The sequence below is a fragment of the Fundulus heteroclitus genome, chromosome 20, assembly GCF_011125445.2.
Source record: "Fundulus heteroclitus isolate FHET01 chromosome 20, MU-UCD_Fhet_4.1, whole genome shotgun sequence".
Taxonomy (NCBI): domain Eukaryota; kingdom Metazoa; phylum Chordata; class Actinopteri; order Cyprinodontiformes; family Fundulidae; genus Fundulus; species Fundulus heteroclitus.
In genome coordinates this window covers 44,478,084-44,681,456 of record NC_046380.1, presented here as the reverse complement: position 1 = coordinate 44,681,456, position 203,373 = coordinate 44,478,084, and the positions used below count along the sequence as shown (strand labels likewise).

Here is a 203,373-nt window from a genome sequence, read left to right as displayed (position 1 = left end):
AATTGTGCCAATCGGAAGCATATATATAGTAAATAGAATTGGTCCAAGGACTGAACCCTGTGGTACTCCACAAGTGACCCTAGAGTTTGAGGAAGATTTATTATTAACATGGACAAACTGGAATCTGTCCGACAGATAAGATTTAAACTAGCCTAATGCTTTTCCCTTAATCCCTACAGTATGCTCAAGTCTTTGTAGGAGAATATTGTGATCAACTGTATCAAATGCAGCACTGAGATCTAACAGGACAAGTATAGACACAAGTCCATTATCTGAGGCCATGAGAATATCATTGGTGACCTTCACAGGAGCTGTTTCAGTGCTATGATGAGCTCTAAAGCTTGACTGAAACTCCTCAAGTAGGTCATTACTTTGTAAATGTTCACATAGTTGATTAGCAACTACTTTCTCAAGCCACAACTTATGTCTTTTCAGCTACTATTAGATTCCAAACTGTAGTTTTATAACTCATGACAGAAACATTTAGTTTCGATGTCTTGTGTTTCTAAGTTTTAATTTTAAATTTTTTGTTACAACTAGACATATCGTCAAACAGACCAATTTTCCTCTGTAAGCTGACCAGCAGTGTACACCAATACTGCCATTCCCACAGCAAGTGATGGAATGGCAGTATTACAGTATATAAACTTTATGGCCCATACAGCTGGGGAAACCTCCGGTCAAATCTTGAATTTTCTTGAGCATTTCATTAAAAGGGTTTTCATTTATAGTACACGCACAGGATGCATGTATTATCCCATCACACACACAGACAACAAAGTCAAACGGTGTGCCAAATGCAGAAAGAACAGGGCAAGTTTTGGAGAGAAAACTCTAATAAAATACTCGGGGGAAACGTTCTGCCTTTTCCAAATTTTCCCTTGTCTTGCAGGGACGGTGTAAACGAAGGCATTCAGTGGATGGTGAAGTGTGTGGTGAGGAACATCCACCGCCCCGCCAAGACAAAAGGACATCACTTAAACTATCGCCAACTCAGCATATTCTGGAAGTGGACTGAGCTTTCTACAAGGACATTCCATGGGACCCTTTGAGCAAATGACATTCTGTCTTTGGTTTTGAATAAGTTTGAAGTTTTCCTCTTTGGACTTTATTGCAGCATGACTGTGCAGGTTGACTTTGCAATGTGGACTTGGGGTGATGTGTTTTGTAGTGATTAGTAGCCTTCTGTAGTCAATTGAGCTCACTAACTGACCAGAAACATTGATATTAACTTTCTTCAATAAATACAAAACGTTTTCACTACTTTAGGCAGGTCCAAGCATGTTTGGCTACAAAGCACTAAATCCATCTGGCTGGTTCCACGGTTCCAAATACCTTTTTAAGCAAAATTATGTGTCTCATCTCTGAAGGATGGTACTTTCTGTGTTTTCGTTCAAACAAATGTATTCTCAAAAACAATGCTATTCTTCTGGAAAAAATCCCACCAATGGATAAAAACAGAAAATAGGCCAATGTCCAACAATGTAAAAGGGAGACTGTTCAGCTATGGGAAAGCTTCTCCCTGACTGGAAAAACTAGGCTGGGGTGAGAGAAAGTGGGAACTGGCTGCAGAATAACAGATGATTAGAGTCAAATGTGTTTATTATCTTTCTGTCTGATAGTTCTGTATGAATGAATAATAAACATTAAAGTTTACACATTTATATGTTCGACATGGGCATAAGAAAACACATTATTTGAACGTCACAGGTTGGCATGAGCCCGTTTGAAGTGACCAAAAACAAAAATTGCACAGCACTTTGGCAGCAACTATGCTTTGAATCAATGACCTTATCAATGTCCAGACTGCACCCACCTCCCCTTCTTCACAAAGCCCAGATGTTCCTTTTCTGGAAGTTTCTCATAACATGAACAAAGTTTTCAAGATTGGCCTACAGTTGACATCCTCTCCACATAGCCATTCTAACAAACCCAGCGCTGTGACTAAACCAGCATCTTCCAAAGGCCACAGAGCCCCAGATCCTCCTCTACGTATAATTGAACATGCCTGTGCTCAGGACATTCAGATCACTTCTCTGTGATACACACCTGGCCCTAGCAGTAAGTTATCAGACATGACAGTTTCCAGCATCAGCTTGGGCCTTCTGTCAGAGATTATGGGATATCTGTGATGATACGTGGCAGAAATGGGGAAAACAAAAGGACAACAAACAGGAATAAAAAGTCATACTTAAAGGTCATAAACTGTCAGATGCAACCTGCCACAGAGACAACACCAACCACCAAGTTATATACACTGGATTTATTAAACATATCTCTGTCAGGAAAATCCCTTTTATTATGACTTCATTATTGACAATAATCTTGATGTTATGTTTGTAACAAAACATGGTTACATGAACTTAATGAAACACATGTTCTGTTGGAGTCGATTCCTCCAAACTACAATTTTCTTTGTGAGAGCAGACAGGAAATGAAAGGTGGAGGAGTGGCAACATTGTTTAATCATTAAACTTTAATGATTCACTAAAGTGTAAAAAGGTGTTTTTGGGAAAATTCGACTCTTTTGAACATTTGGCTCTCCAGGTAAAGAGCCCGGTACGAACTATGTTTCTGAATGTTTACAGGCCTCCTAAGTCCACATCAAACTTTTTTAATGATCTTAGTGACCTCCTATCTGTGATATGTGTTGATTATGACTGTTTAATTATTGTGGGAGGCTTCAACTTTCACGTTGACAACCCTGAAGACAGAAGTGCAAAATAAACTGTGACACACTAAGAACCTTTGGTTTAACTCAACATGTTAAACAGCCAACACACAAGCAGGGACATATTTTAAACTTGATCATCACTAAAGGTCTAAACATTTCACAGGTCAATGTAACTGATGTTGCCTTATCCGATCACTTCTCTGTTACCTTTGAATGTATCATTTCCAGTGACTCATTTAGCCAAAGGGACATCGTAAGAAAACGCACCTTTAAGGACAATGCCACAGAAACTTTTATTCAAGCTTACTCTGCTACCTCAACCTTGGGCTGCAACTCAGTAGATGAGCTAGTAGATAACTTTCAGTCTAAAGTCTCAGACATCATTAACTGCATTGCTCCAGTCAAAGTGAAGGTTTTTCCGGGAAGAAAAAATCTCCTTGGAGAAATGCTACAGCAGTTAGAGGTGAAAAGGAGTGTCGAAAAGCTGAACGCAAGTGGAGAAAGACGAGACTCCAGGTTCACTATGACATCTATAAAGAGAGATTTTACAGATATAACTTACAACTGAAAAATGCAAGGGAATCTTTCTTCTCTGAGTTCAACAAAAGCAATAATGCTTGTGCCTTATTTGCCACAGTCTACAGGTTAACAAATCCTCCTGTGTCCGTGGCTTCTGAACTCCACTCCACCAGGGTCTGCAATGAATTTGCTAACTTCTTTACTGAGAAAATCCTAAAGATTAGAGGATCAGTTTGTACATCCATATCAACTCCAGATCCAAAGCTGTATCCAACTGGAACTTATCTTGACAAAATGTCCCAATTGAGCCAAATAAACTACAAAAGCTTAGAGCAGATCATTCAGCAGCTAAGTTCCTCCTCCTGCTGCCTTGATGTTCTACCCACAGCTTTCTTTAAGAAAGTTTTACTTGTCAGCGTCTGAGTTGACTCAGATAATAAACACGTCCCTTCTGTCAGGTGTTTTCCCCCAGTCCCTAAAAACAGCAATTATCAAACATCTGCTGAAAAAGAACAATTTAGACAAACTACTACTCCAGAACTACAGGCCCATCTCAAACCTCCCCTTTATCAGTAAGATTATTGAAAAAGCTGTGTTTCAACAATTAACACCATCTCAACTATGACCAGCCGCTTTGACGTTTTCCAGTCAGGTTTCCATGCTCACCACAGTACAGAGACCGCCCTTATCAAGGTGTTTAATGACATCCATATAAATGCAGACTGTGGAAGAACCACAGTGCTGGTACTATTGGACCTCAGGGCAGCATTTGATACTGTCAATCACTCCATTCTGTTAGAACGCCTGGAAAACTGGGTCGGCCTTTCTGGTACAGTAGTGATGGGTCGGGCAACACCGATGCGTCGGCGTATGTGTTGGTCTCATAGAGCGAAACCCGTATCGATGTGTGTATCACTACGGAAAAGTCACGTGACCAATACAGGACCTGTTTCGAACTGATTGACGGGCCAAACTGTTTATAAGGAAGCGCATCTGTCAACGGGATGCATCTGCCAAAACAATCTTGCGTGTTTTGCGAATACACAACTCATCAAAAATGATGGAGCTTCCTAAACCAAAAAGAAAGGTTTCTGCTGTGTGGGACCACTTTGATGTCATTTCGGAAAATAAGGTATTTGTTTTGATTTCCTTGTTTCATCCTGTTCCTCTCAGAGTTTCCACTTGATTTTCTGAATAGAAATTCATTTCAAAGTGACCTTTAGTTTACTGTTCGTGTTATTTTCTGCAGGTTAAATGTCGCAATTGCTCAACAGAGCTTGCATATTTGAATAACACCTCCTCAATGCTGAGGCATTATAGGGCCAAGCATGAGAATGAAATCCATGATACACCCATGATAAACTCAGGTATACAGGTATTTTACAACTTACTGACTTTGTTTTATTGATAATTTCGATTAATTTATACTTTCTCATTTTTAACCATCAAGCTTCCAGGAAGCAGATGCTCGATGAGGCTGTGCTTAATTTCATTGTAAAGGACTGCCAGCCCCTCGCCGTTGTGGATAATGAAGGGTTCAGGGAGCTGGTTCAGCTCCTTGAGCCCTCATATGTTTTGCCAACCAGAAAGGTTTGTGTGGAAATTATCTAAAGTGGTAGTTTATTTATCAAATTTATTTTAAATATATTGATTTTCTTCTTGTTTGACTTGGTGTGGTTTTCAGACCATCAAACAAATGTTGGCCAAAAAGTACGAGGAGGAACGGGAATGAGTGAAAATGGAAGTACAGCAAGCTGTGGCAGTGAGTATAACCGCTGACATGTGGACATTTGTGAACATGGAGGCTTACTTGGCTCTAACCTGTCACTACTTTAATGAAAATGTGCAGCTGTGTACATCTGTGTTAGGTGTGCAATACTTTCCACAAATTCACACTACTGACAATTTGGCCCAAGTAAAAAGGGCCATGATGGAGGACTGGGCCTTAACAAATAAAGTAAAGTGTCTTGTGACCGACGCAGCACCAAACATGATTGCATGCGCTAGACAGCTCCAAATTCGGCACTCAATTTGCATTGCACATAGTCTCAATTTATTAGTTAGAAAATCATGTGATCAGATCCCCACTCTTACATCCATCAGTTGGATCCATACGTGCTGTTCCAGGTGCCAAGACGCTGGAACAGCACGTATGAAATGCTGTCAAGGCTGCATGATGAGAAGTAGCAGTGTGGGTATCTCTGGCCTCTCTAAAAACAGATTTGACTCCACTTACAGCTGATGAGTTTACCATCATAGGAGAAACACTACTTGTGCTTGCTCCTTTCCATCAAGCTACAGTGGAGTTGTCTGCAGAGAGGCGAGTGTCAGGATCAAAGGTCATCCCAATGATGGAAATGCTCTATAAAAGGCACTTGAGTGTAATGCTTCAACCTTGCACACTGACACAGCACGACACCTACATGAACACCTGAAGCGTCGAGTTACAGACACTGCTTCCAACCTGGAGTCATTAAGTGTGTTGACCCTGGCGACACTTCTAGACCCCAGATTTAAATCACTTGGGTTCCACAGTTCCTCCAAGTGCAACGAGGCCCTCAGCAGACTGCGGACAGAATGTGCCTCAATAGTTGGAGGCTCAAATGAGCCCCAGCCGGGAACATCTTCACAACAGCTGTCTGCCCCCACTTCAGGCATGGTATTGAGCATTATTTCTTTGTTGTTTGTAAATCATGTACTAAAATGCCAATTTGTTTTTGTTTTTTAGATAACCTTTGGGAACATTTTGATCTCGAAGTGGGGAGGCAGACCAAAAGTGCCACAGCTGATGACATCCATGAGGTGCATAGATACATGGCAGAGGGCAATATTGCGAGGTCCCAGGATCCTCTTATATATTGGAAAAACCAAAAGAGGGTTTATCCAAACCTCCTCCGCCTGTCCTTAAAATTTTTGTGCACTCCAGCTTCATCTGTGCCGTGTGAGCGGGTGTTTTCCACAGCTGGAGAACTAATATCAAAAAAGCGTAACAGACTGATTTTCATAACGTTGCAACAATTTATTTATTTTTTAATAAAAATTTGTAAAAAAAAAAAAACAGTGAACAAGCATCTTTATTCACATGTTTATTCAGATGTTATTACATTATGATACAGGTTCTCATTATTTATTGACTGTATCTAAAATATCAAAGATGTTTTAAAATTACAATGCACCATACAATGAATTACATCATATTAGTGTCATCAAATCAGTGTCAGTTAACTCTGTCAACTAGGTTGCCTGTAGGGATTTTTAATGTCCAGCAGGTGTCAGTATTCAGTGACACAGTATCGACACAGTATCAATACAGTTTGGTGTCGAAACGTTTCATGATGCCTCATCAACCCATCACTATGGTACAGCTCTCCACTGGTTTAAATCCTACTTAAAGGACAGGGACATTTTTGTATCAGTAGGTAACTTTACGTCCCAGACGACAAAAATTACATCCTGGGTCTCCTCCTGTTCAATATCTACATGCTCCCTCTAGCTCAGGTCATAAAAAACATCAGTTACCATAACTATGTAGATGACTGTGACGGGCTTGGCCACCTGGGGTCCGTTCTTCGTACGTTGCTTAAAACATCCAAGATCAAATGACACATCCAAGATGATTTCATCCGGCTAATCCTGATCCGGCTAATTGGGTTCTTCCAACACACCTGTTGTTTACGATTAGTATGGCTGGATTGAGTTATCTGAGACAACTGCGCGTTAACGCGTTTGTTTAAAAGGGGAAATGTATCGATAGTAGAAACAATGATCAGCAGCGCTGCTATTGGCTGTTCAGCATGGACAAAGAACGCCCACAGTTTTTCTCCCAAGCAGAACAAGAGCTTTTAATGGAAGGTTATGCCGAATTTGAGTCATTAATTAAAACATCTATAATTCTGTTAAAGCCAGGAGAGAGGGCTGGTAAAAAGCAGCAGACAAATTAATGCGTAAATACTGTCCATGGTAGATGTTTCTATCACTTTCTACAGTATGTATTTTTGCATTTTATAATCTCATATTTACTTTGTTCTTTTATGTCAGAGCCTCCACGGGACCCACTAGAACATGGGGACAAGTAAAAGTGAAATACAAGAATATTCTACAAAATGGTAGCCTTTAATTAGTATACTTTATTTTAAAAAGGCACTTGTTATGTCAAGAGATCCAAATTTCAGTGTCATTCCTTAGACACGGGAAGTAAAGGACACGTGCAAACTGGGAATTTTAACAAAAAAAATCTTTATCCATAAAAAATTAAAATTTTCCTTTTCCAAGTCATCCACAGTTTACACGGTAAAACTGTATTGCTCCGTGACTAGATAATCCATCCATAGTTTTTTTTCTAATACAATATACGGCTCGACAGGAAGCAAGCCTTTCAAAGTAAACTAAACTTCACAATAAAATGGCCCGAACAAATCGTCTTACTGAATAGGATAAAAATAAAAAGCAAACCATCATACAAATAACTTTTCTATTTATGGCTCTAACACCACTTTTTCCTCTTTAAAAGCCACTGTTAAATGATGTGTTTGTCTGTTTATAACAGCCACCAAGAAAATCTCTCTACAATTACACTGTCGCGCTGCGCTAAAGGATCCTGTCTATTGCGCAATACGCGATTAATTCGAAAAACTCTGCAAATTATTCTTGCATCTTCCGCAACAAGTTGCAGTCGTAAAAATGGACATGGCTACGGCAGACTTCCCTATCTCCTCCGCTTATACAGCTGCGATCTAATCTCTCGATCGAAGCTCTCAAGCAGGCTTAAGCTGGCGCACATGTTGCTATGACAACAAGTGCAGGATGTCTTTCGAAGAACCAAACGATCCAAGATCATGCCAAATCGTCAACAATGAAATCCTGCTAACTGAGTTAGCGACGTACGAAGAACGGACCCCTGGTCGAGCGGCCATGGAAGCGGGACCCAGAACGGCAGTCCAAAAACAAAACACTGTCTCAACTGTGGAAGCTTCTTTTCTTTTATTATTATTATTATTATTATTATTATTTTTTTTTCTTTGTAGCCAGCAGTGGAACCAACCCAACCAACCAACCAACAATGGACAACAAATTACAAACAGCTTAAATTCAGAATCACCTAAATTGGGAGAAACCATTATTAGGTATATATTAAATGCAAGATATAAAATATAACACTATTTACATTAAACAAAGGACAAAAACACAATACATTTGCAAACTAATACAAACTTAAACCAATTCCAATCATTACATGCAAAATCTATAGCAACACAAAAATCTAATCTGGCCAATGTCACCCCTCTTAATCTGCCTCTTAGTTTGACCAATACTGCAGTCTGCACACCTGAGTGTGATACACCAGGGGTCCGTTCTTCGTACGTTGCTTAAAACATCCAAGATCAAATGAGACATCCAAGATGATTTCATCCGGCTAATCATGATCCGGCTAATTGGGTTCTTCGAACACACCTGTTGTTTATGATTAGTATGGCTGGATTGAGTTATCTGAGACAACTGCGCGTTCATGCATTTGTTTAAAAGGGGAAATGTATCGATAGTAGAAACAATGATCAGCAGCGCTGCTATTGGCTGTTCAGCATGGCCAAAGAACGCCCACAGTTTTTCTCCCAGCAGAACAAGAGCTTTTAAAAGAAGGTTATGCCGAATTTGAGTCAATTAAATGACAGTGAACACCTCAAAGTCTGCTAAAACCAGGAGAGAGGGCTGGCAAACAGCAGCAGACAAATTAAATTGTAAATACTGTTCATGGTAGATGTTTCTATCACTTTCTACAGTATATATTTTTTGTATTTTAATAATTTCACAAGTACTTTGTTCTTTTATGTCTTAGCCTCTATGGGAGCCACTAGAACGTGGGGAAAAAGTACAAGAATATTCTACAAAATGATAGCCTTTAATTATTATACTGTATTTTAAAAAGCAACTTCTTCCTCTTTTTTAAAAGCCACTGTTTAATTATGTGTTTGTCTGTTTTAACAGCCACCAATAAGAAGGCTGAAAAAAATCGGGTTCCTTTTACTTTTACATGTTTAACCCTTTTTCTTTTTTTTTCACAAAATGACTCAAGGTGCCATCTGTTCCCTATGTTAACGGCATCTTCAACAAAAGAAAAAGTATTTTGACCTGAAAAAAAAAAAAAATACAAATTAAGAAGAAAAATTGAACTCCACAACGTGAAAAAGAGAAAAACTGCACTAGAGATCGAGTTGCTTCAAAAGGACCTTCAGAGTAAAATCTAATACACCATTTTACACATAGTAGTATTACTGACTTTACATAACTATCTCTTACTGCAGGCAAAATATTTACTGACTCTTCTTTATAAATAATTGTTTAAATAAAACGACAGGAACTAAGCATTATTTGTTTCGTGTTTTATTGAACATAAAAAAATGGTGTTCCACAATTCTGTCCCTTCCTCTGCCACTAGGTGGTCCAAGTGCGCTGGCTAGACACAGACTTCCCTATCTCCTCCACTACGATCTAATACTGTTTACATGAAATAAACCTGCTTGGGAGCAGGCTCAACTTTGCGCACATGTTGCTATGACAGCAAGTCCGGGATGAGTTTCGAAGAACCAAACGATCCAAGATCATGCCAAATAGTCAACAATGAAATCCAGCTAACTGAGTTAGCGACGTACGAAGAACGGACCCTAGGATGAGGTCCCTCCACTGCAGGTGAAACCACGCCCAGAAAAACAAACAGATTCAATCCAAACAAAAACAAACAAATAGGAAAAACAATTGGCGTGCTGTTTAACTACTTCATTTCTAAAATAATATTAAAATTAACATGTAACGTTGGCTCATCGTTACAATGACACATTAGCTCTACATCACCATGTCACCAGGTGACTATGAACCAGTTCAAGCACTGAGTAAATGCCTAGAAGAAATCAATGCATGAATGTGCCAAAATTTTCTTCAATTGAATAAAAACAAAACTGAATTAATAATCTTTGCACCAATAGAGGAGAGATCAGAAGTTAGTACACAGCTTTAGCTGCTTCAACTAGGAACCACTGATCAGGCCCGAAACCTTGGAGTAGTGATGGACTCAGACCTGAACCTCCAAAAGCATCTAAAGACAGTTACAAGGTCGGCTTTCTATCACCTGAGGAACATTTCCAGGATTAAAGGACTGATGTCTCCGCAGGATCTGGAAAACGAATCCATGCGTTTATTTTAGTCGAATTGGTTATTGCAACGGTGTTTTCACAGGCCTACCTAAAAAGTGGATCAGACAGCTTACACTGGCTCCCTGTATCTTAGAAAATAGACTTTAAAATACTTCTGTTAGTCTATAAATGTCTGAATGGCTTAGCACCTAAATACATCACAGACTTGTTATCAGTGTATCAACCCTCCAGACCACTAAGGTCTTCTGGCTCCAGCCTACTCCGCATACGTAGAACCAGAACCAAACACAGAGAAGCAGCATTCAGTTCCTATGCTGCACTTATCTGGAACAAACTTCCAGAAAACTGTAAAAATGCGGAAAGCCTGAGTTCCTTTAAATCAAGATTAAAACCACATTTGTTTAGGATTGCCTTCGACTGTTCTAGTTAAACTGTTTTACTGAAACATCATTAGTTCAACTTTGTAGTCCAACTGTTTTTTAATACTTGCTTTTAGTTTCTATTTTTCCAAGTTCTATTTTGTTTCTACATTGTATTCTTACTTGGTTTTATTCTGTTTTTTTCCTGCATTTTATTCATGTAACGCACCTTGCATTGTCTCTGTACTGAAATGTGCTATACAAATAAATTTGACTTGCCTTGCCTCATCTGCATTGGTTAGTTTGACATTCAACAGAAATTACAAATGTGAGCATTATAAGAAACAATAAAGGAGTGATAAGTAATACTGACATCTTGTGGCTTAAATCGGTACAAAAGCTTGGCAATCAATCTAATATGCTGTTTTTAAACGGCATATTCGATATTAAACGGTGATTTTTTTACTTCCACAGGATAGATAAATGTTGTATTCTGTTCTCTTTCTGGTCCGTTTCTCTTACTGACTTCCATGTTAGCAAGCTGCTGCTCTTTTGTCAAGATAAAAGACCAAATGCTGCACTCTATGTTGGGAACTCTCATAAGTTTGTCTCAGGCACCAGGAACTAAACGAGCTACACTACTGAACCGAAGTAGTTCTGGACTGTTCCTCTAGGTTTGAAAGGAGAAAAACGTTACTTAGACATTAATGATGGAGAGGACGATTGCTTATAGGGAATATTACTTCCATCCCAGGTGACAAAATAGAATGATTTAGATTGATTTTATAGTAAATATCTTATAGCACCTTTAAACTCTAACTATTGGATCTCTCTCTCCCTCTCTCTCTCTCTCACACATATACACACACACATATATATATATATATATATATATATATATGTGTGTGTGTGTGTATATATATATATATATATATATATATATATATATATATATATATATATATGAAAGAAAAATAGCAAAGCATAGAGGCTGGACATGGGGTCATTTAACAAGGCAACTCAATATTGTTTCATGTTTAGCAAAGGTGCTAATAAACATGACATTGTAGATCCTATAAAGATGTAAGAAGAGTGACCAGAATTAAAGTTTAATGTCCTCCCTGCGATGATCACATACCAACACGGGGAGGATCTGGTCTGCCTCGGTAAGACCACTTGTCTCAGTCGGGGAAGCATCCTCATTATAACCTCCTACTCATAATTAGTAGGAGGTTATTGATACCTACTGAGAGAAAGAAGAAAACAGCTATTTACAATATACACTGCTAAAAAAAAAAAGGACCACTAAAATAACATCCTAGATCTGAATTAATTAAATATTAAACTTTGTTGTTTACGTAGTTGAATGTGCTAACAACAAAGACAGTCAAAAATTAGCAATGGAAATCAAATGAATTAACCTATGGAGGTCTGGATTTTAAACTTAAGTGGAAAAATACACTACAGGTGGATCCATTTTTGATGTGATGTCCATAAAACAAGTCAAAATGAGGCTCAGTAGCGTGTGTGGTCTCCATATGCCTGTATGACCTCCCTACAAAGCCTGGGCATGCAGCTGATGAGGTGGTGGATGGTCTCCTGAGGGATCTCCTCCCAGACCTGGATTAAATGCATCCACCAACTCCTGTATAGTCTCTAGTGAAATGTGTCATTGGTGGATGGAGCGAGACATGATGTCCCAGATGTGCTCAATTGGATTCAGGTCCGGGGAACATGCGGGCCAGTCCATAACATCAATGCCTTCGTCTTGCAGGAACTGCTGACACACTCCAGCCACATGAGGTCTAGCTTTGTCTTGGATTAGGAGGAACCCAGGGACACCCGCACCAGCATATGGTCTAACAATGGGTCTAAGGATCTCATCTCTGCACCTAATGGCAGTCAGACTACCTCTGGTGAGCACATGGAGGGCTGTGCGGCCCCCAATGAAATGCCACCCCACACTATTACTAACCCACTGCCAAACTGGTCATTCTGGAAGATACTACAGGTAGCAGAACATTCACCATGGCGTCTTCAGACTTTGTCATGTCTGTCACGTGCTCAGTGTGAACCTGCTTTCATCTGTTAAGAGCACAGGGCGTCCGTGGCGAATTTGCCAATCATGGTGTTCTCTGGCAAATGGAAGACGTCCTGCATGGTTTTGGACTGTAAGCATAACCTCCAACCTGAGGACGTCGGACCCTCATACCACCCTCTTAGAGCCTGTTTCCCATCGTTTGAGCATACTGTCAATGGAGCATTATTCTGAAGTCACTATGGCCTCACGCAACTCGGACATAGGAGGCTTGGAGACATGATGGATGTGTAAAAGATCCACTGTTTGCTGATTGCAAGGCTGCGTAGGTACTGTGCGGGATGTTCATTGTCTAGGATAGACTCTTTTTATTTTGTCTCATGCTAAGGCCACTATCGAGTTTAAGCGAGAGCCGAAAACGAGGAGGGGCAGAGACAGGGCAGACGCAGACTGCAGCGGGACCATAGGGTGCGATTACTTTCCATCTATTTGATTTCTGCTCTGTTTCTCAATAAAATTGCTGAAATTTCATCACTCCGCCGTCTCCTTATTCAGTAACTCTGAGTCAGTTATTATTGTTTAGAATTCCAACCACACAGACACATGCACATTTGTGGCCTGCTGGAGGTAATTTTGCAGGGCTCTGGCAGTGCTTCTCCTGTTCCTCCATGTGCAAAAGTGGAGGTAATGGTCCTGCTGCAGGGTTGTTGCCCTGCTACGGTTTCTCCACATCTCCTGATGTACTGGCCTGTCTCCTGGTAGCACCTCCATGCTCTGGACACTACGCTGACAGACACAGCAAACCTTCTTGCCACAGCTCCCATTGTTGTGCCATCCTGGATGAGCTGCACTACCTGAGCCACATGTGTGAGTTTTAGACTCCATTTCATGCCACTATTAGAGTGAAAACACCACTAGCATTCAAAAGTGACCAGAACATCAGCCAGAAAGCAAAGGAACTGAGAAGAGGTCGGTGGTCACCACCTGCAGAACCACTCTTTTATTGGGGGTGTCTCGCTAGTTGCCTGTAATTTCCACCTGTTGTTTATTCATTTTGCACAACAGCAGGTGAAATTGATTGTCAATCAGTGTTGCTTCGTAAGTGGATGGTTTGATTTCACAGAAGTGGGACTTACTTGGAGTCACATTGTGTTGTTTAAGTGTTCCCTTTATTTTTGACTAGTATAGAATAAAGAGAAATGTATAGATGTGTCAAGTGTTTCAGACTAGCCTTACAGTAATGTTTAGCAGTGCATATCAGTTGAGCTGTGCCTTCAAATTAAAACCTGAGTTCACTTGAGCCAACCCAACTATTCGTTTAATCAAAAAGTTTACGTCTAGTAATAAGCTTTGTCCCACTCTGCCTAAAAGGGACATGTCTTGCTATTCAGTTCTTTTTACACTGAAATCCTTCAACTGTGGTCTATATAAACTACAATTCATCGTCTGAATATAAAGCACCCAACAGCTAAACATTTTCACTGATCTACTTGTAGCTTCAGTATCCTTCAGCTTGGACAACGAAATCACTCTGAGAAATACAAATGGTGGCTTTTTGCAAAATCAGTAAGCCAGAAGTCAACAACCTTGTCTAGCAGCTCTGCAGCAAAAACTGTGACATAATTGTTTGAAAAACATAATAGAGAACAAAAAAAAGCTAAATGGTTTGAAACATAGGACCCAAACAGAATGTAAAGATATCTATGCAGGTCCTGGGGAGACTGCATGCACATTTTCTGCACTCCTAGAGACATCAAGTACACAGCAAAATTTACTGAATATATCTACTTTAACTACCGTTTGATAAAACCCTTCAGTTAAACGGCTATAAAGATGAGATAAATCAAACACTGATAAAAAAAAAACTTTAATTTCTTCTCTTCCTGAACTGGTGAAAATGGGTTTTCCACCAAACAGGTTTCAGAGATGAAGTAGTAGTTTGCTAACCTGACTTTCGCCATATGGATTTCGCTCCGTCTAGCTCCACTCACATCCATCTAGGACCTCTCCATAGGAATTGCCTTTATTGAAGGCTGGGCCTTATCAAAACTTGCATATGATTGGATAAGCCACTTGTCTGTCATCTTTATCAACGTGCTATTTCAACCACTCACACCGAAGCTAACCCGTGACGCTATGAGAGCGACGCAGGAAAAAACAAAACCTTTTTTTTTTTTTATGTGTTTGCGGCTCTAGTGGCACGCGGCAAAGCGCAGTGGGTCGGAGTCGATCCCGGGCCGACCACGTTGAGGACTAAAGGCCTCCTAATACGGTTGGCGCTAACCGCTTCGGGGCGCGTCGCAGAAAACAAAACTTGCCAAATCCAGTAGGGCGAAGGGCGAAAACATCGTTTCCACCAACAAAAGCCTTCAGAGCCGTTCTCTGATGTTCTTTTAATGAAACAATATTAGGTAGATTGGACAACACGGAAGAAATAGCAGCATCAATGTTAACGCTTGCTTCCTCGATGCAAGCCGCCATTGCTGTCTAAATCAAAACAGTCTCACGTCACGGTCGCTTCTCCACTACGTCACATCTATGAAACTCCAGCCCTGCGTCCTGATTGGCTAGACAATAAAATTGGTTGGAGAAATCACTCTCTATGGGAGATGTCCCAGATGGATGTGAGTGAAGCTAGGCGGAGCAAAATCCATATGCCGAGAGTCAGGTTAGTAATTTGCCTGGTTAGCCCCACCAAAGGAAGGACAGAAAAGCCAGTCTCAGTTCCAAGTCGTTGCTTGGCCAGCAGGAAGAAACCCTGCTTTCCACAGTAGCTGGAGATGGGCTTCTGGAGGCCAAGAATCAATCAAAGCAGGATATTTAAAAATCCTCAGTTGATTTCCAATTAGGTCTGAGCTTCAACATTAAATTCCAGGGTGTTGCCTTGTGAATAAGTGACAATTTTAAATTATTTAAAAACCTTTTCCAACTTTAATATCACATATATTCTGTATACTTGAACTGAGATGACATGTTTTATGAATTGGCGCTATATAAATAAAATTTAATTGAACGGAATTGAAATGCAAAACAGTTTTGAAAACATGCAAAAATGGTACTTTGTGGAAGTACTTTCTGAGTGGCATCTTGCAGGTTTTCTTGGCAAAAACCCTGTTTGTGTTTTTCAGTTTGTCTACTTGTCACACCATCCTGGAGAAAAAAAGAAACCGTGTTTTCATTCTGCTGTGGAATAGTTTTCTCCAAATCAATCTGCTCTGTGAGGATGGCTGCATCAGGCAGCAATGCCTACAGCTTGTTCTCCCGTGCTGAAATACATGACACTTTCCCAGCCTCAAGAGAGATGGTGGGTGATTCTGAAGCACCCCATCTGTGAGGGACCCTGGGATGAATGACATACCAGGTGGGACTCTACATTACTACAGTGAGGTTCAAGGCACCAGATGTGGCCCCTTCCTCAATTTCTGAAAGTTTTGTAGATAATCTGAAAAGAAGAGACTTTCCCAAACATATCAGAATGGAAAATATTTTCGTTAAACACTGTAGATATACAAACAACATATATATATATATATATATATATATATACATACATATATACATACATATATATATATATATATATATATATATATATATATTTTTTTTTTTTTTTAACAGATCTAAAATATAGTGAATAATGACAATGTACAAAAGTGTGCACATGCATCCATAAAAAAACACATCTGTAAACAAGACGTGCTACAATATGAGAATAGTTTTTTTCTGCTTTTGCAAGCGTCCTTGAGGCAAAAACATTTTTTTACTATCAATAGGCATCTTATGTAAAATCACAGCTCTACTTGCTAGATTTATATAATTAGATTTGTCACCACATGCTAGCTTTTTTAATAAGTCTCTGGGTTATGGTATATCGTGCCATTACGCACTGTCATAAGTTATTTAATGTTTAATAAATAACCCTCGGCCAGTTAGATATTGTCCGGTGAATATCGGCCCAAACAGCTGATATCAGGACAATAGTTGAAAGGAATGATTTAAGCACTGCCGTTCTTTTAACAGCAAACTCTGCACACATATGGAATAAATGAATGACAACTTCTCTTCAAGTTCAAGATTTTATTAACAGCAATAAATGAACATCCAAAAAATGTCATCTGTAGCCAACATTTCGAAGAAGAATGTCTTCAAGATGATATGAGAGCGAGCCATTTCAATAGGTTTTTCTTTTTTATAATGTAGAATTTGCAGGGACAGTTGTTTACCTGACCAGAGGGGCGGAGTGATACGACACACTTGAAAAAAATGCTCACTTATTTTATGCGACTTTGGTCTTCTTTTTCCTAAAGTCGCTTGTAACTTTTATGAGTTGCGGGTTGAAAAATTTTGGGCTTGCTTCTGAAAGTGAAGTCAATTGTTTTGGCTCTAAACGGTGTCATATAACTAAAAAGTGATGGTGAAATATCCCTCCGCCTCATAACGCACTGGAGCTCATCCTGACAGAAGCAGAGTGAGTTAAAGTCAGAGAGCAGCCAAGCCTGTATTTTCTGCAGTTTACGGTCGCAATAACTGATAACTGCTGAAAGTAGATTAGGCGGTGCAGATCACCATTTTGAGCAGAGATTGGTTCTAAAGATGAGTTTTTACTCCCTGATAAGATTGCACCGCACCGTGACGTCACAAACTGGGAGTTGGAAGAACTGTTCTAAACCAAGATGGATGCGCCCAACAAAGTAGATTCAAATGAGAATTACTCTTAATTTAAAAAAAACCTCATCATTTATTGAAAAGTATATAATAATTTTATATTTAAAGTACTTTATGCAGTTTGAATTCTGATTTTGACCGGACTTCTCCTTTAATGTCCTTCCACTCGTACCAAAATGTCCAAATTAAGACCAATAGGAGAGTCAGTAGCTGTGTTTCATGCTCTTTTGTTTTTAACGACACAGAACCAACGGTGCCTCGGTGGGCTGCTGCCTTGTGCTTGAATTCAGGTGCGCAAAATTACATTACATGTAATTTAGGTGCGCACTTCTAAGAGTCATTTTAAGGAACTTGTAACTTCAGGGGCTTCAGCTCAGACCCATTATTCCTTCTCTCCCCTCTAAAGGAGCCCTTTACAGTCTTCATTTATGCATTTTCCCCACTGTTTATCCCTCTCGCGCAGCGCACGAGGGTAAAATCCAGCAACTGAATCATGCGTAAAGACGCAGCGCGAACCCCTGCGTGCTTTAAAGGCATACTATGCAACATTTTTCAGTTAATTAATGTGTTCCATACCGATTTGGATGATTAAATGAGTCATTTCAGGTTGAACAAAGGTTTTCTCGGCCGCCCTGGGGGTCTGTGGGGGAAATACCACACTTGCAATTGCAAGAGCTCACGGCCCGCACACAAGTCTTGCTTTACGGGGAAAACTCCATGTGTTTTTGCCCTGCCATTCACTATATGCACGCGCGAAAGCAACAACAAAGAGTGTGTTAACGTCAAATAAACATGCAAGCATATCGAGTTTTATTATTATTAATATTATTATTAATATTATCTTTTTTTTTTTTTTTTTTTTTTTTTTATGTTGGCGAGACGCTACCGCGGCGGCGAGGCGGCGGCGGCGGCTGCGGCTTGGCGAGGCAGTGGCGGTAGTGTCTCGCCAACATAAAAAAAAAAAAATAATAATAATAATAATAATAATAAAACTGGCGATGCGGCCGCAGTCGCGGCTTGGCGAGGCGGCCGCCGCGGCCAAGATAGCGCTGCGGGAAGCTTGATGTTCATACCTTCACTGTGTTAGTCATTGTTTGTACTGCCGTTTTTTCCACTTTTCGTTGCGTTCGCCTGTCTGCTAAGCTCAAAACAACCACGCCTGGCTTGACGGAGGAACCAGAACAGCTGAGCATCTTTACGACAGTGCACTTTTACATTCGCCCTCTGGGGGGAGCCTCGCTGGAAAATCAACCCCGGTTGCATAGTATACCTTTAAGTGTTGCAGCTGAGGGAAAATTGTTGAACCGTATAGGCTTCATGAAACTCTGCCTCACTCACAAATAAGACCAACATGGATAGAATAATGATAATCTGTAGTGTTTTTTATTGCCTGGATGTGAATCTGATAATTCATATTGTGCCTTTTATAATCAACTACAATAGTTTCTCGTCAGTAAACAAAGATTTCTCTTCCAGGGTCCAGTCAGCCACTCCCCCAACCATGCGCCCCGAAAATAAACATAATCTCACTCTTAATTTTTGATAAAGATTGAGAGATCTGGTCAGGATTAATATTTTGGCCAGTAAAAATATGCATGGCCTGTTGATTTTTACATCGACCGGCCAACTTGACCGGTGAATCACGAAGTGTGTGTGTGTGTGTGTGTGTGTGTGTGTGTGTGTGTGTGTGTGTGTGTGTGTGTGTGTGTGTGTGTGTGTGTGTGTGTGTGTGTGTGTGTATGTATAAGTATACATATGCACTTTTGCGGGGCGTGGGTGGGCTTGGAACCCGTTAACAACTGCTTGCAGTTCTAGTTTTTTCTTATTCTTTTTTTTTTTTTCCTTTTTTCCTTGTATGGGTCAATCAAAATACGAGCCAAATTGTATGTGCACACAGGGAAAAAAAAAATTTAATTGGGCATCTGGACCGTTAAAAAAAAATCCATCAGTTCTTGGGAAAGTGAGATGAAAGAATGACTGTTTGGTTGTGTGTGCATGCTGTGAGTTTGAGTGCATGAGCAGAAGTGTGCTGTCTTACTAACTGTACATGTGAAGCAGATTTTGTTTTTGCTGCTCATTGTGTTTGGTGTTTTGTTTGTTCAATAGAGCAAGTGTAGAGTCTTAAAAGGGTGACTTAGTGTTGGAGAGATATCACATGGTGAATTGTGGTCTGGTGCGAAAACTTTTGGTAGTTGTGTCTGTTGGTCTTCCAAGTTTGCCTGTCAGTGAGAGAGCGAACACACATCCACACATTTTGCAAAAATGAACCCCTTACTAATGCTAGTGTCATCATTTGCGTTGACTAAACTATAGAGTATACTATAGATTAGAGGCTGAAATTTTTTCGGGAATCCCGCAGGTCACGGGAATTCCGTGGGAATCCCGCGGGATGGAAGTCAGCATTAGTAAATATCACATGATTGGGACGTTACAGGATTAAATATCAATTGGAGCAGACGGGAGTGGGAGTAAACCAATAAGCAGGTACAATAAACTAGGATTGATGCCAAAAAATTAAATAAAATAGAAAATCAAAAATGTAGGCTCGCCGCCACCATTTTGTAAATTTTTCCAAGAAAAATAAAATCTGTGCTTCTTACTAAGCTAAACTGGGTTAATGCTTTGCCGCTTGCACTAATGAGCTATCGCTTGCTATTGCACCGAAGCACACATTTAACCCTGCTTGAAATGCTAACAGGCAGACTAATGCCAGTGCCTGAATGGAGGCTCCCATTTAAAGGCCCGCCAATTGAACAGCTGCCAACAGAGTTGAAAGCATATATGGATCAACTAACCGCTATCCACAGAGCTATCTATCTGCAGAAAAAAAAAACAGAGGTTCCTATCCTGAGTCGGTGGTGAAGAGACCGGTGGAACCAGGAGACTTGGTATACGTGAAGGTGTTCCGACGACAATGGAACGGGTCGAGATGGGATGGACCCTTTGAGGTCAAAAGAGTGACTACAACTGCCGTTCAATTAGATGGGAATGATACGTGGTATCATTTGACTCATTGAACTAATGTTCACACCAGACACACTGTGAAGCCAGACATTGGAAAAAGAGTGTGAACAGACAGTTTGCAGCAATGAGACTGGTATTAATGACATTTCACCTGTGGATGTTGGCAGAAGTGGTGGACCTAACAACAGCGAGGGCGGAGATGAACTCTCACAGCCTGAAGCCAGCACCACAGCAACAGCCAACCTCAGTCCAACCACGAGTGGAGAGAGCCACGAGTAATGTGGGTTGGGTTCAGTTTTTTTACATTTTAAGGACGACGGTTTTGAAGTACAAACAAAAACAGAATCTCATTGGGATCCCGAGGACAGTTACAAATATGACTTAACTAACAATAAAGAATCCAGGAAAGGCAAATGCCTGCTCAGGAAATGCCGTTTGTTGTTAGCAATTTGAAAAATGCAAAACCTACTGTGATTCGACCTAAGAATGTTGCAACTGAACCTCCAACAACTGTTATAAGTCAAACAAATCCGCAGACAGTAATGTTAAAAACAGTTAAACCCACAAAAGCAGCAGTTTCAAATACAATTAAATACCCAAAGGTAGTTTTAAATTCTACTAAACCCTCACTAATAACATTAATTACAACAGTAATGCCTAATACAAGTAAACACCAGATTCCAAACCATACTACAATAGCACCTCCTCTGGTCGAGGTAGCATCAGACCAGGATAAAAACCTAATATTGGAATTAACAGAACCAGATTCAACGCAGTATGGGTGCTCTAAACAGGAAGGATGCAGGTTTATAGGTTTATATAAATTCTATAAAACAAAAATTTAATTAATTAATGACAGTCAGACTGTGTAGTCTCAGCCCCCCTTCCCCTGCTGCTCTCCTCTCCTCTCTGCTCTTTGCTCTCAGAGCTCTGCAGTCCTTGGCTTGCTGCCAATCATGTGATTTAGGGGTGAAGAGGCACAGTCAGCATCGTATAACAAACAACTTAACTACTTTCCAACTTTTTGGATAGCCGCTAAGTTCAATAATATTCACACTTTCATTATCTACACTATTAACTCAAGTACATGTTACCTTAAATATACCATAAGTCTGATGATCATACTGTAGATCCTTAGAACATTATTCTCACATCATACATACACATCTTTCAACTTTGTCTTTTGTTTTTGTTTTTTTCCAAAAAAATACTCCTGATCATGACGATAATGATTCTTTTTCATAAGTTAAATAATTTAGATCCACAGTTTGACTCTGTCAACTCAGTATTCCTAAAAAATTAGAATAATCCGAGACAGAATCTTAAAGGCAATTTGCCAACCTCAACTTCAGTCTGGACTTTTGTGAATACTGAGAAACCAGGCAACGTGGACAGCTAAAAAGCTTATGACCCATGTTCATTGCACTGATTTCATGTAGACAATATACCCAAAACAACACTTAGACAAACACACAAGATTTAGACATCACTTGGACAGACAACCACAACATCTAGACAACACTTAGACAAATATACACAAACCTCTGTATGTTACATGTAATCTTTGCCGGCAATTTCTCTACTGGTTAGTATAGTAAAAGATTGTATGTTCCTATAAGTTGCTAGTCAGCCGTTATCTTAATGCGTGTGTGTGTGTGTGTGTGTGTGCCTGCTTACACACAGCAAGTTTACGCTGCATTATGAAAGAAGCAACTGTTAATGCTTAAAGCCAAACGTGCAATATTAATAGCTTATCACATGCATTTCACATCTTCACACAACTATTCATCACACGTCTCATCACGGCCAACTCAACATCCATTCAAAATAGGCCTACACACACACTCAAAAACACCGACTAATCCATTCAACCCAAATGACGACAGTAGGGCTATTGATGGGTTTATGTTCTGCAGAACAGACCACGTTTAGTTGGGTCCCGACGTCGCAGGCGGGTGGCGAACCCAGCTGGATCCCCACGTAGCAGGCTGAGGATGAACCCACCTGGGTTTCCGCATCACGGGCTGGCGGCGGATAACCTGACAAAAGCCAGCTGTATGTTGCTCCGCCTAGCTCCACTCACATACATCTGGGACACCGCCATAGGAATTGCCTTTACTGAAGGCTGGGCCTTATCAAAAATTCTTGCATATGATTGGATAAGCCACTTGTTTCTCATCTTTATCGACGTGCTATTTCAACCACTCACACCGAAGCTAACCCGTGACGCTGATGATAGCGACGCAGGAAAAAAAAAATAATAATGTGTTTGCGGCTCTAGTGGCACGCGTTTTATTGACAGTGAGCTGACAGGAAGAGGGGGGAAGACAGGCGGCAAAGCGCCGCGGGTCGGAGTCGATTCCGGGCCAACCGCGTTGAGGACTAAAGGCCTCCTAACATAGTTAGCGCTAACCGCTCCGGGGCGCGTCCGCGTCTGCGCGTCCACTGCAGACGCGGACGCGCCCCGGAAAACAAAACTTGCCAAATCCGGTCGGGAGAAAGGCGAAAACATCGTTTCCACCAACAAAAGCCTTCAGAGGCGTTCTCTGATGTTCTTTTAATGAAACAATATTAGGTAGATTGGACAACACGGAAGAAATAGCAGCATCAATGTTAACGCTTGCTTCCTCAACGAGCCGCCATTGCTATCAAAACAGTCTCCATCATGGTCGCGTCTCCACTACGTCACATCTATGAAATGCCAGCCCTGCGTCCTGATTGGCCAGACCATAAAATTGGTTGGAGAAATCACTTTCTACTGGCGGTGTCCCAGATGTATGTGAGTGGGGCTAGGCGGAGCAACATACAGCTGGCTTTTGTCAGGTTAGGCGGCGGACCCTCCTGGATCTCCTTGTCGCCGGCTGGCGGCAACGATGATGTTTGTTGATGAAGTGTTGATGAAGTGTCCTATCAAAGCAGGATACGGGCTTATAAGCTGCAGTTACTGCTGTGTGAAAATTAACTAATCAGGGCTAAAAGCACGTTTACCATAACTTTCAGTAAAGATAACAAATTATAGAACATGTGATACAAGTAAATTTGTCCTTCACCAGATGAACATAAGTTGATCACAAAACCATCAATTCAACAAACGACGATTATTTGGACACATTTAAGACATATCAGAATATATTTTTTCTACAGAAAGCTTTGTAAAATAGCTGTGTAAAAATGTGTAAGTTATTAGCCTTATATCTGCTTGGTGAAACACGTAGCCTACAGTCAACTATTCTTCTGACTGTTCACAGAGGAATGTTAAGAAATAGAAACAAATCAAAACATACTAAATAGGAAACCTTGTAACTTACATTATAGAAAATGATACTTGCCTAATATGTTCTCTGTCAGGATGCAGCTTATAGGCTGCATGCTGAGCCTCTCTCCCTCTCTCTCGTTCCTGCGCAGCCTGATCGGTTTCACCTGGCAGACTGCAATTAACCCGCAACTGCTTCCACCTGGTTCCACCCTTATTTAAACGTACCTCTTTCTGCTCTCGTCGCCGGCCCGTAGTGTTCACTCCAGCTCAGTCTCGGTCACTCTCCAGTTCTGCTACTCAGTTCCACGCTCTCCAGTTTCACAACTCTGGTCCTCGCTCTCAAGTCCTACAGCTCAGTTCCACGCTCTCCAGTTCTGCTACTCAGTTCCACGCTCTCCAGTTCCGCAACTCTGGTCCTCGCTCTCAAGTCCTGCAACTCTGTTACACGCTCTCAAGTCCTGCAACTCTGTTCCACGCTCTCAAGTCCTGCACTCAGCTCCACGCTCTCAAGTTCTGCAACAGTTCCACGCTCTCCGGTCCCGCAGCTACTTCACGGTCTCAAGTCCTACGCTCCAGAGTCTCCTCCCGGTCAGTCTCCCTGCGCTCCTCCTGTCAGCCAGCTTCCGCACCCTTCATCTCCGTCCATAAAGACTCTGGTTCTTCTCGTCATTTACCCTTCACTCTGTACAATAAAACTCACTTCAAGAACAAGCTCTGTGCGTGCGTGCTGTGTCCGGGTTCATCCAAAGACAAATCATGACAATTACGGGCCGGCCAAAGGATGAACCCGAGCACGCACAGAGCTAGGTGCGGAAGCTGGCAGGATCTGCTCCGCCTCAGTAATGTCTCCATGGGTGCCTTCGCCGCTGAGCTCCGCTGGAGGGATCGTTCTCCGCGGAGCCCGCCTCCGAGGCAGCCCAGCGTCTCAGTTCCTGTCTGCGTGTTCAACTTCCTGTCCGTGTCTCAAGATCCCCGCTCTCGACTTCCTGTCCGTGTCTCAAGTTCCCACCTTAGATCTTTAGTTTCCTAGTTTAGTTTTATTTTTTCCAGATTTATTTTCCAGATTCTCGTTTTTTAGTTAGACATCCAATTCTCTAGTTTCAGTTGTTGTTTTTGAGTTATTTTGGCCCCGAGGTTTTGAGTTACTCAACATTCTTTGGTTTTACAGTTTTTCCTGTGTTCCTTTAGAGTTCTTAGTTTGGTTTGTTGTTTTGCTTTCTGATCATTTATATAGGTTTAACCTTAGTTTGGTTTATCTAGGAATTTTGTGTTTCGGAGTTTTTTCCCGTTCTCTTAAAAAGTATTTGAGTTTCTGTTTTGCTTTGGGTTTATTTTCAGTTCGGTTTAATTGTTCTAGGTTTCCCTTTAGGCTTTCGAATTTTGGTTCTGAATTTTAGTTTTCACCTTAGATTTCCTGTTTTTCTCGTGTTCCTATTTCTAGCTGTAGTTATCTAGTTTTTCATCAGTTTAGTTGAACCTGCCCTTGTCTCCTTGTTTTGCTTGGTTTTATAGTTTAGCTCTAGGTTTCGGTCCCCCTCCTAGTTTTCTGGTTTGTTTGGGTTTTCCTGTCTAGCCCCTGTAGTTCCTCTCGAGTCCTGTCTTAGTCTTGTAGCCTCTGTCTTAGTCTTGTAGCCTCCGTCTTAGTCTTGTAGCCTCCGTCTTAGTCTTGTAGCCTCCGTCTTAGTCTAGTAGTCCCTGTCTTAGTGTAGTAGCCCATTGTAATCCCTGGCCTAGTCCTCCTGTCTTGTCTTCCTCTGTGTTTAGGCGCTGCCAGAGCCCTCCGGCGCTTCTAGTCACCGGCTGAGCCCTCTGGTGCGCCAGCCTGTTGCTGCCCAGCGCATGCAAGCCGCCGCCAGAGCCCTCCGGCGCTCCCATGTCGCCGGCTGAGCCTCTGGCGCGCTCGGCCAGTTGCGGCTCGGCGCATTCCCTGTTCCTTGGCGTGTTAGGACGCCCTCCGTTCGTGTTTCCTGGCGTGTTAGGACGCCCTCCGTTCGTGTTTCCCGGTGTGTTAGGACGCCCTCCGTTCGTGTTTTCTGGCGTGTTTGGACGCCCCCGTTCGTGTTCCGGCGTGTTATGACGCCCTCCGTTCTTGCTTCCCCTGACGTTCCCATACGCCAGTTCTTTCCCCAGGCGTTACCAGACACCAGTTGTGCTCCAGCGATTCTATACGCTGTTGAGCCCTAGTGTTATGGTCCGCCTGTACCTTTCTCTGGCGTTCCCATACGCCAGTTCTTTCCCTGGCGTTTCCATACGCCCGTCCTCTTCCCTGGTTTATCTGTACGCTAGTTGTGCTCCACCGTTTCCGTACGCTGTTGAGCCCTAGCATATCAGTACGCCTGTACTTACCCCTTGGCGCTGCCGTGCGCCCGTTCTGCCTCGGCGTTTCCCTCACGCCCCGGCAATCTCTCCCTTGCCTCTCGCCGTTTACCACACGCCCCGGCAATTTCCTCCCTTGCGCCCCGGCATTTCCCTCACGCCTCGGCGACCCCTTCTCTTGCATCTCGGCGTTTACCTCACACCCCGGCAATCTCTTCTCTTGCGTCTCGGCGTTTACTTCACGCCCCGGCAATCCCTTCCCTTGTGCCCCGGCGTTACCCTCACGCCCCGGCGATCTCTTCCCTTGCGCCCCGGCGTTTCCCTCACGCCCCGGCGATCTCTTCTCTTGCGTCTTGGCGTTTACTTCACGCCCCGGCAATCCCTTCCCTTGTGCCCCGGCGTTACCCTCACGCCCCGGCGATCTCTTCCCTTGTGCCCCGGCGTTTCCCTCACGCCCCGGCGACCTCTTCCCTTGCACCCCGGCGTTTCCCTCACGCCCCGGTGGATTCCTGGCGTCTCATTTTTCTAGTAGTGCTCCAGCGTTTTCGTACACTGTTGAGCCCTAGTGTTTCAGTACGCCCGTTCCTTCCCTTTGGCGTTTCCATACGCCCGTTCCTCCCCTTTGGCGTTTCCATACGCCCGTTCCTTCCCTTTGGCGTTTCCATACGCCCGTTCCTTCCCTTTTGGCGCTGTGTTGCGCCCGTTCCTTCCCTTTGGCGTTTCCATACGCCCGTTCCTCCCCTTTGGCGTTTCCATACGCCCGTTCCTCCCCTTTGGCGTTTCCATACGCCCGTTCCTTCCCTTTTGGCGCTGTGTTGCGCCCGTTCCTTCCCTTTGGTGCTGTGTTGCGCCCGTTCCTTCCCTTTGGCGCTGTGTTGCGCCCGTTCCTTCCCTTTGGCGCTGTGTTGCGCCCGTTCCTTCCCTTTGGCGCTGTCAAGCGCTCGCTCTTTCCCCCGGCACTGTCAAGCGCTCGCTCTTTCCCTGATGTGCCGTGCCCTGGTTGTGCTCTAGCTCCTTGGTTCCCCAGTGTTCTCTAGCTCCTTGGTTCCCCAGTGTTCTCTGGCCCCTTTGGTTCCCCGTGTTCTCTGGCCCCTTTGGTTCCCCGTGTTCTCTGGCCCCTTTGATTCCCCGTGTTTGCTGGCTCCTTGGTCCCTCAGTGTTCGGTTTCGACTCTTGCCCGCCTTCCTGGGCCCCCTCCACCCGCCCAGCGTGGAGATTCTGGGCCGTCCGGTGTCCGGCCTTGGGGGGGGGGGGGGGTACTGTCAGGATGCAGCTTATAGGCTGCATGCTGAGCCTCTCTCCCTCTCTCTCGTTCCTGCGCAGCCTGATCGGTTTCACCTGGCAGACTGCAATTAACCCGCAACTGCTTCCACCTGGTTCCACCCTTATTTAAACGTACCTCTTTCTGCTCTCGTCGCCGGCCCGTAGTGTTCACTCCAGCTCAGTCTCGGTCACTCTCCAGTTCTGCTACTCAGTTCCATGCTCTCCAGTTTCACAACTCTGGTCCTCGCTCTCAAGTCCTACAGCTCAGTTCCACGCTCTCCAGTTCTGCTACTCAGTTCCACGCTCTCCAGTTCCGCAACTCTGGTCCTCGCTCTCAAGTCTTGCAACTCTGGTCCTCGCTCTCAAGTCCTGCAACTCTGGTCCTCGCTCTCAAGTCCTGCAACTCTGGTCCTCGCTCTCAAGTCCTGCAACTCTGTTCCACGCTCTCAAGTCCTGCAACTCTGTTCCACGCTCTCAAGTCCTGCAACTCTGTTCCACGCTCTCAAGTCCTGCACTCAGCTCCACGCTCTCAAGTTCTGCAACAGTTCCACGCTCTCCGGTCCCGCAGCTGCTTCACGGTCTCAAGTCCTCCGCTCCAGAGTCTCCTCCCGGTCAGTCTCCCTGCGCTCCTCCTGTCAGCCAGCTTCCGCACCCTTCATCTCCGTCCATAAAGACTCTGGTTCTTCTCGTCATTTACCCTTCACTCTGTACAATAAAACTCACTTCAAGAACAAGCTCTGTGCGTGCGTGCTGTGTTCGGGTTCATCCAAAGACAAATCATGACATTCTCTAGATTAGGCTAGTCTTCACCAAAGTACTCTTACAGCACCAGTAGCCTGCTTATTTTTACAGGTGAGCATGGATGTAAGCTCGCAAAAAGAGGTAAAGCTCAATTGCTTCTTCTGGAGCAGCAGGTAGGTGTAGATTGTTTTCTGCCATAGCAAGGCAACAAATGTCAACAGTCTTATCACATGGACGCGGGCATCTTGGCAGGCATTCCTCTCTACAAGCCTGTATTTGTTGATGGACTACTGGTCTAAGGTAGTTTGCAGTGCCAAACAGGTGGGGAAAGCTGTAAAAAAAATCAGTGGTTGTCCACTTGAGGACACAGCCTTCCTGCTGAGATGAGTTCTGTGGCAGTTCTACAGATGAGCAACTTGCTGCAGTTCCCTCTATAAAAAAGTTCAATTAATATTTACAGGGATAATTCTGTGTATATTTTACAAATGTGTACAGTCCTATGCAAAATGCATTCTAAAGCTCTGCTGAACCTTATATAAGATTTAAATGGAGAAAGCTGCTGTATTTCAAAACCTACAGCATTTTTGATAGAACGTGTTGTAATTTTTCTACTATCTTAAGTGTAAAGTATTAAAAAATGTGAATACGGTTATTTAGATTGTGTAACGATATGCTAAACAGTAATTAGAAAAGCACAGTTCATTATGGTACCATTTATTGCTAAAAAAAAGAAAATGTGTATACATTTTTTGTGATGCTGTGCCTTAAATTGTTACTGTGAAGGAGCGATACTTAAACAGATCTCTAGGTGGTGTAGCACAACTGATTCACGCAGTCGAGCAGAACGCAAGTTTAAATTTTCTGCGTCTTTGTTCCTACATAGACAGATACAGGCTTTAAGAATTGAATTAAGAGGTGTAACAAAGAAGACTTTTATAGCTCCTTTAAAGTCTAATTTCAGTTTTAGATTAGGTTAATTTAGGACTGCATTTGTGCAAATAAGGACAGTGGATTTTGTCAATATTAGACAACATTGGAATTCTGTCAGAAATATTAACAGTAGGCTGAGCTATGGAAAGATGTGATTGTAAAAGTATCCAATAGTATCCAAGTATCCAATAGCTATACTGCAGTGCGCAGTGACTATTATTACTTTACTATAAGAAGTGAATAATGGTTAACAATGAATTTATTACCCACTCAACCACTCAAAGTATTATCTTAATTCAACCAAAATGCAGAAAGACGCTTACCTGACTCCGCCAGATAGATTTGCTCCGCATATCCATCTGGAAACCTTCCGTTGAAGTAACTTTGGGAAGGGGCGAAAATACTGGTTAGCTGATTGGCCTATGTTGGTGATAGACGGGCCAAATGAACCAATCAGATTCGTCGTCGCTCTGTTACGAGCGACGACGAAAACACAACCACAAGCCAAGCTACTCTTGCTGCTGCAGGTAAAGGCTCGTTAGCTCAGCAAAGAAATACTCTGTAATTCCCATAAAACTTGCTCGATAGCCACGCTAACGCTAGTTTCATCTGCTGAAGCCGCCATGTTGTTTAGACTGAACTGACGCGCTTCCCGTTGCGTCACACCTCAACCCGCCTCAAAGCCAACGCTGATTGGACGTTCGTTTGGTGAACGGCTCCAAATTTTCTTTAACGGAGAGTAGCCAGACTGATCTGCGAGTGAAACCTTGAAAGCTCGCGAGATCAGGATGGTCTCACGAGGCTAGAAAGACGCAGGCTACCTACCTCAATAATTTCCAGACAGGACTGTATTAGATTTTCTTTCAAGGAAATCTTCCGAGGAATGGTCCTGGCCTTTTAAATCTTGAAAGACGTTCATCCAATATTGTGTTTTCTTAGAAATCCCCACCACTGTTCAATCCTTTGGTTATGATTACTTGAGCCAGTAATGTAGCATCTCTCAAAAAACTGGTCTTCATGATTACTTCTTAAAAACATCTACATCTGTTCCACTGAAGTTCTCTGTACCCAGGTCTGACCTGATACACGTTGGAGTTCCGCTCCTGTTTTCCATTTCATCAATGAAGTACCCAGCTAAAACCCTGCTATAATCTGCAGCTAAAAAAGTTTGGGAACCGCTGATCTACAGACAGTGCTCAAGCACCACCTAGTGGTGAAAGATCACTTATTGCTCCTTTCATTCAATATTATAGAGTTGCATTAGATTATTGGGTTTTGTTATTTCAATTTAAAGGGGCAATATCTATGCAGGGCTAAAGGGGACAATATTAACTAAAACATATATCATGAAATAAATAAACATACCATGAAATAATGACATGTAAAATGAAATGTAGAGGGAAATCAATAAATGCACCACTTAATGTACCATTAAATCATGAAATGTACCAATATATAAATAAACGTGCTGTGAAGTGTTCCACTGAATAATTAAATGAACAATTTCTTTATTTAATACATTATTAAACAATGAAATTGACCAAAAAATTATGAAATGTAAATATTGGCGACAGTCAAACAAACTCTGCGTCGCCGAGCGGCTGAATAGGGGAATTCTTGTTGACGCGCTCGCTATTCAAAACTTCAGTCCAAGCTGCGGTTAAGATCCTTTTATTGTTGTTATCTTCAAAACACCAGTTGCAATGAAGCAAAAAAATGAATCCACAGGTTCAAGCCGTGATCAAAGGCAAAAAGTACAAAAGGCATCCAACGCTTAAAGCGGTCAGTGAAAAGTAGACATCCCCCATCACCCACTCACTGACAACTCCCCAGGTGAGCAAAACAGGTGATCTTACAATCACTGCTGACACCACGTGATCAATACCACACCCATCCACCACAGTAAAATTAAATGCGCTAATAAATAAGTAAATACACCTTTTAAATTATGACAAATATATAATTGTAGTTTTTGTTAATTAAATTAATTTAAATATATATTTAATTATTTCATTCTGTCTTTATTTATTTCATAGCATCGCACAGCAGACCCATCATGAAATAATTGACCCATGAAATGAATTGGGTGGGATTAGGGAGACCCTGATGCTGCTTCACACTGAGCAACACTGAGAGGTCAATATTTTTGCTGTAAAGAGCAGAAATAACTTCAATAACGTGTTGCTATTTATTTACCACACACTGGTCGAGCAACTCCAGCCTCTATATCCCTTGTTTGGTCTGCAACAAAAATTTCATGAGAGAGCTTGCTGTGGTCCAGCATGGGGGGATGCTGTGATTGACAGGATCACCATTAGCCATGCCCACTGGTTCTCTCAAGAACGCTTTAACAATATTTCAGCAATTTAAAGATAAAATATTGACCTCGGAGTCAATATTCAATCAAAGAGAAGTTATCTTATCTCGCTCATTATGAAGCAACCAATCAGGTGTCAGGTTCTCCCTAATCCTGCCCACTGAGTTTGATGGGTGAAGTTGACGGTTTAAATGATTTCATGATGAGTCTGCTGCACAAACCCTTGAAGTAAATTAATACAAAGTAAAAAAAAGTATATTCAAATAAATTTGTTCAACAAACTTAGATTTAATTAATATAATTTAAAAGGCATGTTTGATTATTTAATGGTATTTTATGTATTCATTTATTATTATTATTATTTTCCCAGTGTCCTGTCTAGCAATGTGGCAATAAGAATTGATGTCTCAATGCCAAATAGAGGTCGACACATTTTACTTTCCCAAGTGGGGCAATCAGCTTTTGCCATAGGGCTGCGCTTGATTTATGCATGTCAGTACTTTTATTGTGATTCCTGCGGGGAGTATTTCAAATTATGTGAACTCATTCACACCTTCACACCCTAGTGCCCCACTCACTTGTTATGCTATAATTACGCCATGATGAATAGTTGATCTCAGATTGAATTCTGAACATGTAGTATGGAGGGGGGTAACATGAGCTGCAACATGAGACCCTCACAGCTTGGACGGCCCTTCCTCTCACCAGGGGTCATGCTGCTACAACAACTTCCTCCCACAGACACAGACTCCCTCTTCAGCTCTTCACTTCTGCAGACGTCTTCAGCTCTACAGCAGCTCTCTCAGAGCAGACAAAGAAGGCCTGGACCATGAGGGCCTGGTCGGCCCTGACCGACACACAAGCCTGCAGCTGAGGGAAGGTGCCTACACAAGCCATGCTTGACCCAGGGTCTGCTGAACTGACCTGCTGCTTCAATGGAATGACCAAGGGGAAGCAGAGGACCTGACTGAATCCGGATAAACAACACACTGGGACAGATCTAAGTTTCACTCTGACTGCTGCACAAACCAGCCGCAAAGTACAGATCACCGAAACAGCTTTGTTCATTGTTGTCACCTGTTGCAGGAAAGCAGACGCGAGACGGTGGATGCCTCACCTCACCAGACAAGCTGAACGATCCGACTATTGAAGGGCCTCTGACCCCGACCACGCTGTTAGCTCATGCTGCAGGGCTAAACGCAAGCCTGTCAAGAAGAAACCAACGGATCTCCCTGCTATTATGTCCTTCCTGGAACGGCCAAAGTGGACAAAGCTCACACATGAGGCACCAACAGATTGGGCAGCGAGCTGAGGGTGAAGTTAAAAGGTTTATTGGGAAATGTCTTGTAAACCGTCCGTTGTACACATGGTGCTTTAGAACAAAGGGCTAACGAAATAGCTCACGCTAGCCTTCCGTTTATGGTACTGATTTGAGTGTATTTTATGGTTTTAACAGGAAGGTTATCTCCCACTCATTATGACTAAAAATAAAGCTAAAGCCTTTATTTGTTAGTGCCGAACGCCCACTAGCCAAACTGCTATTAGCCTTGCTAACATCCGGTTTCGGACATTTCAAATAGGGTGACCAGACGTCCCCGATTTCCGGGGACTGTCCCCGTTTTGGACCACCTGTCCCCGGCTAAAGCTGTCCCCGGAAATGTCCCCGGTTTTACCGAGGAGGAATAAGTGTTGCGGTAACTGGGTGCGCTGCGCGCACCACTAGATGGCGGTAATGATACTTTTGGATGTCAGATGCCATTAAAACACGAAGAGGCAGAAGAAGAAGAAGAAGAGCGCACCACTTTTAAAACAGAAGAAGAAGAAGTGGAAATTCGTTGTTACAAGGGGAGCTGCCCTGTGTCATGGTAAGTATTTGGATCGGGCTGATCCTGTGATAAATGTTTGGTTTTTGTCCAGGTTAAAAATTATCAATAAAAAGTAAGACAAGACCACGAGTTGCTGCTCACATCAGTAAAAGACACTTGGATAAAATGTAACAGAATAATTGAAAACTCCTTGTAAGGCGCTATGGTACGCTGGTTCTCCAGGGACCAACAAGAGTTCTTCTAAAGATGTTTTAGAACTGATTGGTGACCTTTACTTTATATTTCAGATAGTTGGAAGTAGAGTTATTACTAGATGTTTTGCTGATTTATGAGCATAGACTTCCAGTCTTAGGTTTAGCTTTTCTACTGCTCACTTTGGATATATGAAAGCTCCTCATGAAAAAATAGGAGTCAGTAACAGGAGAACTCAATGAGAAAAGATCTACATGATCTGAGAATGATGGAAGAGATAACCACCTGTTTAATGTCCATTCATTATGTTGTTTTTGCTTGTAGCTCCTAATATTGTGGTAAATAGATTTGTAGTATTTAATTAGATAATATAATAATAAAAATAATAATTGGAAGTTTTCATGTTGTACATTCTAATGTTTTTGGAACTGATTTTAATTATATAATGTCTGTTTTAGAATAATGTAAGATTGATACAAGAGGAGAGAGGAAGAGGATAGGAAGTCAGAAAGGAGATTAAATGGGTGGAGGAAAATAGGAACACTGATGGAAAGAACACTTGATGAGAAGAGATAAAATTTTACTTGGAATATTATTAAAGTTCAAGCGATAAAGCGTTGACATGATTTAAGTGATAAACTAATGTATTAGATAATGTAGTGTGTTTAGTATGCTATGTAAAACAGAGTGACTCAGGTTTGAGTTGAGAAGCCTAATTGTCTGAGGATATAACCTCTTTCTGAGTTTCTGCACTGAACATGAGTTCCACTGCACTTTCCTTGCTGTGGCAGAACTAAGAGGCAGATTAGTTGTATTTTTTATTGTGTCTTAAAAATGTCAGTTCTGCACATAATACATTCTCTTCTCCTCTTATTTTATCCAGACCTCTGGATACCGTGGCTGATGGCTCTTCAGACACAGAAGGCCTTGAAGAAACCGGAGATGATCTCATGTTATCTGACTCACTGACCGGAGTTAACTCACCTTATAGGAGCAAACAATATACTGGCACATCAACTACTACCATACACATAATGTAGTTATACACACTTTGTGTAAGTTTATACATGCTCATGCTGCACACTGATCCAAGGGGTCTCCAAGTCTGTGCCTTTGTTTCACCTCACATCACCAAAACCCATTTTCTTGTCCCAAACAGGCTCCATGCACAGCTCCACTTCTTCCTGAAGCTCAGCAGCTCCTGATTAATCCAGGTGTGTCTGACTTCAGTAACCAGCCAGACACACCTGGATTAATCAGCTTGTCCAGTAAAGAAAGAAAGGAAACAAAAGAGATGCTGAGGTTCAGAAAGTAGTGGAGCTGTGCTTATAGCCCATTATGGAAAGAAATTAATCTGCTTATTTGAGATGCACAGGCCCCTGATGTGGCCAGGTGACAGTAAGAAACATGTATCACCCTTTACCTGCGGGCTTGACCACTACTTCTTTTTTATGTTAATGCAGAAAACCTATTGCTCATAGGTATGTAGACATGAGCAGAATAAGTATTTGTTGCACTTTTTTAAAAGTTTGAGGAACTCTGTCTTCACAGAGAGCCACAGTCTAAATGTTTGTATTTACTGGTTTTTCTTTTCCTCATGTCACTCTCCCCTTAGGAGGTGGCAGAGCTCTTTGGGCCCCACAAAATTGAAAAACCCTGCTAACCACTCTGGACCCCTCCACACCCACTCCCAACCCAAAGACACAGTTCTAGTTTTCTATTAACACTATTTATGAATTTTATTCATCTTAGGATATACTAAAAGTGTGGAGAGGCACATTCCTGGCTTTTACACTTCATTTTTTGTTGTTTAAATATTAATAAATATGTAAAAATAAATGAAACCATTACTGTCCCCGTTTCCTAATTTCGTCTTGATGAGATGTATTGTTTTTTATGTACGAGCAAGAAATGTCCCCAGATTTGATTTCAGAAATCTGGTCACCTTAATTTCAAAAGGAGTTTGTTTTAAACCATGTTCTGCTCCGCCATCCTTCGATGAGGTTATGAACCTTATTTCCGCATCAATATGGTATATTAATGCCGGTTTTCAAGGCAATTTTGATAACTATAGACTTTAATCAGGTTAGCGACGATCGCTGCAGCGACTCCCAGCGCCCGGAGGTAGGATCGGTATTAATAAGATCAGCCGTCATAAGGTTAAGTGATTTTACTGAGCAAATCAGTCTTCAGAATATTATTTACTCAAAATAATGTTCTGGTTAACTTGGGCATTGCATTGTGAATGGGTTGAAACACATGCCAAATGTTTTTTAAGTCCATTCCATGCTTTTGGAATCAGATCTGCAGTGAACCAGGATTCACTGAAGTATTCTGATTGTGATCAACCACTCTTGTTTTGTCTTTTGTGTGTTTTGCATGAAAAAATAGTTCCTTAGCTTAGCTTCTTTTTATCTTCATTTTGCTTAGTAGTTTAGCTAAGTTTCACTAGCCTAGTAGAGAGGATTTGTTAATCGAAATATTGTGTTAATTCAGATAAACAGCATTACATAGTGATGTTCTCTGGATGTTCATTTTATTTCTGTTGTTTTATTTCTGTTAAAAGATCGCTAGTGCTCGAATTCATCCCTTTCAACCATTGTCTTAATATCAGCTTAAGAGCTGATCATCACCAGACAATACTTAACAGAAATAAATGTTATTTATGAAACATTAAATAACTTTAAACAGTGTATAATCGCACAACACACAGAGGACAACGGTGTACACACATTTACACATAACACTCACATCCAACAATCCCAAGTGGGGGGTGCACCACAATCCAGCGACCCAACTGCTCGTTCCCAATCCCCCATCCCGCACCCGGACCAGGCCCCCTAGGGTAGGGGGCCAACATGACCCGTACGGGCCACCCAACCAGAATGGTATAATGGTATTTTAAAATATTTCATTTTCCATATCATGATTTAATGGTACATTTAAGGCCCGTTTACACTACACTTTTTTAACCGAGCCGAGACCAGTCCGAGCTCGGTAACCGAGATAACTCTTGTGTGTAAATGGTCAGCAGACTGAACTGGACCACGCTAAACATAACCGGACCGCGCTAACTGCAGACCAGTTCCTGAGCAGGTCTCGGACTGTTTTTTTTTTTATCCCGGTTACCTGATAACGAAGAGCGCATGAGCAGACCGCGTCATCCCCTTACAGTCAGCTGACTGTCCACGGTTTTTCCGGCGTGTCTGGCTGCACGTCTGATTCACACTCTATTCAGACAAATTTCAGACATTCATAATAATACTAGCTTCCTTACCGTGCCACACAATTTCCAGTGATGATTCTGCTTAGCAGTGTGGTGAACCTTAGTGTCTGTTGTTGTTTCCTGCGTCTGTAAATCCTTATTAGACGTTCGTTTTTCTTATCCACGTCCCAAAAGCCAACTCTGTCTAACCATAACATCCTGAATGTTACGGGCGCCGCCATTTTGATTTGCTCGGTCCCGCCTTCAATCCCAGAGAGCAGCAGTACCGCAGATCGTCACTAGGAGGCGAAGAGAAACCAAGGAACCGGGATAGTGTGGTGTGTAAACGGTCGTCTCGGCTTGGTTAACTGATCCAAGCTCGGACTGGTCTCGGCTCGGCTCGGTTAAAAAAATGTAGTGTAAACGGCCCTTTAATTGTTTAATGATGTATTAAATAAACTGTACATTTAATTATTCATTGGAACGTTTAATGGTATATTTATTTCATTTCAATATTTAATTTTTTCATTTCATTATTTCATGGTGCTGGTGAAGATTCTCAGTCATCCAGGTCATGGTCATTCCAAAAAAAAAAGTAAAAAACAAAACAAACCAACTGGACTAGTTTTCCGTAGTTTGAAGACATTTCGCTTCCTATCCAGAAAGCTTTCTCAATTCAAAAAATCTGGAGTAATGTGGAGTATCAAGTTAAATACTACTGCCTAACAAAGGCCTATTAACATGCAAATTCAACAGAAACAGGTCCACTCCCTTAGTAATGGGCAGTAGGACTAGTTTTCTGTAGTTTGAAGACGTTTCTACATGCACAACTTTGGTGTCATTTCAACTTGTCACCAGAGGGGGCAAACTTCTGAAAAAACTCTGGAACTTATGCTATGCTCCTTTAATATATTTATGTTCCAGTTAATCAGCTAGGTTTAGTGGAGCTGGTTGTGGTTCATAGTTGCGATAGAGTTATGAGGCTTGTAAACATCCCAGTTTCTCCTTTAGATGTAACTGAGGTAATTGCATAGTTTCATATCCTGCAGGTATAATGAGTTACACTGAGAAAATGTTTTTATTCCTTTATTTCCAATGACATATACATTGACAGCTCTCCGTAGTGTTGTCAAGGGTATAAAGGTAGTTTCTTTTAGCTGGTATATGTTTGCAAATTATATTTCTTGTCCCATACGTCACTAAAACTATACATTTTTTCTGTGCTAATAGTACATATAGGTACCTGATTACACAAACAGTAGATGGATGGAAGAGGGAATTTAGAGTCTTTTCAATTGTTGGTGTCAGCTTTATTGTGTTTTACTACCATTGAAAGCTCAAGGCCAAACGCAGCACTTGCAGTTGTCCTCAAAGACCGATCCAGTTCCACAGAACCTCACGTGTGTGATGCCTGCAGCACACATGTAGAAACTGGTCCTGTCGTCTGGGTTGGGATACAGGCCATCAGGTTTACCATTGCAGAAGCCAGGTCCTGGAGCATGTGTAGTGGTGGTGGTGGTGGTGGTTGGAGATGTAGTGCTAGCGCCAGGTTTGGGGGTGGTGGTTGAGGGCAGTGGTGGAAGCTCTGAATAGACAAAAAAAATAAATACTACTAAATAACTTTCAAAGGTTAGCTCAACACTTAATTAATTAATTAGTGTCTCCCTTTTGTAAAAATAAAACAACAAAAATATTAATAACATTATCTTTCTAGTATTTGGTAGGGTTGACTAAATCATTGCCACCAGAAATCCACACTGGTAAGCAGCATTTGTGACTATTAAAGGAAACTCATGCCTTACCAATATTAAGAAGACTGCGAAGATGGGAAAGGAGAGGGTGGTTTCCTTCTCCACAGAATTTTCCAGCAAAGTCATCTAAATCAAGGGCCCATACAAAAGCACCGCCAAACTTCTGCTCCTGCAGGTAGCTGACCTATGATGAAAGCAATAAAGAGAAGCTGTTGGAATCACCACACACACACACACACACACACACACACACACACTAAATGTGTTGAGAGTATAGATTTGACACAAAAAGCCTTACATACCTTGATTTGGTAGCTTTCCTTGTTGTCGAATCCTACCCACTCATTATTTTTAGTCGCATAGGGAACTTTCTGGTCACTGATCCACTGGATGGGGGTGCCCTTCAGGAAGGTGCAGATCTAAATGATATAAAGAATTGTCAGGTATAGAGAGCTTTGTATTTTATACATACAATTTTCATGTTGTTTATGGACTATTTCATGCCAAATAACTATCCAAAAGGAGCTTTTTACTTCATAGTAAGACCAGAATCCAGCTTCGCGGGTGTATGGTCCAGCTGATGCGGGGCCACTAGCAGGGGCTCCAACACCTGTATCTGAAGAGGTTAGACGGAAGGTACGACCGTAGGCTGCAAATCCCATTCTCAGCTTCTCTGCTGGGGTGCCATTGTCTCTCCAGTACCTCATGGCATAGTCCTAAGAATTGAATGAAACAAAATGTGAAATACTGTAAAAGAAACAATCAATTCATTCATATTTTGCCAATGCCAAGCCCTTGCAGGGTCTCAGAAAAATTCCCCCTATCTCATGTGGTCAGTGGATGAGACGTGGGGTACACTTTGGACAGGTTTCCAGTCCTTCTCTGGGCAATACAGATTCACACAGAACAAACAACCTTGCACACACACAATTACACCTAAGGGTAAATTAAGGGACAGTTAACCTGACATACATATTTTAGGGTCATGGGAAGAACCAGGGTCTTTGCATGCACAAAATAAAATGCTGCAACACTAAAGTAGAAAAAAAACTTAAGCTTAACCTTATAATCTTTTCCAAGGGATACGTACAGTATTGAAATAGATGAGGTCACCAAAATCCTCAGATCCACGGTAAAGCGGACTGTTATGGCCAGTGAACTGCTCCCAAGTTCCATGGAAGTCATAGGTCATAACATTGATGAAATCTAGATCCCTAGGTAAAGACAATCCTTAGCCAAAATATTTTCACAACTCTTAGTTTTCCTGTGAGAAACAACTTGAAATAGTACCTACTTGGCAATTTCAGCAATCTCATATCCACCGTCAATGGTACCTTTTCCAGCAGACACTGCAGCAGTCAACATGAGCTGAGGTTTCCCGGTGGATTTAGCTTCTTCTGCATAGGCTGCAGCAAGTTCCTGCAATAATTACACCAAAGGTGTGAGTAAAGAGGAAAAATACAACAACAAAAACCTGGGGAAATTATTGTTGAAAAGAGATCTGAGCAAAAACGGTTTTCTACTCACTCTGCAGAGAAGAGTAAACCTTTGCTTATCTTCAGGGGGACTTCCACGAGCACCTGGATACTCCCAGTCCAGATCCAGTCCATCAAATCCATGAGTCCTCAGGAATTTGATTGAAGATTGGATAAACTTCTGACGGTTTTCTGGAGTGGAAACCATGATGGAAAACCTACAGAAAACAAGTTTTATTGACAAAACCACTTTTAGACAGAGTTTGACCTTTTAGTGTAGATCATGTAAGTATTTGTAATTTGTTGAACTGAAAACACACTTTATTGATATAGAAGATTTTAGTCAAATGGATTAGCTGAGAATCTAGTCAGAAAAGAGCAGCTAGCAGCTGAAAGTTATAAAATATGGCTCTCTCTACTTAGTTAAAACGTTACTCAACTTGAAATATTTCAAAAGTTTAGAGTTTCAAGATGTATTACTTGTGAGTCAGAAAGTCATCACTTACTGAGTTGAGCCAAAGTTCCAGCCACCAACAGCCAGCAGAGTCTTTAAATGAGGATTCCTGGGGTAGAAAACGTGTTATAAGAACATGTTATTGTCCCCCATGCAATTCTGATAACAAATAATTAGCACAGTATTGCTAAACACCTTTCAGTTTAAAACATTCTTTGTAGCTAACATCTGACAAGAGGATCCTTACAATATTGACTTACTTTGTTTTCAGGTCGTTGAAGGCCTTGTATAGGACATCATCATTCCATTCATAGGTAACCAGCTCATTGGCATGATTGATGATGGAGAAGGCATAGATAAGAGAGGTACACAGGAAGGGATCTACATTTTGTGGCAGGAATTTCCCATCACCAGGCCTGTACTGAGACCAGTTGGTGAAATAGCACTCCATTCTGTTGGTATGTGCTGTGAAGGAGCAATAGAATATTAAAGAATAATTCTATAATGTATTTTCTCCAAAATTCAACATGTAAATGATTATGGTTGATGAAAATGTATTGTAGCTTACCCAGCTGGAATAACACCAGACACAAGGCTTAGGTTAAAAAAACGGAGAGACAAATTAAATCAAACATTCAACAATTTAGACCTATGTATCTCAGAATGGTAGTTGAACAGTTTTTACGACAATACCTGTGAGCAATATGAGCTTTGCCATGTTGTATCTTTATTCAATAACTTCTTTAGATGACTAAGCAAAAAGAAAGCAGAGTTTTTAAATTAGTAACACAGGAAAGTCACTGCATGGATAGTCTGTGCTAAAAAATTAAAAGTTGTTCTTCCCCTTATCAACTCACCGTGGGACCAGATCAAACATCCAAAGAGTGGCAGCAAACTGTGGCCTTTTATATACTTGTGAAGAGAGAGCGAAAGTTGTACCAACCTCTCACAAACTAGGACCATAAATGTAATGATTATTAGAACATGTAACGATAAGATGGCACGATGCTACATATAGACAATAATTTACTTGGTCAGGGTCTTGGTGTAATTGAGATTTTGCAACAAAGTACATATTATCATATCATTGATCTGCCAAAATGACCTTTGAGCACTCTGCATCAGTAAAATATTGTTGCTGTTGTCAGGAGAACTTGTTAAAAGAATAGATAGGATCAAAATGACCTGGGTATTTTATCATTTAAACTCTTATTTAACAAATGAAACACCACTGCTGTATTCTTTATAGCTGTTTTAGTCTTAGTTATAATTCAGGCTTTTAGGCTTGTTGTTCTATAGCTAGAACAATAAACCTAATGTCCAATAAACAAAATTCTTAAGTTAACAGCAAAATAACAAATAAAACCCGATTCTCAAAAAGAAGAATAAACTGATGAAATATACAAAGATTATGATGTATTTCAGTTTACCATAACATTCTTAAATCAATGTTTTCATGGTTGTATTAACTAACTAAATTCTAGAACACACCCGGAAGCAAACAGGCAACCTCTATAAAACAACAACAATCTAAAAACATGCAGCAACATGAGATGGAAAATTAAATAATTTCAAAACTGTGATATGTTTCCATTTTGGTTTCTAAATTGATACATTTAATTACTATGTCTTTTTTATGGAACCCTTGCAATGAACATTGACCATTGTCCATCAAGATATTCTTCATCCTGCTGTTTATACTTCTGCCCTCAGGGATATTTAGCTGCAGTTCTGGCCAGCTTGGAGCACATAACAGCTGTGAAGTTCATATATTAAGAATTGTATAATGATTGATATAAACTTTAGACCAATGATACAATAAATATTATTTGTCTGAATAAGTAAACCAAGAATATTTAAATGTATATTTGCAGTTAGACTAATTACAATATTCAGTGCATTCCAAAGTGGAGCAACTAAGTATAATGTACTAAAGGAGAAGTACTCCCAATTTTAGACATATTTCTTCAAACAAAAACGTTTATCCATCCGCAATATACATTTTAACCATCTTTTAGGTGTTCTACTAATATGTCACAAAAAACAGCACTATATTTTTGCAATTGGTAAGGCACAAAAATTTGGACTTTTATAGATTTAGCTTAGTTAAAGTGCATTTATATTTCTGCCTTTTAATTACCAAGAAGTTTATTATATAAGTGTTTTGATGCTTATGTAACTGACTCCTTGCTTTGAACAGTTGTTCTTGCAAAGGTCTTCATGATGTGTCCAGGATTCAAACATCAGGGTAAATCTAATGTTTATCAGTTGAAGTCTTTATTACGGCTTAAGTGTCAACTTAAAACTGAGTACATACCATCTATGAACCAAGGTTAAACATAGCTACTGGAGCCAAAGTAAAGAGTTTTTAGAATTGTTTAAATTATGCGCCGACAAGGTTTTAATGCTATTTAGCACAAACCTATTGTCAGGACTCAGCTAGCAGAGCCGTGCAGTTTCTGCCGGCCCTGCCCTCTCTGCTTCCCTCCGCAGGTGTTTGCGGTTGACTGGTGGGCGGGGCACGCACACCTACGGTTGGTTCAGCAGCGTCGGGCCGCGCTATAAGAACTGCGCACGGACAGCAGGAGGATGCCAGAGTATTAACCTGAGTGGTATGCGAAAGGCCACTGTCTTCGACAGATCTCCAGTTTTTTACAAACTGATCCTTTCTCTGTGCTCTCCAGGTCTCACCTGATCGCCCCCCACGGCGGATCCCTCTCTAGAAGTCACCTGTGCCCGCTCAGTACGGTTCCTCGGATCCCTTCCCCGTGCCAAGTCTCCGAGCTGAAACCCCTTGGGACTCACCTGGTTCCTCCTGCTGCTCCTGGACCTCTGGATTCTCCGGCGCTGCTCGGATTCCGTTCAGCCTGCGCCCGCCGGTCACTGAGACACCTGCCACCAGCTCCATCAGGCAAGGCTGAGTCCGCCCCATCCTCCCCGGCCCGGTTTCCTGCGCCCAGTTGATAGGTTCCATCAACCCCTTTTGACGTTTCCCTTTCCCTTGCAGCGTCTGAACGCGTCCTGGTCGGCCCTCGTTCCCGCTGTCCTCGTACTCTGATCTTCTGTTTAAATAAATCCTTCGAAACTGATCCCTGCTGCCGTTCGTGTCCTGCATGTGGACCAAACACTTAAAACCAGCCATGACAGAAGAATACTCTGGCCAGACCGAACCCACGGACACGTTCGGCAGAGCGTTAACCGCTCAGCAGGACCAAATTCGGGGCCTTGAATCCACCGTTATTGCCATGCAGGGTCAGCTCCAGGGCGTAGCCGCCCAGATCCAACAGCTGACAGGCATCCTCAGCGCAACCTCACAGCCCGTCGCTTCCGCATCCCCGGGCCCCTCCCCCGAGCTCCCGACAGCCGAAGCGTCTCCGCCTACTCCCGAGACATCCTCACCCAGCCCCGAGAAGTTCTCGGGGAACAGCGTGGACTGTGGAGGTTTTTTGTTTCAATGTTCCCTCACTTTTAATCGCTGCCCTCGCTCGTTTCCCCATGACGATGCAAAGATTGCTTATATTTTGCGCTTACTCTTGGGAAGAGCTCTCAGATGGGCTGAGTCCCGTTTCCCCGATTGTAATCAATTCGGCTGCACTTTTAGTGAGTTCTTGACTGAGTTTAAGATGGTTTTTGCGGCGGAATCTGACGAAGTCCAAGACTCCAGACACCTCCTTGCCCTCAGGCAGCGGGGGCGGCGCGTCGCAGATTATGCCATAGAGTTTCGCACTCTGGCGGCGGCAGCCGGCTGGGAACAGCGCGCGCTTAAAACTGTGTTTTTCCAATCCCTAGATGAACCCTTAAAGGATGAATTGGCTCACCTAGAGGAACCCACATCCTTAAATGAGCAGATCGCGCTCACGGGGAGGTTTAAGGGCAGAACTGAAAGAGTTCTCACGGCCCGACTCCCGGACTCGGCATATGTTAAACCCGCAGCGGCTTCCCCACCCCCTGCGGCCCCTCCTTCTCCACCCGAGCCCATGCAGCTGGGCCGGTTGCGGTTAACTCCCGAGGAGAGGCAGCAGCGCATGACTGCCAGGTTGTGCCTTTATTGCGCTTCTTCCCGTCACTACATAAATGATTGCCCCGAACGGCCAAAAGAACGGGCCAGCCGGCTGTAGCAGGGAAGTCGGCGGACCAACCTATGTTGTTCGCCCCTGCCCCATCGCGACTTTGCCTTAGCGCAACTATTGTTACTTTTCAAGAAACCTTTAAGTTGTCTGCCCTGATAGATTCAGGGTGCGATTTTAATTTAATCGTCCAGTCTTTTGTTCTTTGTTCCCAGCTCGAGACTGTGCCCCTTCGCACCCCTCTCCGTGTCTCAGCCCTAAATGGTGGGATCCTCCCATGTATTACCCACCGAACTAAGCCCCTGGAGTTCGTAGTTTCGGGAAACCACAGAGAACGAACTACCTTTTTAATTTTCCCTGTAAAACAGGCTTCGCTTGTCCTGGGCTTTCGTGGTTGAAACAGCACAACCCACACATAAACTGGACCGACCGGCGAATCGAAGCCTGGTCACCTGAGTGCCTCTCTAGTTGCTTACAGTCTGCAGTCCCTGCCAGCCCGATCTCCGCTCAGCCCTCAGCTGAGGTGGATCTGGAGATTTTAGGACTAATACCCGAGTCATACCGAGACCTTAAGCTAGTTTTCAGTAAGTCTCAGGCAAGCTCGTTGCCGCCCCATCGGCCGTACGACTGTGCGATCGACCTTCTGCCGGGCGCGCCGCTGCCAACCAGCCGCCTGTACAATATTTCTCGAGCTGAGCGGCAGGCGTTAGAGAAATATATTAAAGAGTCACTAGCTGCTGGGTTGATTAGACCATCGTCCTCCCCCCTCGGGGCAGAGTTCTTTTTTGTCGCTAAATAGGATGGCACCCTTCGCCCATGTATCGATTACCGCGGGCTAAACGCTATTACGGTCAAGAATAAATACCCCCTCCCACTCCTCTCCTACGCACTCGAACCGGTTCAGTCCGCCACCATCTTCACCAAGTTAGATCTGCGTAATGCTTACCACTTGGTCAGGATCCGCCGGGGGGGATGAGTGGAAAATGGCTTTCAAAACACCGCTGGGTCACTTCGAATACATGGTGATGCCCTTTGGTCTCTGCAACGCTCCGGCGGTTTTCCAAGCTCTGGTAAACGACATACTTTGTGACTTCCTGAACCTCTTCGTTTTCGTTTATTTGGATGACATCCTCATTTACTCCCAAACCCTCTCAGAGCATCAACGTCATGTGCGCCTCGTACTCCAACGACTCCTCGAGAACCAACTTTTCATCAAAGCCGAAAAGTGCGAGTTCCACAAGCCTTCCGTTACCTTCCTTGGTCTGATCTTGGAAGGGGGGCGGGTCCGATCAGACTCAGAAAAGATCAAGGCTGTCATCGAGTGGCCGGTGCCCGAGAACCGCAAGGAGCTGCAACGTTTCCTCGGTTTTGCCAATTTCTACCGCCGCTTCATCCGTAGTTACAGCCAGATCGCCGCCCCCTCCATGCCCTCACATCAACCGCTGCAAACAATTCTGGGCCCAGACAATCCAAGCCCTGAAGACGTCAGCTGAAAGAAACCGTCGATTCGCTGATCGGAGGCGAATTCCGGCTCCCACCTACCACCCCGGTCAGCGAGTTTGGTTGTCCACTAGGGACATTCCAGCCAAGTCCTCCTGCCGCAAATTGTCTCCACGTTTTACTGGTCCCTATGAGATAGTTTCCATCATCAGCCCCACAGCCGTCCGTCTCCGCCTCCCGTCTCACTCCCGAGCTCATCCTACGTTTCATGTCTCTCTGATCAAGCCCGTCCTCCCCAGTCCGTGTGGCCCTCCGGCCGAACCCCCACCACCCACCCTTGACCATCTCGGACGTCAGGTCCAGAGGATCATTGCCTCCCGTCGGCGCGGTAGAGGATATCAGTGCCTCGTCGATTGGGTGGGCTGCGGTCCCGAGGATCGTTCGTGGGTTCCTGGGTCTTCAATTCGTGACAGCTCCCTGATCAATGCTTTCTTGTCCTCTCGTCCCTCCACGTCCTCCTTAAGGTCGCCAGGTGGCGACCGTTGAGGGGGGGGGTGGTGTCAGGACTCAGCTAGCAGAGCTGTGCAGTTTCTGCCGGCCCTGCCCTCTCTGCTTCCCTCCGCAGGTGTTTGCGGTTGACTGGTGGGCGGGGCACGCACACCTACGGTTGGTTCAGCAGCGTCGGGCCGCGCTATAAGAACTGCGCATGGACAGCAGGAGGATGCCAGAGTATTAACCTGAGTGGTATGCGAAAGGCCACTGTCTTCGACAGATCTCCAGTTTTCTACAAACTGATCCTTTCTCTGTGCTCTCCAGGTCTCACCTGATCGCCCCTCCCGGCGGATCCCTCTCTAGAAGTCACCTGTGCCCGCTCAGTACGGTTCCTCGGATCCCTTCCCCGTGCCAAGTCTCCGAGCTGAAACCCCTTGGGACTCACCTGGTTCCTCCTGCTGCTCCTGGACCTCTGGATTCTCCGGCGCTGCTCGGATTCCGTTCAGCCTGCGCCCGCCGGTCACTCAGACACCTGCCACCAGCTCCATCAGGCAAGGCTGAGTCCGCCCCATCCTCCCCGGCCCGGTTTCCTGCGCCCAGTGGTGAGCTTATGCCCAACTCTAACGTTGATAGGTTCCATCAACCCCTTTTGACGTTTCCCTTTCCCTTGCAGCGTCTGAACGCGTCCTGGTCGGCCCTCGTTCCCGCTGTCCTCGTACTCTGATCTTCTGTTTAAATAAATCCTTCGAAACTGATCCCTGCTGCCGTTCGTGTCCTGCATGTGGACCAAACACTTAAAACCAGCCATGACACCTATAACCAAGCAAATCTCCCTGTGTCAAGTCAATGCAGCTAAGTAGGGTGCAGTCAAAACATTTTTGATCGGTCTCAAGACGGCCTAAAACAAACTCAAACAAACAAAAAGGGCGTTAAAGAACTCAGGAGCTGAGGAGCAGATGGCGACCCCGGCAGATGAACCAGAGGCGGGCGTCGTGGATGGCGACCCCATCAGATGAACCAGAGGCGGCCTCGGACTGAGGCGGAGCGGAACCCTCAACGGCCTTGGACTGAGGTGGCGTGGAACCCTCGATGGCCTCGGACTGCGGTGGAGTGGAACCCTCGACGGCCTTGGACTGCAGCGGAGCGGAACCCTTGACAGCCTCGGACTAAGGCGGAGTGGAACCAACAGAGGCCTTGGACTGAGGCGGAGCATAACCAACAGAGGCCTCGGACTGAGGCGGAGCACAACCCTCGGCCGCAATCCAGCGCCGGCGTGACGGGCGTCTACGCCGGGAGGAGCCTGACAGCGAAGTAGAGGCTGCTTCTGAGGCAGCGGGGACTGCGTAGGAGACAGCAGCAGCAGGCAGGGCAGGACCTTCTTCGTCGGTCAGCTGAACTGTGTTTTCGGCGGCCGGCAGGACTTGGCCCTTGGCAGCCGATGGAGCATCCTTATGAGTGGGGACGGCCCAGCTGGGGAACAGATCGTTCCTATCCCCATAGAAAAAATCCCACAGCTGGGACTCTTCTACGTGTGGTGCTGGGGCTGGAGATGTTGTTTGGGAGTTATGAGGAGGAAATAACGGAGGCAGATCATCCCATCCATCTGTCATGAATCTATAAAGTGGCTGGACGGGGGCTGATGTTTAGTGTGACGAGGAGATTCGGTCGAGCACCTCGAAACTGGCGTGAAGGTTGTTGGGTGGCAGAAAACGGAGGCTAAGAGGTGGGGAGTTGACGTCGGTGACTGACCCTTGCTTTTTTTTCCTTTTTTTCTTTTTTTCCTTTTTTTCCTCCTTTCACTCTTTAAAAAAAAAAAAAAAAAAAAAAAAAAAAAAAAGACTGACCCTTGCTGCGAGAATGTGGAGTGTCAGCCGGGAACGCCGCAGGAATCCTTCTTCGCCACCGGCTGCCAGGCCCGGACCACACCGGTGGCTGATCCTGGCGAGGAGCTTGCGATGACTCCAGCCAAATCTTCCTCCAGAGACGGTTACACCTCTCAATGTACTCCAGGACCACTGGACCGTTTGCTCCTGCAGGTAAGCTCCATGTGGGCTCGGGTTCATCTTTTGGCCGGTTCGTACTGTCATGAATTTCTAAGATGAACCCAGGATGCACACCACATACACGGATCTTATTTATGAAAGTTTATTGAATGAAAGATGAGTAATGGATGAAGGAAACCAGAGAGGCTGAATCGGACTGGAACTGGGGTGTAGATGGGAGCAGGAGCTGGAGGATCAGAGAGAGAGTTCTTAAGATGCAGGGTTTCTGTTGTACAGGGGCAGCAGGAGATTCAGGTAATGAAGCAGCGAGCAAACTTGAGGCACAGAGGAGGCAGGAAACCCAGCAGCTAACAGAGGCTTGACAAGAGACAGGAAACCCAGCAGCTGGCAGAAGCTTTACTCGAGGCACAGATGAAGGCAGGAAACCCAGCTGCTAGCAGAGGCCTTACTTGAAGCTGCGAGAATGTGGAGTGTCGCTACAATTGAGTGTTGCTACAATGTAGCAACAGTGTAGAGGACAACTTCCCTTTAACAGGAAGACAAAACTTCCAGCAGAACCAGGCTCAGTGTAAACCGCCATCTGCCTCAACTGACGGGGGGTTTGAGAAGACAGAGCAGAGACACAAAAAAAGCACCAACACATTGAGAGGATAATGGCAGATGTTAGGGATTATGAGATTACAGAGACTGGGCTGCGAAAGCAGTTACTATGGAAATGGAGACACAGAGCCTGACATATTTACATAAAGAATGACTGATTAGCGGAAGATGTACTAGCTAGGATACCTCTATATATGTACATAGACGTGTCTATATACATACTATAGTTTGTATATACTATAGTATGTATAGTTTATAGTACATATAGTATGATCTTCTCCACCAATGTGATGAATGGAACAGTGATATACTGGGCAAGCCCTTGATTGGATGTACACAATTGGTCCTACTTTATGTCTGTGTGAGTAATGAATGGGACTCTCTGTTATCCGGAAAACTACAAGCTATGTTGTTGTGCATGAGAGTCCAGTAACGAAGCTGTAAACATCCCTCTGCCTTTTAGATTAATTTTTTTTTTGTGAACAACTTTTTTATTATTTTAAGCAGAAACAGATACATTAGTCCGATAGAGGCAACAAGGGTATGATACAACCTAATATCACAGAAAAAAAAACAAAAACGGGAGAACATGGTACATCAACCTCCAACACATTAGATAAAGTGGAGCAAACCTCACCCCAGAGATTCTGCACATCCTTGCATTCCCAGTACATATGTAAATAGGATCCTATAAGTCCATCTGAGCACAGGGTGCAAACTGAAGATGCCAAACGTTTCATGAGGAAGTTTCTCCTAGGAGTGAGGTAAGTCCTGTGTATATAATTGAAATGTATCTGTTGATGGTTAGGGTTTTTTGAGGCCAAGACAATTGACCTTCTCAACCATCTCCCATGTTGACAAGAGGAAACTCATTATGGGGCCAAGTCGCAGCTTAGCCTGTTTCAAGGGGAGAGCGGAGTAAATCAAGTCCTCTAGTCTGTGTGGGGATGCTAGGTCCTTTTCTATAGGTTTCCAACACGGATCAGAATTTGGGTTAAGCCACTCTGTCAGTGGTCTCAATACAAATGACCAAAAGTAGTATTTGAAGTTAGGCACGGAAAGACCGCCCTCTGTTTTATCTCGTTGGAGTGTAGATAGCTTTACACGTGGTCGTTTCCCTCCCCATATAAACCTGAAGATCAGAGAGTGTACTTTTTTCCAGTAATCAATTGGGGTGGTAAAGGCAACATTGAAGAGTAGAAATTTATGCGTGGTAAAATATCCATTTTAATAATTGACACGCGGGCTTGAACTGATTTCGGCAAGTGAGACCACCTATTAAGATCCGCCTCAATCCTATTATAGATACCATGAAAGTTCTTATTGGCAACATTGGCTAGTGAAGGATAAATGTGTCCCCCCCCAAGGTATTTAAAATGTTTCACCACTGGGATGTGCTGAGGCAATAAGCTCAGGTTCAATTTAGAGTTTAAAGGGAGAAGCGCAGATTTTACCCAATTAATTTTGTAACGGGCAAGGAATTGTCAAATTATGATGCAAAAATAGATGGATAATTCGTAAAAGTCAGGAGGGAGAGAGCAGAGCCGTCGCGCTACGCCGCCATTCAGTCTGCAGGTCACGTGACACTCCTTAGATTAAATATGTTAAAATATAGTTTTGGTTTCAAGAGTTTGGGTGCTAAGACATTCAGTGATTTATTGACTAATAAATATTTTAAAAATGTATTCTCTGAGATACAGGGAAACAGTGTAAGGACTTTAAAACTGAGTTGATGTGCTCCATTTTCTTAGATTTAGTGAGGATGTGGCCAGCAGCATTCTGGATCAACATTTGTTTGTGCAATTGTGTTCAAGTCAAGAACAAAGTCTCAGAATAGACATAGACAAGAGAGCCATCCTGCCAGACATTCACACAAAACCATTGTAAAAACAGCGGTCATATGGTTATAAAAAATCATGCATACATATTTGCTGTGTGTTTATTTTATAAGACAGTTTCTAAGGTGAGGTTGTAAAATTGCAGATGCTTGAATTCATAGCAATTATCAGTCTATTGTAAACATAGGTTTTTGAACTGAATCCATATCTATATAGCCTTTATCTTTCATTCTTCAAGAAAGATAAACGCAATTGAGCGGGATGTTAAAAGTCATTGTTATTTCTTATATCTAGTCACACAGTATCTAATGATGAACTGGAACATAGATAAATGATTAATCAATTGATAACATGCTTACAGCTCATTACCACATCAAGTCCAGAGAGAAAATAGAGTGATACACATTGTAACATATTTTATAGAGCTATTAAAATATGTTATTATATGTTATAAAACAACTCTCTTTCATAATATCAATAAACTGGGGTCCATAAAATCAGATTATTTAAAAGAGAAGAAATGCTTTATTACTGAGGGATTCATGAGAATACAATTATGTAAAGATCAAATACATCAAATTTCTTTCAAAATAAATCTGTATTCTTGTGGGTGGGGGATTCTTCAGGGCAGGAAGACATAGGCGGGAGACATTTATTCTATTTTACAATCAGAAACAAACCACATTGTTAACTGAAAACAATACTAAGCTTTTTTCCTGCTAAACTCAATAAAACAAAGAACTCAAACTACATTCAGCCCAAAAAGGAATAAACCTTAAGTTTAGTTAATGTTACATAAATGTGTTTAATAAAGGTTAGAGATGTGATCCAAAGCATAATGAGGAAATCTTTTGATTCCTTTATTTGTTTTAGAGTATACCCATAGGTCTATCAAAGAAATTGAAGCACATTTTCTTTTGCCAATTCCCTATGTATGAAGCCCCTAAAGGGACATTTAAGATACTTTCTGGTGCGCACCATGAAGTAAATTTAAAAAATCCCTTCAATGTCCCTTTAGGGGCTCAGTACCTAAGAAAATGAAGAAAGAATTCTATAAGGAGTATTCACAAAAAATATCGTCTCAAGGCAGTTAAGAATAAAACAAAAAGTAAACCCAATCCAGTCATACAGATAGATTAAAAGTCAATTACATACATTCCACTTTGATTTTAGTTCTAAATCTTTCTTTAATATTCAGATGGGTTAAAATGTTATTTATTTGAGGAAACCCAGCAGATTGCATCCATTCAATGACTTGGCAGCCGACCATGCATGTAACGACAGTGGAGGGAAAATTCCCCTTTAACAGGAAGAACCCTCCAGCAGAACCAGGTTCAATGTGTACGACCATCTGCCAACACTGACTGGAGATTTGAGAAGATGAAGCAAACACACACACACACACACACACACACACACACACACACACACACACACACACTGAAGAGACTGATCAGGAGTACTTTATTAAAAAAAGGGGAAGAAAATAAGCAGGTCAAATAAACTTGAAATCACTATCAGTCGTGAAGCAGCCTGTGCAGTGCATTTCCAAACTTCCATAGTATAAATCAGGGGTGCCCAATACGTTGATCGCGATCCACTTCTCGATTGCAAAGAGGGTGTGAGTAGATTGGATGACATCATAAAGTAGGGGAAGAATGAAAGGCTATAATCTATCTGCACAATGAAATATGTCCTAAACAAGATTCCCTGCCATTAATGACAACAGTAGACACAGCAAATAAAATAAAAAAAATGTGACCAATCATTCAATTGGAGTTATTCTAAATATAAGCTATAAATACAATCATAATCAGGAGAAAAGAAATGTGTGATAGTTTAATCTAAAACAAAATACACTTAAGAATATTTTAAATAAACTGACATATAGGATATTCATAAAGTAACAGAGAAAGAAGGCGCATTTAAAAAGTCTTGCTGCTTTTGCAGGATTAATTGCAAATCCTCGCCTGTATCGTTTCCTGTGTTAGGTTTGATCTGAACTATACAATAAGGCAGCAATACTTAGAAATAGCCCCTCACTCTACCTTTGTCTTGAGGAAATAAATACTCAGATGTTCATGTTTTTCAGAAAGATTTACATTTACTGTAGCTGTAATATAGTTCAAAAGTAGTGTACAGATAGTTATTTTTTTTTATCTCTTGTGATCCTCTACTCGTCTGTCAAAGTAGATGTTCCCTAGAAGTAAAAACAACAGACTTTGTATTAAGACCAAGCAAAGCCTTCATCACTACATGGAGAGAAATCTGAAGCTGAATCTATGCAGAAAACACAAACAACTGAGCCTCAAAAACTGTCAGAGACAGCTCTGTGTATCTTCAGGAGATACACAGTGGTACTTGTGTGCATGATAATATGGTCTTTGGGATGAGACAGAAACTCAGTCTTAAAGTTGCATGTCATAAAAGTTTAAAACAGCCTTAGATAATGGGAACAATGTCATTGCAAATCTCAACCTGAATGACTAAAAATATAATCTGGTTCTCCTGGAAGCTTTTTGTTGTCTGGGGAAGTGAAGTGTCAGCTATTTTTGTTATTATAACAAGACAAGTAAAAAGGTTCGGCCGACTGCTCTGAATAGTCCAGGCTCTTTTCCTGGATAAGAGCAACAACACCAGAGTGCCGACTGAATGCAGATGTTTTTTTTCTGATAGAGGAGGAGCCTGAATGTACCATTTACACTTTGGATAATAGTTTTCATGTAAATTTTTGACTTTACGATGTCAGAGCATATCTTAGTTTTAATATTGTAAACTTTTTTTCGGACTTACTAGTTTACTGCATTCGAGAGTATCACAAATATTATTAGTAAATTCTTGAACTTAATCTAGAAATTTCTGAGCTTCTTGGTAGATGGTCAGATAAACAACATAACACAGAGCTGAGATCACTTGCAGCATAGCTTCCCCAAGACAGAAAAACACTAGGCAGTCACTTAAATTAAAAGCTCAATTTTAAAGAGTAATGTGGTAAATTGGAATATGTACTTAGAAATGACATCAAGCATAGGATCTGACAATTACCACCAGGTTTACAGGTTCATTTGGCTTTTTTATCATAAACAAGTATAGTATATCTTAGGTTTGAAACAAGGCAATCTCTCAAAATAGTATTGATCACATCCTTTATTTTCTTTTAAGGTTGCCTTCACTCATAAAAATAATCTAGTATTGCCCCTGCTGAGGAACAAAATAGATAATGGATGGATGGATAGTAATAATAATGATAAATGTTTATTTATTCATTTATAAAGGAGTAAGAACACAATAGAAGATTTAATCAGACATACTTTGGTGAAAAACCATCAGAACATTAAAGTTTATGGAATTTAAATTTCTTCAAAAATGTGGGCAACATCCGTGCTCAGTTTGAGGGATTGCTTCAAATTTAGCAGGACCATGACAGCGACTGTCCACTATGGCTAAAGCTCATCCAGGAGGAGTGAATGCTACAAGTGAATGGCTCGATGCAATATGCTGGGTTTACTTAGAAAACGTTTTAATTAAACCAATTTGAAAAATAATCTGAACGTGACTACATTTTTGATAACTCAGATCAATGGAGTGTTTGGACTTGACTTGGAATCTGTCTGTATGATTGGATTGAATTAGTTTTTCATAGTGTATTGATATGTGTACTTGAGCTATATAAAACTGAATTGAGTTGAATTAAATGTATGTAGATGATTTGGTAGTGAAGGGGCTTGTAAGTTTTTATCATTGGAATTTTCTTGGCTAATGTAAGGGGAGTTTTTTGTATAAAAATTGCTATAGAAATGAAGACTCGTAGATTGATCGGGCTATGAAATTTTTTACCGAGACTTCTTTTGGTTTTCCTGGTGCATGGTGTCTGATGCTTTGTATGACAGCAATCTACTTTCCGAAGAAGAAAATCCAGTAATGTTTCTTTTGAAATTCATACGGACACAAAAATGTTTCAGATTTCTGCCAAAGTGCAACCACTGTCTTGTGTTAATTTTTTCTAACAATTCTTACGTCATAGAATAATTATATATATCATCTCCTTAAGTGATAAAACCCTATGATGTGGATCAAACTATTTAAGAGAAGTGAACAGTAATTCATGTAATATTAAACCTACTTGTTCAAAAACATTCTAATGTCAGCATTGAGAGACACAAAGAGTTTGTATAGATGATTTATTTTTGTGCATTGGCATCACTCCTGAGCTTAAGCAGTAATGAACACCTTGGATGGATTTTACTGACATACATCTCTGGATGACAACATTCATTGAGATATTGCATGCTCTAGTTTATCCTTCTTTAGCTCAGGGCCAGTTGCAGCACTTGCAGGAATCATAATAGATAAGGCCAGGCTGGCAGCGATGAAGGTAGGTGTTGCCCTGGAAGCACTGGAAATAGGTGGTCTTATCAGCTACGTTCTCATACAACCCATCAGGGCGGCCTCTGCAAAAATCGGCAATGGGATCCCTAGTGGTTGTAGGCCGTGGTGTGGTGGTTGGTTTTGGACCAAAACCTTCATATGAACACAACAGGGAAAAGATCCATAAAATAAGTGGTTAAAAAAGAAGATGTTAAAGCTAGCCACAAGTTGAAGACAATTTACCCATTGACATCCTGAGGTGGTTGATGAGGGGATAAGGTCCCTCTGAACAGAAGGACCCGCTGAAGTCATCCATGTCCAGAGTCCACACATGAGCACCACCCAAAGAGGCCCTAGTCATCCACTGGACCTACAAGACCAGCAAGAGCATAAAAAATGGCAGTCAGGTTAAGGAAACAGGACTATGAATGAACAAATTAATGAAATCCAGAACTTTGCAGAAAGAGTAGATGCTCTTACTTACCTTAGAGGAAATGCTGCGCTTGTCATCGTAGCCTACCCAGGCGCTACCATACGTAGCATATGGAACCTCCTGCTCAGAGATCCATGAAACTGTTGCACTGTTGGTGAAGTCACAGATCTGGGAACACAACAGAAACAAAATACTCTGTTATATACATCTAGCACTGAGACCCCTTGACAGGTTTTGACTTTTAAAATCTAATCTACTGATCTTATTTTCTGTTCTTGATGTGTTATTCTTTTCAAAGGATGAATTACATTTACTATTTCAAAGTTTTATTTCACTATTTGTATCACCAGTATACCTGGTGACTCTACAAAAATATTTTAATATCAAAACTATTACTGATGTTCAGTAAAAGCTTAGCTAAGTTATTTAATCATGAAGCCATACCTCATAGTAGGCCCAGAAGCCAGCTGTGCGAGTGTACGGTCCAGCATCTGCAGGGCCATTTGATGGAGCTCCTAGGCCACTAGCTGATGTGCTGAGACGGTAAGTTCGGCCATAAGTGGGAAAACCCAGGAGCAGCTTCTCAGCTGGTGCTCCCTGAATCCGCCAGTGAGATACAGAGGAGTTCTATGGAATAGCCATGAAAAAGTATTATGTAAAAGGTTTTACAATGTGGATATGAAAATATTGACTCAAACTATTAGAAGTATATCAAAAATATTGATTGAGTTGGAAAGCAACAGCAAACTCATTTCTCCAGTTTATAATTTAAAAATCTATTTTTGCTCCAGACTGAAGTGATTCGAAAAAATTAAAATAAAGACTCGAAGGTATCCCTGACATACAACCCCACAGATACAACATGACAATAAATACTGTTCTATAGAATTAGGAACTTTTAGTTGACACCCCATCTTGATTTATATGTTTTATGTTTACAAGCCAATAATCTAAATATATTAAAAACCTGCTTTCCAGTGTAATTTCTTACTATGTTATAGTGTAGCTTTGATCCTATGTCTACAGCGCTGCGGTATAGTGGGCTGTTGTGTCCAGTCACTGGCTCCCAGTGTCCATGGAAATCGTAAGTCATGATGTTCATGAAGTCCACGTGACTGTTTAGATGTAGATAAAAAACAAAAAATTTAGATTTTCATGAAAGCAAAATTCTTTGAAATGTGAAAAACATGGCTTTTTTAACAAAAGAAGAGCTTCACTGTTGCTGTCTGTCCATCCGATCAACATTAGTCCATGAATGATTTCAAAGGACTTGTGGAAATGGCTACATGAAAGCAAGGTAAGTTTATTTTTGTAACACTTCTCAGTAACAAGATGATTCAAATTACAATGAAGACTTGTACTTTCCTAAATCTGATCATATCTACAGTCAAAACAATAATTAAAACATTTTAACAACTGGAACTGCAATAAACAAGGCTGCAAGGAACAAGGATTGGGCAGTGGCAACTTGGGCTCACCAAATCTTCGTTATAACTAGTCATTTTAATGTTTTTACCAAAGGACCCCTTAATTATGGAGCATGGATCATATAGACCTTTTTATTATGTTAATTTAGCCAAATGTGTCTTATCTGAAATGTTTTTGAAGTTCCCTTTGTCCAACATCAGAAGCTGAGGATGACGACTGTATGTTTATGAGCTAAATGCTGGGAAACAAGCATAAATGGCTTCATGATAGTGAAACTTACGGTGCAATCTTGTTAACCTCGTATGCTTTGTCAATGGTTGAAATGAAACCGGCCACATTGACTGAAAGTAGCAGTTTTGTCTTCCTGTTATCTGTGGCATCATCCTGGAACGCCTTGGCCAGCTCCTGTACAGAGAAGCAGAGATCTAGGCATTATCCATGCTCTTGCTTGTTATCCTTAATCAGGTTGGTGGTTAAAACCAGGAAGACAAATGTTCACCATAGCAGTTGCTCAGTTATTTATTAAATTGGATTGGCACAGAGAAATTCTGGATTTGTATTGTTTTAATTTCAAAAATGTCATTCTTAATGCTGATATTAAAATATTAAAATAAGCAATTGGATGATTTTTGTTGTTTTGACAATGAACATCTGAAAACCAAATGGTTCCATCTAAACTTGGACTACTAACTTCTCCACACCAATGGTTTAATAAATATTTAAAAAGAAAAACAGCATATTAGAAACCATATTCAATTAGTGAAAGGACTAGTAATGCAGAGCATGCTAACCGTGATCAGCAGAGTAAACCTCTCCTTGTCTTCTGGTGGGCTGCCGTTGTGACCAGGATATTCCCAGGCAAGGTTAAGTCCATCAAAGTTATGGGTACGCAGGAAGGAGATCGCTGACTTAATAAAGGCTTCACGACTCTCAGGTTTGCCAACCATGGCAATAAATCTGAAAGGAAAACATGTTGAATCTGTTTTAAGTATTCAGTATGTAGAAAACTGTCATTGCATAGAACAGTAATAAGCTTTGTTAAATTTTAACTTACGGGCTAACTCCATTTACAGTGCCTCCAACAGACAGTAGAGTCTTAAGTGCTGGGTTGCTAAATAACATAAAGATAGGTAGAAAATAGTCAACCTAAAATTTAGTAAAGAAGAATTTTACAGTCACTCTTATGTCAGTCAGGTCAAACCTATGTATCAGGTGAATCTATGGCCTAAAAATTATATCATTCATCACAGACAGATGCTTTTGGATATGGCAAATATGACATTTGAAAATGTGTGACCATGTAGACTCACTAATTCTTGAGGCTGTTAAGGTTGCCGTATAGCTGCTCATCATTCCACTCAATGGGAATAATCTGGTTGAAGCTGTTGATGGTGGCCAGAGCGTAGATGACATGGGTGCAGAGGAAAGGGTCTATGTTGTCTGGGGTGAATTTAGCACTGCTGGGTCTATACTGGGCCCAGTTGGTCATGTGACACACCAGCTTACTGGATGTAGCTGAGGAAATTTAGAGAGAAGCCACAAAAATGTTTAGCATTCAATCAAAAAAAAAAAAGAAAAATATCAACTTCTCTTTTACACCAGAAACTTACCGATGTGCAAAATGAGCAGAAAGCCCACGGCAACTAGCAGGAAAACAGAGAGAGGGGGGAAGAATATAAAGAACAGTAATTACAAACTTTAGTTACATATCTTAATGTCGCATGCATGTTGCATGTAGCCACCTGGTCTTCATGGTAACAGAGAAACAAATAAAAATAGTAGTAGTAGTTGTAGTAGTAATTGTAGTAGTAGTTTATTTATTTTGTGCCATATAGCATAAAGTTGCCTGAGCTAAGCTGTGCACACACTGACATCTGGTCTTTAGTCAAGTTACATGTCTCTTCACCGTAAAAATGCTTTATTAAAATATAAGTTTGTAGTTTGGTTTATGCAAAATGTTATTAGCCCATTTACACATGTAAGCTTCAAAATAAAATGTTTTAACTTGTTTGATATTACATCTTAGCTTATGTACTAAATGTACTCGAAATCAGCCCCAACTGAACTCCCTGTTCACGATCTGGTTCCAAACACCAACTGTCTTTAAAATCAATAATATTTGCTTTTAGTTTCCATTTTCCTGTGTTTTATTTTGTTTTAATTATCCTACATTTTATTCCAACAGTTTTTTCACCTGCTTTTATTCAGTTTTTAATTTAATCATATAAAGCACTTTGCATGTTCTTGTACTGAAATGTGCTATACAAATAAACTTCCCTTTGCCTTTAGTTAACCCTTCAAAGCCTGATAGAATAGATCCTTACTTTTTGTTTGTTTTCTAATGATATTACTTTAATTTATAGAAATGTAATTATTTCCATGCATTATGCAAAAATGTAGCAAAGCTAAACATGTGTTCAATTTGACATTTTTTTAAACTATCAAAAGTATCATTTTTCCCTGTGTGTTTCATATTTAGAACGGATGTGTAAGATGTATGAAGTGTATTTACTCAATCCTAATACTATATTTCTTAGAGGTGGAGGTCTCCGAAATGCTAGCGATATATATGATATATATTCTGCTTTATGAGCGTATATTGTGAATTTAAACAGCTGCCATTTTAAAACTGTTATTAATTTTCATCATACTATTCTGTGTTTTATAGTTTATTTTCATGAGATGCCAAAAAAGGTTACTAGACATCCCTCTGTCTGTAATTAATAATGCCACAACCTGTGCTGAAAGAAGGCTACTACACTTTATTTGACTGTTTGGAAGTATTCCATCTCCAGTGTTCACTGGGCGAGAGGCAGGGCACACCCTGGAAAGGTCACCAGTCTGTCGCAGGGCAACACAGAAACAAACAACCATTCACACACACACTCACACCTAAGGGCAATTTAGAGAAGCCAATTAACCTAACAGTCATATTATTGTTGGACTGTGGGAGGAAGCCAGAGAGAACCCACACATGCACAGGGAGAACATGCAAACTCCATGCAGAAGGGTTGGACCTTCTTCCTGCAAGGCAACAGCGCTACCCACTGTCACACTGTGCAGCCCGTATATATATATATATATATATATATATATATATATATATATATATACACATATTATATTATTATACAATCTAAAAATCACTTATAAAATAATATAGATATATATAATTTTATTATGATATATAATGATATATATTATATATAATCATATCGAGGACTATATACTTATAATAAAAAGAATTATATCAGTTAATCATATATATATATAATTTTATATATATTATATATATTATATATTGTATATATATATATTAATGTGTATATATAATATCTATATAGTATATATTATATTAATATATATATATTTATATATAATTATCTTATCTATTATCTACCAGGCACAACCAGCACACCCCAGCTTAAAATATGCATATCGAATTGAAGAATGAATGCAGAAGATTTACCTGGGAGTAGTTTTGCCATTCTTTCCTTGTTGAGTTCCAACCCCTTTACTGTTGTAGATCTGCAACTCGAAAGTAGAAATTTACAATATGAACACACATTTGAATGAATATGCTAACAAAACAACTGTTTCTAAATGAGTCCGTTCTTTTTTTCCTGCGTTTCATAAAATGATGAACAGGAAGAAAGTGTGTTTTTAAAACAGCTCTTTCAATATTTAAAAAAAATCCTTTCACTCGCTAAGTAATAATATACTCTGTGCGTAAGACACACAGATAAAATAATTACCTTTCTTCAAGAGGAACAAGGGAGAGTCCAGACTTCACTAAAGAGAGATCTTATTTATATAATACTTATTAATAACTAATAGAAGGTGTCAAAGTGCAGCTGATAAAGCATGATGGAAAACTGCTGAACATGATTAACAACCACACTTCAAAGACAGGTCAGTCCAGCATATATATGGAGTTCTGGGAAAATGAGCCTCAGTATCAGGCTGGCTGCAGTGATAGGTGTAATCAGTTAATACAGCATCCCTTATAAATTAAAACAATACAGAGAAAGGTAATAAAAGCAGGACAAATCATTGTAGCTATAAAAGATTAAACCTACCGTAGAAGCAAGCTTGTATCTTCCTGTTTGGAGTGTTGATTTGTGTCATGATAAATCCTGACTCTGGAGCCAAGAGCATTTATTAAGCCAAATTACAGCTACTACTAAAGGGATAGTTCGACACAAACATTACATTACTAGTTTAATTGACTAGTTTAAAACTGGATAAAGCACAGCTGACTCTAAATTGTTAATGCGTAGCTCTGTTAGAATTTTACCTCTGTAAGAAAAAGGTTATTCACAAAGCATCTTAGGTAATGGATGAAGCTGATGAGATTTATTAAAGGGGATTAGTAGTGGTAGGTGAGGCAGGCAAGCAGAACCAGACTTAAGAGATGAATAATGACTATAGGTGCAGGCAGGCAGGAATGAGCAGGAGACCAGCGGATGTAGGTAGTGACAGACCAGAACAGGTGATGTGGTTAGGGGAACCACCAGAACGGGCGGAGCGAGCAGCTGGAACTCACGGAGACTTGTGCGGCACGCAGACACAGGCAACTTTATCGGAAGAGTCCAGCCTGCTTATCACCTACAGCCTTTTAATAAATATTTTAAAAAGAACATGTCGGGTTTGAATTTCTGGTTCCCAGCGTACACAAGCATTACTATTATTAATATGTAGATAAGATAATGTGTAGATAAGATAAACTTTATCATTCCCACTGGGGGATAGATTCAGCAGCCGGACTAGTGAAAATAATTTTATTCAGGATGAATAAATAATAGGAAACATTTAAATAATCATGAATAAAAAGTGAAAAAAACATACAAAAAGTTTAGTACAGTAGAATTTATATGATTTACAGAAATGCTCTCAATAATGAGGATTTTAGGAGAATAAAAAAGTCGCAGAAACATATATACATAAATAATCCCTCTAGACACCTGACACTTAGACACTTAGACAACTTTATTTGTCATTTTGTATGCACAGAGTGCGTACAGAACAAAATTTCATTTGCATACAGCTTGAAAATTACAGTGAATTGCAGTAGATTACAGGATAAAGTAAATTTCAGGATAAAATTTACAGAATAAAGTTTACAGGATAAAGTGCAGCAGTAATTTAACAGCACAACAATTGACAAAGTAAATGTGGTCAAGAAGTAAATGCTGTATTGTACATGATTATTTAAGTATGCATATCCTAAATGGTGAGCCAGGAGTTCCCTTGTGTAATACAAAGCCATTGTTCCATTGATCCATCCATTACCTCAGCTTTCAGCAGTTATGACTTTATGGGATTTCTGTTAGGCTCAGAACAGGTGGACCCAGAATTCAAGGCAGACAAACCGTTCAAGTTTAACAGTTTATTAAGATCAGATGCGGAGCGGGAGGCGTCAGCGTCTACAGCGGGATCCTCTGGTCTTAATGTTCAGTTCAGATCCAGTGGATCCCAGCAGGCGGGTCGTCAATTCGCTGCGGCGGTTGCCGCTCATGAAGTCCCAGCGGCAGGTGTTTCGGAGGTCGGAGGACAGGCAGGAGATCAGAACCGTGAGAGCAAATGTGAGCAGGATGAGCCGTAGAGCGAAGCCGAAGTCGGGGACGTGGTCGAAGGTCGGAGCCAGGAGATCAGAGAGCCAGTGAGGTACCGAAGGATAATCCAGGACGGAGTCGGGTCACGGTTCCAGGTTCGATACACAGGGCAGAGATCCAGCGGGTAGTCAGGTCAGGCAGAGGTCAGATCGGGCAAACAGAATCAAACGGGAACAAGCAGGCTCAGAGGTCGAAAGGCAAACAGGTCAGGATCAGGAATCAGAATAACAACGCTGGAATAAGTCTCACACAAGGGTCGAAATAAACTGGCACTGCTATCTTGTCTTGGAGCTGGTTAAATACTAGAAAGGACAGGTGGAACAGATCTGTAGTAATGAGGAATGGGTGGATCTAAACAGGTGTGGGATATGAAAGAGACAAGACAACAGTGCCAAAATCATGACAGAAACCCCCCCCCCCAAGGGAGGATACCAGACGCCCTTTTGGGCTGCTCAGGATGGGCATTATGAAAGGCTGAAATAAGAGTCTTGTCCAAAATGAACCTGGCAGGGATCCAAAACCTCTCCTCTGGACCGTACCCCTCCCAGTCAACCAAGTATTGCAGGCCCCTGCCTCTTCTTCTGGACCTCAGGATCCGGTTGACGGTGTACACAGGATCACCGTCAATGAGTCGGTGGGAGGCGGGGGTCTAGAGGCGGGCATGAATCTAGAGGTGTTAACCGGTTTGACCCGGGATACATGAAAAGTAGGGTATATTTTCATAGTGCGAGGAAGCTGGAGGCGGACGGCCACCGGGTTTACCACCTTAGAAATAGGCAACGGCCCGATGAACTGAGGTGCCAGCTTCTTACTCTCCACTCGGAGAGGCAAATCCCTTGTGGAGAGCCAAACCTTCTGGCCCACCTGATAATCAGGTGCCGGGATCCTCCGGCGATTAGCGTTCCTGGTCTGGCTCTCCCTGAAACTGAGGATTGTTCTCCTAGCCTTTCTCCAGGCTCGCTGGCACCTCAAAGCAGATAATCGGGCCGACGGAACTTTTGAGTCTCTCTCTTGGATAGTAAACACCGGCGGCTGAAAACCAAAAACGATATAAAATGGAGAGAGACCAGTGGTGCTAGAAGGAGTAGAATTAATAGCATGTTCTATCCACGGAAGCTGACTGACCCATTTAGTGGGGTCCGACTGACACAACAGGCGTAACTTAGTCTCTACTTCCTGGTTGGCCCTCTCTGTCTGCCCATCCGTCTGGGGGTGGAATCCCGACGACAAACTGACAGAGACCCCCAGCATGGCGCAGAATTGCTTCCAGTACTGCGCCACAAACTGAGGACCCCTGTCCGACACGATGTCTGTCAGGATACCATGAAGATGGAAAACCTCCCGGGCCAAAATTTCCCCCATCTCCTTTGCGGATGGGAGTTTGGGCAGCGGAACCAAATGGACCATCTTGGAGAACCGATCGATTATGGTGAGAATGACAGAATTACCCTCTGAAGAAGGCAACCCGGTGATAAAATCCATGGCAATGTTAGACCATGGTCTAGACGGAACAGGTAAAGGTCGAAGCAAGCCGGAAGGAGGTTGTCTGGAGGTCTTAGCCTGATTACATTGGGGGCAGGCTGCCACAAACTCCCTCACATCGGCAGACAGAGAAGGCCACCGGAACTGTGTCCGAACACAACGAATAGTTCTGGTAACCCCGGGATGACAAAAAAGACGAGAACCATGACAAAAATCTAACACATTCTTTCTTAGCTGATCAGGAACAAACAAACGATTATTAGGACAAGATTCTGGGGGTGGAGTCTTACTAAGAGCCCCTCTCACTTCTCTCTCAATATCAAGCATAGTGATGGCACATCTTACAGACTTCGGCAGGATAAAACCCTCAGCACCACTGGTACTCTCTTCGTCCGCCTCGAACATCCGAGAGAGTGCATCGGGCTTAACATTTTTGGTCCCGGGTCTGTAAGACAGAGAAAAGTTAAATCGACCAAAAAATAGTGCCCACCTAGCCTGTCTAGGGTTCAGTCTCTTGGCTGATTTCAGGTACTCCAAGTTCTTGTGATCAGTCCATACCACAAAGGGGATCTTGGACCCCTCCAGCCAATGTCTCCATTCTTCTAATGCTAACTTGACTGCTAACAGTTCCCGATCTCTGACATCATAGTTTCTCTCAGCGCTAGAGAGTCCCCTGGAGAAGAAAGCACAGGGGTGCATTTTACCATCCCCAGCCTCCTGGCTGAGAACGGCCCCAATTCCAGTACTAGAAGCATCCACTTCTACCGTGAACTGTTTCTCAGGGTCAGGAGAGATCAGAACAGGTGCGGACGTGAATAAGTCCTTTAGTCTCTGGAAGGCTTTGTCTGCCTGCTCATTCCAGCAGAACCTAGTCTTAGATGACGTGAGAGCGTGAAGGGGTAAAGCCACTGAACTGTAGTTCCTAATGAACCTCCTGTAAAAGTTTGCAAAACCCAAGAACCTCTGCAACTGTTTCCGATCCTTGGGGATTGGCCACTCAGTGACAGCACTGACCTTAGCAGGATCCATAGCGATGTGATCAGGAGAAACCACAAAACCCAAGAAGGACATGGTGGACATGTGAAATTCACACTTTTCAGCCTTCACAAACAACTGGTTTTGCAAAAGATGCAAAAGCACTGACCGAACATGGCCTCTGTGGGTCTCCAGATCACGGGAATAGATGATAATATCATCCAGATACACAAATACAAACTGACCCACCATATCCCTGAGCACCTCATTAATAAGATGCTGAAACACTGCCGGTGCATTTGTGAGTCCAAAAGGCATTACCAAATACTCATAATATCCAGTGGGGGTATTAAATGCCGTCTTCCACTCATCCCCCTCACGGATGCGTACCAAATGGTAGGCATTACGGAGGTCCAACTTGGTAAAGATCTTGGCCCCCTGAACCTGGTCAAATGCGGAGTTCATCAGGGGAATCGGGTATCGGTTCTTAACTGTAATCTCATTAAGACCCCTATAATCGATGCATGGCCGGAGAGAACCGTCCTTCTTACCCACAAAGAAGAACCCTGCTCCGGCTGGGGAGGAAGAAGGACGAATAATCCCCGCTTTCAGGGAGTCTGAAATTTACTTTTGCATGGCCTGGGACTCGGGAACAGAGAGAGAGTACAACCTACCCCTAGGGGGTGTTGTCCCAGACAGAAGATCAATACTGCAGTCATATGGCCGATGAGGAGGTAACGCAGTGGCCCTACATTTGTTAAACACCTCCCTCAGAAGCAGCACAGGAGGGCCAAATATACAATCAGAGCAGGGAGAAAGGAATGTACTCACAAACACTTGTTGACAGGCCAGAAACATAACAGTACCCCACCCTCAAGGTCCAGACCTCTAGCTTGATCGAGGTGCAGACGATGGAACTCCCTGATGAGCCAAGCTAGGGCTTGACAAGGGACACTTGGAAAATGGGATGGATTCTCATGGAGTTGGGTGACTGTAACCGGATGGCCACTGGATTCATGATCTTATAAAGGACTGACAAAATGAGGTGACAACTTACGACACTCCAATCGGAGTCAGAGGTCCTTAGTGGACAGCCAGACTCTTTGACTAACTTTAAAGGGGGGAGCTGGGACAAGGCGACAGTTGGCAGTTCTGGACTGTGCACTGGACATTCTGATTATGGCTTGTCTAGGTCTTCTCCAGACTCATTGGCACCTCAAGGCAGCAGCATGGGCGGAGGGAACCATAGCCTCCCTCTCCTGGATTGTGAACACTGGTGGCTTAAAACCATAAACAATATAGTACAGTGAGACGTCAGTGGTACTTGAGGGAAGATAATTGATAACATGTTCGACACACGACAGACTGTGGGACCTCTTGGACGGGTCAGACCCGCACAGGACACGGAGCTTGGTTTCCATCTCCTGGTTATCCCTCTCAGTTTGGCCATCTGTGGGTGAAAACCAGAGGACAGGCTGATGGAGATGCCCAACATAGAGCAAAACTCTCCCTGGAAATGAGAGACAAACTGGAGACCTCAATCTGACACAATATCGGAAGGGAGCCCATGTAGACGGAACTCCTCCCTGGCCAAGATCTCCCCCATATCCTTGCCTGTGGGGAGTTTCTTTAAGGGAATTAGATGAACCATCTTAGAGAACCTGTCAATAACGGTAAGAATGACTGTAAACCCATTGGAGGGAGACAACCCCGTAACAAAATCCATGGAGAGATGAGACCAAGGACGTGGCAGGATGGGAAGTGGCCGCAACAATTCAGAAGAAGGATGGCGAGATGGCTTGGCCTTGCAACACTGAGGGCAGGACGAGACAAACTCCTTAACGTCTTTAATGAGGGATGGCCACCTGTCCTTGAACCACTTTCAGAGTTTTGACGATTCCTGGATGACAATGTAGGCGGGTGTTATGGCAAAACTTGATTTCCTTGGCCACCAGATCTCTAAAACAAGGAAAAATTTAATCGTCCAAAAAACAAAGCCCAGCTAGCTTGTCTAGGATTTAGCCATTTAGCGGATCACAGGTACTCCAAGTTTTTATGGTTAGTCCAGACAATGAATGGTTCTTTGGCTCCTTCCATCCAGTGTCGCCAGTCCTCAAGGGCCAGTTTTATGGCTAGTAGTTCCCGGTTCATAGTTGTGTTCAGCGCAGGATAGAGATCAGGGGAAAAAAGGACAGGGGAGAATCTGATTCTCTGTAGCACGTTGGCTGAGAACAGCTCCTACCCCAGTGCTTGAAGCGTCAATTTCTACTATGAACTGTCATTGAGGATCAGGGGACCGGAGAACAGGGGCCAACAAGAACAGAGCCTTGAGACTAGAGAAAGCCTTCTCAGCCTGCTCGTTCCAGGAGAACTTGACTTTAACAGACGACAGAGCATGAAGGGGAGCAACAATCTTGCTGTAATCACAGATAAAATGGTGGTAGAAATTGGCAAAACCAAGGAATGTTTGCAACTGTTTGCGATCTGAGGGACCGGGCCATTCAGAAACAGCAGAAACCTTGGTGGGATCCATTATGACTTTGTCTGGGGAGATGATGAAACCAAGAAAGGAGATGCAAGTTGTGTGAAATTCACACTTCTCAGGCTTCACAAACAGATGATTCTGAAGAAGACAAAAGAGAACATCTCTGACGTGGCGAAGGGTGTGACTCCAGGTCTGGGGAGTAAATGAGAATGTCATCCAGGTAGACAAAAACCAATTTTCCCACCATGTCGCGAAGGACATGGTTAACCAATGCCTGGAAGACCGTGGGGGCATTAGTTAACGCATAACAAGGTATTCATAATGACCTGGGGGGGTGTTAAATGTGATCTTCTACTCATCCTCTTCTCGAATTTGGACAAGATGGTAAGCATTTCTCAGATCTAGTTTTGTAAAGATCTTAGCACCTTGTATCTGATCTAAGGCAGTGTCCGTAAGAGGGTACCAGTTCTTAACCGTAATTTCATCATGACCGATAGTCTTAAAGAACTGTCCTATTTGCTCATCCGTCCGTCCATCCATCCATCCATCCATCCATCCATCCATCCATCCATCCATCCATCCATCCATCCATCATCTTCTGCTTATCCTGGGTCGGGTCATGGGGTAGCAGCTTCAGTAGGGAGGCCCAGACGTCCCTCTCCCCAGCCACTTAGGCCAGCTCCTCCGGGAGAATCCCAAGGCATTCCCAGGCCAGCCGAGAAACAGTCCCTCCAGCATGTTTTGGGTCTTCCCAATCGACCAATAAATCGAGAGCTTTGCCTTTTGGCTCAGCTCTCTCTTCACCACAACGGACTGGTACAGCACCTGCTTCGCAGCAGACACCACAGCAATCCACCTGTCGATCTCCCGCTCCATCTTCCCCTCATTCGTGAACAAGACCCCAAGATACTTAAACTCCTCCACTAGGGGTAGCACATCCTCCCCAACCCGAGAAGGAACCCTACCCTTTTCTGGCTCAAGACCATGGTCTTGGATTTGGAGGCACTGATTCTCATCCCGGCCGCTTCGCACTCGGCTGCGAACCGCTCTAGTGAGAGCTGTAGATCATAGGGCTGGACGATATAGAAAAAAAGCTTATCGATAAAAAAAATTCATATTGATCGATATCGATAATTATTGAAAATATTTAAAACCATATTTTATGTGCAGCTCTGCCTGGACATTTTATGATATTGCTAAATTATTTAATTTTAATAAAGAACACAAACACAGAATTCCAATTAAATCTTTATTTAACCAACTTTTTTAACCATAACAGAATTTTTTTAAAGAAAAATAACTTAAAAGATCTGAGTTACGTTATTAAATAAAGACTTTATTGTTAAATAAAGACCAAAATAAATATACCAAATAAATAAATAAATAAAATAGCCTATTTAGGTTGGAATAGTACACTAGTTACTTCTCAGGTTTCATAATTGAGAGGCTGGTGCAGGTCCGAGGTTGTGGCGTGTAAGGACACAGGCTGCAGCTCATTTTGCACTGATTCCCGGCACTCATTGCATAATTTAGGGAGCGCTGTTAGAGAAAAACTTGCGTCCCGGAACTTTATATCGCGGACTTTATACCTCGCGGAGTGGCGAGTAATTGTTTGAAGCCAGGTTTTTTAACTGCAGACAACAGCAGCATGCCCGCAGTGTGAGCGGCTGAGCGGCTTACGTGATGAAACAAGTTGGTTGCGTTACCAGACTTTGTTTTTACCGGTTCCTTGCAAGTTTTACAAATCACTGTGGTTTATTTCTGTCAGACTGGCGAACTAGTAAAACCCCGTTTTGGGGCCGCTTCCTCCGCCGCTCCTTGCTGCGACATATTCACGTGCTCTGTGTTGTGGTTTGAGAGGGCGGCGCTTTGTCACGGCGTGCCTGGGTCCGCGATTACGATTGGTCGAGAGGAAGTAGTGAACTAATATGATAGGCCGAAAGGAAGGAAGGAAAACTGTTTCTATCGAACTTTTATCGACCCTATTTTTTCCTATCGCACCACATGTCTATCGATCGATATATATTGTTATTGAATTATCGTCCAGCCCTAGTTGGAACATACCTTCTGGTCCCCCTTTTTAAATAGGGGGACCACCACTCCAGTCTGCCAATCCAGGGGAACTGCCCTCGATGTCCACGCAATGCAGCAGAGCCATATTAACCAATACAGCCCGACAACATCCAGAGCCTTAAGGTACTCAGGGCGAATCTCATCCACCCCCGGGGTCTTGCCACCGAGGAGCTTTTTAACCACCTCGGTGACCTTTCATTTCACTCATTTCTGCATCCCAAAGATGGGAGAACACGACCCAGAGTCCTGAGGTTCTGCTTCCTCAATGGAAGACATGTCGGTGGGATTAAGGAGGTCTTCGAAGTATTCTGCCCACCGACGCACTACGTCCCGAGTCGAGGTAAGCAGCACACCACCCCCACTATAAACAGTGTTGGTATTGCACTGCTTCCCCCTCCTGAGACGCCGGATAGTGCACCAGAATCGCTTCGAAGCCGTACGGAAGTCTTTCTCCATGGCCTCTCCGAACTCTTCCCATACCCAAGTTTTCGTCTCAGCGACCAGCCGAGCCACCCACTGCTTGGACTGCCGGTACACATCAGCTGCTTCCGGAGTCCCACAGGCCAATAAAGCCCATTAGGACTCCTTCTTCAGCTTGACAGCTTCCCTCACTGCTGGTGTCCACCAGCATGTTCGAGGGTTGCCGCCGCGACATGCACCAACAACCTTTCGGCCACAGCTCCGACTAGCTGCCTCAACAACAGATGCATGGAACCTGGTCCACTCGGACTCAATGTCCCCCGCATCGCTCGGGACATGTTCAAAGCTCTCCTGAAGGTGGGAGTTAAAGCTCCGTCTCACGGGGGACTCTGCCAGACGCTCCGAGCAAACCCTCACAATACATTTAGGCCTGCCAGGTCTGACCGGCTTCCTCTCCCACCATCGGAGCCAGCTCACCAACAGGTAGTGGTTGGTGGAGAGCTCTGCCCCTCTCTTCACCCGAATGTCCAAGACATGCGGTCGCAGGTCAAATGAAACAACAACAAAGTCAATCATAGAGCTACGGCCTAGGGTGTCCTGGTGCCAAGAGCACATATGGACACCCCTATACTTCAACATGGTGTTTGGTATGGACAATCCACGATGAGCACAGAAGTCCAACAACAGAACACCACTCGAGTTCAGATCAGGTGGGCCGTTTTTCCCAACCACGTCCCTCCAGGTCCCACTGTCATTGCCCACGTGAGCGTTGAAGTCCCCCAGCAAAATGAGGGAGCCCCCAGGAGGGGCACTCTCCAGTACCCCCTCCAAGGACCCCAAAAAGGGTGGGTAATCCGAATTGCTGTTTGGCGCATAAGCACAAACAACAGTCAGAACCCATACCCCCACACGTATGCGGAGGGAGGCCACCCTCTCGTTCATTGGGGTGAACCCCAACGTACAGGCACCGAGATGAGGGGCAACAAGTATGCCCACTCCAGGTGGGTCAGGGCGACATTGTTGCATGCTGGGAGCTGTGGTCTGTCACGTCATAAAATGGCGTAACAGATTTCACTCATTTCTGCATCAAGCCGAGCAATAGAGTTATCTACACTGGCTTGGCACTGCTGTGCAGGCGTTGGGTCCATTTTTGTCCAGATTGTAATGTTAGAGTTCAGGCTGAGGACCCAAGATACAACCAGACACAACAGGAAGCTTTTTTAAAAGTTTATTCTTAGTACTCTGCAGGTAACTCGGGATCAGGATAACCAGGGAAAACAGAACCTTCGGATGGGAGAGAACAGGTTAGTGGCTGAGACGAGGGATTTTAAAGAATGAAAGCCATTACCCTTCATCTGAATCCAGGAAGTGTCTCTGATCCTGAAACTTAGGTTCCTCGAAGGTGATGTCGTCACTGGGGTTTGGCAATTAATCAGTGGTTAAAGGACAGGCACAAGGTCAGAACCGTGATGACAGAGACAAGCAGGAGCGTCAGGGGGAATAACCAGAGTCCGAAGTCCAAGAGTAGATCCAGAGCCAGGTGATCAGAGATCGAGGGAAAATCCAAAACAGAATCCGGGGGTAGAGTCAGTGCACAGGAAAGAGCCAAATGTATCTACCATCACTTGGATCCATTCTTAAGAAACATGGTGTTTCTTTCCACTGCTATGCAGATGAAAGCCAGATCTATGTCTCCCTAAAAAAATCATTACTCTTACCCGGTTAATTCACTGCCATGGTGGCTATGACCTTAAAGTATGGATGTCTTAAAATTTTCTAACATTGATCTGGGTTCTTTGGCACAGTATCATGTGCAAATTGTGAACAATATGGGGGTGAAAGTGGCTGCCGACATTAGGTTTGACAGTCAGATAAAAGCTGTGTAGAAATCCAGCTTTTTCCAGCTAAGGCAGCTGGCAAAAAAAAAAAAAACAGTCGTTCAAAAGCAGCACTTTGAGACAGTAATTCTTGTCTTGGTGTCCACTCGGCTGGATTACTGTAACACTCTTTATATGGGGGTTACTGGGTCCTCCATTACTCGCTTGCAACTTGTACAAAATGCTGATATACGTCTTTTAACTGGCACAAGAAAGTATGAGCATATTTCCCATCCATTTTTGTATTCAATTTAAAATAACTTTATTTGCTTTAAAGCCTTGAATTGTCATGTTTTGAGTTTCTGCCTCAGTTTCTGTTTTGGGTTCTTTCTTGTTTCATTTCTGTTATAGTTTATGTTCTGTTTCAGTCTTAGGTTGTATTCTCTCTGGATCTCGGCACAGATGCCTGGTCTGATAACTCATGTCACACACCTGCTTAGCTCCACCCATTCCTCATCACCTTAGATCTGTTCCACCTGCTCCCACCAGTATATATTCAGCCTTCAGACCAGACATCAATGCCAGATCATTTACGATCCTTCGGTGAGTTTTGTTCCAGCGTTTTCTGTACAGATTGACCTGTCGATGCAAACCCGATCGCCTCTTGATATCTGAGCCAGCCTGACCCCTGTATTTGTTTTTCCTACCTGCCCTGACTGCCTGCCTGTTTTGCCTGACCTGGTTCTGTCTCTGGATGATCCGAGCTTGTCTTGAACCCTGTCTGTTCTCCCTGCTTGCCTGTATACCGATCGGGATTGTTATTTGACCACCGAGCTTGCCTGTCCTCGTCCAACCTGTTAGCCTGTCCGTGTACCGAACCTGATTCTGTTTTCCGACTGTGAGCCCGGATTCTGTTTTGGACAATCTAGCACTTCTGATTACCCGGTTTTGACCTTGGACTGTTTTTTCGCACCACAAGTCTGCCTGTCCCTGTTTTGCCAATCTGAAAAAAAAACATTGTAATCTTACTCGCTGTCTGGTTTGAATACTGGGTCCTCTGTCTTGATTTCATGACATGAATGGCCTCGCCCCACCCTACATTTCTGAGTTGCTGCAAAGCAGGTCAGAGCAAAGCAAGTTGGGGGCACAAGGAAAATCTCAGTAAACATTCAGGCAGGTTGTGATGAGACACTAAAACAAGGAAAGTAACTATTCTTTCCAGATGGAAAATCCAACAAAGGTCACAAATATGATTTTGAATGTGATGTTTGGATTTCAAACAAAATTCATTTCCCAAGGATGTCACCATTGAATGCTATACAACACAGTTAAACTCCCATGTTTGTGCTTCTATATATCAACTCAATTAAAATCAGTGTAAAGTGAATAGTCTGGTGATAAAAACCATGCCTGTGCCAAATGTGTTCCTCAGCCTGATGTACCAGATAATGACACTATTGATGAACCATCAGTGCACAGACATTATTGGTAGGATTCAACAAATGAGATCCATGTCTCCCTTCCAGATGTGTTCATTGTTTTGGAAGAAGTCCTCACAGATTCTTCAGTAACCAGAGAATGCCCCGCAAGCTCAAGTCAAGAAAAAAGAAAAGTTGCTATCAGTGATCCCATAACTTTTCACGGTGGCAAGAACTATGCTGTTCTTGAGGATGACGCTGACCCTGAAATCACTTTTGGTGCACACCAAGTGGAGAATGATGACTCACTCAGTGATGCACTGACCTATGAACCTGATGAGTTACTTCAAAGTCCTCTTAATATTTTTTCTTAAACAATGGTGATCTTGCACCACTTAAACAGCTTCAGGGAAATGATAGAGGCCTTTTGTGACCCTGAAATCTTGAACAGAACACTGAAAGTCAGACCTCTTCTTCCTGACAACTCAGTAGAGAAGGGTAGCGAGTGTGGCGTAATCAGAGATGTCTACAGTAGCTTCTGGATGTAGTTTTACAAACGTTGTACCCTTGGAACAACTTTCAAAGTGACCTTTCTTAGGCATGATTTCTATGCTGCAACCTGGAAAGCAGTCGAGAGGATTCTTCTGAAATTATTTTAAGATTAAATTTGCCCCTCCTTTCGTTGAGGAAATAGTTTATGGGACAGTGCACAGTGACCTGACGAGAAGGTTTCTGCAGTTTGTGAGCTCACAAGATAAATATGTCCTCAAGCATGCATTAGATAATTTTAACACTGTTGATGATGATCACCTTCTTCAAGTGGTTGACAGATAAGAATGTATGAAGAGAGTCACTGCTGCTACTTTGTCTGAAATCTTGGATGAACTATTTCACAAGGAACCATCATCAGCTGCTAAAAGGGGGTCACACAGCCACAGATTCATTTAAAATCTGGGGAACTGACCAAAAAGTATGGTGATTTCAAACCCACCCCAAAGAGAGTAGTAGAAATATAAAATTTTCCTACAAAGATGACCTCCAACCAGGCCAAGGTGGCACAGTACCCGAAAAGATATGTCAGGGAACTTAATGAGGAAAACTGCAGAACCTCAAAAAAAGATTTTTGAGGTTCTGCGCAGGTTCTGATTTATTCGTATCTGGAGTTATTAAGGTTGAGTTTACAGTCCAGACCGGTTTCACAAAAAGGTCAATTGGACATACATGTGGGATGCTCTTAGAACTGTCCGACACCTATGGTAGGTTGCCTGACTTCCACAGTGAGTTCAATTCCTTTCTAGAGAGCAACGTCTGGGTAATGGATATTGTGTAGGCAGGAGTTATGTCTGAATTCTTTCCCTTTTTAATAGAGTGAAAGTGTTATTGTCACAAAGACATACATTAATTAAAGGAATTACTTTGTCCTTTGTATAAACACACATTACACTTTACACATGCTTGATTAAAAAAGCTTATGCTATGATGCTGACTGTTCACTTTCTCAATTATACAGAAACTGAGTGGTTGTTTAAGCTATAGTGCATCCATTTTACAGACAAATGAATGTGTTGGATGTTACATGTTGAATTTTACATTCAAGTCCTTTCCTATTGAGTTCACATACTGCTTATCATCATTGCGCTTCTGAACTGGGGTAACCACTACAATGGGTCTTCAACCTTAGCCTGCAGCTAGGGAGAGTGCCTACCCTATGGAAGACATCCTGCATCTCACCGGTTCCTAAAAAGACCCAGCCCTGTGAGCTGAACGATTTCCGACCTGTGGAAATCACTTACTTCACATCTGATGAAGACAATGGAGCAGATCTTCCTCAATCTTCTCAGACCTCAAGTACAACACGCCCAGGACCGGCTGCAGTTGGCATATATGCAAGGTGTAGGAGTGGAGGACGTCATCCTCTACCTACTACACAAGTCCATTCCCACCTGGATAAGGGAAGTGCCACGGCAAGGATTCTCTTACTGAACTTCTCAAGTGCATTCAACACCATCCAGCCCTCCCTGCTCAGAGACTAACTGAATCGCATTGGAGTGGACCCCTGCCCGGTGGCATGGATCTCCAGCTACCTCACAGACAGGCCACACTATGTCAGGCTGAAAGACATCATCTCTGACACTGTGGTCAGCAGCACTGGAGCCCCTCAGGGCACAGTGCTGGACTCTGTCCTCTTCACCCTATACACCTCAGACTTTTGTTACAACTCTGAGCTGTGTCACAAACAGAAGTATGCAGATGACACAGCCATTTTGGGGTGTATCAGGGACAACAGAGAGAAGGAGTACAGGAGTCTGGTGGGGGACTTTGCCACCTGGTGCCACACCAACCACCTGGAGCTCAACATCTGCAAGACGAAGGAGCTGGTCATAGACTTTGGGAGGAATGGACCAAAGACTAAGCCAGTACTACTGGACGGGGCTGAGGTGGAGGCTGTGGACTCATATACATACCTTGGAGTGTGGCTGAACAATAAACTGTACTGGTCAACACATACCAACCACCTGCACAGGAAGACACAGTGCAGGATCTACTTCCTGAGGAGACTGATGTCGTTCAACATCTGCAACAAGCTGTTGGAGATGTTCTACCAGTCTATGGTTGCCAGTGTCCTCTTCTACATGGTGGTGTGCTGTGGGAGCAGCACATCCAAGAAGGATACCTCCAGACTGGACAAACTGGTCAGGCAAGCCAGCTCTGTGATTTGCAAGAAGCTGGACTCTCTGGAGACGGTGGCTGAGACAAGGACACTTAACAAACTGCAGGACATTATGGACAATACCAGCCACCCTCTTAACACTGTCTTCACCACTCAGAGGAGCTTGATCAGTGGGAGATTGCTCCTCCCCAAATTAGGACCAACAGACTGCTGAACTCCTTTGTTCCTCAAGCCATCAAGCTGTACAACTCCTCACTTGGGGGAAGGAGGAGGTGATAGGAGGAGGGACAAGGAAGGGCCAGCCCCCCCCCCCCCCTCCCTCCTTTGGACATCTTGTGCAAAACAGTACCTGTTGTAACTCATGTCATTTCCTATCTCTCACTGTGCAATAACACATGCAAACTACTGTGTAGTTTGGGTAATTATTTATTTATTTATCACATTCCAGGACATTAGAACTTTTTTTTGCACTATATACACTGTTTTTATATTGCATTTTATTGTCTGTTGTATTCTATCTTCAATGGTTCTAATTCTGCCCTTTGTACTCTGTATAAGCTACTGGAACCAGAATTTCCCTGAAGGAGCAATCCCAAGGGATAAATAAAGTTGAGTCTAAGTCTAATTAGGTAAATCTCTCTGTATTTCACAGTATACAGAGTTTTTTCAACCTGGTGTCTGGATTCTCGCCACTTCTTGGAGAAAACCCTGACTACTGTGAATACAGAAAGATTTACCAAGTGGTGATAGTGATTATGTGAACTCATTGGGAAAGGAAGTGAATATAACAGACATCCATTTAATTGCAAAAGTTACACATTATAGCTTTCAGTTATGATGAATGTGTTACAATGCCAATGCTTTAAGCAGATAAATTTCATGGTCAAGGACTAGAATTTTTTTTAAAGATGATGTGTTTTCCATGGGTCATTTGCAAATTCCTTGTGGAAGGATTTTTGTACACTTGAAAATTTTGTAATAAACATTTTTTGAGATGTTTTATAGTTCACTCATTTTGTAACGATTTATCTAAGAAAGATTATCTGAGAAAGATTTGAAATGTTTATTCTGTGCAGATGGGCTTTAACTACATACGCTACATTCACTCAGACACAATGCTCACTTAAATACAAATTTGAGGTATTTTAAATGAGAATTACCCATACATGCTACTTGTTTCTTCTGTCAAACTAGAGGGAAATAGTTCACAACTTACGGCATTTTTTTTCATCATGAGATCATTTACATTTTATACTTACAGTAGTTTTTCTGATGATATAAACTTGTACTTGATATTTTCAAATAATTAATTAATATTCCAGTATTTACACCCATACTACTTTTACAATAGTAAAGGGTGTTAATACTTTTTTCACCTCCTACTCAGGCAGATCTAAAACGGGAAGGTGATTGTTAATGTTACAGCAATTTATAGATTTCTAAGTGTCTAATTTCAGTCTTGCTGCAGCCCATGCATCCGAAGGAGCATCTCAGCTATTTTTGTAAATAAGTAGGATGCAAAGCTCAACAGTTACATCACAGGGGTGAATATTTTATGCTTTTTATCTGACCATTTGGCCACCTTTTTTGGGGTGCTTGGATTTCATAAAAAAAGTTAAACTTTTGTGCCACCTACCCAGAGAATGACATGTAGTGATTTTTGTTTGAGTTGACATAAAATAGAAAGAACACATTGCTCAAATATAATTCCAATGTGTTTATTAAAACCAGCTTTAAACCACATTCTTTAAACTTGCATTCAACCACAGTTTTAAAAAAGACCACCCAAAGGCAAAATAGACCAGCACTGATTCAGCCCCGTCACTTCAACTACCTGGAGGGAGGTAAATACTAATGATAAAGCCAGGTTTGTTTGGGCCAGGCCGCTTATACACGACCACAGGTGTTTATGGCTCTGGAGAGAACACTGAAGGCATTTAGAAAACACTGTACAGAGTATAAAGCAACAACACAAATCATAACTACATTCTGAACACTGCTGTGGGATGCTCTACATTCCTGCGTAGAAGACAGAGTAGGCATTAAAATTCAGGTATAAACATGTTAATTCTTTTGTAAACGGTTCTGGTATCTGGATCAAGAGGAGCTATTAAAACATTTATTAGGGGTTTACACTTGTTCATTAGAGGGTCTTGGAGCCGAGTCCAAAAGAACAACTATTAAGCAAAATGGCAACCTATTGCTTTTATCAGGAAAGATAAGCACTAAGAGGGATATGGACTATATATACTAAGGGTGTCCCGATACCGGCGTCAAGTACTCGTACTTGTAAAAGCAACCCGATACTCTGAACCAATACCAATCTTGTGCTTGATTTTCCTCCTACGCTACAACTCAAAAGCTAGACACCACTCCATGCCAGGTGGTGGTGCTAATACGTCAAGAGGTTGTTTGCTGACCCTCAAAAAGAAAAGCTAGAAGGAGGGGGGTGAAAATGTCTGTTGTTTGGAGATATTTCAAGGTACACATAGAGGATACTAAAAAAGCAGACTGCTGTGCTCAGCCAAGCTGTGAAGAGGGGCAAAAAAGGTGCCTTTTAACACAAAAATTAGATGAAACATTTTAAGACCAAAAATTACACAGAATTCAGTTTTCTGCAGCAAAACCAAGATTGCAACACGTACTCCAGAAACATACCTGAAGCTCTTACTGAATTCATCGCCTTTGATGATCAGTCGTTTTCAATGTTAAATTATATTAAGTTATATGTGATCTATAAGTCCCAATTTATGAAGTACTCAATATCAGTACTTAGAATCAGCAAGTCCCTAAACTGAAGTACTCATACTCGGTCTGGAAAAAACTGGAATCGGGACACCCCTAATGTATACTGTATCTATCAAGAGAAATATCAGAAGCCCTTTATCATTGAATCAGAAATCTTAATCTGAATCCTTATGGTCACATAATAACAACAAAGATCCTTGGGGATTTTTTTTTAGTTTTTATTGAAAACGTTTCCTAGTTTTTATCTCCCCACCTCTCTCCCACTGACTGCTGGAGTTTTGCACCAGCAACATGCCACCCCCTTGCAGTACTGACAGAAAAAAAATGGATGGCAATTTTTTCTGATATTCCACAAACTAAAACCAAATCAGCAGCAGTTGAAATGCTAAAATAAAGCATACACATGTATAATCAAGTAGTCTATTATCCAACCACCAGCAAAGTAAACACCAAAATGTTCTGGTACCATATCCATTTAAATATATAGGTACAACAAGTTTATGTATTTAGGCACAACAAAACATTAAATTAAAGGTTTATCCTCAAACTGACAAAAATGTTAAATTTTTACCATGTTTTGCATTTGTACTCTACCTTACAGGTCAGCAAACATTTAATCAAATTGTTTATTTTGCAGTTGTCCACCAAGCTTTAGTCACTCAATAAAAACTGCAGGTTGATAATGGGTCATGAGTGCTTTCAGAAAAACACCAGATCATCTTTACACTATATGAATTATGTGTTATTAAGAACATTTGTTTGATTCTGTTGAGACCAATATGACACAAGCATACAGGTTGACAATACGAGTATTGAACAGAAGCTAAGACAGAAGAACTCAAAGTGGATCTTTCTAACACAGCTCTTTGTTTTCATACATTATTAACCAGAATGTCATGTAGTTTTACAAAAACATTTACACTATGCTGATTTTCTTCTAAATGCAGTTTCTAGTTTAGAACCTAACAAAACCTAAATCATTTCGGAAACTTGACCCAAATGCTGACTGCTTCAGAAGAGAGCTTAGTGGTACCGATATATCAATAAGCTGGATTCACAGGCTGTTCTAGAACTTTCTGCCCCTTTATGAACTCTGATCAGAAAATAATGTTTAAAAAGATTAGTACTTATAACTACTGTTTATTCAATGAAGAAATACAGATAATTTCTTATCATCTCAGTAGTCACTGCCAGCACATTTTACAGCCGTGAATCAACTGACGCACAACTTCAGCTTCAACATACACTTTTAAAACCAGATAATTTCATATCTGAACGTCATGCACTGTTATGGCACAAAGGCTAAAACAGCCTTTCTGCTTAGTTCAGATGTTACAGAAAAGCAAGCTCTTAGAATTTCTCAGAAAACATGTAAACATGCTTAACCAAATCCTAGATAATAAATAAAAGGTAGAGCAACACTTTGACAATAAATGTGCAAATAAAAAATGTTTTTGGCATAAAAATAAATACATGGAAAAAAATGTATGCATAAAAGAATTAGGCAAAAAAAATTGAAAACAACCCGAAGAAACAACTGAACAAGACAAGCGTTTCAGAAGGTAAATGGTCTCTAATAACTGCAGAAAATCTGACGTTTTATATCAGGGCTGATAGTCCGACCACAGTGTAACTGTACTGATAACTCTTTCATCTCTCCCTGTGATTAAGCTTATCAGCAGAGAAGTATCAGTAACATACCCAAGAAACATGACCCTTCTGATACTGCAGGCAAAATTCAATCAATAATCCAAAGAGTAAGCATGTTCTGCAGTCTGCTATGGTTACAAATGAGACAAAACACAAACACAGCAAAGAAGAATACAAATATGCAGCTTAAAGGTCCATCCGGTGGTTGCACTTTAATATTTACTCCTAAAGACATTAGCACAAATCAAGAAATTACTCATTTAATTTCATGTTTCTAAACTACCATAGTTATTGTTTTGTATGTTGTTGTGAAAAAGGCCATATTTTCTTTTAGCAACAGCAACTTTTTCACTTCAAGACAGGAGCCTCATATGTTCTGTATTTAATAGTGAAGGATTCATTATTCATGTCCCAAAATCTGATCTAAGCTGTGACCCTATCAGAATGTTTCCTTGCTATTACCCTGTGAACTGAATTAAAGTACTAATGCAACTGAAATAAATTCCTTCTTGCCAGTTCTTCTGCGATACTGAGGCACAAACTGGCAGTTCACATGCTTTTGCTACAGTGGTTTAACAAAAAAAAAAACTCTTCGGTTTTTCTTTTTAATCTAAGTAGGGGCCATTTGCCACTTGGTTTAAGCACAGCCACAGCAATTTTACTAACTTTATGTCCCAAGCTATCTAACTGCCCTCCAAAAATATACAGGACTGTCTCAGAAAAAAAATTAGAATATTGAGATAAAGTTCTTTATTTTCTGTAATGCAATTAAAAAACATGAAATGAAATATTTTTAGATAGGATTTTTGAGTTTTCTTCAGCTGTACGCCATAATCAGCGATATTAAAACAATAAAAGGCTTGCAATATTTCAGTTGATTTGTAATGAATCCAGAATGTATGACATTTCATGTTTTTTAATTGCATTACAGAAAATAAAGAACTTTATCACAATATTCTAATTTTCTGAGACAGTCCTGTATGCAATGCAGAGTATAATGGTATTAACTGCAAAATTCCATGTGTAGCGGGGAAACAAGTAAACAAGTTAGTACATACAAACAAGAACAAACATTTCGTTCAAAGAAAAATACCAAACAACATTTTAAGAGCTTCAGCTCAGAAACCAGTTTAATGCATGTGCTTAGTCACTCGTATTGCAGAAACAAGTAAGACCATCTTCTCTAAAGAGGGAGACACATGCACTCGTCATTCTATTAGGTCACGTTGCCCCATGAACAAAGACCATACAGTCTCTATAAATGGGAGGTGGGGCCTGCTATAAGTCATGCAAGAAAAAATAACTACTGAAACATTTTTGTCAATCGAAAATAAATGTTGCCGTCAGTGTGAATTACAGACTCAGTGATAGGTTCTGGTGCCTATCTGACATACCCCTTTACTTCCATTGCATTGACATATTAAAATTGCTGTTTTAGGGGGGAAACAAATCTTAATGGTTAGATTGAAAGTCACAACCCCTACCACCCCTAGAAGCCTTAGCGTCATTATCAGTAACAGACTAGGAGAGATCACAGGAAATAAAGAGTGAGAAGAAACACGGCAGTGATGATGCGGAAAAGGGAGCTGCACAGAGGAATCGAGGCATCTTTCTGAACCATCATTCCAGTTTCTGTAAAACAGAGAAAGAGAGAGAGAGAGAGAGAGAGAGAGAGAGAGAGAGAGAGAGAGAGAGAGAGAGAGAGAGAGAGAGAGAGAGAGAGAGAGAGAGAACAAGGCAACTCAGTTTAGGCCGGATCAGGATCTTTTTGTCTTGACCCAATATCATGGTGGTGTATTGAGAAAATAATCTCAGCTTTTCTTACATTAGGGATACTGAAATATAACATACAACATATAGACTTCATTGCAGAGAAATGGACTGAAGAGATTGTAATCAAGGTTAAAAACTCAAGAACATGTCTCCTTGCTAGCAGGGTTGTTTGGACTAACCCTGTGTGCAGCCTCAGCCTGGAAAGACGAGGAAAGGGCACAGTGCAGGTCTAACGGTGTGTGTGTGTGTGTGTGTGTGTGTGTGTGTGTGTGTGTGTGTGTGTGTGTGTGTGTCTGTCTGTGTGTGTGTAAGGGGAGGGGGTGTTGATCGCGATCTCTGTCTGTAACTGACTGCAACGCAACAAGCTCCTATTACAGCTGTCGTTGAGTAAATTCAAGCCTAGCTCTCATTTATAAAACAGAGACATCGCGGACAAATCTGGGTACATTTCAAATGACTGAAATATTGTCCGAAAAGGGAACTGTCCTTGTTATTTGAGGATGTGCGAGCATTCTAGAGCAGCCGGTCCACAGGTTATTCATAACTCCCTCCCTCTTTGTTCGAATACGGACTCTGTAACTTCTATCCGTCCATCCTATCGTCTATACCGGCTCATCCGTGCAGGTCTGCAGGGATCTCCAGCAATTAAAACACAGTTATTTTGGAACAAATTATTTTGAGGCTTCCTTGGTTTGCAATATTTTGCCATAAGTGGCTGTTGTGAAGTGTTGGTGGAGGTAAATCCAGCTGTTTAGAGATGAATCTCGCTGTAAGTCTGACTGTACGGCTCGTTCATGGACACAGAGTAGGGTCGGGGAGTCACTTACTGCTGACAGTCAGCTTTTCCAGGTTCTATGATTGATATGCAATCTTTTAAATTTAACTTAAGTTTTTTTTTGTCTTTTAAATGTTGGTACCTTTGTTTGTAGCATTTTGCAACACTTAAAAAGCCCTATAAAGAATATTCACAATTGTTATAATGTTATTCCATCCATCCATTAACAATAATTAATATTGTCTCTAGGAGAAATAGCAGAAGTTCTCCATTAATTAAAAACTGTTTTGTGAGTCCTGAGTGTTTGGAGAGATTATGTGAAGGATTTAATCTTTCTTTGACAGCAGCTCCTAAACTGCCAGTAATAAGCACAATTTAGGAATTCCATTCATTTAAATTAATTTAAATGGGGTGGACCAAATCTGTTTTCCACATTTTATTCACTGGGGGCACATTCCTTAAAGATCAGGTGCAACACCCCCACTTATTGCTCACACATTTTTTTTTTTGTCCACGCAATTTAGCTGTCCTTATTTGGAATATTTGAAGATCAGGCCCAGTGAATTAGACCTACAGCACATTGCTATGGAAATAACTTCTTATTCACATAATCTCTTTCATTTAGAATAGGAGCAGTGATAAGAATGTGAGTGCCATCAATGCAGCCAGTTAAATCGAAAACGTAAAATATATGAATAAAAAAATTGTGCTTTATGTCTCAAAATACTGAGACATCAGACAGATACTGACTAAATTACTGCTTTCACTGATATTGCAATTCTGTGTAGTTATTTTACTAGTGTTGTGGGTCTGTGACTAGGGAACACCACAAAACTACAGTAACTGAGCACAACATTAAGGAAGTGTGTTGTGCGGGCAGATGGAATCTTTCAACACCACTTTCTGTGCCCCTAAGTATGAAGGGTAAGCTTAATGGATGGATGCTAGCCTTTAAATATTAATTCAAATATTGCTGCATCATCTTCTTTTGCTGGTTCAGTTTTGAGAACATAGAGAAAATTAAGAGCTGTCCAGTCTATTTAAGATTTTCAAAGATTTTCAAGGCACGGCAAAAAAAGTGGTGGCACGCCAAAGAAAGTTTGGCTTTGAGTCTCATATAAATATGGGCCAGCTCTGGCCATAGGTCTGTGAAACCTCCCACAGATGGAGAGCCTCCACAATCGGTTTGAGCCCTGGTAAAGGAAACACCACGGTCATTATTGAATCAGCAGATTGATTAAGAAAAGGGAATTGCTACTGATATTTAACAGTACCTACTTTCGGTACGTTGTGTGTTTGTGTAGTAATAAATATTAATTTATTAATACATTTTTTTAATTTAACATATTTATTTTTCAGTTATAAATTAGTTTGGATCTACAAATGAACTTTATGAAATAATTTATGGATTTTAAAACATTGCCTAAATCTACAGCACATAAACAATTTTATACCAAAAGAAAAGTTATCAGAGGTACTGAGTGAACAAGGTGAATATGGGATTGAAGCTGTGTGTGGATAAAATTCAGGGAATTGTTTGAGTACAACTGTTTCAGAGAAAGAAAAAACTATATTAAAAACATGTTTTATCCTGCTTTTAAATCAGGGTGGGATACGTTTGCAATGAGGGAATAGAGACTCTCCTCTCTGCACTCTTTGCTCTAAATACAGGCGGGTTTCAGAACGAAGCAGCATCAGCAGCTGTCTGTCTGGGAGACAGGGCTTGGAGAAGTAGGAAGGGGCTTACAGCAGCACTCTCCGCTCTCACAAGACAATAACTAAAGAATGATTGTTACTTTCACAGGAAATCACCAATAACAAAGAAGAAAGTTGCTAGATTTTTAGTCACTTTTTTGAAAAAAGGTTGCTGGATGGGTCTGAAAAGTAGCCGAATATAGTGAGAAAATCTTTAAATTGGCAGATGTGACCAGGTGCTTCCTCAAATTAGAAGTATTCTTGCACTTTGCTTCACAAATATTGCAGTCTAATCTGTGTCGCATTTTTGGAAAGTGGAGCAATATTTCAACCACTTTTGGACCAGCGGCTACTGACATCATTATGCTCTTGTGTGTGCAATGCTGTGTTCATGTTTAGCATGGAAAATCACACATTCTTCCACTCCCTCAGTGTCACCATGATGCATTTAAGTACCTAAAACATAGTAATGTTTGATTTTATGTGAATCGGTATCCGATAGTACCAGCGAGATTCGGTCTGTGCATATGAAAGTATCGAATTTGGTACCCATCCCTAAAGATTATTTTTCTTTTCCTCTTCATTGGTAAATGTGATGCCAGGGCATCATCACTTGAAAAACCTAGAACCGAACTTGGGTGCAGTTCTTTTTGTGGCCCCTCCTTCCCATCTATCATTCTAACTCCCACAGCAAGGACAGCACTTTCTGCTTGTTAAGATCAAAGACAAGCTGCAGTATGTGGAGTCTGGCTTGAACAGTTTTTATTTTTTATTTTTAGGTTCAGTTCTCCAAAGTATCTTTATCACAGTGAATGGATCTTCTTGGTAAGTTGTTGTGCTACCATTAACACTTTATAGTTTTTTTTACTTATCAATAATGCACACTTATTCCTTTGAAACTTGTCACAGAAATTTTGTCCCATCTTACCAGAATCCTGGGACACAATAATCTCATGAGTCGGCCCATCTCCACCCTCTCCCCAGGTTCGGATCTCCAGCACCACATAACCATAGTCTTTTGGTAGAGGTAGGCTCACTGATGTCTTTGTTTTGTCCAGAAACTTCATTACAGTCTGATCATCATGTCTGTACAGAACCTAAAATATACAACATGCACAGGTCTTAAAGGACAAAGTGCTAGATCAAAATTAGAGTGTACACTTATCAGTAGTTTATGTAGTTATCTGTAGCTGATGGAAAGGCAAACATTCATAAATCCTGCTAAACATTTTGTTTCTTTCTGTAGTCACTTATAGTTTCCCATATCTCTACTGAGAAGATTCTGGGACCTTTAAATACCACAGCATGAACTTCCGTCTTTAGAGGTCAGGGAAAAATATGAAAGGTCACAGGGTTTTCTGGGGACATGGTGAGGTGAGAAATACATGAAGCACCTTTGGTCAGTGTTGACAGGTAAGACTTTACATTCAGATATTAACAGTGTTTAGTGAACTTACCTTATAGCCCAGCACGACTGACTCATTATGGAGAGCTTTCACATGACTCCACTTCAACGTTACTTCTGATCCTTTAGTGTCAGTGGAGACGTTGCCTGGAGGACGGTCAGGAGCTGAAATTGAAAGACAGGAAACTACTAATATTCTCATGAGCTCAGATAATGGACTTGAGTCAGTACTTGTCCCATTAGATGTCAGTACTGCATTTGCTACAGTTGATCACAATATTCTCCAAAAAAGACTTAAACATACTGTAGGGATTAAGGGGAAAGCATTAGGCTGGTTTAAATGTTATTTATCTGACAGGATTCCAGTTTGTTCATGTTAATAATAAATCTTCAAATTCTAGGGTTACTTGTGGAGCACCACATGGTTCAGTCCTTGGGTCTATTCTCTTTACTATATATATATATATATATTAGTGATTAGTAAAATTATCAGAAGGCATGGGATTAATTTTGCTGATGATAATCACCTATATTTATCCATAAATCTTGACAAATTCATTCAGTTACTTAGACTACGGGCATGTCTTGATGGCATCAAAAACTAGATGACTTTAAATTATTGTAATATTCTGGGTTCTGTTCTGGTTTATGTTATGTAAGTTATTTTACTCTCTTGTCTTAGGTTCTCTGGCTACTTTGAGTTTTGTTTTGTCTAGGTTCTTGTTTAGCTTGTTTATTGTTTTAGTTTATCCTGTTGTGTCATTCAGTTTTAGTCTTCGCTTTATCTTCTGTTATAGGTTTGTATAACCCTGCTGCAATCATCTCTCACCGGTTTCACCTGCTTCCTCCTCCATATAAGCTGTTGAGACCGGACATCAGTTCCAGGTCGTCTTGTTGAGTTTATGGGTGAGTCTCCCCTTGCAATATTCAGTTTATGTTTTGCTTTTGGATTTTGACTCCCTTGTCTCCAGAAACCTGAGCCATCCTGTTCTGTCTGTTCCTGTTTCACCTGCCCTGCTGGACTGTTTGTTTATCTGCCGTCTTTTGTTTTGACAGTCTCTTTGGCTTTTCCCTGTTTTTGATATTAGTTAATAAAATATCCTGATCTGAACCTCTGCTTGTCTGGCTGAATTCTGAGTCCCCTGCCTCTGATCATTACAATTATATGCTTTTAACTTCTGACAAGACAGAAGTTGTCATCTTTGGAGTCCTAAAAAATAAATGTCCTAATCACTTTAAGGAGCAATAAGCAAAATTTCATTATTTTACATACAAAGAACTAAAGGTAATATTTCAGATGTGCTATTGTATGATGTCACACCGCATCCCTCTATCTTGTTCACCAGTCTCTTGTTTACATAACTGAGCTGGCAGCACATGCAAGTACGTGCATGTGAACAGCTGCCACTCAGGGCTTAGCCCTTCCCTGCTCTAAAATGCCACCGTCAGAGCAGTGCAGCATTGGAGCAACATGGAGAGCAACCCCAGTGAATGTAGAAAGAGGTGCGGCTTGTCACACATCTTGTTTTGGTCTACAGACAATGCTCAAGCACCACATAGTGGTGAAATATTGTTTATTGCTCCTATAATCTGGATGCTAGTAAACTGGTCTCTTGTAATAAAGTAAAAAGTTATTTTTGACCAGAACATGTAATTTAAATTCCACATTTATGCAGGTTTCCAGAGTTTCCTGTTTTCACCTCCAGAATGTAGTCAAAATTAGGAGTGATGCTGAAAAACTAGTCCATGCATTTGTTACTTCAAGGCTGGACTATTGTAATTCTTTACTATCAGGAAGTCCACAAATTGCAGTTTGAAGCCTTCAGCTGATCCAAAACACTGCAGCAAGAGTTTTATTAAAATTAACAAGAGAGATCATGTTTATCTTCTATTTTAGCTTCCCTTCATTGACTTCCTGTTAAATCAATAGTTTAAATTTATCCTTTAAATGCATACAGTCCTTAATAATCAAGCTCCATCATATATCAGAGCTCTGATTACCCCGTATGTTCCTAAAAGAGCACTTCGCTCTCAGGCTGCAGGTCTGCTGGTGGTTTCTAGAGTCTCTAAAAGTAGAATGGGAGGCAGAGCCTTTAGCTATCAGGCTCCTCTCCTGTGGAACCAACTCCCAGTCTTAGTCTGAGGCAGACACCCTGTCTACTTTTAAAACTAGGCTTAAAACTTTCCTTTTTGACAAATCTTACAGTTAGTGGCTTAGATTATCCTGAGCTATCTCTATAGTTATGCTGCTATAGGCTTAGGCTGCTGGATGGCATCAAGATCTATTTCTCTCACTCTGCTGAGTTCTCCTACTGTTCTCCAATTTTGCATTGTTTGATGTTATTTCAACTTTCAACTGTATGTTATGTCTTTTTTCTCTTCATAGTAGGTACACCTGGTCTGGTGTTCTGTTAGCTGTGACACCATCCCTGGGGGCAGATCATCTGCCATTGCTTATAATATAGAAAGGATTTCTGGATCAGTGTGTGCTTCTGTTCTTTTTTTGTGCCTCTGCTCTGTCTTCTCTAACCCCCAGTCAGTCGAGGCAGATGACCGTTCACACTGAGCCTAGGGGTTTTTCCTTCCCGTTAAAGAGGAGTTTTCCTCACCACTGTCAGTTCATGCTTCCTCCGTATGAGGGATTGCTGCAAAACCATGGACAATACAGACGACTGTCCCTGTGGCTCTACGCTCTTTCAGGAGGAGTGAATGCTGCTTGTCAAAGACTTATTTTTTAGTATACTTCTTAAGTTGCCTTATTATTGCCATTGATCTAATAATGGATAAACTACTGCTGTTGAGAATATTCAGAAGTTATTGTAATGATTTAACTCTTATCTGACCTGCTTGGGAACCTTTTATCCTTTGTTTTTCTGTTTGCTTGTTACTGTCCTGAGTTAAGACTTAACTGACTGGCCTTTTGTGGTTTATGCTTTTTCCATCCCCTACTCCTGTACTTTTCTGTTGATTTTATTTTCAGAGAAACATATTTGTTAATGTGTGGTAAAATTAGGACATTTTTCTATTAATCACTTGCATAAAAATATGAAAACATTAACTATGAGGTATAATCATGGTTAATGGTTATTAACGATGCTTACATATTAACTATGATCATGATTACCTATGTCCTCAGCTGATCTGCTTGTGAAACTCCTGATGTTGGCGGATCAGACCATCCTGAACTGATCAAGAATGGTGACAAGTCTGCATACAGACAGGATGTGGATCAGCTATTCTGGAAAACAGCCCCGCTCAGTCTTTTTTTAAAACACTTGCTCTATTTAATCAATTCTAATAAATGAATTAAAAGGCGGTTTTGGTGCACCAAAGTCTGCATTTGAGTAAAAGTTGAATATAGGTGATTTTATTTATTATGAAATTAAAGAGAATGTAAAAATGTTTTTATTAATGTAGATGAATACCTAGTGTTGGACCTAACATTTTCAACTGTAAGAAGATTTGACCTTATCTGTAGTTATTTTGCTAATTAAAGATAAATAGTATTCATCTGCATCAACCACCTTTGTTGGTAGCCCAAATCAGTCTTGAGTTAAAGATACCATTTTCACTATGTTAAATAAACTGGTGCAGGCAGCAGGCTCACTTACAGTTCCGACTGTACTATGTTCTCAGGCAAAATTTATCCTTTCTATTTTTAAAATTATAATGTTTAATTTTTTTCACCAAAAAAAAGCTGGAATAGAGTTTTGTGTGAAATTTAGTCTTTACAATGGCAGTCAGACACTACATACCTTAGGCAGGGCAGATGTGTCTGGGAAACATCCAGCCTGTGTTCATGATTTGTTTTACTACTCATACTTACTTTTGTGCAGGAATGGAAAATCTCTGATAGTCTTACAAAACACAACAGCTAGAGTATTTCCTTGGTATTGATTACATAGTTTTACCTCCCTGACCTGTCAATTGCCTGATGACATACATTTAGACCCACACAGATAGCCATAGTTATATACAAGTGTAAGTGCAATGGATTTTAATTTCAATTAGCTTTTGAAATCTTGTTGAAGTTTCTTGTATTCAGTAATGTGCTATGTACAGAGGAACAGGTATCCAGATGACTAAGACATTCATTTATTAAGTTGATTCGATTGGCTTTAAAAAATTTACCACACACAGCTTAATTGAACAGGGGTGATTTGAAAGAAACAGAAGGACTAAAATGAGCATAAATACTGTATATCTGACATTTTTCTTTTTCCCAAAGCCTTTTTTTCCGTTTACATATCCACATGCAAATAGGAAGAGCTCTAATGGGCTGGAATATGTTTAATTTAAAAGCCTGTGTGCTGTGTGAGAGCTGCAGCCGTACGTGGTTTTCTGGTAGTGACAGTGGTGCGAGGCGAAGGAGGCCCTGTGCCGGCACTGTTGTACGCAAGAACAGCTACGTTGTATCGGGTGCTTGGTCGCAGGCCAGAAACTCTGGTTGTTGGCTGCAGTCCGGCGGTTCGTACTCGGTCTGCTGCTGCTTCCCTTTCATGCTGCCGCCAGTATCGGATCTGAGGACACAGACAACACATAGTTTCCTTAACCTTGTCATATACTCCATGCAACAGCACCTTACATAAATGCCAGTAAATTGTCTGTCTTCACATGCAATGGCTAGCTAAGGTCAACAAACAGGAAAATAAATATTGATTATCATATTTTACTGACAAGTAATCAGCAGCTGACATCAGCTTTTCTGTCACTAATAAAATAATGCCTTTGCTCCTAACTAAAGACTGAAACCATTGAAGCTGATAATACAAACCTGAATTATGACAATGTGGAGTAATAAACATTAATCAGCCCTTGTCTTGTATTAGGTGAAAGCACTTTTCATGCATCAATAGCCTTGAAAAGATTATCTGTGAGAACACAGATAGTAATTTATTGACCATTAACACGAAACAAGTGGCACAGCTCTTGTTTAAAAAGAGCGGGGAAAAAACACTTTCATTTCTCAGTTATTTGGTACTGATTAGACATAGAAATCACTTCACATCAGAACCATCATCTGCATCATGCACAGTTTACCGGGAAGACTTTCCCCCTAATGTAAACCACCCATCTTGCCAACACACAGACCCTCCTTATAGCCTGCTTTCCCAGAAAGAGCAATGTTATCCAACTAAAAGAAAATAAATACATAAATTATTATTACATATTTGCTAATAACCTTTTGTCCCTATTCATTACTTCTATTTAACTTTAGAGTGCTGAAGGTTTAACTGGTTGATTCACACCAAGAACAATGCTAGGTACGAACCATTCAAAAGTGTACAATCAACTACCCCAAAGCTCATGGAGTAGAAACTATCTCTGAACTGATCCTCTTATCCCTGCCAACCATAATTTATGTGTCTATCATTGAAAACCCAAAGTCACCTAGATGAAGGTATAGAGCTGGATGAACAAGAAAGTTATTTGTCAACTTAAAGTTTGTATTTATTGTACTACAGCAAATGGTTAGCACTTCGTCTGGTTATGAAATCTAACTCTGCATGGTTCTTTTTATTTCTGTGCCTGAGAAATATGTAAGTAGTCTTAACATTTGAGACCATGAAAAGCTGCTGGTAAAGTCATACAAAAACATAAATGTGATAGCTGGCAGTATTGTCCATTCTGTTTAAACAGATCCATATCGTTAGCCTCATAGCATAATTCCCTAAGTCATATTTTGGCTTACTGTTACAAAAGCAATAAAAAAATTTAATGTAATTTTTGTAGAAACTATCAGCATGTGAAGTTGGTGTGATGTGTGCCAAATGGGACATTCCTCTAAAGTTGCACAGAGAAACAGAAGAGCACTGGATTGTTTTTTTTTTTGGGTAGGGGAGCACTGGGGCTGCTGCGTCACCTTGCGGTTAAATTCGGGCACATACTCAGTTTATTCACACGTTAATGTCGGCGTGTACTTTTAAGTGGCGTTTTTAGGGTCACATTGGAAGCTTCAGCAGGACCCCTCATTCCTCTTCCTCCCTCTTTAAAAAGAGTGCTTTACAGTCTGTATTTATGTATTTTTTCCACTATGTTTATCCCTTGTGCACAGCACAGAACATTATTACCATCTAATGTAAAACAGATTACTGGATCAATGTGTGCTTCTATGCTTTTTTGTCTCTCTTGTTGTGTCTCTGCTCTGTCTTCTGTAACCCCAGTCGGTCGAGGCAGATGACCGTTCATACTGAGCCCGGTTCTGCCGGAGGTTTTCCTTCCCGTTAATGGGGAGTTTTTCTTCCCACTGTCGCTTCATGCTTGCTCAGTATGAGGGATTGCAGCAAAGCCATGTACAATGCAGACGACTCTCCCTGTGGCTCTACGGTTCCCCAGGAGTGAATGCTGCTTGTCGGGACTTTGATGCAATCAACTGGTTTCCTTATATAGGACATTTTTGACCAATCTGTATAATCTGACCCAATCTGTATAATATGATTGAACTTGATTTTGTAAAGTGCCTTGAGATGACATGTTTCATGATTTGGCGCTATATAAATAAAATTGAATTGAATTGAATTGAATTGAAAATTGAATCAGAAGAAAACAGCAGGATCACGTGTAATGACGCAGCATAACAACTGCTGCATGCTTCAAGTACTTGAAACACTGTATTTTCCACTTTTTTAACCATTAACTATAACATTGTGTTTAATAAAAGAAAAGGTGCAGAAGTTTTCCATTCATTAAAAAAAAGGTTTCGTGTGTCCTGAGCATCTGGATCGATGAAGCGATGGTGACCGTTTCTGAGTGACATTGGGTTCAGAAATGGAAATAATGACTTTGACTTTGCAGTTTAAGTGATCCAGAAGTTACTCCGCCACGTTTGTGGCTCTAAATCATGTTACAGGTGATCAGTCCTGATTATCTTTTTCCGCTGTCAATTCAAGGATGTTCACTTGAATAGAGAAGGTCTTTCCTCCTTCCCCTAAGCCTGTATCTTCTCTATAGTGAACTTACAAATGTGCAACTTACATATAAACTTACTTTCAACTATAATTATTTGGCCCACCCATTTTTTATTAGGCCCTACCGAAAAGCAATTTTTGGCTACGACACTGGTTTACGTGACAAGATGTTGTTTGTTGACCATAGCGATACTTTCGGGACGATTATATCATCCCCTCGGGTCAGTAAACTGAGTGTCCTCTGCAGTGCTACCTGTATTGAGTTGGATAATTTTTTGATTCAGGTTGGTATTCCAGTTGTGTAAAACTGGCAACAAACAGTCACCCTCAACACTGGGGAATATTGAGGCCTCACAAGGCTGCTGGTTCGGTCATCTGCTGTATAACATGTATGTATACAGTAGGATGATGTGGCTAAATACTCTCTAAAATATTTCCAGATGAAGTAAAAGTAGTAATACTCATTGCATTAACCAGTTAATTAGAAGGAAGTAAAGCAGGAAATGAATCTGAAAGTTTTTGATGAACAGGTTTTTTGTGTGGGTGAAGCTGTTTACCTCATATCCTCGAATGATACCATTGTTGAGCAGCTGGATGGGCTCCCATGACACCTGGATCTCAAAGGCAGAAAGTGCTGTGGCATTGATGCTTGAAGGTCTCACAGTTGGCTCTATGGAAAGGTGACAAACTTCATAATACTGTATCATAATATACTAAATAATGTATAAACGGAAAATAAATACATCTATTACAGCAGTGGCAAGGTCACTGCTCTCCTGTGGTAAAAGAAAATATTGTCTTGAGAGACTATTTTAAAGCTTTGATTAGAAAATCTGTTTGTCACAGATGTACATGAAGATTGACTCATTCTGTTCAAATGCTGTCTCTAAGGCAATGTAAGACTAGGCTTTAAACCTTCTTTTTAAATAAACCTTATAGTGTCTAAGGTTATCTTGAGCTATCTGTGCACCTATAGACCCATTCCAAGTTTATATTTACGTTCGAAATTTTTGGCCACTGCACTGGTTGGCAGAAAGCAGTATAGCAAACTGTGATATCAACACTGAAAAGAAAATGATGTGCTTTGCTTTATTTTACGCGCTATCCACAACTTTATACACAGCAGACTATGAAATCAGAGAAGCTGTTAGCTATTATACATATTTTCACTTTGAATATCACTGTAGCTGTAAAGCTGAGGTAAGTTTAAAGGGTAACTCACCCTCAAAACAACTATTTTTTCTTGCCAATACACTGTTAACATGGTTGTCTTACACAACTGTTTACATTATTTTTCAAAAATTAGTGCATATTTGTTGAAATTCTGCTTTTGTGTCTAAAATCATCAGTGTGACGCCCTCCTAGGGTTAAACGGTAGTCTTGCATCGCATTTGGAAATAACATTGCCTTCAGTGGCTGTGATGTAATTCTGAGACTGACGTTGGTAGCTCTGCCACTGTGGGGTATACAAGGAGCTCCGTCTTAAAATAAAAACAACTTGCTCCATCTTTGGCTCCATAGCGAGCACTGTTGTACTTTTCCAACCCTCTAGCATTTTTTCCTTCAAAAAAGAAACTAGAAACAAATCTACAAACTCTTTATGTGTTATTGGCAAATTTACATGAAAGCAACCAATTGTTCAGCCGTTAGTATCTTAAGGCAGCCGGGAAGGGGCTGCTGTGAGACAGCAGTGAAGTTGGTTTTGGGTTGGACATTGGATACTCGCGCCGTGGCTTCAACAGCCAGCCAGCAGACAGGGCAGCAGCCCCAGATCAGCCTCCTTGTATCAGCTCAAACAAGAGGCAGACGCGGCTGTCCAACCTAGAACTAACATCACAGCAGTTGCTGTGAACTTCCCTCGTATTGAATCCTGCAAAGAGACGATTTCAGGCTTCAGTGAGTCAGCGCCTTGAGCCAGCAGCTCAAACTGATAAGACTCCACAAGCCTCCCTAAACCTCCAAGGACGAGGGGGTGAAAAATCCTCAACCTCAAAAGACCGAGCAGTGGCTTAACTACCAGCATAACTCTGCTCACTCTCCAATGATTCAATATGACAAATCAAGCTTGTGGCTGCTCCCCCCATCCTGAAAACAACCCCCCCCCCGGGTTCCTGCATATCCCCACTCATTTTGATGGAGTTTTTTAAATCTGTCTGCTTTTACATGGGGGTGAGTTACATTTAAACTGCAGATGTATTCAGATCACAGTTTTCCTATTGATGCATTTCATGGCACGGGAGCCTTAAATATTTCTACAATCCAGGAATTTGTAAAACTACAGATTGACATAACTACAATCTTTAGATAACTGTAGCTGTTCCAAAGCCCTTTCTAAAGCTTTGGGACACCAATGGACTACAGTGAGAGCCATTATTCACAGATGGTGAAAACATGGAACAGTGGTGAACCTTCCCAGGGGTGGTTAACGGACTAAAACCACACCAAGAGAGCAGCAACAACTCATCAAGAGTTCACAAAAGACCCCACAACAACATTCATACAACTGCAGACATCACTGCCTCACTTAAGGTCAGAGGTCATGCTTCCACCATCAGAAAGAGACTAAGCAAAAATATCCTGCATAGTAGAGGTCTAAGACCAAAACCACTGCTGAGCAAAAATAACATTAAGGCTCGTCTCAGTTTTTCCAGAACACATCTTGATTATCTCCAAGACATTTGGGAAATATTCTGTCGACTGATGAGACAAAAGTTTAACTTTTAAGAATGTGCTGCTGCAAGTCCTAGAAGCTTGACTGTGATAAATGGAACCGTGAATTCTGCTGTCCACCAAAAAAATCCTGAAGGAGTAGATTTCATCATCTGTTTGTGACCTCAACCTGGTACCAACTTGGTTTCTGCACCAGGACAATGATCCAGAACATACCAGTAAGTCCACTGCTGAATGGCTGCACTGCAAAAAGGGGAACTAAAATACAGTAAAATTTTCTTGAAATGAGTGTATTTGTCTTTGATTTGAACAGGTAAATAAGATTATCTGCTAATGGAATAACATTTTGCACGTAAAACAACTCATCTCTATCATCTTATTTCAAGTGCAGTGTATTTAATTATCTTGTTTTAGGGGTAGAAATACTCATTGCATTGAAGGTTAATCTTATTTACCTGCTCAAATCAAGGACAAAATACATACATTTCAAGAACATTTAACCTATTTTTAGTTCAGTTCTTGAGTGTGAGGAAAAACAAAATGAAGATTTTGGAGTGGCCTAGTCAAATTCCTAACCTGAATCCTATTGACATGCTGTAGCGCAAGCTTGAAAAGGCCGTTCATGTTCCAAAAACATCCAATGTTGCTGAATTACAGGATTTCTGCAAAGTGGGCCAACATTTCTTCAGAGCGCTGGAAAAGACTCATTGCAAGTTCGCAAACGCCTGATTGGAGTTGTTGCTGCAAAAGGTGGCCCAACCAGTTATAAGGTTTAAGGACAATCACTTTGTTCTTAAAGCTTTGCCATGTAGGTTTGGATTTGTTTTCTCCATTGATAAAAAAAACCTTAATTTAAAAACTGCATTTTGTGTTTACTTGTGTGGTCATTGACTAATATTTAAATTAGTTTAATGGTTTGATGCACTTAAGTTTGACGAACATGCAAGGCAAAAAAAATAAATAAATAGAAATCAGGAAGGGGCAAACACTTTTTCACACCACCGTAGCTGTAATTACTCTAATTAGGGTTCCAAGCCTAGTGCAGGCGAACGGCATAGCCGTTAAATCTTAAAATCTGACAGGAAAGGCAGTGCAGCTTGTCTCATAACAAATAACATATTTGGATTCCCTCCCTATCTCAACTCCTTGATTGTTATGGCGGAGAATGCTCAGAAAAGTCCCTGGCTACCCCCCTCCCCCGCTGACACCTGTGGATGCTTTTCTGAACTGTGGGCCGGCTGATAACATCAAGAACAATGGCCTCTGGAGAGTGTTCACGGAGATATAACATTTCACCCAAACACACACGCATCAACTGATACTCATAAAACTGATGAATTACGCACATGCGACGGGTCTCAAATGTTTACCTTCTGCATATATATTGTCTTGTGTTATTTGTGCTTTTCGTGCTATGAGGGTTTTTTGTGTCGGTTGTTTGACTCTTTATTTGTGAGAGCATAAATTGGCAAGCATCTGTCTCTTTTATTCTCCCCCCCCCTTCTTTCCCCCATGATGTTCTTCTTCTTTTGACATATTCAAGGGCAGCGCCTCGTGAACACCGTGTAGGCAGGGTTCGGGGCAGTTTGGAGGAATGCGCCTAATGGCTGCGCTGATAGCAGTGGCCGACTGGCTGCGTTGCTTGGCAACGCAAGGCCTTAGTCAATCGTTCCCCCAAATGTTTGTTTGTTTGTTTAAGTGTATGTGATGGACGGTTGTACTGGAACTGATTTTTCGATTGCAATGCAAATTGTAATTGACAATAAAATTTGATTGATTTGATTGATTGATTGATTCAGCTCTACAGCAGCTCTCTCAGAGCAGACAAAGAAGGCCTGGACCATGAGGGCCTGGTCGGCCCTGACCGACACACAAGCCAGCAGCTGAGGGAAGGTGCCTACACAAGCCATGCTCTTCAATAGAATGACCAAGGGGAAGCAGAGGACTTGACTGAATCCGGATAAACAACACACTGGGAAAAAGCTAAGTTTCACTCTGACTGCTGCGCAAACCAGGCGCAAAGTACAGATCACCGAAACAGCTTTGTTCATTGTTGTCACCTGTTGCAGGAAAGCAGAAGCGAGACGGTGGATGCCTCACCTCACCAGACAACCTGAACGATCTGACTATTGAAGGGCCTCCGACCCCGACCACGCTGTTAGTTCATGCTGCAGGGCTAAATGCTAGCCTATCAAGAAGAAACCAACGGTTCTCCCTGCTTTTACGTCCTTCCTGGAACGGCCAAAGTGGACAAAGCTCACACATGAGGCACCAACAGATTGGGCAGCGAGCATTACATAGTGATGTTCTCTGGATGTTCATTTTATTTCTGTTATTAAATTCTTGAACTTGAAAAGAAGTTGTCACTCCTTTATTCTATGTGTGTGCAGGTTTTGCTGTTAAAAGATCGCTAGTGCTCGAATTCATCCCTTTCAAGCTTGATATCAGCTTAAGAGCTGATCATCACCAGACAATACTTAACAGACAGAGAGTTATTTATGAAACATTAAATAACTTTTAACAGTGTATAATTGTACAACATCAGTTTGGTAAAAATCCAGGCAATTTTGACTTATTTACAAAATATTGAAATTTACTATAAATTTTATAAACTTTATAAAGACTATAAAGTTCAATATTTTTTTTCTCTAAAACCATTTTATCAATGACTATGAAAGTAATCAAGTGCTTAGATAGATATATAGATAGATAGAGATATATATATGCTGTTTATTCACTACTGTCTCACAAAGCTCTGATACCTTCATGGAGCAGATGCAATTTTGGAGAGACTAAGTCACAAAGACTTGGATGTGTAGACCTGTATCTCTCTACCTAATAATAGAAAAATCACAATCTAATCAAAAATATACACAATATATACACAATCTTTTCATCTTACTTGTGAAAAGTTATCCCTCGAGCCCTGACATATATAGTCCCTCGATTTAAACAAAAATAAGCCGCACAGTGCTGAGGCATCATTAGTGTGTTCAGCTTCAATCAGCAGGATAGGGTAGCAGATCGACCACCCCAAGATGGCAGCCGTAATTCATGGATACGAAGGTGAGTCTTACTTTAAAGTTCTTTAAACTTCGTGGCTAACATTAGCTTTGCTTAGCAGGCAATATGCTCGGGCATCTTACGTATACACTTGTGCTATTTCAGTATCTAAACATTCTTATTCTTTCTAACGGACAATATTATGATGTTATTTGGATTCATTTTTAAGTGTATTGTTTAAATGTGTGGTTGTTGTCGTCAGTGTCGAACAGAGACCAAGTAATAGGGGAGATTATGGTTTCTGATTTTTGCCTCCGAAGCATGAGGAAGCACGGAAAGCTACATAATTTAACAGTAGTGCAGCGCTGTTATCTGAGTTCCAGTTCAGCTGAATGTTCAGGTTCAAATTTATTTTGATAAACATATGGCCGTGTTCCTTAAGACCTCCGTGTTATTTAGTTTTATTACTTTTGCATGCTTCTTGTGAGGAGCTCAAATGGGATTGTGCTACAGCCCCCTCCCATTTTTATTCATTATCTTTCTTCATCATAACATTAAAACAAGACCAGTTCCACATTGTTTTAATGTTGATTGTGAATCAGTTGGTAATCGTATGTCTGTAGAAGCTGGCCTTCAAAGTTTCACTTAGTAAACAGTAACAAATTCATTTACGAAACATTAATTTAAGATCAGATATATTGAAATAAACAATAGAAATGCAAATACATTTGACTGCTTTTGTGAGAACTGATTCCTTTTACAAAAATTATACACATCTGAGAAAATTACTTTTGTTTAGGTAACACTTTATTTGTGCATAAGATTTACATGATACTGTCATAAACAGGTGCTGCACACACACACACACACACACACACACACACACACACACACACACACATATATATATATATATATATATATATATATATATAAAAAATATATATATATATATATATATATATATATGTGTGTGTGTGTGTGTGTGTGTGTGTGCGTGTGTGTGTGTGTGTGTGTGTGTTTTAAAAGTTTTAAACATTTAAAAGTTTGGGAAATGGAGAAATCAGTGTATTTTTCACAAATATATTTCTAGGCCAATGTAAATTTGCACATTTGTATATCACATAAAGACTAAACGTAGATTTCACTTTGGTAAAAATCCAGGCAATTTTGACCTATTTACAAGACATTGAAATTTACATGTACAAGACTATAAAGTTTAATATATATTTTTCTCTAAAACACTTTTTTCAATGGCCATTTAAAAAAATCACATAGTTAGAGAAAGCACTCTGAGATCCATGAATATTTTCAGAATTTTAGAGCAAATCGTTGATTTTTAATGAATTTTTCTTACATATTAGGAAATAAAATATATCAAATTTGGCCATATTGGGAAACATTTTAAAAATTCCTCTAGATGGCAGCATTTCATAATATATGGATTTTTATACACACACACAGGGTCCGAAATTAACCGAAATTAGTGAATTTCAGAGGGCTAGCTGCCACATGGCGAGTAAATCTTTGTACCAAATAAATTAAAAATAACGAAGCCCATCTGGGCTGCGGATGATCTGTTCACAGCTCTGACCACCCAGAGCTCAGTCTAGACCCGCATTCTGCGGAGCTGGTTGAGCTTTCCTTCACACCTTGTTTCTGCTGCAGTGGTTGCCAGCCTTCAAAACTTGAATCACTACGTTTAATGTCCTTCCACTCATACCAAAATGGCCCAATTAAAAACAATAGGAGAGTCAGTAGCTGTTTTTCATGCTCTTTGGTTTTTAACAACACCGAACCAGCGGTGCCTCGGTGGGCTGCTGCCTTGCGGTTAAATTCAGGTGCGCAAAATACATTACGTGTAATTTAGGGTTATTTTAAAGAACTTGTAACATCCGTGGCTTCAGCTCAGACCCATTATTTTCTATCTCTCCCCTCTAAAGGAGCCCTTTACAGTTTTCATTTATGCATTTTCCCCACTGTTTATCCCTTGCGCGCAGCGCACAAGGGTAAAATCCAGTAACTGAATCATGCGTAAAGACATAGCGTGTTTTAAAGGGGAAGTCCAGTCAATAAGGAAAAAAGGCTCATTAGCTATAACTACAACAAATATGTGTGTGGTTATTTAATGAATTTAGCGTTAATCAATAAGAAAATTAAAGCATAAATTGCCGTCTGGATCACTGTGTATGGGGGCGGCCATTACTACCCAGATATGGGCAGTAATGGCCGCCCGACATCACATGTTGTGACGTCTTTGTGTGGTGAGGCACTGCGCTTTACCAGCTAAATCAATAGAAGCTGTTGTACACAGCTGCGATTAACAACAATTATTTCGGATTTCGAAAGGACTTCATCATTGAAATTCGCGAGAGCTATTGTTCAAGCAACAACGCACACGTGCATGGCAGTTGGATATAACAATACATTGGATAAAAGTGGAAAACACATTAGTTTTTTCACTTTTCCCATTCATGATCCACCGGGTTCTTTTGTTGGAATACCTACTTGAAGAGAGAGGATTTGCCATCCAACTTCTGGCCAGAGAGAAACAACGTCATATGCAGCCAACATTTCGAAGAAGAATGTTTTGAACATGACAGCGAGGATTTTCGGTAGGTTATTCTTTCTTTTAATGTAGAATTTGCTGGAACATTTGTTTTCCGACCAGAGCGGCGGAGGGATTCAACACACTTAGAAAGCATGCTCACTGATGCGAAGCCCACTTATTTTATGCAACTTTGGTCTTATTTTATTGCTTGTAAATTTCATGAGTTGTAGGTTGCAGTTTTTTTTGGGGCTTCTTTCTGAAAGTGAAGTCGATAGTTTGGGGTCTAAACTAAGTGACGCCAAGATATCCCTCCGCCTCATAACGCACTGCGGCTCATCCTGACAGCAGCAGTGAAAAAACTCAGAAAGAGACGATCTGACCATATTTTCTGCAGTTCACGGTTGCAATAATTGATGATAACTGCTGAAAGTAGTTTAGGCGGTGCAGGTCATCATTTTAAGCAGAGATTGGTTCTAAATATGAGTTCTGTAATCATCTTCTAACTGTCATGGTTTTCAGATATTTTGCCCACATGCAAATACAAACAGGCGACAGCAGATAGCTTTAAACAGTTTATTAGGAAATGTACAAATAACAAGGACAAAATAATGACTGCAGCAGCGAGGTCTGAACGTCGAAGCGGAGGAGACTGCAAGAGAACGGAGTTGTTAGATCGACGGCTAGAATCCAGTAATTGTCAGAACGTGCTCTGCTTACCATTAGCCGGGCGGACCTAACCGGGGAGGAGTAAGTGCCGAGGGAACCCTGTGAGCCTGCTCTAGATGGACTAGGTGGCTAGTGGCTGGAGGGCAGCAGCAGCGGCTGACGAGGGATCCGGAGCAAGCCTCCGCTGGGTCGAGTGACAGATGGATTAACCAGAGTTGAAGCGGGACCACCAGAATCCGGGAGGGGGACCTCAAGCCCGGCTGGGTAACTTCCAAGGAACAAGAGGGGGAGCACCAGAGCAAAATCTGAGCCTAGTGATTCTGGAGGTGATTCTTCGGACGGAGCGTCAAGGCAGGTGAGTGCTTACCAGCACCAAAAAACCATGACAAAAACAGGAGACTCAAAGTTAGTCAAAAGTTGAGTGTAGAAAAACTCACGAGCAGATTTCTAAGAGCTTGGTCAGAGGCTACGTCGTACCACGACTGGTTTAAGGCTCTGGCGTCTTCCATCTGTCAGTGCTCTGCTTAAGAAGCCAGAGGAAGCCGCCTCCAATGAGCTGCAGGTGTGGACCACGCCCCCACAGCCAAGTAGACACACCTCAGGAGCAGAGTTAGAGCAGGCAAACACAGAGAACCCTGACACTAACATTGCAGAACGCAACCCATAAACCGTACTTTAATGCTTATTTGTTGTCTTTTTATGTCCCTAAAATGTAAAATTAGTATTAATTTAAATTTAAATACTTAATACCATGTCTATCTTTGTTTATGGGGTTAAAAACTGATATTTATTTACAAGGGGACAGATAGGGCATTGGGACTTGCTCTACAGCCGATACGGCACAGTGACGTCACAAACTGGGAGGTGGCAGTACTGTTCTTCACCAAGATTGCTGCCCCCACAAAAGGACCTTCAAATGAAAATTACTCTTAATTAAAAAAGCTTATCATTTATTGAACAGTATATAATAACTTTATATTTAAAGTACTTTCAGCAGTTTGAATTCTGATTTTGACCGGTCTTCTCTTTTAAGTGTGGCAGCTGAGGGAAAAATGTTGGACCGTATCGTATAGGCTTGATGAAACTCTGCATCATTTACAAATAAGACCAACATGAATAGAATAATTATAATCTTTAGTGTTTTTATTGCCTGGATGTGAATCTGATAATTCATATTGTGCCTTTTATAATCAACTACAATATTTTCTTATCAAAGTCAGGAAACAAAGATTTCTCTTCCAGGGTCCAGTCAGCCACTCCCCCAACCACTCGCCCCGAAAATGAACATAATCTCACTCTTAATTTTTTTTAAAGGTTGAGAGATCTGGTCAGGCCCTTCAATAGTCAGATCGTTCAACTTGGCCGGTGAATCACGAAGTTCATTTCGGACACTGCACACATACATTATATATATATATATATATATATATATATATATATATATATATATATATATATATATATATATATATACATACATATGACTTTTACTGTTGCTGTTTAGAGTTCAACGGTCTGATGGCAATGGGGAAAAAGCTGTTGCAGAACCTGATGGACCTGCAGCGGGTGCTGCGGAACCTTTTCCCAGTGGGCAGCAGGGAGAACAGTCTATGGTGGGGGTGTGAGGGGTCTCTGATGATGTTATGGGCTCGGGACATGCAGCGCTGGGATGAAATGTCCTTAATGGAGGGGAGAGGAGCCCCGATGATCCCTTCTGCTGTCCTCACCACTCTCCTCATGTTCCTGCAGTCAGAGGCGCTGCAGCCTCTACACCACACAGAGAGACAGCTAGTCACAATGTTCTCTATGGTGCTTCTGTAGAAGGTCGTGAGAATGGGCGAGGACAGGTGGGCTCTCCTCATCCTCCACAGGAAGTAGAAGTGCTTCTGTACCCTCTTCACCAGTGACGTGGTCGCAGAGTCGACGATGATCTCCTACGATTATGTTCTCCACGTTTAGGATCAGGCTGTTGTATCTGCACCGGCCCACCAGCTGCTCCACCTCCTCTTTGTAGTCCTGGTCGTTGTTGTCTCTGATCAGGCCCACCACCATCGTGTCGTCTGCAAACTTCACGATGTGACTGGTGGTGAACCTGGGAACGCAGTCGTGTGTCATCAGAGTGAACAACAGGGGGCTAAGGACGGCGCACTGAGGGGAGCCCGTGCTGAGGGTGATGACATCAGAGGTGTTCTGCCTGACCCGGACCGACTGAGGTAAGGAGGTGAGGAAGTCTAGCAGCCAGTTGAGAAGGGGTGTGCTGAAGCCCAGATGTTTCAGTCTTTCCACCAGATGCTGTGGGATGAGGGTGTTGAACGCTGAACTGATGTCCAGGAGCATGTTCAAAGGGGCAGGGCGTGGGTGGGCTTGGAACCCGTTAATAACTGCTTGCACACTGCATGAAAAGTGTGATTTTCGTCACTATGCGGCACTGTAGATTGTCGTGGAAGTTCAGGTTAACGGCTGTTCACGGTAATTTGCAGGCAACACCGAAAACTGCCGTGAATTGTCAGAAATTGTCGTGGGCCTTGCTTGGCGTGGTCCCCCCATGACCCCCCCTCCTCCTAATTCTAGGAGAGGCTTTAACATGTAAATGAAAATGCTGTGAGCTATACAAATGCAAATCAGGGTTGCAGGGGGAGTTTACCCATGTCTCGCATTCAACTCCCCTTCAACTCCTCTTGGACGCGATCTACAACTTTCAGCCAGTCCGCAGACTGACGAGAAGAAACTGCTGATTGCTATCAGTGGACTGTCTCATATGAGTCAGTCGGTACTGAAGCAATGCCAAGAGCGTGGAAATGTTCAAGTCAGAAGTTTTGGTTGGGTCATTCAGGTTAAAGTAAATGAAATGGGGTTTAATGAACTAAAAATAAGTCCCACTTTAATGGAGAGGTATAATGAGGATTTAACTATATATACAGATGCATATAAACTAACTGATAAAAGAATGGGTGTTGCTTATGTCATTCCAAAATTAAACATTAAAGTTGGAAAAAGAATGAGTGATGATTTAGCAGTTTACACAGCGGAATTGATTGCTGTGTGGCTAGCTTTGCTTTGGGTGGAGGTCAATAGGCCAAGGAAGGCAAGCTTCAGATTCCAGCTCAGCTTTAATCAGTTTTTCAGTCAAAATCAAGGCAAGACATTGTGTATGATATACTGCAAGCTGCAAATAATCTAATAAAGTCAGGAATTAATATAACTCTGGTATTGTACCAGCTCATATAGGAGTAATAGGAAACGAGTTAGCAGATAAAAGTGCTAAGCAAGCAGCAAGACATTCTAATATAGATGTTGAAGTGCACTACAGCAAAGAAGAAATTAAAAGTATGGTCAAAAACATAGTTAAGGGTAAATGGCAAACATTATGGGACAGTGGGCAGACTGGAAGACAGTTCTATAACATTCAGAATAAAGTGGGAAAGAGCAGAAATACAAACAGAAGCAAGGAGGAGGAGGATGTATTTTCTAGAATGAGGTATGGACACACACGTCTAAATAAAACTGTGTTAATAATGAAGAAGCATGCTGATGGCAACTGAATTCTGTGGTAGTCCAGAGACTATAGAGCATGTTATTGTACACTGTAATAAATATCAGGAAGAAAGACAAAGACTAGTCTTACAATTACAAGGAGAACAGATGAGGCTAAACTTATAAGAAATTCTGCAAAAAAACACAGGGGAAATGAGTGTAAACTACGTAATTGGCTTCCTGAGGAATACAGGACTAATTAAAATAATTTAGTATGATCTTTTTGTTTGTTTTGTTTTGATTGGTTTGTTTCGTTATGTTTGTTTGTGTGTTTGTTTTATTTGTTTGCAACCTATTAGGGAAGGTTAGACTCCAGTACCACACTCCAGTCCAGTTGGTGGCGGTAATGCACCATTAAAGTTAGTTGCCAACCGCTATAAAAACCGGAAGAAGAAGAAGAAGAAGAAGAAGCAGCAGCAGTGGACCGTCTCGTCAGCTAATAGTGCCGATATGAATGAGCGGTTCACTTAACTGCAGAATTCGGTAAACTCCAGGTTGCTGTCCATAGAGGACAAGTTGGCGGCTCTGCAGTCGAACAACTGTGCGGGAGAGACTAACTCCAAGAAGAGAAGACGGGTGCAGAATCCCAAGCTTAGGTAAGAATATGTTCGGTGACTGCTAGCTAAGCTAAAAGTAGCCTAGCCTACAACCAAATCTAAGATTAGCCTAGTAGCCTTGCAAAAGAACAAGCTTTATTAAAGTGTATTTTCATTTACAGGAAGCAGTATGCCGTCTTCACAACTCGGAGACAAATTGCAGGCGCTATGAACCGGAGCGAGGCGGTGACCTCCTATTTGCTCGGAGCCATGTCTGCAATTCCAGATTGACACGATGTTGATAAAGACGACATTATCTGTAAGTGACTTGTTTTTACTGCTTCTCCTTCCTTGTTTAATGTTATTGTGACTTGCGTTTGATTTTTATTCATACCACTCTCATTTAATTGTTTTCCAGCCTGGCGAAGAAGATGGCGTTGTTGGCGTGGTCTCTGGATGGATTGGACGGCCGCCGCCATTTCGTAGGCCGGTGTTGTGCGCAAATCTGTTTCCCCCGTGTCAGGAGCGCACTTTGCAGCCGTGTTCCCGGCGCTTCTAGTTGATTTCTCGGTAAAACAAATCCTATAATCATGTCAAGGTTGTAACATTCAGTTTAATCGGCAGCTGTTTACAAAATTGTAAAATAAAAATAAATAAACGGTCTTTCAGACATCTCCCGAAAACTTTGGGAAATAAAGAGCAAATGTTTCTAAATTGTCAAAAATTATGTGTGATAGGATGTAGTATACTAGAAATTTCCTTAATCCAGTAAACTGTCATATTTTATATTACAAAGGGATGTACTGGGAAGTCTACACTCTTGTGTTTTCAGGAAGTCTTAGGCTGTTTCTCAATTCACAAGAACGCGCTCGCATTCTCGTGAATTGAGAAACAGCCATAATGTTTGTGTCCTGCTATCAGCCATCCCATCCTCCTCTTTCAGCAATGTAAAATCATAAATACACAGTAGGTGCTGGAATAGTGTTTTATGGCTTAACTTTTATTTGTCAGGTTAAAGTGACAAAAGTTGGAAAGACCGTTTATCTTGCCATTTATAACACAATACAGCGTAAGAAGACCTAGTTTATTTATTTTTATTCTACAATTTTGTAAACAACTGCCGATTAAACTGACTGTTACAACCTTGACATGATTATATGAGTTGTTTTACCGAGAGATCAATTAGAAACGCCGGGAAAACGGCTGCAAAACGCATTGCCGACACAGACAGGGGAAACAGATTTTCACGGGGGAACAGAATTGCGCACAACACCGGATCTCTCTGAACTCTGTGTGAAGCTGCAGTCCCGGTTAGAGGCGACGCCGAAGTACAGAGCCACGCACAGGAGGCGTCTGCACATCGGACCTGCCTCAGAAAGAACGCCGCCAGCAGTTACCTACAACCCCGAGGAGGCAAACGGACAGTTCACGGGGTTGTAGTTTTTGGATCCTCGCGTTGTATATAGGTGTTTGTTTTAATAAAGCTCTTTCTTTGCATAAACATCTTCCTGGCAAATGTTCATTTCCTGTATAAACTCATTCATGTCCTTGATGGTAGCCTAATAATAGTGTAGTAGCCTACATAGGATAACATGAATATACAGCATAATATGAATGAATGAATAAATAAATATATATATAATAAATAAATATATATATATGTAAATAAGTTATTGGGGATCTGCCAACCAATCAGGAGTGATTTTACTTGTTTGAAAGAAGTGGTTCCATCCAATACTCAGTAAGAACGTTCAAGCCTGGCCTGGCCACGTGTGGTTTTGCTGCCAATCAGGAGCGATTTTACTTATTTAAAAATAGTGGTTTCAGCCAATACTGAGTAGGTTATTCAAGCCAGACCTGGCCAGCCGCGCGGGTACGCTGCATTCATATGCTAATTAGGGCCATTAGTACAGCTGATCGCTCTCCACATACGTCAGAGTCCGGTTCCGACAATTTGTGGCACTGAAAACGGCGACAAGCACGGGTTGCAAATTGTCGGTAACTGCCGAAAATGAGGGAGATCTGCGGTAGTTTACAGGGACGAAAATCTCACTTTTCATGCAGTGGCAGTTCTAGTTTCTAATTGTTTTTCGTTAGGTGAAAAAATAATGCTTGACTTCTGAATAAACCTTAGTGTATTTATGTGTGCAGCAACTTTTAACCATATCAACTTTTTATATTCGCTTCTCAGATTGAGCTTGATAAATTTCATGTTCTACTTTAAGGGAGCAGAATGATTCTTTTGTCAACCAGTAGGAGACCGAGGGATGAAACTCAGGCTCATTATGTCACACTGCAATGGACCAATGGGTTTACCACTTCTTCTGAATCTGCTGTTTTCTCTGACTGCTCTCCATTTTTGTATGATTTGCAGTATTACTGCTAGTAAATCTGTGCACGGTGTTGTCTCATAGATAGTATTCCTGGACCAGTTCATTCAAGTTTTTTTTCTCAACTGTGAGTATTTTTCAGTTGAAAAGGAGTGGATTATCTATGATGTGGTCGCATGCCGTCGCACGAGGAGACAGCAATGACTTTGAAGACTTTCTAAGCAATCTGATGCTATCATCAGATTGGATGATAGCATCATCCAATCTGATGCTATTGACTTATCTTACTTAGATTACCTTTAACTAATTTAACGATCCACCCAAATTGACTATATTGTATTACAACATAGATTAAATTAGATTGAAGCAAAATCCATTATTTTTAATAGTATAGTAAGGGAATGAACAACATGGACTTAAAATCTTACCACAATATTTTGGAGTTTTTACTGGAACAACAATAAAGGTGTGAATGAAAAATTATTTACCAAATTCATCAGTGTTCAGAGCCCCAAAATAAAAGTATTTAATCGTATTTTCAATTATATTGATAATCCCCCACCCTTATAACTGCTGCTATAAAAATGACCTGAATCTAAATTAACTGAATTACTCACCTTCCTCTGCAGAGTGGACTTCTGAAAGCTGACTGAATGGACCTTCACCTCTGCGATTATAAGCTTTGATCTTTACTTCAAAGAGAGTATATGGCATCAGGCTTTCATTGTAGTAGACATAACGAGACGACTCCAGATGTGGGATTTGCACCTCTGACCATAAGGGTGTGTCTTTCTTTCTGAACGCAAGAATGTAACCAAAACCATCACCGTTCTGGTACTCCCTGGCCATGGGCTAGAGAATTTGGGTAAAAACAAGAACAAAAGAAAAAAAGTGTCATTTCTTGGTTGATTAGTTCATACAGGATTGGGCTGCTCCAGCCATTTGTAAACAACAGTCATCCACAGTGATCTATAACCTAGATGCATTTGGTCCATTCCTCCCGGTAGTGACACTATTCCAAATGCAACTGACTCTCCTCTCTGTAAGATGCAGCCTGTGCCATGATTTCTGGTTGCAAAGACTCCTGTGATATCTACACCTGTCACAATGACTGTGTAATTACCTGCTCACAATAACACAATCCTCCCTTACTCCTTGGTTTGGTCTAACTCGATTGCCTGGAATCTTAATGACATGTGGTGGATGCCCTTCTGTCCCAACTGGTTTCCATTTACGGCTCCTGTGAGATATGCAAAGCCGCCATAGTAGTGGGATGTCGGGACCACCTGGCCTTATTCCACAATGCGAACCATGATTTTGTTTTTAATGGAGCTAGAACTTAATTAACTCCTATAACACAAGTTACAACATTTAACTTCCCTTTGGGATTAACAAAGTATTTTTGAATTTGAATTGAAGTAATTACAGAAAGAATAACTGAGAGACATCAACTAATTTAAGGACACTGTGGAATGTAAACACATGACATCTGAACTAACCTTTGAATGAAAAGAATGCCAGATGTTGGAGTGCAAGTGTGAGTGAAAACAGCACGCAATAATTTGCAAGTGATGGAGCACTACCAGTCCAACTGTTTGGCTGGTGTCTGCGAGCAAGTGATGACAGCAGAGGGTAGTATGTTTGCATTGCTCCTCAATGTAGAAGGGACTGATGGATAGACTATTTTGTTACAACATAGTTTAATGACATTAAATGTTAAATGATTAAACAGAGCTGGAAAAAAATAGTGTATGGTAATGTAAACACTGTGCTCCAGACTAAACTTCATAGATTAACATTACTACACAACATTTCAAATCTAAAGCCAGAGAATATCTGTGGTGCAATGAAATGTCCTGACAAGTTAAGAGGAAAAAACATGTCATTGTTGCTATGCTAGCATGGTTTTAACTCTCTGCTGAGAAAGTTTATCTGCTTTTACTTAACAGGCTTTTAGAATAATTATGCAACATCCAGTCTTGAAATTTCCTGAAGAGGATCTAAAATCACAATTTCACTTAAATGCAGTGACTATAAAGAGTGACTTTGAGAAGTTGGACAGATATGAATATATAACTAAATGACAGAAACACTTCTCTGTAAAATATCACACTTTTTTCATAGTTTGGCCGATCCTGTGACTTATATTCAGGTTAACTTATAAATCAATACTGACCAACATGAACCAAGCAGTAAACATACGGTCTATAGCTGCAACAGGGCATTCTACGCTTGTGATGCTGCTCCTGTACCACTTAAAAATTAATTGAAACATTAAACTATAGACCGCAAAGACTGAACACATATTTGTATGTTGTTTCACTGTTTCAGTATGCATTCATGCGGTGGAGCGTTGCGTGTTGCAGATTGAAGGGCCCAGACCACAACAGAACCTTGGTATTGGGCTGTCTGTGAAACTAATTACAGCTAGCACTAGCTTACAGCTCTGTTGTCTGGGTGTTTTACAACTTCACTGATACACATGAGCTTTATGTTGCTCTCAAGCATCCATGTTATACTGTTGTATTTTTGTATAGCTTAGCATGTAGTACTGTTGCATTCATGGTCTAATTGCAGCGTAATTTTAACAACATTCAGTGCAATGCCCTGTTACACTGAAATGCGCTGGCAAGAACTTTCCGTGTTGAAGTTGGTAGCTTGTTATGCTAATTATTACATTCAACCAGATTAAATGTCAGTTTTTAGTCTTGGATTGTAAGAAATAAAATTCTAAATAAATGTGACTTATAGTCTGGTGTGATTTACATATATGTTTTTTTCCTCTTTATGATGAATTTTTGTGACAGATGCTAATTATATTCCGGAGCAATTTATAGTCCGAAAAACATGGTACAGACACATAAAATGTATTTTTTTCTCCAACACAATTGCATGATTTAGAAGAGTGTGAATAGCAAAACTGCTGGTTCTATAGCACTAAGATATTTCTAACATGACTGCATCTGAAGCTCTAAGGTTGGATGAACCATACCATACTAATTTTATGTATAAATCACTTTAAACACCAGCAGGACCAAAGTGCTGTACGCAATCATAAAATACAAATGATCACTCATAAAATATGCAAAATAGTATATTAATTCTGTAATAAAAGGAAAGCAAAATGCAATAAAACAAGGTTAACGTCTCAGATTGTGTTAAAAGCCAAGGAAACTAGATGGATCTTAAGAAGGGATTTAAAATCAGAAATAGGGAATAGGAAAGGTCATTCCACAACTTGAGAGCTGCTACAGAGAAAGCGTGGTCCCCTCTGAGCTTACGGTTCATCCTCAGCACCCTGAGTAACAACTGGTCAGCTGATCTAAGGGAACAGTAGGGTGTGTAGGGATGTAGCAGCTCAGACAGGTAAGGTGGGGCAAGACTATTAAGAGCATTAAAAGCAAATACAAGTATTTTAAAATGTATCTTAAAATGTACTGGAAGCCAATGTAGCGAGATTAAAACGGGAAATATGCTAAAATGTTCTTGTACCTGTTATAAGACGTGCAGCAGCATTTTGTATCCTCTGAAGCTGAGAAATGCACGGATCACATTCTCCCTTATAAAGTGCATTACAATAATCTAGCTGAGTAGTTACAAAGGCATGGATGAACAACTACAAAAAAGCCACAACACTCAGTTTTTTCATTAAATCAAGGTAAACATAGCCACAATTAATCCAAATCCAAATAGTGTACGTCTATTGATTCAGTCCCTTATGAAATTATTAGGAATTGTAAGACTTTGTTTATTGAGTCAGATATTGCTATTGATTTGTATATTTATGAGTAATTCTATACCCTAGGTTACATTTTTTGATTCACCTCTATCCACTGCATTTAACATGCTCTTCCTATGCATGTGTGGGTTGTCTCTAGATATTCCTCTTGCAGTGTTAGGTTGACTGTTCACAACATAATGCCTTAGCTATGTGTGTGTTAGACTAACAATCTGTCCAGGGTGTGACCCGCCTCCTGTCCACTGACTGCTGAAGAAAGACACCAGCCACCTCATAATCCCTATGAAGTGGATGAATGAATTATTATTTTTACTATTATTTGTCAATATGCTTTTGATGTAAAGAAAGGTTTCATTAAAAGTGAACATGTAACAAAAGGGCTGACATGATATATAATTACCCTAAACTCAAACCAATAATCCTCTTTCTAACATTTTCATTAAGTAATCTAGATTAAAACAAAGGTCTACACCTATTAGTTATAAAACAAGCATAAAACAAGAGCAATGTGGTACATTTAAAATGAATAAGAAAATATGTAGAAATGGTAACATGCAAACTGAGGACCAGGAGTTACCCACTCACCGTCCAAGTAACAATCAGTTCATTGCGGTTTCCTCCTCCTCCACCAAGTCCACTTGGGGCCACTGTAGGTGCTGTAGTCCAAGTACAAAAACATAAAATTCAAAGTGTGAAACCTCTAGGTGGAGAAATTGTCACAATTCGGTTCTGGTAGATGTTGTTATTTTGGTTATGTTGGCTTTCCTGCCTTAGGGTTTATTTCTGTTTCTTGTTTTGTATTGTGTTGGATTCATGTTTAGCCTGTTTACTGTTTTAGTTATCTGGTTTCCTTTATTAGATTTTATTATAGCTTGTGTTCTGTTCAGTCTTAGCTTTGTTTTCTATCTTGGGTTTGCTCTTTATGGTTATTTTGGCTCTGTAGTTGTCCATCTTAGTTTCTGGCCCATCAGCCTCTCAGTCACTACTCTGTCACTTCCCTTCCCCTGATTAGCTCCACCCATTCCAGTAATTAGTTTCACTCCATTCACCTGATCACTCCCTTACTTATACCTGCCTCTGCCCCCTGCAATCTGCCACATCATTGTTTGTTTCTGCCATGTCCATGGGTGAGTTTTGCCAGCATTCCCTGTACTGTGTTTTTCCTGCCTTATCAAATTGCCTGCTTTTTTGCCTTGGACTGTTTTTTACCACAAGCTTTGTTTTTGTCCTACCCTTCATTTTTGCCTGCCTGTCTTGGTTTCTGCTCACATCTGTTTTTGGAAAAATAAACCTTCTTTAACCTAACCTCTGCTTGTCTGGTTGAATACTGGGTCCCTCTGTCTCTGGTTCCTGACAGAAATACAAGAATACAATCTTAAAATAATAAAAATTCCTTAAAGAAGAAGTACACTTCTTTCCAAACATTTGCAGAAGTTCATTTCCGCTCAGTTCTCTAAAGGTCAAAGATCCAACTACAGTATCTCAAAACATTTAAACATCACAGTTACATCAAGTTTACCCCCACTGTTACTCTGAACACACAACGTTCCCTCCGTCTTAAAGAAGCAGGACTGATTTATCCTGTCAGACACAAAGACGGAGCTCTAACAGCAAGATCTGTAAATATTGTGAAGTTCCTGGTCTGTCAGTTCGGCTCATCTTATCTTACTCCTTATCTACAGCATAACCGCCACGTCATGTTCACACATATAACCAAAGACTTTTGGCACATTAGCTTGGAAATGAGTGAACACAAATATTCTAGTTTCAAAATATATTCTGCACAAGGTTACTTCAGATGATTAGGAAACAAAGATCAAAGTGAGACTTGGGTTTACCTGCTTGCTTTGTGCGGATGATGTGAGATGGCATGCTGGGTTCTCCGCTGCCCAGAATGTTGCTGGCGATGACCTGGAATTCATAATCCATCCAAGGAATCAGTCCACTCACTCGAGCTGACTCTGCATTCCCTTCGATGTTTGCTGGTTCTGGTGAATAGTGAGGGGATGTAGCTTTAATGCACTGGTTCTTTGTATACAGTTTATCTTGAATAGTATGGTGGTAAAGAGAAAAATGTATTGTTCTAAGGAAAAATGTTTTACAGTTGGGCTTCAACTTCAAATTAAACAATCAGCAGTACAACCACATATATTAACTTTATCAAAACCCATTCGTACTTTTCCTTTACTTTCCCTGAATGAACAGCGTAGGATTTATTTTGTTTTACAAATACTTAAAAAAAAAATTATTCATGTTGGCCTAACTGGTTATCAAATTAAAGTTCTAATAACCTTTACACACTTTTCAGTAGTACAACTGAAATATTAAAACGTCCACATATGATGGTAACTCGATATTATTAATGCAGGATAGAGTGTATTTGTTCAGGTCTCAATGAAAGGCCTGTTGCAATGTGAAGATGTGTCATGTGGAAGAAATGAAGACATAATGTTTGCATCAGTAAAATCACTTCCTCTTAGTTTGTAGTGTACTTGTAGTGAACTATCAGCACAACTACAGCCTGTAGATATTTACTATACTAAACCAATCAGACTTAATAAAGCACTATACAAGAGCAGATAAAACCGCCTTGCCTTGCATGATTTCAGGCCTTCTTTGAGTACATTAAAAGCTTAAACAGTTGAAAACTTTTAATTATTAGTATCGGTGTATCATTGTTTGACTACCCTAAGCCCATGGGTTTAATTCACCTGAAACCATTAAGCTGATCTGTGAATATTTAAACAGATCTCATACATGCAGATTTAAGAATAAAGCACCCTGTCTATTTACACAGTTGTGATTGGTCCACACAATAAATAAATAAAAATATGTCATCACACACCTGTCATCATCTTCTTCCATTCTGAGGAGAGAGATGATCGACCCATTATGATGTATCTCCCAATGGGACTATGATTATCATAGCCCCGACTCCACTTGAGGTCCACAGATGTCTCAGCCACATTCTTCACTAGCAAACCACCTGGAGGCCCAGGGGGTCCTAGGGATATTGGGGGAAAAAAAGCAATGACCACAACATTAACTCTCAAATCCATCAGACACTACTTCAAACTTGATCTACATACCTCAGCTTAATATATTTTAGTCAGACCCTGTATAACTGTAGTCTCTACAACTGCAGAGACTCAGCACCTAATGAAAACAATGTTAAAATAATTAATTGGCATCAGTACATTTAGAGCACTCACACTTGCACTCCAACATCTGGCATTCACTCATTCAGTACATGGTTTCTTTCCCACAGTTTTCAAACTGCAAACACAATTTTCAATTTGTACAGAACCAGTTTCAGTATGTCAAACATTTAAAAAAATTCTTCAGTTAAAATAAATCACAGCAGTCTGATTAACTAGTGCAAAAGTCAACACATTAGAACTGTTAAGGCCGACAGAACTCAAACCTGACCCATTTCCTTGAGAGGTGAAATAAAAATCATGACTGTATTACGGAACAGTGTCAGCAAAAGGTGAGAAGCGGACTGTTGTCTTTCAATTTGACAATGGAATCAGGTTGGCGTTTTAGATTTAAAGCAGAGAAAACTTTTTGATGTTTTGAACCCTGTGCTGAGGTGTTTGTTCTGCTTTAAGTGTTTGCAGCTCAGCAGGTGGATTTGGGGTTGCTACTATAGTTAGCGTGGGCTCTGCTGCTCATTTGGCTCCCTGTGGGGGTGCCCTATGTCTGTCTTTCAGGAGCTACTGCAATTTCTGTGGATGGAAGCTAGTTGCCTTGTCCGGTGGTCTAATACTTAGTCTCGCAAAATGTCAGTCCTTTTAACTATTATTATTATTATTATTATTTTTTAATTTTTTATCTTTTTTTGTTTAAACTTTAAAAACCCTAGATCAGGTGTGTCAAACTCATTTTGGTTTAGGGGCCGCATACAGCTTAATCTGATCCCAAGAGGGCCACACGAGTAAAATCATTGCAAGATTAAATAGAACTAATAAAAGTGGACTTGTTGACTTTTATATTAAATTAATTTCACTTTTACACAATATATTATGAATAACCTCAGCATTTTTAAGAAAAGTATGTGCAATTTCAACAATACTTTTACTCAGTTAAACACTTACTTGTACATTATGCATAAGAACTGATCACAGTGATTGTACAATGTTGAAAAAACATTTATTCACATTTTTTGGAACTTAAAAACACTGTCCTGCAAGACAAAATACATCAAACAAATAAAAATTAAGAAATGATTTAAAATCAATTTTCCACATCTGAAGCTCAGTGCTACCATCTGCTGATTAAAACACAGCGCCTCTCGTGGACAATATAGGAACTGCAGATTTCCAATTAAACGAAGTACAGGTTTTTTTCAATAATTGTTTTATCATTCTCTTTCTTTTATCTCCTCTTTCTTTCACCTTTTCTTTTTTCTTCTTGTTCTTCCTTTCCTCTCCTACTTTCCCATTGTAGTGTCCATATCATTTGAGATATTCCCCGCATGAATCATAATAAAACTATTCACATTCATAAATTAAGCGGAGCACAATGGCGAAAGCTGACTGCTCCACTTGTGAAAGTCAAATCTGATGAGGTCTTTTTGGCATTAAGAGAACAATTCTTATTGCCACATTACCAGACAGGACACTGGAAAAAATTTAATAATGATAATGGATTTAGCCACCGGGCTGGACTAAATTGTTCGGCGGGCCGGTTCCGGCATACCCCTGCATCAAACATACCCCTGCATCTAGGGCAGGGGTATGTTTGACACCCCTCCCCTAGATGCTCTAACGAGCGTTTCTGCATGTCTGCATGCCTCCCAGCTGCGGTTAGTCTCTGCTGCTCACAACAGACTCAATAACTGTTTACAAACGTGCTAATGTTTGTACAGCTCTGATCCGATCATTAACCATTTAAACTGTTCCCAGGTGCTAAGGTAACTTGCAAACACCTTAGCTACTTCGGGATGCTGCTGCAGTATCACATACATTGCATATTGTAGTATTGTGTATTTAAAGAGGATAGTCTTTTCCACCGCTAAAAATCTCTTTTTCCACTTTGCGATATTTATATTTGTTTACTCTGGTATTTACTTTTTATCTTCTACTCTTAGTGTTGTTTTAGAGCTAATTTTAGATTAGACTAATTGGTTCTTTTTTCTTCGTTGATTGCTAATAATTGTGTGTAACTGTCTGTGTTTTACCACTGTCATGCCAGAATCATGCGCTAATGGATCCACCAACGCATGCACATAACCGATACAACACAAAAATGCAAATATCGACTGAAAATATCGGCTGGCTGATATATCGTTTGAGCTTTAATCTCAACACCATCTGACTGTCTGTATAAAAGCATGAGCTATTCAGCTGGATGGAGAGCTCTTTCTTCAACATTCTATGTACCTTGACGGCCAATACAGCGGCAGTGAGTTCAAGGCGGGGAATTATGTGCTTAAATGGAGCTACTCTAGCCTTTCCAAGCATGAATGCCAAATGCACATTTCCTCCTTCTTCTTGTAGCCTCAAATAAGACACTGTCCCATATCCATGGTCACTGTCCTCTGCAAAATGATGCCTACCTACTGAGCTTGATGCAACACTTCACTTTAAACCCTATTTTCTCCAGATCATGATGTCATGAGGATCAAAATTGCAACATAGACTGGGGAATAGGGTGGTCCCAGGACAGATTTTGTCTACATGCTTTCTGCGACAGCAACTTAGGTAGCAGAGTATATGGTGCCAGGAAGCCCAGCGGTTCATAGATTGAACTGACCATTGAGAGAATGCCACACATAGTGTGAGGCCTTTTTCCACAGCAAGTTCAAAGCTAAATGTATCACTCTCAGCACTTATCCACAGGCAGGCTGTATTGTTCCAGGTGAAGCTGTTTTGTCTGGAATGGTTGACAATGCTGCTCGGCTATTACTTGTCCATTTCAGCAGCTGAAAGCCATTGAGTACTGGTCAATGAGGTGCACCTCCAACTCTATTGCTTCTTGCTTTGTGGCCACAGACTTCAAACAGTCGTCAACATAAAAATTGTTAGAAATGGTGTCAGTCACCTGCTTGTTGTAGCTGTTGATACGATCTGCTGCTGTTTTACTCCAAAGATATACACTTTCATCCTGTGTTCAACTGGGTTGACTGATGCATCTCCTAATGGCCTCCATAAGAAGCAGAGAAGGTCCACATGTTTTTCTGACATCTTCACCGGATGAAACATAGCCTGGATATCTGTCATCAATGCAATGATCTCCTCTTTGAAATGGATCAGCACACCAAAGAGGGAATTGGTGAAGTCTCTAGCAGCTGGCTATTAAACAAGGTGAATTTATAGTTTGCCCCACAATCAAACAGCCAAACACCACTCACAAGGTCCTCTTGCTTGGGTGGTAAACTCCTTGATGGGGAAAATACCACACACCTCCATCCTTAGGTTCCAGCTGGTCATGAGGAACAACTTAAGCATATCCTTCGTCGATCAGGTTGGTAACAAATGCTGTATATTCCTCCTTATAGGCCTTATTCCTCTCAGATTTTCTTTTGAAGCTTTAAATGGGTTGCTCCACAATACACCGGTTATTGGGCATGATTATGTCATCCTTATTAAAGGGAAAATCCATGCAGTAATGTCCATCTTGCATACAAGCTGATTGCTCCATTATTTCCATGAACCTCTTGTATTCAACTGACATTTCATGCTCCTCTTCCAGTGCCTTCCCACTGCACTCCATGTTACATTGGGACGCCAACAGCTCATCCACTTTGAGAATGGAAATCCAATTAGTGTAAACAGTAGGATAGCTTTTCTGACTATTACTTCCACTCCTTAAAGGTCCATTTATGACCCACCCTAATAGGGTCCTCACAGCATAGGGTCCATCACCTTTGCTGTTAATAATCTCTCATGGCTCCAGGAGTTTAGGTGCATTCACCCCAACATTAGCATCCAATTCTGGAATATTAATATCTTTAAAATATTCTCATACTCAATATCTTGCTGACGGGGAATGTTGGTCTTTCAAAAAAGAATGGTTTCTTGTGTGTAAACCTCTGGGAGCTCTTTGAAGTTGTTTTCATCCAGCTCAGAAATCTCCAGTCCAGTAACACAGTGGCAAAGCACCAGCTTCTCTTGACCCCCATGGCGCAGCAGAATGTTAGTCTTTTTACTCCGTAGGTTCAGATGATTCATGAGTCCGTTGTTGAAAAAAGTGGCTGTACTCCCAGGATCTAAAAAGGCATAAATCTGTAGCACCGTGTTATGCCAGAAACCTGTTTGATTATGATTATCATTATTAATTATAATTTGCTATTATAATTTTATTAATAGGTCATTGAAACTCAAATGGTAGTTATAACAAATATAGTTCAAATGGTTGTGATCCCAGGGCTATAAGCTTGTAATGATTAATACCAATAATGCATTTATTAATTAGCTGTTATGAACTCATTTATGCTGGAACAGGGTGATTTGATCGGTTTCTGATCAATGAGATTTATCTCAAGCATTGATAACTCAATTATAACTGCAATTAGAGTTTAATCCTTACTCCTTTACCACAAACCAATGAAAATGTCTCAGTTGATTTCAGTTGTCAACTCAAAAAGAGGTAATTCTGTACTCTGAAAGACCATAGAACTTCTGGATCAAAATAAACACAATTACTATTCCACATGTTATTATTTATTAAACCAAAACAACTTCCTGTCATAGTAATTATTCTAATTGAATAACATAGGAAACTCTACTCACTACAAAATATTAAACATGCCAAAGAAAATAAATGAAAATAAACAAGTTAAAAGGGATTAAAATGAGAGGTCAATTCTTAGTTCAACTCACAGTTGTTTAAACATCACATTCAAGACATCGCACTTGACGTAGCAGCATTGAAAGACAAACTAGCTTTGAGAAACTAGATGGACGCTTCAGTGTTTCACTACAAACTAGCTAGCCGCTTAGCTACTCTGCACCTTCCCAAGATGGCAACTATGACGACACATAACCTACGACCTTGCATGATGCGTGAGGGTGGAACATGAAGTAGCGCCTACGCTAGTGTGGGGCGGGCTTTGACCAGAGAGGCGGTCTACTCCTGAATAAGGAATTCAAAGAAAGTGTGCGAACTGGTAAAGGGATGCACAAAGAGGTTGAACTGAAGATAAGAATGAAAGGGGAAGAAGTGAAGATCGGCTCTCGGCAGAGCCAAGGTGTCACCAACCAAACACAGCAGAATCACTTACAAAATGCATGCACATACATCAGAAATATCCAGCAGTTAAAACAAACTCCGTCTCGGAGTAGTTAAGCATTAAACTAAATCCTAATAGGTTCTGCCCAGGCACAAAATATATCACCTTATGGGTGAGAAAAAGAAAATAAGAGTAAAATCCTTTCTTTACTCTGACGTTGCCTCAGCGGGATGTCCCGGCTCCGGGTCTCTCGGCGTCCTTCAGCTGCTGTCGACATGTTCGTGAGGGGGGCAGAAGGAGTGGGGGAAACCACACAGTCTCTGGCTTTCCGACGCTTGTTTGGCCAAAACAAAGCGAGGTTCCTTGACAATCACTGGGAGATAAACAGCTCTCAGTCTCTGATCGAAGTGAATTCAAAAAAGTACTTTTTAAAGTTGACCTCCTGCACAGGTAAGCAGGGATGAGTGTGATTTGGAAGTACTCGGTCCTGCAAGAAATCCAAACCTGCCACATGGGGGGAGGGGGTCCCAACGGGATGAACAGCTGTGGTTGTCTCCTCAGTTTGGCATAATTCCAGCAAAGAAGGGAGAATTGGGTGCGCGGGCACATTTTATACCGTCTCATAGCAACGTTATCTCGTTGCTATGGCCGGTGGCCATTTTGACCGTGTTGCATGATGGGAGTCGGGGGCCGTTTTGACCATATTGTATCATGGGAAATGTGGTCTGTCATGTCATGAAATGGCATAACACACCGTACCTCCTCTCTTAGACTTAACTCTAACTAAAACGATAGACAAAGTACATTTATGGTGCCTGGCCCCAGTAAAAGCACCAGCTTGATGAGAAACCATACACTGCTTACTGATAGTTCTTTGTTGTCTAAATAGAGAATAGTTGGGTGGTTTAAATAACATTTGTCGTAGGTGACACGACTCCTACACTCCTTACTGATGTGGCCGACTTTCAAGCCTCCAAAACATGCTCCCTTCCCTTTCAAGAATTCAATGATCTACTTATGAGAAAGTCCTTGCTGTTCTGGGCACTTTGATATTAGATAAGACTGTTCGCAGTAAAGACAAGCTTCTGTAGTAGGATAATTTGAGACAATTGGCTGCTTGTAAACTGTTGGTGCAGAGGCACTATCATGGGCTGAAACTGATGTTACAAAGCTGCTTCCTTTGATGTTGGCCTTTAGTGAGATTTTAGTCTTAAGTGCTCCTCTCATCACAAGGCTAGGCTTGGTGTCAGAGATGTCTCCAAACAATGGATGGGACAGGATCTTTACTTATCGTTCAAGAAAGTTGACCATATCATTAAATGTGGCTCTGAAGCCTTGCCGCTCTTGTAGTTCACAAGCTGTTAATCTCCATCTTTCATGGATCTTATACTTCATGAAGACTCACCTCATATGAGATGGAACTCCTCCATGTCCTGTATTTCTAACATTGCATTACAGCAGCCACAAAAGAAAAAGGCAAATTCCTGCAATATTTCAACAATGTTCATTTCCAAATTGCTACATTATAAGTTCCTTTGCTCGTTGGTAGCCCTGCTGTGATGAGATGTGCATGCAAGCACATGGCTGCCTTCAGGTATATTGCTCTAAAAAGTACAGACAGTCCTGATAATTCCGCACAATGTTCAAAAGCTCTTACAAAAGACATACACTCAAATGAATTGCCATCAAAAACTGGGATCTCACACTTTGGAAAAGTAGGTGATAACTGTTGCTGAACAAGCAATGATGTGATTTTATTCAATATTTGCATAATGGTACAGTTTACATTATCATTTGGAATTGATAGACTATTAAATTGTTGTTGGATTTGCGCATTGTGTGTTACTTGTAAATGTAGACTTGTAGGTTGGAAGGGAACAGTGTTTGGCTTGGTGTTGACATTTACAGAAGATACTTCATCCTTTGAATCTGGCCTAACAGTGTCATCCAGTGGTTGTTTCCAGTTGTGCAGTTGATCTTCTGATAGTATACTGCAGGAAACTAGGTCTCCCATCTGGCGCAGAAGGGGCATTTGCTCTTAAACCCAGCGGAGCAGCGTATGTGGTAGTATATGGCAAAAATTCTTTCGCATGTGGGTTGAATTCAGCGCATCTTTGCTCTTTAAGTCCCCTAAGAGTTCATTCCATTGGACATCAATTTAAATGTTCCTCCAACACTACTGCTCTCCAACACAGAAAGGCTTGCTGCAGCAGCAACTATGTGCGCATCCAGTTCCACTTGTTCCTTTTGCTTTTTTATCTTATGAGCTTCCAGTCTATGTCTCTGCTCTAATTCCTCCAATTCGTGTTTCCTGTTCAAAGCCTCTGCTTTTGCCTGTAAAGCTGCTTGATCGGCCAGGGCTTGTTTATGAGCAGAGGATGTGCTTTAAGCATCACTGCGCTTAGAACGCTTACTTGAAATGTTTAAAACACCAACCGCAGGATTTATGCTGTCGTCTACCACACCACAATATTTCTCCTCTTGAAAATTAGCAGCATCAAGTTCAATAACACAGCATATTGAACTTTTGTATTTATTGTTTAGACTCAAACATTTTTATTTGACAACCAGAGCTCTGTTATTTTCAACTTTATTTTGCCTGCATTTTTAAACACTTCTATTCTTTCCCTTTGCACCTTTTCAAGAGCAAAGACAGTGCCCTATAGCGAAAGTTTCCTTTGTATTTTTGTGCCCGGGCTTTTGTGCCTGTAGTTTCAACATAAGTATCACTCATGTTCCACCGTGGATCAACAGAGACAGTAATGTGCTGTGTTGTGGTTTTTGACATTGTCAGAAACACTCCAAACTGCAGAACACAACTGCATTCACATAAATAGCTGCTGGATATTCACACGTTGAAACTTCAATGAATGAAAGCAATTGCATAGTCCTCAGTCGTAAAGAGCTAGCATCAACTCCAGGAGATGGCCCGACACTGTTGCGCATCAAAATCCAATCCCACACACCCTATTGTTATATATTTAATAAAGGATGACTGCCCTCACAAAACACGTCTAGAATGGTAGTCGTACTTCATACCTTATTATTTGATTGATCTTACTTAAGATGACAGTGATGGATGGCTGGGTGAGTTGCTCCTTCCTTTGTTATGCAGGTGAGCTAGAGACGTGACGTGAGGCAAACTTCTCCAGGTGTGTCGTCCTCTTCATAAAGTGGTTTTTACTTCTTTGTTGCAACTACCAACTACCTCTTCAATCGCTTCTGGCTACGGGGGATCCTGGTTCTGACGCACTTACAGAATGATGTTCAGACTGGGAGATAAGTTTCAGATGTTCCCGTCTATTGAATACAGTTTGTAGATGAACAAACAATCCAAAATCCTGAGTGGCAGTCTTTGACAACAAGTGAGATGGACAGCTGATTATAGAGAGTGTGGATATGGCAGAACCTAAACAGTAGGTTATTCTTTGTCAAAGAAACACTTTCTGCCCTCTCACCTATATAGATGTCCCCTCTACACCACCACCAGTGGTATTGCGAAATATAGGTAAGTGTGTCAACCTGCATGTAAACAAAACACTACCACTCAAACCAAGCAAACTAGACCCAAACTAAACCCAAACACCAAGAACTATAAGTGGCTCCTACATTGTCTTATCTTAGAATGATTTAATAAAAAGAAAAGAATACCATTGCAGCATAGTCAATTATCTTTTATCTAGATTCCTATATTTTCACGATACTCAGGGAAGATTCTCTTCTCCCATTTTCTAAATAAAAATGAAGCAGATCTCAGAATCCAAAAAGCAGATAGCTCTGATGATACTTACCTCGGACAACCAGTTTAGCTGAAGATGAAGCACTGTCCACCACTGTCTGAGCTGTGCAGGTAAATATTCCTGCCTGACTCAGCTGAGCATTTACAATCATTAGGTCCCCAATGTTTTCTTTCTGAATAGACAGGGAGAGAGACAGAATGCAGAGGGGTTTAGATTCTATTCTGCAGGTGGAACACAATCGGAAAAGTCTGAAGTCACTGGTACAGTTGAGCAAAGAACTTTATTAGGTATGTTTAAATGACTTGGATGTGTGTCTCACATTGCATCAATGGCTCTGTTTGTAATTATACATTAAAATATTTCAATAGAAACAAATTAGATGAAAGAAAAATGTGAGTTATAATGTAACCTATAAAGGTATTATGCAGTAAGACAATCATACATTCTATTTTTAGTCATGTGGTGCTGAATGTAATTCTTTTTGCAATGTAAATATTGGAATTGGTTATTTATTGAACGTGATACTGGAAAATAGAACAGTCTTCAAAATTCTGACTGCGCGGTGTGCTATATGGACCCCATGTGTGGTATGAGAGAAGTGTTTATGGGCATGTGTCTACACTTGTTGATATTAGTGGCCTATTATTAGAAACTCCAATGGAAGATACAAATGTCAAGGTATTTTATTGGGATTTTATGACAGTCCCATGGTAGCATATCATTGTAAGACTAAAGGAAAATTACTCTTACTCATGCCAGATGGATGTAGTTTCACGGAGTTCCACACATCTATCTGGGATTGCTCCATTGGAGATGCATTTAAGAAGGAGAGGCCTTATCAAAAGTCTTTGCATATGACTGGATAAACCACTTGCCTGTCATCATTACTGATGTGCTACTTCAACCACATCAAAACTATCATTTCCACAAACAAAATCCTTGAAAGCCGTTCTCTGGTGTGCTTTTAAAGAATTAATTAATTAATTTGGTAGATTGAACAACACTGATAAAATAGCAGCATCAATGTTACCGGGTGACCAAATTTCTCTAATAAAAACTTGGGACGTCTCTGATTTTACTAAGCGGGCGGTGCAGAGTCTGTCGGGGGGTTGGTTTGTTTTGCCTGACCTGCACCGTCGACGGGGCGGGGAAGGTACATTCGGCTTCTACTACGTCGGGACATCGTCAAGACCGGGTACATGCTTTAAACTTTTTTACTCCATCATGATATTCTCAAATTGGGGATATTTCTGGGACAGCTTTTGCCGGGGAAAGGTAATCAAAAACGGGAACTCTGGGACATCCTATCACCGCTTGCTTCCTCACTGCGAGCCACCATCGTTGTCTCTGAATCCGAACCGTCGCTTCTCTGATACGTCACATCTATGAAAATCCTGGCCGGCAATCCTGATTGGCTCGTCCTTTTATGCAGTATTGAAATCCCTCCCAATGGCAGCGATTCCAGATGGATGTGTGGAGCCGGTGGAACTACAGCCATCTGGCAAGAGTTAGGCTAGGAAAATTATGCATGCATTTCAATCTTTTTTTACACAAAAATAGTCTGACAAGTGTGGGGGCATTTCAATTCAGCCCCTAGTAGAACCACCTCTTACTGCAGTTCGCTGTAAGTCTTTTGAAGCATTTCTCTATCAGCTTTGCACCTTCAAATGGAAGTGTTTGATCAATGTTTGCAAAATCGGTCAGATTGAATGTAAAGTATCTGTGATTATCAATTTTCAAGTCTTGCCGCAGATTCAAAATTAGATTCGGAACTTGACTTTGACTGGGTTATTTTGACACCTGAAGTTTCTTTAAATCAAAACCATAACCTTGCAGTTCTGGCTGTTTGTTTAGGGTCATTGTCCTGCTGCAAGATGAACCTCTATCCAAGTCTCAAGTCACCTCTAGCAGGCTTTCTTCCAGGGTTATCCTGTATTTATTCCATCCATCTCCTCATTAACTCCCCACAGCTTGACGCCCCTCCATCATGTTTAGTGTGTTCATAGTATTAGTTTTCTTGGACCTAAAGGAATTTGCATGTAGCGCAAAAAGTTCAATTTTGATCTCATCTAACCAGAGCAACTTATGTCCACACAAGTGGACATTACCTAGTAATCAGTTAACTAATGAAGGTATAATTGGTTATCTTGGATTTAAATTAGAATTAGACAGATTATATCCTAGACTTTCAGATGTTTATTTGTAAAAAGTTTAAAAATCATAAATCTGTTTTACAACTATGTGCTGTTTTGTGTTGGTATATCTCATGAATTCCCAGTAAAATGCATGGACGTTTGTGACCATGACATGACAGAAAAAAATTTAAAGAGCTATGCATATGTTTACAGGTTTCTAAAAATGCATTAATGTTATAGTGGACATTTTTTTCCAGAAATGTAGGTGAGAAATGAAAGAGTCCCTTTTTAATAAATGCAAGAATGCACAAGACCATCTTACCTGCTCTTCCCCTCTAGGGAACAGGTGTCAAACTCAAGGCCCGTGGGCCGAATCCGGCCCCTTAAGGCAATTTATCTGGCCCTCAAGAGCCAAAAACGACCTATCATGTCATAAAGTAGAAGCATCCTGTCACTAGATGTCAGTTTTGTCAAATTAAGACAACCCAGAAATGTCCAAAAGGAGAAAAAGTAATGCAGAATGATTAGAGTTTAAAGTTTAACTCACCTCAATATGTAATATATTGGGTTCTGTCTTGGTTTTATGATTATTATTTGATCAATTGTCCTTTCTCCTGTTTTAGTTTTCTGTTTTGGGTTTGTTGTTTGGTTTCTGCTATTGTTTATGTTCTCAGTTTTTGAGTTCTGTCAGGATCTCTCACTGATGTCTGGTTTGATTTCCTATTGCACACACCTGCTTAGCTCCGCCCAGTTGCTCATTACCTTCCACATGCACATGACAGTATTTAACCAGAGTTCAAGCCAGACATCAGTGCCAGATCTTCTCGTGTGCCAGTTGGTGAGTTGTATCCAGCACTTTCAGTTTGCTTGTTGATCCTGACCTGTTGCTCTCACGGATTTCTGAGCCAGCCTGTTTTTGTTCGGTTTGCTCTGGCCTGTTTTTGGACTTTTAGTTTTACCTGATCCCTGCTTGAGAGTCTGTTCATCTTTGAACTGTTTTTTGACCAGTGAGACTGCTGAACCTGCCTGTCTCTTGCTTTGTTTTTGATCAGCCTTTAATAAATCTAGTTATCTCACATTCTGCTTGTTTGGCTGAATTCTGGGTCCTCAGTCTCTGGTTTATTACAGTAAGATCTGGCCAAGAATCATGGACCCATCAGCCAATAAGCTGCTGAAGCAGTCAGCACGATCAGTTTGCAGCAGCAAGCTGTTTCCTGCTCGGAGCATTCGTTCTGGAAGACTCATTGTGCTCGATACAGAAACCTCATTCCCCGCTCAGAACAACAGCAATCACTCACCCAGAGATTCTGCTGTCAGTTCCTTTCAAGCGTTTTATCCAGATCCGAGTTTGTTTACAGAGGTTGAGGCAGATCTTATTGCAGATCTTCGGCCCAATCTCTTTTTTGTTTCGGATCATTGTCTTGATTCCACGGAGGAGGTGTTTTCTTCAGCAAGAGTTTTTGCCGACTTGTCTCCACGGGCAGATGGAAGTCCACAGCACCTCCAGACTGGCAAGCACCGCAGACGCCGTCGTAGATCTGCTAGACAGAGCTCTGCTGATGTCTCCAATGCCCCAGTTTCTGAAAGGTCCTCCATTTCTGTTACGGGTTCGTTTCCGCCTGTTTGTTCAGTCGAGCCAATCTGTTACTGCCAAGTCAGCCACAGCTCCTCCTAGTGGTGCTCCAGAAACCGACTACAAGTCACTGGAGGACAAGTTGAAGACTTATGCTCCCTTAATTAAACATCTTAGGGAGGCCCTTTTCAGCCACTACTCGGCTGATCTGGAGGCCAAATTAAAGGAGGTGGAGGGACATTATAGAACTGCTCTCCGGGCGTTCTACAGCCGAGCCGCTTCACCCCCCGAGGGTCCTGAGTCTGTCCCCGAGGGTCCGGCCGACGCCTCGGCCCCTGAGTCTGTCCCCGAGGGTCCGGCCGACGCCTCGGCCCCTGAGTCTGCCCCCGAGGGTCCGGCCGACGCCTCGGCCCCTGAGTCTGTCCCCGAGGGTCCGGCCAACGCCTCGGCCCCTGAGTCTGTCCCCGAGGGTCCGGCCGACGCCTCCGCCCCTGAGTCTGTCCCCGAGGGTCTGGCCGACGCCTCGGCTCCCGTCAAGCCCAAGTCCAGAGAGTTGGTCCAGGAGGACTTGGCTTCACCCGAGTCACAGGAGGGGGTCCAGGAGGACCTGCTGCCGCCGACGTCCGAAGTGGGAACCCAGAGGGGTCCGTCGCAGACGTCCGACGTGGGAACCCAGGGGGGTCCGTCGCAGACGTGTGACGTGGCAACGCAGAGGGGTCCATCGCTGACCTGTGATGCGGGGACTCAGGTGGATCCTTCGCTCTTCGGGCACCTCGGGCCTCAGTTATGGATTCAGCAACCGTGGTCCACTGGAGACTCTGACCCCGTTGGCTTTCCTCTAAAGTCTCAACCCCTAGTCGCCCTGGTAGACAGCCAGCTCTGGGAAGGACTCTACTGGCTGTCATTGTCTGACATCCTCCAGAGGCTGATTTTAAGACTTTTTGTTGCTAAGGGTCTGACTTTCACTCCAGCCTCAAGCTCCACAGCCTGCAGTCGGGCCTCATCCACAGCCTGCAGTCGGGCCTCATCCACAGCCTGCAGTCGGGCCTCATCCACAGCCTGCAGTCTGGCCTCATCCACAGCCTGCAGTCTGGCCTCATCCACAGCCTGCAGTCTGGCCTCATCCACAGCCTGCAGTCTGGCCTCATCCACAGCCTGCAGTCTGGCCTCATCCACAGCAGTCTGGCCTCATCCACAGCCTGCAGTCTGGCCTCATCCACAGCCTGCAGTCTGGCCTCATCCACAGCCTGCAGTCTGGCCTCATCCTCAGCTCCTGAAGCCTGTAGCCCGGGGCCTCCTGAAGCCTGTAGCCCGGGGCCTCCTGAAGCCTGTAGCCCGGGGCCTCCTGAAGCCTGTAGCCCGGGAAGCCTGTAGCCTGGCTTCCTCTTTAGCAGCCTGTAGCCAGGCTCCCACCATAGCAGCCTGTAGCCAGGCTCCCACCATAGCAGCCTGTAGCCAGGCTCCCCCTTCAGCCGCCTGTAGCCAGGCTCTTTCTGTAGTCGCCTGTAGCCAGGCTCTTTCTGTAGTCGCCTGTAGCCAGGCTCTTTCTGTAGTCGCCTGTAGCCAGGCTCTTTCTGTAGTCGCCTGTAGCCAGGCTCCTTCTGTAGTCGCCTGTAACCAGGCACCGCCGTCCTTAGTCTGTAGCCCGGCGCCTCCCTTAGTCGGTAACCAGGCGCCGACTCTCTTAGCCTGTAGTACGGCACCTCTCTTAGCCTGTAGTTTGGCGCCGGGTTCTGTTTTCTCCCTCTCCAGGCCCCGCCAACAATCTCTGAGGGTCCTGCCGTGCCGACGGTCTACGAGGTTCCTGATCCGCCGACGGCCTCCTGGTCGCACGCCGGAGAACCTGTCACGCCGGGGCCGCACGCCGGAGAACCTGTCTCGCCGGGGCGGCCCGCCGGAGAACCTGTCTCGCCGGGGCGGCCCGCCGGAGAACCTGTCTCGCCGGGGCGGCCCGCCGGAGAACCTGTCTCGCCGGGGCCGCCCGCCGGAGAACCTGTCTCGCCGGGGCCATCCGCCGGGTCGACCGCCGGACATCCAGCCACTTTGACTTTTTAAGGACTCTGTTTTGGTTTTGGATTCGCTCTTTGAGGATTGTTTTCTGTTTTGGACTTATATTTGGTTGTTTTTCTTTTTTCAGACTCTGGCCCTCCAGCCTGTAGCCCCCTCCACCTGCCCGGTCTGACCTTTGTTTTGTTTTCTTTGGACTTTCAGAGACGTTGGAGGGCGTCTGGTATCCGCCCTTGAGGGAGGGGCACTGTAATATATTGGGTTCTGTCTTGGTTTTATGTTTATTATTTGATCAATTGTCCTTTCTCCTGTTTTAGTTTTCTGTTTTGGGTTTGTTTGGTTTCTGCTATTGTTTATGTTCTCAGTTTTTGAGTTCTGTCAGGATCTCTCACTGATGTCTGGTTTGATTTCCTATTGCACACACCTGCTTAGCTCCGCCCAGTTGCTCATTACCTTCCACATGCACATGACAGTATTTAACCAGAGTTCAAGCCAGACATCAGTGCCAGATCTTCTCGTGTGCCAGTTGGTGAGTTGTATCCAGCACTTTCAGTTTGCTTGTTGATTCTGACCTGTTGCTCTCACGGATTTCTGAGCCAGCCTGTTTTTGTTCGGTTTGCTCTGGCCTGTTTTTGGACTTTTAGTTTTACCTGATCCCTGCTTGAGAGTCTGTTCATCTTTGAACTGTTTTTTGACCAGTGAGACTCCTGAACCTGCCTGTCTCCTGCTTTGTTTTTGGTCAGCCTTTAATAAATCTAGTTATCTCACATTCTGCTTGTTTGGCTGAATTCTGGGTCCTCAGTCTCTGGTTTATTACACAATATCAACGTTTTTGTGGATAAACTGTTCAACTATGCTAATTTTATGTCATTGTGAAGCTTCTTTTTTTTTTTTTTTTTTTTTACATTTTATGTGAACTGGCCCTTTTATGACTTCAGGATGCCAAAGTGGCCCGATATAGAAATGAGTTTGACACGCCTGCTCTGGGGTATCGCATGAAAATCTCCCAAATACACGCTGGTTTTATTCTTTTCATCTGAGGCATTTCTCTTCTTCTCATAAACTTGTACACTCTTCTTGCAATTCTCAGCCATTTTCACAGTACACAATGAGAGCAGCAAAGCTACAATAAACAGCTAACCTCACATGTAGCACTTTGAGGTTTTATTTAATGTGAAGTGCATTACCATTAAAATGTATTATTATTATCGGTATTATTAATACTAATACCGAGGCCAAAAAAAATCATCCACTGTACCTTTAACTGAAAATAATATGTAATAAAGTATGAATCATATAAAATGTATTTGTCAAGAAACCATATTCATGTACATTCATGCAAAATATTATCATAAAATCAATCTGAATCTCCTTTCTGTCACTTTGTTCAGTTTTTTCAGAGATCCCTGGTTCTATAGATCTTTTCTTTAATTCCTGCTAGAGTTGTGTGAAAAAGTGTTTGCTCCTTATCAGATTTCTTACTTTTTTTGTACCATGTAACCTCGTGGAAATAATGAAAATGTCTGAAGATAAGAGAGCACGCAGTTTTTAGTTCTTTTTCGGAAGGCTGTAGACTGGGATTTGACTACAATCATCCATGTGCCTTTTATTCGTGTCATGATGTGCCGATTAGGACAGCAGTCATTACATGATGGATGCTCCTTTTTTACCACATTAGAATTCTTACTGTTGACCTCATGAAAGGTTGAGGAACAGGACGTAGGAGCAGGAGGTAGGAGCTATAATTTGAACATTCAGATGCAGCTTTGGAATCTAATAGCAGACTACTTTTGGACCTGCAGATTGAGAAGTCCTCAAGTTACTTGTAAAGACAAGGCTACATTCACCCCTCTAGATTAAATCCTACATCAGAGAACCAAAAAAATGTCTGATCAAATAAGTGTCATATCAACAGCTTTTAGCCAGGTAGCTCCGAATTTTGGTCCTACAAAACTGAAAAATATAGACTCAGACATATTCTGTATACATAAGGAAAAAAGATAACTAAGTAGTTTAATAATAACGATGCGAAAAGAGGACAGGTTTGTATGCAGACTTCTGTTTAATCAAACACTAACGAGCAAATTCTTTTGCAAAATGCATCATTTCACACTAAGTGCTGTATATTGACCTGAAAATCATTTAATATATCTCAAATTCAAATACCGGGGTCAAAACTTACATGGTGCTGCTTTAAGTTTTTCAGAACATGTAATTACTTTAACTATTAGTCAAAGATAATACAAGTAAACAAAAAAATGCATTTTTAAATGAAGGTTTCTATTAATTAGGGGAAAAAAACAACCACCCATCTGTGACAAAGTGATTCCCCCCTGGAAAACATAACATAATTGGTTTGTCACACATGAGTTCACCTTGTCTAGTTACGCCCATACCTGATTACTGTCTGTTCTTAATTAAGAAATCACTTGAATAGGACCTGCTTCACAAAGTGAAGTACAGCAGAAGATCCTCAAAAACTAGACATCTGAGATCTAAACAGATTTAGGAACAAATGAGAAAGAAAGTCATTGAGGTCTATCAGTCTGGAAAGGGTTCCAAAGCCAGTTTTAAAGGTATACTATGCAACCGGGGTTGATTTTCCAGCGAGGCTCCCCCCAGAGGGCGAAAGTAAAAGTGCACTGTCATAAAGATGCTCAGCTGTTGTGTTTTCTCCGTCAAGCCAGGCGCGGTTGTTTTGAGCTTAGCCGACAGGCGAACGCAACGAAAAGTCGAAAAAACGGCAGTACAAACAATGACTATCACAGTGAAAGTATGAACATCAGGGTTTTCCGCAGTGCTATCTTGGCGAGGCGGCCGCCTCGATATGCTTGCATGTTTATTTGACGTTAACACGCAGTTCTTTGTTGTTGCTTTCGCGCGTGGTTGATGGTATCAGATTGCCAGATCCACACAGCAAAAGCCTGAAGGGACGGAGCGAGTCTGTGAAATGCTGGCCAAGTGTTCCGTACCGCGACATACAGCTGCCTTATAAACACGGCAGGCCAGTACACACAAGAGAGCATGAAAGCCCCTGAAACCACTGGACGGCTACAATTATTTTATATCGGGAAAAAGGCCCCAGCAACGCCCGCGGCGCCATAAGGGATTAAGTGGGTCAGAAAATGGATGGATGGATGTTGTTCACACATGTTTGTGCAACAGCACAAAGCAGCGTCGGACACAGACCGCATCTCAGCAGAGAGGAAGACCCGCCCGGTAGGTTAAAAAAAAACATCATTCACTACGGATTATTTTGGTGTTTTTGTCTTGTTAAAATGGGTGGGGGTGTCGGCGACAATGCAGCGTGAACACAGAAGTACTAGTGCCCGTGAACGGGGGCGTAATGGAGTCACTGTCTGGAGCAGCAACAGCAGCCCGCTTCTCCGGCCCGTGTAGCGATCGGCACCTCCCCTCCGCCGCTATTTAAGTAGAACAATGACTAGAGCAGAATTAAGTTGTATTTACCGGAGATGAAGTGTAGACTGCAAATTCTGTCGTAGTACGATGGCTCCCCCAGTCCATTGGGAGTGTCTGCCTGCGCTCTTTTCATTGAAAATATCAATTTCTTTCTTCGTCCTTCCTCCTTCGGTAAACGACAGAAACGTACATCCAACGATTTGGAATGCCTCTGTGTGCAACCGGGAGCACAACAAGTCGAAGGCATTGTTTAGATTCCAAAAATAAACGAAGTAAAAGTATGCTCTAAATCACCCATTTTGTAATGATAGTAGACGGGAACAGTTCTGCTTTTGCCTACCCGCAGGACCCGGATGTAGCGCTGACGTCACGCGTGACCTACCCTATAGTGAATGGCAGGGCAAAAACACATGGAGTTGTCGCCGTAAAGCAAGACCGACTCTCGCGGTCTTGCACGAGACTTCTGAGCCTGTGGGTGCGGGCCGAGGGCTCTTGCAATTGCAAGTACGGTATTTCCCCTACAGACCACCAGGGCGGCCGAGAAAACCTTTGTTCGACCTGAAATGACTCATTTAATCATCCAAAACGGTATGGAACACATTAATTAACTGAAAAATGTTGCATAGTATGCCTTTAAAGCGTTGAGACTCCAGTGAACCACAGTGAGAATGGCTGAAGAACAGCCAAATGAAGACTTTGGAGTGGCCTAGTCAAAGTCCTGACCTGAATCCTATTAACATGTTGTGGCCTGACCTTAAAAAGGCAGTTCATGGTCCAAAACCCTCCAAATGTGGCTGAAATACAACAATTCTGCAAAGTGGGCCAAAATTCCTCCACAGCACTGGAAAAGGCTTGCTGCAAGTTATTGTAAATGCTTGAATGGAGTTGTTGCTGCTAAGGTTTAGAATTGTTTTTTATGTTGATAAGAACAACTGCATGTTGTGTTTACTAGTGTTGTCTTTTGACTAATATTTAAATTTATTAAAAGTTCTAAAACACCTAAATATAACAAACATGCAAAAAAAAAAAAAAAATCAGGAAAGGGGTAAACACTTTTTTACACCACTATATATCTTTCAGTGGTTAAGACCATCACTTCTCTGACAATTAGTTATTATGTAACAGTGTAGTGTTTCCCTTTTAGAGAGAAAATATGAGTGGAGGATCTCCACAGAATCTTGTACTTGAGTCATGGTAGGATGGAGAGTTAGATGGATACACACATTGGCCTCCATCTGCAATAATGTCTAGCCTGCTAAGCTGAAAGATGAAGCTGTGGTTATTAGAATTGTCTATGTATCAACCCAGTGTGTGCGTGAATTGTTGTTTGTCCTGTTTGTCTCTCTGTTGCCTTGCGATAGACTGGCGACCTGTCCAGGGTATACCCCGCCTCTCGCCCATTGATAGCTGGGGATAGGCACCAGTACTCCTCGCAACCACATAAGGGATAAAGCGTGTTGGAAAATGGCTGAATGGATGCTTCAACCCTCAACTATGATCATGATAGATGAATTAAGAAAGAACGAGATCTCAGATCAAACAGGCTGAAATTACCTTCTACAATGAGGTGCTTAGGCATTGCACCATGAGATGTGAAGCTCTGAATCACTGCACTCACCCCCTCCACACGCTGGTACAGCCCAGCTGAGTTCTCCAGGTCCAGGGGCACACCATTAAGGGCCCAGGTGAATGTCAAGTCCATGGTGGGGTCATGGGAGGCATGACACTGCAGAGTGACGTTCTCTCCTTGATTGATGTCAGCATTGGAGGGAGCCAGTGTGATTTTGGTGGCATCTACAAATCAAATACAGGCGTCAATTTTAGGGACCATAGGTCTCTCACATGCTAATGTCTATTTGAATACTTTAGTTTCTCAGGGAATGTTTGTTTGGACATTCATGGAAATTGTACATTTGTGTAACCTGCCGATTTATATTAATTGCACAGTATTTTACACTATCCTGTAAACTGACTGCTACTGGTCTTTTTGTCATGAGCATCAATTAACTTGGAAATTCAACTTAAATATTTCAGTTTTCTCAGGGAGCATTCATCTGATGCACTCATGCAACTGCACAATGATCTACATCAGGGGTTCCCAAACTTTTTTAGCCGCGCACCCCCTTCCTTGTCCCAACCGTGTTGACGCACCCAAAATCTTCAATCTTTTTCTTGCAGTTACAACAATACAATCATCATAGCAAAAGGTTATGGAAACAAAATTAGAACATATTTTGAATTAAATTGCAATAAAGTTACACACAACATCCACAACAGAATCCTGAGGATTTTCAGGTGCATTGGTGGCTCAGCATGGAGCGAGAGAAAGAAAGAGACGCTCAGATCGGTCAAACCTCCACATACAACCTGAAACGTCTCTGAAGCAGAGATCATCCAGGTGGATTCACAGAGTAAACTCTGATAACCTACCCATGTGTGTGTTCTCACCTTATGTATTTCATGTAACAGCTTCTAAATCTGAGTTTGACGCACAATTTACGCAGCAGAATATACATATAATTTGATTTGAGAATACTTTGGTAGAGCGGCACAGAGCTCCGTAAAGATGTTATTAATCTGAGAAATAAAAAGTAATTTCCTGATTGTTTCACAGCGGCTACATTTAGCAGGTATACATGCCTCAGCTCCCCACAGCCCACACCGCCGGTTTCCCTGTTCCGGTCTGAATATGCGCTAAAACCGCACATTTAAAATTAACTGCACCTGAATCACAATCAAAAGTATTACAGCTCCGTGCATGAGCATGAGAATTGCACCTATCACCAATTTTTCCACCAGCAGCAGTGGTGCTTGTTACCGGTTCAGATTCACATCACCATGGGCAGCGCTGTTTACAGGCACTGCACAATCGATAGAGAGAGACCGAGTCACTCATTTTAATCTTGCATTTAAAATTTTTACCCAAAATTAGATTTTCCTTCTCTCGGTTCCTCTCCTCCTTCATCGCTAACTTTTAGATGTCTTACTTGCATGACAGTTTCCCCGATTTCAGCCAGTTGAGCATATTTGTGAGAATGAATGAAGTAGGGGCCACAGGCTAGGTGCATATATAACCCACAATGTGTATAAAAAGATAACTTCCTCTATATTTCATCTTGAAATGAAGCGTAGAAGAAGACTTCTAAATAAATAGATTATCATGTGAATACATGAAGATTTCGTTTTTTAAATATGTTTTGTTGTGTCTACGTGTATGATATACTGTTCTGTACATGCATTCTGAACCAAAATTTAATTATGGTAACACGTAAAGACAAAGATTCTTAATTCTTGCTGGGAGCATGTGAAAATATCATAGATACAGGAATGTATGAAAGTGTGGCAGAGATTATCTTTAGTTCTCTTCTCATCCCTGAGAGCTAAAGCTTGGTAACAAAGATTGAAAGCAATAGCATTACCGGAAGGAGAAGAGTGGTGTAGAAATAACTATAAAACTTTTTATATGTTAACCTGCAAACTAGTAAAATAATCAATATGTATGCAAATTATCAGAGGTGGGCAAATTCTGTTCTCTTAACCAGATTATTTTAAACCAATGGTTGCATGACACCAGTCCTCCAGAGCTGGTGTCCTGCAACTTCTAGAGGAGTTAAATAAATAGGATGAAGGAAAACTAGGGAGAGTCTTTACTTTATAAAGCTGGATTTGGCCACCGCTGCAAATGATGGAGCTCTAGACAGTTGTTTCCTAAGATTGGCAATATTCTGGCATGTTAGCCATAGATACAGGATTCTGGCATGTTAGCCATAGATACAGGATTCTGGCATATTAGCCAGAATATTCTCTGGAAAACCAGTGATGACCCCTAATTTTTATATAGTCATTCCACTATATCAACTGTCAGCAGTTGTAATGTCCACAATAAAAAAGTCCTGTATGGACTGTAAGGCCACTAAGAGAGGAAACAGTCACTACCCTAAATGCAACATAAATAAGTCAGGTTTCAGTTTCCAGATGTTTTTAAATTTTAAAGGCATACTATGCAACATTTTTCAGTTAATTAATGTGTTCCATACCGTTTTGGATGATTAAATGAGTCATTTCAGGTCGAACAAAGGTTTTCTCGGCCGCCCTGGGGGTCTGTGGGGGAAATACCGCACTTGCAATTGCAAGAGCTCTCGGCCCGCACTCACAGAAGTCTCGCTTTACAGCGAGAACTCCATGTGTTTTTGCCCTGCCATTCACTATATGCACACGCGAAAGCAACAACAAAGAACCGCGTGTTAACGTCAAATAAACATGCAAGAATATCGAGTTTTATTATTATTTTTTTTTTTTTTATGTTGGCGAGACGCTACCGCGGCGGCGGCGGCCGCTGCGGCTTGGCGAGGCGGTGGCGGTAGCGTCTCGCCAACATAAAAAAATAAAATAAAATAAAATAAAATAATAATAATAATAATAAAACTGGCGAGGCGGCGGCGGTGGCCGCGGCTTGGCGAGGCGGCGGCGGCGGCTTGGCGAGGCGGACGCCGCCGCCGCCTCGCCAAGATAGCGCTGTGGGAAGCTTGATGTTCATACCTTCACTGTTAGTCATTGTTTGTACTGCCGTTTTTTCCACTTTTCGTTGCGTTCGCCTGTCTGCTAAGCTCAAAACAACCGCGCCTGTCTTGATGGAGAAACCAGAACAGCTGAGCATCTTTACGACAGTGCACTTTTACTTTCACCCTCTGGGGGGAGCCTCGCTGGAAAATCAACCCCGGTTGCATAGTATACCTTTAAATTTGGAAGAAAGTTTGGCAAGTTTGCAAGCCTGGTTATTTTTTTCTGTTTATGCTGAAGGAGTGTCTGGTCCAATTTCTAAAACAGATTACATCTGAATGCTATGAGATAATATGCAATGTACATGGCAGTCTAGCACCCTCTCGGAATAACTAAGGCCTCAAAGACAATGTAAACAATTCATGATTAGATCAGAACCCATGTAACCATTTGCATGTTATAAACACTTATTGAGTCTGTTGTGAGGAGTAGAGAATATAAAGTCTAATAGCAACTGGGAGGAAGGACCTGCAGAAGCGCTCCTTTGAGCATTTGGGATGCGGCAGCCTGTCCCTGAAAGAGATATTGTCCAACCATGAAGTTATTTTCCTTACACTCCTTCTCTCTCCAACCACCTGCATTGGGTCCAGGCGGTATCCCAGGACAGAGCTGGCCCTCCTAATGACCTTATCCAGTTACTTCCTCTCAGCTACAGATAAGCTGCTGCTCCAGCAGACAGAATAGAAGATGGCTGAAAGCCCCACAGAGTCAAAGAAGGTCTTCTGGAGCACCTCTTGCACTCCAAAAGACCTCAGTCTCCCTGTAAAGAGCATCAGTGTTGTGAGTCCAATCTAGTTTATGGTTCAGGTGAACACGCAGGTACTTAAGAGTCCAGTATCTCAACATCAGTTCCCTGGATCTAACATGAGATTTGTCTGCTGGCACAAGTCTACAAAACTCTCTGTCCACTGTCTGTACTCTGACTCGTCCCCATCTGTGATGAGGCTGACTATGGCAGAGTCACCAGAGATCTTCTGCAGGTGGCAGCCTGGTCAGATGATGGGGAAGTCTGCAGTGTAGAGGGGGAACAGAAACAGTGCCAGCACAGTTCCCTGCAGTGCTCCCATGCTGCAGACCAGCCTGTCAGAGACACAGCCCGTTTCCTCACATACTGCGGTCGACCAATGAGATAATCCAGTATCCACTGGGACAGTTGGTGATCTACGGCTGATCACTCCAGCTTGTCCTTCAGGGATCATGATTGTATGGTGTTGAAAGTGCTAGAGAAATCAAAGAACATCATCCTCATAGTGTTACCAGGATTCTCCAGGTGGGCCAGAACTCAGTGTAGCGTGTGTTCCTGGGGCATACTGACAGAAGCAAGGCTGCCATACAATCGGCCCCACCAGGTCCTTTGACCACCTTCAGAACATTGCTTATATAATCCCACTAGCTTTAGAGTTGGGTGCAGAGTGTGTGGTTATCAAGCAGTTTGTCATGATTTAGGTTTGTGTTTGGACTAATCTGGACTGATTATGTTCCACTCGTCACCCACCAGTCACCATCCTATCAGCTCAGTCACCTACCCTACCCCTACCACTCAGCACCAGATTAGCTCCACTTGCTACAACTAATTAGTGCCAACTCTGCTCACCTGTCACTCTCCCTACTTATACCTACCTCATTCAACCACTCCCTTCCAGAATGTCGCGTCTTGTTTACCTGCCTGTATTTGTTGTTTGCTCCAACGGCTTCCCTTCGTTTGTTCATGTGTTTTCCTTGGACCAAGTCCTTGCCCAGCCCTCGCTAGTTTACTTGCTAGTGCTTCTGTGCACCGCCTTGTAGGAAGAAATCCTGAGGGATTCTGTTATTCGCTCTGCTCACACTGTGAACATGTCAGAGGCCTTAAGTCTAATTCTCTCTACTAATTCCAACCACTTCTGATGCTACCTGCAGCTTCTGTTCAAGTCTGTTTCTGTGAATAGGCTTCTTTGCAAGTCTGGTTCTTCATGATTCCCCACCTGCATCTTTTGGACTCCAGCCCATTCCTGCCTGCCTGCCTCGTCTGCTAGTATTCACCATTTTTTAATAAACCTTTTAAAACGTAAACTCTGTGTCTGGCAAGAATATCGGGTTCCCAGATCTCTACGCATTACACAGTTTTTAATTATCCACTGAAATAATAAATGAAAATTGAAATTTTATTTGATCATCATGTCTAATGTACTGAAAACATAAATTAGGCAGTCACATATTTGTTTACTGAACATAAAGCAGTTGTTGGACTTCTTATAAAGGGTTTCTCAATATAAAAATATCAACTCGTGCACAGATCTTTCCTATGGTCCTATCTTTATCTCACAAAAGATGTTATCACTGGCTTCAAATAGAAAATGGAAAAAGCTAACTATGTGGCTCTGAACACCAAAAACCTTCAAGGTTGTTGCGTTTACCATGACCCAAAGAAGAAGATACTTCAATTGCCAGGAGTAACTACAGCAAAATAGCAGCAATACCATACCTCAAATAATAATAATAATTTAACTTTATTGATCACACAATGGAGAAATTCACTTCTGCATCTTAACCCATCCACTTGGAGAGCAGTGGGCTGCCACTGTGCGGCGCCTGGGGAGCAATCAGGGGTTAAGGGTCTTGCTCTGGGACCCAGAGTGCCAGCACTGGGGATCGAACCAGGTACTTGAATCCTTCTCTGAGTGCAAGCACACTGCTCTAACCACTGGACCACGACCCCCCTAATGAGATACTTTAAGAGCTTTTCGATGTTTCAGGTGAGATCTTTCCATTCACATAGTAGAACCCAGTAGACTCAACTTAAACTAATACAATTACTTTTTTCTTGATCACTTTTTTAGACTTTTTTTTCTTTTTTTGCTATTGGATGGATCATCATTTGCTTTTTGGGCTTGAGCAGCTTATTTAAATTCAGTGTATTTATATAGCCCCAATTCACAAGCCTACATCTCACAAAGCCAATTACATACTGCCTAATTTGATTTGATTTAGCTATTAAACAATGCAGTCCCGTTCAGTTTATAGTGTGGATGTGGTAAATAAATGTTGAATGCCTTTGACTGTGAATACCCAGACATTATTTCATCATTGTACATTTTACACCATAAAACAACATATTATCTAGTGTCATTTTTTACAGACTGTAAGTTGCATTTTTTTCATAGTTTGGCCAATCCTGCGACTTTTATTCATGTGCAACTTATATATCAAATTTAAATGGTAATTCATCTTGACCAGCATGAACCAAGGAGTAAACATTCTAAGTGCCTTTTTCTTCTGTCCCTTCACTTGTACATTATCTGGAAAAACATATGCTGACCCCTTATGTTAGACACCCCAATATAAACCTCTGCCCTGAGAAATACTCAGTAACTCAAGAAGCCCTTCCTTAAGTATACTTATTTACTCTATTGGTGAAATAGATTGCCCACTATGAATCAGTGACAATGACTCAAGACAAGCAATCCAAATAGGCCGTGGGCCAGAATCTGTTGGGTGACTTTTCGTATGAACTGTCAGGGGGCAACTTTCTTTCACTTGGATCAGTTGCTACCACTGAGCTATATAATACACTGGAGTGCTGATTTTCCTGAAAAACTGAAGTCACTGGCCGCCATCTTGCTACTCCCTACTCTCACAGAATCCCCTAGGATTTGGTTGCAACAACAAGCAGTTTTCTGGCTGTGTAAAAAACGTTTCATAGGTAATTCTACAGTCAGTGTACTAACACTATCAACTACTAGGATATTAGGTGCTGAAATATTTTACATGTTATTCATATTAAATATATATATATATATATATATATATATATATATATATATATATATATATATATATATATATATATATATATATGTATGTGTATATGTAGGCTATATATGTATACATATATGTAAATATATGTTTTTGTACGAACTGCAAAATGCAAACATGAGAAAATCCTCGTTACTGCTGTTGCGCACATATTCCCTAGTTACTGGAGGAAAATAGGGAGTACGAATATGGCGGCTGGTGGCTTCAAAGCGACTCGTTCTAACAGCAGGCTATTAGCACTCCAGTGTCTAATATAGCTCAGTGGTTGCTACACATAGCAGTGATCTCAAAACACCAATGTTCCCACGTTTTCACTTGCACATTAATAAGTTTAAGCCAATAAAAAAATTTAAACTGTAACGCTCCAGTCCAAGAGGTCACGTGATTCGAGTTCTGCTGCTCAGCCAATCAGATCGCTGTATTGTCAGCTGTGCGAGTTCAACCAGTTCATCATGGCTGTGCCCGTAAGGTGTTGTATGCATTTGTTTCCAGACGAAGAAAGCCCAATAATAGCATTTTCTGGTGCCAGTTTGCAGATATCTTGATGGCAAAATAAATAGTCTAGGCCATCCATCCATCCATCCATCCATCCATCCATCCATCCATCCATCCATCCATCCATCCATCCATCCATCCATCAATTTTCTAACTCTGTTCGTCGCTCTCACACTTTAATGCCTAAGCTCCTGTTCCTCCACGTTTGTACTCTTGGTTTTTGGTAAGAGCTCCCAGCACCTTGATTCTGTTTTTGGATTACCTGTTCTGATTGTTCTGCCCAGTCTGTCCGCCTGTTTTCCCGTCAAGTGTGTCTGGATGTCTGCCTTACCCTTTTTGGATCCTGTTCTGTTTGCCTGCCTTATCCCCACTCCTCGCCTGTCCTTCAATAAACCCAGTTAAAAGGGAATACTGTGTTTCGGCTGAATACCGGGTTCTTCACCACACCATTCATTACACCAACACTAGTATGAGCCAGAACTAGCCTACAACAAGTGGCGGAGAAGGTCACCTGTGGTGCTGCAACAGCACACATCTTGACAATGAGATACAACAGTCCTATGTAGGCTATAGGCTAATTATATGAAACAAAAGGAAACCGTGTGCTGGTGAAGATTCTGAGTCATTTTGCTTCCTCTCCAGGAAGCTTTCTCAATTCAAACAGCAGTGTTGTATAGTAACAAAGTAAAAATACTTCACTACTGTACTTAAATATATTTTGGAGTACTTTATACTTTTATCGAGTATTACATTTTTTGATAACTTTTACTTTTACTTCACTATATTTCCGAACTTAATTGCATACTTTTACTCCGATACATTTTCAATGTTTGAACTTGAGAAATGTAAGTAACCAACGTTAATATCTCAAAATAGCATTTAATTCTGAAGTATAACACATTTTATCAACAAAAACCTAATCTCTTTTGTAAAACTAAATATTCTGTGCCAGGCAGGAGTTCTGAAGACTGCTGGAAAGATGGAAAAGCAAAGACTGCAGGTTATTAAAAATTCAGATTCTTAGCCACAGCCATCTGAAAAAGAAAAGGTGAGGGTTCCCCTTTTACCAATATTTCATTGTTGTTATTGCTTTCATTTTTTGTCGACCATTTAAGGCAGTTCAGGCATAAATAGTCAGATCCTAGAATTGCCCCTGATCACCACCAACAGGATAAGAAGCTAGTTCAGTAGTAAAGCAGGTTAAATTAACCTTGTGGTATAGGTAGAGCATCTAATAGTAGAGCCGGTAGTCCTAATTTGCTTAACTACATGATACCTGCAACCGCAGGTGTATCTATTAGCAAGTTTACCACTTCCTGTAGGTTAACTATCACTTTATCACTTAACCATAGTATACACCCCCCTTGCCTGCACTTGGTTGTGTACAATTTTAAAGTGTAGAGCACTGACCTTACTTGATCAAGGAAAACTGAAAGCTTACAAAAAGGTTGTATTTTCTGTCTAAACTTGGTCTAAATTTCTCCTGCACTTGGCTGTTTATAATATTTTAAGGGAATTTGACTTTCAAGGTTTACCAACATCTAATAAATGTCATTCAAACTGCATGTGCTTTGTCTTACTTTTTACTTTAAGACTTTTACTCAAGTAACATTTCAGTCAGTAACTTGGACTTTTATCAAAGTCATATTTTGGAGAGGTACTTACTTTTACTTGACTCCGAGATTTCAGTACTTTATACAACACTGTCAAAAAGTCTGGAGTAATGTGGAGTAACAAGCTTTATACCATTGCCAAACAAAGGCCTTGTAATGGCTTAGATGACATGCAAATTCAACCGAAACAGGTCCACCCCTTAGTAATGGGCGGTCGTTAAAGCCGTTTGGCAATGGTATAAAGCTTGTTACTCCACATTACTCCAGACTTTTTGAATTGAGAAAGCTTCCTGGAGAGGAAGCGAAACATCTTCAAACTATGGAAAACAAGTCCAGTTGCTTTGTTTTTTACTTTTTTTGGAAAAAAGGAAACCGTGTAACATAACAATAACTTTAAAAACGTGATTCTTTGAATCTTCACTGGTGAAATCAACAACAGTGAAACTAACACAGAGAGTTAGTTAGCAGCTAACATTCAAAAGTTAAATAGCCTAGCCTTACGAACACTGAACGTTACACTTAACAAGAACATGCAATAAAAAGAGTGATTCATGGTTGAGAATAAATGAGTTACTCAAATAAACTAGGTAAATTTGGTTGCTTAACTTGCTTTGAAGCAACTTCTTTGACTGGTCCTGACAAAGCACCAAGTAGAAGATACCTGACTCAATCTAATATGCAGCACCGTGCGTTTTGTGTTGATCGAGCAATGTGCCCATAGCAAGTGTGAAACAGTGCCAAAATCCCCTAGTGGTCGAGAGTGGTATCACAGGGACTTGACTGCAAAGGTGCCACAGACACTATTTCATGCTTTATAGATAGTTAGATGTCATCACAGACTGTGTCTCACAGAAAGTATTTTACAGTATTTTGAAAATACAAAAATACACAACACTGAACTATTTTGATAGAAAATACAAAGGCATTATCATCATTTCAAAATACAAATTACAAAATAGTATTTTGTATTTGAAATACGTATTTCAAATACTTGTATTAGAAATACTGCCCATCCCTGACCAGGGCTTGCTAAACTTGTAAAAACTATCCTGCTACTGTACCACTTAAAATAGGGTGACCAGACGTCCCGATTTCCGGGGATTGTCCCCGTTTTTGATGACCTGTCCCTGGAAATGTCCCCAATTTCAGTGTATCTGATGGAGTAAAAAGGTTTTGCGCAATGAGAGGTATTTACTTGGTCCTGCCGCTGTCCTGATGTAGTCGAAGAACTAAGCCGAACATGCCTTCCCCGCCCCGTTGGCGCTGCAGATCATGCAAAGCAAACCAACCCCCTGACAGAGACGGCTGCTTGCAGGACCCAGACTGTGACAACCCTGTTATTGGGCTGTGTCCATGAAGCTAATAACAGCTAGCGCTAGCTTACAGGTCTGTTGTCGGGCCGCGTTGCAGCTTCGCTGATGAACGTGAGCTTTATATTGCTCTGAAACTCTGTGTCGTACTGTTAATTTAGCACGTAGCCAGCGTAACATCACGTTATGCTGAAATGTGCTGGATAAAACCTTGCTGGTTGGAGCTGCTAATTTACCCCATTCATCCTCCCAGGTATGTTCCACGTTATTCAGCCTGTTGTGGATTCAGCTATGTAATTTATTAATTGTCTTACCAAATTAAATGCCAGTTTATGTCTTGGATTGAGGGAAATAAATGGCTAAATAAAAGCATGTGACATGGAGTCAAACTACACAGGAGTAACTTGTAGAATTGCCAAGGCAACGCGTTTTCTTTTAGTGAGCACTATATTTAACAGTGAAAATAGACACTTCCATCATTTTCTTCTTCTACTGTTAACGTCTGGCTTCTGGATAGACGAGTCCGACAAGCCACATCTCTCTACTGGGCTGAGTCCGATGTGTGGTTTTTGGACGTACAGTGTGAGCAGTCAGATCACATCAGAGCATTGGGCTGAACAGTGTAAGAACAGATATCATGAGCTGTGAACTTTTAAACCCTGCGTTTTCGTCGTACAGTTTGAGCTGTATCTGAGTATAACAATTGAAAATATTGTACAGTGTATGCCTGCCATTAGACTGTATATGTTTTTGTTCCCTCTTTATGACATTTTTATGACTGATGGGACTTATATTCCAGAGTGATTTATAGTCTAAAAAATACTGTAGTTAGGCAAGAAATTTTGTCTTTTATTTTCTGTTGCAGGAAGCTAGACTTTGAAAAGAAACCAGAACAGACCATTATGAAGAAAATCTGAACCAGCATAATATTGAGGCAGTTTTTTAAAGCTTAAATTTGGACAGTTTGCACAATGTTACACCCAAATGTTTCAGATTGCTGGTAGTGGTATTTTCTGTGTTAGTGTGCAGAAGGGGATTTACCTCTAACAGACAGGTGTCCAGTGCTGTTGGCTTTGCCCAGGTAGTTTTCAGCAAAACAGGTATATTTTCCTTCATCCGCCCTGCTGATGTTGTAGATCCACAATGTACCATCTGGAGTTATGGTAATTCTGAGAAGACATGAGTAAAAGACCCCAGAAAACACAACAGTTGTTAACCATAGCACTGCTAGAAATTGTAAAATCCTGTATATGCTGGTGAAGATTCTCAGTCATCCAGGTCATGATTATTACAAAAAAAGTAAAATACAAAACAACTGGACTTGTTTTCCGAAGTTGAAGACGTTTCGCTTCCTATCCAGGAAGCTTTCTCAATTCAAAAAGTCTGGAGTAATGTGGAGTATCAAGCTTTATACTACTGCCCAACAAAGGCCTTGCAATGGCTTAGATAACATGCAAATTCAACAGAAACAGTTCCACCCCCTTATTAATGGGAAGTCGTTAAAGTCATTGGTCCACTCCTCTGTAACGGGGAGTCGTTAGGGTCGTTTTTGGCCTGGCTCGCAGGAACAATGTTTAGATCACCCGTATGAGGGTGAGGATTGAAGTGATGATTGGCTGGAATAAACCCTATTGCTGTATTAATCCTTTATAGTACAAAAAAAGAAATATATATATATATATATATATATATATATATATATATATATATATATTATGAACCCAAAATTCAGCCGAACACAGAGTTACATTAGAAACGGTTTATTGGAAATGTTCAATGCAGAGACAGACCTGGGGGCTCGTTCTTCGTACGTTGCTTAAACACCCGAGATAAAATGAGGCATTCAAGGCGCGTTCATGCGTCGGTTTAAAAGGGGAAATGTGTCGATAGTAGAAACAATGATCAGCAACGCTGCTATTGGCTGTTCAGAAGGGCCAAAGAACGTGCACAGTTTTTCTCCCAAGCAGAACAAGAGCTTTTAATGGAAGGTTATGCCAAATTTCAGTCATTAATTGAAACCACAGGGGATTTACACAGTCACAAAAAAGTTACTAGAATATTACAAGCAATAGTGAATTAGAGAGTTTTAAACAACTTTAAGATAACTATAACCTGGAAAAATGGGATTTCTTTAGATACCTTCAGCTAAGATACCATTACAATAAAAATATAAAATTTTTGGAGGAGGATGAGACAGGTATACTTAAAATCTTATTAGATTCCAGCAATGGAATCTAATAAGATTCCTACCATACCCTCCAGATTAGGTAGGATTCCTCTTGGTGTGTAGAGCGCCATTTTCGCTCCAATTTCCTAACATTGTGCTTCAAGGAATACAGCTCTGAATTAAACCAGGGAGCCAGCTTCCTGTGAATAACCACCTTCTTTTTCAAGGGAGCTACATTGTCTAATGCAGAACGCAATGACAAAGTCACACCGTTAAAAAAGGTGTCTATTTGTGAATGGGAAGAAACAACATTGCTGTTATCTGCAGGGTAAATCTGCAATATTGACGATATCAAGAGGGGGACAGACTCTAAAGTTTGATGCAACATTGTCCGATAAAGATCTACTATAATGGAACCCTCTTTTGGGGGTGGAGAACTCAGTTAGATTAAACTCAAATGTTATTAAAAATGATCAGATAGGACAGGGTTGTTGAGGAAATACTGTTAATTCTTCACAATCGCTGCCATATTTCGGCACAAGGTCTAAAGTATGGAGCCAAGAGTGCGTCGGTTTATGAACATTTTGAGCAAAACCAATTGAATCTAGGATAGTTTTAAAGGCTACGCTAAGGTTATCACATTCTGTGTCAACATGAATGTTAAAATCCCTCACTATAATAACCTTGTCAGTGTTTAACACCAAACCAGATAAGAAGTCTGACAACTGATCCAAAAACTGAGAATAAGGGCCCGGTGGACGATACAAAACAACAAACAGAAGAGGTTGTATCAGGGAAAATCGTATGAAACATGGCCTTCGGCTGTACGGCTGCAATGCTTTTGAATAGTGTACGTACAGATCGACATATACAAACTGTTTGCGTGTGTCTGTTACGGGGTACTCCTACGATTCGCCCACTTGGTCCAAGTTGACGTTTCGTACGGGCATGCTGCCTTCCGTGCACCATGTGATGGCACTCTCTTCTCGATTTGGCAAATCGGGGGGGATCGGAGGGGGGGGCGTGTACGAAAGGAAGGATAGCTGTACGGGCCTGGTTACAATGGCTTATTAGCCCACCCATGATAGCGCCACCAACGTGTCGGAAAGTGCACTGCACGAACACAACTACGGACAGGAGGGGAAAAGTGGTGAAGCTTTTGCTATTGGCCGAGACCATGGCTTTTTTAATTATGCGCGTTTAGGAGGGGCCAAGGTGTACGAAAGGAGGGATGCTGTACGGGCCTGGTTCCATTGCTTTACAATGGCTTATTAGCCCACCCAGCATAGCGCCACCAACGTGTCGGAAAGAGCACTGCACGAACGCAACTACGGACGGGAGGGGAAAAGTGGTGAAGCTTTTGCTATTGGCCGAGACCGTGGCTCATTTAATTATGCGCATTTAGGAGGAGCCAAGGTGTACGGAAGTAGGGATGCTGTACGGGCATGGTTCCATTGCTTTACAATGGCTTATAAGCCCACCCAGCATAGCGCCACCAACGGTTTGGAAAGTACACTGCACGAACGCAAGTACGGGCAGGAGGGGAAAAGTGGGGAAGCTTTTGCTATTGGCCGAGACCGTGGCTTATTTAATTATGCGCGTTTAGGAGGGGTCAAGGTGTACAGAAGGAGGGATGGTGTACAGGCATGTCCAAATATCAATAGCACCAATGGTGGTGGGAAAGGGTACTGCAGCATATGGCCAAGAGTGGAACTCTGGGCCCGTTTTGTTTCTGGAGCTATGCCACCAGCCAAGCAATATTTGATTTGTGATTATTGAGGCCTTTGCAGCTCATGGATTTGGACCAACCTTATAAATGCTCATTTCCTGGAAGTGCTCTACAACATGCCACTAACCACATCTTCTTATCTCATTGCTAAAAGGAAGTAGCTATAGGAAGGGGATACAGGTGTGAGCTTTTTCCCTGTTGGTAGATGACTCAAAGGGTCTCCTGTATGCCGAGTTGGAGCTGGAACAGACAAACCGCGTGTGAGCTGTGTGCCATCAAAAGTTGCACATTTTCACCTTTTGACCCCTACTGTGTCCACGTGGAACCACCCAGTGAGTTCAAAATCACAGGTTCTGCTCCTCATAAGGTCACCTACAAAATATGTTAAAATCAGCCTCCTGTGAAAAAAACAACAAAAGCTGATTGCCCCGAAAAAATCAGCCAACTTCCTAAGGGCTCAAGACAGTATTTGAGTTTCAAAAGCAGAGGCAGAAAGGTTTATTTATGCGCAGCGATACCAAAATTCAGATATGAGTTCTAGCTCACCCCTCAACCGCCGTCTGTGATTTTTGTGCCTCTGGGTGCTTGCGTCTAAGAATGGCAACCGTTTGAAATATGAAAAAGAGATGCACAAAACACACTGCTTCTAAGAAGCGTTGCTCTTGAGAGGTCACCGTCTCAAGAGCAACGCCCCTTTTGCTGCTTAGGTAGGACATACAGGTAGAGAACGCCCGTAGCAACCAGCAGAAACAGCGATATGACCGACTTTACAGCCGTTAAACTTTCCCAAGACGATGTCCCAGGCGACACGGATTACTGGTCGCACTGTCGAAGAACACACCAACCTTCAGCTCAAACGATGGCTTGAGTGTTGAGGGCTTAAAAAGACCGGAAAACGGGCCGAGTTGATCGAACGGTAAGCTTTGTTTTTTTTTTTTCTGCGCAGCGGTCATGGCGTCATCTGCCGTTTTTTTGTTTGTAATCACCGTCCAGGGATCGGTATATGTTTAATGTTTGTCTTATTTGAAATGTTTTTGAGTAAGCTATCCTGGTAGCAGGGTATCATGTTAGCGCCTGCTACCATGATAGCCTATATGCTATCATGGTAGCAGGCGCTTCATTATTAACATGTCGGCCACCAAAAAACTCTTACCTGTTCACTACTTGATGTCGCTGGAATTGGGTCAGGATGTTCTTCGGTTGGGCCCTTTCCTCCAACAAAATGCTTGCTACATATGTAGGTGAATTTGGTAACTTTTTCAGGGTTGAACTGTTGTGTAGGGCGACCGTACCGGTAAACCCAGCGCACACATTTCTCCTTGGCAGTCTTGAAGAAAACATCCTTCATATGCGAGTCGCTGTTGCACGTTCCATAGCAACAATGTTTAAAAACCATGGTCTTGGATTTAGAAAAAGCAGTCGTTTACCGAGTAAAACCAAGGGTAACGCACGTCTCTTTTACAGCGAAACAGCGGCGGACTATGCAAGCTTGCCCTACTGCGTACCACGTGATGTGACGTCATCGTGATGTTACGTTTCTAAAAATAGCTCGCTCGCGGTACGCTATTGGAGCCGCCTAGAAAGCAGTGTTTTGTGCCACTGTTCGGCATAGGAGCAACATAGGATAACAAACTTGGTACCAAATGAAAGAGTAAATGAAGATGATCGAAACAAGCCCACTCGATCCCAATTAGCTCTTTGTTTTGTCTCCCAGCAGCTGTTTTTTTCACCTTAATGAGGCCTTAATTGGAGCCGCCTAGAAAGCAGTGTTTTGTGCCACTGTTTGGCATAGGAGTAGCCTGGGTGCCATTCCAAACTTAGTCCCTTAGTCCCGCCCACAACGTTTTAGGTCGGGAAGTTCGGTCAGGCATTGCTCAATAGTAGCGCAAGTATGCTTGCCCAATGTCTGGCGGGCCAATCAAATTGTCAGGGCGGGCTTTATACGATGATGGACAGATGATCAACAGTAACGTAATCAACCACGTCACCAAAGCGCGCTTCGGTTGAATTCGTTTACAACAACAATGGCTGCCGCTGGAGAGTTGAGGTGTGTATATTCTGCTATTAGGTCTGTTCTAGAAGATATCGACAGGTTTGTGTGTTGAAGGACTCCTTGGATCCTTACATTCTTTTTGCAACACCGGCAAAAATCGTTAACGCTCATCTTCTTATGCTAGGCTAACACTTGAGTTCCGTTGACAACAACTATGCGTCGCTTAACATACATCACACACTGTGTTGCTCTTATTGGTTGTAGGTCTATCCAATTGAGTGCAGAGGAATTTTTTTCCTGGTTCGTTCGAAACACGTCCCATAATCCCAGCTCTATGGAGCAGTATCAGACTCAAATTCTGACTAGAATTGAGTATGACCATGTCAGGCTAGCATAGAAGCAATGTAGGGTAACAAACTTGATACCAAACGAAAGAGTAAATGTAGACGATCGAAACAAGCCCACTCGAGCCCATATAGCTCTTTGTTTTGTCTCCCAGCAGCTGTTTTTTTCACCTTAATGAGGCCTTAATTGGAGCCGCCTAGAAAGCAGTGTTTTATGCCACTGTTCGGCATAGGAGTAGCCTGGGTGCCATTCCGAACTTAGTCCCGCCCACAACGTTTTAGGTCGGGAAGTTCGGTCTGGCATTGCTCAATAGTAGCGCGAGTATGCTCGCCCAATATCTGGCGGGCCAATCAAATTGTCAGGGCGGGCTTTAACCGATGATGGACAGATGATCAACAGTAACGTAATCAACCACGTCACCAAAGCGTGCTTGGGTTGAATTCGTTTACAACAACAATGGCTGCCGCTGGAGAGTTGAGGTGTGTATATTCTGCTATTAGGTCTGTTCTAGAAGATATCAACAGGTTCGTGTGTTGAAGGACTCCTTGGATCCTTACATTCTTTTTGCAACACCGGCAAAAATCGTTAACGCTCATCTTCTTATGCTAGGCTAACAGTTGAGTTCCGTTGACAACAACTATGCGTCACTTAACATACATCACACACTGTGTTGCTCTTATTGGTTGTAGGTCTATCCAATTGAGTGCAGAGGAATTTTTTTCCTGGTTCGTTCGAAACACGCCCCATAATTCCAGCTCTATGGAGCAGTACCAGACTCAAATTCTGACTAGAATTGAGTATGACCATGTCAGGCTAGCATAGGAGCAATGTAGGGTAACAAACTTGGTAACAAACGAAAGAGTAACTGGAGACGATCGAAACAAGCCCACTCGAGCCCATGTAGCTCTTTCTTTCGTCTCCCAGCAGCTGTTATTTTCACCTTAATGAGGCCTTAATTGGAGCCACCTAGAAAGCAGTGTTTTGTGCCACTGTTCGGCATAGGAGCAACGTAGGGTAACAAACTTGGTACCAAACGAAAGGGTAAATCAAGAGGATCGAAACAAGCCCACTTGAGCCCATTTAGTTCTTTCTTTTGTCTCCCAGTAGCTATTTTTTTCACCTTGATGAGGAGGCCTCAATGGGGGCCCGTAGAAAGCAGTGTTTTGTGCCACTGTTCGGCATAGGAGCAACGTAGCCTCACAAACTTGGTATCCAAACGAAAGAGTAAATGGAGACGATCGAAACAAGCCCACTCGAGCCCATCTAGCTCTTTCTTTTGTCTGCCAGCAGCTGGTTTTTGACCTCAATGAGGCCTCAATCACGGACTCCTAAAAAGAAGTGTTTTTTGCCACCGTTTGGCATGGCAGCGACGCAGCCTTCCAAACTTGGTACCAAACGAAAGGGTAAATAAAGAGGATCGAAACAAGCCCACTTGAGAACGCATAGCCCCCTCCTATGTCTTGCAATACCTGTTTTTTGACCTCACTGTGGAAAAAAATTAGGCGGGCGATGCTGTACGGGCCTGGTTCGATTGGTTAGTTGCTTATTTGCCCACCCAGCATAGTACCAACGTGTCTGAAACTGCACTACACGACCACAACTACGAACCGTAGCTTATTTAATTAAGCATGTTTAGAAGGAACCAAGGTGTACGGAAGGAGGGAAGCTGTACAGGCAACATTGAATTATAAAACGGCTATCTGCCCCCTATACTCTTCCTGGGGAGAGGTCTCTGACCCCCCCAGCCTGGAGGTGGCATTTTGAAATATTTTTCTAATTTCAAAACAGGAGTTTCTGCAATTTCTGTGTGCCTGTGTGCTTGCCTCAGCAAAAGGGATGTGTTAGAATTTTGAAACAATCCCATTTTAAGTGTGTCTATGGTTTAGTCTGGGTGCAACTTTGGCATGTAAGCCAATTTTTTATGAATTCTTAACGAATAAATAAAACATTGTTTTATGAAGTTCTGACTGAGACACCCCCCCCCCCCCCCCCGCCCCCAGCCTGGAGGTGGGAGATTGAAAGTTTTTTTTTTATTTTCACATTAGGAGTCTGGAAGCTATATTTGCAAATGGTTTTAATAAAAATGTAAACATTATATCATAATAAGTGGCATTTTGTTTGAGTGCTTGGTGCCTATGGTAAGGCAGACTTCCAGAAGGGGGGGCTCCAGTCAAACACTCTGACCCAGCAAAAGGCACTCTTCCTGGGGAGAGGTCTCTGACTGAGACCCCCCCCCACACACACACACACACACACACACAGCCTGGAAGTGGGAGATTAAATTTATTTATTTATTATTTCACATTAGGGGTCTGGAAGCTATATTTGCAAATGGTTTTAATAATAACATAATATTAAAATAATTGGCATTTTTTCTCAGTGCTTGGTACCTATGGTAAGGCAGGTGGGACCTATGGTATGGTGGCTGGTGCCTATGGTATGGTGGCTGGTGCCTATGGTAAGGCAGACTTCCAGAAGGGGGGGCTCCAGTCAAGCACTCTGACCCAGCAAGAGGCACTCTTGCTGGGACAATAAATGAGCCGATCTGACCTTATTTTCTGCAGTTCACGGTTGCAATAACTGATAACTGCTGAAAGTAGATCAGGCGGTGCAGATCACCATTTTGAGCAGAGATTGGTTCTACAGATGAGTTTTATACTCATCTTATAACATTTCACAAGCCATCCCATAAACCGTACTTTAATGCTTATTTGATGTCTTATTATGTCTCTAAAATGTAAAATTAGTCTTAATTTAAACGCTTAATACCATGTCTGTCTTTATTTAAGAGGTTAAAAAAATATTTTGGCATTAAAACGGATATTTATTTACAAGGGGACAGATAGGGCAGTGGGACTTGCTCTACAGCCGATACTGCACAGTGACGTCACAAACTGGGAGGAGGCAGTACTGTTCTCCACCAAGATGGCGGCCCCCATAAAAGGACCTTCAAATGAAAATTACTCTTAATTAAAAAAGCTTATCATTTATTGAACAGTATGTAATAATTGTATATTTAAACATTGTTCTTTGTCTTTGAGATAATACCAAGTTTAATCTGTCAATATCTGTTGCCTCTTGGGGTAGTTCTTTGTATGGTAAATACCTCCTAAATGTTGAGAAGATAATGATGTGCCTTGAAAGAATAACTCTTAAGCCTACACTGCTGATTTAGATGTAGATGTACTGACTCCTTCTTTAATCTGCATGCTCATTAAACATGTTAAATAAGGGTGCATTTCACTTTTCCTTGCCTATGGACCCAAAAGATTTTTTGGTTCGCTCCGCTCACCATTTGGCTATAATACCTTATCAATCTTATTTGCCTCCCCCCACATTTTAAAACCATCCTACGCCCCTGAACTCAAACGTCGTAACAACGCTTCTAAATCTGAGTATGACGCACAATTTCACGCCGCAAAATACAAACACGAAGCAGTTTGATTTTTGTCCGATGACGAGCGAGCGAGCGAGAGAGAACTGGTAAGGCAGCACTGAGTAACAATAACTCTAGCGCTCCATAAAGTTGTTATTAATCAGAGAAATCTTTCTGATTGTTTCACAGCGGTTACCTTCAGCAGGTAAACACGCCCACGGCAACACACCTCGGCTCCCCCAGCCCGTTTCTGTCTAAATATGTGCCAAAACTGCCTCTTTAAAATGATCTGCATGGCGCAGTCTGCGCCTGTCTGAATCGCAATGAGAAGTATTACACATCTATGCGTGAGCATAATCAAAAAATCCCCCCAGGATCAGCGTTTTTTTTGGGGGGTTTTTTCCCCCAGGACCAGCGGTAACGACAGCGGTATGCGTGTCATGCGCGTCAGAGCTTGTCACCGGTTCAAAGTCGCGACACCTTGAGCAGGGCATCGCTGTTTGTAGGCACTGCGCGATCCATAGAGTCCGAGACACTCAATTTAATCTCGTAAATAAAACTTTCGGCCCGAATTAAATGTTTCCTCTGCTGACGTAAACGATGTAAAGCCAGGAGAGAGGAAGAGACATTTTCTGATTCGCTCGTTTTCTTCTCCCGGATTTGGTGCGATTCTCTCCTCTGTTGCTTCCAATTTCTCTCACTCTCTTCCTCTCCTCTTTAATGACTAACTTACACCTTAAATGTCTCACCTGTTCCCCTGATTTCAGCCTATTGAGCATATTTGCGAGAACTATTGAAGCACAGACCACAAGACATATGCGCATATACAGCACAATGCAGATTTTTCATCTTAAAATGAAGAGTAGAAGAAGATTTCTTCTTAATAAATACAGTTTATTAACATTTTCATATTAATAATGTATCGTTCCGTTATGGCACCCAAGCACCAGACGAGGTTTTGCTGCTAACACTTTATTTTACGACGAACAGGACGGGACAGTTTGCACTCCACACCACTCCACACCACTCCCCCGAATCATGACTCCTCTCCCCGGAAGCCACACATTTCTTCCGCTATGACCCCAAAGTAATCTTATTTAATGGGGAAGTCCGGTCAACAAGGAAAAATCAGGGGACCATTAGCTATAACTAAAACTAATACGTTTGTGGTTATTTAATGAACTTATCTTTAATCAATAGGAAAATAAAAACATAAATTGTCGTCTGGATCACTGTGTATGGGGGCGGCCATTACTGCCCATATTTGAGCAGTAAGGTTCGTCTGACATCACATCCTGCGATGTGGAAAAGCGGAGTGGCGACAGCATTTCTCCGCTCTTTCTAAGCAAAGTCAATAGGAGCCGTTCTACACAGCTGCGATCATCAACAATTTTTTCGGATTTCCAGAGGACTTCACCACTGACATTCGCAAGAGCTATTGTTAAAGTAACAATGCTCACGTGCATGGCCATTGGATGTTCCAACACAACTGGTGAAAGTAGAAAAAAACATTGCTTATTTCAACTTTCTGATTAATGAGCCACCGGGCTCGTTGCTGGATTGCCAACTTGAAGAGAGCAGATTTGCCATCTAACTTCTGGCCAGAGAGAAAACACATCATGTGCAGAGACCATTTCGAGGAAGAATGTTTTGAACATGACATGAGAGAGAGGATTTTCGGTAAGTTATGATTTAATTTAGAATTTTTAATTTAGAATTTGCGGGGATGGTTACCGACCAGAGGGGCGGAGGGATACCATATGTGATGTGGTATCCCTCCGCCCCAGCATGTGGTGGAATGCTTTTATATTTTAATATTTATACAATAATGACCACCTGCCCTATTTACTAGGGGGCAAATATAACTCAAGTCACTTCAGCGCGATCTCTCCTCCGCTGCAGTGCCGGTAAAGCCATGCTGCGGCGGAGCGCGCGCGCACACACACGCGTATATATTAGGGTGACCATATTTTCATTTGGGAAAACCAGGACACATTGGAGCGGGGGGGGATCTCTGTTCCCATGCATAGAGATGTTTGTGGCATACACTCACTTAACATAGGCCAACGTAATCCTACAATAACATGATATTTACAGTTGGTTTATTAAAAATGCTTTTCAGTAAAAGTCAACAGCAATAATTCCAATAACAAATGATAATTTTATTCAAAATGTATTTATTAAAAAATGCTTAACATTTCCTGTAATGAATGAATAGCACAATAAAGGCCTCCCATTTGTCTCGACCCGGTCTGAAAGCGGGGAAACTCTTTTGTAAATCGTCGGTAAACATACATTTGAGCTTTGGTATGTTGTTGGCGTACTGACAGCCACGCTATCGTTCTTCTGATTAAGAACAGGGGTCCGTTCTTCGTACGTCGCTAACTCAGTTAGCAGGATTTCATTGTTGACGATTTGGCATGATCTTGGATCGTTTGGTTCTTCGAAAGACTTCCTGCACTTGTTGTCATAGCAACATGTGCGCCAGCTTAAGCCTGCTCGAGAGCAGGCTTATTTCATGTAAACAAGATTAGATCACTGATGTATAAGCGGAGGAGATAGGGAAGTCTGTCATAGCCATGTCCATTTTTACGAGAGCAACCTGTTGCGGAAGGTGCAAGAATAATTTGCAGAGTTTTTGGTAGCTGTTATAAACAGACAAACACATCATTTAACAGTAGCTTTTAAAGAGGAAAAAGTGGTGTTGGAGCCATAAATCTAAAATATTTAAGTTATTTGTATGATGGTTTGCTTTTTATTTTTATCATATTCAGTAAGAAGATTTGTTCGGGCCATTTTATTGTGAAGTTTAGTTTACTTTGAAAGGCTTGCTTCCTGTCGAGCCGTATATTGTATTAGAAAAAACTATGGGTTTATCTAAACACGGAGCAATACAGTTTTTGACCGTGTAAACTGTGGATGACTTGGAAAAGGAACATTTTAATTGTTTATGGATAAAGATTTTGTTTTTGTTAAAATTCCCAGTTTGCACATGTCCTTTACTTCCCGTGTCTAAGGAATGACACTGAAAATTGGATCTCTTGACATAACAAGTGCCTTTTTAAAATAAAGTATAATAATTAAAGGCTACCATTTTGTAGAATATTCTTGTATTTCACTTTTACTTGTCCCCATGTTCTAGTGGGTCCTGTGGAGGCTCTGATATAAAAGAACAAAGTAAATATGAGATTATTAAAATGCAAAAATTCATACTGTAGAAAGTGATAGAAACATCTACCATGGACAGTATTTACGCATTAATTTGTCTGCTGCTTTTTGCAGCCCTCTCTCCTGGCTTTAACAGATTTTGAGGTGTTTTAATTAATGACTCAAATTCATCATAACCTTCCATTAAAAGCTCGTGTTCTGCTTGGAGAAAAACTGTGCACGTTCTTTGGCCCTTCCGAACAGCCAATAGCAGCGTTGCTGATCATTGTTTCTACTATCGATACATTTCCCCTTTTAAACAAACGCATGAACGCGCAGTTATCTCAGATAACTCAATCCAGTGATACTAATCATAAACAACAGGTGTGTTCCAAGAACCCAATAAGCCGGATCATGATTAGCCGGATGAAATCATCTTGGATGTATCATTTGATCTCGGATGTTTTAAGCAACGTAAGAAAAACAGACCGCAGGGCTGCCCGCACTGACGCGGCTCAGGGATTACGTCACACGAAGCGCTGTGCGCAGTGCCCTAGTGCCTGTCAATTTATTGGTCCAATTAAGGTAATTTAAAAAACAGGACATTTCCTCACTTTCTAAAAAAAAACCCGGGATGCCCGGGACAGGACGTGAAATACGGACATGTCCCGGGAAATACGGACGTTTGGTCACCCTAGTATATATATCTCTCGGGGGACCCGACTGAGTTTGCACTGGAAATAAGTACGGCTGGATCCCGTCAAAAGTCCGGTTTCTGTCAAGAAACTCTTCCAAAAAAAATCCATATCGCTATCAGATGACGATAGCTCCACGAAACTCTCATCACTGTCACCAAGTACTTCATCACTCTCTGCTTCGTACAGAGCACCAGTCGTCGCCGTCTTGGAAAATAGTGTGTCGTTGCTCAACAGCGGGTCCGCTGAGTGACGTCACAAAATGGGAGGTGACAGTACTATTCTTGACCAAGATGGATTCCTCCACATAAACATGATTAAATGAAAATTATTCTTAATTAAAAAAACTTATAATTTATTGCACAGTATGTCCTCCCACAGACCAAAAACATGACTGTTAGGTTAATTGGCTTCTCCAAAATTGTCCTTAGGTGTGAGTGTGTGCGTGAATGGTTGTTTGTCCTGTTTGTCTCTGTGTTGCCCTGCGACAGACTGGCGACCTGTCCAGGGTGTACCCCGCCTCTCGCCCAGTGAACACTGGAGATAGGCACCAGCACCCCCCGCGACCCCATGAGGGATAAAGCGGTTTGGAAAATGGATGGATGGATGTAGTAGTTTTATATTTAAAGTACTTTCAGGAGTTTGAATTCTGATGTTGACCGGACTTCTCCTTTAAAGGAACAGTATGTGTGCAACAGCATTTGGCAATAAAGTCTAATAAGGATCATTACAATACATTTTTATTTATTGATTAAATTAACATTTTTATGAGCTTTACAAAAGAAATGCTTATTTACACATCTTTATTGTGTGTGTGTGTGGGGGGGGGGGACACGGTCAGACGCCATTACAGTTTCCGCACCTCCTAGTGGCAGCTCTCTGTGATGTCACACAGGAAGTCTGATGTCACACAGGAAGTGAACCTCAGCCGTCATGGTAACGTGCGCAGGAAAATAATTACTTTTTTTTTTTTTTTTTTTTTAAAGTAATTATGTTCCAGTTCCAGAACATAAAAAATAATAACGTTTCCGGTTTCGTTTCTGTTCCCTGTAAAATACAAAAAGTTCCCGGTTTTCGTTTTCGTTCCTTGAATCGGTTCAAAGCCCTGGTAAAAAGTAACATACGAAATATTTAGGCCCCATTTTGTGTATATTATAATTATTGTTAATTAATACCTCAGTGGCACTGCTAACTGTTATATTATATTAGTTGTTTAGTTAGTGAATTGACTGTAATTAAAGGCAGAATTGACGATTTTTCCAGAAATGTAGGTAAAAAACGCCCACGCCCCTTTTTGAATAATTGCTCATGCACAAGGCCATCTTACCTGCTCTTCTGCTTCTCTGGGATCACATGAAAAAATCTCCCAAATACATCTGGTCTTATTTCTTTCTTCTGAGGCCTTGCTCTTTTCATAAACTTCTAAGACAGTTTGCTTCTTGTGACTCTCATCCATTTTTAAAGTATACATTGAGAGCAGCGGCGCTACAATAAACGGAAGCTAACTGGTTACTGGGGCTGTCGGTTTTAACATGTTATTAACTATTAACTTTGTTAGACCATAACAGCAACAACTTTTTTGTTGCACGTTATGCTTGCATCAAAACACACACACCGTTCCCTAAAGTTTTTTCCCCCCGCAGCGTTCTCCAGACTGTGTTTCAATTACCCTCAGCACTTTCCATAGTTCCAAGAATGCTTGAGACTGTAGCAAAACAGACCTGCGCTCACTGTTGCCAAGTCAGCTTATTTCATGCGACCTTGGGCTTCTTTTTTTGTCACTTGGAAATTTCGTGAGTCGTGGTTTGCGTTTTTTTAACTTGTTTCTGAACGTGAAATCGCTTATTTTTGGCTCTAAAATAAGTGACGATAAACACGAGTTGTTAAGCGACCTGCTTGCACTACTGACACTTTGAGTATAACCATCTGAAATATCCCTCCGCCTCATAACGCGCTGGAGCGCATCCTCCTCTAGGCTGATATAGGAGCCGAGGGTGTAAAGGCAGAGGGAGCAACTCTGCCCATATTTTCTGCAATTTACAGTTGCAATAACCCGTAATACCTGAGATACCAGAGATTGGGTCTGAAGATGAGTTTTTACATGCTGATAACGTTGCAGAAACCCAACCCATTAACTGTTCTTTAATGCTTATTAATTAGTTGTCTCTGTATTTCACAAACTAAGGCTGAATCACATTTCTAAACAAAGTACCCTGGAGTTACAATGTCAGCACATGCAAGCTGTGCTAACAGTTCTCTTTCAAGGGTATTAAGCTCCTGCCCCAGTTGCAAGCAAAGTGTAAGACTGGAAAAACCTGGAAATTTAAAACTTTATTTTCCAGGCTTAAAAAAAAAATTGTGTGTATGAACGTGCAAATAAACAGCATGAAAATATACCAAGAAATTATTTCCTGGGGGTGCACATCACAGACAATCTCACGTGGTCTGTGAACACCAGGTCACTGGTCAAGCGGGCACAGAAACGGCTGTACTTCCCAGGAGGATGAGGAGAGCCCACCTGCCTCCGCCCATCCTCACGACCTACTACAGAAGCACCATATAGAGCATTCTGACCAGCTGTCTCTCTGTGTGGTGTGGAGGCTGCAGCGCCTCCAACTGGAAGAACGTGAAGAGAGTGGTGAGGACAGCGGAGAGGATCATCAGGGCTCCTCTTCCCTCCATTAAGGACATTTCATCCCAGCGATGCGTGTCCCGAGCCCGCAACATCATCAAAGACCCCTCACACCCCCACCATGGACTGTTCTCCCTGCTGCCCTCGGGAAAGAGGTTCTGCAGCATCCGCTGCAGGTCCACCAGGATCTGCAGCACCTTTTTCACTGTTGCCATCAGACTGTTGAACTGTTGAACTCTGATCTGGACTCTGCACCACATTTGCATCTTCAGTTTGCACTACAAATGTTGAACTTTCATTATCCATAGCCATTTTTATAGCCTTTTTGCACCATTATATTTTGCACACAAAGAATGGCTGAACATTCTTCTGTATACTGTTCTCGCACACTGTTTTTCTCCTGTAGTGTTACATTCCGATCACTGCTGGACTTTATATTGTAATGCTGCCTTATTCCACCTGCAATCCCATTATACTGTCGTAAACTGTATGCAACGAAATTTCGTTCTGTATGCACTCTGTACATACAAAATGACAATAAAGTTGTCTAACTATTGTTAGACAATGTGTGTGAGAGAGTGAAAAAATGAACAATAAGACTTGTGACTTTATTGAAATGTAAAATTAGTATTAATATATACGTAAATATATATGCGTAATACCGTGTCTATCTTTGTTTAAGAGGTGAAAAAATATTTCAGCATGAAAACAGGTATTTATTTACACGTTTGTTTACTTGTTGTGTAAACATCTGTGATAATCTTGGCACTGGCACTGATCTGATCCTCTACTCATCTCCACCCTGCCTACAATTAGTCCTCATTGGTTCCACCTGTTTTCACCTCCTTATAATCAGATGGCAGTGCCAGATTGTCTCATACTAGCATTCCAGCGTTCCTTATTCTGCCTGACTGATTCGTCCTTGGACCTGCCAACCTGCCTGTCCGTTTACCTGACCCTGTTGCCTTGTGAATACTCGATTCTGCCTAGCCCTTGTGATATCTCTGAGCCGCCTATTATCAGACCTGGACCGGACCTTGACCCCACCTTTTCGAATCTTCCTACCTGTACTGCCGCTGGATATCCGCCTCTCTGTGATCGGACCCAGACCCCTCTGGATAGCGCCCCTGGAAATCCCTAAACTGACTGTCTGCCCATCTGTTAGCCGCTCAACCCGAAACCCTGGCCCGAAGGACACCCAGGCTCTGGAGTCCCGCTACCAGGTTAGTGATCCACCCTTCCACACTCTCGCCCGTTACCATCAGCTGATCACTAAACCTGTTGTCCCTGCTACAGGGGTTTGCAGCTTAAGAGCGAGCAGCGAGCCCTGAGTGCCTGCGTCAGCTGATCTTATAAACTTGTTCGAAACGTCACTATCCTGTTTGGTTTGAATTCTGGGTCTTGTTTCCTATACGTTACAACATCAGGGCGTTGTGATTAGTGATTTAGCCAAATAGGCCAGATTTTTATGACACCAGGATGTTTTCATTCCAATTCTGAAAAGTGCTTGAAAAATAAAAAAACAAAAATATTTTTTGTACAAGCATGTTTTTTTATTAACGTTATCTATTGCAAAATTGCATATCAAAGTGCTCAAATAGGCTTTTACACTTTCAGAAATAAAACTTACTTAATTTACAATTAACATTACGATAACTGTCAAACAAAGAAGGTCTAGGAGGTTTGTAAATGTTAGTAATAATTCTAAGATACACCCTCTACCTGTTGTATTCTTTGTTTATCCCTTTTACACTATATCAGGGGCAACGAGATTACAGTTTCAAAAAGGTCTGAATATCCATCCATTTTCCGACACGCTTATCCCTGCTGGGGTTGCTGGTGCCCATCTCCAGCTGTCAATGGGTGAGAGGCGGGGTACACCCTGGACAGGCTACCAGTCTATCGCAGGGCAACACAGAGACAAACAGGACAAACAACCATTCAAGCACACACACACGCCTAAGGAAAATTTAGAGAGACCAATTAACATAAAAGTGTTTTTGGACTGTGGGTGGAAGCCAGAGTACCTGGAGAGAACCCACGCATGCACAGGGAGATGCAAACATGGAAACTCCATAAAGAAAGACTCAGGGTGGACTCAAACCCAGGACCTTCTTGCTGCAAGGCAGCAGTGCTCGCCACTGCACAGCCCAGGTCTGAATATTTGTCATAAAACTTCTTCTGATTGGGACCAACATTGTGTTTTGTTTCTATAAAATGATACAGTAAAGTACCTGCTGCTGTTGGCAAGAAGCTCGGTACCACGGCTCCAGAACAGGTTGGGCTTTGGTGCTGCACGAGGGCGACACTCAATCACTACCTGGCCACCTCTGGCTGCCGGGATCAGTCTCCTAACAGGATTCAACCTGAAATCTGGAGCCTGGACTTGAAGGAGAATATAAAAGACAACAGTATGCAGGAAGTTAGAATACAGTTTATTTGATGTCTCACGCTGAAACAAGCCAGATGGCATCAGGTAAATTAGCACAATAATCTTAAAAAAATAAAAAAAAGACATTTTCTTTTGTCCAACTGTTCTTTTAACAATTGGACAGTTTGTTTGTTTGTCCAATTGTTAAAGGGGTCATCACAACAAATTAAATTTTTCTGAGGTTGTGGGGGTATAATACAGTCTGTTGTGCACTGATGAGGCTTTGTGAATGTCAAAAGTGAATACCAAAGGACCTGCAGCATGGGCAGTCAGCTTTGTTGCTTTGCTCAAAAATGGCCAGATCAGAAAACGGGTTTGTCTTTCTACGTAATTCAAATTCTCCAATCAGAGCACACCATCAAGCAAACAGCCGTCCCCCTACCTTCCACTTCCCCCCTCTCCCAGCTGATGCATTGGCTGTAAGTCAGACAAGCATGTCCGACTTGAGAGGAGGGTGGCTGAGGAGCAGCAGCCCGAGATCAGCCTCCCTGTATCGGCTCGAACAGGAGGCAGTCACCGCAGAAGTGGTGGAGCGTCAATATCCCATATTAAACCTAACTTCACAGCGGTTACTAAAAGGGGGAGCTGATATGTCTGAGGGTGAAAAAAATGGATGGAAGTTTCCACTTGCAAACATAGAAGAGTGACTGAAGTTCATTTATGGTGATTTTACTGAAGACTGTCTCCTGTGGGGGAATAAATGCTGTCACATGTAAGGAAGGTGTTTGTAACTAAAAAATCCAGTTCACTAACTGAAGCCAAACCAATGTTAGTGTCATGATTTTCTTGTCACTGCCTGGGAGAGCCAGCTCACTGGCAGCTGGCTCCACCGCAGTGACTGCGGAAGAGAGCTTGCTCTCCTCCCCAGTCACCGTGGTGGAGCCACCCGCCATGTCGTGGGTATGCTGGCAGCGGGTTCTCCGCTGCGGTGGTGCTGGCTCCCAGCTTCATAAGTGCAACCACAGCGAGCTCCCCATTGTGCGGCTTTGTATTTCTGTCAGTGTGTTAAATTATGCTGCCAGTTTAAAGTCTTTGGTCAGCTTAGCCTCGCATGTCTGACCTCCTGCAACATAAACACTTCCACCATATATTATACTACTATAATACTGGATTTGTAATGGAGTGTTGCACCGAGAAGGGAGTTGTAGATGGAGGGAGAAAGTGGCGTGGAGCTGCTGAGGGGGGACATTTGGCCTGACAAAACAACAACTTGATGTTATTTGTTTATAAAATTCTTTGGAGAATTTACATATGCAGCAATATCAACTACATGAAAGGGTTTATACAGTAATGTCATTGCGCCTTTATGTTAAATTAATCACTGAATGCATAGCCTTTCTTACCTTGCACCCTTAACTCAGCAGATGAATAAATAGTGCCGTGTTTGTTGTCAGCAACACACTGGTACATTCCTGAATCTTCAAGGGCCAGGTTACTGATTTTCAGATGTGCTCCATTCACTACTACTCGATCCTAAAGTTCAGTAGGGAAAATGTTAATGATGGGAAGGAAGAGGTAGAAACACAGAGGAGGATTACAGAAAGCAAGAACAAAATAACACATGAAAGAAAGAATTAAGTAATTTTTAGTACTGTCTTCATCTGAGAAGCAAAGAAAGCAAGCAAGAGCTAATTTAGTTATTGATGGAACCAAAATAGCAAACAGTTCAACCAGAACAACTCTAATCCTCGGACAGCATAACTTTGCCCTCAAATGTCACAATCTTACGGTGTTTGATTATTTGTTAGGTTCTTTGGATCATGCATCTTTCAGTTAGTGTTTATTTTTGTTTTGTTAAGTTTACTTCTGTTTCGTACCATCCTTGGTGCCCTAGCCTAGTCTGTCTCCTAAGCTGTTTGGTATCCCGGCGTTGTGCTATCTGGCCATGGACTAGAATTCAGACTGAATTGACAACATGTAACCTGAGGAGAAATAAAAATTGGTTGGAGGCAAAGAAATGTCCATGCAGAGACAGCTTCTTACAGCAGGATGCCCTGCTATGAGCCTAGACCATCCCTTACACTATCTCCACACTTCTTTCTGGGACTCTCAAGGAGAGAGAGTCCACCCTGGACCAGCCATGCATGGGGCCTCATGGGACTCAAAGGCCCACAAGCTGAGTAAAATGTACTTTCTGTGAAACACATTTCCTGTCGCTTCAATGGAGCGACAAAAGGGGTAGTTTATCCATTTTCGTTGTCCTGTGCGGAGTGGAGGATCCGACTGAATTCGGAAATCTGCCGACTAGATCAAGGCTAAGTTTGCAGTCTCACTCCTGCGCAACCAGCTGCTGAAATAAAGAATGCCGAAACAGCTTTGTTTATTTTTGTCAGCTGTTGCAGGAAAGCTGACGCAAGACGACACGGATCGGTCGCCTTCCCTCACCAGACAAGCTGAGAGCTCAGAGACTGCATGCAGAACCTCGGACCGGCCTGCTACGACCACGTTCTGGCTGGCCGCATGTCTGCTGCTACTAAGCAGCTATCCCCTGCTTTCAACTTCTTCCAACTGGATACCCAAAGTGAAGCGAACTGACACTGAGGCACCGATAGGTTTGGCAGAGAAACAAACAGGGAAATTTAAATAGTTTATCAAGTTAGAGGTTTACGTAATGCATTCACATGGTGTTTTTTTTTCCATATATATTTTTATTGGGTTAGAAGGGTGCAATACATTAATTTACATGAGAATACATTTCACCTATCCCCCACCCCTCTACATTCCCAGGAATACAGTGAAAAATGTTAACAATAAGCAAACCTGATTCTCTCCCTCTTAACGAGAAAACAGGAGGGGAGAACAGTTACCTAACCAACAAGCAAATTACATAAAATAATAATAATAAAATAAAATAAATAAATAATAATAATAACAAACAAAATTTAGAGGAGGGATCTGAAATGCTTAGAAAACAAAATCAAAAATATAATTATAGCAGTTATTATATGTTGTGCTTAAGGTTCAACCACCAAATCCCTAACCCAACCGCTGGTCTCTCTTAAAATCCTGGCTGGAAAATTAGGAGTGATTCAATAGTGTACCGCGAGCAAGCTATTTTTAGAAACGTAACGTCACGATGATGTCACATCACGTGGTACGCAGTAGGGCAAGCTTGCATAGTCCGCCGCTGTTTCGCTGTAAAAGAGACGTGCGTTACCCTTGGTTTTACTCGGTAAACGACTGCTTTTTCCAAATCTAAAACCATGGTTTTTAAACATTGTTGCTATGGAACGGGCAACAGCGACTCGAGGTACGCTGATCGGCCGCATATGAAGGATGTTTTCTTCAAGACTGCCAAGGAGAAATGTGTGCGCTGGGTTCACCGGTGCGGTCGCCCTACACAACAGTTCAATCCGGAAAAAGTTACCAAATTCACCTACATATGTAGCAAGCATTTTGTTGGAGGAAAGGGCCCAACCGAAGAACATCCTGACCCAATTCCAGCGACATCAAGTAGTGAACAGGTAAGAGTATTTTGGTGGCCGACATGTTAATAATGAAGCGCCTGCTACCATGATAGCATATAGGCTATCATGGTAGCAGGCGCTAACATGATACCCTGCTACCAGGATAGCCTACTCAAAAACATTTCAAATTAGACAAACATTAAACATATACCGATCCCTGGACGGTGATTACAAACAAAAAAACGGCCGACGACGCCATGACCGGCGCGCAGGAAAAAAAAACAAAGCTTACTGTTCGATCAACTCGGCCCGTTTTCCGGTCTTTTTAAGCCCTCGACACTCAAGCCATCGTTTGAGCTGAAGGTTGGTGTGTTCTTCGACAGTGCGACCAGTAAACCGTGCGCCTGGGACATCGTCTTGGGAAAGTTTAATGGCTGTAAAGTTGGTCATATCGCTGTTTCTGTTGCGCGTGTAATAGCTGGTTGCTACGGGCGTTCTCTACCTGTATGCCCTACCAAAGCGGCAAAAGGGGCGTTGCTCTTGAGACGGTGACGTCACGTGCGCGGTACGCTATTAGAGAGGGGGTATGTCAGAGTGTCTTAATTAAAGCCATACTTTTTAATCATCTAAGGAGCGAGTTGAATCAACTAAGGAAAGAATGGGATTCCAAGTTTTATAAAATTTGTCGACACATCCCCTAATGCTGTACTTGATTTTTTCTAAGTGTAGGAGTGACATTAGATCCTTCAGCCAAGAGTCAGGGGACGGAGGATTCTTATCCTTCCACTGAAGTAATATGCGTCTCCGGGCTACCAGAGATGCAAAAGCAATAGCGTTACTTTCCCTGTTCGTGAAGTGTGTGGATTCCTGAAGCACACCAAAGATAGAGGTCAAAAGACTCTGAAGCACTGGCTTGTTTAAAGCTTTTGTGAAAGTATTATAGAAAGAGGACCAGAATGAGCTTAATCTGGGACAGGAAAAACACATGTGTGTATGACTGGCTGGTGACAGAGAACACCTGTCACATGTATCACTTGTATTAAAGAGTTTTTTAAGTTTAGCTTTGGAGTAATGTATCCTGTGTAGGACCTTAAACTGAATTAAAGTCAGACTGGCACAAGACGAGGTGGAGTTGACCCTGTCAAGGGCCCTCTCCCACCCCTCGTCTGACATGGTGCAGCCCAACTCCTTTTCCCATGAGTTTCTAGTCACCAGCGAGAGTGGTATTGATGACAAGATTAATTTTGTCACGACGGAAATGAATCCGCGAGCGGCTGGGAGAGATAGAATGACATCAATAAGAGAAGAGTACGAGGAGGTTTATGGGGAAAATTGGGAAAGTTACAACGAACAAAGTCTCTAGCTTGAAAATACCTAAATAAATGAGATTGTGGGAGGGAAAACTTAGTTTGGAGGTTATTGAAGGAAGTGAAAATGTTCTTGTCATAAAGTTGATCAAAGTTTACCAGCCCCTTCTCTTTCCACAGAGAAAAAGTTGGATCAAGTGACGCGGGTGGAAATAAGTAATTTTCAGAAAGGGGCATTAGTGGGGAAAGACAGGTGATTTTAAAGTGCCGTTTAAACTGTCTCAGGATTTTTATAGTAGATAATACAATCGGGTTGGAGGTGACTTTAGTGGGATGAGCATTTAGAGGGGAACATACTAAAGCTGATAACGAGACAGGGGTACATGAGTAAGCTTCCATCTGACACCAGTCTGTGTTGGGGGAGTTATACCAGGTATAGACTTTTTGAATATTGGCTGCCCTGAAATCCGGCAATGCGAGGCCTCTATTGTTCTTGGGTCTTTGCAACACTGAGTATTTTGCCCTTGGAGTCTTTCCTGCCCAAATGAAATGTGAAACAATCTTATCCAATTTGATGAAAACATTTTTGGGCAGGTATATAGGTAAACACTGAAAAAGGAATAAAAATTTTGGTAGAACATTCATTTTGATAGAGTTTATCCTACCTAGAAGTGACAGTGGGAGATTATTCCAGCGTAATAGGTCTGACTTCACCCTTCTGACCAGCTCTACAGTGTTATGTTTATGTAGTAAAGGGAGACTATTCAAAATATGAATTCCTAAATATTGAAACCTAGAAGAGGCTAAGCAGAATGGTAGTGATCGAGCCGGGATCTGTTTTGCTAGATCATTAAGAGGGAAGCATTCGCTTTTTTCAATGTTCAATTTATACCCAGAAAAGGAACCAAAAGTGTGTAAAATGTCCAGAATTTTGTCCAAGCAGACAGTGGGATTTGAGACATAGAGTAAAAGGTCATCAGCATAAAGTGATACTCTGTGCTCTTTCCCGTTCCTATATACACCAGTAAAAAGCGGTGAGCTCTTAAGGGCAATGGAAAGCGGTTCTATTGCGACGGTGAACAGCAATGGTGATAGTGGGCATCCTTGGCGGCAGCCGCGTGTTAAAGGAAAGAAGTTGGACTGTGTCGAGTTTGTTTTTACACTGGCAACTGGGGCATTGTATAATAATTTAATCCATGAAACAAAGCCCTGGCCAAAGCCAAACCTATTTAAGACTGAGAATAAATAATTCCATTCCACTCTATCAAAAGCTTTTTCCGCATCCATAGAGATTACCATCTCAGGGTCTTGTGATTCAGGCTTGGACAGTATTATGTTGAGCAGACGGCGTACATTTGAGGATAATTGTCTGCCTTTTATAAACCCAGTTTGGTCCTTTGAGATTATTTTTGGTAGGCAGGGGTCACATGGTGTTTTTAAACACATGGAGCTAACCGACGTAGCTCCCGCTAGCTTCTTCAGGCCATTGGCTGATGTAATTTGAGTGTGTTTTCATGGTTATAACAAACGTTATCTCCACAAGGGTTTCATACATTGATGGGATATTAATATTTATGTTATCCGGTCCGTTCATTACGACAAAAGTAAAGCCGAAGCTTTTAAAAATTAGCACTGAATGTCCACAAGCTTAAAGCTATTAGCTTCCGGTAACATTCACTTTTCTCGGACGCGACTATGGTTCGTTTCAAGCGTAAGGTTTGTTTCGTTTCACTCCACCATCGTTTGATAATGCTATGAGCATTATTATTGCATTAATATGGAATATTAATGTTGATCTAAAGGTGTTTTATATAACCTTAAAAGTAACCGATTTTAGCAACCGATCGCTACAGCGACCCCTAGCCTAAGGTATAATTGCATTAATGAAATCCAGTGTCACTAAAGTTTATTGATGTTTACTGAGAAAATCCTTCGATAAAATGTTATTTCATCAAACAATGTTTGTTAACTCAGTATTTGCATTGTTCTTCTCTGTTTTACTCCTTTTGACATGTTTATTAATCAATAATATATAAATATCAGATTTTATATTTGAAGATACAGTACAACTGCTAATTACTGCGTGGCACCCTGTCTGTATGTTACCTGCGTGATAAGAAACAATCCGTTGCGTATCCAGCGTATAGCTGGTCTTGGTTTTCCAGCAGCTAAACAGCTCCAGTGAAGTTCAGAGCTGATCTCCACCTCTGAGTCGCTCATCACCTGCAGCCATTCTGGCTGAGCTGCAGGAACGGAGGGGGATAATGAGCCAGTCAATTAAAGACAAATAAAAGAACCCAGATAAGTTTACAACAATTTTCTGTTTGTCACCTTGCACAATAATGCGTCCACGGTATGTGTCACTTCCTTCAGAGTTGTAGGCTTCACACTCATAAATGCCCTCATCATCAAAAGATAGTTCAGGTAGGGTGAGGGTTGGACTCTGTATGGAGGAACCTGCTTTAGATGGCATTAAACCGTCAACCTTCCTCCATCGAAGCTTTGGGACAGGACTGGACGGTTGAAAAGACAGAATTTAAGAATACCGACTGTCACAAAAAGACTGAATATGTGGTGAAGCAGTTTCCAAATCAGTTTGTAATAGATAAAGTAAAAATAAAAGCATTTTGGCTGTTGTCTTTTACTGCTCAGTCATTAAAGTGAGTGCGATTAACTGAAGATGACAAGTGAGCCTGGATTAAAACAGATTTCAAACCTGATTAAACCAAGTGAATGGAAGCCTGAAGTTTATCCACGATTGGAAATCCATAAAAGTTGCAGCTAAATTTGATTAACTCACAAGCCAAGATGGCAGGTTTAAAATCTTAACAGAATGATGGTGTTCAATTTCTACAGTTGGGGGCAGCTTTGTGCTTATATAGCTGCAAGACTGCTGCAAATACCATAATCAAGCTAATGCAAGTTTTTTTATATAGCACCATTCATACACAAGGCCATCCAAAGGGCTTTACAGGATATCAAACAAAAGACAAGACAGAATAACACTGCCTTTGAGAATTTAATTAAAAGTTTACTACACTAAAAACTGCATACAATGTTAAATTACCAATATTATGGGCAAATTTAAATCCAAATCTAATCTTTAAAGAAACAATAAGTTAATTTCAATTCAATTTTATTTATATAGCGCCAATTCATGAAACATGTCATCTCGAGGCACTTTACAAAGTCAAATTCAATCATATTAAGCTTAAGTTATTACATAGAAATAACTAAAAAATAATCATGTAAAGAACTAAAGGTATCTATTGTCTCTTATGCTACCATCAGAGCAATATGGCAGAGAACACGCCCAGCTGATCAAAATGTTCTCTTGCTAACAGCATTATAAAGTTATGAGTTACTTTTTCACCAGACATGTTTCTCTGAAAGGTGATGCTGTTTCGCTGTGAATTTATCCTTTGTAAATATGCACATATGAGGTAATGGTTGAGAAGGGGAGAGGAAGGGGGGTGGGGGTGGGTAGTTGCAGTTGGAGTGGAGGCATGGCTTGCCACACATCTTGTTTTGATTAAATTGTTTTCTTTCCCAAATTTGAGAAACCACAGGAGTTTCTGCACAAGTTGAAATTTTCACAAGAATCATGGCAGTAAAAACAGTCCAGGTCCAGAAACAGAAAACAAATGAGGTGTTGGACGAGAGCTAGGCGAGACATGGAAATCCAAAAAACGAAAACCTTCTTGGAGACTTGGCAAACCGAAAGAACACAAAAATTGTCAGAGTCCTCTCACAGAGCTCCTGACGTAGCCTTAAAATTCCTGCCATGGAGTTTTAGCTTAATTCAGATTTTGAGAATGGAAAGGACATACATTTTTATCTTAGTGAGGAGGTGTGGCTGATGCCATTGCTAGATGTGACACTGTTTTCTAAGACTCTGGTAAAAAATAAAAAAAAACATTGTTATTTTTTACTAAGACATATCATTTAAATCCCATATTAAACAGGTTTTCAGGGTTTTCTTTTTTCACCTCCGGAATATTGCCAAAATTAGAAATATTTTGTCCAGGAGTGACGCTAAAAAACTACCATGCATTTGTTACATCAAGGCTGGACTATTGTAATTCTTTACTATCAGGATGTCCACAAAATGCAGTTCAAAGCCTTCAGCTGATCCAAAATGCTGCAAGAGTTCTGATGAAAATCAACAAGAGGGATCATATTTCTCCAATTTTAGCTTCCCTTCATTGGCTTCCTGTTAAATAAAGAATATAACTTAAAATTCCCCTTTTCACGTATAAAGCCCCTAATGATCGAGCTCCATCACATGTCAGAACTCTGATTATGCCGTATGTTCCTAACAGAGCACTTTGCTCTCAGACTGCAGGTCTGCTGGTGGTTCCTAGAGTCTCTAAAAGTAGAATAGGGGCAGATCCTTTAGTTATCAGGCTCCTCTCCTGTGGAACCAACTCCCAGTTTTGGTCTGTGAGGGAGACAACCTGTACCGATCCGTTGTGGTGAAGAGAGAGCTGAGCCAAAAGGCGAAGCTCTCGATTTACCGGTCGATCTACGTTCCTACCCTCATCTATGGTCACGAGCTTTGGGTCGTGACCGAAAGAACGAGATCCCGGATACAAGCGGCTGAAATGAGTTTTCTCCGTAGTGTGTCTGGGCTCTCCCTTAGAGATAGGGTGAGGAGCTCAGTCATCCGGGGAGGACTCAGAGTAGAGCCGCTGCTCCTCCACGTCGAGAGGAGCCAGTTGAGGTGGCTCGGGCATCTGGTCAGGATGCCTCCTGGACGCCTCCCTGGTGAGGTGTTCCGGGCACGTCCCACCGGGAGGAGGCCCAGGGGAAGACCCAGGACACGCTGGAGGGACTATGTCTCCCGGCTGGCCTGGGAACGCCTTGGGATTCCTCCTGAGGAGCTGGCCCAAGTGGCTGGGGAGAGGGACGTCTGGGCCTCCCTACTGAAGCTGCTACCCCCGCGACCCGACCCCGGATAAGCGGAAGAAGACGGACGGACGGACGGAGGGAGACAACCTGTCTACTTTTAAGACCAGACTTAACACTTGACAAAGTTTATATAGTTAGAGTCGCCTAGATTACCCTGAGCTAACTATATAGTTATCCTGCTATAGGCTTAGGCTGCTGAAGGACATCAGGGTCTATTTTTCTCACTCGGTTGAGTTCTTCTACTGTTCTCCAATTTGCATTGCTTGTTGTTATTTCAATATTTAACATTTGCTTTTGCTTTCACAGTAGGTGCATCTGGTCTGGTGTTCTGTTAGCTGTGACATCATCCAGGGGAGGCAAATCATCCACTATTACCATATAACATAGAAAGCATTACTGGATCAATGTGTGCCTCTGTGCTTGTTTGTCTCTCTTGTTGTATCTCTGCTCTGTCTTCTCTAACCCCAGTCGGTCGAGGCAGATGACCGTTCACACTGAGCCTGGTTCTGATGGAGGTTCTCCTCCCTGTTAAAGAAGAGTTTTCCTCTCTACTGTGGCTTCATGCATGCTCAGTATGAGGGATTGCTGCAAAGCAATCGACAATGCAGACAGCCGGATTAAATTACCATCAAATAGATTCTATTATTTTGATTTCTAGCTGGAAACTTACTTTCCATAAGCAAAGCATTCCAATTGGGCAGTGTGTCCTGTGAGGGCATAGGTGTCTGCTGGGAAGCGCAGTTTAATACTTGGTGCGGACCTCTTTGGATTGGCTGAAAAAACAACAGAAAATTAAATGGTGCAGAGTTAGTTAGGGCTTTGACACTGAAAAATTATCTTTTATTATGTAAATAATTTATATAATTTAGAATACGTTTTATTCCCTCTTTGTATCCATTAATATATTGTCTGATCATCGGGGACCAAGATATATAAAGCAAACACGGATGAGATCTCTAGACCTCTAACCACTCCAGCAGAGAAGTCAGTTGAAGTGTCTTGCCCAAGGACACAACAACTGAGACAGCCGGAGTGGGGGATCAGACCAGCAACCTCTCAATTGCAGGACAAACTCCCTAATTCCTGCACCACTGTTGCATTTCAAAGACCTATTGAAATGTTCAAATGTTGATGGGAAAGGTGCAGTCCACGTCACCAAGTCATACATCCCAGTGGCAGAGCAGGTAGGAACATAATTCACGCAGGAAAATAGGTTTAGTTGGTCAGGCTTACACTTATTGCTGATAGTAGCTTGTAAATTACTCTTTAGTTCTTTGGAAAAAAACAGGCATACAGGTTTTTTGTCAAAGCTGAGATAAAGATGTTCTGTCGTTATGTGATTTCTCAGTGGCTACACACAAAAAAAACTACTAGGACTGTTGTAGCAGAACCACATGCAGTGATCATACCATCTGGTAATACAGTCAGCAGGCTGCCCTTGCTAAAAGTGCTTTTGGTGCTGATGTCCAGATTGATGGTAGTGAAGCAAAAGTAGTTCCCAGTATCATTTAACTCTGCTTTGGCCAAGTACAGGTTCCCAGTGACTTGCGACACAAACCAGCGTCCATCATCCTTTCTGATGAAGTTGGGAAACTCGTTGAAGTACCAGCGATAAGACAGAGCTGCAGAAAATGAAGATCAGAAAATAACACCTTAGCCAGTTTAATAAATTCAAAGATAATGCAATTATGAATTTCATTGGAATGAGGTCATGGTCGAGCAGTTGAATGTTAAAGGCATTTCAGTAGTTATTTACTCTTCAGTCAAATAATTTAAAGATTTTTAACCAATAGAAGCTCTAACCTAGAACTCACATTTCTACCAAATAAATTTGGTATACTTATTTTTATTCCTAATTAAAACAACGTAAAATGTATTCTATATTAGGTCCTATCATTTACACACACACTAACACAGTGCTTATTATTCTATGATATGATACCTGGCAGCCTTAGTCTGTGGATTGAGAATGACATCTCCCTCTACCTTACAAAGATCTATTTCATGGCAGAAGTGTGAGTATTGGTAACCTAGCGTTCAAGCACTACAGTAGAGGTAGTACCTGGGTGATGTGGAGGGGGTTGACAGGCGTGGAAAGTGCCTGCACCCTCATATACTGTCTGTGAAGTCCTGCTATTAGGGGGGAAGTCTTGAAGGTCTGAGGCAAGATGAAAATGCAGAGATTAAGATAAAGAAATATAAAATATCAAGAAAACGGATACATAGATATCATAAAGGAAGTATTAGTAACAGAGCTTTTACTCCTGACGATTTAGTGTTAAATTAATAAAGAGCAACCCTTCCAGAAAGGTATTCTTTCACTTACAGCCAAACTTGAGATTAGCAGCTCGGCTAATGATAGTCCCACACGGGTTATTGGCCAGACACTGGTATGATCCTGTATCTTGAATACTGTCAGGGTTGCTGATCACCAGGTTGCCAGCCACCATAGAGTACCGGCTCAAACCGAGTTCCATGAGTGTGCCATTCAATTTCCACCTGCAGGATCAGAGTCAGTGAAAGGAAACAAACTTCACAAAACAACAGGATTTAATGTGATTTCCTCTGTGTATGCTACTGACCAATTTCTTTCCCAATGAGATGTAAGATGGTTATGGGCTTATTTGACAACAGGAAATAGTTCTCCATATTCTTATTCGTTCAGCTTTTCCCTTTCAGGGGTTGCCACTGCAAGTAATTTATCTCCACCTAACCCTATCTTCTGCATAATCTTCCCTCACATTGACTACCTTCATCTACTCTTTCATTCCATCCATGAATCTCTTTGGAAGTCCTCCAGGCCTCCTGCCTGGCAGCTCCAGCCTCAGCATCCTTCTAACAGATGTCCTCACTATCGCTTCTCTGTACATGTTCAAACCATCTCAGTGTGGCGTTTCTGGCTTTATCTCTAACACATCTAACATGAGCTGTCCCTCTGATGTACTCACTCCTGATCCTTTCTATCTTTGTCACTACCAAATAGAACCTCAACATCTTCATCTCTGCTACCTCCAGCTCTGCCTACTGTCTTTATCTCACTGCCACTGTCTCTAAACCAGACAACATTGCTGGTCTCACCAAAATCTTGTACTCCTTTCCTTATATTCTTGCTTATACACTTTAATCAGACAACACACTTGACACTTTTCTCCACCCATTCCAACCACCTTGAACACGATTCTTTACCTCTTTTCCACACTAGCTATTGCTCTGGACTCTCTAGGTTTTTCTCAACATGTCTCCTGTAAGCATCATAGTCTACAGAGACTTCTGTCTAACCTCATTTGTCAACCTGTCCATCACCACAGCAAATAAGAATACTTGATGCTGCCCCACTCCAACATTGAACTCCTCTGTCACATCTACAGCACACCTCACCACTGTCTTACAGCTCTCATACATGTCCTGCACCACTCTAACATACACTCTAGATACAGCTCATCTCTTGGCTCTCAGGCTTTCTTCGTCTGGAAACAAATGTTTACAACCCTTTATGGGCACAGCCATGATGAACTCGTTGAACTCGCTCAGCTGACAATACAGCAATCTGATTGGCTGAGCAGCAAAAATCGAATCACGTGACCTCTTGGACCGGAGCGCAACAGTTTAGATTTTTTATTGGCTTTAACTCATTAATGTGCAAGTGAAAATGTGGGAACATTGGTGTTTTGAGATCACTACTATGTGTAGCAACTTATCCCGGTGGAAGAAAGTTGCCCCCTGACAGTTCATACGAAACTTCTTAAGGAGACGTCCTACCGATTCTGGCCCACGGACTAATTGAACAAGCTAGTCAAAATCTCTACTGCTGTCAGGTGCATTTCTTCATTCTACCACCAGGACTCCTTGTCAATTTTCCTTCCAGAAGGCATACCAAGTACTTCCCTACCTGTCTCTCCAATACTTCTCAATAATGATGAATGAAATGTTCACTAGCCTAAACAATCGTAATTTGGACTACAACAGTTCATTGGTCTTCAGAATTTTAGTAAATACAACAGAAAGCCCGTGCCAAATGACCTAGGGGGACCAAAGCATTGTCCTAATGCTGCAAATTCCTATTGTAGGGTTAAGGGTAACAGTTAAAGGTAAATGCAGAGAGAAATTTAAGTAAATACAACGTGTTAGTCTGTTTAGGAATACAAACTGTGTGTGTGTGTGTGTGTGTGTGTGTGTGTGTGTGTGTGTGTGTTTGTGTGTGTGTGTGTGTGTGTGTGTGTGTGTTACTCACGAGTAAGTTGCAGGTGGACTGGCTCGAGCCTGACAGCTGAGAGTTATTTTGCCTTCAGTCAAGCCCTCTGGGTAAATCAAACTGCTTGGCTGTTCTTCAAACATTGGCCCTCTGTCATGACCCGAGACACACACATTCCCCACTGGGAACCAAATTTCAAAGTGGATAAAGTGCATCAGAAACATCTTCTCATATCTTTTTGTTGCGAAATATTAAGCATTGCCTCATTTTGTTTATAAAATTAGATTGTCTATTTCTCTATTTTATCAGTACATGCATAATGCAAAATAAGGGAACAGCAAAATCTGGCAACATATTTGTTGTTGCATATAGTCAAACCCTGACAAAAATAAATACTTTCCAAAAAATAAAATTTAACTATTATCAAATAGGCTATCTTCGCACACCACTACACATTAAGGAGTGCAACTGTGTTGCGAACAGTAACAAACAAAATTGTTTGTGTTGTGAAAATTTTTTGGTGTTTGGTTAGATTTTCAGGTATGATATAACAATAAACAACACCATAATTGCCCATCCCTATGATGTGAAGTCAGAGAAGAGAGGTATGTTGTGACTTTAAGGCTGAAACCACAGGGAATATTATACGAAGTAGCAGAGTCACTCCCCCTCCCCAAGTGTTCTCACAGCAGGGGACCACCACTATAAACCAACCTTCTCCAAACTCATCTAACTCTTTTCCAGTGGACCATTAAGGGTGTTTACACTGGGGAGACAAGCCACCATGAGCCTGCATGGGGTTTGGAGACTCAAAAACATCTGCAGGGTCGACCAAGCTGAGTAAAGTCTGTTTTCTGAGAAACTTTCTAAGTTGTGCAGGAGAACAGTTTTCGCCCCGGCTGCCCTGTCGCCACAGCCAGACAACAATATTCACCCTGAAGCAACTTCCAACCGGATGGCCCAAAGTCAACTGAACTGACACAGAGGCATAAGTTTGGCAGAGAATAAGCAGGGGAAGCTTAAAATTGTTCACTCTTAATGTGTTTTACTGTTTTGTTTTAATGTTCCATCGAGGTAAGCATACCTGGAGCTTCCGGATTAAGCTACCTGTTTCTTTTGTGTGGATATAGTTCCTTAGCTTATTTTTATCTTAATTTTGCTTAGTAGTTTAGTTAAGTTCCTAGTAGAGAGGATTTGTTTATTGAAAAATATTTTTAATTCAGGTATACAACATTCCATAGTTCTCTGGATATTTTCTGTATTTTCTGTTAATAAATTCTTATACTTGAAGAGAAGTTGTCAGTCATATATTCCATATTTGTGCAGAGTTTGCTGTTGATATATAAAATAATTATTTTTTGCTCTTTATGTAATGCCGGTTCAGATGTGACAAACTGCATTTCCCATGATGCAATGTGGTCAAAATGGCCACCAACTCCCATCATGCAACACAGCCAAATGGCCGCCGATCGAGATAAGGTTGCTATGGTGATAACTATAAAACACAGTCACACAAGGCATTCAGCCTTCTTCTTGGTGTTTTGCCAGTCAGGAAAGGCACGCAGCTGCTCTACTCCGTGGAACCCCCCATGCCACGTGCTCGATAACTTTGCTGGACCGAAGATTACCGAAGCAGACTCCATTCCCTGTATTTGCTGTCAGGAGGTCGACTTAAAAAGTACTTTTGAATTCCCTCTGATCAAAGACTGAGAGCCGCCTTATCTCCCAGTGATCGAAAGAGGACCACGCTTTTGTTTGGCCGAGCAAAGCCTCTGGAAGCCTGAAAAAGAGAAGGAAGTTTCTCTTCTCGATCCTGCGGCTGCAAACTCCTGCGTTCGTCAAGACGCACCGGCTCGCTGAGCTGGACCAGATCCGCGGACTCGGAGCGCTCCAGGACACCCGCAAGGCATCATCATAGTAAAGAAAATTCCCCTTTTCTTTTCTTTTATTTCTTTTTCACCTGTAAGGTGGTTTAGAAGTGCCTGGGCAGGTGTTAGGATTTAGTCAAATGCTGTTTACTCCAAGGCGGAATGTATTAACTGTTGAATATTGTTCTGTTGAATGTGCATGCATTTGAAGGTGAATTTGGCTGTGTTGATTTGTGGTTCATAAGTGACGCCGCCGCGGGTCGCTTCTTCAACTCAATTTTCCCTCTTTTCCCCTCTCTCATCGTTTCCATCGTTGCTTCCTTCTTATCAGCGGATTCAATCTCAAACTCAGTTTGCGGTCTTCGTTTAAACTCCTCAGCAAGCGCTCCTTCTCTGGCCGAGGTACCACTCCACATTAGCGTAAGCGTGGTGACATCATTAGGACTTCCCCTCACGCATCTCGCAAGGTTGCAGACCCTACGTCATCATAGTCGCCATCTTGGGAGGGTGTCGTGTAGCTGAACCGTAGTTAGCTCAGCTAAAATAGCCTATGCATTTAAAGCGTCCAGTGGGACTCTCAAAACTGTTATGACTGTCAATGCTGCTACGTCGAATGCCGATGTCTTGAATGTGGTGTTTAAACATCCGTGAGTTGAACTAAGATTTGCTACCTCTCATTTTTTTGTTTGTTTAAACTTTTATTTCCACATATGTGTTGCATTTTTAGTTTAGTAGCGAGTAAAATTCCAAGGTTGTTGAATCAGAGAATTACTGTAACAGGGAATTGCCTTTGGTTAAATAAAGCAACAACTGTGGAATAGTAATTGTTTGTGTTCATTCCAATTCACAGTTGTATGGTTATTCAGAATTCAGAGCTAACCTCCTTTGGACTTAACATCTGATATTAACACAGAGACATTTTCATTGGATTGGTGATAAAAGGGTAACGGTTTAAACTCTAATTGCAGTTATAAGTGAGTTATCACCGTTGCTGGATAAATCTGATCGGTCAGAGTCCGGTCAGACCATTTGTTCCAGCACAACTGAGTTCATAACAGCTAATTAATAAATGCATTAGTAGTATAAATCGTTACAAGCTTCTAGCTCTGGCATCACTACCATTTGAACTGTATTTGTTATAGCTAAAATTTGAGTTTAATGAACTATTATTTAAATTATAATACCAAATTATAATTAATAATAATAATCATATTCATTCAGCTTCTGGCATAACACTCAATATATTATGGGAAAAGACTGGTCAGTTATATAACTTGTTATGGGAAAGACTGGTCAGTTATTTTAACTTGTGCACTTATATTATGGGAAGAACTAGCACACATTGAAATCGCCTGAGTTCACATAAAACTGGAAGCAACATGTTATGTTCGTGCTCTGAGTTTTGCCTGTTATTTTGTTTCACACACTGATATGTTGATTCTCAGACTGATCATTTTTATTTTTATTTCACACACCGATTGCCTCTGAGATCCTCAAATTGTTTTGATTCACACGCCGATTGCGCTCTGAGACTAGGGCTGGATGATATAGAAAAAAAGCTTATCGATAAAAAAAATGCATATTGATCGATATCGATAATTATTGAAAATATTTAAAACCATATTTTATGTGCAGCTCTGCCTGGACATTTTATGATATTGCTAAATTATTTAATTTTAATAAAGAACACAAACACAGAATTCCAATTAAATCTTTATTTAACCAACTTTTTTAACCATAACAGAATATTTTTAAAGAAAAATAACTTAAGAGACCTGAGTTATGCTATTAAATAAAGACTTTATTATTAAATAAAGACCAAAATAAATATATAAATAAATAAATAAATAAAATAGCCTATTTAGGTCGGATTAATACACTAGTTACTTCTCAGGTTTTATAATTGAGAGGCTGGCGCAGGTCCGAGGTTGTGGCGTGTAAGGACACAGGCTGCAGCTCATTGTGCAATGATTCCCGGCACTCGTTGCACAATTTAGGGGGCGCTGTTAGAGAAAAACTTGCGTCCCGGAACTTTATATCGCGGACTTTATACCTCGCGGAGTGGCGAGTAATTGTTTGAAGCCAGGTTTTTTAACTGCAGACAACAGCAGCATGCCCGCGGTGTCGCGCGGGGCTGCACAGCTCGTGCAGCAGCGTGTGCGGAGTGAGCGGCTGAGCGGCTTACGTGATGAAACAAGTTAGTTGCGTTACCAGACTTTGTTTTTACCGGTTCCTTGCAAGTTTTACAAATCACTGTGGTTTATTTCTGTCAGACTGGCGAACTAGTAAAACCCCGTTTTGGGACCGCTTCCTCCGCCGCTCCTTGCTGCGACATATTCACGTGCTCTGTGTTGTGGTTTGAGAGGGCGGCACTTTGTCACGGCGTGCCGGGGTCCGCGATTACGATTGGTCGAGAGCAAGTAGTGAACTAATATGAAAGGAAGGAAGGAAAACTGTTTCTATCGAACTTTTATCGACCCTATTTTTTCCTATCGCACCACACGTCTATCGATCGATATATATATTGTTATTGAATTATCGTCCAGCCCTATCTGAGACCGTGGTTGTTTGGATCGACTGGGAGATGAGGACTGGCCATCCTCGTTCGCACCTGATCCTTTGTTTTAAAGTATATAAAGAGGAGATTGCCCTCAGTCTGGCAGAGTCTGCCATGGGTTGCGTACGGACGGCAGTTCACTTGTCTTGGTTTGGGATCAGTGATGTAACCGTATATAAAAATGTACCATCATTTCAGTTTGCAAATGATTTCAGTCATCAATATTACAATTATATTTGCTGCCTCCACTGCCTCCTGTGTGCATACGGGCAAAGAGTGCTATAATGACCTCTCAGAAAAAGGTATTGCAAGGCAAATACCAACGGGGACTTAAGGCTCCTTTATGTGGGATTACTAAACCTTTCAATAACAAAATGCTGTACTTTTTCACACCATCATTTCTTTTTTTATCCATTTTTTCCCACAATTCTGGGCATATTCCCCCGTTCAGGACTTACAAGCTTCTGCATTACGTAACGCACAGTTTACTGAGTGTATATAGCTTCTGTATATATATCCATTTTATTTTATTGTATTTTAATTTTTTGTCTGCACCATCAAGACCAAGTCAAATTCCTTGTAAGTGCAAACCTAATTGGCGATTAAACTTGATTCTGATTCTGATATGAATGCAAAGTAGTGTATTAAAACTTACTTGATCAGTGGTCAGGTCCTATTGTTGCATTATTACAGATATTTACAATACTAAAATAAGCTTCATTTTCCAGACTGTGGTATGGCATTATTTCATTTCGAAATCAGTAACTTTTTGACTTGTTAAATAGGCAAGGATTTTTCTCTAGGCTAAATGCAGATTCTTAAAATTATAGTTTAAGAACGTTAGAGACTTATCTTTTTAAATTCCAAAAAATTACCATTTTACGACTTTGATTGGCATTTTAGATCTTGTTAAGAATCAGTACAACAGGAATTTAAAGTTTAATGTGGATTTCTTAACATAAATCCTGTCAGAGAGTCAGATACCAAGACACTGATGCGTAAAATTGAAAACTGTATTGTTTAAGAAATTGTAAATTTTCATCTTTTAGAAGATGTCACAAAGAAGAAAGTTCGACAATTAAACATTTTTAAAAATACAGGATTTAATTTTTTCTATAATCATCTAAACCTTGACATTTTTATAATCAAATTACAGACTTTTTGGGACTGCGATGGAACCATGAAAATCTTTCCGTTGGTTTCCCTATCTTGACATAAGAAGAGTGATGTTCTTTTACATATTTCTGTTTTCAGAGAAAACACCTGCGATTAAATTAGTCAACTAGAGTATACCTTATCATGAGAGTTTTATAAGGACACAATTTAGTTTCCAAATCCAAACCAATGTTAGACCTAAAACAACCAGAACTCCATGGCCAGATTAAATTAAACATACTTCTGATAGACATATTGTATTACCGATTGTTAACATGGAAAAACATATCTAATTGATGTTTGCAAACAACAAAAATGATGGAAATAATTTATAATGTTGTTTAAACTATTCTATCAGCTGTTGTTCCCATGTGCACACCAAAAAACTTTGCCTTTACATTTCAAATGTACAGTAATTGTATACCATTTAACAATACAGTTCTACTTCCTGATAAAACTGTAGTAGTAAAGCAGAGGTTTTCAATCCTGGTCCTCAGGACCCACTGTCCTGCATGTTTTAGGTGTTTCCCTGCCTCCACACACTTGTCTTAAATAAATGGGTGATTAACAGGCATCTGAAGCCCTTGATAGCTGTTGAGGAAGTTGTCATGGTTTAGTTTTGATTCGGCTTTTGTTGCCATTGGTTTTCGGTTTTTCCACCTTGTTTTAGTGTTTGTTAGGGTTTAACTTTATTTATTGTTTTTAGTTTCTCCTTCCCCTCACTTCAGCCTTCCCTTCCACCCAGCCTTCACTTCACTCTCCTTGCAGTCAGTCACACCTGTTAGTAATTATTCAGTCAGATGCATGTCACCTGTTAGTCTTCCTATTTAAACCTCCCTCTGCCTCACTTTAGTGCTGGTCCGTCTTCTGAATCATCCACTCCATGCCAGTCCTCGTCCTTGCCTTGGTTTCGGATTTAAGGTTAGTTTGCCACGTTGAAAGACTTTGTGCCTCACCATTGTTCCTGGGAGGTTCTGCTCTGTGTTCTGGTGTCCCCAGTGATTTGCTAACCTGACTAGCCGCTCTGAGAAGGCTCTGCTCTGTGCCACCCCGCTCAGCGTTGTTTGGACTCTCTCTCCTGGCCGTCAGCCCCTGCCTTCACCTGCACCCCGGAGCCGTTGTATTCCTGCACCTCCGGTTACATCTTCCACCAGTCATCTCCCCTTCAATAAACCTCTCAAACTTTTGTCCTGTGTGTGTTCTGAGTTCATCAATAAACAAATCCTGACAGTACGGACCAGCCAAAAGGATGAACTCAGACACCACATGGAACTTACCTGCAGGGGCTGACACCCCGGAGATCCGTGCATACCTGGACATGTGCGAACGCCTGATGAAAGAGAGGTACGCCAGGATGGCTTCTGCCCAGGACCCTGCGCCGCCGATCAAGGCCGACTCCACTCCCCAGGTGTTCTACGTGGGCGTTGTTGCCGCTACCCCAGGGCACGAGAAGAGAAGCCGCAGATCCCTTCATCGCCTATGTCACCACCTCCATGACTCGCAGCTGGCTCCCCGAGTAAAGCTCAATGTTCCATCCATCAGAGCCCCACATGTCGAGGAGGACCAGCTGTGGAGCTTCTATTACGGTGACCGGGACGACCTTCTTCCCCGTGGGCCTGCAGCCACCCCTCTGACAGCCTCTGTACCCCCGTCTGGCTCCTCCCGGCTAGGACGCCGGGCACTCCGACGCTTTAGGGCCTCCGAAGACTCGCTTCCGCTCAGGTCCCGTGAGGGGGTTCAGGAGGACCCGCCCTCTGAAGCCTGTAGCCCAGCAGCGTCCGAGGTAGCTGAAGAGATGGTTCCGCCTCCACCCGAAAACTCCGCTCTGCCGGCCACCGTAAGCTCCGCTCTGCCGGCCACCGTAGGCTCCGCTCTGCCGGCCACCGTAGGCTCCGCTCTGCCGGCCTCTGAAAGCTCCGGTCCGCCGGCCGACGTAGGCTCCGCTCTGCCGGCCACCGTAAGCTCCGCTCTGCCGGCCACCGTAGGCTCCGCTCTGCCGGCCACCGTAGGCTCCGCTCTGCCGGCCTCTGAAGGCTTCGCTCCGCCGGCCGCTGAAAGCTCCGCTCCGCCGGCCGACGTAGGCTCCGCTCCGCCGGCCGACGTAAGCTCCGCTCTGCCGGCCACCGCAAGCTTCGCTCTGCCGGCCTCTGAAGGCTTCGCTCTGCCGGCCGCTGAAAGCTCCGCTCCGCCGGCCGACGCAGATCAGCCCGAGGCCTCCGAGGAAGCCGCCTCGCCTCAGGATGAGGCCTCCGAGGGAGTAGTTTCGCCTCAGGATGAGGCCTCCGAGGGAGTAGTTTCGCCTCAGGATGAGGCCTCCGAGGGAGTAGTTTCGCCTCAGGATGAGGCCTCCGAGGGAGTAGTTTCGCCTCAGGATGAGGCCTCCGAGGGAGTAGTTTCGCCTCAGGATGAGGCCTCCGAGGGAGTAGTTTCGCCTCAGGATGAGGCCTCCGAGGGAGTAGTTTCGCCTCAGGGTGAGGCCTTAGTTGATGCTACTCCTATTTCTAGTTCGTCGTGCCGGGGTCGTCCTCCACGACGCCCGCACCAGACTTTCCTGTTCGGCCGGAGCCAAAGACTGCGGACTCCGGGCCGCTCAACTTTGCTTCGTCGGGGCCGCCCACCACGGCGACCGCCTCTGACTTTCCTGCTCGGCCGGAGCCGCAGATTGCGGACTCCGGGCCGCTCGTCTTTGCCTCGTCGGGGCCGTCCACCACGGCGCCCGCTTTTGACTTTTCTGTTCGGCCGGAGCTGCCGACCGCGGTCTCCAGGCCGCTTGACTTTGCCTCGTCAGGGCCGCCCTCCTCAAGGGCTTAGTCGGGCGATGCTGCTCCGCCGCCTGCCTCGTCCAGGACGACCTCCACGAGAACTCTTGCGGCTTAGCAGCCGTCTTTGCCTACGCCCTTAAGGCCAGTGCTTTCTGTTTTATTTCGTTTAAGCTCGGCTTTAGTTTTGATTGATTTAGAATTCCTCAGTTTAGAATTATTTAGGGGGTTCTTTGTTTTCTTAGAGTACTTAGTCTCTGTTTGCTTTGTTTTTTCCTGCTCTGTTTTAGGAGTCTAGAATTTGCCTTAGTTTTCTAGGTTTGCCCAGCCTTGTCATTTTAGCTTTAGCTCTCTGGTTGTCACGTTAGTGTACTTGTTCAGTCCTAGTTTTTCTTGTTTGTTCCTTCATTCGTAGTTAGCTTTAGTTTCATTTTCTGCTTTAGTGTTTTGATTTTATGTTTTGCCTTAGTTTTTCTTTTGTGGTGTTATCCCTGCTCTAGTTTTGCCTTATTTTCTAGTTCTTGGTTTGATTCTTTATTGTTGTCCTGCGCTTCTAGTTTCCAGCGCTCCTTAGGTCTTAGCGCTCACTTAGATTTCTGACCCCTGGCACTGAGCTGTTTCATGCTCCTTAGCTTTGGCTGGTTCGAGCTTCCTTGGTTTTTGTTTTGGCCTTTTAGTTCCTTAGTCCCCTGGCGTGTTAGGACGCCTTCTGTTTCTCGGTTCCCCGGCGTATTAGGACGCCCTCTGTTTCTCGGTTCTCTGGCGTGTTAAGACGCCCACTGATTCTTGGCTCTCTGGCGTGTTAGGACGCCCTCTGTTTCTCGGTTCCCCGGCGTGTTAGGGCGCCCTCTGATTCTTGGTTCCCCGGCGTGTTAGGACGCCCTCTGATTCTTGGTTCCCCGGCGTGTTGGGACGCCCTCTGATTCTTGGTTCCCCGGCATGTTAGGATGCCCTCTGATTTATGGTTCCCCAGCGTCTTAGGACGACCTCGGTTCCCCGGCGTGTTGGTACGCCCTCCGTTCTTGTTCCTTGGCGTTTTGGATGTTCCTGCTTCCCTTGTGCCCCGGCGTTTCCCTCACGCCCCGGCGTTCTCTTCCCCAAGCCCCGGCGTTTCCCTCACGCCCCGGCCTGTTCTTCCCTCTGGCGTTGTCGTACGCCCGTTCTTCCCTCTGGCGTTGTCGTACGCCTGTTCTTCCCTCTGGCGTTGTCGTACGCCCGTTCTTCCCTCTGGCGTTGTCGTACGCCCGTTCTTCCCTCTGGCGTTGTCGTACGCCCGTTCTTCCCTCTGGCGTTGTCGTACGCCCGTTCTTCCCTCTGGCGTTAAGTACGCCCGTTCTTCCCTCTGGCGCTGTCGTGCGCCCGTTCCTTCCTTTTGGCGCTGTCGTGCGACCGTTCCTCCCTCTGGCGCTGTCGCGCGCCTGTTCTCCCTCTGGCGTTAGCACGCCTATTTCTTCCCTCTGGCGTTAGTATGTCTGGCCTTGCCTGTTTTGCCTTGTGGCAATGTTCGCCTGACTTTCCTTGTGGCGATGTTTGCTTTTCAGCATCTGCTAGACGTTCTTGTTTTGCCTACCAGGGGTTGTTAGAGACCCCTTTTAGTCCGCTTTTGTTTTCCCTGTTGTTTCAGATCGCCCTGAGTGGGTAGTTTTTTTTTTTTTTTTTTTTTTTTTGTTTGATTTTGGCCCACCATCCGTACCACCCTCCACCCACCCTGCTTTGATCTGTTTTGTTTGACCCTAGCCCGCCATCCGTACCACCCTCCACCCACCCTAGGTTGGTTGTTGTTTAGTTTGTTAGGCCGTCCGGAGTCCGGCCTTGAGGGGGGGGTAATGTCATGGTTTAGTTTTGATTCGGCTTTTGTTGCCATTGGTTTTCGGTTTTTCCACCTTGTTTTAGTGTTTGTTAGGGTTTAACTTTATTTATTGTTTTTAGTTTCTCCTTCCCCTCACTTCAGCCTTCCCTTCCACCCAGCCTTCACTTCACTCTCCTTGCAGTCAGTCACACCTGTTAGTAATTATTCAGTCAGATGCATGTCACCTGTTAGTCTTCCTATTTAAACCTCCCTCTGCCTCACTTTAGTGCTGGTCCGTCTTCTGAATCATCCACTCCATGCCAGTCCTCGTCCTTGCCTTGGTTTCGGATTTAAGGTTAGTTTGCCACGTTGAAAGACTTTGTGCCTCACCATTGTTCCTGGGAGGTTCTGCTCTGTGTTCTGGTGTCCCCAGTGATTTGCTAACCTGACTAGCCGCTCTGAGAAGGCTCTGCTCTGTGCCACCCCGCTCAGCGTTGTTTGGACTCTCTCTCCTGGCCGTCAGCCCCTGCCTTCACCTGCACCCCGGAGCCGTTGTATTCCTGCACCTCCGGTTACATCTTCCACCAGTCATCTCCCCTTCAATAAACCTCTCAAACTTTTGTCCTGTGTGTGTTCTGAGTTCATCAATAAACAAATCCTGACAGAAGTAATACACTCATTTGATTCAGGTGTGTTAGAGAAGAGACATCTAAAACACCAGGACCAGAATTGAAAACCATTGTAGTAAAGAAGCCCATTTGAAAACAGGCTTTATTTTTCAGTGCAATACTGGTGTTGGTAAGGCTCTTACTGTCAGGCATCACATTTGAAGCATACATCATAAACACTGATGAGTTTGGTAATGTTATTTTCACTTTGATCATTGTTGCTATAAATACCACAAGACAGTGTGGTAAAGTTTTAGGTCATATTGGTCATCTCTTCCTGTATGTTATTTAGCTGCAAAAAACATTAATTCAGTCTAATAACACAGATATATTAAAATAAAACTTACCAACTCCCTTTACAGTGACAGCACTGATCAAAAGCAAATCCAACAAAGCTTCCATCCTCTGGATCCAACTTTGTCACAATCAGGAGAGAAATCTCTTCACTTTTCATAGAAGGGACTGTCCCTGGGCAGACACAATGAGAAAATGCATTCATAAAAAATTTAAATTAAGGATTCTAAATTACTGCATAAATGTAACAGAATAAGACACATGTACCAGCAACACAGAAACCCTTGACCAAGCTTTACTGGACAAAACGTCTGTAAAATTCACATAAAGTTTGAAAATAAAACCCTCAAAAAACTGCTGGCTAAGGATAAATGTAAATACAGTAAGATTGTTATGACAATTGGAGGTCACCAAAGTTAGTGTTGCTTTGGTGTGTAAGTTTGTAATAACGACATCAAAATCCATAATTTTCCATGTCCCTTGCCTGATCTGACCAGTGATGACAAGTTTAGCCGCATGGCCGTCATTCAGCCGCTGGTCGTCTTGGGCTCTTTCTCCTTCTGCTCTCTGCCTAAGGATAATTTTTCCTCTGCTTGTCTGCTCCCTGCTTGCTTCCTTGGATTTTTCCGTCCTTTAATTTCTATCTTCTAGCCAAAGCTACAGAAAAGTCGGAAAAAGCTATTTCATATCAGTGACTCAAGGGTTTACCTATTTTATTTTATCTTTTTTGGACTCTGAGAAAATACCAGCTAATGTTAGCTAATCAGCACAAGATGCCTCCCTTCAGCTCAGAGGGCTTTGATAAGCTTATACAAAAATTTGCAGTAATGGAAACGATAATTCATCAACTTGAAGTAAATTTGGAGGTAAACGGATTTGGAAATGACACAACACTCCCCATGATTCTGAACAGTGACAACCAGCTCAGCTCAAATCCAACAAACAGATCACCAATGAAAATGGGATTAAAGCCACCTGCAGCCTACCTTGGAACACACTGGACAAAGGAACAAGGAAGAACCCCACAACGAGACAAAGAGACCTGGCAGATATTACAGAGAAATGCTCCCGCTTTCCCACAGAAAAGGAAACAACAGCGGCATGCTGTTATCAGGAGTGAACAAGCTGGAAATGTTGGAATTCCACTTCAAAATAGATTTGCGCCACTTCAAACTTACGCCCAAGAAGACAATCCTTCAATCAAAGGTATGACAAAAATCTTAGTTCAAAATGGTCTTCTCATAAAACTCCAGAGAAAAAACGAGAAAGAAACGGTTAAACACTTCTGTAATGGCCATGGAGCTCAGACAGAAGCAGCTGTCGGACAGATTACCCGACCCGCCCGCAGAAGCGCCGGCTGGTCACTCCAGTTCTAAAGCTATGAGAGGAGGACGAATGATGAATGATTTAACAGTCCTTTTAAGGGCTAAATTAAAATGGCTTTTTTTCAAAGCCACCCACAAAAATCTAAAGAGCATTCATTACTTCATAAGTTTTCAATCTCCTATTTTGATTGAAAAAAGCTGTGCTCCTTCACTGTGTGTCACAACAACAACCAGTCTCTGATTGGTTGCCGTGACGTGATTTGACAGAAAAGTTCAGATATTTGAACTCCAGCAAAAGTCACCGGGGCTGAGAATTCCACACGGACCGCGGCTCATCCCTCACGAAGTAACTAGTGTACACAAGACGTTTTACTGCTCCTGACCATGCATTTGCATAGGAATAATATGTAAATTCACTGTTCACGCCACAAACATCGTGGTCGGTGGGAACGCATCATAAAACGGGAGCTTTGCTCTCCACTGTCGCTTCATGCAAGCTCGGTCTGAAGGATTGCTGCAAAGCCATCAACAATGCAGATGACTGTCCCTGTGGCTCTACGCTCTTTTACAAGGAGTGAAAGTTGCTTGTCAATAATCGATGCAATCTGCTGGGTTCCCTTACATAACAAAGTTTTTGACCAATCTGTCTATGTGATTTGATTGAATTTGACTTTGTAAAGACATGGCATGTGTTGTGAATTGGGGCTATATACATAAAATTTAAGTTAATCGATGCCTTCTCCTCTGGCTTTTGATTGCTGCACAGAACGTTTCTCACTTTCCAGGCTGGTGCTTTAAAGCAGAGAAAAAGATGCATTAATTTGCAGCAATGCGATCACAGCATGATCCTGGGATCAATTTACCTTTCAACACTCTATTTTCCTGAGGGCTGAGTGCACATTAATATCAAACAGAAAAAGTATAAATGACCATTATGGTGAGAACATGTTGTTCTTTGTTTGTTTCTTGTATCAGCCAATCACAGCTCTTAGAAGACAGCAAGGACTGCACCACATTTCCACTCCTGTCCAGCATTAGACTTTCAAATTCTGAAACCCTACCCCCCACCCTAACCCACCCCACAAATTCTTTTCCAACAGGTACTTTTCTGAAATGAAAAGAATAAGAAAGCAGGGCTGCAGTCATCGCCACACTTTTATTTTCCTATATTTTAATAATGTAAAGCACTTTGCATAGTCTCTGTACTGAATATATATGTGATATATAAATAAATAAATAAATTTGCCTTGCCACAGAATCAAACTACAAAACAGCATCCCACGTCATAGGCAACCTGCACACAATGCTTGTAAAATAAAACAGAACAGGTAAAAGATTATAATACATTGAAAATATAATGCAAAGTGTGTCAAAGAAAATAAAATGCAGATACAACAAACACTGCAGAACGGTTTATAAATGGGTGAGGGCATAGTTTCTCAGAGAGCTTTTTGAGAAGTTTGCCAAAGTAATTTTTTTTATTTTACACAGAGAGTAGCACAATGTAAAGAAACACTATAGAAGTGAGTCGCACAAGAAACACAGAGCCGAAAAGGCTGCTTGCTGATTTATGGACTTATTTTACTCAAATTCATAGATCAGCAGGCAGCAGTGTCCTGCATTGCACCTTATAAGCATCCTTTATTTCCCACATTTGTCTATTCTTTTAGATCTTGTCACGTCTACAATGGGCACCTGGACTTGTCTGCTGCTATGAAGCCACACAGCAACAAAAGGCAATCCACGGTGTATTGGGACACTTTTCTACCAGAACCAACATTATGAACTTCACATAGCTCATCTGCTGGATTGGACCACAAGGGCCAGCCTTCCCTATGAGCCTTGGCCGCCCGTGAACCTGCTACTGGTTCACCACTGCTCCTTATTCAGACCCTTTTTGATAAATACTGACCAATATACAGGAATACCTCTAAAGAGCTGTGGTTATGGAAATGTTATAAATCAGTAACGCAGCCAATGTGGTCCATGTCAAACTCCCTCAAATATGCCACCCATTTCTTGTGCTTCTAACATCAACTTTGAGGGGGAAAACACTTGCCGCCTATAACCCATCCACTAACAGGGGCCGCGATCAAGCGATCATCTGATATTAATTACCATGTTTTTCGGACTATAGGCGCACCTAAAATCCTGAAATATTCTCAAAAATATATGGTGCGCCTTATATTCCGGTGCGTCTTATGTATGATTAAAGTTGTGCTTATTGACCGATTTTATGTGGTAAAATGTGCTCAGAAATCTGTTAAAATGTGTAACTACAACTTTGGTACGCAACAATCTGCCTCGACTGACTGGGGGTTAGAGAAGACAAAGCAGAGACACAACAAGAGAGACAAACAAGCACAGAAGCACACATTGATCCAGTAATCTGTTCTACATTAGATGGTAATAGTGGATTATCTGTCTTCTCTGGATGATGTCACAGCTAACAGAACGCCAGACCAGGTGTACCTACTATGAAGATAAAAAGAAAGAGAACAAAAAGTTAAAAGCTGAAATGACAATAAGCAATGCAAATTGGAGAACAGTAGAACTCAGCAGAGTGAGAAAAATAGACCCTGATGTCCTTCAGTAGCCTAAACCGCATAACCATAGCAATAGCTCAGCTCTGACTATAAACTATAAACTTTGTCAAAAAGGAAATTTATACATGTTCCTGAACACACCTTTTGTAGGAAGAGCTAACAAAGAGGAAACTTTCTCTATTATTCTAGGTGTTCACATAGAATAATATGTTCACGTAACTGTCTGTGTCTTCTGTTTTTGTTAGTGTGACTATTCATGCAGGGTGCAGTCATTGCATCCTGCATGGATGTTGCACTGTATCATTAACAAGTTAATTTTAATTTCATTCAGAGTGGAAAGCAGTTCATAAAATTGAGCTGGTTTCCCGGCTGGTTGGACAGGAGGAGTGCAAATTACAGAGGAATTATCTGACTCTGAATGTTCCCTGTGTCAGTTAGAACCTGTGGTTGGACAGAGTTGTTGTTTGGTACAGTTGGTGTGGAAGCACATCTTCATGAGGTCCTTAAAGCGACTCAGTAATGGGGCATTTGTGAAATGATATATTTTTCCCGAGACAGTTTTCCAGCTGGTCGGACAGCAAGAGGGCAAATTGCAATGGCAACAACCACAATACCAATCGTTTTGGAAGATGACGGCGTCTCAGGAGCTTCATTTCAACCTGCTTCAATGGAGAAGCCCAGCATATAGCAGCTTGAACATTGGTTGAAATGGAGGTGTCAAAGTGAGCAGAAAGAAAGCAGTATTAGTAGAAAGGTAGGAAAGGCTGTTCTCTGTCACTGAATCTATGTAGAATTACAGCTGATACTAAGAAATATATATATATATGTATTATTACAGGCCTATATTTTAATTTATTATAGAGGTTATTGCATACTTAAAAAAAGTAAATTATCCTGCTGTAATCAGACACTCAGATCCCGTCTCCTCTTCTCTCTCACACACACACACACACACATTCACACACACACACACACACACACACACACACACACACACACACACACACACACACTTTTATGTGTGTGTGTGTTCTACACTCTTGCACACACCCCTCCACAGGCACACACATACAAACAAGATCATTGTGAGACAAATAATCAATTTGATCCACGAAAAGAATCGGAAGACCAGCAAGAAAACCACAACCGCTTCTAATCATCACAAATGCACATACCGTATTTATCTGGTATTTATACACACCGGGACTTTTACTCCTCGTAAAATAGTTGTTGCCGGGGGGGATGAACCATTACCAGAAAAAGACATTCTGTTGGAAAAACCACAACCGTCGACTCAAAAATTACAAGTGACTTCAGTGAAAAACAAGCAAAAATCTGTTGATAATAAGCAAACTAAATGCAACACTGAAGCTCACATGAACACCACCTCATGGATTGTATGAAGTTTTAAAGCCACTGAGAAAAAGCCAAGTAAACGCAGCCTTCCAGCCCAGATGCTGCATTCGCTGGTTTCAGGTCTGGATGTTCAGGTGTTGGCACCAGGAATATATTGACCACATTTAGGTGTTTTCGGTCAGATTCCACAGTGAAGTCCTCTCGGTTACAAGCTCATATACAACACACGGACCATTGGGAAAATCAATGGAAAAAAAACTCCTTTCATATGATCATGATCACCATATCACTAGTCAATCCAGCAGATACCAACACAGCAGAGGTGTTTTGTTGTTGCCATGATATTGTCTGTTGAGGTGATATTCAGGACAGATCTGTTAACTACTTGACTCAAACAAGTAAACTATTCAAGAGTTACCACTTTGCTTGTATGACCACAAGATGGCCGCAACCCATGCGTCTAAATTTAGTCATTTGACATCATTTGAGGAATGCCCTATTATTTGTAATTAATAAAATTTTCATCTGTTTGTTGCAAATGTGTGTGATAATCTCTGGATATGAGGGACCTGAATTTAAAGAGTACCATATTTTTCGGACCATAGAGCGCACTGTGAATTAATGTGTCTATTTATGTCTTTGTCCACATATAAGGCACACCGAATTATAAAGCACACTAAGTATTCTTCCCAAGTGTGTAATATCACTCCAACCCTTCACGTACACAGCTCTCTCCTTAGAGGGAGAGCTATCCATCTCTGTCAGGAGGACAGACTAGTTGGACTACACCGACCTCTTTCTAACATAAGCCCAAAATAAACGTAACTTTTATATTGAATTAGCTTACTAGGTTTATTGTTGCTAGCACGTACTCTGGGCACAGGCTGCCTAAAGGCTCCCACATACGTACTGTGTTCATACTGTAAACTTGGTGGACTTCATGCTGACTCTCCGGATATTTTACCCTGCATAGTCGAGCGTACTGTTGCCTACATTTCTTGTGGCAAATTCCTACAATTCCCACACTTTCTGCCAGTGTGACGAAGCAACAGAACGCATGGTAAACTGTGTGATTAGCTAGATAAGCACCTAGAGCTGTTTCTTTTCCAGCAGGCTCCCACCTGTCAGTGAGAACAGAGAGGGACTGTGATGCTGCGAGTCCTTGTGACCGCCTGCTTGGAGCAAGTTACTGTATCATATATGTGTGTCATATATGTGTGTCATATATAAAACAGTTTGATGGAAAAACTTCTTGCCACCGGGAAGTCATAAAAATAGAGCTGTGCGCATATCTGTACACGCAGACCTCCACTGAGTGAACTACACCCGAGAATTTGGGAGTCTTTACATTAATACACTTCTAGTTTCAACGATACAGTCAGGCAGTCTTGTAGACTGCCCAGGGGTCCAGTCAGGTAGTGACACAGCACAGACATGTATACGTAGACGCCCCGTCGTCGGGTGAGAGGCGTGCCGACAGAGCGGCCATCTCAGGTCAGACCAAGCTGCGCTCAGAGAGAATACAAGTCAATTAAGGAAAATGTACTTTATGTTTTCAGACACTCTGAATCCGGTGAATTGTCACCCGATTTCCAGATAAATCAGGTGACTGAAAACTTCACCCTTTTAGGGGCTACATGGGACCAATTGATTGAATTAAATGATTGTCTAACTCAGGGGTTTTCAATAGGTGAGGCGCACCTCCCTTGGGGGCACCAAAGAGTTACAGGGGAGGCGCGAGAAGACAGAGAAGAAGACAACACTGCCGCTCAATTCTGTGAAACTATGAAGCGATTTTCGTGCCTTCTGTTTGAGCGCGCAGGAACCAATCCAAACGCGCAGTGAGACAGCTCTCAACGCTCAAAACCGGTCTGGTACGGTCTGAAAAACTCTTATCAACCCACTGTCCTCGCGGTGAGTTCCATCTCTGCTCGCGCGCTATTTGCTGCTCATTCCACGCTTAACACCAGCTGTGCGCTCGCTCGGCTGTTAAAGCCAATCACAGACAGGTGCATTGTGCAACGGGTAGCAGTAGAGGGCGGGGACCTTGGCGTTCCGATCCTCGGCTGCAGAAGCTGGCTCTTGGGACGTGGAATGTCACCTCTCTGGTGGGGAAGGAGCCTGAGCTTGTGCGCGAGGTTGAGAGGTTCCGACTAGAGATAGTCGGACTCACCTCGACGCACCGCTCTGGCTCCGGAACCAGTCTCCTTGAGAGGGGCTGGACATTCTTCCACTCTGGAGTTGCCCATGGTGAGAGGCGCCGAGCTGGGGTTGGCATACTTGTTGCCCCCCATCTCGGTGCCTGCACGTTGGGGTTTTCCCAGGTGAACGAGAGGGTGGCCTCCCTCCGCATTCGTGTGGGGGGACAGGTTCTGACTGTTGTTTGCGCTTATGCACCAAACAGCAGTTCAGATTACCCACCCTTTTTGGAGTCCTTGGAAGGGGTACTGGAGAGTGCCCCTCCTAGGGACTCCCTCGTTTTGCTGGGGGACTTCAACGCTCACGTGGGCAATGACAGTGGGACCTGGAGGGCCGTGGTTGGGAGGAATGGCCCACCTGATCTGAACTCGAGTGGTGTTTTGTTGTTGGACTTCTGTGCTTGTCATGGATTGTCCATCACAAACACCATGTTCAAGCATAAGGGTGTCCATATGTGCTCTTGGCACCAGGACACCCTAGGTCGCAGTTCAATGATCGACTTACCTCCCTGGTAAGGTCTATTCAGGGGTTCTGGAAAGGAGGGTCCGTCGGATAGTCGAATCTCGGATTCAGGAAGAGCAGTGTGGTTTTCGTCCTGGCCGTGGAACACTGGACCAGCTCTATACCCTCAGCAGGATTCTTGAGGGGGCATGGGAGTTTGCCCAACCAGTCAACATGTGCTTTGTGGATCTGGAGAAGGCATTCGACCGTGTCCCCCGGGGGATCCTGTGGGGGGTACTCCGGGAGTATGGAGTACCGGACCCTTTAATAAGGGCTGTCAGGTCTCTGTACGACCGGTGTCAGAGTCTGGTCCGCATTGCCGGCAGTAAGTCGGACTCGTTTCCGGTGAGAGTTGGACTCTGCCAAGGTTGCCCTTTGTCACCGATTCTGTTCATAACTTTTATGGACAGAATTTCTAGGCGCAGCCAAGGTGTTGAGGGGATCTGTTTTGGTGGCCTTAGGATTGCGTCTCTGCTATTCGCGGATGACGTGGTCCTATTGGCTTCATCAGGGCGTGATCTACAGCTCTCACTGGAGCGGTTCGCAGCCGAGTGCGAAGCGGCCGGGATGAAAATCAGTGCCTCCAAATCCGAGACCATGGTCTTGAACCGGAAAAGGGTAGAGTGCCTTCTCCGGGTTGGGGAGAATGTGCTGCCCCTAGTGGAGGAGTTCAAGTATCTTGGGGTCTTGTTCACGAATGAGGGGAAGATGGAGCAGGAGATCGACAGGCGGATTGGTGCAGCGTCTGCTGTGAAGTGGGCGCTGTACCGATCCGTTGTGGTGAAGAGAGAGCTGAGCCAAAAGGCGAAGCTCTCGATTTACCGGTCGATCTACGTTCCTACCCTCATCTATGGTCACGAGCTTTGGGTCGTGACCGAAAGAACGAGATCCCGGATACAAGCGGCTGAAATGAGTTTTCTCCATAGTGTGTCTGGGCTCTCCCTTAGAGATAGGGTGAGGAGCTCAGTCATCCGGGGAGGACTCAGAGTAGAGCCGCTGCTCCTCCACGTCGAGAGGAGCCAGTTGAGGTGGCTCGGGCATCTGGTCAGGATGCCTCCTGGACGCCTCCCTGGTGAGGTGTTCCGGGCACGTCCCACCGGGAGGAGGCCCAGGGGAAGACCCAGGACACGCTGGAGGGACTATGTCTCCCGGCTGGCCTGGGAACGCCTTGGGATTCCTCCTGAGGAGCTGGCCCAAGTGGCTGGGGAGAGGGACGTCTGGGCCTCCCTACTGAAGCTGCTACCCCCGCGACCCGACCCCGGATAAGCGGAAGAAGACGGACGGACGGACGGACGGATGATTTAGCAATGGTATCAAGGTGTTACTCGATTGTATCTGTTGCTTTATGCCTGTTGGTTGTGCTGTTCTTTTTGCGTCTCTTTCCAGGTGATGGAGCAGACAGAGAACGTTTTATCATTCTCTCCCTTTTATCTCTTCTTTCTTTCACCTCTTCTCTTTCGTTTTTTTCCTCTTCTTGTTCTTCCTTTACTCTCCTACTTTCCCATTGTAGTGTCCATATAATTTGAAATTCTCCCTGCAGGAATCACAATAAAGCTATTTACATGCACAAATCAAGCGGAGCATTATGGCGAAAGCTGTTTGCTCCACTTGTGAACGCAAAATCTGTCGAGCTCTATTTGGCATTAAGACACCAATTCTTATTGCCACATTGCTAGACAGGACACTGGAAAAAAAATTTCTTTGTCGCTTACAATTTAGTCTGATTTTTCCTTATGGCTTGATTGCACAACAACTCCTAGATAGTGTGAATTTATGACGTGAGAAATCTTGATGAGAAAGAAATTACAGGATTTTGTTGTAGTTATTGTTGTAGTTAGTGTTTTTGTATTGACAAAATTAATTGTATAAGAAATGAATGACTGTGATTGACCTTAAGGAAGCCAGGTATTGAAAAAGCAAACAGATTAACCACAAAACCTCCCAGAAGAGGTAAAGGTATGAGAATAAAAACAGAACACTGAACTGAACCAAGAGATTATAACAGTAAACAAATATAAAATTGCTGTATGTAATCTAAGGAACTGAAACATATGGACAGGTTGGATAAATAAATGGATCATGACCACGGGCAGCAAGAACAGAAAGTAAGACTGAACCTGGTTCATAAGCAGAGCAAAGAAACCAACACAGAGAAGAACCAGATCAGAAAAAAAAAAAATTAAGAAAAAATAAAAACTGGCTCCACGAGATATGCCTCTTGTTTTGCATTTTAAATATGCTCATATTTTAAATAATTTTTATATGTAAATATTAGTATTTAGCTCCATAGCTTCCAGGTGATGTGATTAATTGACTCAAAATAACTGTGTGATCATAGTACTTTATTGGCTTAATGAGATACACCTCTTATTTTTGCATTTTAAATCATGCTAATTTTTTTTATTAATTTTTGCATATAAATATTAGAGTTTTTTGCTCAAACGCTTCCAGGTCATGTGATCAATTGACTTAAAATCTGTGTGGGATCATTGTACTCCACTGGCTTTATGAGATGAACATTTTAATTTTGCATTTTAAATATTTTAAAATATTGTATATACAAACATAAATATTTTAGCCCAATGGCTTCTCAATACCTTTTAAACCACTGAGCTATATAATACACTGGAGTGCTGATTTTGCCGAAAAACTGAAGTCACTGGCCGCCATCTTGCTACTCCCTACTCTCACAGAATCCCATAGGATTTGGTTGCAACAACAAGCAGTTTTCTGGCTGTGTGAAAACGTTTCACAGGTAATTCTACAGTCAGTGAATGTACTAACACTATCAACTACTAGGAAATTAGGTGGAGATATATATATATATATATATATATATATATATATATATATATATATATATATAAGTATGTGTATATGTATATATATGTATACATATATGTAAATATATGTTTTTGTAGAGTGGGAAAGGGAGGAGGAGAGATTGAGAAAGGGAAGAGATAGAAGATAGATTCGATAGATGATAGATGATATGAGGATATAGATTATATATATATTGGTGAAAAAGCTAGAGATAGATGAATATATAAGAGACTATGATGATATTTAAAGATGTACGATGATATATATATATATATATGATACATTATATATATCTTATAATATATATATATAATTTTTAAATAAATAAAAATGACTAAATTTTTTACAGCACATGACTTTTCTAGTTACTTGATAGTTTTAGAACATAACATAAAAGTATATGCCATTTGACATTTTAAAAGTTTTAAGCCCCCCCTGAACATGAAAAAATCCTCGTTATTCGATGCTGTAGCGCACATATTCCCTAGTTACTGGGGGGAAATAGGGAGTACCAATATGGCGGCTGGTGGCAATACAGCGGGTTATTAGCAATCCAGTGGATAATAGAGATCAGTGTTTTAAACACAATATCGTCTGGTTCAAATAGCCCACATTTTTATTTTTGAAAACGGGAAGTCGGTACACGCTACAACCGTTTTATTGCTCTGCGTTTTTACTGTAAAGCCTGTAATATGGATGCACTTGAAACGTTATAGCGGCTTGCTCGGATCGCAGTGCACCCGGAGCAAAGAGGTTTAACCGGTGCAAAGAAGAGGTTTAACAGGAGCGAATGTCTGTTGAATAACCAAGCTAAAACTTACTTCACCGCGGTCCAATGAGTGAGGACGTTTAAGATTTAAAATGAAGGACATTTGGTCTACGCAAAAGAAACACTTGGTATTGTGTAAATCCTGGCATCTAAAAGGTGTAACCGTAGAGTAACAGCCGCAGCCGCTCAGTTACCTGACTGTCGCGCTGTTTCCTGCTGAATGAGAGATGTTTCAGAGACGAAAACGATCTGGAACAAACTAGGGAGGCGATGGTGCTGTCGGGTTGTTTACCTTCTGAAGATGCTCTCCTTGAGGTGATGCGGAGCTGCTGGGGGCGAGAAACGGATGATGATAGTTGGCGAGGCTGTCCTCCGCTCCCTCCTCTGGTCTCTGTAATTGTCCCTCCGCTCCGCTGCTTATGTGCCAGCTGAGCCCAGTTCTGCTGCTACTCTCTGTCTCTCTCTCTGATTTCTCCCCTAAGTCGCACCCCTTCTTTCTTTGAATCACGTTCTTCTATCGTTGTAGTAAAGTTTGCAGAAATAAATCAGCTTCCGGTCTGTAACACGCAACATTTCCGCAGTAGGCAACACCCCCATCTGTTCGCCCACCAGTTTAACCACACAGAGCATTACCTCTGTTTAAATCCATAACTCTAATTCTTGAATGATTTTTTTAAAAGAATAATTTTAAGGCTGCAGTCGTCCTTGTTGATGTCCAACAAGGACATCATGACATCATTTTCATACCCCACTTCTTCCTCCTTGTCAACTTTGAAAGTGCTCGGTTACAGGACTGAACAGCCAATTTTAGCAGTGGCTTCCCCTCCTTATGAAGGGTGTGGCTATCTTCAGATTATCTTTCCAGTCAGCAGTTTTACCCATGGTTTGGTCGTCTACTGATCTAGACCGAGACCATTTGGGCTTTGCAGGTGTTTTTTTCTCAATATTCAAATTTTCCATAACACTGAATTCTGGGTTTTCATCATTGGCAAGTCATCAAAAATACCAGAAATAAAGCATTGGAAAAGCTCACCCTATTCATAATGAATCTATATACAATGTGAGTTTGATTTTGTGAAATGGGTGACAAAATTCATTTGACTTTTTGAAGATATTCCAATGTTTTAGGAGCCTTCCTGAACGTTCACCGTGTTGAAACCGATAACTAAACTAAAGGCTTTTATACTGAAGACAATGCGGACCAGTTTCCGGTAAGGAGCTGGCTCCCGCAGCCTAGTGTGCATCTGTAATGCGCTACCAAAGCCCTGGTGTATGATAGCTGCAGACCACTGTGAGACCCCACACTGCTCAAACGTCCCATCCTTTAAAAGCTTTTACGGTTCATATCGTACTGTGGGAGAGCGCATGCGCAGAAAACTGCAAGTTTTTTTTATTTCATTATACAATTGCAAGTAGGTTAAAATACAATAAACTGTACGAGTTGGATGTGGTTTGTGATTAAGGTTACATTAAGTAAGAGCCGATGGTTGTCAAGGAGGGGCTCAGAAGGTAGCTTGAAGGTGCCCGGAGCGCTGAGGGCCAGAGAATGGTGCCTGCAGCCGAGCCCTTCTCCTTCCAGCAGTCTGACGCAGCTTCTCTTGCTCCCAGATGCGGATCTGGGTCAGTTCTACCTGGTTCACCGACCACTTTCCATTAACGTAATAGTAAGCAAACAGTTTTGCTTAGGGTTGCAGATCAGTTTATTTCTCTTTGTAGCTGTATTTTGAGTCATGACTAACAAAAATATTCACAAAGCGTTTAAATGTTGGGTGGGCTATGAACTTTTTGATAGCCTTTTTTTTTGTTTTTGTTGTTGTTTGTTTCTGCTTTTACTATTTCCACCATTTGATATAAAAAAACAACAACAATCTCCTTTAAAATAGATGTTGACCTCTGCTGTTGTGACAATTTAATGCCCCCTTATCGGGATGAATGCAATCTTATCTTTAACAAAAACGTTATAATAATAATTAAGACCAGATTTAGAAATGAGAGGAAACGGCTATAAATCCCCCAACCAGTCCCAAAGGCTGTGAGAGCAAAGTGAGGATCCTTTTGTTGTAGGCCTTGGCTTCTAGAAGTAAGGCAGAAGCGGGGTAGCAGGTGCTGTCTCCGCTCCTCCTCCTCCCACTCCCCTGCTCCCATGGGAGTATAGCTGTGGGTGGAGTCATCTCACTAGAAAGAAGAAAGGGGCCTCTCCAGTTATGCACTGCATGCAGATATATTGGTTTGGTAATGTTACACAGTACGCAAACTGATGAAAGAGAATCGACAGTTATGTACCTATAAACATGAAGAGGCACTTGGAAAATTACAATAATACTTAATTTCTATATGTTCATGACAAACTATAAAATGTATTATCTGAAAACAGCTAAACACAGTTAACTTAGCCATTGCAATAATTTAACTGAGAAAAAAAGCAGTTAAAACTTTTTATTGTGGATTTAACTTTGCAACCTTTAAATGCAGTTTAATGTATTGCAGTTTGAATTAATGTAATCTAAATAGTAACTTACAAGAAGCTGTAGTCCGTGGGCCAGAATTTGTAGGATGACTTTTCGTATGAACTTTCAGGGGGAAACTTTCTTCCACCGGGATAAGCTGCTACACATAGTAGTGATCTCAAAACACCAATGTTCCCATGTTTTCACTTGCACATTAATAAGTTAAACCCGATAAAAAATCGAAACTGTTGCGCTCCGGTCCAAGAGGTCACGTGATTCGATTTTTGCTGCTCAGCCAATCAGTTTGCTGTATTGTCAGCTGAGCGAGTTCAACGAGTTCATCATGGCTGCGCCCGTAAAGGGCTGTAAACATTTGTTTCCAGACGAAGAAAGCCCAATAATAGCATTTTCTGGCACCCATTGGCAAAGATCTTTATGGCAAGGAAAAAGAAATAGCCCAGACCATCCATCATTCATTTTCTAACACGCTTATCCCTGCTGGGTTCGTGAGGGGTGCCGGTGCCGATCTCCAGCCGTCAATGGTCGAGAGGCGGGGTACAACCTGGACAGGTTGCCAGTCCATCGCAGGGCAGAAATATTCTTTTGCCCAATTTACTGTGATATCACCAAGACTTGCTGCGCTAGGATAGCACAGGTGCCAAAATACTTATCCCCGCCAGAATTTGGATCCCCTGCGTCGGGAGCGCATTTAGCTGGAAGAATGAATCCAGTCAACTCCAGTCTTGGTGATATCACAGTAAATTGGGCAAAAGATCACGCCGTAACTGTACCAATAGTATTTTTTACCTTCACAGTTTTACTCTAACCATAATTTAAAAATTAAGCTGTTTCAGCTGTTTAGCTCCAGCCGTATTGATATAGGATAAGGGGTCTGCAACCTGCAGTTCCAGAGCCACAATTTGCTCTTTGGGTCACTAAATATGTTAAATGATGGATAGCATGATAAGTTAAGTGGGACACAAAAACTTAGCAGCAACAATTTTTCTGTGATACATGCAACCTGACTTTGATCAATGTTAAATTAAACAGATAAATTAGCATAAACCAACACACTAGAAAATGCATTTTATTTAAGATAAATGTAATTACATTTTTTATACATAAAAATGTAAATAAAGGCTCACTCATAATGTTTATTTATTGAACAGAAAAAATTCACATCAATCCTTTAATGAGCTAGCAAGAATAACCAACACTAGATTAATATTTGCTTTTAATTTACTTTTTTCTGTTTTATTTTGTTAAAATGTTCTTACATTTTATTCCAACTGTTTCTTACTTGATTTTATTCTGTTTTTAATTTTCCAATGTTTTAATCATGTAAAGCACTTTGCATTGCCGTTGTACTGAACTGTGCTATATAAATAAATTTGCCTTGCCTTGTCTAGTGACACACTATCCGGCAGAACATAAACGTAACTTGTGCAATTCAAGTATTTTGATTG

General features: G+C 41.9%; 3 protein-coding genes and 3 long non-coding RNA genes across 9 annotated transcripts; 2 read left to right on the top strand and 4 right to left on the bottom strand.

Annotated features, from left to right (window-relative positions):
- The first annotated feature begins 4,118 nt into the window (after positions 1-4,118).
- LOC118556666 lies at positions 4,119-6,251 on the top strand. Of its 2 annotated transcripts, XR_004927281.1 has the most exons (3): positions 4,119-4,560; positions 4,644-4,783; positions 4,878-6,251. It is a non-coding gene; the product is annotated as an uncharacterized LOC118556666 (long non-coding RNA). The 2 variants fall into 2 exon arrangements; XR_004927280.1 differs by having other exon boundaries at positions 4,119-4,783.
- A 31,229-nt stretch (positions 6,252-37,480) lies between these two features.
- Positions 37,481-41,387, bottom strand: LOC105923626 (acidic mammalian chitinase). Its single transcript, XM_012859602.3, has 12 exons — positions 40,948-41,387; positions 40,784-40,841; positions 40,659-40,685; positions 40,351-40,555; positions 40,143-40,199; positions 39,689-39,854; positions 39,456-39,580; positions 39,252-39,375; positions 38,695-38,877; positions 38,464-38,580; positions 38,213-38,345; positions 37,481-37,995 (listed from the first exon to the last, which is right to left on the bottom strand). Exons 2-12 carry the CDS (start codon positions 40,806-40,808, stop codon positions 37,748-37,750), a joined length of 1,410 nt encoding a protein of 469 aa, XP_012715056.2. The 5' UTR covers positions 40,809-40,841; positions 40,948-41,387; the 3' UTR covers positions 37,481-37,747.
- A 13,307-nt stretch (positions 41,388-54,694) lies between these two features.
- chia.1 (chitinase, acidic.1) lies at positions 54,695-61,265 on the bottom strand. Its single transcript, XM_036151558.1, has 11 exons — positions 60,229-61,265; positions 58,370-58,402; positions 58,070-58,274; positions 57,814-57,870; positions 57,551-57,716; positions 57,040-57,164; positions 56,323-56,446; positions 55,776-55,958; positions 55,383-55,499; positions 55,142-55,268; positions 54,695-55,051 (listed from the first exon to the last, which is right to left on the bottom strand). Exons 1-11 carry the CDS (start codon positions 60,245-60,247, stop codon positions 54,843-54,845), a joined length of 1,365 nt encoding a protein of 454 aa, XP_036007451.1. The 5' UTR covers positions 60,248-61,265; the 3' UTR covers positions 54,695-54,842.
- Positions 61,266-81,215: 19,950 nt separating this feature from the next.
- On the bottom strand, positions 81,216-200,050 carry cntn2 (contactin 2). Of its 3 annotated transcripts, none has more exons than XM_012873379.3 (23): positions 199,753-200,042; positions 187,995-188,115; positions 176,891-177,032; positions 174,986-175,158; positions 174,722-174,817; positions 174,069-174,281; positions 173,330-173,432; positions 170,080-170,261; positions 169,855-169,991; positions 164,378-164,507; positions 162,838-162,988; positions 145,561-145,688; positions 134,368-134,543; positions 123,666-123,786; positions 114,544-114,702; positions 113,537-113,686; positions 112,284-112,354; positions 108,577-108,811; positions 93,227-93,339; positions 90,095-90,281; positions 85,814-85,926; positions 85,285-85,453; positions 81,216-81,745 (listed from the first exon to the last, which is right to left on the bottom strand). In XM_012873379.3, the coding sequence occupies exons 2-23, from the start codon at positions 188,047-188,049 to the stop codon at positions 81,645-81,647; spliced, it is 3,105 nt and encodes a 1,034-aa protein (XP_012728833.2). In that variant the 5' UTR covers positions 188,050-188,115; positions 199,753-200,042; the 3' UTR covers positions 81,216-81,644. The 3 variants fall into 3 exon arrangements, with proteins under 3 accessions (XP_012728833.2, XP_036007998.1, XP_036007999.1); XM_036152105.1 differs by lacking the exon at positions 199,753-200,042 and adding an exon at positions 199,655-199,732; XM_036152106.1 differs by lacking the exon at positions 85,285-85,453 and having other exon boundaries at positions 199,753-200,050.
- Positions 101,453-102,071, bottom strand: LOC110369191. The gene is made up of 2 exons (XR_004933582.1): positions 102,037-102,071; positions 101,453-101,921 (listed from the first exon to the last, which is right to left on the bottom strand). It is a non-coding gene; the product is annotated as an uncharacterized LOC110369191 (long non-coding RNA).
- LOC118567297 lies at positions 105,660-106,090 on the top strand. Its single transcript, XR_004933581.1, has 3 exons — positions 105,660-105,689; positions 105,812-105,948; positions 106,048-106,090. It is a non-coding gene; the product is annotated as an uncharacterized LOC118567297 (long non-coding RNA).
- Positions 200,051-203,373: the final 3,323 nt, after the last annotated feature.

What these genes read in the sequence shown, in the direction of transcription:
- chia.1 (XM_036151558.1), bottom strand. An exon ending in GCTTCTGGGCCTACTATGAG is followed by an intron (nt 55,500 to 55,775) that starts GTATGGCTTCAT and finishes TTGTGTTCCCAG; the next exon opens with ATCTGTGACTTCACCAACAG. An exon ending in AGCGCAGCATTTCCTCTAAG is followed by an intron (nt 55,269 to 55,382) that starts GTAAGTAAGAGC and finishes CTGGTCTTGTAG; the next exon opens with GTCCAGTGGATGACTAGGGC.
- LOC105923626 (XM_012859602.3), bottom strand. Translation starts at nt 40,808, where the DNA reads ATGGCAAAGCTCATATTGCTCACAG. An exon ending in TGGAACTTTGGCTCAACTCA is followed by an intron (nt 39,855 to 40,142) that starts GTAAGTGATGAC and finishes TGTTTTCTGTAG; the next exon opens with GTTTTCCATCATGGTTTCCA. An exon ending in GATTCTGGTCTTACTATGAA is followed by an intron (nt 38,581 to 38,694) that starts GTAAAAAGCTCC and finishes TATATCATTTAG; the next exon opens with ATCTGCACCTTCCTGAAGGG.
- cntn2 (XM_012873379.3), bottom strand. Translation starts at nt 188,049, where the DNA reads ATGGAAGCTTTGTTGGATTTGCTTTTGATCAGTGCTGTCACTGTAAAG. An exon ending in ACCCCCTCCACATCACCCAG is followed by an intron (nt 174,282 to 174,721) that starts GTACTACCTCTA and finishes CATTTTCTGCAG; the next exon opens with CTCTGTCTTATCGCTGGTAC. An exon ending in AGCTAAACTGGTTGTCCGAG is followed by an intron (nt 114,703 to 123,665) that starts GTAAGTATCATC and finishes CAATATCCCTAG; the next exon opens with GACCCCCTGGGCCTCCAGGT.